Source organism: Vicugna pacos, chromosome 30, assembly GCF_048564905.1.
Source record: "Vicugna pacos chromosome 30, VicPac4, whole genome shotgun sequence".
NCBI lineage: Eukaryota > Metazoa > Chordata > Mammalia > Artiodactyla > Camelidae > Vicugna > Vicugna pacos.
In genome coordinates, this window is record NC_133016.1 from 1646578 (window position 1) to 1932240 (window position 285663).

The window sequence follows — 285663 nt, forward strand, 5'->3', positions numbered from 1 at the left end:
CCGGGCCGGGGTGTTGTCAAGGAAGGTCAGGTGGAGCCAACACAGTCACACCCTCGCTGGCAAAGACCCCCCTCACCCCTGCCTGGAGGGGTCAGCAAAGACCCGTGGGGGGCCTGGGTCACAGACTTAGATGTAAAATGATGAAACTTAGGGAAAAATAAAAGAGAACCTTTGACGTCTAGGATTAAGACGCCTGAAGCAAAGATAACTCTGGAAAGAGCCGATGTGCGGCTGCCTGGAGAAGGGAGGGCGTCCGGGGTTATCGCAGGGACGGCGCGGTGCAGCTGAAGGTCCACGTGGGGACGCCGCCAAGGCCGCGGGCCCTGACGAGACACAGCTGATGCGAGGTTTTGTGACCCGAACGCTTTGAGTTCTATGCTGAATGAAGTAAGGCACACAGGGACAGGAGCTATATGACACAGAGGTCCCCAGACAAGGAGGATTAAATGAGAAACTCCAGCACAAGTCCTGAACGAGCTCCTGCAGCAATACTGGGAAAGAGCAGCTGTGCTAGTTCTCCAGGACTGAACAAAGAAATAAATCTTCAGGGCAGAATTCCCCGCAATAAGGCAAAGTAAAAAATAAATCCACACATAGACACAGCACAGTGGAAACTCCAGACACCAAGGCAGACATGAGCTCTTAAAACAAAGTAGTGAGAAGAGGCAGACTGTCTTCCACAGACAGACAGGGACACGGCGGGCTCAGCGGTTCTGTCTCAGGGTTTTGGAGGCTGGAAAGTCCGAGATCAAGGTTTGTGGTAAGAATTCTCTTCCTGGCTTGCAAGTGGCCTCCATCTGACTGTGTCCTCATGGCAGAGAGAGAGAGAGAGAGAGAGAGAGAGAGAGAGAGATCTTCCCCCTCCCTCTTCCCGTAAGGACACGAACTTCATCGTACCCAACCAATGTCTGGTACCCTGTGGCCCAGTCAGGTTGACACATAAAATTAGCCACTCCAGGGGGTTTACAGAGGGACATAATTAGCAAGGATCAGACTGAAACGCACTTACCAGTTAAAAGATTTAACTCTCAGGTTGGATTAAGAACAAAATCCAGTTGCAAATGTTTAGAAGAGACACACTACAGCATAATGACACAGAAAACTGACAGTGAGGTAACCGAAAAGGATGTACCAGGAAATCCTGTCCACGTACTGGCGGAGGCTCTGGGCCTGGAGTGCCCACCGTGTGACCATGAGGTCAGTGCTGAAGGTGACACTCAGAGACCTGCAGTGAACATGCATTTTTGGAGAACACTGTTCAACCCAGTACGGGGACATCCTACAAAATAACCGGCCGGCACTCTCCTGAAGTCTCAAGATCACGAATGGCAGAGAAAAGCCCTGGACTCTCTGGTCACAGAGAAGAGCAGGCACGCGGAAGTCGCCTTGGAGTCCGGGGCTGGGTACTGGCCCAGACAGAACATGGCGGGACGGTGGGGAACTGAACGAGGCCGGGAGAGGACCGAATAGCCTGAGTTTCTCAGCTTCTGCCATCACACTCAGGTTCTTAGAGGGAGCTGGGGGACGGTGATGCAAGAACTCTTTGACCTGTTTTTACAATGTTCTGTCGGTCTAAAATGTACTTTAAATTAAAACTTTTAAAGGTTAGTATGGCTGCAGAGGATTGAGACAATGTGACTAAGAAGCTTTAATGTAACAGTATGTATGAAGAACCCAGCACCCAACTCCTAGAAAATGCACGATCCTCTCATGCTCGCCAGAAACAGTTATAAAAATTGCCCACATCCCACATCACAAAGAACTCCCGACAAGGATTCAAGAACCGGCATCAAACAACGCACGTCCACTACGTGGCGATGGACAACAGGGACCCACGAGGCACCCACGGTGTCATGTGGAAATCACGCACACGCACACGCACACACATGCAACGAGGGTCAGAGGACAGATCATCATGGGAAATGTTAAACATTTTAGATGAATGCAAGGGAGAGCCCATGTGCGGTAAAGCTGGGATGGGAACACCTGCAACCTCCCAGGCGTGTATTAGGACAAAGACCAAAAAAGGAGGAAGCTCTGTGTCCCATCAAGGAAACTGACAAAGAACAGAGAAAACCCAAAGCACAGAGATGCAGACAAGAATGTTCGCAGCAGCCAGCTCTTCACGACTGAGAAGTGGGAGCGAGCTGCCAGCTCTGGGCAGGGAAGGGCCCCTGGGGTCTGACCCTGAGACGCGCGAGCTTCAGCAGCGCGCCCGCCACCGTGCGCCTCAGGAGCGAACGTGCGCTGGAGGAGCAGCAGCATAGGGATGCTCAGAGTCTAACGTCACGTGTGTGTTTTGAACACCAAATAGCTGCAAACCGCAGAAGATGTGATGTTTATGCACGTGTGTCGTAAAAGTGCAAACTCCTGGGTGGGAGTGAGGCACACACAGACTTGAGGAGACTGGTTATTTCTGGGAGGAAAGAAGGGGAAAGAGATGAAGGGGTTTGGCTTTGTGTCGGAACAGGTTTGAGCTTGGAACGCCACTCAGAACATTTTGAAGCTCCTCTTTTGGAATTGCCTTCAAAACAGACAACAGCAAATCCATCATTTTTCACTTAAAACAGAAAAATGATGGACTTCATCAATCTAGCCTGTTCCTCAGAAGACAAAGACGGGCCACCGCCAGAAACAAAGGTCGGGTGTCCCAACTCACGACTATTTCTAAAAAGAGTAAAAATCTCTACAAAATCCAGACACACAGAACCACTTTTTTCAACTCAGATCACACGTGATGGATCTACAAAGCATTAAGAAAAAGGCCAATAAACGCATAGAAAACAACGGTTCCAGGCCATGATCAGATAATTCACGTAAAAGGAATTAATAGCGTGGAAAGAATCCCAACTCACTCGTCATGAAAGCTGCGCTGAGAACTTGCTTCTCCTCTCAGACCCGCACGTCGGGAGCTGATGACACCGTGCAACGGATTCTTAAGCAGGCAACTCGGCAATATTTATCAATATGACGTATGGACTGGGGGGTTTGCCAACCGGCCCGGAACGCGGAGGGCAGGGAGAGCCCGGAAAGAGGGGGCGCGGCAGACGGTGGGCGGCAGGTGTCAAGGCTGGTCTCCGGGCCGACCCGGTGGAGTCTGAGCGTTTATTCGGAGGCCTCAGCGGGGCCCGGCCACGCACTCAGTCCAGGGATCTCAACACGACAGCCGCCTCGCAAGGCTGCGGCCCTGACCGTGGTTCCCACCGAGCGCGGGGGCCAGAACGCACGTCCCAAGGACAGAGCGCTGAGGAGCCTCTAACGGCCCGGGGCCAGCTGGCAGGTCAGCCTGCAGTCACGTCCTCTCCACAACCCGATGACCTCGCCCAAAACACACTTCTGACCCAGCAGCCCCCCCACGAACCCATTTCCCCGTGTGAATGTAAATTACCAAAGTTTACCTCAAACATGTGCTGTTACCTCTTTCAGAAAGCATTTACGGAGTGTTCACAAATGCTGCCCCGAATTTCCCCTCTCATGACAATGAAGACAGAGACATATATAAATAAAAAGACCAGCCAGAAATTCTAAATAATAGAGCAAAAGTATAGGGTTCCTGGTTATATAACGCTTTCCCATTCTTCCTCTTTTTTCTATTTTTGTTTTCCCGTTTCACACGCAAAGGGTCTCCAGGCATTTTCTGACTAATTCAGGATTGCTGGGTGGGGGAATCAGAAAGCCACTCAAATTCGCGCAGGTCAAACAGGGTTTTCGGAAAAGACAGGGATGAATGACCTAGAAACAAAGGCTGTAATGCAGCTGGCCCCCCAGGGGAGTGGGCATTTCTTGAAAATGCGTCTGTGTTTTCTTTTGCTCTGGGTCAGGCGACCACCCCCGCCCCCTCCATCTTGCAGACGGCCCCTCCTCTCCTCCCTCCAGATGGGCCTCCCCTACCAGTTCTTCTTTTTTGTATATATACAATCAATCAATCTTTATTTGGCTATATTTGATTTTAAATGAGGGTAATTATGGAGAGAAAAAGAGTATGTTTCAGTGAATATTAAATTCTAGTTTTGTTAATTGAGGTCTGTGTTTACTAAGACTCAATTCTCAGCCCATTCCTTGCTGTTTTATTATTGCCAAGTTTAATTGAATTATTAAAAGGACATTCTAGGTTCGTTTCTGAAGCTCAGTAATCCATCCTTGGGTGAATATCAGATGCCCCATGACTTGCAGCCCGGGGATTACACACACTGGAACAGACTTGACTTGAACTAGCTCCAAGCTAGATGCAAGGACCCTGTATCAGGTACCCTTAACTGGACCATGAACCGTGAAGCCAAAGAAAATTGACTCTGGGATTAATTTCCACTCAGAAAGGGCCCCTGCCTGGGCCTGGCCTGCAGAGAGGACGGCTGCACCTTACCGTTTCGCCTTCACCTGCCATGCGGGGCCACCCTGTATCCCTGCATACCTGTCACCACCAGAGCCGGTCGTGGTAGGGCTTCCCTAGGCCGAGGAAGAGCTACACCTGGGGGAGGTGCGTCTTCCTCCCCCCCGCTGCTCTTGGCCGATCAGCCGGGCGGTCCAGGGGCCAGGCCGGACCTGGTGAGGCCAGGCCGGGGGTGGGGGTGGGGATCCAGCGCAGCAGGCAGCTGGATCCACCGTCGTCTGCGGAACCCCAGGTACCAGCAGAACTGGATGTTTTCTTCCGTTGTGTATGTAAGTATTTAGAAGTTATTACGTATTTCCCTGCAAATACAACCTCATCCTGCCTCCCCTGTAACTTTTTATTAGCTAAGCATTATCTCCAGTGTAACGTCAGAGCTCTGAACCTCAGTGGTCTTCCCTCCCCTCACCTCTCCACCCTTACTCCATGGCACCCCCCCCTCTGGACCCGCCCCCAGTTTCCAGACCTTCCTAGAGCCTGCAGTTAGTCTTTGACCCCTTAGCACCTTCATGTCACATACATTACACTAAGGGTTTTTTTTACATTTTTAAAAGCATTTGCGGTCAGGTCTATTCTGGATCTAACTGGGATGCAGGACAAAAGACTGCAGGCAGCACAGTGACCCCACGTGGAGCCTGCCCCCACACCGGCACCCCAAGAGCTGGGCCACCCCGAGCTTTCCTCTGTCCTCGTGAAGTCGGATCAGGGAGGACCCGAAACCCAGGCATCCAGAATGAAAACAGTGAAGAGCCTCCTGTCATTTACCTCTCCTGGTGGCTTGCATTTTCTCAGAATGAAAGCTTTGAAATAAAGTTAGGATGTTAGAATGCTGGCATTTCCATCATCAGCCAGTAGAAAATCGCTCTCATTAGGAAGGCATGAGAGGGCCTTTCAAACGCCTCCAAGTTCAAACCACAGTCTGCCTTCGTGGACAGCTGACCTTGGTTGCACTCTGGCTGTCGAAGTGTATGTCGCAGAGATGAATAAGCTGAATTTTTCATAAAGCTGGCTGTTATTGCATCCGCCAAGGCAGGGCTTCAGAACTGCACATCACCACCTATCTCATATGAATTTTCACAACAGGCCGGCGATAATTCAATAATTTTTGTGGAACAACATTTGAAATTCGGCTTTTTATGTATATTTTTTGTAACAGTCAACAGAAAACTGATTGCATCCCTCCAAGGGAAGAGTAATTAGGCATTTTAAGGAAGATCAGAGGCACACATTAGCACAGAAAACCCATCGCTCCCCAGAGTCAGGCACACACATCTCCGAGGCCTCTGCAGAGTCCTTTATCTTTCAGCTCCTCCAAACGCTGCTTCTTAAAAGCATCCAGATGTCTCTCCTAAAGGCAATTCTTTCTTCAAGTTCATAAAGAGTCAGAGACAAAGGAAAAACACATTCTAACATTTGTATGTTTGTCCTCCGGCAATATAAGTTAAACATTAAATTGCATTTCAACTCTAAAAGCTGTTAGGAAAAAGGGACCATGTACAACTTTGGTCAGTGACATTCGGAAATCCACGGTGGTCAAGACAGGCTGCACAAGTCCTGCGATTCTCTCCTGCGACACTGTCAGTGCCCCCGGCACCGGGAAGCGTCCTTGTCTAGGCCGGGGCGTCCCGGAGTCCCAGCACTGCCCTGGATGCTGCTGTGAAGACACGGCGTAGACCTGACTAGCACCTCCCGTCAGCCGAGCTTCCCCGTGATCGGGTGCGGGGACTCAGCCCATCAGTCAGAGGCCGTCGGAGCCAGAACTGAGGTTTACTGGAGAAAAGCTGTCCTGTTGCTTCTGGTTGCTTGAGTCACTCAGGCAGTTTGTTTAGGACCCTGGGGTTAAGGCCTGATTTAATGATCCACCAGCTAAGACGGCACATCCGAACACATTCACAGACCTTTAGCCCTGCAGCAGCTGTCCAGCATGGCGTGGGGTTAGCCCCTGGTGTGGGGGGAGGCGTACTAGTCAGGGGTCTTCAGAGAAATAGGACCGATGGGAGGCGGGCATCTCTGTCCCCTGCCAAGCGATTTCTTTCGAGAACTGGATCACGGAGGGAGAGGGCTGGTGGGTCTAAACTTCGTAGGGCTGGGCCCTCAGGCCGGCAATCAGGCAGGAGCTGGGGATGCGTCCCACCAGCGGTGCCCGGGGCGTCCCCTCCGGCACGTCCTCGTGACACCTCCTGTCTCTGTCCTGTCCACGACGCCTCCCTGCGTCTTCCGGGCCTGCCTGCTCGCCCACGGGAGGTAACAAAGTACTCGTCCGCTGGTGCTTCAAGACGACATGAGCCGGTGTGTGTAAGGCCCGCGGACACCCACTTCCCTCCACGCTGAATGGTAAGCACCCCCCTCTAGCACTTGCTGCCTGGTGCTCTGTCATCGGGTGGTCCATTTCCACCTTTTGAAAGTGAATCTGGCCCTGTTTTTCTTTCTGTGACCTCGTTAGTTTGTCTCCTAGGACCGCCATCTCCAAGTACCACAAACCAGGTAGCTGAAAACAACAGAAACTGCTCTCCTGCAGTCCTGGAGCCGAAGTCTGACGTCGAGGTGTGCGAGGGCCGGCGCGCCCCTGAGCCTCCGGGGCAGGGTCCTTCCTGCGTCTTCCTGGCTCCAGTGGCCCCAGCGCCCTGGCATGTGGCCTCATGGCCCAGGTCCCGCCTCCCCTCCACCTCACTCCTGTCTGTCTTGGGAGGACACCCGTGGTGTTGGACTGGGGCCACCCCAGGGACCTCATCTCAACTCGATCACACCTGCAAAGATCCTGTTTCCGAAAAAGGTCCCATCGCAGGCACCTGGTAGGAGCGGGACAAGGCTTTCTGGGGTCACAGTGCACCCCCAGCGGTGAGCTGTTCTCAGCAGAAAGGACGCTTCTCCACCAGGGCAGTAAAGTGCGTGTGATGGAGGGGGCAGCGGGCAGGGGGCGCTAGAGGGCAGCGCCGCCTCAGCTCCCAGCGCGGGGGCGGGGTGGGGGGTGCAGCCTCAGCTCCCACCGCATTTCCTGTTTCCACCCCACCGGGCTCCACGGCCCGCCCTGCCTCGTGAACCATATGCTTGTCAGCGCGGACGAGCCCTGAGAGCGCAGCAGGGGTGTTGAAAACAAGCCGTTCTCGGCTGGGGTCTCCCGGGGAAACAGAAATCCTAGGAGCAGCTGGAGTGGGAGGGCGGTGTCAGTCGGACGTGTACACCCTGCCCAGCAAGTGCACTGAATCCAGAGCACTTTCCTGTAGCTGAGTGACTTGGATCTTACGGAAAGCTGTCTGCTTTCATTTTTATTAATAAAATGAGGGAGCTATTGGTAAAGAAAAGTACTATGTATATGTGTGTACCGTTTGTATAAAAACTATGAACAAATTGATGGTAGAAAAATGTGTGGAAGATTTGTTTGTTTGTTTCCCCCCCCCCCCCCGTAACCAAAGTCATACGAATCTCCTTTCCTTTCTTTTTTTCCTGGATCAAAAGGGGTGACAAATGGCTTTTGTGGGGGGAAGGGGGGGTGTGAACATGCATGTGTGCTTGTCTAGAAGCCTCCCTCAAGTATCTTCCTTGTTTACATAGCTTTTCTGTGTTGTACTTCCTGGATTTCATGATGCACCTAATTCTCTTGCAATCGTGACCACAGCAGAGTCTGTCTAATTATTAATTGGAATTTACAGTAAATCAACCCTCAGTAGTGTACAAGTGGATCGTCTACTCTGGGGCCATCACCAGAAACTGTTCATTACAAACCAGAGATGAAAATGAAGCTCAGGTCTCTTCTAAGCAAAAGGGAAATCTGTTGACGAAGGAATTTTTAAAAAACCCAAAATGCATGTAGTCTGATCTCCTGGAATTTAATTATATTAATTCACTTACTTCCTTTAGTTTGGGTAATTTGGAGTTTAATTGGACTGAACACAAGTTCACTGAGTGTGTATCACACATTAAACTTTGTGCTTCTGGCTACAACATGAAAGGCCGAAGGTTGCTGTCCTCGTGAACCGTGCGGTGAGAGATGGACGGGAGGCCGATGACTTCCTCAGAGACATTGAAGAGACGGTGAGGCTTGGATCATTTATCCTTCACTTGTCAAAAGAGCCCCTTTTAATTCTAATCAGCAAAATGAATCTCTGTCATTTTGCCCAAAGATGCATGGTCACCTTCGTGTGACATGTGACCTGCCCTTCCGAGGGGAAGCGCCCACCTGGCTCCTCCATCCTGGGTCCTTCCCTGGGGCAGGAAGGACCGGATGTCATTAACACTGGACCTTCCAAATGCCCACCCATCGCTTTATTAAATTGTGTTCCTTATTCCCTCATGTATGTTTTTCTCAAAGTACCCATGAATTTGGGGCCAAAATATATGCATGGTGGGATTTCATAAATCTTTAAAAAGAGTTTTTAACTGGAGCTTGGTGAACATGACCTTTGCAGAGAGCACTGTTGGCCTGTGTGAAGTTTCTGCACAGCATGAAAGAGAACACTGCTGTTTCCAGGGGGCCTGGACTCCCCAACACCCAGCCTTCACTGCTGTGTGCAGGGCACAAGACCCAGTCTTCCAGCATCCCAGTCACCTGGGAAAACGCAGATACATTTGGCAGGAGAAGCCGTTTGTGATACTAAAACCGGCATCCAAATGGGACCCAGGATGGCCTGAACTTTAAGTAATATGGGGGGGGGGGTAAGTAAGAGTGACATGAGTCCGGGACCAGGAAGTCCTGGCTGGAGTCACTGCCCTGCGTGCCCTTGGGTTTCTCTGGCTCCCTGACTCCCACCGGTCTACGCTTTGCTGTAAGTGAGCAGAAGGCCGGTGGGGGAGGGGGGAGGGCAGAAAGCCTGAAAACAGACAAACCTCTCTTCCGCACAGGCTGCGTCCCTCCTCTGCTGCCTCCTGACCTCCCATCTCTAACTCTCGAAACCCCGGACCAGTCTTCCCTGAGGAGAGGGTCAGATATTGTGATCGTGGACACACTTCTCTTAGAATCACCAGCATCGCATCGAGGTGGCTAGATCCCTGGGTCTGTGAGGGCGGCTGGTTGGGGCAGGCGGCCCTGAACCCACACCAGGAGTTGGCTCTCCTAGCCCGGGACAGCCGGCCCAGGGGACAAGGGCTGAGTTTCTCCGGGCACCACACTTCCCTGCTCCCGATAAACTGTGCGGGTCCCGCGGGCTCCTGGGAAGCATCGGGGTCAGTTCCCTGACGCGGAAGCTAAGTGGTCGTCGGGGGACGCCAGCAGCTGGGCCAGCTTCTCTCCCTGCCCCCTGCTTTTCCACCATCAGGAAAAGGCCGAGAATCCAGGAGAAAGGACCATCTGACTGTGTGTGCAGGTGACTAATGTCCAAACAACAGGCTCCCTTTGGACCAAGAGGATGACACCGAGCACAAGCCAACAGACAGATGCTTCAGCGCTGCAGGACCCGGGTCCGCCTCCCCCTTCGGCGCGTTTTCGGGTCTGTTCCGTGCGCGCTTTGCCTGCCTCCGGGGGACGCGTGTGCCCTCCATCGGAGCACCTGCCTGTGTGCGGGGGGCCTGCAGGGCGCCCCTGGTTTCTCAGGCGGCCAGGCTTTGCCGAGGGCCGAGCCCTGAACCCGGGGTCGGCGGCGCGGACTGGGACGGGCGGCCGCGCCCTGGCCCCGGGAGTCCGCGCGGCGGAATGGGGCGTGGAGCAGGTGCTGTCGCGGGTCCCTCCCAGCGCGCTCGGGCGGGGGCAGTTCGGAAGCTAAGCCGCGAGCAACGAGCAGCGGTCCTGCCCCCCGAAGCCCGGGCCCGCCTCCCGGCGCTGGCCCTGCGCGCGGTGCCGCGTGCGCCCGGAGCTCGCGCGGCGCTGCGGGCCGGCGGCGGCGGGCGGGGCGGGCTCGGCTCCCGCGGGCCGTGCGTACCTGGCGCGCAGGAAGCCGGAGGCGGGGGAGAGAGGCGGGGCGCCCTGCCCTCCGAACAGCCGCCGTCAGTCGCCGCCGCTGCAGCCGCCGCGCACCAGCGAGGACGAGCCTGCGGCCCCGGCGGCCCGCGGCCCCGACCCGGAAGGCGGCGCCCGGGACCCCGCGCTGCCCGCGCTTGGGGCCCGGGCGGCGGGGAAGAGGCCTGGACCCCGCGGCGCCCCTCGACCTGGGAGCAGCGAGCGCAGCGCGGTGGGTGAGCCTCGCTGGGGAGCGGGCGGCGCCTTTGTCTGCGCCCGGGGAGCGGGACCGCGGGGCGCGGGGCGCGGGGCTCCCCTGGGCAGCGGCGCGGGTGGCGGCAGGTGGCAGCCCGGCCCGGGTGGGCGCGGGTCCGGACCCCGGTCCGGAGCGGCGGGGCTGCACCCGACGGCTGTCCAGGTGTGGGCTCCGGACAGGGGTCGCTGGAAGAGCACGGGTGGGGGTGCGGGTGGAGTTTAGGGGTGGGAGGTGACAAAGGTCAAGAGGCCGCTCTGGGCGGTGCAGGGACGGAGCTGGTGGCGAGCTTTCGGGCAGGCGGGGTCCCCGCCAACTTAAGAACACACCTGGAGCCGAGCAGACGACCCCTGCCGCCCCCCGCCCCCACGCGAAAGCTAGTTTCCCTCTAAGCGCCAAGGGCGGCGACAGGCGACTCGCCGGGCTTCCGCCTTCGCAAGGCCTTTTCCGACTCGGGCCGCGCCGCCTGCGCCCACCTGCGCCCACCTGCGCGCCTGGCGCCGAGACCGGCGGCGCGGGCCCCTCCCGGGCGGGCGTGAGGCCCTCTGGGCCCGGCACCAGGATTGGTGGCCCTGAGGGTGCCATGTGCCCTGCAGGTTCTGCTGGTGCCCAGGTGGCTCTAGGTCCCTGTGGGATGCTGGTGGCACCGCGTCGTTTCTTTTAGGGTCTACTTTCTCTGTCCGTTCCAGAAGGTGGAGTGGGGTAGGGAAAACTAAGTTTCTTTAGGGATCTCAGGAAGACTGGGTAGGAAGTAGGGGCGTCTTGGCTCCCGGTTCTCCGTTTCCCAGTTGCGACGACGTGAGAATCGGCAGCATGTGTTGGCTTTATCTCTGCGTCCGTGGAAGGCATGTGGGATCGCCCGGATGTGTTGGGAGGGCGGAGGGGTGTGAACCTGGTTGGGGGTGGGGGGGAGCTGCTAGCCATCCTGGCCACGGACACCCACACCCAGGCTAGAAAGAGTTTTTCAGAGGAAAGGAACTTTAGAGTATGTCTTATTTAAGATCTGTGGCTTTTGGAGACCTTAGCACCCCCCTCCCTCCAGCTCAGGGGGGCATTTTACAGAGTGTGGCCCACAAGTCAGGGACCACCCTGAATTGGGCTCAGTCCTGCACCCCTGCTCACTGGCAGGCCACCTCTGAGTGCTGGAGGCCTCCACGGACATGGGGTTTGGGGACAGAGCAGTTCCTCAGGGAAGGGTTGGCCCATGACCTGCAAAGGGGCCGCAGCCTAAACCTGTGTTTTTCCAACCTGGAGAGGCGCCCCTCGGCAATTGGATTTTTTAAAGTGGGGTAAACCAAAACCTGAAGGAAAGGAAACTGGCAAAAAAATTATTATGAAATGTCAGTTCCCAGTGTTGGGAAATGACTGCCTTTATTAACTCAGGGTTAAACAAGAGCTATTTGGCTCAAATCCACTTTCAAATTCTTTCTAAAGTATCACATTTCTGCCCAGAGATAAGAACATTATCAGAAAAGTTATTTGTTCTGTGGCTTGGCGTTGAGTCTGTCTGCCCTGGTTTCGGTCGGGGATGGCTCGGGCCGCGTGCCCTGGTGGAAGGCATCGGCCGAAAGTGAAAAAGAGAGGAGACCAGCCTCTTCTGTGACTTCTCTAGTTCATCCTGAATTTTTAAATGTTAATTAGAGGTTATGTAGTTTGACTTTCAGTTTCTCTTGCGCGTCTTTAAATATTTGGCACCATGCATGCACCTGTCTCCGTACCTTCTCTGTCCCGGCACCCAGGCAGTGTTTTGACCACTTGCAAAGTGTTGGCCTGTCTTCCGAGGGCGATACATCACCTCGTAAAGAGTCACGGTGCGCTGGGATATCCTCCTTTGATAGAAATACCCTATAGGTGCCCTCGTTTGTAGTGACTAAGAAACCAAGGCACACTGAGGCCGAGAGGCGCACAGAACTCCATCCCGGGACTCTGCCTCCAGCCCCTCGGTGCTGCCCTGCAGGGTGAACAGGACACCTTGCAAACCCCACAGAGCTGCCCTGCATTTTTAAAAAATTCCATGGCTGAGGAGTAGCCACACCCAACAAAACATGCTTCCTCTTCAGGATGACTGGACCACGAGGCTGCTGTCAGGTCACTGTTAGTCATCCTCCCCTTAACTTCCTCTGTGAAGTTGTCCACAAAGAAGGAAAGACAGCTTGCTAATTCCTCAGTATGGTTTTTGGTACGTTGTCCTTAGGCAGAAGGACACTTTGGCCCATCAGAGCCACTGCAGGACGCTTAAGTCAGCCTGAGTTTGGGGCCCCAGGAGCTGGTTTTAGCGCAGCAGAAGTTACCCACAGGGAGACCCTGATGGTCCCACTCAGCAGAGATGCTGATGGAGCAGATTTCAATCCTCCTGAGTGTGTAGATCGGGTTCAGCCAGAGAAACAGAACCAGTAGGAGAGACACATGAATGACTCATCACGGGGAACTGGGGCTGGAGGGGCCAGCCAGACAGGAGGCCGGAACGCTCAGGTGTGAGCTGAAGCCACGTCCAGAGGTAGAATCACCCTCTCATTCTGACCAGGAGTAACCACCGATGCCTCTTCTGAAGCTTTTAGCAATATCTCAGAATCAATAACTCTTAAAAATTCATAAATACGGATCCAGGTTCTGAGAGCTCCACTGAGTAGGTGTGAGGCTCTGTTGTTAAGAAATAGGTGGCTACCGAGGGAATGCGGATAAACAGACTCTGGTGGGAGGTATGAAACACGGTAGAATTCAGCAACATAACACAAGCCACCCACCAGAGAAAGCTGTGGAAGCACAGGCAGGCCTGGAGGAGAACGGGCTAATAAAACACGAAAAGCTGTCTAACCTGGGACAAGTTTTCATGTCCATCATCCTGGTAAAAATGTTGAACTTCTGACTATACCGAGTCTCGGGGAAGATATGAAGAAGTGAGAACTCACATTATGGCGCGTGGGAGTGTAAACAGACATTTCAGAGAACAATCCAGAAGAGCTGAAGATGGACAGTCCCGGTGACCTGGTGAGTGTACGCCCAAGTGCTCCCACCCGGGAGAGCCTGGGCAGAGGTGGGTCACAGAAGCAATTTTCTGAAACTTTTAATTTTGAGATAATTGTAGATTCATATGCAATTGTGGGAAATCATACAGAGAGATTCTTACACCCTCCATACATCTTGCAAGACAATAGTACAGTCTCCTAACCAGGAAGCCAGCACTGGTACAACGCGTCAGCCGTACCGAGATTTCACCAGTCTACACGTCCCGTGTGTCTGTGTGTGTCGTTCTGTGTGATTTTGTCACGCGTGTAGAACCGTGTGGCCGCCCACAGTGGGTAAGAGGGTTCCACCCCAGGCTCCCTCTGGCAGCCAACTTCCCCCCACCAGGCCCTTGGCAACCACCCGTCATTTCCCCATTTTCTGTAACGTCATCATTTCAGAAGTGCTTTCTAAATGAAATTAGACCACATTCAGCCCTTTTTGATCGGCTTTTTTCACTCAGTGCTGTTGTCCTGCAGTTTCTCCAAGTTGTTGAGGATGCCGGGAGCTCATTCTTTTTTTTATCGCTGAGTAGTGTTCCACGGAATGGATGGCCCTTGCCTCGTGGTTTTTTGGTGTTAACCATTCACCCTGTGAGGGTTTCCAGTTTGGGGCTATTTGAGTAAAGCTGCTGTGATCACCCATGTCCAGGTTTTTGTGTAAACCCAGCTGTCACTGCTCTGGGATGAGTGCCCGAGAGCACTATCGCTGAGTGGCACCGTCAGTGCACGTTCCGTTTCACAAGAACCGCCCTACTCTTCTCCAGAACGACTGCACCGCTTTCCGTCCCACCAGCCAGTTGTGAGTGACCCAGCATCCCCAAGGCCGTGACAGCGTGGGGCACTGTCACTGTTTTTTGTCTGGGCTGTTCTAACAGGTGTGCAGTGATACACCACCCGTGATTCTGGTCTGCATTTCCCTCGGGGACGACGGTGCCAGTCTTTCCACGTGTGCGTCTGCCTTCTGCATTCCTCCCGGGGACCAGCTGTCTGTGTCTTTGCCCACTTTCTCGTTGGATTGTTTGGTCTTGGCGGCTCCTCCCTGTTCTAGGAGGGTCCTGACGGTTTGCAGTCACCCTGTCAACCGAGCTTGCCTTCATCCTCTCCACTGGGTCTTCTGCAGAGAGGAGGTTGTCAGTTCCATGAAATCCAGTTTATTCACGTTTTCCTTTTATAGACTGGGATTTAGGTGTGAGATGCAAGATCCCTTGGTCTACCCTGAGTCTGAAAGCTTTTCTCCTGTTTTTTGTTTTTCTTTTCCTACAAGTTTTGTGTTTCTGCGTTTTACACTGAAGTCTGTTGTCTGTTGTGAGTTAATTTTGGTAGAAGGTGAGAGGTGTCGGTGGAGGGCTTTTGGTTTTCACTGGTCTCTGTTCCTACCTGGGATTGTCCCATTGCTCCCCGACTGTCTGTTGAAAAGATGACTCTTCCTCCACCAGACTGCTTTTGCATCTTTGTCAAAGGTCGTGCTCACATACTTGTCTGGCTCCGTTTCTGGGTTCCCTGACTGTTCCCTTGACCACACTGTCCTGAGCACTGTGGCTGGAGGGTGAACCTTACCATCAGGCCGAGTGAGTCCTCCCACTTTTTCTTCTTTATCGAAATGCTGTCAGCTGTTCCAGCTGTTGCATCATTCCATACGTTTTAGAATAAGCTTGTTTGTGTCTACAGAACCCTCGGAATTTTTATGGGAATTTCATCAAGTCAGAGGGACTTGGGGAGAATTAACAGTTTTCCTGTGTGGTGTCTTCCCCACCATGATGACAGGTTGTCTCTATTTAGACCTTCTTTGGTTTCTTTCATCAGTGTTTTGTAATTTTAAGCACATAGATTCTGAATCTGTGGGGTTTTATTAGGGTATACCTAAGTATTTCATTTTATTTGGAGTAATTTTAAATGGTGTCATGTTTCAACACGTTTGTAGTTAGCATGTACAAACATGCGTGACTTTCATGTGTCGCTCTTGTGTCCTGCAACCTTGCTGAACCCCCTTGCTAAGTCTAGGAGGTTTGGGGTAGATTCCTCATGATACCCATGCAGACCATCATGCCATCTATAAATAAGGAAGTGTTATTTCTCCTTTCCAACCTCTATCTGTTTTATTTCTTTTTCTTATCTTATTGCAACAGAACTCCGAGGGCTGTGCTGAATAAGAGTTGCAGGAGTGGACATCCTTGCCTTATTCCTGATCCAAGGGGTAAAGCATTCGCTTTTTCACCGCTAAGGATGATATAGCTGTAGAGTTTCTGTCGAAGTTCTTTATTAAGTTGAGGGAGTGCTCCCTCTATTCCTCACTTGCTGCGAAGTTGCATCGTGAGTGGGTGATGGATGTTTCCTGCCAGTTGATAGGCTCCTGTGATTTTCCTTCTTCAACCTGTTAGTGTGATGGGCTGTACCGATTCATGTTCGAATTGGCATTGAACCATCCTTGCATGTCTGGAGCGTGGGGTTGGCCGGCGCTGTGTGTTAGAGCAGCGTCTTGTAAGTAGGAACGAACCCCTTCCCCAAGTGTAATTTTACCTAAGATTTACTGCTCTGAACGCCTCAGCATGAGGGTTTATTTCTGCATGATGTCTGTTGTCTCATACGTGTGTATATACATATGTATACATATATGTGACATATATAAAACCCATAAAGAAGCCTAACTTATCTCCTCCCACCCCTCACACAGACTTATCTTCTAAAAGAACACTAGAAAGTGAAATAATGGTGTCCCGCCAGGGCCCCACAGGCACCCTGGGGTCAGACGTCCTCCCAGGAGGCAGAGGCTCCCCTGCTCCCCAGAGATGCCTATTTCCTCTCCATCCCTTGAGGACCCTCTGAACTGAGCAACATCCTCGTCTTATTACCCCAAGGAAATGGGGGTTCTCAGCAGTCAGCAGACCTGGGGGGTCGTGTGTGTGAGGTCCAGTGCGTCCTCTGCTCTGTCCAGTGACCCCTGTGACGGCTGGTGACACTCACCCTGTGCTCCTGAGGTCTCAGAGCACGTGCCCAAAGCCAGGTGTCCTGCACTGTCCCAGACCATGCCTTCTTAAGTCACTGTCCCCTGGGTGGGAGGGACAGCAGGCCACCCTCCTGACCCCCAGCCAGCACCAGGCCTCGTACCCACGTGGGCCACACACTCTGGGGAACAATCAGACATCAGGGGCTTTTGCTTTAAGAAGAGCTCATTTTTAAAGGAAAGAATAGATGTGAAAATACAAAAAACAGATGCATTTCTCGTCAAGGCGGTGCGCCACACCACGCCATGCCAAAACCAGTGCTGGTTGTGCAGAGGGGTCGGGGCTGAGAGCTGGAGACGAGAGGGCGACGCCCTCCAGTGTGGGAAAGAGCTCCTCTGAGGCCTGAAGCCGCAGCCTTTGACAGGAAATGAGTTTCTGCTCAGAGCCCCTTGGCGGCTTTTCTTGAGGATGCGATGTTCCTCTTTGGTACGTGTTGTAGATTTTAAAACGCAGAAAGGGCTGTTTCACTGAACGCGCTAGTTTTTAACATCATGCTGATTTCGTCTGCGTGGCAGTTAGGCTTGGATTCGGTCCCTGTCTCCCCTGTGTCAGAACCACCTAGAGAACAGAGACGGGTGCCGGAGCCCCCGGCGTGAGGCAGTCGACTGGACGGCCTTTTGTGCTGGGTTTTGCTCTGATCGGTGGCCAGCACGCGGCGCTGACCATCCGACGGCGGCTCTGAGCCACGCCAAGGAGCACCAGGCCACGCCCCTGCCGTGAGGACCCTGCAGACGACGGCGGGGGCACCCGGGGTTCTGCGGTGGCCCGAAGTCCCAGCTGGTGAGGGCTGCAGCTCGGGGGGGCCCAGGGTGTGCCCGTCCCCTCGGCCACCAGCTCCCCGGCTGGACCGAGACTTCCTCTAAGTCGTGGCTGGACGGCAGGTGGAGGCACCAGCGGGACATGCCTCGTTGTCATTTGGTTTTCTGAGGTGTAGGTTTCAAGGCACGACCCCTCTAGGCGGCACGTAAACGTCCCCTGGTTTCTCGGGAGTCGGGGTAGGAGGGTGGAGGCGGTGAGGGTTAGGTTTTGTTGGAGGGAGGGGAGCCCAGTTGCCCCCAGCAGACATCACCCTCACCCTGGATGTGTTAAGTAGGCTGAGAGCCCCTGCTGGCCTGGTCACCACTGATAGCAGCACCCACAAGTGTCAACCCCGCCTTCGGGGGTGTCAGGCCACAGAGGATCTCCCCAAGTGGGCTCCGTCCCAGACCGCATCCTGCCTTCCCTGCAGTTGGTGGTGTCTGTCGCTGCAGCCCTGCGGGCAGGAGCAGAAAGCTGGGTGCAAAGACAGCTCCTCCGGCAAAGACCTCGCAGACGCACGGGCCTCCTTGGCCTCCCTGCCATCATTCGCCCACCTAACCAGGGACAGAGGAGACTCAGCTCGCGCTCACCTCGGCCGGAGTCTGAGCACCTGCCCGAATCGGTTCAGATTAGGTGGGGGACTGGTTCTGGGAGGGGGACACCAGCGCCCAACCCAAGTGTCTGCTGCGGCCAGAGCCCACGTCCTGCGTCCCACGAGGCTGCAGGACGAGGGTGACGCCTAGTGTCCCCCCGGGGCTCTGCCAGCCAATGCAGAGTCCTGGCCCCCCGTCTCTGGACACCACAGCACAGCCTTGCAGTCCAGGCCCAGGACTCTGTAGTCTGAGGTGCTCCAAGTAAGGGGACCGCTGCCCAGGGAAAGCGGGGGCGGTGCCCGACGCGTGGCTGGGCAACGCAGGCCTCCCTGGGCATCTCTGCCCGCAACGCACGCGGCGATGCGCTGCAGCGTTTCTGTCCGTTTCACTGACACACTGACTCGTGCAAAGTCCCGTCCCGTCCCGACAACACGGTCTCCTGTCATTTAGTCTTGGTTCTCTCTCCGTTTGGAGAATCACACTCTCTTTCCTTCCGGGAGCGCCGGCGTCTCTGACGGGGAATATTTACGGCTGGTTATATTCCTCACCCGGCTTCCTGTATAGTTGGAACCTAACATTTTTGCTAAACTTGCGAGGAAAGCAAAAAATCCAGAGCTGTGTGGCAGGCTTCCCAGACAGAGCAGACGCACAACTGAGTGTTTTAAATTCCCTGACCCTCCAGGATGTGCAGAAGGCGGCACCATGCCTTTCCAGGCGCACCCGGATCAGACCAGGCAGCTCCTGCCGTGGGGGGAAGGGGGGCGTGTCGTGTCATTGGAGAGCCCCGAGTCCGCAGACGGGTTTCCCAGGGCACGACATTTGGCCCCACCCCCACCCCCCGCAGGAGGCCCAGGGCTGTACCTGGCGGAGCAGAGGGGCCACAGGAGCTGTTTGTCACTCACACGGTGCTGGAAGGTTGGCTCTGCCCTAAACCAGTTCCCTCTCCGGGTCTCTCCCAGCGACCTTGAGCCTCTCCTTGTGGCCTGTCTGGGAATCTTCTGGGTTCTTCCCCCAATTCCTGGTCAGAAATCATCTTCGTCTGCTCCTGCCTGGGGTGGTCCCCTGACCCAGTTTCCAGGATGCCCACCTTCCCTGCGGGGCGTTTCACAGCCATGGCTCTGTTCTCTGGTTTTGATAACATCTGGTTTATAAGGGGTTCAGTGTTCCACCAGGCACGTGCATCCTGGGAAACTTAAAATAGGTTTTCCCGGTCTCACGTCATCCGCCTAGCGCACAGCCGGGGTATTTGTTGCGTCCACGGATGGCAGGTTCCATCAGCCCCAGTCGTCACCGTCCAACTGACGCACTGCAGAGCCTGAATTTTGCAGAAGTCCTTTGCCCACGTCTGCTCTGCACCAATCAGAAGAACGTGGGCCGTGATTTATTCAGCTCACTGTGTTGCCTTCAAAGACCAGACAAAGCAGGAGCTTAATAAAACAAACAAAAATGATTTTCACATTTTAGGAGCTGGGTTTCTCTTGGGAGGGGGCGGGGGAGAGTGGTTTTTCCCCTGATTCTGTCAGGTGTCTGAAAACGTAATGACCTTGGCTAGAGATTATGGAGTGTAGTCACCAGCTGCAGCTGGTGTCCTGGAAGTACAGAGGGTAAGTCACATGCCTGTCGGGCCGAGTGCAGCTCTGCGTCTGCGCACCACCCCGTGCTGCTCCATGAGAGGTGCTGTGAGAAGGAAGGCGGCGATCTTCTGCTCCGTCGCTGTCTCTGTGTGTCAGGGCTTCTCTTTGAAGAGAGGAGGATTTAGACCGGGTGTTAAAAGCTGGCCTTACTCGTTTCCGACAGCGTCTGGGAACCGTGGTGCGAAGGGGACACAGCCACAGACGGGGCAGACAGCCTTCCTGGAAATGCAGTGAAGCGTCGCGGTTAAAGCCCTGTTACGAAACTGAATCGCTTGCTGTGCACCTGAGACTAACACTGTAAACAGACTACACTTCAATAAAACATAAGAATTTAAAAAGCCACATTATGTAATAGTCCTGACACCAACGTGTACATACATTTCTATAGATGTTTTTTACAGAGGCTTAGCAACACCAGAATAAAGGGCACGATTAGGAACTTAACGAAAATTTCAACGTGAAGGTAGATTAAAACCCAGACTGATTTTCACACCATTTTTTTAAGCCACATTTGTCCGTGAAGCTAGCAGAGGCCCCAGGTGTCACTTCTGCATGGGCGACTGTGATGCAGTCATCACAGGGTCTTAAATCTCTGAGGCTGAACTTCATTTGCTTCCATGACACGTGTAAAGAAGAGCCAGAAAAGTGCACCCGGGCCCCGTCCAGAGCCTCCTGCTGGCCTCTCTCCATGGCGCTGTGCTGCCGTGAGCCCTGGGGCCCGCCGGGCTCTGAGGGCGGTGATTCCAGAGGCCTCCACTTCCCGGTCAGAGTACTCTGTGCAGCCGCTCTCCCTGCGCAGGGCTGGTGGGGGGTTTGCCACTCATTACAGACACCCGGGAGCTCTGTGCTGGGGACCCAGGGGGGAGACACAGAAACGCCCAGAGGAGAGGGGCCGTAGGTGTTCATTCATCCCTCAGAGCAGGTGGAGCCCAGACCCAAACCGTGCCCGAGGGCTTCGTGAAAGAAAGAAAACACACGCAGCTGAGGTCTCTGCACGGCGCAGGCCTGGCTGTGTGTTGTGGCCCCTGTGTGTGTGGCCCGCGTCTGCACGGCTCGCCGGCGGGGAGCCGGGGAACCAGGATGCCGCTCTCGCCGAAGCCCAGGCGACGCGCCAGATGCGTGGACTGACCTGCTTTCAGAGGCTTCTATTCTAACGTTTGGGTGAGGCTTACAGGAGAGTGTAGTTCGAAATCAGCACTTTGAAAGGTCATGAATTCATTAAGAACTCCCCCCACCAAATCTATAGGTGCCTCGTTTCCACATGCTTGAATTCAGCCACGTCGTGACTAGTGATCTGTGGGCTGAGCTCAGATCCCTGCTGGTTTGATGACGTCTTCCTGCCTCCAGGATGGATCTGCCAGCCACCCAGGGAGGGTCTGCGTTTGCCCCCGGCGGTGTATCCCCAGGGACCTCCCTGCACCGGCCACAGGTTCCAGCATCTGCCCGCCGCTCCCCGCCGCCGTGTCTGCTCCCCTGGGCTCCCTGCTGTGGAGGCTTCATCTACAGTGAGGGGACCCCTGCGGCCCTGCCTCCACCCACCGCCCTCGGAGCTCTGCACCCCGCCCCGTCTGTGCCAAGTTCCTGCCGAGCGTGGTGCTGCCCACACTTCCTTTTTGTGGTGCCCTTTGTTCCTGCTGAAAAGGGCTTCCGTTTTCGGGGACCCTGCCCCAGGGAGGCCCTCAGCCGCCTGGCCCCTCAGCGGTTCTCTTGGTGACCTGGGCTGCTCCATCTGGCCGGGCTGGTCCTCACGGCCACGCCAGCCCCTCCAGCCTCCCTGGTTCACTCGTGGCTCTGCTCACAGGTGATGCTGTGATCCAGGGACGGCTCTGGTGGTCTCAAGACACACATGTGCTCCTTGTGACATATGTGCGTGACTGTGCTTGCCTGTGTGCATTGTGAATGTGTACCCGTGTGTGCACACTCAAATCGAGCTCCGCTCTGCTCTTCCCCTGCTCACCAGCATCCAGGAGACACTCGAGGAATGAGTTCCGTGTGCCTTGTTGGGACCTGGCCCCCAGCCTTGGGCCCAGTTGTCCGCGTGTTGGACAGCATACAGCAGCTTTGCTTAAAGCTTGTCAGGAAAGGCTGGATTTTTAAAGATCCCAGGGGTTGCAGAGCAGGTGTGGGAGCCCACACCATCCCTGTGGGAATCAGTGCAGCACCCCATCCAGCCCCCTCATTTCCCCCAGAGAGACAGCAGACGGGCCTCAGGGGCATTTACCTTCATGACACATTTCTGTTGAGCCTCATGACTTACCGTTGCCCTGCAATGGTTTCCCCGTCCGAGGGAGTGAGGTTTGCACACTTGGTCCAAGTCATCGTGAACGCGTTTGAGTCGTCAGAATGTACGTTAAAATGTGTGAAATGGAAGGAAAGTGCCCTTTCACTCTCCCTGCAGCTCTTTTCCTTAATAACTCCAAGACTGATTGTGTCCAGAGTCTTTTTCTTGAAGAAACGAAGTGCCCGGCCAAGTCATCGGGTCAGCTCACAGCCGACCTGGACCCGGAGCTCTGGGCATCGCGGACGGTGCGGCCGCTCCGAGCACAGCTCAGCCCGGGCCCCTGGCCCCGCCGGCTTCTTGGACCTCATGGGCGTGGTCAGCACAGCCTCTGCCCCAGCCTGGCTGGAGGGCTGGGAGGACGTGCTCCTGAAACGATCTCCGCTGGCCCCGTGCGGAGTGGGGACTCCCTCCCGCTGGCCACTCTCTGAGGCTTCCCGACTCCGGGGCAGGGTCCTTTCCACTGAGTCGTGCCCTCTTGGGACGTATCTCCCTCCCTTCTGGTTTTTTAAAATTTTATTTCTTATTGAAGTGTGTTGACTTACAATGTCAGTTCCAGGTGTACAGCAAAGCGATTCAGTGACACATATACATGCACAGGTATCTATTCCTTTTCATATTCTTCTCCATTAGAGGTGTTACAAGATACTGATATACTGTGCTGTACGGTAGAAACTTGTGGCAGTGTGTCTGTAATTGTCACCCACCCGCATCCTTTATCTTCTGAAATGCCGCACGCCCGTGTGAAGACGCGCGCCCATCACATCAGCCCTGAGCGTGTGCCGGCGGGACCGATGGGGCTGAGGACGATGCTCACATTCTTTTCCCTGATTAGCATCTGGAAGGTTCTGGGAGGAGGCCCCCCAGGAAAATGGTGCCGGAGAGGAGACTGCCCCTCCCCCATGGGACCACTGCGGGGTCGGTGATTTGAAACTGGAGGTTTGAGAGCAGCAGTCGTAGAACTCAGGTGTCCTCTGTGTTTTCAGAAAGATTTGGTTTATTTCAGTCGAGACTCAGACGGTAGCTCTTTTGGCCCCAGGCCGCCTGCAAGCCCGTGGGCTGAGTCAGCGCATTCCTCCCCGAGCACCCCGCTCTTGCGCCATCATCCTGCCTGAGGTCAGGGAATCTGTGAGTTGCTCCATCCTTCTGCAATCTGTTGTGCAGGTAGATTAAAACACACTTAGTTCAACAAGTTCTAGCCTTTGAGCACTGGCTCTGGCCTGGAGCAATGCCCAGGGCGTCACGTTTCCTCAGTTATCAGCGCTAGGTTCCTGGTCGTGTGCCCTCGGGGACCGGCACAGTGGCACATTTTGCAGTGGGTGACCCTGCTGCAGGCACGCGGGGCCGCTCCCGGAAGTCCAGCCCCCGCTGGGTCCCCTGCTCCTTCGACTGAGGGCTTGTATCTTCAGGTGCCTGTGAAATATTAACCAGTTATTTCCACAGCCCCTCCCGGAAGTAGCATTTACCCTCCTGGGTTTACAGATAAGGAGGAACTGGGGACCAAACCTCAGAGCAAGCAGAAGAGCGCCCACCAGAAGGGGCCCACCCCGGGCACCTCTGGGACTCGAGCCCTGGGACTTCCTCTCTGAAACCCCTATGCCCGGCCCAGCTGCTGGTCCTCCCGGGGGGGCAGCCTGTGCACAGTGTGGCCAGTGGGACCCGGGGTTCATGCCCGTGACCAGGTTAGGCCACCAGGACTGGGATGTCTCCAGATGCTGCCCCACTTGCCCCTGAACCCCACTCCCAAGCATCAGAAAGGCTGTCTCCACGCGACTGCAGGCCTGGAGTGCCCGTTACCCAGCAAGGCCACTTTCCTGGGACCCTCTGCTTTCACACGGACAATTTCAGCTTTCCTTGCAGGAGCTACAAAAAGCTAAGCACGCTACGTGGTCATAGACTCGCGTGAATGTCTGAACAAGAAATTCTAAAAGTTAATCCAACTTAGCATTAGTGAACCATTGTTTAATCTGCTTCCTTCTTCCTTTAAGAAAATGCTGCATTGGAGTTGAGAAAGGGGCTGTACCAGCAGCACGGCAAGCCGGGAACCCAGACGTCCTTGGCTGCCGTTCTGCAACGGCTTTATCTGCCAAGTCAGCCGACACCCTGGGCACCAGGCTCGAGGGACCAGTCAGACTCCATCAAGCTCCATCCTTCTGCAATCCTGTCATTGTCTTTTTTAAGTGGTTTTTGATAACTTTAAGGCAGCGCTCCTCTGCACTGTGACTCTGATAAGCCTGAGCAAACAAAGGATGGTGGCAACTGGCTTGTGAACATTCCATGATCACCCAGCGCAGAAATTCCCAGCCCCCAAATCTGAGAGCTGGTTTCCTCCCAGACGCTTCTTATGTGAGTCCAGGTTGGGTGTCTGGGGCTGTCTGAGTGCCGCCAGCCGGGCAGGGGGTCCTGAGGACGGGTGGAAGGCAGATCCCAGCTCGCTGTCTGGGAGAACCTTGTTCCAGATGGGCGGGGACTTCTGAGGTGAACCTCTACCCTGTTCTCCGAGCTGATGGGCTGTCTCGGTCCACGCGGGCAGCTGTGACGGGACGCCACAGACCGGGGGCTTGTAAACAACAGACGTTCATTTCTCACTGTCTGGAGGCTACAAACCCAAGATGCAGGGGCCAGCAGATTCGGTGTCTGGTGAGGACTGGATTCCTGGCTCACACACGTGTCTCCGCTCTGTGTCCTCACGTGGAGCAGGAGTGGGAGCTTTGTGGGGTCTCCTTTACTGGGGCCCTGACCCCGTCCGTGCCGGTTCTGTCCTCAGACCTACGCATCTCCGAAGGCCCCCCTGCTGGATGCCATCATCTGGGGGCATGGATTTGGGGAGGACACAGGCATTCGGTCTGTAGCACAGGGTTCCGGGAGCTCTTCATCCAGGGACCACGGCACTGGGGAAGCTTGCTCCTCCCAGCAGGACTGGATTCCTCCCAAAAGTGGGTGAAGGGGCACCACACGTCTCCTGCAGGGAAGACTGTAGTGGTGCCGCCCGGAGGGTCCTGTTCCTCCGCGGATTCCTGATGCTCAGGCACTTCCCTGTCACACCCATGGTCTCTCCTACCTCAGGGCCTTTGCACATGCCATGCCCTCCACCCAGGCTCTCCCCCTGCTTCCCACAGCATCTCTACCTGCCCCTTCTGCTCACCCTGTCGGCCTCCATCCACGTGTCACTCTCCCTGGGCATGAGTTTCCTGTGGCTCCTGTAACCAAAGACCACTGACACTTTGGCTCAAAATGGAAGTGTCTTCACTCACAGCTCTGGAGGCCAGAATTCCAAACCCAAGGCTTCTCAGGGCCAGGCACCCTCTGAGGGCTCCGGGGGGCCTTTTAGCCCTTCCAGGCTCTGACACTGCCCACAGGCCGTGGCATCCGTCTCCTTGTAGACACGTCTCTCTGGTCTCTGCCTCTGTCACCACGTGGCGTTTCTCCCCAGCTCCTCTGTGTCTGTCCCCCGCCCCTTTCTCCTCCAAGGATACCAGTCTTTGGATGGGGTCCACCCCAACCCAGTACAACCTCCTCCTAACTGGATTCCATTTGCAAAGATCCTCTGTCCTAATGTTACGGTCGCACGTCCTGGGGTTTAGGACATGGTCATATCTTTTCAGGGGACACAGTGCAGCACACCACACCCTGGGAAGGGCGTCCTGGCCTCCAGGGTCGGGTAGTGTGCCCTCTCCCAGCACAGAGTTACTACACTGCCTTTGAAATGTGTGTTCTGGTTCATCTCCTGTATTTGACACCAAATGCAATGAAAACAGCATATTTGTTTGGACCAAGAATAGGCCATCAATAAAGATTTTGTACAGTCTATATTGAGGAAAGGCAGATGGAAAGCTTTATAAAACTGTCACCATTATTGCAGTGTGTTTTCTATGTTGCTTCTAAGATACTGAGAAAAAGAACCTTACAAGTGGCCCCCTGTGCGCAGACTGTGGGCTCTCTGACTGCCGCTGCCCCCAGATCTGAATGTGAAGTGAGGGAGGGCATCTGAGCGCCCCTCCCGGGGGCGGCGGGGGCGGCGTCTGCGTGGTGGGGGTGGCTGGGGGGGCAGGTGAGGGGTCTGACTTGTCTCGCAGACACGAGTGAGTCATCAGCCCGGGAGGAAGTGGGAGGGTCTGGGCCCTTGAGGAGCTTCCCTTAGACGGTGGGAATGTGCTACCTACAGAGGGAGGGGGAGGAAAGCCAGCGGACCACCCTGAGGCTGACGTGTGGAGTCAGAAATTCAGGGTAAGCTCAGGCTGCGCCCGCCCCCTCCACCCTCCCTGGGACGGTCCCCCGCCCACACCTCTGTCCATAACGCTGACTTCACGTCTCCATTATGCACTGCCTGAATTACTTAAATTTAAAATTGTTTGAAAGCCGTCCTTGTGGGTCAGGTTGTGAGATTTCCCGTGGCTGGTAGAGGCAGTGTCTTCAGCTCGTGGTTGGAGCCCCAGTGCCGGCCTTATGGTCCTGCCCAGGAATGGATGTTCCAGTACCCTTCCCTTCCCTCAGGACCTTCTTTTCCACTTTCCTTGAAAAGGAACCACCCCCTGCTGGATGCCCCCCAGGGTCAGTGCCCGGCTTCGCATCCCTCCATCCCTCGTTGGCCGGCATCCGGCCCCTGACCGCGGCCGTGGTCTTCCCTCTCGGCTGGGAAGGTGCTGCCCAGAGTCCAGTGGGGAGATCCCTGAACGCTCGCTGTGGGCTCCCTCACTCGACCCACCCCTGTGACCCGGGGAGACCTCAGCCCCGGGCCCTTCTCAGCCCCTCCCCGCAGATGACATCCCACGAGGGCCTCTCTGTCAGTGCTCACACTTGCCCGCGTGCCAGCAGGACAAAGCAAACGATCACTCTGATCTATTGTCCATGAATAATCGCACCCACGCTGGATGAGAAAAACAGACACCCCCCCCCCCCGGTTCACCACTGATTGTGGAGCAGTGTATTAGCTGAATGTCCTTATGAGGTGAGGTGTATGTGGTCATGACTAACTCCTTACTGGTCTCCTCTGGTGGTTGGCGCCCCGTGTAACGTGCGAGCCGTCCTCCCGGGAAGGGAGGGCGCGGTGGCCGTGCGGTTGTGCTGTCAGGGGCTGCGGGTTCGAGTCTATGACTCTCTTGAGGCCTCTAAGCCGCACTGCAGGTGTCATGGTCTCTGTTTTTACAACTGAGAAATCAGAAACTTGGAGAATTATATCTGCTAAGCTCTGCAGTAGACAATTACTGGCAGGCATGGAACTAAAACCCACACAATTCCTTGTGTTCACTTCTCACCAGAAGTTATTGCAAGATGTTAGGTAGGAAATTCTGAAAGTCAGGGCCATCTTCCTTGTTAAATTGTGTGTCTACGTGCAGGTGTTTATAAAGAACAAGTTGCCACCATTCAGCTATCTTGTCAAGGCTACCCGTCAGCGTCTTCCCTTCCTCGCGCTGCTAATCATCTAGAGATGGGCGATGCCCCAGACCTACGGGGCACACTTCTTCCCACACAGGAAATACTCATAGTGTAAATAACACCCAGCTTATCCCGCTTTTTAACGCAGGTATATTCCTAGAGGCATCGTTGCAGCTGAGTCTTTCAAACTTTCCTTTCTCAACTGAACAGCGGGACTAAAGCTTTCAGGGTTACTCCTGTAATTCCACGACTTAAGGGATAAAGCAAATCCCTGTAAAATTAACCGTGTCCCTGTGGAAACATTAACTTTAGGATTGCTTTCTGGAACGTGGACCCCGAGGGGGAAAAACTGTTGTACAATCAACAAAATCTGACGATGCCAAAGCCAAAAGAGCCACAAGCCTGTGAGGATGAGACCGCCTCCCGGAACGTGGACGTAAACGCAGCCGGACAGCGGCTCCCAAGGGGCCCGAACGCAGCGACGCGCACATGGCACGGTGAGCGCTCCAGGGTGTGCCTGTGAGCTCGCCTCGCCGCCCCGGGCCTGCGAGCAGCAGGCCCCCGCCCAGCCCTGCCGCCCCGGCACAGGGGGCGCCGCGACCCGTGCGGTTCCGGGCGAGACCACGCGGGCGGTGCGCGGAGAGACAAGAGGCGGGGACGCAGACAGCCCCGCACTTCGCGCACGGCTGGGGACGCTGAAATGCTCAGCTGCCTGCTTCTGAGGTACTTTCACGTGCGTTTTTACTGACAACGGGATCACCGTGAGATTTCTGTCTCAGTAGACTTACTGTGGGATAGAGAAGGCCTCCATCCGAGACCCCGACCCTGACCCTAACCCTGACCCCAACCCGAGCAGCCCCTCTTTCATTCTGACCACAGCACAGTGAGGGACTTTCATTCCTCCCACTTTACGGGAAACTGAGGTTCGGAGAGGTGGAGTAACTCGCCCGGGTCACCAGCAGGAGCCCGGATGAGGGCCTGGCTCATCCGCCACGCTGCTCTCTGACAGTTAGGGCCTCTCGTGGGCGGCAGCGGGTCCAAACGCTGGAAGCCGCGCCCCGCGCTTCCGCGTCGGGCAGCCCCTCCATCCGAGCGGCCTCCGGCGCAAGGCAAGCCCCGCGCGCCCTCACCGGGGCACCCCGTGGCGGCCCCGCTGCCGCGGGGGCGTGTCGCTGAAATGGGTGGCGCGGCGGTTGAGCCGGTTCTCCCCGGCGAATCTCGCTTGCTGACTTTCATTTCCACCCCCTCGACGACACGAAGTTCGGACGGCCATGAGGACGCGGCGGAAACGCTCGCTACCCGGTGGCTGTTCAGGAACCTCCCGAGGGCGCGGACTCCCGCCCAAGGAGCGCGCGGCAGGTGCGCCTGCAGCCCTCGCTGCTCCCCGCCCGGCCCCCCGCCCCTCCCGCCGCGGTCCTCCTTCAGCATCTCGCAGACGGCGGCACAGCTGCCCGGGGCCCTCCGGGGTCCGCCTGCTCTCCCGGCACCTTCCGCGCATTTACCGAGGCGTCCCCTCGCTCTCTCAACTGGACTGACTGCAAGAATGAAATGAAACGCAGGCGACGTCCAAACGTCCAGCTCCGCCGTCCGCAGACGGCTCACTCCCGCATGTGACGGAGCGCAGCCGGGGGGCCGCCCCCATGTCCCCACGGCGGGGCTGCGCAGGGTCGCGCTGGGCCACGTCCTCCGCGCCACGCCCGCCGCAGGGCGGCCCCGCGCACCTCCAGCACCGAGGCTCGGAACACGGCTGCTCGGGGGCAGGGCCCTAATCGAAGACTCGTCGCTGCGTTTTTCTTGTCTTCCTTTTCCTGCCAGTGTGTAGATGTGCCTTTGAGGCTGGGATCTGCCAACTCAAAACGATGCTTGTAAAATAAACTCTTTCTGCACATCTGAGCCCGCAGAGCAGTCTCACTAGCTTGCGCACACTCAGAAGTCTGACCCGGACTTTTGTTATTTTGATCTCTTCTGTGTTCTAGTCTTGCGTTTTCTAAATACTGGTTTCTAAACTATTTCACAAGCACTCCTCCCAAGTGTGACCTGAAGCTCGGCTTTGCGGCTGACAAAGCTCTGAGCAGGCGCGCTGGCTGGGAGGGAGCGCGCCCTCCGTCCCAGGAGCAGTGCGGGCAGCTCGCGGTGTGGTCAGCTGTGCTTCTAAGTCCTTGGTCCAAAACTGGCTCTCCTCTCGGCCACAAGCAGCCCCCCAAATAGTTACACGTCCCACACTCTTCAGAGGGTTTAGGGTAAATCCTCAGAGATTCGTTTTCTGGAAGGAAGGAGCATTATGCTGGGGTAATAATGAGAAGGAGGAGAGGGGAGGGGAGATGAAGACTGTGGGGGATGGCTGCGGAGGGGAGGGGAGATGGAGGGGGGGCGAGATGACTGAGGAGGGGAGGGGAGGAGACAGGAGGAGGCAGGGGCCCCCAGGCTGGAGGTCCCTGGCTCCCAGACGCTGCCCAGATGAGAATGAAGATGCTCCCACTTGGCTCTTTATGCCTGGACTGGAAAAACCCTCAAAAGGCCAAGCTGTCAACTTGAAAGGAAGTTAACTATTTTTGCCTGCGTTTAGTTTCAAATGCACCAATTCTTATTTCTTAAAGAGGGAGGTGGAGCCACAGACGTTCTAGGCCTTGCTGTTCTGTGTGTTAGGTACACAGTGTGCATAATCAGTACTTGCTCAGACTTTCCACGGGGTCACGGGTGGGACTTCCAGGGACCCCTGCTCTGCTCTCCGCGTTCAGACCAGTGTCCTGCATTCCTGTCCTCTGAGTGCACTTCAGACCCCGCGAGGACACAGACGAGGCCTGGCTTTCCTTGCTGTGCCGTTCTTATCAAGTAACCCCTCTGTGCGCCCCAAACCTCCATCTTCCCCACAAGATTACCCCCATGGGGGTGTTTGGGGGCGTCCCGTGTAAATAAATTGGGACATCGAATACTGAGATTATCTGCAAAGGCCGACTTGCCTTTTTAAACTCTTGCATTCTGAATCCTGTTTCCTTCCCGCTCCTGTGGTGACTCTTCAGCGTCAGGAGGGGTCTTGTTGCGGCTAGAGCCGTGGCTTTGATTTACCAGCGCGTCACCCCCACTGGCATCTGTTGGAAAGGCAGCTCTTTGTGGGCTCTCCTTCTGCGTGGGGCCCTCACTGGAAACTCACCGCTGCCCCCTTTCCATTTACAAATATGACGCGGGAAGGGTCTCCACTCCACAGGCGCCGGGCTGTCTGGGTCCCCACTGGGACAGGGGTCCCCACCAGGTCAGGGCTGCACACGGCCGGGTGCCGGGAGGGGAGGCTGCAAGACGCCCTGGATTCCCTTCTCCCAGCCCGCGGCGGAGGGCCCCTGCCCAGTGATGTGGGGGACTTTGGGGAAATTCCGATGCTGGGTAATTCCCGCTTTTCTACAGAAGTGACTTCGGGACACAGAACTTGCCTTTCGTTCAGGAATTTGTAATATTTCAGAAATCTCTCCCATGTTTAGGAGCTGATTCATTTTGTTACCTTTCCTTGTTCGGCAGGGAGCTGGTGCTCACACATTCTTTGAAAAGAATACATCATGGATGATTCCACTTTGCAACTGTCCTTAAAGACTGTCACCTGCAGCCAGGTGATGGGCTTAAGGTGGTGTGCAAGTGGCCCTGTGGCTTGTTCAGGTCCAGGGATGTGGGTGGGATGAGGGGTCTGTGTGGATGGGCTTGGCTAAAGTCTTCAGTTTCGTGCCTTACTGGGAAAAAAATAATAAATTTGCTGCTATGGTTTGGGATAGAAAATACAAATGAGGGATGCACGCTTTTTTGAAATCCAACTTTATTTGCCCCACGAACTCTGCAGATTCTTAGGATGCTGGTGGGATAAGCAGTCCTCGGTTGGGTCCTGCTGTTTCTGCGCCCACACGGTCCCCGAAGCAGCGAGCTTCTGGTTTTCATCATTCCGAGCGTTGGCACTTTTCTGCGCCTCTGCCCCTCTCGCTGTGACACCTGACTATGAGGCACCCCTCCCGCGTGTGTCTGTCCCCGAGGCCTTGGAGATGGGCTGGTTTTCTGTATCGGTGACGAAACACCTGAACCGTGTTTGTCACTGCACAGAATTCAGGTTTGGGCAGAGTTCCTGCTTTCTAGCTCTTTCCAGGGATCAGAAGACCTTGGGGCTCCGCCATGAGCCTTGGGGTGCTCCTTGAGTTTGGGGGCTTTCATTTCCTTTTCTCAGAAATGGGCACAGCACGTCAAATGGGATTGTTGTTGTGAGTGAGAAATGATGTCGGACACTCTGAAAATGCCAGGTTTCCGGCTAACGGCCCCTCTGTTTCTTTCAGCATCTGAAGACCTTGTCGGCTCAGGATGGGGAACCACTCCGGGAAGCGAGACTTAAGTGCCGAAAAGGGAAATAAGGTAAAAGGGAGTTGGCTCAAAGGCCTTCCGACCCGCGAGTCCTCCGTGCTTACACCCCGTGGCCACCAGGGCTTCCGCTCTGACTGTCGGCTCATTACCCTCCTCCTTTAGAAATCTCCAGGGCTTGGACCGCTGGCCCTGAGCACGCAGCTCAAACCCGAATCCTGGGCCAGGACTGCAGATGCACCGCGGCCTTACTGTGACTGGCCCCTCTCCGCAACGCCACTGTAGGGCGTTTGGAAATACGGGAGAGAAAAGGGGAGAAATGCCAGTAAAAACCGCTCAAAATGGCGTCTGTGTGCCTGTAGCCTCAATCTCGCAGTCTTCCACCTTATTCACCAGGGTCCTCTGTTTGATGGTCAGGGACCGTGGTCCTCAGTCCTCCCCGCCCCTCCCCGAGCCGCGCAAACAGGTGACAGTCACAGCACCGTCACCGGGCATCTGACGGCTTTCTCTCTGCCCACTGAATACGCAGTTCAGATGAGGAGACGGGTCCGATGGTGTGTGCAGGACCGTGGCCCCACCGAGTCTACAGGGGGAGAGGTTACCCACTCCACTTTTCTGTCCTTGAACTCGAGGCAGGTGACGGTTCATCAGAACGTCATGTGGGCCCCCCACCTCACGCTCACGCACAGAAGAGCTTCATAAACGTCCGCTGGGCTGAACCACGTTACACTGCAGCCCGCGACCCGCGGCCGAGGTTCTGAGTGCAGGCTTTGTTAGTAACAGTGGACTTAGCAGCAGCAGGTCCTCCTCTGATTTGAACTTGGCCTTCATTTCTGGGTCAGCCACGTGGGTAATTTTCCATAATTTGCTCTCAAGCCATCGGTGTAAAGTCAATAAGTGATTGCACGCTGTTTGTGTTCATATCTTAGCTTCAAGTGTTTAAACACCTAAGACAAAACATGGTTTTATGTCAAACAATGTGATGCAGTTTTTCTCCTAGTGATTTCAGTCCCCAGGTGAAGCCGGGGGATCGGCATTTTCACAGCGTTACCATTGATTTGGAGTTCCCCCCTCCCTGTTGGAAGGTCTTACACACGTGGGACTGGTTCTAGTGAGTCTTGAATGGGGATCCCCTGTTATTTTCTGTAACTGGGGTGTGAACTGCGTTATCGATGATCCCCTTGTTAAGATAACAGTGGCTCTGAGCCGAGGGGGTGTTCGGTGACTGAAGACCATGCGTGTGGGCAGCGTCTGCACCAGGACGGTGTGGTCTTGGCAGAAAGTGAAAGCGGAAAAACAGCCCTTCTCAAAAAGCTCCGTCCTGTCAACGGGCGGCTTTTTAAGGCACAGAGCGACTGATTTGCAACTTGCTTCTAAAAAACCTCTGCGTGGCTGGCAGTCTCTTTCCTGTCACTGACGCTGAAAACACCAAAACATCTTTCTCATCTGTATAATTTTACTGAAGTCAGATTGTTGAGCAACAGGCGAGCCCACGCCTACGCGTTTGTTTTCTGAAGCCTAATCTGATGATTTAAAACCAAGAAGAATCGGGAGTTTAAGACCAGTGGTTCCTGTAGGCAGTTGCCACATGTAAGGGCTCCTTTCTTTTCTTTTTTGTAACTGGATTGAAAATATTTGAGGCCTTTTAGAGGGAGTGCTCTGGCGTGTCACGTAGCGTTTAAACTTAAACCAGAAGAGAAAAAAAAATCGCATGAGCTCGTGACCTGCTGTTTACTGCCTGGTGTGTTTCTGCCGTAATTCTGGGAGGCTTTTTTGTCACTTAGGAGAGAGTCGATGGAAAGCTGCCTGTTCCAGGGAGCTGGCTGCTGACCTGTTAATAGGGAGGGGACCCGTGGGGAGAGGTCGCCCACTCATCCCCCCAACTCTGGCCTCTTGTGGGAGCTGCTGCCCAGAGAGCCGGGCTCCCCCTGCCCCCGACTCGCATCCCCCCACAACTCAGCCCCACGTCCTCACACCCCTGGCCCGCCGCCCTCCCGGAACCGGCAGCCCTGCGGCGGGTGTAGACCCCAGAGGTCCTGTGTCGTGACTTCCTGCTCTGCCCGCCCTCTGGCCAGCGCTGGGGAAGGAGGCAGAGATGCTGGGTCCCCACCAGGAATTCACAGCTGCCAGCTCTCAGGGATCCCCTCCGGTGACCCCCCCCCCCCCCGTTCTTTCACTGGAGTCTCTGTCCTGAAGAAGCCACGCCAGGCTGGAGGAGAGACCACATGATGGAGGGGATGGCTCTGAAATTTCTCTGATCAGAGCAAAAACGGGCTCCTCTTCCAGCCTCACATGTTAACACGTCAAGGTCAAGTGGGACTCGCACCGGGCAGCCACGTGGCTGAGAGCCCGCGCTCAGGGCCCTGTAGGTTGCATGCAGCTGGTGGACAGAAGGGAGGCCCCCAGGGTCCAGCGGACGCTTCGGGGAACCGTTCTCATTCTCAGGAATGAAGAAACCCCTGTTTTTCTAGGAGTCCTGCTGGAATTTGGTTTCCCACCAGTTCACCAGCTCTTGGTGCCTCTTCACCACGGTCACTTGGCAGGAGCAGGAAGGACACACCCCGGGTGCCTGGGGAACCCAGGGACACATGCTTCTCAGCAGCCCCACCCACAGAGGCTGGGAGGAAAACCGGTCCCACAGGCTGAAAATAGAGCCCCTGCCCCCTCCCCCGCCCCGGAGGTTGTGGACCAGGTAGCACGTGAGCAGGCAGATAAGACGCTTGGCCTCGGTGGCTCCTGGAGGAAAGAGCCTGTTCCCTGTGGTCAGCACAGGGTAGCAGCTGGGCCAGCCCATCCCCGGGAGAGGGTGGTCCTGGCCCGGCTGATGCACCGGGCTCCGTCCCGTGACTCAGGTGCTGGCCCTTCCTCTCGCTCCGCGCTGCTCTGACTGCTGTCGGTCCTTGATCCGTGGGTTTGCTCTTTGGAGTTTCCTGGTGACCCCGCGTTAGACCCTCCGACGGCCATGGCAGCTGCAGTGGATGCTGACATCAGCGCCTGCGCAGCTCTGGGCAGTAGTAATTTTGAAAACCTGCTGGTGGTGCAGGACAAGCTCATCTCTGTACTCTTCACGGCGGCGGTATCTGGCTCACAGAGCCTCTCCACAGGTGCCAACCATGCTTCTGGAGGTTTCTATTGAAGCAATTTAACAGAAACGATGCCACGCTGCAGAGCAAGGTCTGAGGGCTTTTGCAGAATCCAGCCTCACACCTGAGTTTTACAGTCGGGAGCGACGTGTTAGCCTGTTGCATGGTTCCCGTTAGACTGATTACTTATTTAAGTGGCTCTGCAAAGCCCAGTGCATGCCCAGTGCCTATCCAGGGATAGTCCCGCCCCTGGAGACACCATCTGCGTGTTTAACCATCATCGAAACCCCGCTGTCTGGTGAGACTCTGGGACAGCGTGCGGATGATACTCCAAGAAGTGAGACGTTTTGTCTGCAAATATACAAAGAGTCATGAAGCAGCTCAGCTCTTTCTATGGACGTGGAGCTGGAAGAGGTCGACTGGGCGGGAGAAGACCTTTCCTTCAAAGGACTGACACCCCAGCTGTGGAGGAGGCTGGCTCTTTCCACCCAGGGTCTCATTCCTCGCCTTTATTCCTCTACGGAACCGTAATCCTGCGTCACCTCATCCCAAGGTGTCAGGTGGTCCCACCTGTTCGGGACGCTCAGTTCTTGTCACACTGGCTTCGGGAAGGAGCCGCCACTCTGCTTTAAGCCACCGTCAGCCCGTGGACTCCAGGCCATCACCTCCCCTCTCTGCTCGGAAGTTAAGTGCAGCGGGGGCCTGACTTCTGTCAGCTCTGCTCCTGGGTGTGCCCCACCAGAGCTGCTGCAGAGGTGGGGCTGCCTGCACAGCCTGTCCGAGGGCCCAGCGTGCCCCCAGACTGCCAGCCCAGGCCTGGTGGCTGCTGGTCGGCTTCACCTGCAGGCCCCAGCCCAGGGCAGGGTGTCGTCCCTGCTGCCCGCCCGTCCAGTGAGCCCTTCAAAACCCCACCCAGTGTGGCTCCCCTACATCGTGTGCCTCTTCTCTCTGCAGTTCCTTGTCGGAACCAACCGCTTACCCCAGGGCTATTGCACATGATGAGAAACAGACTTATTAAGAAACTCACTTCCGTCCAGTCACCCAGGCTCCGGCCCGGAGCCTCCCAGGATGGGCTGCAGTGCCCTGAGCCGGAAATTCACCTGAGAATTGTCCCTTTCTGATTTGGTGGCCATGTGTTGGTGACTGTTAGGCCCATCCACACGTAATTCTGTTTTCATAGGCAAGTCTTGTAAACAGGTGTTTTTTGAGAACTCAGGTAGCTCTTAAGTTAACCAAATACTATATATTTAACAACTTAGGGGGCTGAAAAGTGGAAGGCACGTCCCTACAGAGACCTGCCAGTCCAGTCTGAGCCTTAGCTACCCGGAAACCCCGAGTCCACGCCTGGTAAAGTCTTAGACGCGAGGAGCTGGCAGATGGCTCCTCGTGCTTGTCTTCAGCAGCCCCAGTCCCCCACTGCTCCGTCTCTGTCTCTCTCTCTGTATGTTGCACACACACCCCCATAAAGAATTCCTCTTCACGCCGACAGCGGAACACCGAACTCTCCTTCCAGGCGGACGGCCCAGCTACACCCACGGCTGCCAGTACCAGTGCCCGCCCTGCAGATGCCCCCCACAGCACCGTGCCGTGGGCCCTCTGCCCTGTCCCCGTGCCCTACCACAGGCCGGTCACAAGACACACGTGGCTAAGAAGCCTGGGAAACGTGGGTGGTCCAACTGAAGAGCCACATTTTTAGCCTGATTGGTTTTCTAATAATTTGGATTTAAAGAGCTGCCCCGGCGAGGGCACAGCTCAGTGGTCGAGCATGTGCTCAGCACGCACGAGGTCCGGGGTTCAATCCCCAGCTCCTCCATGAAAAACAAACAAACAAATAAACCAACCTAATTACCAAAAGAAAGTAATAAAGTTAAAAAAAAGAATTCTTAAGAAAATATTTTTGAAAATACAAGAGCTGCCCGTGAGCAGGGGCAGTGCATCCGACAGGACGCGTCGCCTCGGTTCTCAGGGTTCCGGGCCCTACAGGTCGGCAGCAGCTCCTTCCTGTCAATGACAAAAATCAGAGTCTTTTGCAAAATCATCGGATTCCATGCAACACTGGGCTCAGAAGGTCAGGTTCTCTGGAAGCACACGTCCACCAGCCAAGGACAGCGCTGGGGGGGGTGCCCGCCATGCCCACCTCCCAGCGGGGCTGCGAGCGTCGCCCTCCGGCCGTGCTGCCGCTGCAGCGTCCAGTCAATGGGACTGGCTCTGACGTCCCCGCACACGCGGAAGCCCGCCCGCCTGACGTGCTGAGTGCGTCCGAGGACCTCCAGCGAGCTCCTAGAGCCAGAAACGGAGCAGAGCGTGCATCCTTCCGAAGAGGCCCTCCAGGGCCCGCGACTCATCAGCGACTGACTGCCGGTTGTCAGTCGTCAGTTTCCGGCGACCGCGGCGGGGGGAACCTGAATGTGGGCTCTGAATCCGACCTGGAAACGAGCCACAAGGAAATACAAAGAGAGCCGTCTCATTCCAGGTTGGTTTGGAAAACTGCGTTCATATGTAAGAGCTCAGAGAGCAGCTCCCACCTGCTCCACGGGGCGGTGTCGGCAGATCGGTGTTAAACGCAGGGTTTCGCTGCCTCAAAGGCGCGGCGTCGCTTTACAGCCGGTTCTCGAATGTGTCGAGTCAGCGATGTTTTTGCTCTTGGAAGGGACTAACGAGAAGCTCTCTCATCTGCAGTCTGTGCTGAAAGCCCGACCCAAGGCTGACTGATTTTTCAGGAGCGTAGGTGGGTGTGCTGTTTCCTCTGGCAGACTGAACGCTCACACTTTCGCCAGGTGGGGCGGCCACAGGCCTCACAAACACAGACGTGGTTACTAAGGACGTCAGGTGTAATTAGCCAGCGAACCACCCCACCCCCTCAACAACCCTTAATAAAAATAACGGGTGATGGTGGCGGTGCCCCGGGCAACAGAACGCCCGCAGCACGGGGCTTATGAACTCGCCGGCTTCCCTGCGCCCGTCCCAGGCCCCCGGTCCGGCCCCCTCTTAGGGGCGGCCACTTTGACCCCTGTCCAGGGCCCCTTCCTGACTCAGACCTGTTTCCTTCCCACTCGGGGACAGCCAAGCCGAGGCCTCGAGGTCTTAGGGCTCAGGCTGAGGACGGGAAGGACCCCAGGCATCAGCTTCCAGGGCCCTCAGGGCCTCGAGCTTAGGGTTTAGGGCTGGAAGACCCGGGGGCATCCGATTCCCGGGAGGTGCCCGTGTTCTGCGTTCTTTCAGCCCATTACAGGGTTTATTAGGGCTGGGAGTGAGTTTGCAAACTTAACTTTTATCAGAAACAGTGACCGCATTTGCAAGCCGCTGACTTGGGACCAAAAGTGGTTCAGCATAAGTGATGCATTAAACACTGGTCGTCGACTAGAAAGACTCCGTGTAAAACCGCAGCTGCAGGAGGGTGTGCTCTGGAGATCCCGTCGCCCACGGACAAGCCCTCCCTCCCCGCAGTCCTGCTCTTGGGCCCTGGGCAGCTGACCGCGTGGAGTCAGGAGCCCCGTGCCTCAGAAGGGAGCTGCTCGTCGCCTTGTTTTCAGCTGGATTCCAACGTGCCTTCCTTCACCCTGTGGGAGCCCCAGACTCCTCCCGGCCCTGCGTCTGTCACACTTCATCACTTAACGAGGGCCGACAGGACGGCCGGGAGGGAGGTCAGAGATGTTGGCCGTCTCTCAAAAACACAGACGCAGCAGGCAGAGGTGGCCTTATTTCATTGAATCGTTTTCTGGGTTTGTTTTTTGTAAGTTGGGAAAATATCTGAGCTTGCGCTGGGCACACTTGAAATGAAGTAGTTTTCAGGCGTGGTTTTGGATTCACATTTTATTGGGAACCTGATTCCAAGGCTGACACCCAGATATTCACTCATCAGTTCTTAGGAGCTTGAGCAGAGGTGCCCAGGCGGAAACTCTCCTTTGCAGAGGGCGGGCGCGTCGGAGTCCCTGGGAGTGCGAAGTGTGTTGAGTGTCCTCCCGCAGGTGGTCCCGCTCGCAGGGCTGGGGGCGGGGTTGGGTGGGAGGCCGCCTCCCGCGCGGCACGGCCTCCGCCAGGCTCACTGCTCCGTGTGCCCGCAGAAGGCTCCTTGAGCTGCCATTTCACCCCCTGCCAGGTAATTTCAGAAAGGCCACCGTGTAATTTTATCTGCAAGGACAAGTCTATTTCAGACTCTGACAGTGAAAAGCGTGCCCTTTCCCACGAACACTGTGCTTGCTTTGTTATTAAGAACTTTTTTATATTTGATAAAACCCTCTCAGAAGGTTTTAAATGAAACTTAAAAATCCAGTTTTAAAACCAATGCTTCCTGTCCCTTCTCAGCCGTTACTTCAGTGCTGTGGTTTTCAACGTTTAAATTTGGAAGCGAGGGATTTTTATCGGCTGGAAGACATCTGTGCAAATTGATCTTCCTGTGTTTTTAAGGTGTGTGTGTGTCTTGTGTGTGTTTGTGTGTGTGTGTCTGTATGTGTGTTTGTGAGGGTGTGTGTGTTTGTGTGTCTGTGTGTGTGTTTGTGTAATGTGTGTGTTCGTGTGTGCACGCATGACATCTTTCTTGCCCCCTGGACTCCAACACTGTAACATGCCAACTGGCCGCTGTGAGAACACGCTCCCAGGCTCAGCCCAACCTCTGCACCTGGGTTATTCTGGCAAGTCACTCTCCCATCTGAGATTTGGTGCCTCCGTTAATTTGATTGTCATACAGTTAAACAGAAGCCCAAGTAAAATGCGTTATTGTTTCTGTGGCTTTGGGTCCTTGCAAAACAGACTCTGTCATTTCACGCACCCTAAATCGTGCTTCAGCACAAACCCTGGAGCCAGACACAGGTCATCAGTGGACAGACAAGGCGAGTGGGTAATAGCGTTAATGACACACGTGAGTTAGCGTGACTGCAGCGCAGGTTGTTCAGAGATGTGTGTGCGTCCACACGCTGCTGTCTCGTAGCTGCGGTAAGTCACTTGACAAAATACCAACATCTTGAAATTTAAAGTAGAAGGCGAGCTGAAACGTTGGGATGTGCTGGCAGGAATTGGCCTCTTTCGGAGAGCGGTCAGAGGAATGTCCTCGCGAGCACAGCGGCCCGTCTGCCCCGCCCGCAGGGCCTGGCCTCCACCCTGAGGCCCCTGCCACCTGCATCTGCTGCCCGCTCTCTCTCCCCGCTGCCCTCCCAGGCCCTCTCTTGCAGCTTCCCTGCCTTTCTCCCCTCGAGCCGACGTCCCACCCAGACCATCGGGTTTGTCTTCTTTCTCTGGCTGGCTTTGCCTCCCCACCCCGACATGCACACCTCTGAGAACAGGGGCTCTCCCACTTGTGGCCCCCCACCCAGGACCCTGAAGAGCCATGCTGGGGCCTCAGCACTGTCACAGCCAGCAGCTGAGCGGGTGCCGTCACCCCAGAGTCAAATGATGTCACCTTGTGGGGTCTACTCAGCGCGTGGTCTCCACGTTGGTCTCGGTGGTGAACTCCAAACCTTGCAGGGCTGGTTACTTCTCCTGGAAATACCTGCCAGGAAGGAGACAGCTTCTTCAGAACATCCCCTCAAATTGCCTCCTCTGAATACATGGAAGTGGGAAGCCTCCAGGAGCCCACTCGTTAACACGGAGGCACAGCCCACCGCACTTCTTTTTCTGGCATGCCGGGGCCTCCAGGACCGGGGAACTCCCTTACTAACAGGGTGTGGAGAAGCAGAGTGTCCCGGACACTCCAGCGTGATGGTGGCCAGCACTGTGTGGGCGGCTGAAGGCCAGAGAGCGTCACAATCTCTGATCTTTGCACGTCCGGACTCATGGAGTGTCCACAGTGACCCCGTGAGATGGACGATATGATTACGTCCATTTACGATGAAGGAGACAGCTCAGGAGGCCGCAGAGGCTGGCAGCGCTGACTGTGTGTTCAGAAAAGTGGCTGGACTCTGCTCTGTCAGAGTGTTTGCGCTTTAAGCAAAGATGTGTCTTCAAATATTAGACCTTTTGCCCTCTGCCTGCCTGCATCACAGGCAGGTGCAGGTGACAAGTTCAGGGAAATTAGGTCGGTTGTATTACATCAAACTAAAGGAAGTGTGTTCACTTTGAAATGAAAAGGATGCAAGCTTCCCGTTGCCTTATTCTGTTTCCAATAATGTAGAAAATCCTGATCTGAACGGACGCCCTGGTGTGAATCAGCTTAAGTGCACTTTGAACAAATTTTCAGTTCCCTGGACCATCGAACTCTTAAGTAAAAGAGCTGCGCTGAACAAGGCCCGTCTCGCTGTCTCCCCCGACCCCACTCCTTCCTTCCTGAGCACCCTCTTCCCCTCCTCAGCCAGCTGAGGAAGCAGCGGCCTCCCGGGGCACGCAGCAGGACACTGGAGTTCCTAGAATAGGCGCCAGCATGTCCAGCTGCGTTACGGGCCCCGATAAACCGTCCGACTGTGACGCCAGTTAATACTTAACTTTGCTGTGACTTCCAAAAGCCAATGTTTGGATAAAGTCCCGAGCCTCTTCCGTTGCACTCCTTGTTTAAAGAGTGCTGCGTCCTAATCGCACCACAGAACGGGCTTCCGGAGAGCGCGGCTCTACAGCTCACCCGAGAGAGCGCCGTCTCACCACGGTGGCATCACGAGGACCTCAGACGGGTCGTTCTAAACCCCCTGCGATGTTTTCATGTGAACTCCATGCAAACTGAGCACTATGGGTGTTTTTCAACATCTTTATTAAGATGTGATTCACATACCACACAATCCACCCATTTTTTTTTTAATTTCCTTCTGGGGGAGGTCATTAGGTAATTTATTTATTTATTATTTATTTATTTTAAGGGAGGGACTGGGGATTGAACCCATGACTTCGTGCATGCTAAGCCTGTGCTCTACCCCTGAGCTCCCCTGGTTCCACGCACTGTTTATCATCAGATTTATCTGTTTATTGATATATTTATTTTTAATTGAAGTAGAGTCAGTTACAATGCATGAGTTTCTAGTGCACAGCGTCACGTTTCAGCCATACATATATATATACATATATTTGTTTCCATTTTCTTTTTCATTATAGGTCACTACGAGGTACTGAGTATAGCTCCCTGTGCTCTACAGTATAAACTTGTTGTTTATCTATTTTATGTCTAGTAGTTAGTATCTGCAGATCCCAAACACCAATTTATCCCTTCCCACCTCCTTCCCTTCCTGGTAACCATAAGCTTTATTCTATGTCTGTGAGTCTGTTTTGTAAATAAGTTCATTTGTGTCTTTTCTTCTTCTTTTTTTTTATAAGATTCCACATGTAAGTGATATCATATGGCATTTTTCTTTCTCTGACTCACTTCACTTAGAATGATGATCTCCACATCCATCCATGTTGCTGCAAATGGCATAATTTTATTCTTTTTTATGGCTGAGTAGTATTCCATTGTATACATATACCACATCTTCTTTATCCAGTCATCTGTCGGTGGACATTTAGGTTGTGTCCATGTCTTGGCTGTTGTAAATAGTGCTGCTGTGAACATTGAGGCACAGGTGTCTTTTCGAATTAGCATTCCCTCCACATATATGCCCAGGAGTGGGACTGATGGATCATATGATAGTTCTGTTTTTGGTTTTTTGAGGAATCTCCATATTGTTTTCCATAATGGCTGCACCAAACTGCATTCCCGTCAGCGGTGTCACTAGGTTTAAACACCAGGAACACACGGAAGGACCTCCTCACCCACGTGGAAGCCGGATCCTGGCAGCTCTGGAGCGGGCCGTCTGCTTGGTCAGAGTGTTGCGTTGCTTCCCTTCCTGTTCGGGTGGTAGTTGAGGTCCCTGAGATTTGATTGGAGAGTAGTGCTCTCAGAATTTAAACTGAACATGTACACAGCCGGCCCACACAGGGCCTGAATTTATTCTCAGTGTGAAAAGAATGTTTTGCTTCTTAAAACCCAAAGAGAGAGTTTCCCCTAGAGAGATGCCACAGTTTTCCTAGAAGTCACAGAGTGTCCCCAAAAGCTAGGCACTGGCTGGTTAGCATCCTGGTCTCCTCCCCACATGCCCACACCGCCATCCACACGGCTGCACAGAGCCCTGGGGGCCAGCAGGGTTGGGTCCTTCTGAAGGTTCTGAGTCTGTCTAGACTTATCCTAGAATCTGGAGTGCCCAGCATCCCTGGCCTCCCTGGCCTGTGGCTACCTCACTCCATCTGCTCCATCGTCACATGGCCTCTTGTATGTCCTTGTCTGTGTCTGAATTTCCTCTTCTACGAAAGGAGGGCCATACGCTCATCATTGGATGGCGGGCCCACCCTACCCTGGTGACCTCGTCTTGGCTTGTTCCCTCTGCCCTGACCCTAATTTCCAAATAAAGTCAGCTTTCCCAGGTACCAAGGGTCAGGCTGTGCATGTGTTTCTCAAGGGAGACAAATGAACACAGGGAGTGAAGTTTGGTGTTGAACTGTGGATTTTAAGGCAATTGGGGAGTAAGGAGTGTTTATCCACACTCTGCTCAACCACATGGTTAAGTCACCCAATCAGGTGACAGAGGCCACAGGGGATGAAGGAATTTTGTTTAAAAAACAAAAACTCTCCCCGAGGCAGTTTTATGTCCAGTCTGGGAAACTTCGGTTTGACCTAATTAGATTTCTTTAGACTCCAGTGGAACCAGCCCCTCACTAAGAACAAGAACCAGGGCCTTCCTGACACGGGCAGGTGCGCCCTGGAGATACATGCAAAGGTGTCCAGCTCATTCTTTGAACAATTTGCGTTTCTTTTGTACGAAAGACACATCCTCTGGAACGAGAGGATGCTTGCATGCCCAGGCGGAAAAGACAAGCCAGAATTCAGACTCCCCCGCAGAAAACCCACCCTGAACCGGATTCCACCTCCGAGCAGGATGGATGTGAGGGTGTGACTTGCCAGCAGGAGAGCAACGCGCCGAAGTGTCTTGCTGATCGCACACTGCATCCTAAGGAAGGGTTTGCTTTGTGTTGTTTTTTCCAGGAGGGTGAAACTAACAGAGAAGAATCTGAGAAAAGGAGAAACCGCCGTCACCTGCCCCGGGAGACCTCGGAAGACAGCGATGTGTTCGGTACGTCCCATAAAAATCAGACGATGATCTCGTACGATTGTTGTGAGCCACACACTCTTGTTTGGGGAAGGTCTTGGTTTTCTCCATCACGTGAGGGACCTGTGAGTCTGTTCTCGTGACTGAAGCGCAGACTCCATGGAACGTGGGGGCTGAGAGCGTGCTCCCTCCTGGGGACCCCCGCCGTCTGGCCCCACCTTGTTTTCGTTCCGCATGCCTTTCTGCACACTGACACGGGCGAGTTCCCAGAGCTGTCCTAGCTAGGAGATGTTTCTCGAACCATCTGCTCAGTCCCTTGGGTGCAGAGTCCGGAGGCCCAGCATGCCCATGAAAGTAAGCGGTGGGGCCAGGCGGGAGCCACGGAGCCTGGGCACCAGGGCGTTTATCTGAACTCCGAAGGGCAGGTTGGGGTGTCGGGGGAGAAGTGCTTTCCGTAGAAGGTCACTCTTCCGTCGCCCTAGGAACGGAAGTTGCCGCCCCCGCCGCAGGGAGGGCACCGGCCCCCACTGACTCTTGCATTACCGCTGTTGGGCCCACCTTTGCCGGGTGGCAGTGACCCTGGGCGACCTGCCACGGCCGCAAGCTACGCGGGGCCTCGCGCGGGTCTGTCCTTTCCCCTTCTGCACGTGCTCCTGGAGCGCTGAGGCCTCAGGCCCGGGGCCCGGTCTGGCTGGTTATCAGTGGAGGAGGGACCGCTTTCCCAGCTACTGAGATGAGCTCTCACCACAGCCAGCCCGCCCCGCGGGGCTGACACCCAGGAAAGGCCCCCCGCCATGTGCCTGGCCCGGCCCCTGCTGATTCCTGGAAAGCGTTTCTTTATCCTTCACGTGTCAGGCAAGATAATCCACCCCGATATCTTTTGTTCCTGATTTACACGCTCTGTTTCAAAACCCTTTTCCTTTTCTCTAATCCCGTCCTTCTGGAGCAAGCCCACATCATTACAGAAAGATCCCTGCCCACTTTTTCAGTATCTTAATTAAGCTTCCATGAAAATCAGTGTAACCCAAGACGGAGACGAAACGCAGCGGATTAGCGGAATGGACGTCAGACTGTGAAAGGAACCGTTACTCTCTCTTGGTTTCCACCTGCTTCGTGCTCGTCTCCGCAGGGGTTTCCTTGGAGCCTGAACTCGGCCCAGGGCCTCTAGGTCGTAGGGTGCCCGCTCCTCAGGGGCAGAGGAAAGAGCAGAAGAGGGTGCACCGTCTCGGAGGACAGCGTGTGGTCTTAGGATACGGGGAGGGGGCTCCGTCTGCGAATTGGAATGGCATGTCTGAGGGTCGATGGCTGTAAGACTAAGTCTGCCTGTAAACCTCTCAGATAAAGGTCTTTGGTCCTGTGTCCAACTACACATGTAGACAAGTACAAAGAAGGAAATGACAAAATAGAAATGTCCATATTTAGGCTCTGTCTATGCAGAGGAGTAAGTTTTAGAATTTGGGGCCGCGGTTGCTTCTTTTTAACGCAGGCATCCTGTGTGTCACTGCTGCCCAGGGTCACTGCCCTCAGGATGAGCTGTAACAGTGTCAACCACTCTTTCACCGTCAGACACGCCCGCACGCGTGCGCACACAGTTATACACGCCTGTGTGCAGCACTGTGTGACGTAACACGGAAATGACCTATTATAGGCCTTTTCCGTAAATTGTAAACATGGTATAATTTACCCGAAGTTCTTTCAAAGGCAGCCCTCTTTCATCTTCTCAGTGAGATACTCAGTCTGGAGAATTCTTTTATTATCCAGAGTCGATGTGAAAGCCAGCCGAAGTGTGGCGGTTTCACTCCCGTCACAAAGTTAGACTTGCCTTTTACTGGGAAGAAAAATGCCACAAGCCAAGCTGCATCTTGTCCACGGTGACTTCGCAGGGCCTTGAACACCGAGAGGCTCGAATACCCGCTGAGTGAACGTGCCTCTGACGTGTGACGGGGAGCAGTCACTGATTGTCACCTTCACGGCGTGAACAGCTGACACCGCTGAGTCACGGCGGAGGGGATGTGTGAGCACGAGTCAGGGTGGCCCGGGGCGCCTCCTGGGTCCCGCTGTTCCGTGCTCTGCAATCCTGAGTCACACAGATGAGGGGCCCTGCCCAGCTGGCCGGCGTCTGCTTTTGAACTTGATTGTCGCACCCTCCCAGTGCTCCCCTGGGGTCCAAAGCTGCCCCAGCCTGAAGGTGCAGAACGATGAGGAGAAACAAAGCTAAAATAATCCTGGCTGTCAATCCTGACCGTACCGTCTTAGAGGAAATCTGAGAATTCTTTTTCAGTTCTGAAGGGTTGACACCTGTCACCCCAGGGAGAGTCAGCAGGTCCCTCCCGCCTTACAGAGAGGCCTCCTCCTGACAAGACAGGAATTCCCTGCGTGTGATCGGAAGCCACGCCTTCGTGATGCTCCAGGAAACATCTGAGTCACCAGCAGCCGTTTGCTGGTGCTCTTGGGGCCCCTGGTTACTCACTTCGTCCGCATGTTGGAAGAACCGGGGGCGCGGGAGAACTTCCTCGGAACCGGGAAGGCAGAGCCCGTCACTGACTCAGCAGTGCACGTAGGAAGTTTTATTTACTTTTTCATCTCCAGGGAAACTTTCCCCGAAGTGTTTGGATCTGAGCGAATAACTCACTAGAGCACGCTGGTAAATTTCTCAGTAATTTCTCTCTGACCGAGGGTGCTGACACTCCAGGTTTGCCCGGTCACCTAAAAACGTTCCAGGGCTCGCGAGCCTACAGAACCATGGGCTGTGTGAGCTTTGGGGAGCCAGAGTGTTTGGCGGTGGGACAGTTACTGGGGTTTTTTGGAACCTCACACCCACACACGTGGCACAGGCTGTCTTCGTCGTCTGAAATCCAGGCAGGAAGCACGGGGACGCCCACCCGCGCGAACTCACCAGTCCCGGGGAGAAACAGGCGCGGGGAACTCGGTTGCAGTGAGGGGAAGCCTGAGGTCGCCCCAGCCACACCGACAAAGACGTCTCCAGGAGAGGGCACCCCTGCTCTTCCCAGAGCCACGGTGGTTCCTTCCAGACGCGACCCACGTCTCCAGAGCCAGAGAGACGGGACGAGAGCACCACAGCGTGAGGTGGACGCTGGTGCCGCTCTGCAGGGCCACGGGGTCGTGAGCGCGCCCCTCGCTGCTTCAGCCACGGCCCCTCGCGGGGCTAAGCCGCGTGCTCGTTGCAGGTGCAGGGCAGAATCCCACGAGGAGTCGCTGATTCATCGCCCAGAGAAAGGAGAGAGAATCGTCTGTGTTTAATGTTCAGGGAAAGTGTTCATACTAAAAACATGAGTATAATGTGTATAACATATAAAATATAATATATTGTGTTAATAATATATAAATAATACATGTTGTCACATATATTTAAGTAGGTGGAAACATATGTGTGTGGGGGGGGGTTATTTTATAAAGCTTGCGTCGGGGCGGGGCCCGGCCTGGCCCTCGAACGAGCTTAGTCAGCATCTGCCAGTGACGGAGCCGCCTCCCCCTGCGGCCCCGTCCCCTCCTCTCGCTAAGACACCTTTGCAAACTGCTGATTTCCCCCAGAGATGCCCCCCAGTGTCCTAAGGCCTGAGCTCTTTACTCCTGAGAAGTTCTGCACCTGGGCCGCTGCTGAGCACAGGGTGCACAGGTGGGAGGAGCCGGGGTCAGAGTGGGGGGCGCCTGGGCACCTGCAATTCCGAGACCGACCGGGATGAGGGCTGTGGTCCAGCAAAGGCTCCTCCGGGGGGAGCGATGCCCCTGGCGAGCTGGCTGGGGCACCAGCAGGGCTGGCCCTGGTGAGGCCGAGTCGCCGAGGCCTCCAGCTGGCCGCCCGTGCGTTTACCCCCACCCCGGCCCCGGCCTTCAGATTAGAATGAGCTGCTGAGAGTCACTTGAGGCCAACAGAGTCACAATAGGACAACTGAACGGTTTCCAGAACAAAAGGGGAATGCAGGCCGCACATGGGCACAAGCAGCAGCCGCGTGGGGTTGGTCAGCGGGCGGCCCCGTGTGCCCGCTGAGGCCTGGGGACGCAGAGTCCCCCTCGCCCCTCTCCGGACCCCCCCACAAACTGCTGCCATGCTCGGGGTCAGTGAGCCTCTGGGGTCCCCAGCTTAAAAGCACCCAGCTTTGGTTTCCATCAGGAAGAGTCCCCATTTCCAGCTTCCACCTCAGGCCAGCCTGAATTGGCCATGAGGCCGGGCACTGCCTCGTCCTCAGTCCCCCGGCCTATGGCCCCCGAGCCCGAGGGCCCTCACCGGCGGCCACGCCCCGGGCAGAGCCGGGCAGGCGCGCGCTTGCAGCCCCGCATTGGTTCCTGTGGGCGACCTCGCAGCCCCTGAGCTGTGACGGCAGTGGCTCGTGGGTGAGACACAGTGCTGGCCGACTTAATTTCTCACTGGAGAGGTGGCAGGCAGCGGGCGGTGTCCGCGTCGCTCCCAGCAGGTGGGCCCGACGTGAATCCACGTCACCGAGGAGTCCTACACTTGGACTGTTGTGTTAAACGTTTTAATTTCAGGGCTACAATCCAGTCATTTTCCAGGTCACGTAAAATTCACACGAGAAGGCCCTCCTCCCGCTTTTGTTCCTGTCTCTTAGCAGCAAGGACTCTTCCTGGATGATTGAATTTTATACGCTGTCTTAATTAGTTTGAAAATTTACCTCTAGCTGAAAATTTGTATCTAAACTGCTTTGAAACAAAAAGTATGTCTTAATGTCTTCCTTCTTTTTCTAAAATCTTTATAAAGAATCAAAGATGCTGTGGACCAATGTCATAACCAGGGGTCCCATCACTGGAAGGTGAGACTGTATTGACATGTGATTTGCTGCAGATGGGGGGCGGGGTCACAGGCCTTCCATCCAGGTGATGACACCAGTCCTAGTGTTCACGCAGCAACTACTCCGATGCCTTGAGGTCCCTGGGGAATCCCAGTGAACATTTCGTCCATCTTTATGAAAACACATGCTGCTCCAGCCCCAGAGAAATGGACTTTGACTCACACACCCATACACACACACACACACACACACACACACACACAATCACCTACGTACACAGACCCTGATACACTCACGCACTCCAACATGCCATACGCACACTCACAGAGCCACACACAGAGCCAGGCAGGACGGGGGGTGGGGAGGGGACACGCCACGTCCCCACCCCGGGGGAGCCTTCTGCCAGTCTGCAGGCCCGGCTGGTGGGAACCATGGGACCCCTGGTCTTCATTTGTGAGCGAGGACAGCCACCCACAGCTGTGCCAGCTGAGTGTCGTTGGCAGGAGATTTCTGGAAGTTTCTTTGCAGCCAGTTGTTTGCCCATAACTGAAGATGAGAGGGCGGTGGTGGTCTCAGGAGGAGCAGAAGGAGAGCCGTCTCCAAGGGGGGCCCGGGGGCGCGTACTTCCACTGCTGGGCTGGGGTCCCTGGAAAGGGCTGGGGAAGACCCCCGGCGCCGCCCTCTTGGGCTGCACGGTCAGGCTTCTCGGGTGCCCAGGGGGCTGCCTCGGGCTTTGGGATGCTGTCCAGTCCTCAGCCTCGTTCTCACTCATCTTCACTGACGCTGAATTAAAGAAGACACCTGAGATGGTGAGGGGGAGGGACCCGCTCAGGCTGCCCTCAGGCTGGGGACAGCAGGAGGACAGAGAGGAAAGTTTCCAAACCATTAGCTGCCCCGCAGCCGGGAGGGAGGGTGCGGGTCTGCCTCGGCAGCCGGGTCCAAGGCCGTCCCAGGCACATGGGCCGCAAAGAGCGGCCCCGACCCCAGGAGCACTTTGCCCCACGTTCCTGGGGTTCCACACCCACCCTGCAGAGGTTTAGACCCCTGGAGGGACCCGCCGCACTTTGACTCACTTGTAGAGCGATACTCCTTGAAATCCTGTCCGAAACTGCCGTCAGCCTCTCACCCGCGGGGCCTTCCAGGCCATTCAGATAGAGGCTTCTGTTCAGCCGGAGCCGGAGGGGTCTGTGCGGCTGGGGCGCAGCGCCGAGAGAGCTGCCCCGTGCGCAGAGCAACGCTGCAGCCGGCTGTAGGCCCCGCGAGGCGCGGAGGTGGAGGGGTCAGCGAGCTGACCCGGAAAACGGAAATGAAGCGGGGCAGGGTGGAGCGCGTGCCTAGCGTGCACGAGGTCCTGGGGTCAATCCCCAGTCCCTCTGTTTTCAAAAAAATAAACAAATAAACCTAAAATTACCTCACTGCCGTTGAAAATATTTTTAAGAAACAAAAAGAAAAAATTTTTAAAAGAAAATTTTTTTAATTAAAAAATATATATAAATAGAATGCTACCTCTGTGTTTCAGAACGTTAGTGTCTTCAAAATTATAAAAAAACTATCTGCAGTTTCCAAATCTGTTTTGTTTTTGCGACTGCCTCTCCTCAGCGCAGCCCTGGAGGCGGCAGAGGCGTTTTCTCCGCCAGGTTCGTCCCCGTGACTCTGTGGCTCCAAGTCTGGAGATGTCTCCAGGGACGAGTCGTGCTTCGAGGGCAGGTGACTCCTCGAAGTCAGGAGAGGGGCAGCCACGCCAGAACAGCGTGGCGCAGGAAGCCTGGCGGCTGGCTGCTCCTGGCGTCAGTCTGATAAGACCCTCAGCGGCGGCCGCTAGGCTCTTAGCAGGAGAGGGGACCAGCCCTTGTTTCCGTGGCTACAGAAGCTGGCCTCCCTCGGCCCCTAGTCAACCAGTGACGCGTGCTTCTGATACCTCACGAGCCCCTCGGAGGCCCCTCAGGCAGCTTTTACTCTAAACTTGCAGGAACTTCAGGAGACAGAAAACAAAACCAGCCTTTGCTTCGGCAGGGTTGAAACAGGGACCGGACTGTTAAGCTCTCTGTCTTCGTAAGGCCTCGCACAGGGATTGTTCTATTATTTTGAAATGAGGATTACTCATCCTCCAGATGTTGGCCGAGCGATTTCTATGCCCCAGGCACGGTCTCAGCGTGGAAGGGCAGCAGTGAACAAAACAGAAAGGCCTGCCGCGCGGACATGACCTCTGACCTGGGTCCCAGTCCTGACTCTGCTGCTTAATAAGCGTGTGCTTTTCGGTCTGACCCCGCTGAGCCCTGGTGCTGACTCCTGTGAACCGGGCATGCGGGTGCCTGTGACGCGGGGCCCTGGGGGGCCGGGGGCAGGTGCGAGTGAGACTCACACAGGGGTCTGCAAGGAGGAAGCTCGGCTCTCTTCCTTTCCTTCTTCTCCTTGGCGTGGAGCCCACTTCCTTAACCATAAGTCAGCTCCGAGGACCTGTCCCTGCCTGGCCTTCACTGCTGGCACCCCCGGCTGTACGGAGGCCGGAGCGCAGGTGAGCGGCGCCGAGAAGCTGTGAAGCGGGAGGAGCACAGGGTGCAGCCCCATCAGCGTCTTGTCGAGGGAGCGAGTCCCCCCCGGGGGCAGGGAGGTCGCAGGAAGGATCACCCTTCCAAGTGCAGAGAGAAGAGACACCTGCTAGAGCTTTCATCCTAACCGTGACAGTCGGCGTCTTTTCTCACTGAGCTGCGTTCGGTCTGTGGACTTGCTGACTGGACATGTCACACGTGGCCTTGATCCCATTTTTATGGCTTTTAAATGTGTTTTTAAATTTTTTTCCCCTTAACAGAAGCACTGGGGATTGAACCCAGGACCTCGTGCACACCAAGCACGCACTCTACAACTGAGCTACACTCCCCACCCCCACAAATTTCTTTTAAAAGAAAAAAAATCACAACTCTTTTTAATGGATGTCTTTCTTCTGCTTTTACAAGTTAAGTTTAACTTGATCTGATTTTGTCTGCACACAGGAGAATCCCTGGGTGCCCTAAGGGGTGAGCACCATCCTGGTGGGGCTTCTGCAGGCGGGGGCAGTGAACACAGCCCAGCAGTGGGGCGGTCAGTGCGTCGAGGCCCCCGAGAGGCCCTCTGGGGGACAGTGCTGAGCAGGGGCAGAGTCCAGAGCCTCTGGAAGGCCTCGGGGGACATGGCCTCTGAGCTGACCCTGGGATGCCGGACAAGTGCGGCCGTGTCCCCACGAGCAGCCCTGTGGCAGGAGGCCGGGCCCTTGGCAGGCGGCGGAGGGTGGACGCTGTGCCGTGGCGGCAGGGCTGTGGGAAGGCAGGGTGGACCTGACACTCGGAGAGCAGTCAAAGAAGGAGTTTGAATGCGACGTTAGTTTGGTCTTTGCCCATCAGCCGTGGGCAGAACCCAGGGTCCTCAGCATGGCTGATGGAGCCTCTGACCTGGAGGGTCTGAGAGGATGGACCTTGGGGGAGCAGCCCGTCCAGGATGAGGCTGCAGAGCCAGAGTCCAGGCAGTGGCCACAGATGCGAAGGAGCCGCGATGGCCAGGTCAGCCCTGGCTCCTCGCACTTGCCTTTTCAAACGTTTTCCCAGGTCGCAGCCACTCCCACGATGCTCCCAGGTCACACAGAACCGCCGTCCCGACCTTCCCTCCCTCACAATGCTGCACTCACCAGCCCAGCAGCCTGTCTGCATGCATGGGCTTCGGCGATGTGCTGAGTCCTGCAGCGTCCACGGGGCCCCGGGGCCCTCCCTGTCCAAGGTGGTCACGAGCAGTGGTCAAGGTTAGCACCATGAACTGCGTCCGTCACCGGGACTTGAAACTGGGCGGCGTAGTAAGGACTCAGCATTTAAACACAGGCCAAGACCACCAGCATCCAGGGAGTGGATTCACTCCCTGAAGGAGGGGGGACTTGCACGCCCCAAGGGCGGATGGGGGCAGCAGAGTCGAGAATGCGGAAGTGGGGGTGCACGTGGTGTGAGCAGGAGTCGGGCTCAGGGAAGGTCGGGTAGGGTTGCTGGGACAGGATCCAGGAGACCTTGGGGACTGGGCCGGTTGACGTGTGAGATTCTGGCCCCCAAACGTTTGGGCGTAAGGGTGGCGCACATTGACACGGGCTCTAGACAGCTGTGGCCAGAGCAGCCTCCCCGAGGTCTGCGTCCCTTCTCACTCTGCTCAGAGTGCTCTTGGAAAGCACTGGGGTCAGCTGACAGCCCTCACATCCCAGCACCGAGCACTAGCTCAGCGCATCACAGTGTGCAGAGTATGCCTGGAGATTAAAGGCTTCATACTCCATCAGCCACCCTCTACGGATGGCACTTCGCACGCTGCATTTAGACGCTTGCAGAGGTTCAGGCCAGAAGGGATGCTGCAGCCCCCTCCAGCCCGCCTGTGAGGGATGCAGGCTTGGTGATCGCCGGTGAGCGAGGCAGCCGCACCACCAAGGTGCCCGGGGGCCTGCGCCTGCACCCAGAAGGTGACGTCATGCAGCTGTGTCCTTCAGAGTCTTCAGTAACCAGGACCCGTCGGAAATTACCCAGAACTTGTAGGAAATGAGCCCTAATTGTCTCTGTGGTGAAAATTTAATATGTCACAGTGAGATTCAAGGAGATCAATTTTTCTTCAGCTTTGGAGAACTTTGTAATACGCACACATCCGTATCTGTGTGCGTGGATTTATTTCCACGATGTGCAAATGTTGACTTTCTGGTTGGGATAATTTCCTTATGAAATTATCAATTTATTCAAGGTTCATGCAACAAAACATAAAAATGTTATAAGCACCCATTGTGATTAAGTTAGAATTTTCATAAATAAATCTTTTAAAGAGTCGACCCCACTGCCTGAGTAGACATGGAATATTTTCCGTTTCTTTAGTCAAATACCCTATAAAATGTGAGCTGTGTCTGATTATATATGATCTTGATAAATTGCCTCAAAACGATTTCTAAACAAGAAAATAAACTGAAAAACCATTCACATGTTAGCATGCACTTCACTAAAACAAGGAGCAAAGCCAGCAAAGAGCGTCCCTGCAGCTGTCTTTATAGCTGGTATCTTGGAACTTTTCCTTTTTTTCTGTTAATCTAATTAAAACATCACCTTTTCTTCATCTGAAAAATCATGTTTTATCGGCTGAGGGTTTTTTTTACGTCTTTCACTGAATATTTCTTCACTTGCAGAGTCTTCAAGTTATTTTTATCCCTAAAAAGGGCAGCAGCTAACACTGGCTGGTACGGGGCTGGCCCTTCCTCGGAGCTGGGAGGCCGCTTGTGAAAAGCAGGCATTGTGTGAGAAGCCCATCCCTGCTCTAGACATTTGACACCATTGTTTCTGCCGCTTCCAGGGACAGAGAGTGCACAGGACAGATCTGCAACTGTCCCCAGAGCAGCTCTAAAAATAACGCTCCCGCTTACGGAAACGCCCGGTAGAAATGTATCGATCATTTTTCCCACTGTGAGCCGTCAACTACGCCTGTCCCGCCAAAAGAGAGTCAGTGAAAAGGCGAACGCTTCTGACTAGTTTTCCCAGTAACAAATGTCAGAGCGTCCTCCAAATACTCGTGAAATGGGGTAAATGTCTTTAGGAGTGTGTGTTGGTTAAACGTGAGTTTCTGTTTGAGCTCAGAGGAAGGACACCCGCCAAAACCAGGTAATCGCGGACCCTCTTTCTTTGAGGAAAGCAAAGCAACTGAGACCAAAGGTCACGTTTTTCTGAAGACCGAGGACACGGCTTCTGGCATCTGTGTCCTTGGCTGAGAGGATCGCAAAACACACCACTTTCTGCACATGTCCCTCACCTTTCTTTACTTTGTAACAACTGCAAGCAAATACTGAATATTCACACATTCCACAAAAAGCCCAGGGAGGTCACAGAAAGCGACGGGCATGCCCGTTTCCTTGTGAACCAGCGGCGCGTCTGCGTCTCCGCAGGGCCGAACTCCAGGCTGACTTTTGGCGATTCCACGGCTACTAGGAATTTCACAGTGTTTACTGGTTGCCAATTAATAATGCAGGGTCTGCGGCCCTGATCTGTTTGGTTTTCTGCATGTCTGTCATCGGTAATTCCTCCAAAAGAAACAGTCTAATAGCACCTGATTATTTAGCTAACAAACCTCAGAATTGCAAGGGAGGAAGAAAGATAACATGAGACAACTCCAGCTTTCGCTTCTTAAAGACGTACAGGGCAGTGTGAGGGTGAGTTAGGTGCATGTTCACACGGGTAGCTGGACCTTACCACGTGTGTGTGACTTTTGTATAAATGAGCAGCTTCCTCAAGGATCAGAGCCTTTACCTGTTCGAAGGGGAATGAAAGTCAAGTGCAAGAGAAGGTCGCACAGGCTCAGACAAGTGATCGCGCGTGATGGGCGTTCTCTGAACTCAGGCGTCCTGGGTCTGACAGGGTCACCCGTAAGACGTTTACTCTGGTGGCCGGGAAGGTGCAGCTTTGCTCCGAGTCTCCTTCTGGCCCTTTCCTTGCTCCAGCTGCTCAGGGGTGGAGGCTTCACCGCTGCTACCTGATCTGCGCATCTCTTAGAGATGGCTCTGCCCTCGCAGCCGTCCAGTCAGATTAAGCCACGCTGTTCGCCCGTTCCCCATCACCTTGTGAGTCCGGGCCCTTGCGCCCCACCCCCTGGGTCCCCGCGGAGGTTCCCGGGTGGCCCGGGTGTGACCGACTGTACCGTATCCTGGGGGCTGTGTTCCCTTTGACACATCCATCTTCTTGTTTGAAAACAGCTGTCATTAGTTTCATTCATGAAATTAAAACTAAGTGTGCTTTTTAAAACCACCTTCCATGTCAAGTCCCAAAGCTTCAGTGGTACAGAGAACATCTTACTATAGTCACTTGCACCGTAGGTACAAAAAGTGAGTTCTTTCCTGCGCGGTAGACTCTCAGACTCTGCTTCTCGTGACGCTGCGTGGCGTTAACCCTCAGGTCTCCTGGTAAGGCTGCACTGGCTCCCGTTCCTCCTGTTACCCTGTTACTGTTACACTGACCCCTGTTCCTCCGGTTTCTCCTGTTCTTAGAGCTTAGATCTACACTGTAGCCCAAGGAGGTCAGCAGACGTCTTCTGTAAAGGGGCAGGTGGTCGACGCTGCAGGCTCTGCGGACCCCACGGTCCCCATCGTGCTGACTCTGCTCTGCCCTGGGAGCCCAGAAGTAGCCAAAGATGATTTTGTCAGCACACAAGTGAGGCTGTGTGCTGGTGAAACTTTATTTATGTGTTGTGAAATCCTAGTTGTTTTTTTTTTCTTTTTTAACCACTTAAGAAGGAAAGCGCATTCTCAGCCCGGGGGCTGTGACACCACAGGTGGCCCAGATTGGGTCTAGGGAGTCGTGTGCGACACCTTCTGCATCGCTGGCGTGGAGGCCAGCTGCTGGCGAATCCACATTGATTCCTGCTCAGTACAGAACGCAAAGGAAAAGCCCCGCTTGTCATAAAACGTCCTGCACTTGAGAAACATTACATGGAAAGCTGCCAGGTGCTCCGTGTTCCGAGTCCCCTGGATGGCTGTTCACACACAGACACTGCCCTCGCCCCCCAGTTTCTCATCTGTGGGTCGGGCATGGGGGCCACGAACAGGCACTTCTGGCTCCCGGGTGTTGACCTCTCATGACACCCTCTCTCTCCCTCTGTCCCCAGTCCTAATGTTTATCCCCTAAAGCTCTCAGAGATCCGCACTGGGCCCCTGCCCCGTCCGCAGACCCCCGCCCAGGAGGCCGACCTCCCTCGCCTGGGCTGCCCCGTGATGTCTCTGCTGGTCTCAGGTGCCCACTCTTCTCAGCAGAGCCAGAGGGACTTTCTGAAAATGTCAATTTGATTATGCTGCTTCTGAGTTTAAAGAGCCCCCCGTGGCACCGCACACTTTTGGAACAAAGAACAAACCCTTTTCATGGCCTTGGCAGCAGCCAGCGAGCCCACGCTCGGCCTGCCACCCGCCCCCACCCCCAGCTCTGCCCGGAGCCCCAGCCCCTCCCGTCTGGCTAATTCCTCTCACCCCACAGCCAGGGCCGTGCCCCGCCCGAGGCCCTCCCACTGACGAGATTGCCTCTGTCACCCTACTGCCATCAAGGTGCCGGCCAGGTCAGCCCTCCCCTGCAGTCCGGGGGGAGTCCACCTCCAGGTGCGCACAGGTTGCTGGCAGAATTCAGCCGTGAGTCGTTCCAGGGGTGTGGTCCCGTTTCCTTGCTGGCTGTCAGCTGGGGTCACCCTCAGGTCCTAGAGGCCACTCTCTGGACCCTACCCACGGTCCTTCCTTTTCTTAAGCCGGCAGCGATGCTCCCCATCCTTCTCATGCTTGGGTGACAATCTCCCTGACCAGCTCCTGTCACCAGCCGGAGCAAATTCTGTCTTCCAAAGGCTCCCGTGGTTGCTTCAACAGTCCCAGATAACCTCCTTTTGCTGTATAACGTGACAATGTACAAGGGTGAGGGTTATGGGCGCCCATTCTTAGAATTCTACCTACACAGGCATGAAATGAACATTGGCTAGATGGATGGATGGGTGGGTGGATGGGTAGGTGGTGAGTGGGTAGATGGGGTGGATGAGTGACGGCTGGGTGAGCGGGTGGGTGGATAAATGGATAGGTGGATGGGGGCGAGGTGGATGGGTGGGTGGGTGGGAAATGTGTGGGAACTTACACAAGGAATTCCCAGACTAGTTTTATAACTATCATAATAATAGCAACAGTAACGGCAAAAGCCCCTGCTGAGCACTCACTGGCGTCAGTGCTCAGAACATGCTGTCACGCGTCCCACAGGGGCTCGTCAGAACAATGACACGAGGAGGCACCTGAGGCGTAGAGGTTAAATCAGGTGCTCAAGGTCACATCGTAGACGGTAGAACCAAGAATCAAAGCCCACTGGGTTTGACCCCAGCGGACTCCGGTCCTGCAGGCCAAATTCAGTTTAACTCTACTGTCATTTGCTTAGCACCAGGGTGTCAAATTGGCCTTGGGGGTGGGAGTACATTTTTCAGCTTATTTCTCCACTGAAAAGCAGTTCTTAGGGTACCTGTGAGGCCACTTTCTTGGGGAATCCCGCACCCTCTCGGGCCTGCCCCCGGTCAGCACAGAGTCACCGGGAGAACCCCCAGAGGCGGCACAGGGAGCAGAGCCGCGTGGGTCTCGGGCTCCTGGGAATCTCAGTGTCTGGACGCCGACTGTGTTTGGGAAGCTGGGCGCGTGGCCTGTCACCCTGGTTGTGTGATGGAGAAACCGGGCCCCTGAGGAGTAGGCTCCCTGTGGAGCCCCAGGGCTGCCTCTCCCGTGACCCCATCCCCACTGTGGGAGGGGTCAAAGGGCGAGCTATTTCGAGCAAATAAAAACTATATGTTCTGGGTGCACAAAGGAGGCATTCGTGTGAGATGGGTGGGTTGATAAGATTCGTTGGTGGAGAAGTTTTAAAGAAATCTCCGCGGGTCGCCTGCGGGCGGCTACATGCCTCTCATAGATGCAGAATTTCTGCCGTAGCAAATCCACGGGCCACAACCATGGGCCTCTTTGTTTCCTGGCCCTCTCTGCTGACCCCAGGAGCAGCGAGCCAGGGCCAAAAGTATTCCACAAACAAGAAGGGTCCTCTTAGCCCTGGCCCACACTGGCAAATTCCACAGCGCCACGGGCCCAAGAGCATGGCCAGCTTCTCTGCAGAGAGCGGCCTGGCTGCATCGGAGACACGCAGGTGCCCCGTGCCCCTCTGGCTCAGATGGGGCATCCAGCCAAGTGCAGTGTGAGCTGGGAAGGATGGCTCCCTCTCACCCTTCCTCCTGCCAGCCTGCACGCCTGGCCCCGTCCTTTAAACCTGAGGTTCTGCCTAAGGCACTGAGCTCACAGCCTGGTTTGTGGCTGTCAGTGTAAGGCAGCCCCCTTGCAGGATGGGCCCCCCTGTCTTCACTTGACAGACAGGAGCTCTGGTCCCCAGACTGGCTGTCCCTAGTACAAGCTGCTCTTTGCAGCCAAAGCCTGGCTCTTCCGTGGAGGCCGCTTCAGGGAGGAGAGATGCCGGATCTGCGTTTGATCGGAGCCCAGCAGACCGCACACCGGGCAGCCAGTGCGGCGCCTCCAGCCCCGACCCAGATGGAGAGGGGTTGACGGTCCACAGACGGAACGGGTGTGTTGCTGTCTTGTGTGCATTATCACGTGAGATGGGACAAGACGTTCTCCTGTCAGATAACATACATCAGCACGCTCTGTGTCAAGAAAGTAGAAATGGAAATTTTGTTCAGATAGTCAACAATCAATTTCATACCATCAACAAAAATGAGACTCTGGCCAGGGCTCAGGTCGACCTGGTGTACCAGTGTCTGCTCCTTTTTCTCCAGCTTCCCGGCACCTCTGCTTGGAGGGGAACTGGAGCATATTCTGCAGAAGGAAGCGGAGGTTCTGAGTGGTGCCCGATGGGCTGGGAGTGGACAGGCAGGGCCAGCGGGGTTCCTTGTCTGGAGTTACTGCTTATCCGCAAAGCTTCCCCGGGTAAAAGTTCCACCACTGCAGACCCAAACCATCTTCCCACCAGAAGAGAACCACAACCTACGAAGACCACTCGAGGAAAGCTGTGCTGTGTATTTCAGTTTGGGGGCCAAGCTCCTGCATAGGTTTTCTGGGCTTTCGGAAACAGCATCGCCTTCTCTTGGTTTTCCGGAAACAGGGTCCCTTCTGCAATGGGCTGGAGCATCGGATAACGTCTCCCTAGTTCGTACCACCGCCTCTGTACCCCTTACAGCTTCCTTGACTCTGAAGGACGCGACTTCAGATTTCCTCTCCTCTTCTGATCCAGGTCGCCCTCCCTGAAGGACTTGCCCTGGGTCTGCGCATCCTTACTTTGCCACGTTGACTTGCCCCGGAGAGACAGGGCCTGAAACAGTGTTGGCTGTGGTCACCTGCGTTGTGCGGTGCCTTCTACAGTCTCAGTCATCTGTGAGATACTGCTTGATGGGGAAAGTAGATGAGTTAAAAAAAATAAGTTAAAAATATAAGTTAAAAACCGTGAGTTGAAAAACAGCAAATCGAAGACCAAATGAGTAAAGCTTTCCTGCATTTTGTGGCTTCCACAGCGACGGCGCCTTGCATCTGTTCTGTGCCGCTGCTTCAAGTTAGAAGCTAGGGCTCAACCGGAACAGTTGGGAAAGTAGCCGTTTTGGTGCCTCTGGACGTATGGATGTGTTCTGGGTTAACAGCTCCTCAGGGGGCCGTGAGCTGGGATACCAGAGTGAGTCACTTCAGGAGACAGCTGCTCAGTGCGCCAGGACAGGGGGCTCACAGCTGCTCCGAGCTCTGTGTGTTTAGAGGGACATTCCCGAGGGCCCCGGCGCCCGCGTCCCCATCCTGGTGCAAAGGTCCTCCCAGCCCAGGAGGAGACCGCCCCCTACAGAGCCTCCCAGGCCGGGTCTCTGCGCGGTTTCTGCCTCGGGCACCCAACAACACTGCAACACGGAAAGTGAAAAATAAAGGCTGGACAGCAGGGCCCCTGATGACCTGGGTGGACCTCCTGACCACTGCCTGGGCGTCTGTGTCAACAGGGCGAACCCCAGCTTGTCGTCCACACTCCAGGCCCTGTCAGAGATGACCAGGACGTGGTTTGGGGGGGGCGTCTGCGGGGCACCTCAGGAGATCGTATCCATCAGGCCCTCCAGGAAGAAGTGTGGGACACAGTGAACTGGGAGCCCGTGGCCTTGAGTCGGGAGACGTCCCTGTGATGGGGGCAGACCGAGCTAATCAGACTGATTTTTGACTTCGGCTTTAGTGCTCGTCTGGGGCGGTGATGAGGTTTGCTTATTGCTTTAGCAGCGGTACCAGGGATTGAACCAGGGCCGCGTGCGTGCTAAGCACGACTCTACCTGAACTGCAACGCCCTCCCCTCCTGCTGACTTTGGTTTTAGGGTTTTTTTTTTTTCCCTGTAACTTAATAAAAACTGAAAATCTTCCAAACAACTAAAATTGAAATCTGGGCTGTAAACCTAGTAAGATCTGCCACCAAAAATAGTTGTTTCATAAAGCCAAGGTTAAAATGTAGGTAAAAGCCCTCAAAATGAATAAACAAATTTTATTATCTATCAAAATATCTGATGGACGTCCTGTCGGGGGAAGTGAGGGTACAGGAAGTGTTACCTGTGCCAAAGCCCCTCTGTGCGGTCGGTGCTGGAGGCGGGAGGCAGAGTGGGAGCTGAGAAGTCAGTGTCATTCTTGGGGCCAGAACTTTCACAGGCCGGGGAGTCTGCTGGATTCTTAAGTGTCCCAGAATCAAGAGCTGCGGACCCTCTGGCCCAGAGACTGCAGCTGCCCACTCGCTCCACCCCGAGCAGCAGCCGAGGGCCCAGCCCTGCCGGTGGCCTCCTGGGCAAGATGGGCCTTGGACACGCGAGGAGCCCCAGGTTCCGACAGGGCGGGCCTCCCAGGCAGGTCAGGGTCAGGGTCAGGGTGGGACGCGAGGCAGGCCCAGCAGCCTTGTCAGGACGACAGAGGCCAAGGATGGGGAGAGGGGTGCAGGCGCTGGGACGGGGCCAGTCGGGCCTGGCTGGTGTGAGGAGGCGGCTCCCTCAGGGCCCGAGGCAGGGGAGCCTTGGGCTGGAGATCATCACGGTCACGCCAGAGCGCTGTGCGGGGGGTGCCCCACGCGCCACGAGACATGGGGGCTCAGCGGAGACCTCGTAGCAGACCCAGCTAAGGCGGCAAAAGGCAGCTGCAGTCAGCGGTGTGGCAGCCGGAGGCAATGCTGCAGACCCAGGGCGCCTGCCTGCTGGGATGCGGCGGGAGGGGAGCCCGCGACGCACGGGCCTCAGGGGTACCCGAGACTCTGGGTGGGAGCGTCCCTCGGGTGGTGACACCTGTGGTCTCTCCGGACAGTAGACACTGCCCCACTAGCTCCACCCTGTCCTGCTGGGTGTCTCTGTGGCCCAGAAACCCCTCTCCACTGTGTCTCAGAGACGGTCCGGGAAGCCGTGCCCTGACTTTCGCGTCACCATCCTCAAAAGTCCAGTGCATTTCCTGCACTCCCCAGTTTTCTGGGGTCATTTTAGTGGAGAGATGAGGTGGGCTTTTTAAAGAAGTTTTCTTGCAGTTTCCTACAGAATCTGAACACCGAGAGAGTGCCTCACACGGGCACGTTCTGGGAAAGCCGGATACAGGCCTCTCCGGTCACGCAGCAAGTGCTCCGCCCTGTGACTCGAGTCTAGATGAAAACTCCGCACCGGGCTTTAATTTGAGTAAAGCTGTTATTAATTGGCAAATTCAAACTGCACTTGTCCTTCCCCAAAATGCTGCAGATCCACAGATTTTCGCTTCTCCCGGTGCCCCTTGTGTCCCGGGAGAAGCTCCTCTCGGGACACAAACGCCCTTCTGTGCCTCACAAACAGCCATATTCAGGGACACAAAGGCTCACTGTGGTGAAAACGTTAGTATTCAGATGCGCTCGGGTTTCATTAACGCATTGAATCACGCACAATGCAGCCATTGCCGACTCTCTGCATTTGCGTTAACTTATATCAGCCACGCAAGCTGAAGCCCAGCGACAAAATCAGGCTCCTTCCGTGGGCACCTGTAGATGCGCACCGCGGCCCAGCAGGAGCCCGCAGCTCCAAGCCGGCCATGGCAGATTCCAGTTGCTGCTTCATGCTGCTGCGAGGTGGGGGTGGGGGTTAGATGGGAGATAAATACTGGTGTGCTCTGTGGCTGAATTTATCCGTGGCCGTGAAAGACGTGCCATATTCTTAGTGGTGTGTTTCTGAGGCTGGTGGCACGGCTGGCATTAGGCGCAGCTGAGAGCCGTGCACACGCACCCCAGGAGCAAGAGCAGGACCACAGCGGGGTCCCGGGGTCTGGCTGCTGGTCTTGCTCTGGGACCCCAGCAAACGTCTACGATATCCCTGGGGAGCAAGTTACTCTGCTTTGAAAACACGGGTCAGTCTACTGACTTCATGGTGAGTGTCATTCACGGGACAGCCTCTTGACCCCTGTGACTTTGCTGACAGAGTGTGGAATCATTTGGCTTTTGTAATTTATGTATCTCTGAAGTATGTGTTGTGGATATAAAAGCTTCCAGATATTGGTAACAAAAGGAAACCACGCCCCTTGCCATCATCCCCCAGATTGGCCGAAACTTCTTGCCGTAGAAGGACACAACCTTGGCCCTGCACCCTCCCTCTCCCTTGGACCGTAGCCACTTCCACCTGTGCTCACCTGTGCTCACCTGCACCCCTTACCTGCAGCCTAGCTCACCTGCACCCGGGCTGAAGCTTCGCCTCCCTTGACATCTGGCCCCGCCCACCCCCCGTTCCTTGGCCGTCTCTGGGCGCTTTCCTAGAAGATGTCATCACTTCACCTCAACCCTGGAAGCCCTGCACCGCCTGGTGATCTGTCTCAAACAACCCCTTCCCCCTCCCCCCACCTTCCCATCGCCACCTCCCTCCCCTCCTCCCCCACGACCCCCACCCTCTCCCCTCCCTGCCCCTCGCCCTCCGCTGGCCAGCTCCAGCTCACCTCAGGCCTTGCACAGGCCCCCCCCCCAGCTCCAGGCCTCTCTTCTTCTCCCTCGGGGACCAGCCCAGCTCGTTCCTGAGGAGCTCTGCCCGGGGCATCCTGCTCCGCGGATGCACATCTCATTCACCCCGACGTTCCTCAAGCAGCCTCCCTGAGGCCCCTCATCCGGCTCTTCCCTTAAGTGTCTCACTTGACATGGAGTCACACGTCGTGCCTGCTTCCTGGGGCCACCTCACCACAGAAAAGGGCCCAGGGCGGGTGGCTTGGGGCAGCAGGAGCGTCTTCCCTCACGGTCCGGAGGCCGAGTCTGCAGCCAGGTGTGGCAGGGCCATGCTCTCCCGAGGCTCTGGGGACGCTCTGTCCCAGGTGTCCTGCAGACACATGAGGCCAGCTCTGCTCCCATGGTCACATGACCGCTTCGCAGTGTCTGTCTGCGTCCCACCCCCGTCTCCTTAGAGGGACAGCAGTCATTGGGTCAGGGCCCCCTCTTCAGTGTAAGCCCATCTTAACTTGATGACTCTGCAAAAGACCCTATTTCCAAATAAGTTCACATTCAGAGGTCCTGGGGGTCCGGGTGTGGGCGCACCATCTGAGGGGACACTCAGCTCACAGCATGCGTTGTCCTCTGTGTCCGTGCAACAGCGACCACATCTTGCTCATATGGTGCAGTCCATGACACTTGCTAGGCACTGAATAAGGATGGAAGGGTGGATGGATGGATGGGTGGATAGACGGTGGCTGGGGATGGATAAGCGGGTAAGTGAATGGGTGGGTGGATGAGTGGATGGGTGGGGGCTGGGAGGATGGATGGGTGGGAGGCTGGGAGGATGGAGGAGTGGGTGGATGAGTGGATGGGTGGGGGGCTGGGAGGATGGAGGGGTGGGGGGCTGGGAAGATGGAGGAGTGGGTGGATGAGTGGATGGGTGGGGGGCTGGGAGGATGGAGGGGTGGGGGGCTGGGAAGATGGAGGGGTGGGTGGATGAGTGGATGGGTGGGGGGCTGGGAGGATGGAGGGGTGGGTGGATGAGTGGATGGGTGGGGGGCTGGGAGGATGGAGGGGTGGGGGGCTGGGAAGATGGAGGGGTGGGTGGATGAGTGGATGGGTGGGGGGCTGGGAGGATGGAGGGGTGGGTGGATGAGTGGATGGGTGGGGGGCTGGGAGGATGGAGGGGTGGATGATGTTGGTAAACATCAGCGAACAGGTTGTCGGGAGGTTCGATGGCTGGATGATATTACAGGAAAGTGTGAGTAAATCACATTTTCTGTGGATAAACAATAAACTCTGGAAGGGAAACTAGCTAAACGACATTCATTTACTCCCACCTCAGTCTTGAGAGAAAGGCTATTTCTGCGGGAAGCTGAGGGGCAGTGGTCTGCAACCTGAAACCTCCCATTCCCATGTCAGCTCTCTGACTATCACCACTTACAGAAAAGAAACCAACTCAAAATGTCCTGAATAAGCAATTCTCTCCTGCAAGAGGCCTCTTGTGGAATCTGGAAACTAAAAAATTCTAAATGCCCCATTTCTGTAAGGTGTGAATTGCCAAATATGTGGGAGGTTCCATTTTTAGCAAGGACACTAAAAATACCTTTTGTCAAATGCCTGCTCACCACACGCTTAGCTTATGCACAGTGGCCGTTTAGACAGTAAACGTCCCATAAATGTGCCTGCAGTCCCGGTGTCTCCCCGCAGCGAGGACAGTACCCAGGGGAGAGTGTGCGCCTTTGCTGGGTTGGCTCCGGCCAGTTTTCTGGGAAGGCCTGGTGCCAAATCTGGAGCACCTGAGGCCATCCCCAGGGCCTCTGAGACACAGGGCTGCAGGCAGGGTGCTCAGGCCAGGTCTGCCCGAGGCGGTCAGGGCGCTCCGCGCATCCTGTGGATTTTGTAGGGCACGGCCGGTCCACCAGCCCGGGAAGAAAGCTGTATTGTCCGCGCCCTGCTTTGCACGGCCGTATTCACATCTCACTGTTGTTTGCAGGCGAGGCAGATGCGGACCAGAACAATGGGACCCCCTCGCAGGACACAGCGGTGACAGACTCCAAGCGCACAGCGGACCCAAAGAATGCCTGGCCCGACGCCAACCCAGCTGACCCCGGGGGCCGCCCCCACTTAATCCGCCTCTTTTCCCGAGATGCCCCGGGGAGGGAGGACAACACCTTCAAAGACAGGCCTTCAGAGTCAGACGAGCTTCAGACCATCCAAGAAGACAGTGCCGCTGCTCCGGAGGGCCTGGATGTGATGGCCACACAGAAGAGACCCTCCCAGAGGCACGGATCCAAGTACCTGGCCTCGGCGAGCACCATGGACCACGCCAGGCACGCCTTCCTCCCCAGGCACAGAGACACGGGCATCCTCGACTCCCTCGGCCGCTTCTTTGGCGCCGACAGGGGCGCGCCCAAGCGGGGCTCAGGCAAGGTGAGCTCTGAGGAGTAGAGAGAGGAGCCCGGAGTGCGTGCGGCCGCCGTGGTGTAGACGGAAAGGAAGGGGCCGCAGGCGAGCTCAGCCCTCAGGGGGGACGTGGGCCGGCCTCTGTGCTGTCGGGGGACAGTGGTCCTCGCTGGAGATGCTATCAGGTCCGCGGCGGGGGGGTGGCCTGGGTCTCTGCTTCTCGTATTTCCCCGTAGCCCACGCTTCTGCCCCTGCTCCCAAGGGCCGCGGTCGGGACGCAGCCCCGGACTGGAGAGCATGTGAACCCCGTCTCTGGGGTGGGCGTGCCTGTGGGCGCCGCAGAAAGAGCATCGCGTTCTGGGGGCTTCTGTGTCTCATGCTGGGGCTTTGTGGCTGTTGTGCTGGCTCTGCCCACGCTCTGGGGCTTCACCTGGGGGTCGGCCAGTTTTTTTTTTTTTTTTTTTTTGGACTCAGTGCTGCTAGCTTCGTGTTGATTGAGGACTTTTGAACAAACTCGAAATTTAAATTCGCCTTGAGTGGATGTTCTTTTCTGCCTGAGTGAGTTGTTTGGGGGAAGAAATGAGCGTGGGGGAATAGATGGATGTGCCTGTGAATCAAAACTGTGTTATTTCGGTATTCCATTAGTTTGAGTATAGCATTTGTGAAGTCTCTTTAAGTGTTCTGCAGATAAAAGCATGTCACAAGAGAAAAATGCTCCTATTGTGGTCGGTTTGCGACGCTGGCTTCTGGGCTGGGTGGGGGGGAGGTCGTCTGTGGCTGGCATCTCACTGCAGAGCTAATCCCCAAGGGGCATCGGATGGCAAACACATGGCATGCATGGCCCCCGACTTCTTAGGGTGTCATACAGGTGGGCCATTTTGGGAGGAGTGAGGTTTTGCTAAAAACTCGGTTTATCAGGTGTGCTCACCGAGCACCTGAGAGGCAGCCAGGCTTCCGGCCGTGCCCTGTGCTTAAGCTGAAAGGCCTGAAAGGGAACGTCCGAGGCTCTGGAGCAGAGGCCCCCGGCATCCTAACGGAACGTGGTCAACATGGGGGCACCGGGAGTGGAGGTGCTTCTCGAATTTGCTTTAGTCTCTGCCTTTAAGTCTTAAAATGACGATCTGAAACGGTTGGAGACGATCTCAGGTGTCGCTCCACCTTTTGTATTAAGGCGTCAAGGTTCTGGGCCCGGCCAGCCTCTCTGGCACCTGCTCAGAGCTGAGACCTGTCACTTGACGCTTGGCAGGACCTCGCGTGAGTGGCGCTCGAGGTACCTGACGTGCTGACAGAATTCATTCTCTGATGGGTTCCTCGGGTGTCCTGGACGCGGGGCTGTCTCCCCTCACCCTGAAATGTGGGTCTAATGCTAATTTCAAGCACAGCTGTCAAAGCAAACCTCGCTGTTGTGCCAAGCACCTGGCACGCGTGCGACCCCTCCCGTCCTGAGCCCTTACGCCGCTCTGCTTCCCGCGAGGCGCAGGAAGAGCCCGCCCAGCCCGCGCGGAAGGGCGCAGCAGCCGCGGCGTGCGCTACAGGGCAGCCCCGCCGCGGGGCGGCTGTGAGCGCGCGGGCCGGCCCCTGTGCCCTTCTCTCAGACTGAGCCCCTGGTCTGCGCCCCTGTTTCCCTTCCTTTATGTAAAAGTACAGGCTTCATCGCATTTAGTCTCGTCTTCGACATTCCCAAAGAAAGACCCCAGTCTCCGAAGTGGGCCTCCACTTTGCAAAATCATCTTGCTGGATCATCGAGGGTCCAGAGAAATCAAAACATTTCCGCAGGATTTTAAAAAACTAAAACAACATTTAAAGACTTGTTTTTGCACTTTCAAAGTGTCCATCCTGTTCACGACTGGATGTTGAATAAAGATTTAAAACTGCACAGCTTTGCCGTTTGATGCCACAGAACCCCATTCAAGTCCCGTGTGTCACAGACCAGCTGCTCATCACAGACACAGGCCAGGCTCACGGGCCTGCGGAATCACTTTGCTGCAAATGCGCCAGTGGGGGGTTCCTGGCAGTGTTCGTTCAGGTCACCCCTTCCATTGTGGGTTCTTTGCTTTTAAACCCTGGAGGCGTGAGTGTAAACACGCTCTCTCCAGCGGCACAGCCGCAGGGCGGCGAGGTCGGGGTGCTTATTAGCGTGGCTCATTGTTCGCCTTGTTCTCCTTGTAAGTCAGGAGAGCCGTCGTTTTATCACATGCTGGAAAGGTCCTTCGGATGAAAGTCTGAGAAAAGATGTGAATCCGAAGGCTTGATGATTGTAAAAGCCCATTTCCCCATTTTCTGCTCCTAAGATAACCATCTAAGGGGCGCCGGCCGCTCAGGGCACCCCAGCCCTGAGCGGCGGCCTGGCTCCGCTGGCCTGTCGGGGGGAGCGGTCACTCTGCTCAGCTGCACAGAGTAGGCCGTTAGGGTACAGTCATGTGAGGCCGAAGGGAGCCCAGGGACATGGGGCTGCTTGTTCCCCTCCCCTGGGGTTAGCGGCGCCCCCAGTCCTCGGAATGCGCCAGCGCACTCGCCCTCTGTGTGGCCGGGAGTTGACATTCAGGGAGAGCCTTGAGCAGGCATATTGTTTTGAGAGCCAGAAATGGCAAGTGAATTCATAGAGACCACATGCCTTTGTTGCCAGAGAAAGACGGGGTTGTTGCTTAAGGACCAGGTTTCCAAGGCCCCGGGATGTGGTGCCTGTTGAGGAACGGGCAGCGGTTGGCACGGAGATCACGCTGCCTTGGCTCAGGTTCAGGAGGAGGGGTCTCCCAAGCTGCCCTTGTCCCCCCTCCCACCCATCAGACCCGCCTGCCAGCTTGTCCCTGGACTGACACTGAATCCTCAGGCTGGACACCAAAACCATGACACATTAGCTTGGAAAGTCACTCAGGTGGACACAGATGTGACACCCAGACAGGATGTGACCTGTTAGGAAAGGGGCAGGGCAGGCCTGCGTCTCCTCCCTCCGCACCAGCCTGCGTTCCTGGAGGTGTCGCGCAGCAAGTCTGCAGGCTGGTGGCGGTCCCTGCCTTTCTCCGTTTACTTCGTGGTTGAAGCTGTGTTTATCACCCGCCAGTCTCCGCGCCCCGCCCTCAGCGTGCAGTACGACTTCCTGTGGTTTTGGGTGTGTGGGATGGAAACCGTTTCTGCCCTTCAGTGCTCTGGGGTAGAATCAGGCTTGTGAACTAACCACCAAGTTCTGTCTCCTTACTTTTTCCCACTGCATTTTAATTTCACTCAACACGTTTTAGTTCTGCGGTAACTCACCTCCTCACTGTTAACACGATACCCGAATCCCGTAGCTGTGCTCTGTAGCCCCCGCGGGAGGGTGACAACGGCAGACGGCCTGGAGGACACAGCACGCAGGGCCTGAGTAGGGCGCCCCGTCCCGAGTGGGTCCAGCCCCAAAGCCAGGGGAGCGGCACTCGCACATCTCGGTTCAGCGTGTTTCCTCTCACAGAGGAGCAGTGATGCTCGCAGAACCAACGCGGTCTCAGCGTGAGTGTCGGTGGCAAGGACCCGGCCGTGCAGCGCATCCATGTGCCACGGACTTGGCCAGAGGTCATCCTGGAGAAACTCCAGAGGCGCTGGGCATGTTTGTTTCTGCACCCGAACACGTTCCTGCAGGAACTCCTTTGCAGCGTCATTAACCTGACGGATTACTGATCAGTGATTTCCCCGGCTCAGCTCCCAGCGCTTTGCCGTGTCCTCCTGCGGTCTCCACACCCTGTTTTTAAACAGGCGAGAGTTAAATCAGGATGTGCCGTCCCCGCGTCGGGGGTGACTTTGCTGCGTTCTCTGTGCTGAGTGAAACATTTGTAAAGTACGTTGATGTATTTAATGGTGACTGCCTTCTGGTGATTGTATCCCAATTTGATTTTGTGATGAACTTCTGCTTTTTATATATGTCTTCCTTTTGTGCATTTATTAAACATTTTAACAGCCTGAGAATGGTGTACTAATTGCATGTGAGTTTTTTTTAAGTTGCCTTTTTTTTTTTGGTGTCCCTCCCTTACTAAGCACAGTGTGTGACTGGCATTTCCCTGGCACAGCTGCCAACAGGTGAGTCTGGGGCCGGGGCACCCGCCACGGCTGCACACGCGGACGGTTCTCACGCATCTGCCTTTATACTCAGGCGTTTCATTCTTCTCCATGAAGAGTGTGGCACCCTGGCCTTCCTGGTACGGCTGTCCTCGTTCTGCCTGATGTTTCTAGTGTTCCTTTCAGAGCACAGCCCTGCACCTGTCGGGGGAAGTGACCATTGTCTTGTGTGTCGGGGGCACAGGACTTCTCAGCAGCATTTATTGAGTGACTGTGCTCCCTGGGAGGGGACTACGAGGGGGGAAGAAGCACTCGAGGATGAACCTAAAAGGGGAGGCAGACTGGCTCCTTGAAGGGTGCCAGGGAGGGTCTGCGGTCGACGGCAAGCTTGGGGTTGTTGAAATAGAAATAGGAGCAGAGACATGATTTCCTTCCATTAGTCTGGACCACGCATCCTGCCAGCAGACCCCGGTTCTAACTCACCGCCTTCTAAAGTCATTTCCATTTTATGTCATTTCTTTCCATCATCATTGACTTTCCTTTTGGTGTAAGGAACAGGCAATCCTTCGGGTGATGGAGAGCTTAGCCTGACATCTCAGGGAATATCTCAGCATTAGGGAAAAACACGCTCGCCGGACCTCACGTGGGAATCACTGAGGTATGGATTTAGCCTTCAGAACTGGAGAGGTCTCTCCTCTCACTCTGGTTTCACAAGTTATCCTAGAATTTTTCCGTTATGTACATCGCCACATTCCGAGATGCTTGGAAGTCATCTGACTTTGCTGGAAATTAGTAAAAAGCAGGGTGAAGGGGGAATTAGAGAAAATGAGCTCTTCTGTAAGCTGGACACATGGTTTCCTAGAGGGGCTCCTCCTGCCTCCCCCGAGCCCCAGTGGGGGCCTCCTCATGGCTCCTCCCCAGGTGCCCTCCCTCTCTGGTCCTGAGCACACCTGGACACGTGTGCTTGCCCACAGACGCAGAGGGCTGGTCCCCCTCCTCCCACCGCTGCCCAAGGGGCAGGCTTCCAGGGAGGGGTCCAGGAAGCCAGCCAATCACTGGTGGTGGGCTCCGTCCCCACCCTGGGCTGCACCGCCAGCGCCCAGGAAGCCAGGGTGGCAGTAGAGGGGGCTGAACACCCGCCCCCAGAGCTGCCTAAAAATGTCACCAAGAGATGCCTCTTCATTTAGAAGGGACGTTGTCTTAAATAGAGGACATGTAACTAGAAAAGTCTTTTGACCCAGTGCAGCAGGGACTTGCCCAGGTGCCACTTCTGAGGGGCTTCACCCCGGGGAGGGGGAGGCAACCAGGCCTCATCAGGGCAGAGACTCCACAGCTTTATCCACTGAGACACACTTTAAAATAAACTCTGTAGCGTGTTCCCTTCGCAGTAGCATTTCTAGAACGCCTTAATATTTTTCTGTGTCACAGCTGCTGCTTAGTTCCATGTATAACCAGCCGTTCAGCTGTTTTTTAAAAATCCATTTCATCTGTAGCCTGTCAAAGACGTCTCTTGAAACCTGTGACACTGACTTCATCTCTTGACCCTGTAAGGCTGCTTCTCTATCTCTCTCTCCATCTTTCTCTTGGTATCCGCTGTGTATCAGTCCAGAGGACCTCCCTGCAGGCCACTTACCTTGGTCCTGTGATAACATTCACCCCCCGCATCGCTCAGACTTGGCTGGCACAGCAGGTGCTATCTCACAGCCGATGGGGCAGGGAAAACGCAGTCAGTTAGGGGCAAACACTCTTTAGGAAGCTGTGTAACAACAGAGCGCAGGTTAATGCAGATGTCACGTGAAGGAGTATAAACTATTAATACTCACTCCTAAACGTCACCAAGCACGAGGAAGACCGTCCAGGAGAACGTGGAGCCCCAGGGGTCTGCTGGAGTGACTTCTGAGCCCTGCGTTGCTCTTAAATGAGTTCCTTTTACCCCGAAGCACGCGGAGAGGGCCCACAGTGACACCCCGCAGACGACCCCCCCGGAGCAGGAATGATTTCCACTTGTAAGTCCAGGGCAGATGTGAACGCACTTGCTCTAAAAGGAAAAAATAAGACTCCACAAATAAAACCGAGTGTAAAAGTTACTCCAGATAGGCTTCAGAAAGCCTTTGCGCCCGTCAGGTGGCCTGGCAGAGGCTTGCTGGACTTGCCGTCTTGGAAATCTTCCATGTCTGGTGCCAGCTATGTTTTTAAGAAACTTTGGTCACATAATTAGCAACAGAATAGGCTCTAAACGGATCGTTTCCGAAACCTTCCTTCCTGCTCCTTTTTTTCTGCCATCCTTCCTTCCCAGAGTCCCTGGGGATTGTCCCCCGCCATCTTCCCCGGGTCCCCCGATTCTGTAGGCTCTTGCGGGTCCATCTTCCATTGTGGTCACGCACCCTCATTCCCCACTCACCGTCCGCACCTGCCCGGGGTGTGGCCAGCAGGTCAGGGGCATACCTGCAGGAGGCCCGGGGGCTCCACCCACGGCGCCCACGTGGACTCAACTGGCCACTCTGTCCCCCCCGCCCGGCAGGTCCCGTGGCTCACGCAGAGCAGGAGCCCGCCGTCCGCTCCTGCCCGCCGGCCGCCCGGGCTGTGCAACATGTACCAGGTAAGGTGAGCGTCCCCCGCCCACGCGCAGTGGCACCTCGTGGCCGCGGAGGAAGACATCCTCTCTTGATTCAGGGTGGGTCCTGCGAGGACAAGCCCTGGGAGTGAGCCTTGACCCGCCGCCCCGTCTCCTGGGAAAGCCAACGCCGGGCAGACCCGGAGCGCTCAGCAAGTCTGAGAGGAGCTGGCTCTTGCGCCACATCCCCCAAGTGCCCTGGGGTGGAGGGCGAGCCCTGGGACCTGCCCCCCTCCCACTGCTCTTCCAAGCCCATAGGGACTGTGGGGAGATCGCGTGGACAGCAGGGGCAAAACAGCCCTAGGAGAGGCATGGGACCAAGCCTGGGCCAGATGCTGGTCATGCGGGCCGGGGGGCACAGCCCCATGGGGACTCCCATCTGGGCGCCTGCTGTCCCAGCACAAACGGCCTGTGCCCCACCTGCCTTCTTAACCTGAGAACAAGGTTGAAAGCACATGCTGGAACACGAAACAGGAGGGCGGCTTCTGGCCCTTGATGCAGCCCCAGGGCTGAGCAGTGGGGCCCAGGGAATCCTGATGGTGGATCGTCCCTCTTTAAAGGCATCAGAGGAGGGGCTGGGAGAAGGGACGAAGACAGGCCAGAGGGGCATCCACAGACCTCTGGAGGGGAGGGGCAGCTGTCACCACCCCCATGTGATGATGTGACTGCAGGGGCTGCAGGATGCCCAACCCCAGCTGATCCCGGGGACGAGCAGCTCTACAAAGGCCAGCGGGCTCGCCGGGCTCCCAGGCAGGGCGGTAGGAGGCCGGCACTCAGGACCCTGCACCACCATCACCCCGGACACTGAGCAGTGACGGGGCTGCTGGCTGCGTGGGAGGGGCTTGTCCGTCAGGCCACCGGGCGGCGGGGATGAGTCCGCACCTGGACGGCTGCAGAGGGTTGGGGCGCCGCCGCCCCCACTAGTTGTGCTTCTGCTGTTTCTCATGCTCACTGTGCAGGGGGCTCTTCTCTCGTGGCTTTCCTTTAAAGCACGCACCCCCACCCCCAGGAAGGTGCTGAGGGCCCGCCCCCTGGGGGCCCATAATCTCTGGGGCCCTTGGGCCTCGGCTTGGTCTGGACTTGGCCAAGAGGAAGCCGAGCCGGATGGCCCTCCTGGGAGGGCCCAGGGTCCCCAGGCTCACTGTCACCCTGTAACATGGTGGGGGGACAGGGTTCGGGGAGGGCAGAGGTCCCCAAAAAGACACCCACATGTTCCCTTTGCCCTGAAGCCACCCAGAGCCCCCTTCTCTCCTCCACCATCAGAAAGCAGAGCGGCTCCACCCAGAAGCCCCACTTCACCACCAGTCCCGGGTGCAGAGCAGGAGGGCGGGGGCCAGGACTTCGGTGTTGAGCGGACGTTAAGACTGCTCGACAGAATGCTGACTCTTCTCTTTGCGGGGAAAAGCTGCAGCCCTGACCCCCATGTCTTCATCCTGGACAGACCACTGTGCCTCCACTTAACAAACCCAGCCAGAGAGAAACGGGAGCTCCACACAGCAGCGCCATATGGCTCCCGCTCGGGCTGCGGACGCAGCGTGAGGGGCGGGGCGCCTGCAGGCCGTCAGTCACAGGCCTTCGCCTTTGTCATCTGTCCTCTCACGGTCCCCCCCGGCCCTCACGGGGTCCGGGTGGGCTTGAGGGAACACACTGGAAGAGCCCGGAAGGTGTGGACGGACTAGGCGGCCGTGTGCGTGTCTGGGGGCGGGGCTCACACGTGGATTCAGGGACAGGAAGACGAGGTGGAGCAGGGGTTGACACAAAGCCCCCCGTCACGGCCGTGTCCTCTCCGCAGACCCCGCACAGGGCCCAGCCGCGCGTGCAGGTTCCGGGGGGCGTCTCCGCACCGGCTTCCCTCCCGCAGGTGGGGCCTCGCGGCTCTCATGCCCCCCCCACCCCCGCCGAGTAAACACTAGGCCGCCGTCCGCCCTCTGGGAGAAGGGCTGGCAGCTATTTTCAGCGTCCTCCTCCAGCATGTTGGCGTCTTTATTAGTTCAAGAAACCATTTGGGGTTTTTTTTTCTTTATCGGAGGGAGGAGTTAATGGCACCAGCCATGGGGAAAGGACTGAAGGGTCAGGCCACCCTAAATGGCTTTAAAACCTACTTGTCCTGAGATCCCACGACCAAGGCCCTTGAAATAGGTTCTCGGAGGAGCCGGAGACGCTGGGTGAAGCCACGGCTGAGCACCGCCTCGAGGGGCCCCGGGCCAGGAACCAGCCCCCCCCCCTTCCCCTGAGCTCCAGGAGCTCACAGCGGACGCGCGACGTCAGACGGACACGCTGGGCCCGGGCCTCCCAGCACTTCCCTCCTTCCCTCTGTCCGTCTCTCTCTGTGTACAAACCCCCCAGGAAGGGGGAGAAGGCCCAGCGGCCACGAGTCCACGTACCACACTGGGGAGCAGCCGGCTTCTTCAGGAACTGGCCGCCCCGCCCCCACCCCACCAGGGACTCGGATCCGGGGGATGTCAGCCTTGTCTCAGTCTGACGCGGGGCTGACACTCCCGGGACTGTAACGTGCCTGTGGGAGGGGGGAGGGGAGCCCCAGGACGCAAATGAAATTGCACCTGAGGCCCCCGAAGCAAGCTGGGAAAGCATGGTTCCGAGGTGGAGAAGAGGCGGAGGACACACAGCGGGGACGTCGGCCCCGGGTGAGGGCGGCAGAGCCTCTTCCTTCCGCTCCCTTATTGGGCCACCCCGGCCCCGCGTGGCTGGGCCTCCCAGAGCGCATAACGCAGAGCGCCTGGTGCCTGTGGGTGGAAGGAGCTGGAAGGGCGCCCTGAGCGGGCAGCAGGGAGCAAACGCCTGGCCCGGCACCCCCAGTCCCCCCTGTGCCGGCTTGTCCGGGCCCTGGAGATGCCGGAGCGCAGGGGACAGCCGCACGCAGCTCCTGCCCCTCGGCTGCTCTGATTGGTTCCCCTTGAAGTCCCTCTGCCTCCGTCCTGCGGCCCCTGGGATCTGGTCCTCGCCGGCCTGGAGAGAACACTGTCCCTGTCCAGCCACCTGGTCGTCAGGTGCACCCAGAGGTTTGTCCAGAGTCGCCTGCCTGGCTCTGAACCCACAGCCAACCATCCCCAGGGCACTCGGGGGTGAAGGAGTTAGACTCTCGGTACCTGGAGAAGCGCAGAGTGAGAATCGGCGCCGGGTTGCAGGTCTGATTCCTGGGCTCAGCCTCGTGTCGTCTGCTCTGAGCTGCCTTTTCTGGCCTGGAAAGCGGCAACCGTAGCAAAAATAACTGTCTGTCCTGCCGCTGGGGGCCTGTGCTGATGCAGAGAAAGAGGACCCCCACTCCTTGTGCTGGGAAAGACCGGCATCAGCCTGCCTCCCACAGGGACCGGAGCCGCTGAGCGCAGCCCCTGCGAGGCCGCGTCCCCACCCCACCAGCTCTGGCCCTCGGCCTTTGGGTTTCTGCTCTCAGACCTCGATTTCCTCACCAGAAGATATAGGTGTCAAGTGACAATGGCGAACATTTCTTTGAAGACAAAGGCGCCAGCAGCCCTTTCCTCAAACCTCCAGGGACTTCCTCAGCCGAGTGACAGCGCACCTCTCTCCGTTGAGTGCCCAGGGCGACATCACGTGCCTCAGGCTTGTGGGGTCTTGTTCTGCTCAGAGAAAACACAGCCTCGGTACCTGGGCGTCCCTCCCACAGGAAGGCCACCCCGAGACTTCCCTCCTAGTCAGTCTTCCAGTCTTCTGAATCGGATTTCATAATTTCTAAGTGTGTGGCTCTGACCAGAGCTGGGTGGTTTGGATGGGCCTGGAGGTCTGGCCGTGGGGACCCAGAGCAGATCAAGTTCCTCGGGGACCGTGCTGACGCGAGTGGGCAGGCCAGCTGGCTGTCCTTGGACCTCATGTCTCCCTGAGCGGGGCCGGTGGTCTAGTCTGCCCCCCGCCCCAGGAGCTGCCCCCCAGCACAGCCGCACCCAGCCGTGGCCTTCACTTGCTGGAAAGCCTGTTGCAACTTGGCGTCTCCTTCCAAAATAAGTCTTCCAGACTCTGCGGCCTTTAAACTGCTGGCTGTCATCTTGTGCGAGGGAACAGTTGAATTCCAAGCCAAGAAAAGGCATCCTGTATGACTGGTTTCTGCCTCTACTGAGATGTTATCTTGATGTTTATGTTGGAAAGCCCTCTACATGCTGTACACACACCGAGGCCTTTAATGGGTGCCTGGGAGCAAAGGGAAAAGGTCGGAGCGATCACCGCCAACATCCATCCCTGCCTCCCACCATCTTGGAAGGAGACCCAAGAAAGCCCCCCAGATTTCACGTTCAAGAACTTCGCTCTCAGCACCAGCTCTGCTGCCCTGAGTGGGGGTAACAGCGGGGAGCCTTCCCTGCAGGGAGGAGGAGCCCGTTCCTCCGAACGCAAGCTCTCCAGGCTTCCCAGACAAGATGGAAGGGCCTGCCATGCGTCAAGCAACGCTCCTGGTAGGGAGGCCCCGGGCAGCCGCGCATGAGACCGGACAAGATGGGACCCACCTGACAGCAGCGTCCCACTCCAGCCGGGGCCCCATCCACCTCCACGGCCTCCATCACATACACTCACTGGGCCGAGAGCTGGAAATCGGCCATGGAGGTGCCCGCCTGAGGTTAAACCTCCATCAGAAAATGCTCCGTCCCTGCGGTGTCCGCTGAGCCAGCAGAGCACTGACCGTAATGCCGACTTGCAGTGCTTCTGTGCCCAGGGCGACCTCACTCCCATGGCTCATGAAGTCTTGCTGTGTCACCACCCAGAGGCCTGTGAATCCAGCCCTTGAGCGGCGTCCCCGGAGGCAAAGCCCTTGCTCCCAAGGAGGCCGGGGGCTTCTGTTTCCTCATTTCAGAGACAGAAGCCGTCGCGCGCCTGCCCCCGGCGTTCACTTCACGTTCCGCCAGGAGCACGGAGTCTCCAGCTTGGAAACCAAACCGGTCCCTCTAGTCACAGCCGAGCGACCGCCCCACCGAGCGGAGCTTCAGGGACACACAGGCCACCCTCACCAGCCGGCCCCACGCCCCGCCAGCCACCTCGGTCCCAGCGTCTGAGAAGAAATGTGTCATCAGAACGGTCGCCGGGTCACTGAAATTTTCCGTCTGCCCCTGAGTCTGCCCAGTGACCGAGCTGCCTGCGGCCGACACCGTGAAGAAAGGACAAGCCCACGGCCTCAAACGCACCGAGTCAGGGATTCGGGAACAAACGCACTCTTGAACTCACCAAGGGCCGAACTGCAGGGTGACCCGCAAGGTCATTCAGACAGAAGGGAGTTCTGCCCAGATCGCGAAGCCTAAGCGCCTCGCCCTTGCGGGGGAAACCTGACCCCCGTCCCGGACACGCTGGGCGCCGTCTGAGCGGGAGCGGAGCAACTGCCGCCGCCAAAAACACGCAAACAAATCGATGGGTGTGGCTGAGAGGCGGGGGTGGGGGGGCTCGGGGCCCAGCGACCTGCGGAACCTGCCAGAGCGCCGCGGGCCGGGGAGCGGGGAGGGGACAGGCCACGCCACGGCACCATCCCGGAAAGGGAGTGACGTCAGCGCGCGCGGCTTCCGCGCAGACGGGCCGCGTCTTCTGCAAGCTTGTGCCCTTGTCACCACATGCTCTGGTCTTTCACACTTATGTTACAGGCCCCCCAGCCCAGCATCTGGGCCCATTGCCCAGGGGGGACTTGAAACTGCTCCTTCCTTCCTTCCAAAGGGCTACAAAGAGGTGGCCGGGTGGACAGACCCTGTCACCTCTCACCAGCGACACGGTGGGAAGTCGGCAAGGCCAGCGAGCGTGGAGGAGAGCCATTTAGTGGAACTGCTCGACAGAAGCCACTCAGACTGCTGCCCCGTGAGGGGTGCCTGAGGACGGGACACCAATTCAGCAGGTTCCTGAAGGGTGTCAAGGGTTAGTATAAGCCACAGAAGTGCGAAGCCAGAGAAAGTGGGCAGAAGTCCATCCGCCTCATGGTGAGCTACATTGCATGGCTCTCGAAGACGAAGAAAAGAATCCGGGAGAAGCATTACTTGGCTTTGTCACCATTGTCACAAGTAAAGAAATCACTTTGTGACCCCAGGTCTTGCTCTATTGTCCTTCCTTGTCATGGGCAGTTAGGAAAAACAGCGACACCATGATTGTCTGCGGTTCCAAACAGATTAACAAGACAAACCACTCAGCTGCCTGGATCTGAGTTTCTTGAGTCCTGCGGAATCAAAAGTTCCTCTACGGGGTGGGGGAAGTGAAATGCAAATCCCTTTCCTCCCTCTGTCTCTAGACCACCAGGGAGACCACCTCGTGAAGGCATGTGTCCTCAATGGCTCTTCGTGGATGCGCGCACGGTCCTGCCTCTTCAGTCCGTAGCGTGATGGGACAAGTGGCAAAGCCATGCGTTTGGGGACAGCTGGTGGGTGGGGCGCTTCCAATCACACAGACAAACCAGAAGGTGGCAGACAGTTCAGTTCTGCTCGCTTGGGTTGAGGCATTACTTTTCCACTGAATGTGGGAGCTGACCAGCCCCCAGGTTTCATCCTTTAAAACAGCAGCAAACCTGAAAAATCTCGTGTCTCTAACTAGACTTGCGCCCGCTGCATCCAACCCCCAGCGTTTGCCAGGAGACCAGGGCTCGTTCTGCAGCGAAGAGTGGCAACCACACGTCCCAGTTCTCCGACTGTCTCTAACCAACGTCACCACAATGCTTTCTTTTTCTTCTTTCCGAGCACATTGTTATTTCCAGCTCATCCCACCTGCACCAGGTGTGAAGTCTACCTACAAACTTTGAAAGAAAGGAACACAACTTTGTGGAAGTCCATCCTTCTCTGTTACCTCCCTTTGCTCACGTGGCTGCTCCGTGCTTTCTCACCTGCTGGGACCTCTGGGTTGGGAGCATCTCCTCTCATCCACACAGGCTCCGCGGGGATCTCACCTGGCAGGGCCGCCGAACACTGGGAGCCGGACTGCAAGGGAGCAGACCCGGCAAGCTCTTCCCCCAACCCCTCCAAGAACACCGTCCACACCCGGAGGACGAGGGGTGGCCCTGAGCAGCGCTTTTGGTCTAAGACCCACAAGGGTGAAAACACTGATGTGTCCACCCCAGGGTTTAAAGGCAGGTGGCATCGCTGTTTTTGCTCCTTTTTCACACTAGATTCTTCGGGGGACATATGGAGAACCATGCATTCCTAGAACTTGTGTGAGAGACTTGATTCAGAAAGTGCCAGGAAGAAACTTGTCACTGCTCTGAGTCACCAGATGACTGGACCCATCCGAGACAGGTCCACAGAGAGGCCACTGTGGGCCAGGCTCTGCCCTGGCATCAGTACCCATCGCTGAGCCAAACAGCTGCCTGGGGCCTCGGTAGATTTCCCGTCAGGAGTTAGGTGTCTACTGAAGTCTGAAGGCTGTTCAGAAATTATCTGCATCTATAGATATGTAGCAAAAGAATGCGTTACAGCTCTGTTACAGCTCAGTTGTGACAGCAACCTGGATCCGGAGAAGATACCAAGCAGCACCGACAGAGTTGGAGAACTCAGCTTTACTACACCACCAGGCCCAGAAGAGCTAACACTTCAAGCTCTGGACACCGGTCTGTAGGTTTACACAGGCCTTTTATAGGCTGTCAGTTTACACTTTGCAACATCATATGTAAATAAAGTACAACAGAAGTTGACCAACCAGGAACAAGCTTTGTAGAAATACACCAATCAGGACTGAGCTCCATGCAAATGAAGCACTACAAATGGACCAATCAGAAGTTAGGGAAGTGGACCAATCAGAAGTGAGATTAATAACCAATCAGGAGTGAGAGTAATAACCAATCAGAAGTGAGAGTAATAACCAATCAGGAGTGAAAGAAATAACCAATCAGACGTGAGCTCAGGGGACCAATAGAATTCTAGGTGTAAGTAAGCCTCTTTAGAGGCAGAAAGTGAGATAGAGGCTCTGGGCCAGGGAACTGGCCGGTGCTGGGAGGAGAGCAGCGGCCGTGCCTCGGGGTCCTGCCGGTCTTTTTATGGGGCTTCCGCCTCAGTAACAGACCCAGGGCCGTCGGCGGGCTGAGTGGAGACAGCCCGGGGTGAGGGCACGTGCGTCGGCGACCTCCAGGAAGACGCTCGACTCCGAGTCTTAAGAGGGCAGAGGTTTCCAAACAGCCGCTCCGCGCGGAGCGCATCTCTGTTCACATCACGTGGAAAAGACGGAGCACGTGTTACCAACACTCCTTGTCAGGTACGCATTGTGTTTGCAGGAGCAGTTTCCCCCAAACTGGCGGGTGACGGGCCCGGAGTCAGCGTGGAGGGACAAAGCGTCCGCTGGGTGACACCTGTGACCTGCGGGCATTTGGTGGCCCTCACCTTGCCCCGCACCCGGGGCATCACATCATCATGGACACTTTGTCATTAGGTGCCGACGTAAGAGACAGGCAGGATTTTGGAGCTTGGGTTTTAAAGCACCAGAATGAGAGCTGGTCCTGACGGGCCGGCGGTGCCAGCGCGACCACCGCGAGCCCTCCGGCTGCGTTATTTGTGCCTGGGTAGCTGATGATTTGTTACTGTTCTCTTGCCTCCTTTGTCCTCATCCGAGTCATTCTTCCAGAAGAGAGAGGCAAGGACATTAATGCTTGGCAGAGGGAGGGGAGGGGGTCCGGTCTCCTGGTGCCCAGCAGGGAGGGCACAGGGCCCGCGAGTGTGAAACAGAGCGGGGACCCGTCCCGGAACCGCGCGCTTGCTATGATTCGGGTCGTTGGCATTCTGATGGTGGATTCAGGGAAGACTTTAAATTCCTCTCTCAGACAGGAAACAAATTAAGAACTAGAACTCTCTTTTCCCGGAAGCACAAAACCGCAGGCACAGTGAATATTCATTTTTTTTCAAGATAACAGCATTTTCCTCTGAGCGGGAATAACTCCATCAATTTGTTCCAGTCAAATCCAAACACAAGTGATGGCGCAGACAAACGCCTTGTCCCTGTTTCCATAAAACAGCCGCTCACTCAGGGAATGGATCTCTCCCCCATCTGAAGACCATCCATCTTCGGATGCATCAGGCGAAAACTAATCTCCCGTTATTATTCGCCAGTTTAAGAACTCCCAGCTCTCCAGCAAATTGGAAAACAGTTAAAAATCCTCCCTGGTGTTGGGGTGGGGGTGGGGGCCGTAGTGGGGGGGGGGGTGTGTGCGCGCGAAAGCCGCCCAGAAGCCAAGTGCACGAGCTCCTCCCGCTGGCAAAGGACGTTAACACAAGTGGAGGGAACACAGTCATTTTTCAAAAACAGCAGTGAGTGAAACAGGCCAACGGAAAGCAATTCATGTTAAAAATCAATGGCGTAGCGGTCCTTTATCCCGTGGCCTTCCTCCCATAGTGTGTAAGTTTTTTAGCACACTGTTATTTCATAGGCCATCACGACGTTTATTGCTGTTTTGTTAATCATGACACAGAAAAGGGTAACATGTCAGTGCACGTGCCACCGTGTCACTGTGGTCACTGTCCACATCTCAGGGGCTCCCGCCTGCGGGAAGCCAGGTCTGCACGTGGGCATCAGAGTGTGAACCAAGGTCTTCCTTCACCTGTAGGGTTTCTTCCACGAACGATTTTGTTCCAAATCTTCACGTAATATTATTTTTCTGAACGACTGAGAGGTTTTCATTTTTTTAAATTTTTTTTCTAGTTTCGTTTATTGAGATACTCAGCTGCGTGTGTTTCGGAGTCCCTGTGTTAATGTCCTGACCGCAAGTGTAGACGGGTGGGCGTGGGGTGGGGTCCGCATCTCAGGTCCCATCTTGTCTGACCGCCCACGTCAGGGTGATGGCCGCTCCCTCCCGCCTGGTTCTTACCCTACAGGAAGACTGATCTTCGAATTCCTCCTGTGCCTTTTAATCACCTGCAAAGTAAATGAGGGACTTGGAACAGGATAGACATGAACCCAGAGACACCAGGCATGGCAAATAAGTGTAAAATGTTAACAAGTCTGGCTTTTCGGTCCTTCGTGAACACAGATAAATCTGTGCATTAAGCCTGTAGGTCAGTCTAGGGAGAACTGGTATCTTTGCCACACTGAGTCTTCTGCTCTGTGAATATAGTGTGTCTCTCCACTTGTTTGTCATCTTTGATTTCTTCCACCAGCATTTTCTGGTTTTTGCATAAAGATCCTATACATGCTTTGCTAAATTTATAACTAATATTTGTTTCTCAGGTGCTATTACATACAGTAGTGGCTTTAAATTCAGAATTTTTTAGCTAATGTATGAAAACATGACTGACTGCCCTGCCATTTTACTAGAAGACCATTGCAGCTGCGACACAGCAACGCTGCTGCAGCCGCGTGGCTACGGCAGAGCCTCCTGGGCAGAGCCAAGTCCAAGGCCTCATCCAGTCACTCTCCAAAGCATATGTAACAAAATAATCGTGAGGTTTCATGATGGCTGCTCTTACTTAACGTCTGTTCCATGTGTTCAGCTCTGTGTTAAAAGTGATCCAGTCGCCGTGTTAATTTGACAAGCAGTCAGTGCTTGTGGGATGCGTAGCTCTGTGCTGAGGGCTGTAGAGCAGCAATTGCCTTTTTCATGAACAGTTCTGACCCCAGATTCCAAGAACTGGAATACAGTTTACCAACTTCATGTGTTCCTTAGAAGATCTAAGTTATTTTTCCCTCAAAAGACTGGTGACCAATGTATTTGTTATAAAACTCACCAAAATATATAGTTCTGCTTTCAGCGTTCAAAGCTGGTATGCGTGATTCTCACGCGAAATATTATTAGCAACCCAGTGCTCCGTTAACTGTCTCACAGCAGAGATGAGTTTTAATAATATGAAACGCACATACTCACCTTGTTTAAAGGACAGGGAGGGGGCCAGTCCACTCAGGGCCAAGACAGTTCTCAGAAAATAGAGGAAAACCTGGGCACATGGTCCAGTGTCGGACCCCCAGGGGGCCTTCCAGGCCAGCGAGAAAGGAAGAGGCTGAGCTGAGAGAAGCAGGTGCAGGGAGAGGTTGTGGAGGGGAAGGAGGGAGGCAGCGTCCTTCGCAAAGCCGCATGGGCTGGAACGGGAGGAAGGCCACCCCGGCCTTCGCTTCAGTGCCGATGTCGGGGAGGGCACACGTGCCAGGAGTGTTTTAAAGCAAAACCTACAAGGTTTGTTAGCTGAGCTAATAGGGGAGGTGGAGCAGAGTCCAGGGGGACGGCAGGGTTTCAGACCTCGCAGGGGGTGTAGGAAGACTATCAGCTGGGGAGTCAGAGACGTGAACGGCCTGGAACTGGCGCCAAGGACAACACACCCCTACTTGGCACCAGTACAGCGGGCCTGTATCTGGTACCGAGGACAGCGTGTCTGCAGCTGGTGTGGGGACAGCAACTCCACCCGTAACTCCAAGGACGGTCCAGTCGGGGGTGCAAGTCTCACCTGTGAAACTAAGCCCATGAAACACGTTAAATTCCCGAGAAGCACTCCTTAGGCTTGGTGGCAGCAGCGTCTCCTGCGCGAGGCGAGGGCCTTCTGAGCCGCACGCACCGAGCAGGAGATGGGGGGACGTGTTCACGAGGCTTCGGCGCGTTTCACTGACTGGCGTTAATGAGATTCTCCTGATGACGGACTCTGGCCCCCTCCCTCTGAGCACGAGAAGCAGCTGGGAGTTCCCGTTAGCGCCTCTGCAGAGGGAGCCCTGTCCGCACCTTCCCCCGGGCCCCTCCCCAGGGCGGGCGGGCTCCTGCGGGGGGTGCAGGTGGTGGCCAGCCAGCCAGGGGGGCCGCGAGGCCGCGGGAAGCGAGTTGCTGCCCGGCCCAGCGACGCTCACCACTGGTGTCTTCTCTGCACCAGTCACTGACCCAGAAAGTTCTGGTTCCGTGGACGGTGGCTGGGCCTGGGCACAGTTCCCGACAGTCCTGCCCTGCTCTCTCTGGCCAGGGAGCGGTGGCCCAGGGCTGGGCGGATGGAGGGGCCGCTGTGACCCCGGCGCTGACTGTGAGAGGCAGGTGGCAGTTCACGCGCGCAGCTATGATGTGCTGCTACGGCTGTTTCATGTGTCATTCCTGATTGTTTTCCTTTACCCAAAACGGGAGCTGGGGGAAAGGCTCTCTTCCTCCCCGTGGTAGCTGGAATCGCCCTTAGGTGACCTTCATCACCCTCTGCCCCTTCTGCGACCCCTGTCACTACTATCCAGGCCAGTGCCTCGTGCTGGCCCGGGGTGGGGTCCTCCCTCCCGCCAGGGCTGCGTCTCAGGGCGCACGTGCAGCCTCCCAGCATAAGTCTGTCCTGATTCAAAAAGAATCTGGGTCCACAGAAAAGGGACAAGACCTAGGGACGGGCTGTCCTGAGATCCCCGCGTCCTATCTTTCAGGATGGACATCACGCGGCGAGAACCACGCACTACGGCTCCCTGCCCCAGAAGTCGCAGCACGGCCGGCCCCAAGACGAAAACCCTGTAGTGCACTTCTTCAAGAACATTGTAAGTGCGCCCGTCCAGCTGCACCTGACGGGGTGGGGGGAGAGGAGATGATACAAGGGTGAGGGGGCGCCTGGCCAAAGGTCTGAGTATATCCCCCAGGTGCCCCTGAGCTCCTGACCCGAGAGGGTCTCAGTATATCCCAGGTGACAACTCCCTCAGGGTGAGACCGGCCTCAGGAGCTCGGGCCTAGCTCCAGGTCCCGGCTGCACCTGCCTCTCACTGAACTCTGTCCTACCAAAGAACTTAGTCGTTGTGAGTGTAAACTGCTGTGAGGTCCTTAGTTTAAAAATACAAGCTTTGCGCAGCTGAGGAGACAGCAGAAAGGTCAGGAGATCGGGGGCAGGAGGGACTCAGGGACCGGGGGCTCGGGGGGTGGGGCGGGGAGCCTGCTCTGACGACACCGATGGCAGGTGCCCCCACACGTCGTCAGCACGCGTGGGCTGCACAGCACAGTGAGCCCTGATGCAAACCATGGGCCTCAGGGGTAACGGGTCAACCCCGGCTCATCACTGTAACAGGCCACACCGAAGCCAGGGGTCCTAACAGGGAGCTGTGCTCAGGACAGAGGGGCAAGGAGAACTCTCTGCAACTGCTGTGCAATTTCCCTAAAAACCCAAAACTGCACCAAAAACTAGCGTCTTAAAAACAAAAGCTAAACCACAGGCTCTAATGATAAGCTTTCCATGCAGCAGACGTTTCAGATGACAGCTTCGTGCTGATGGTGAGTTCTGGAGTCACAGACCCGAGGGCGTTCCTTCTGAGGGACACTTAACTGCCAGCCCCAGAAAGGATCCTGGTGACATTCACCACCTCCTTCGGTGCAGGCGAGTGTGTCACCGGAGCACACGCTGCCTTGTCACAGAGCCCTGGGTGTGTTTCCCACCCTCTCAGGCACTTCCTCAGTGTTCTGGAAGCTCTGGGTAGCAATAGACACTTTCAAATTCTCAAACCCTGCATTTCCCACTCAAGTAGGACAGAAAGAGGGGCGCCAGGCAGAGACTGAGTGGGTGGCTTTTTACATCTGACAGAAACTAGACCCTCGCAGCCAATAGGAGCTGGCTGCGAATTAGCAGCAACCTAGGTAACAGCAGGCAGTGACAATGAGGTGACAACGTGGGCTCCCTCAAGGAGGGTCAGGGCTGCTCTGCAGGATGGACACCCCCCCCCAGCTCACCGTTCTCCTGTCCTTGCAGGTGACACCTCGCACGCCTCCTCCTTCACAAGGAAAGGTAAGACCTCTGGATGTTTTGAGTCACCATCAGTCTATTTATAGACTGTCCCCCAAAATCCCTTAATGGACCAAACAGCGGGCTGGACTCACAGCTACCTGACCTCATCCCCAAATGTTCTGCCCAGTGGATCAATCCCCTGGAGGGCAGGCTGAGAAGTGCCCGGCGTCCCCGCCCCAACAACCGTGCAGCCGGCACCCGGCTCCCGGCTCCCGGCTCCCCTGCCCTGGAAGCCCTGATCTGAAACCCTCCCGGGGCCACTCCAGGCGGCCACACCAACCACGGGCATCCTGCGCATGGGACAAAATCCGTGTGCTGTGTTGTATTGGTTTTGTTTCCTGTTTTATTGAAAGAAAGTTTCTCCCATACTGATCAGAATGTCACTGTCTCTTTCTCTTCCTCACGCAGGGGCGAGGACTGTCCCTCAGCAGATTTAGCTGGGTAGGTGACAAGCGCACGTCTGTCCTGCTGCCTCCCCCCCCCCCCCGCCTCACAGCCGCTCAGCCGGCTATCCCTGCGATTCAGCTGCGCGCGGTCCGCCTCCTCTCCCACCCGGCCCCGCCTGCCCCTTCCTTCCAGCACTGCTCAGGCCCTGGGGCCCAGGCACCAGAGGGCTCCGAGGAGATCCCACCGGGCTCCTTCCCGGAGGAGGAGCAACTCCACATCCGAGAAAATCCCTGATTTCCTTCCCAAACGACAGATGAGAAAAGCAAGTCCCAGGTGTCGGCGGCGCGGGCCCGCTAAGCAGCCAGCCCTCCCCAGATGTCGACATTCTGTTGAGAGACAGTGATCCTGCTGACAAGAAGGAAGGATGCTAAATTCAGTTACTCAGTTTGCAGGAACCTAAGTAACCCAGAAGACTGGGGTTTTGGCGTAGTCGTAACTAAAGCTTAGCTGCCAGGCTACCCAGGAAAACTGTGTTTAGGACTTTCTGAGAACAAAGTGTCCGTGAAGATTTTAAATGCCCGATTTGCTCACTTTCTCATAAAATTTGGTGTCTGAGCCAACTTAAAACACCTGTCCACATGTTCTAACCAAATGCGTAGACCGCAGTTTACTAGTGAATATGAGATACAGTTCTTACTTTATGAAAGTGACAATTTCCAGAGTAAAACAACCTCTAACCCGCAGGCCAGGGATTCCGTGCGTCTTGGTGACAAAATGTCCTGTTCCCTGGTGCACATCCTACCTCTGCTGATGCTCAGTTAATAAGCATCGCTGCATTTAGAAAGGAAAAGGAAAAAAGAGAAAGAAAGGGAGGGAGGAAGGGAGGAAGTCGGGGAGGGGAGCCCCGCAGAGAAAAGGCAGAGGAGATTTTCCACAGAGCTCCTGAACTCCATCATTGCACTGAATTCTGAGCTGTTTGCTGGGACACTTTATATGAATACACCTGAGCTTTTCCTGACATAATGAATTTGCAAAATTAGGAGATAAAAAGGACACTGACGTGGGCCAGCACTCACAGCCAACTAACGACTGACTTTCTGCGCCCGCAGGAGACAGAGATGACGCTGGGGGATGAAACCCATTTCTGACCCGGAAATCTGACCTCAGTAACCACTTAGCCTGTCTCTTAACCTCCTAGGCATGGCCCCAGGGCGTCAGGCAAGGGCATCGCTGACTGTGGAGCGGGGGGAGGGCGAAAGGACCGTCTTCCTTCCACCTCGACCCAGCGGCTAACAGCATGGCGCGCCTCTCCACTTCTCCGTTTCTGGTCCCAGTAACGTCTGCTAAATTCCTCTTGTTCCCAGAGCAAAATCCTTCTCTGTGTTTATTCTGTGGGCCAGTTGGTCTGTTTCCTGAAGCCACCGGACTGTCTTCCTGCTTGGACTTTCTGAAAGTCCCGCCAATTTGCTAAACTGTGTTGTATGTTTTCTGGTGACTTCCAGGTGGTCCAAAGAGATAAGTGACCGAGAATATGAAAAGAGAAAAATTAACCAGGTTCTTAAGTGGAAAACCGGTCCTTGAATTTGATTCCCAGGAGTTCTTTTATTTTTGGAGGGAATGGCAGAGCTGGAGAATGACTTCGTCCTTGCCCGGGAAAGCGTAGTTTTCTGCGGCTCCCACTCGTGCCGGGCCCTGGGCGTGGTCCCCCTTAGCCGTCGTGGGGGAGAGACCGTGTCCATGGGCAGCGCTGGGCTCCCCTTGGGAGCGGCCTCGACTTCCACTGCCCCCGTCCCTTCACACCTGAGAACCGTTGTGTGCAAATCTTCACGTAAAAGCGGCTGCCTCGCTTCTTAGTGGCCAGTGTCTGTTCCCAAGTGCGGCTGAAGGGGAAGGACGGCGTGGATTCTGGCAGCTGAGGGCGAGGGGCGGTGGACAGACGGCCCTGGCCCAGCTCCAGCCCAGACGCGAGGCGGGCGGCTGGAGGAGCCGCGAGCCTTCCGGAGCCGGGCTCCAGCACCGCTAAACTAGGGGGATGGGCTCCCGAGCTCCCCCCAGCCCTACAACCCTCTCGTGAAATGGAAACGGACTGTAGACAGAGGCGAAGGGTTCTGGGGTTCTGAACAGGAGACGGTTTTATTTTGTTTATAGAATTCTTAGGAGAAGTCCGTAGAGAGAGTCTCCTGTTTCCCATTGGCAAAATAAAAAGTGGTGTCTCAGGTCGGGCGCACAGGGGCCGTGAGGAGGGCGGATCCTGTGCAGAGGCGCTGAGCGGCCTGGGCCACCCCGAGGGACGTTGCACCCAAGGCTGGCACACCCTTTACCCACGAGCGCTGACATTCTGAGCACCCAGGACTTGCAGGGACGTTCCCTTTGAAACAAGAGCATATGAGCATGCAGACCAGCCCTAGAGACACAGATACCCTTACACCTCAGTAACCGTTTGGCCACCTTCTTCCTCTTCCCCAAAGTGAGAGAGGGCTTTGGGGACAGTTGGAGGCCAGGGTGGACGCTGCCTGTTCTGCCTGAGGGGTGGGGGAGCCCGAAAGTTCAGAGCTACAGGCTCTGTTTTCAAAGCAGAGCATCCATTACCTCCATTTTATAGAAGAGTTTCGAAACACGTTTAGAGGGGTTCCGACACTTGCCTAAGGTCACAGAGCCAGGGAGGGGCTGAGACCCGTCCTGGCTGCCGGCCCTGGGGCTGTGCCCTGGTGCACATGCCGGAGGACCTGGCTCCCCAGCCCAGACCTGCCCTCTTCCCTCCGGTGAGCAGCTCTGAGTCCAGAGCCCCAGGAAGAGCCCTGGTCCCGGGTCACCGTCCATGCTCGGGGCATCCACACTGCGGCCTGGAGAGCTGGTGCTGGTCACTCCCAGGCCCGGAGAGCTGGTGCTGGTCACTCCCAGGAGAGGCTCCTCCAGGCCGAAGGATTGGGCATTTTGTCTTTGCATGTTAGAAGGGCATGCGTTCCAACTTTCACAAGGTCCGAAGGCTGTTGGTGCCTCCAGGGCAGATGTGAGCGGTCTGTGTGCACAACCAGAACTGGGCTGGGCAAATGGCCACCTGGGGACGGGGCCTTGGTGCCCCTCCCTCCAGACACACGGGCAAAGGCTGTTGATCCTGTTCTGCTTGACGCTGGCTGATCTGCTCTTGAAAAGCACGCAGCGTGGAGACGGGGATCCACTGTCGAAAAGGGGGGATCATTCCGAGGGTGGCCCTGGGCATGTCCCAGGCAGAGCCAGCGCAGATGGACATGGGGCCTTGCTGGGGCCTGGACCGTCCCCGGGAGCCAGCAGGTGGCAGACTGAGAGTGGCACCTTCCCTTGCAGGGAGCTGAGGGCCAGAAGCCAGGATTTGGCTACGGAGGCAGAGCTTCTGACTACAAATCGGCTCATAAGGGACTCAAGGGGGCCCACGACGCCCAGGGCACGCTTTCCAAAATCTTCAAGCTGGTAACGTACCTTCTGGACGTGGGGAGGCCCTGGGGAGGGGCCGGGGCTGCGGCTGCTCAGAAGTCCCCCTGCATGTCCGTCCACGGGGCAGGCGCTGCTTCAGGGCCCAGGCCCCTGGGGGAGCTTGAGGACAAGGGGGTCACAGAGGTCACAGCCGGGCCTCGGGGTGGGGCTGGAAGGCATCAACACCTCTGGAAGGTCAGGTGGCTTTCTGGCCGGGGCAGCCGCCCACTGTGCCTGAGGGAGCCAGCGGGAGCCTGGGTGACGGGGGGTGAGAGACCCCGGGGACTGAGGTGTCCGTCCCGTCGGTTAACATGCAGACCCAGGTCCTCCATCCATTCGCTGAGTTATCTTGGCCATGCTCCCCCTTAGTTTCTCCTTCGTAAGATGGGGTGACATCTGGGCAGAAGCCCCTGTGACGGTGGAGGGGGCACAAGGACACCTGCGAGGCGCCCTGCCCGGTCACCCACGAAACAGGCCATCACTGCTCAGGGCCAGCCAGCCTCGCTCGCAAAACCCTCAAATCTCAGACCGGCCGAGTAGTGACGGGGCCGCATGTCACCCTGGCCTGAGCTGAAGTGGGGGGGCAGGTTCCGGGCTCAGAGAGGAGCAGACACCCCCTGACTCCCCAGACCCCGTAGGGGCTCCTCCCACACTCTGATCTCAGAGGCGATGGTCTCTCAGTCCCTCCCTCCCGGAAGCCACAGTGGGGCAGGTCTTTTCTGGAAAGAAACGAGGTGACATGGGGGGCGTTGAGCGCCCACGGCCCAGGGGCCGCTTCTGACTGAGGCCAGGCTCACCTGGAAGGAAAGTGAACGTCCCGGAGACAGAAGGGCTTGGAGCCAGGACCCACCTCCTGGGACAGAGGAGACCTGGGCGGCGTGGCGGGCAGGCGCAGGTGCCCCGCCGGTACTGGAGAAGGCAGGGGCTGCAGTGGGGCTGACACTGGGACTGAGCCCGCTCCTGGTGGCTGCGTCGTAAGGCACTGGGGCTCTCCTGCTTGGCGCGGGGGACGGAGGCGAGAGCAGGTCAGGGAATCAGTCCGTGTGTCATCTGGTAAAGGGCTTGTTTCACATCTAACCTGCTTTCTGGGGGCTCACAATCTAAAGGGAATCTTTGCGAGATCAGGTTTTCATTCATAACCTAAGGAAAAGGGAAATCCAAAAAGACAAAAATTTGAAAGAAAATCTGAAAGCGAAAAAAGCAAGCAAGTGCCCACCTCCTAGCTAATCTCAGTGGCACCTGGAGCGACTGTGTCACCTCTTGGAGCCGCCGCCCACCCCGCATCCCTGTGCCCCTGCACAGCCGGGTCACCTGCCCTGCTGCCAGCTCTCTTCTCTGTTTAACTTCAAATTCATGGGTTTTTAAGGCCCCTGACCACCACCTGGAGGCTGGATTTCTCAGTGCCACGGAAGAGGGCTCACAGGAAGGGATAGGACTGTCCTCGGGGAGGCCAGCAAGAGGGTGGCTCCTGCTGGGGGACAAGCCAGGGGGTGCTCGTGGGCACCCAGACTTCCCCCAGATGACGTCTTCCCGGTCATGGTTCACGGACAGCTCCCCTTGGTTCCTGGAATCTCTCGCCAAGGAGCAGAGCCCTGTTCGAGGCAGAGCCATGCAGCGGCCGAGCGTCCCAGCCCCCGAAATGCCACGTCCCCAGGCACATGACCGCGCTGTGGCCCGTTCACCCCGTGCACTTGCGTGTTGGATGCGCTGTGGGCGGCTGTGAGGCCGTAACCACAGATCAGCTCTGTGGGCGTCACTTAGCAGCAGACGCACTGAGAGAGGCCCAGTGCCTTGTGACAAGTGACATGGGATGGCCCAGGTGGCGGGAGGCCCTCGTCCCCTGACTCTGTTTCCTTCTCTCAGGGAGGACGAGACAGCCGGTCCGGATCCCCCATGGCGAGACGCTGAAGCTCGGCCTCCCTCTCCCAGAATCCTGTCCTCGGCTTCTTAATACAACTGCCTGAGATGTTAACCACGTTTGCATCAGTCCCTAGTGTAGCAGATGACCCCTAACACCTGCAGAAAACGGCTCCCCTGTCCCCTTACGGCTGAAGATTAGTGTCCTCGGGAACACCCCTGGCCATGCCCCTGAGCATCCAGGGCCCCCACCATCACCCCAGCCCTGGGACTGGCTCCGGGCGCAGCCGCGGGGACCCTGCCCGGGCCGCCCCGGGCGGGATGCAGAGGCCGAGCAGCTCCGAGCTTCCTTTGGTTTCTTTTCCTGCCTCCTCTCACCTCCGCAAGGACTTAATTTTCCTAACAGGATCGGGCATTGGAGCGGCTTCGCGGCGGGAGCTTTGGTATGTGACAGGCGGGCGGGCAGCTGGGAGAGTCCCACGTAGTGGCCAGACTCATGCGTGGCGGAGAGGGGACGTGGGCGGACTCGGACCGGGCAGCGGCCTCGATCGGGAGACAGGGTCTCCCTGGGCAGCGGGTGACAGCGGCGGGCCCTGGAGTGGCCTCTGCGAAGATGTGTTTCCTGGCCGGCCCGGCCGGAGGGGCGGGAGAGGCACGGCTCGGCGGACGCAGGAGTTTCCGGGTGGCCTCGCGGTGGCACGCGGGTCACTGCGGAGCATGAAGGGGACAGGTGGTATGCTCAGCACGGCAGTGCACGTGGCAAGTACTAACCTCCGTGGGGGATAACCGTCTCGCCCGCCTGCCCCCTTGAAGCACCCTACGAACACACTTACCTTCCCCGCATCACTGACCTGGAGCGTGGGCGCGGCCGACCAGGCGGGGCGAGGTCGGGCCCCTGGGAACCACACTCTTCTAACTCTAGCTGACACCCCCTCCCCGTGACACCCTGATCCCTGCCTTTTGATTTTGGCATCCCTCCTCTGAACCTTCCAAAGAGCCCCCGCACCGCTGTCACCCTCCCTAGAGCGAAGTCGGGGAACAGTCGACATAAAGCCCAGACGCGTCCCTCTAATCCGTTCTAACTCCCAGTGTTTAGTGTGGGTTTAACAGAATGTCTATTAATACAAAGCCCCCATGATGAGAGGGTAAGAAAAAAAAATAATAAAATTTCAGAAACAAAACCTCCAAATCGCTTGACACACACACTGCACCTTGAGCTGACCGCCGACTGATCTCAGCTCGCGGCGCCCGCCAGGCGGCAAGAGCTCTGGCGCTGGGTCTTGTGGGAAGTGTGCTCTGTTCTCAAATATCGAAATAAAATAATACACTTTTAATGATACTTGCACGGCTGTCTCACTTGGCTTTTACCCTGGTCTGCGGATCGGGGGGAAGCGGGAAGCGTGTCTCGGAGCTGCCATGCACAGCCGCCTCCTGGGCGCGGCGCAGAGCTGTCGGCCAGCACCTGCGAGGGGTGGGTTCTCAGACAGCAGTCTGAGTACCAGCGGGAGACAGGAGCCGCCACCTCAGTCCAGAACCGTGCGGAGTCCCTCCTCCGTCCTAGGAATACGGCCAACTAGGAAAAAGATGTCCTTAATTTGTGACTTCAACAGGGCAATGACTGTGAACCATTAACTTCATATATAAACTAACTCCATCGGCATTTCTGGGGCAGCCCAGTATCCTGTGATGTGTGAACAGGTCCCCTGACAATTATGATTTTCATTTCATTTCATTTCAAGCTGCCTTTAAACACTTTACAAACAAGACAAAGTGAAAATACCTCAAGGCGGGAAGACAAGACACCCTCAGACCACTCGGCCCCCCAGGGCTGAATTTAGCACAAAACTCAGCACTGTTCTAGGTGAACCCACGCTGACAAGGGGACAAGGGAGAACGTCCACCTTCAAATGCTGCGACTCGCCCAAAGCCCAAATGAGTAAATACCCAGGAGTTTTAAAATAATACAAAAACTCTTTATTATTCTTAAAGCCAGTACAGTGGCTTTTGGCATAGCTATCTATCCATCTCTAGTACAAAACTGGATTAAATAAATACCATCCAATGTATAAACAGACCATGGAACAATTTTAAAGATAAAAAAGGATTCTTCCGTAAATTGAAAAAAATTAACTTTAAAAATGTCTTTTAATGGTGACTCAAGAATGAATCACTATGTCACTTCTGAATTTATCAAGTAGAGTACAAATCTTAATACAAAAGCCTTCGTGCTGTGAAGTGTTACACGTAAAAGAGACTAAATAGCAAAGTATTTCATTGATTACTGCCTCCTGCTCCTGCCACTTGCTTTTTATCTCTTGGTGCTTTCAGGACCTAGTCACCCACGTTCTGAAACGGCCGGGGCGCCTCCCACCAGAGGCGGCAGGTGTCTGGGGAGCAGGGTGTGGCGGGGCCGTGCAGGTGGGGCCGGGCAGGAAGCTCGCATAGCCACGTGTGAGCCGGTGTATGAATGCTGCAGCTAGATTTTTAAATGCTAATTTTCATCAGAATTCGGTAAAGGTACAGAGGCCCCAGATGTGTATGGAAGCACTTTTGAAACTTTTCTATAAACGCCAAAATGCCTACATTCCATGAATAGAGACCAAGCAGCAAAGAGGGAAGTGTAGGCGCCTCAGCTGGTGCCTCTGCCTCACCGCACTTCGCAGAGCAGACATCACCAAGAGGGTAGATCAGCGGTGGGTGGCCCTGCATGAACTCTTTTGGGGCAGGGATTGGGGGTGGAGCCAGGGTAACAGTACTGACTTTGAAATAAACTTCTGAGAAAGACGATGCGAACAGCGGGCATGAGACTTCCAAAAATAACCACCAGAAAGCAGTTCTATGTATCACATACATTTCCTTAAAATCGTGTTATTTACATAACCCTGAGTGATGACTGTATAGTGTTAAACGTGTTGACCTATCTTTGTGAGTTATGAACACCCTTCTGCGAAAAGGAAAGCCGTGGAAGGGCAGAAGCCCACCTCCTTCCTGAAACCTGGTCCGGGTAACAGGCACACGTCTCCCGCACGTAAACACTGCACGTGTGAGCTCAGAAGTCAGAGGACACTGGGTATCACTGTTAAACTCGTCCGCATCTCCTTAAAAACAGTTACAAAATACTGTTCCAAAGAAATGCTGGCTAGTTAAGCGCTGAGACGGGATGACGCAGAAATGCGAGGGAACGCGGGAATGACCAGCTCGGGCGGATTTCCCACCCCGAGAGTGGCCGGCCATGTCTGACAGGCTCCCCGCCAAGCTGATGGCCACGGTGGGCACCGTGCTCGCAGGCTGTCCCCTGGAAGCGCTGTCCTTGCACCGTGGCACCTCGTGGGGCGGGGCGTCCAGCGTGTGGAAGGAGGCCTTCACTCTCCCCTACAGCCCTATCATGACAGGACCACCTCTGCACCGTGCGGCAGTGGGAGGCCGCACGCCCCCTCGGCTCCAGGGCAGCAGGGCCCTGGCCCAGCTCAGATGCCGCGAAAGGTAACTCGCACTGCCCGCTTACTGACAGCATGGCGGTGACCTCACCAAGGGAGTGGGTCAGACAGCCGTGCACTCCTAAGGTGCCGCACCCGTGCCCAGGGCACTGCTGAGTGTGGCTGACGGGGACAGTGCAGAGGACAGCAGTGACCCTGCGGCTGACTGCCATCAACACCATGTCCTGAAGCTCCTCAAGGAGGCCCTGCAAGGGGCAGCACTCACCACCTGCTCCTCATGGAGGGAAGGAAAGCATCACTGGAGCGCTCTGCGAACAGGATCTGACCTGGAAATGAACTCATGTGCCAAACTGTCTGATATAAAATATTTTAGAAGAAAAAAAGTCACATTTCCTAACTTCCACTTTTTATTTATTATTATTCCAAAGCTATGATGAAATAGTTTAAAAAATACAATTATCTATCCTCAAAACCCTGGTTATGCAGGAGGCCAGAAGCCTCCTGTCAGAAGACTGTGTTACCAACTAGTAAAACACACACATACACGCCTGCGCCCCACTCCACCGAGAGTTCAAGTGAAAGTGTGTCTTTACAAAACCTTATTTTTCAAGGAATGTTTTGCAAAGAAGCAGCTTTTATAATTAGGAAGTAAATAAAAATAATACATTAAGGTCTTGTGTTTGCCTGATAATAAATTCGGAAAACTCACAAAATGGATTATTGATAGATTTTCTTTTTCTTTAACCAAAATAAAAGCAGGCTTTAGATTCACCGGGTAAGGCCTCACATAGGCAGGCAGCGCACCAACAGTACAGCTCGCTGAGCTACGCTTTTCCACATCATCAGGAATTGAACAAACCCCTTTTAGAGACTGTCCTGAGATGACATTTAATGCTAAAACCAAAATAAATAACCTAGCAAGAACAAAATTTTTTAAATTTCAATAATTTCAACTTTGGAGATATCTGTTCACCAAAATTAATAAACATTTCTAAAATATTTTAATACAAAATTATAAAAGAAAAGTGCATTAAAAGCCAAACCTTTAAAACTCTGGCACAATTACAATTATTCTGAATACACTGACTACAGCCAGCTATACACACTGACATTCAAGGAAAGCCTCAGGATATAAGTCCAGTATCACAAGAATAAGTCAAATAAGGCTTTTTTTTCCTTAAAAAAATATACAATACACAAAGCAGTTTGAAAAAAAAAGAAATATTATTTGACAGTTTTCTGACTTAAATATCTTCACATAACAAAAGTTTTTATATCACCATCGATATTACTTATATACATACCCCAAAAGTGTGGACAACAAAAAAAACCGAGAGATGCCCCTTCAGAAAGTGACAGTGAAATGGGTTTTTCTTCAGGAATCTGAAATGAGCCCCTCTCTTAATATACAAGGTCCATACAACGTTTATAAGAAAACTGCTCTCCTCTGAAACCAGTGAGGCCGAGAGAGGAAATAAAGGCAATTATTTTCCAGAAAAAAACAAAAACAAAAACAAAACCCAACCCCAGCTCCATGTCACAACGACAAGGACCCCCATTTATGAGTAAAATGAATACAATACTGATCTCAAGTGCTCGCTGGGAGGTAAAAACTCTGCTGCGCTCTCTGTAACGGGGACTAGTGCCTATTTACAAAATATACTGTTCAGCCACACAGAGGCCCATATATCTGTATATGTACATATGTATTTATATATAGAACATATAAATAATTTCAAAGGAGAGATTCACGTGAAGTAGAGAACTTTCCGTCTTTGGAATGCTGTGGGAACGGCGCCCTCCGCCCCGCACGGGGGAGGATTTGGTTTGGGACGTGTTGAACGTGGCACCATTGATGACACTGAAGACTATTCCCTGAAATAGAAACACACCTGCTTATGCACGCCGAGAGCGCGCAGTGTTGGTGCGGGGCCTCCTCCTTGAAGCACAAGCCGGCTTCTCGGGCTGGGGGACAGGGCCACAGCCACTCTGCTCCGGGGACAGCTCCGGCTTCCTGTGTGCAGCGCTGGGCTGTGCTTCCTGCAGTGACTCAGCCCGCGAGCCCGACCGGCGACGCGTGCAGCCAGTGCGGCCTCACCCTGCGGACAGTCTGATCCCTGTCTGTGTGTCGGGCGCGCTCTGTTTCCCGGGCTCACGCCCCAGACACCGCGTTCTCGCAACTACTGATTAGACGTTTGCCGTGGAGAGAACTGGTCCAGCCGCCTCTCAAGGTATTGGCTATATTAACTCACGGTAGACTACAAGGAGTCAGTTTCTACTAATTTCAAAGTCCACAGAGAAAAAAAATGGAAAAAGCTTCCCTGTGTCCTAACATTTTTTCTGAACTTCATGCACCTACCTTAAGTTTGTGTTACGAGCTATGCTTCTTACAGCAGAGAGCATGAAGGAAACCCTACCTTGTTTTTTCCACGTTAACGTCCATCTTTGCTAACACGAAGAAAGCACACTGCAAGTGAGATCCAGCTAATTTCTCTTTAACCAGGAACACTGGCCGCGGAGGGGGTGACGCTGCTGCGGGACCTGAGTTCAGGGATCTGCCAACAAACAGGCACGACGTGCTTCCATCTTTCCCAGTTTTTCCTACTAGTCTCTGAAAGTCAGTGATTCTGTAAATAATTTTATACCTAAAAAAGCTATTGTGGTAACATTTTTAACACTTGAAGTTTCAGAACAGAAACCCCAATGCTCTGCTGCTCTCCACACTCAGCCCTGGACACATCCTGGGGCCGCTGCTGTGTCAGAACACGTTGGCCAGGGCCTGCCACTCGCTCGGGGACTCCTGCACCACCTCGTCCAGGTGGAGGGCGCGGCTCAGTGCCTCCCCTCCGTGCTCCTGCGGGCCGGCGGGCTCCTGCAAGGTCCCTGCAGTGTTGACCAAGGAAGAGTCTCAGACACTCAGCACACACAGTTCTCCACGTTTAAATAAGCACAACTTAAAAGAGACAAGAAACGTCTAAATTGATTTGCTTTCCACCCCAATGAAAAAAGACTAATTTGAGCTGCAGGTGTAATAACTCGTCGGTGATAACACCTGTTACTTGAACACAAGTGCTCAGAGCACTTGTGCCACATGCTCGCCCCACAAAGGCTGCGTTAATGTGACGTCAGTGACGAGCGACTAGTAATTAACACGACTGGTAACGACATGCATGACTCTTCTAACAGAAAGTGGAGCAGGAAGCACTGGAGTGTACATGTCAGAACAAACTTTTCTCTCCCTGAAAACTGCACAGCATGAAATGTCCCGCCGCCTGTGGCTCCCGAGGCCCCTGGGTGCCACCGCCCCCAGCACCCACACCAGCCAAAGCAAGCTCAAGACTGGGCTCTAAGAGGGGTCCCCGACGCCTGCCCGAGACACCGGGCACCACTCCGGCTCATGCCCCCTTGCACAGCTGCGCCCACCCCCGCACAGCCTTCGGGCCAGTTGCTGTCGCTCCTGTCTCCCAGAAGGCTGGTGGCGTTCCCAGGCTGTGCGGGGCAAACGGGAGGGACCCAGTGGGCGCCACCTTCAGAAGCCGCTGCTCGGCTGCCGGGGCCACCCCAGAGGCCCCCGTCCTGCCCCCAGCCCCGCCGCGGACGTGGCCGGGCGTCTCACCCGCACAGCTGTGGGCCCGCCTCATGTGCAGCTTCATGTTGCTCTTCTGAGTGAAGCCCATGACGCAGTAGTCACACTTGTAGGGCCTCTCGCCCGTGTGCTTCTTCATGTGCACCTGCAGGGCGCTCTTCTGGTTGAAGGCCTTCTCGCACAGGGTGCAGTGGAATGGCCGCTCCCCTGGGGGAAAGGCATGGTCAGTGACTCACAGGAACCAGTGAAGCTGGAGGAGGCGGCCAGGCCCCTCCCGTTGCGCCGCTCTGACTGCTGACCCCCGGGACCGCAGTGAGGCCACCCCAGGGAGAGGCGAAGTCCTGGCAGCACCCAGAAGTAATGGGAGAGCACGTGTGGTTTAAACACAATGTTTCTCGTACAGTTTGGGCAGAAGAGCAAAAGACATTAAGGACATGAGAATATCAAATCCACTTGGTTAAAGGTTTGATTCATATAGTATTTTTTTAAATGTCAATTAATTGCTTTCAAGTTCATATAGAAACTGAAAACTGAAGGAAAAGTTGCCAAGCGTGACTTCTGCTGGGAGCCTGCCCTGGAGGACACCTGCCCAGCGACACTCGCTGTGCAACCACGCCGCGGACAGCCCTCCCTGCTCTCACCCCTGCTGGGGCCCTGGTGCTAGCCCTTGCTGTCACCCACTTCCCAGCCCCTAGGGCCCAGGTCCCGTCCTGTCCCAGGGCTCAGCACAAGCCTTTCCTCCCGGCCTGGAAGGTCTTTCTCACATGCCCTGGTCGGACGTCTGGTCACGTCCCCACAAGGCCTCCTGCATCACACACCAGCACCACGAGGCTGCTCTGGGGGCACCTGTCTTCACAAGTGTCCCTCCTCCCTTCTCCCCTCCAGCGGCCACAACAAAGGAGGTCTTACTAAGACGCGCCTAAGGCAGGCAGAGTCCTAGAAGTGGCCCCCAAGGTGTCCTGCCCTCATCCCTGGGGCTGTGGCTCTGACAACGTCACGCCCCAGGAAAAGACACACCAGGTCCTAGTCAGGCAACAAGAAGGGAGCCTGTCCTGCGGGCACATGCTCAGAGCACACGGCCCGCCAAGGCAGAGGTCTCTGCAGACTAGGGGAGTGTGCAGAGTGAGAAGTGGGGAAGGCCTTGGCCACTGTAAGACAGAGCGCCCACTGGTAAGGGGGGTGGCCCCGCTGGCAGCCAGCAAGGCACCCCGGAGTGTGTGCTGGGTGGGCGTCTCCAACCCTTCATGTGCATCTATGTGATTTAAAAGGGCAAACAGTCACTGCTCTCTCTTAAAATTGTGCTTCTGAATAAACGTACTGTGAAGTGGCAGGTGGTTGTTTTTCACTCAAAAGCTACCTGCGGGCTACCTGGCAGTGCCACGAGAAGGCAGGAGCCACGGCTGGGGGGCTGCGAGGGCTGCTGCTGACAGTGCAGCTGGGGACAGTGGGGCACGGGGCAGCTCAGGGCGGAGGCAGCCAGGTGCCAGGACGGCAGAGGGGTGGGAAGACGACCAGCCAGAGGGGAGCCATGAGGTCAGGCCTACAGGCAGGCAGACCGGAGGGCCTGAGACCGGTGCGTGGCAGGGACACAGACTGGGAAGGCCTCCCAGCCTCCACCCTGAGCCCAGACAGCAGCTGGGCCTCCGAGGGCTCTGGTCTGGCTGTGACTCGAACACAGAGCATGCAGGACAGAGGCCAGCTCCACGGTCCAGAGGGATGTGACTGGGAGAAAGGGCCTGAGTCCAGGATGACCTCGTGTCCCTGGGAATGGAGGGGCCATGAGACGGCGGCCCGAACAGTCAGCGGGGACAGAGCTGAGATGGGTTGCCACCGAGGTGGGCCAAGGGACAGAGAGAGATGGGAGCTTGTTCCTTTGTTTTGTTTTTTCTCTAAGATGAACTTGAGCAGATTTAGGTGGTGACGAGAACAGTCAGTAAAGAAGAGTCTGAAGACGTGAGAGAAAGAGATGGACCCTGGAGGGCAGGGCAGGAACGGTGCTGCTGTGGTCAGGGTTCCAGGACCACAACAGGTGCTCGCCTGATAGCTTCCATTTTCTGTGCTCACCACGTAAACACTAAAAGCTTTTAATGGAAAAAGCGAGCATGATAAACTGATGAAAATTAGGAAGAAGCCGAACACGAAGACCCTGCTCCGTAAACAATGGGTTATACACTGCGGACGGGCAGCCACGTGCCGCCGCACCTTATCTCCACACCAGCTCGTGCTCTGCGTCCAAGACCCCAAGCGCCACCCCCCTCCCCGTCCTCACCTGTGTGGATGCGGCTGTGGCGCTCCAGCTGGCTCGGTTTCGCAAACGCCTTTTCACAAGTGTCACATTTAAACACTCTCGGCTTCTGAGAGCTCAAAGAAGGACCCGCCTGATGTGTCTGCATGTGCTCCTAGTGAAGATGGACAGACACGCAGGTGAAGAGCACAGCAGGAGCGGGCAGGCCCGAAACAGGATGGGAGGAGCCTCCGCAGAGACGCCAGACGGCGGGAAGACTCCCGTGGCCGCTCCCGGAGCAGAGCCAGAGGGGTGTGCGGCCCTCCTGAGGACGGTATCCACACGCGCCCCCAGGGGCTCTTCCACACGGGAGCTGTGGCTGCTTCCTCATTTATTAACACAATCAATCAGATTTCTGTCGGCGAGGACCGAGCACTGTGTACCGTGGTCATAACCCCAGCCTGCCTTACGGTCTCGCTCCAGCTATTCCAGCTCCGGCCCTGGACTCGTTCAGTCGCCCGTGTCCCTCTGACACAGCCCCTCAAACACCATCTGTGTGCGTGCGCGCGTGTGTGTGATGAGCATGTCCTTAGTTTCTGCCGCAAAGTATTTCTTTTTTAACTCCAAACTTTTTTTAATTGCAGTGCAGCTGCCTAACAGTGTTGTGTTACTTTCAGGTGCACAGCAGCGGCTCGGTTACGTACACGTTAGTGGCGGCGCCGAGGCTGGAGCCCAGCACCTCGTGCAGGACAGGCACGTGCTCTACCACTGAGCTCGACCCTCCCTCCTCTTGTCCAGGTTCTTCCCCATCACCGCTTATTACCAGACACTGAATCTAGGTCCCTGGGCTCTACAGTGGGCCCTGGTTGTTCATCTGCTTTATTCAGAGTCATGTGGGTCTGCTAATCCCAACCTCATTTATTATTCCCTCCCCGCCTCTCCCCTTTGGTAACCATAGTTTGTTTTCTAGGTCTGGGAGTCTATTTCTGGTTCTTAAGTAAGTTCATTTGTATCATTTTTTTTTTAAATTCCAAATTTCTGAAGGTTATCAAGAGAAAATAACTAGGTATTAAAATGCCAGACCGACTCTTTGAGACTGTGCACCACCCCTTCAGAGTGTTCATGGAAAAGTCATGCCTTATGTATAGTAATATGTGTAATTTTAAAAATCTTAAACTCTCTCTACCCATCTTTATTCTTTTGCCTCTTTAAAAGGGCCTCTTCTCCATCGGGCTGTAAAATCACTGCACTGTCATTTCTGTACTCTCCACTCTGAGCAAAGTAAAGCGCCAAGTGCTTTATATTCCTCAACATAACCATCAACTGCAAGTGTTAGTATCCTCATTTTTTAAGTTAGGAAACTGAAGCTGTAGATGTTACAGTTCCCGAGCAACAGCCCGGAGAGTCTAAGTGAGAGAGTCAGATTCGAGCAGGTGGGACCGGGTGGAGACCCCTCGGTGGGAAGCATCTCATCTCAGAAAACACGGCAGAAAGAGGGGAGAAGCACTGGCTAGCAGCAGGTCTGGAGAACAGAAACCAGGTTTACTGAATGATTCCTTAAAAGGCCTTGAAAAAGGAAGTCTGGGATCCGCTGTGTATTAAGTGGTCATCAGATCATGATGCTTCTGGTACCTAAGGGGGTGCAGTGAGGAGCTCTGGCCTACAGGTCAGAGGACCAGGCACACTTGCCCAGATGGGCATCTCCCTGATGGGCGGTCCTGGAAGTCACTCCACATGCCTGAACTCATTCTTTTCTCTACTGCGTGGACGCCCTCGGTGGGTCTAAGCCCTCTCCCACGTGCGCACTCAGGTGGCCCCTATCAAGGCCACCACGAGCAACCGTGGGCACATAGGCCTCTGGGCCGGCTCCCAGGGTGCAGCCTCGCCAGCCCCTCACAGAGGTCTGCTCCCCCACAGCCCTGCTAACAGGACAGGCGGGGACAGAGCTTGCAACAGCTGCCAGTCTGATGGGAGAAACGGCATCTCGGGGTCATCTCAATACATTCGCCTCGGCTGACCTTTTCCTCAAACAGATGGGCAGTCTGTGACTCACTGGGAGGACCCGACTCCCCAGGTCCCAGATCCTTCGGGGCCTCTGCTCTGGCACGGCCGGTGGGGTGCCTACCTTGAGGTGCGTGGCGCGCTTGAAGGCCTTGCTGCAGGCGGGGCACACGTGGATGCGCTCGCGGCCGTGAGCCTCCTTGCTGTGCTGTAGCAGCGTGCTGGCTGACGTGAAGCTGCGGCCGCACTCCAGGCACTGGTGCAGCCGGCCCTCCTTCTCGGGCGGGCCGCCTCCGGCCAGGCTGGCAGAGACGTCCGTGACCTGGACAGGCCAGAAATTCCGACTTTATTTGACCAGTGCGAGGACAACAGACCCCCGACACAGGAACCCCCAGCCCAGACAACTGCTGCAACCGCCCAGCTGCAGGTCCAGCTCCAGCGCTCCCGTCGTGGCCACAGCGAGCCACGTCCCCAACCACCGGGGGTCTGTTCCCTCATCTGAGAAACAATGCGGTAACACCAGCTACCTACCAGAGGTGGGTGGCAGCTACATGAGGGGACAGACACAGGTGCCGAGAGCAGCAAAGCGTGCTCAGTAAATGCTTCTCGGGGCAGGAGTTTCAGCTTAGTCACGTACAAACGACATTGCTAAAAAAAATGCTATTGCTCTGGCTGAAGATTTTTCCCAGCAAACTGGACTGTAACTAATCTTGGTATCAGAAGTATTTTTACAGCTTTTGAGTAGATTAGAGCATTTCCCTAAAACCTTGGATCTCAACCATAGTTGGTTTTCAAATCACATTCTGACGGGGTGCCGCAATACCCCAAAATGAGTAAGAAGAACAGGACGAGTTTACTACTCAGCTTTTGTAAATAACAGAGTTTTGCAGATAAAAATTTATATGTGATGAATTGGTAAAAGAAAATTATCAACAATTATAAAGAAAATTGATAGGATTTGTCAACATTTTTAGTACTTCCAGTTTATCAAACTTTTCCATAATATGAAAATACATAAAAATAAATACAGTTTGGAAAAAATACCTAAATAATGAAAGATTTCTAAAAATTGCTCTCATTAATCTGTGTAGTTTTAACAAAAAAGAATGGAACGGGAAAAAAAGCAATAAAACGGAAAACGTGAGAAGAGCGAAGACAGCACCACAGGGCAGGCACAAGTGGCACTCAGGGCTCCTGCGGTGGCAGCACTGGCCTGACCGGGCAGCCGAGCCCACGCACAGACACACGGACGAAAGCCGGGGTCACCGGCACCGCCCTTCTCCACTCACACCCTCACCAACAGCCCCAGGAACTAAAGCACATGCAGAGTCAAACATGTCGCTCACAAGGAGCAAGCGTTCAGCACACGTGTCCTTCCGCTGGAACCAGAGGACGACAGGTCTTTCTGGGTCCTGTGACTCTTGCCAGCACATCCCTGGGCTCAAGGGTGGTCCTGGGCACCCCAAGACAATGTGTTCAAGTTGTATAAAGTGAAATTTGGCTACACAGGCTCTGGCTACTCAGGCCAGACGGGAAAAATACCCAGGGTTGGTCACGTCTAATTTATTTACAAAAAAACTCCTTGCTCCATGAAAGACCAGTGAGTAATTATCTTCAAACTCACTTGCTGAACTCAGAGGTTATTTATTACCTGTACTTAACTTCCCTGAGAAGTTTTAAGTAAACAGTTTTTAGACTCATCTATATTTAAAACTATTATTTACTAAGTGTTTTGTCCCCTTCTAAAAAGGCATTTTAAGAAAAAAGACTAGTCAAGTGACAATTAGGCCACGTGTACACGTGTATGTGTGTATGAAAAAGTACAGCAGGACTTGAAAGAACCAGCAGAAGTACTACAGGAAAACCTACAGGAAGAGCTAAACGCAAGTCAACGGCCCCGTGAAATCTGATCAAGATGCCGATAAACTGAAAACTGGACTTCAGTCCTGGTACCACATCTCATTCTGACCCCACTGAAAAGCAAAGCAGGGAACGGACGAGACCCGGTACCAGTCCCCCAGCTCGGCACACCCTGTTCGCGCAGGAGACGCCGTCCTTGAAGCCCAGCCTCCCATGCTCACTCCCCAGGACCTCCCACCCCCACCCCTCAGAATCCACCGCTTCTGAAAACCACGAGACTGAATAAAGTGTGTGCTGTACCTGGTAGGCGACCTCCTCACAGGTGGCAGATGGTGGCTGCGGGGTATGGCTCACGAGGATGACCTGGGGCGAGCCTGCTCCCCCAGGGCCCGACAGAGAAGGCTCCGTCAGTAAGGCTGGGAACTGCTGCCCCTGGCAAAGGTAAAATTCGGAAGCTCTTTTATGGTGCAGTCACTTTGGAAAACAAGCTGGCAGATCCTCAAAAGTTAACCACAGTATCACTACGTGGCTGAGCAATTCCACTCGTGGGCATCTGCCCAAGAGGAATGAAAACCTAGGTCCACCTGAAGCCTTGTACACAGACGTTCACAGCAGCACCACTCACAACAGCCGAGAAGGGGCAAGCGCCCCAGGACCCGCTAACTGAGGACTGGACAGGCAGGATGTGGCTCACGTCTGTACGGTGGAACAGCACTCCCCAGTCGGACAGAATGGAGGGAGACACCAGCCAGCATGTGCCTGCCGAACAAAAGCCACCAGTCTCAAAAGACTACACGTATGACCTCATTTATGGGAAATGTCCAGACAGGCAAATCTGCAAAGACAGGGAGCAGACGAGCGGTGCCGGGGCTGGGGAGGCCAGCAGGGGAGGCTGGGGGACCTGGGAGTGACTGCTAAGTTCTGCTCTACAATCAGAACTGGTGATGGTGGTACAACTCTGGAAACAGACTACAGATCTACACTGCACATTTTAAATAAATGGGTGAACTTTACAGTATGTAACTTAAATCTCAATAAGCTTATGAAAAATATATAAGGAGTATCTGTTTAAAACGCACATCCAATCTTGCTCTACTATAGAAGAGCACTGTGTGTGCGCTCCAGCACCTTACCCACTGACGGGAATCTGGGACAGAGAGAGCGGAAGTGGTGGGGGTGGTGCAGACAGGAAGTTTAACTTAGGAACCAACTTTGGACTGGAAATGCTGAATCTATATAGATAACTTAGTACCCAGCCTGAACTGCTGAAACGAAAGCAGCTGGCTCTGGACCTGAGCTGTCCCTAAGGGGACAGACATGTTCCGTGTCCCAGCTGTGCCAATGATGATACCTGGTGGGTGCTGTGCAGAGTTCTGCATGATGCTACCACGGCGGGGAAATGGGTAAAGAGGCCACGGGATCTGTGTTTTTTCGTAAAACTGCCTGTAAATCCACAATTACCTCAAAATAAAAGGGTAACTTAAAAAAAAAAACTATGAATACAATGTAATTTACTAACTTTTGGTGTTTCAATTGCTAACATTAAGCACCTCAATGCACAAAAATCAAGGGCCTAATAAAATAAATGCTCAACAATTCACTATCTTCATGGAAGTGGTGGCCTGAATCTGCTCAAATGGTGATCGTCTAAAAGTCATTTATTTTGGGTTTTCATTATCACTTGAGTCTATTTATTTCTTTGCTATATTTGGTCTACACTGAGGTAGAAATTACAGGAATTCTCATTCCCCAGGTGCACATGAATTCTGCCCCTGGGCACTGGATGGGGCCCTGGCTTCAGAGTCGGTCACCTGGGGGGCGGGGTCAGGAACACAGACGCCAGCCCCAACCCCTGCCACTGCTTCAGTCTAGGACCCTGAGACCCACAACTACGATATGCAGCCAAGTTCGGGAAACCCTAAGTAAACCTGGCCAAGGGGTGGCCACACTGGTATGGCCACAGATCTGACCTGCTTCCAAATGCTTGTAAACCAACCCACTTAACCATGCACGAGGACGACCATTTCACCAGAAATACGTTTCTTAGCAGCTCAGAATTTTATTGCCCCCCCCAATAAACTGAAATAAAACCTGTGCCAGGAGACTGAGAACCAGTAAGAGTCAACATGAGAAAACTGTAGGAAAATGAAAGCTAGGCAGGGCACAGAACTAAGAAAGCTTTAAACCGCTCAGCCTGGCCAAAGACAGCTCTGGTTACTGTACGTAAAGTCACGCTGTTACTTCAGAACTGGCCTCTTCTCACACTGAGAATCTTTACTGAGACTTGTCCATTTTTGGCTCCCCCCACAATCCTATTTTGACTTTTTATTAAGCCCAAAAAAACCACTTATATGTCTAAATACCAAATTTTAAATGTTTTACTCCAGCTAAATTATCTGTACTAACAGCATTAAAAAAAACCTTTAAGAATTCATATAAAATAAAATTCTCTTCAAGAATACGTCAATTACTTCTTTTTGTTTTCAGAACAAGAGCTGAAGAATAACTTTGCTTTCTTCAACAGGTTTTAAAGTGCGTGCTTGCAATTTCCTTACAAAATTATCAGATTAACAGGATAAGGGCCAACACACAGCTGTCAGCAGGCCTATATCCAAAGTTCCGAAAGAAAAACTCAAGAAATAAGCCTTTATAACTCACTGCTCATTTTTTAAAATTTCCCTACAGGGTTATTAATTTAATGCAGGTATCTTCCACATCACTGTATTTCAATTTTTATTTCAACAGATTGTATTTTAAAATAAATTAATTTTCTGTGTCAGAATGAACATTTGTCCTATATAATATTCTTCTGTAGTTGGGCTATTTTCAAGTTTTAAATTATGATTAATTATGGACTAACAACAATGTATTCTTTTCAAACATTTTGTGATTCTGGACTCAGATTTGACACTTAGACATATATTATTTAAGTAAACTATTTCAGACCACCTTTCTTTGTTTTTAGAACCATTTTCTTTCATGGACTTCTTAAACAAACAAAAAACCAAAAAACATACATAGTAATTATATACTATTTTTTTCATGTCTTTTTAAAATTTATAATTTAAATGCTCACATTACTGTTTCCTTTAGTACCTGTAGGGGAGACCCTGATCTTTTCATGTGTTGTGCATGGATTTTAACCATAGAGCAATGTGGAATCATCTGTTTTCTTTACATCTGACCTCCTTTTTCAGCACTCCTACGTCCTCACTAAATTCAAGGAGCATATGTTGGGAGTAATTTCGACCATTCAACATTCACCTCTTAGTGAATCACTCTCACCCGTATTGAACAACAATTGACAAACGCTGGTCGATTTCTCATGACCACTTTTTGAGTTTCAGATGAAATTTACACACCTGCAGACATTTTCTTGTACATTCATTAACCTCCTGACAACGGAAGTGTGATTCCATTTGTGCCAGCATTCATGCATGCCAAGCAGAGAAATCTGGGCTCTGTCCCAAGGTAATGGGGAACCCCAGAGGGCACTAAACGCAGCAGGAGCAGGGTGTGCAGACATGGCTGGCGGGATCTGGCAGACATGGGGGGGTGGCTGTGGAGCCAGGCAGGGCGGAGTGAGGGCCCCAACCCACCCCAGCCCCACACTCCCCCAGATGCAGCCGCCTTCCCTTCTCAGTGTTGGCATGGCCACGCCCAGGGCTTCACCCTAAAGCCCTTTTTAGAGAACCTTCTCGGGCAGCAACAACCTGCTTGGCCCAATCCCAGTGCCTGACTCGCGAGGTTCCTGGGGGCCGACGTGGGGGCAGGACTGGCAGACCCGGCAGCCACACGGTCCATAGGAAAAGCACCAAACGTCCCCAGCAAATATATACAGACTTTAAAAATGTAACGTAGCCAATATAGAAAACTACCTAGTTAAAGTGAGTAATTCAAAGTAAATCAAAGTGACATAATTTAACATACAGAAAATAAACTCATAGAACAGTCTACTCAAGCAACAGAAACAAAAGTAAGAATAAACAAATGGGACCTAATGAAACTTACAAGCTTCTGCACAGCAAAGGAAACCATAAGTAAAACAAAAAGACAACCTATGGAATGGGAAAAGATTTTTGCAAATGAAACCGACAAAGGCTTGATCTCCAGAATATATAAGCAGCTCATACAGCTTAATAAGAAACAACCAAACAACCCAATCCAAAAATGGGCCAAAGACCTAAACAAGCAATTCTCCAAGGAAGACATACAAATGATCAATAGACACATGAAAAAATTCTCAATATCACTAATTATCAGAGAAATGCAAATCAAAACTACAATGAGGTATCACCTCACACCAGTCAGAATGGCCATCATTCAAAAGTCCACAAATGACAAATGCTGGAGAGGCTGTGGAGAAAGGGGAACCCTCCTTCACTGCTGGTGGGAATGCAGTTTGGTGCAGCCACTGTGGAAAACAGTGTGGAGATTCCTCAAAAGACTAGGAATAGACTTACCATATGATCCAGGAATCCCACTCCTGGGCATATATCCAGAAGGAACCCTACTTCAAAACGACACCTGCACCCCAATGTTCATAGCAGCACTATTTACAATAGCCAAGACATGGAAACAGCCTAAATGTCCATCAGTGGATGACTGGATAAAGAAGAGGTGGTGTATTTATACAATGGAATACTACTCAGCCATAAAACCTGACAACATAACGCCATTTGCAGCAACATGGATGCTCCTGGAGAATGTCATTCTAAGTGAAGTAAGCCAGAAAGAGAAAGAAAAATATCATATGAGATCACGCATATGTGGAATCTAAAAAAACAAACAAACAAAGCATAAATACAAAACAGAAACAGAGTCATAGACATAGAATACAAACTTGTGGTTGCCAAGGGGGCAGGGGGTGGGAAGGGATAGACTGGGATTTCAAAATTGTAGAATAACTAAACAAGATTATACTGTAAAGCACAGGGAAATGTATACAAGATCTTACGGTAGCTCACAGAAAAATGTGACAATGAATATAAATATATGCTCATGTATCACTGAAAAATTGTGCTCTACACTAAAACTTGACAAAACATTGTAAAATGATAATAAGTCAATAAAAAATGTCAAAAAAAAGAAAAAAGAAAATAAACTCATAGCATTAAAATCAGTGGACTTCTGGCTTTTCCTGATCAAACTCCACCATATCCCCTGAAAGTTATTCAAAGGATTAAGTTTCATTAAAATTTATAGTTTGAATCATTTATACTTCATGACTACTTCTTTACTGCAGTTAAAAGTGCACCAGGAGAAACACAGGACCACACGACAGTCACATTCAGCACACGGAGACCTGGGTGGGCCCTGCTGGCCCCGCAGGGGGACGCGGGGTAACTGGTGGCTGGAATGCAGGTTACATGGACAGGTACTGTCCCCCAGATGAACCCCGCAGCAGACAGGAAGGTGGAAAAGATAAATTAACTAAGTTAGTTTACAGAATCACGTCCCTAGACTGGAACTGTGTTCTCTGGATGGTAAGTAAGTAAAAGCTCCCTTTCGTCAGGCCTCCCTGGCCCCAGCTGCCCAGCCCGGTGAGCCTGACCACAGGTGATGAGAACCTGGCCCTGGGACAGAGTGGCCAGAATCACGGGAGGGAAAAACAGAGCAAACTACCACAGAGCAGTTAAGCTTCCTGCAACCTGCGTCCAGGGAAACATACAAGTCACTTACATCTTAAGACGACTACTTTGGCCCCAACTATCGTTTTAAAATATACTAACTTCCAGGAGTTAGAAGGTTGACGATAATGTCGTGACAAGTAGGTGTGGAGTAACAAATAAGGACAAGTAAATGTCAGAACATGTAGACAACACTCACTATGTAAAACTCAAGAAGACACTTCTTTCCTTCTGTGGCAGAGGTGATGTTTGGCCTCGGGGAAGGGAGGCAATTGAACAAAACACAACACCGACTCTCAGGCAGGCTGCCGAGGGCCAGCTGCGCCACCTCAGGAAATGGCCAGACGGGGGAGTTGGGGGTGGGGGGTGTTCCATGACTGTTTCACAACCACCACAACCTGTGGCGTTGATGGAAACTGCTGACCCCGACCCAGGGGTGGGCAGGGCGAGTGGAAAGAACTAGCCCCTCGAAGAGCCAAGTCATTTTCCCAGAGCCAGCAGCGGGGCGGTGGCAGGGTCAGAACCCACCTCGTGCCAGAGCCGCAGCCCTGTTTCCTCCGCACAGGGACCCTGAGAGGGGGAACGAGGCGGTGGGGACATGCGCACCACACGCTCCTCTCCCCCTCTGCAGCCGGGCTTGGGGAGACAGGGCTGTCATGGGTCAACTGTCGAAACTCAGCCCCAGCTCTCTCCAGTCATTCCTCATCATTATGACTCACGGTTGATCATGATTTTTCTAATTAAACCCTGAAAGGTTCTTCAGCACCTAAGCTCAGTGTGCTTTATAAAGCATGCAGTACACACCTTCGATCCCCACACTTATTGCTGGGACTCATCTGAGAACAGAAGTGACAAAGAGCAGGAGGGCGCCCAGCTACAACGAGTCCCCGAACGCAGTGCTGCCCCGACAAACTCATCCCCACGACGAAGCGCTGTGCAGCTGGTAGAAACGTGTGCGCTGCTAAAATCACCCATCAGAAGACAGTCACGGTGTGATCAGAAGGGGGAGTTTACACCACCACCACTCCTCTGAAAGTTGAACGCTGTGCACCTGCGTGCGCGCAGGCCCAGGTTCAGAGGAGATGTACACTCAGATGTTCAGTGTGGCTCCATCTCGGTGGTGGATTTTTTAAAAAATGCTTTTCTGTTTTCTCTGGATTCTGTTTTCCTCATTTTGCATTTAACATATTACTTTCTTTTTTAATTATTAAAAAAAAAAAACCACTCCAGTTTTGAAACAGGGTTCAGAAAACCTACTTTGGGAAGAACAGACAAAGCTTCCCAGGACGACCCCGAGTCGGGCTGTCGCCCTGCCCAGGGGACTGCGGTGCACTCACCTGAGAAGCGATGTTGAGCGTGACCGTGTCCAGCCCCCCGGAGAGCAAGCCCTGAGTGTCAGCCAGAGTCAGGGTGACGCTGGCCTCTCCCCCAACTCCCGAGGAGGACATGACCAGGTTCTGAGCAGATATGGAGGATGGGGACATCGGTGTGGTCGAAGGAAGGCTTCCAGTTGCAGTGTTAAGTTCTACAAAACAAGGCAAAAGAAGCAGATCAACAGAAACGTAGGCAAGTCCAATTCCAATGGCATGGGAAGGCGGTTTTCACACAGGCATGTGCCTGTCATAACAGCACTTACACCGCCTAAGCTTCTGAAACTGCATCAAGGAAATCACTGACTCTGATCCCAAAGGTGTGGCAAGGCTTTTGTGAAAAACCAGTTATCTTTATATATAAGTATACTCTGCTCCTTAAGTATAATATAGAGAAAAAACACTAAGAGAAGAGTAAAATCGTGACCTACAGTCCCAGTCACTGCTGCCAGTGCAGAAGGTGACCAAGACAAGAGTTCCAGGGCACTGCCCCATCCAGGGCCAGACCCCAGCCTAACAGAGAGACAGAATGTGACCGCTGAGTGACGACCCATTCCGGAGTGCAACACTGCCCACCTCCGCTTCCGTCCCCAGGCTCACCGCCCTTTACGTGTGCCTACTCTCAAACACGGAAGGTCCAAATAAACCTCACGCAACCCTTTAAATATTCACTTATCCTGCATGACATAGAACTTTGCTTTAGAAAACAAAACATTGTAATATTTTCCCCTCGTAGCCAATGATATAAGAGGAAGATACCTGGGACCACTTGGGCAAGGAAAGGCCTCCTCTCCTACAAAACAGAAACTCATGCACCCACCGGCAAACGAGGGGGGCTCGGCATGGGATTATCGAAAGTCCTGGTGGGGGCACCAACAAAAAACAATTTTTTAAGTTTTTATTTGTAAGCATAACACACATGCACATGCACGTGTACACACACGTGCACACACACGTGCACACACACACACACGCTGTTCTCATGGGCGGCCCGTCCATTCAGCTGACAGACATGATTTATCGTCCACCTGCACTAGCCTGTGCCAGGTGCCAGAGACACCGAGATGAAAACTAAAGCGCAAGTTCCAAACACTATTTCCTGTTGAGGTTTGAGCACAAGACAAAACGCGACTCCTGCAGATGCTCTGCTAAGACAGGGCGGGCTCTGGGCGGGACCGCAGGGAACCAGGTTACTTACTTGTAACTGGCGTCCTCCACAGATCCACACTCCCGGAGTCCCACACTGTGCTGCACAGACCTGGAACCTTCAAAAGCAGTACAACCATTAGGAGGCTGGGAGTCTCTGCTCTGAAGCAGCCACGCGCTCCCGAGGACCTCATCAGACCCCCCGCCTTGCCCCGCGTCTGCACAGGGCGCACGCCCAGGGCCCGCTGGGGCAGGAGGAGGAGTGTGGATGTGTGGAGGGCAGTACCGCGGCCGCCTCGAGATCCTGACGTCACCTCCATGCACCCTAACTCCTGCAACCCCACACACAGGGGCAATTTTGTAGAGAGGGACCAGGATAAGAGAGGAGGCTCCTGCAGACCACGGCGTGGCTGGAGCAACACCATGGAGGAGAGGGCGGGCTCGGGCCCTCAGAGCACCCAGCTGAGGGGGGCTCGTCAACAAAGAGCAAAACCGAGAGCCGGCGGCTCATCTCAGCTTAGACGGCTGGGACTTCAGACCTCGCCCCAACTCCTGAAATAAAGGAACCCAGGAGCTCCTCCCCTTCCCACCAGTAAAATAATCCTGACTTTCTGATGATTGTTACCATGGTGGAAGCTTCCAGGACTGTGCAGCACAGGAAATGCAAAGACAAAACAGAAGCCTGCAAGTTCATTAACTAAAGTGAACCCTGACAAAAAGCTCAGGGGAAAGACTGAATAATTTGATAATGCCAGAGTTGACAGCTCAACTCAACAAAGGTGGTGAATGAAGCTTTACTAATGTTCTTAATTTAAGAGACTTCCCATAAGAAGGATGAGACCAGTTCAAGTAGGACTGGCCTCAATACTGTTGAGAAGAACACATGATGACTAAACACTGAAATTTTAAGCATGCAACTATATAATGAAAGAGGTAATTACTTGTGTTTAATACGCAGCTCTTAGTTATGCAAAAATACTTGTTTAAGCTCTAGATGCCACAATTTTAAAATTCAAATTAATACTCTTAAACAGGAAAGTTAAGATTCAACACTGAAGTACAGACTGTAGACACTTAATCTTAGTTCTCACTTATTTTTCTCTAAAACCACTATTTCTCTAGGATGTAACACCATCACCTAAGTAAGCACTACTTCATTTTAAGATTCTAACTCAAAAAGAGTAATCTTTAAAGAAGGAATAAATTCTGTATTTTCATCAAACCCAGTACTGTCCTAAATCTTTGTCGGGATAAGTTTCCAGTCTCTAAAAAGACTTAATTTTGGAAGGTTTTGTTAGAAGTTTACAAGATGTGAAATCAGGTTTTTCTTGAGATTAACAAAAACGCAGTAAGAGGAGGTGTGGTGCTGTTCACCCCCAGGACAGAGTGGGAAAGACGTCATTTTAAAGCACCCACAAATGAGGGATGTTAACATGTCTGAGCTACTGGGAACTAAGTAAGCGTCCTCAAATCCAGGAGAAACGGGGGCTAAAATAACCTCACAAGGAACTAGTAAACAAGAAATGGATCTTTTCTCTCATGGAAAGCAGAACTCAATTTACCCATCAAAATTATCTTAAAAATGGACTAAGGTACATTAAAAAGACAGTATCAATTTAAGATAAATTCCTTAAAAAACTGCAAATTTCATGCCTCTACTAGTAACACCTGCTTCTGAAAGGGTACTTACAACCTATTTGTCTGTTTTCAAGGAAAACCATTCGTCATGGGTGTCATCAGGGTCCAACTTCAAAATGGCCTTCCACCCTCCTGCCACACATCTGAACAAAAGCATGTGCTTCTGTTCTGGGTATGCAATTCTGACCTACGGCTGCACTGACTGAAGCTGTTCAATTTACTGAAAATTCCTAAACAGCCTTCTTTTGATGCAAGGAGCCCCAGCTGGTAAATCCCAGCCACGTTTTGTTCGCAGAGAGCTCTAACGAGCAGCACGTGCCCGCCAGCCACGCTGATAGAGGACTTCAACATGAAGTCTGCAGGGTGATGTGACACTGAGAGTCTGCATCCTAGTGTTCATCTTAGAAGGCACATGTTTCATCTCGAAGTCATTTTAATTGCAGTCTTCCTGGCGTGGCCTGAAGCTTGGTCTGGGACTGACTGATTCTAAGATAAATGTTGCCCATTAAGATGCAGCGTCTTGACAACACAGCACAGATGAGGTCAGCCACTTCACTGTTAACTAGTACCAGCGGAATATGTAAACCTCGCTACAAACATCTGCTTCATACAAAGGAGCGAGTGGTTCAACCCATGAAGACTCTTCTCCTACATTCAGAATTACTCAAAGATGTTAAGTTATCTGAAGTCAAATATAAATGACTTGCTCATATAAAACTAATGCTATACATGTAATAGCTTATAACTCATTATTAAACAAATGTTCTTCAATTATGAGCTCATCTTTTATTTTATAATATCATCAAATCTCTGAAAAAAATTTTTTTTACTAAGACACCAAATTAAGCTAAAGTGTCATCAAAAAGAGAGGGGTATAGCTCAGTGGTAAAGTGCATGCTTAACAGGTGTGAGGTCCTGGGTTCTAACCCCAGTACCTTCATTTAAAAAATTCTTTAAAAATAAAAAAAGAAAGCAAAGAAAAAGACAGAAGTGTTCTCAGCTGGCTCTACAACAGTAAGTCTAAAGGAAAAGAAAAAGTCCAGTCAGGAGAAGGGGGCGTGCCTGCTGTTTTTAAAAGCAGCAGCAGCGCACAGCACACGGGGAGCCAGCCCACCGCCCAGCACCGCGGGCCGCGCTGCAGGTGAGCACGCAGGCGCCTCCCCGCCCGTGGGGCCGGCGCCCGCAGCTGCGGGTGCGGGCACAGAAGCGGAAAGCCCCAATGTCTAAGCTACCAGGGGCAGAGTTTTAAAGCCGCACTGGTGGCCAGAACAGAGCCCTCAGAGTTCGTGGAGTCGCCTCTGGCCCCTCCTCCCTCCTGACCAGAACGTCACCAGCTCCGAGGCAAGAAACCCGCTGCACCAGCAAACACGCAGGCTCACCAGACAGCACACACACTAAACCCACCCCGCGCAAACCGGAACAGCCAAAGTGCCTGTCTTTCCCCTGACTCACCCCGGACTCACGGGAGGCATCAAGCAGAGCTCCTGGCACAACAGCAACTCCGCCCCGGGAGGCCGGTGGGGGAGCCTGAGCCCCCAGCTCACAGCGGGACACGCCTCCCTCTGGCCAAGGGCACGTGCCCCCATCGCAGCACCAGCACACGTGGCGGGAGACAGGGGCCCTGGAGGCCACGAGGAAGAGCACACAGACTGACTTTGGGGGGAAGTCTGTAGAGAAGAGCTTGCCGTGTAACCTGAATAGTATATACTGTACTTGAGACGTCCTATCGCAGGCTGACTACAACCTGAAAGTCTCAGCTTTCACAGCCAATTAGAACACAAAACAAAATTCCCCTTACTTGAAAAACAAAACTGAAAGCCTCTCATCTCAAAGTAATCCGCAGAAGAATTAAGCTCTATGATTAGGTGTTTAGAGCCCCAAGTGAGACAAGCACACTGACGACCGAGAAACAGTGACAATAAAACAAGAAGGCCGAGGACAGCGGCCAGGAGGCCAGGCTCTGACCTGCCCAGAGCTGCCAGCACGGGACTCAGATGGCTTCTTACCCTCCGGGTCAGTTTACCCTGGAGCAACGGGGAGGGGCGGACGGAAAACCCATCGAGGGTCCCGAGTGGAACCTTACTACACGCTGCCTCCCTCAGCTCACCAGCCTTCTCCAGTTCGGCAAGTGCCCGCACCCCACAGCTCACAGGCGGAAAGGCTCCCCGGCCCCCAGAGCTCCCGCCCCCCGGCTCAGCCCCGCGTGCCCGGGGAGGCTGGCCCCGACTCACTCTCTGGACACCCTTCTCTCTCCTTCACGGATCATTACTACTGTAATTCTCCACTGACTTACGGATTCGTTAATACTTGCCTGTGCTCTGTTAATTTCTAGGGTCCAAAACGCAAGGGGACCATGTCTGCCTCACTCAACACCCTATACCCAGATTTAGTCCCATCCCACTACAATCTTTTACTGAACAGAAGGCTTACTGAATAAGAAAGCATTTCAAATAAACATGAAAAGAAGTTTTAGCTGTGGGTACAAATATATCTGAAGATTTAATTTTTTTCTCAAAAATATGATATACAGGGTTGGAAAATAAGAGGGCTAAGAAACTACTGAAATCTCTACAAGAGAAAGAAAACATGCACGTCACCCTACACTGGTGATGGTTACTTACGACGCTGTGATTTATTTCCCTGGAGCTCACTTACTTTTACTTTTTATTAAGTCTGTTCTTCAAAACCTTAGTAAAACACCTCCTTCTAACTTTGTCATCCCCCAGTCAGCTGGTGCCAGAACACTCACACTGCAGGGCACCAAGTAAGGAGCCAGAGAAACTCCCTGCTCAGAAGAGACAGGACCAGCTCTGCATGGGCTCAGCAGTGCTGACGTGCGGACACACACGATGCTTCGCGTATCTGAATAAAATGATTTACCTTTATTCTTTAAAAGGTATAAACAACCTTAAAAGGTTAGCAACTTGAGAGAGAGAGAGCGCTGTGTGTCCTAGAATTACACATCAGCCACCTGTTGTCCCGGAAACACAGCAGACATACCAGAACACGCAGTTCACACATGCATCACACCGAGACCGCTGCCTGCTCTCCGCTGACCAGGTGCCCGGCCCTCTAACCAGGACACACTGTGAGGTCCTCAGCGGCGTACCTGAAGAGGCCAGCGCTGCGCTCTGTGAGAGAAGCTGCTCGTTGCTGATCGTCAGGGTGGCACCTGTAGACTGATGACTGACGGCAGGCGCTGACAGTCTGATGCTTCCATTCAGCTCGCTGCTTCCGTTAGAATTGTGCTGAATAAGGTCTTGACCTAAACGGAAACTAATACTGTGATATTCGGAGGTAACGTGTTCATTTACATCCTGGCAAGTGTGTTGAACATATATAATAGTTGAACATATATAACATCCTGTTAAAAATGAAAGCTCTCTCACTTTTAACAGTATTTATAGAAAAAATTAAAATAAGACCATGAAATACATTTCCCTAAATGAAAGCACTTGTTCACACTTTCTAAGCTCTGAGGTTTTAAGAGCTTAAGCATTTTACTTAAACTCAGTATTTAGGCACTTAAAAGTCACATACTTTGTTGAACAAAACTTAACCTGATATGAAAATTATTACCAAATGTGGGACCACCGGGTGTAGCAAAGGTGTGCTGAGAAGGATCAAAGGGCCAGACCACAGGGCAATAGGAGGGCCGCCCATGCAGAAGGGCCCTGCCCCAAAGCGCCGGGACGCCCCGCACACTCACACGCCGTCAGGACTCCCACGAAGACCCAGGCCTCTACCAGCCCCATCAGCCACTGGAATCTGACAGTGTGCTCAGACACACGGAAACAGATGGACACGAAAGGCAAAACCCTGCTGACGTCCCAGTGGAGCCACACTGAACACTTTCCAAGACCCGACAAAGACAACCTGCTTTTTAAACCCTGCTGTCAAGCTGAGCATCAGCAAGACACGGAGTGGGACGAGGCACTGCTGACATACGAGTCACTACAGCCAGTTCTCACCACACACAACAAGGAAAAGTGAGGAAACAGGAGATCCTATTCTCAAGGTTTGGGCAAACCTCATTTCATCAAGTGATTTAAAGACTTCCCCTGGGATAAACCTTTTTAGCCAATTTTTAAAATAAACTACAATTATACTCATCTATTCTTTTGGATATACTAAAAAGCAATAAAACACCTAAATTATCAATAATAGGAAAATACAGGAGAAACAGAAGCACAATCCACAAACAAAGTCACACATTTCCTGAATTACAAGCAAAAATTACGTGTTTTTTCGTATAGGACTAGCACAGTACCTTATATACTGAGGGACTTTGATCAACAAAATAGCTTTCTTAAAATAACTTCTATGTTTCCAACAGTAAAATCCAGGCATATTTAACAAAAAGAGGAAGTTCCTGAATTAGCTAAAATTCAAAGTTGATTTTTGCTGGCGATTAGCATCTAAAAATCACTGTATGTCATTTAAAAGCAAAGCTCCATGTAAGAATAGTTCCTCGAATTTCTCACACAAACTGAAGGGAATAAAAGCAGCGCTCGGACTCCACATGACCGCGCTCTCTGCGCCAACCACCATTTCCGCAGAAATCTCGTGCAAGAGGGAATGCTACGCTGGCCGTCGGTCCTTGTGTTTTAAGGGAAAATGTGATGCTTCCTGCCCTAAGTCTGTATCTCCAGGGAGGTGGTTCTGACTCCCAGCATTTTTTTTTTAACAACCAATAAAAGATTGCTTTTATAAGACTTAAATGTCCCAATATCTACAATTCACACCAATATACTCCCTTTGTTTAAAGGGGTGGGAGTAAGAATTACAAAGCCGGTCTGCTCTTCACTGAACAAAAAACCTGTGACAAAACTGACTCAAACTGGAAGTGCCAAGGACCACAGTTTCTGGGATCAGGTGTGAAGTGTAGTGTCCTTTTCACTAAACTGGAGTTTCTCACATAAATTACACATACCTCCTGAAGTACTGGATTTATGCAAAGCTCAGTCTTACAGGAAAAAAATAAATATAGAATTCACTTAAATTGCAGGTGAAGGATTTTAAACGTTTTAAGACTAACCAGAGATGGTCAGGGTGATTTCCTGCGGGGACCCCGAGGACGCCCCGGCGCTGGGCCCGGCAGCCTGCGCCAAGACCTGGCTCAGACTTGAGTTGTTGATGGTCAGGGTGATCTCGTGGGGGCCGCTGGAGGTGGACACCAGGCCCGGTGGCGCCATCACCTGAGAGAGGTCTTGCGTCCCTGGTCATCACGACAAAAGAGAACACAGCCGGGCTTAGAAGAAGAATTTTCTCTTTTTACATTAAGAATATTTTTGTGAAACTGTTGCTTTGAAAAGAGAATGATTCAAAATAAAATACCAGTTGTCTCTAATTCCTTCATCCAAAATGACTCAAAAAGGCTTTATGATGGCACAGGAAGCCAGTTCTGTGAATGCAATAACCTATGTGCGTATGTTGACTAAATGTCATTCATCCCAAGAAAACGTTTATTCTCAGAATATTCAACTACTTGCTGAGCTTTATAGAGAGCAGGAAACAGCATCCTACGTCCTAAAATCAGACATGTGACTGAGCAAGAAGCTGAAACCCCGGAGTCCCCACCAACAAAAACGCAGCTCTCACCACTGCTGCTGGTGGTCAGCACAGAGTCCTGCTCCGACAGGGGGCCTATGGTCAAGTTGGCAGATGTCACCGTGGGCTGTAAGGACAGGCCTGAGATGGGCTGGATGACAACACTGGCTGGGACCGTACTGTCTGGCGTCTGAAGAGAGCTGCTTTGTGGGGCCAGCCCGGGCTCTCCCGTCAGCTGCTGAGCAAGCAAGCTGCCCTGCTGTAAGGTCTGCTGCAGGATGCCTGGGTCAATCTGAAAGTGACAGACACTCGGATGACAACACTTGGGTCGATCCATGACTCAGACCACATTAAAGCCCAGAAAACCCTGGCGGGTGTCATACCTGCAGTGTGATGTTATTAATGCTGGAGGCATCAATTCCAGAGATTTGAACATTTGGCCCAACCAAGTTAGCCGCCAACTGTAACTGGATACCTTCCAGGGTGGCCAGGCTTCCGTCTGTCAAAGACACGGTCCAGTCACCACCAGCTGCAGAGAAAGAATAGGAGTGAATGGGTATCAGGAAACCTTCTTAAATAGAAAAACTCTTTTTCACACAGGGATTGTTAGCCAACTAAGCGCTATGCATCCATATGGGCTAGTTAAGGCGCACTGCTACCCACTGTACATCAGACACATCCCTGTCTAATCTCACCGCCACAAACAGAGCCTGTGAAAGATGTAAAACAACACTAATACTGTTGTTCCTCAGACTTTAATCCTGCCACAGCCACACAACAGAAAGGAAGTCACGAGAGGTGTCTAACAGCTGTCCGCAGTCGCTGTGCTACCTGTAAGAACACAAAGAGCCCAGCTGGCTCAAGCTTAGTGCTTTCCAAGCACTCAGATAAGTCCAGGGGATAGAACAAGTTCGTTTGTGGGTAGCTCCCTGTTTCATTTGTGAGCGCGCTAAACAGGAAGAGACAGGACTGGCCCCGCAGGGACAAAAGCTAAACAAGGTGCCGGGCTGAGAAGCGGGCGTGGTGCTGCCGAGAGCGGGGTCAGGAAAGTGGCTGAGTCTGAAAGGTGAAACTTCAGTTTTCCAACTGCCTCGTGTGGGAAAGCTGTACTCTGGGCTGCAAGTCGTGGACAGACAAGCGTGTGTCTGTCCACCAGGGACCTCACTGACCCCCCCTTCCCGGTCCCCCGGCGACCGGTTCACCTGACACGGAGGCGGGCAGAACGGCCTGGCCCACCAGCCCGGGTTGCAGCAAACCCTGGTCCAGCTGTCCTGCCAGAACAGAGTTATTCATGATGAACACATTGGGGTCCGAGGAGGACGCCTGCAGGGTGCTCGCGGGCTGCAGGCCTTCCGATGAGCTCCGGGTCACGGGCTTCCTGCCTTTCTTCGGGTCGGGTTTGTAATGAAACTGCATGTGCGTCTTCCTCCGCCCCGATGTGCGGAAACGCAGCTCACAGTGCGGACACTTGAAGGGCTTGGCGCCTGTGTGCAGGCGCATGTGGACCTTCAGGCTGCCCTTCGTGGAAAAGGCGTTGCTGCACACATGACAGCTGAAGAGCTTCTGACCTGTGGAAAAACAGAGTGGATCAGGGGACGGACGAACGGATGGGCGACACTTGCTCCCACGCAGCGCAGGCACCGTGGGATGCAGATGCGCTCCCGAGAGCCCTCCTTCTGCAGGACACATGGCGAGGACCCAGGGTGGCTGCAGAACTGCCCGAGAAGTTCACCACTTGTGCTCAGTCCTCTCCCAACACGATACTCGGTGCCGCAGCATCACACTGAGCCCAGATGGGGCGGGGCCAGAGCTGCTTCCCCAAGGGCAGCAACGAGCATCGCCCTCTTTGCTGACAAAGGGGCGCCCAAAGCAGCTCCGGGAGAAAGCGCCTGAGGTGCATTCCAAGCTCCGTCCAGGTCGGCTCCCGCAACACCAGCTCTCTGAACGCATGGCCGCCCAGCAGAGGCTCTGGGAGAAGAGGGGCGGCTCCTGGAGGACCGAGACTCACCCAGGACCAGTGAGGCTGCTCTGCTGGCCCTGCTCAGGACTCACGGGCCACCTGACGATGCCAAGGACAAAGGTCCCGAGAGGGGCTTCCCCAGACTCTCCTGCTAGTCCTCATGCCCAGAGCCCACATAGCTGGGGGCACATGCCGGCACCCCGTGTGAGCATGGCCGCACTGGCCCTGCCAGAAACACAGGTGAGTGGGCTCTTTTGACCTCAGCAGCCCCAGTGCAGCGCAAGAGGGACAAACACAGACCCGAATGGAACAACAGAAAAGCCAGCCACCGAAGAGGCAGGCCGACTTCACGTATCTGTTCAATCCCAGATACTCGCCTATCAGAAAAGAACCACAGGGTTCACAGCTGGATGTGACATTCCACTTGAACTCTTTTGGTCAATTCTGCTATTTATAACCAAAAATTAAGACTACAAATTACTCTGATAATCACAAGCCTACGAATCACAGCAACAACCCTGACATTTACTCAACTGTTTACCACGTGGCACTTCCTGACCCAGTGGGAGGGGTACTGGTTTCAGCCCCATTTTCCACACGAGGAACTGGAGGCTCAGAGAAGAGGCTGAGAAGTGAGTACAGGACCCACACCAGGCAGATGTGCAGAGTCCGGCTTCCTGCCCCCGGGACGCACTGCGCAGAAGCCAGGAGCAGAGGTTTAAGACGTCCTAGTCAGGACAGCCAACCTGCAGCTCCTCAAATCAGGTGGGGAAAAGAGAATGGCCGTGACAGTTGTTCCCCTCACGTAAAAAGAATTACTACCTGGTACCTGTAATCAGAGTTGCAAAATCCCGTTTTCACAAACCTCAACAAACTGAATCTCTGGCCCAAAGACTAAAAGGCAATCTTCCTAACACAGGTGTTTAAGTCTGAGTAAGACCACGAGACCACTTACAACTAGCCATTTCAGACCTAGACCCTTTCCTTCAACACTATATGGATCATTTAATCCGTGTCAGGAATCACACGTCTTTGACACCCATTTCCTTATGGTTCCTCGTTTTTAAGCTCTAATTGTAAAAGTGCCCATGTGCACACCACACACAGGCACACACATACACGAAAGGCACCTTCCGACGCGCAGGTGCGCGCTCTCACCTGTGTGGGTCTTCACGTGGCAGTCCAGCGTAGACTTAACAGTGAAGCTCTTCCCACACTCATCGCATTTATACGGCTTTTCTCCAGTGTGGATTCGAACATGCCTAGCCGGAAAACATTTGCAATTATTGAGTGTTTTTCTTTTTAATTTTATACACATTTGCTAACAACTTCGAGATTTTAAATTTGTAGCCACCCAAATAAACAAAAATGTGTGACTATGTACTGAATACCTTTGGCCAAATGTAACTTTCATGCCTCACTGTATACAAAAAACACCAAAAAATAAAAAAAAAATCTACAAGACCAATGAAAACAGGACTAACGTTCTTAAACAACAAAGAGTTCTTACAAATCATTGATAAGACAAGAAACACCACAGCAGAAGAACAAGCAACACACAGGCAGCTTGGAGAAGAAACACGAACAGCAAAAAGCCACGTGAGAGGAGCTCCCCCACACGCAGACTCTAAAGGCAGCAAGTTCGGATGATAAGATGCCCCCTTCCCCATCAGCCTGGTGATGACCCTGTTGGCTGGTTTGGCTGGGAGGCCAGCGGGGGGTGTGTGTATCCACCAGCACTGACCCTGGACCCCACGTAGGTGCACGCAGCACACAGGACAGCGCTGCTGGTGATTAAATGCTGAAAACTCAACCATCCATCAGTGAGGTCTGGTGAGACAAGCTCCAGGACGCCCACGCAACAGGACGCGAGGTCACCACTGAGAACGAAGGAGGTTGCCAAGGTACCAAGAAAGAAAGTTGTCTGAGACTCAACAACACGTAAAAATTAAACCAAAAGCAGGTGCAAGAACTTAATGCTGACATACATGTGGACATTTCTGAAAAAAGCACATTACTGCTGAGCGTGGCTGTCTCTGAGGAGAGGATTTTTTTACTTTACAGCCTCCTGTGCTGTTTTTTGTTTTGTTTTGCTCCACCATATTTGTCCAATACATGATGGGAGAGACCAAGCCTCAAATGACTATTAAGGGAAGGACAGAACAAGAAGAAAGCTGAGAGCTGCCCAGCTGCACCGCGCTCCTGTTTCCAGGGTAACCGCCTTCAACGTCTCCTCTGTGGTGCAGACGTCAGGGTCCTGCCTCCCTGTCTCATGGCCTGTCCTTCATGGCTGCTCAGCAGCGCCACCCCCAGGCCACACCCTGCAGGCCTTCAAAGTGGGGTGTGGATGCCCACAGGGCGCTTCCAGCCCCTCCGCCCCACCCACCGCACCTCCCGTCCTCAAAACGTGCAGTCTTGAAACCACAACTCGAGAAAGTAACAGGCCCCAGGAGGCACCGGGTTCAACACCAGCCTCCCCCGCTGCAGAGAGAGCGAGCGGAGCAGGCAGCCCGGGGCGGGGGCCGGGCCGCACCTGACCAAATCACTGGGCTTCTTGAAGCTCTTGGGGCAGTAGGAGCAGCAGTTGGCGTGCTTGGGCTCGGCCTCCAGCTCTGCCTGCCTGTCCTTCATCTCGCTGATGCGGTCCTTCTCAGCGGCTGACTGCACCAGCACCTGCTCGGATACCGTGGCGCTCTCCTGCGGCCGAATTCTGGCTAACTGCGCCGTCTCCTCCTCTGTGAAGGTGATGACCTCGGGACGAGCCTTTCTAGACCCATTTCTTTCGGAATTTTCTTCCTCTTCCTCCAGACCCATCTCTAAACAAAATATAAGAAAAGGGATGAAATCCTAGTGAAAAACTAAGTTTGAAGAGAGTAAGTAAACCAACACTAAATATTCAACTTAAGTCCGTGAGGTTGAAGTTGTAACTCAGTGAAGCTGCACTTGGGACGGGGAAGAGCCTTCCACACCACTGCTGCACTGAGAAACCACGCAGGTGCGCAGGGAAGAGAGCAGCACCGGAAGGACGTGCCTCAAGGGAGGCACCACTGACCCCAGAAAGACGCTGCGATCAAAGACCGACTTCCGCCCCTGCTGCCCAGCCAACAGTGAGCGGCGAGCGCGTCAGTGCCCGCACCTGATGGGTTAGCAGTGCCCAGACAGACAGGCATTTGCTCATTAATACGGGGGAAGCGAAGTCCCATAAGGTAAAGAAAAGCAGCAGCCCAAAGAAGAGACCAAAGAGGTAAGTTAGCAAACAGCCCCCAATCAAAAAGACTTACTGAACGGAAAAAAACACCACATACATACATACTATATGGAAGTATTCTCTCAGGGAAACACGGGGAAACATTTACACTGATCAAAAACTAGAATGAGCGGGGGAGCTGTAACGGAAAGGAGGTCTGGCTGGGAGGGCGACGTCATTACTGCACAGATAGCTAAGAAATTTTTGTAAATGACAGAAACACTAAATAGCAAAATGGACAGTGACCAAAACCAAATTTGTGAATTAAAACCTAACTGGATGATCCTCTTGGAAGAAAGAGAAAAAAGGTGGATGGGAGGAGGAGAAAGGCAGAGGGGCAGGGAGGAGGGTGAGAGGAGGGGCCCAGGGAGGCTGGAGCCACGCAGGGGTAATTGCAGAAAAGGAAATACAAACTTCCATATCAATGTCAACACAACGTGGGAAGGTCTGGGGGCAGCAGGTCAGGGACGGTGGCCCCACCAACACAGATGAGGAAACGTCGGCAAGAGAGCACGAGGATTAGGGCAGAGTCACTAAAGGCAGGCAGGACAGTGAAACGGAGCCAGGACCAGGGACACCGCGTGCGCGTGTGGCGCCCAGCACACCCCCTCCCGGCACGGCAGGCGTGGTAAGACCAGGAACGGCTGAAGAAAGGTCAGTCTGCAGGTGACCCTTCTCCCACCCACAGCAAGGCTCACGTCGAGTCTCTTCTCAGTGGCCCAGAAGAGGAAGACACTAAGACGTGCAATGGTGCAGCTAAACCTGCAGGCAGCACATGCTGAGGCTGCAAAGAGCCTCCACTCAACCTGGCAGGCTGAGGTAAAGGCATCAGGTGCTTACTAGCCAATGGGAAGGATGCGTACTTAGACTTAGAAACTATGTGCATCTGCTGATTAGCTAACACTCTCCAAACTACAGAGCTCTAGAAATAGTACCTGGACACCCATGGACGTCTCCTCTCTGAGTCTTTCTTTCAAAAAGCACGTATCGCTTTCATAAGCAGAAAATGAAATTAACTCATTTTAAAGGTGATCTGCATATTAATTAATCACTAAGCGAGCCTCTAGCCAGTAAGCTTGACCCCACAAAGGGACACACCTGCTCCTTCACCCTCTCCGGACGCTGAGCCCGCAGAGGGGGCCGCCTGGTGCCTCTTCATGTGCTTCTTGCAGTGCACCGTGGTCCGGAAGCCCTGCTCGCAGAACGGGCACTTGTACGGCTTCATGCTCGTGTGCGTCGCCATGTGCCGGGTGAGGCTGCCGTTGGTGGTGAAGGAAGCACTGCAGACGCTGCAGCTGAAGGCCTTCACGCCTGGACAGAGAGACGAGGAGAGAAGGCACTCGTTACCCCAAAGTGTAAGTAACCAAAGCAAACAGAAGTGCGCTCAACACGCCACCGATTAAAGGCCATCTGTTCACTGTGATCTCCTATGTTTAGGAATCGAGGGTCTTTCAAGAAGCGTTACTTTAAGAAGATGGAAGCCATGTCGTGAGGACGTTCCCAATGAAGCAGACAGACAGGAAGTGCTGGCAAGGATATGAAACTGGAGCCCTCACACTACTGGTGGACAAGAAAACGGTAAAATCAAAGGTTTAAACAGAATTATCATAGGACCAAGCCAGCCCACTCCTAAATGGAGCTGTGAAGACATACGTCCACAAAAATGTACATGCAAACATTCAAGATTACTCCTCATTGCCAAAAAATGAAACTCTGATGTCCAACAACCAATCAGCAGATGAACAGAATGTGGCCTGTCCACACAGTGGAATATTATTCGGTTATAAAAATGAATGAAGGACACGTGCTGTAACACCGGTGAGCCTGGAACACGTGCTGGGTGAGAGAAGCTGGTGACAGAAGGTCAAAGGTGATTCGGTCCCATTACAGCAAATGTGCAGAACAGGCAAAGCCACAGAGACAGAAGACACACCAGTGCTCGTCTGGGGCGGGGGAACTGGGGGGGATGAGCAGCTCCTTCTGGGTGTGATGGAAATGTTCTAGAACGAGACAGTGGTGATGGCTGCACCACACCCAGTGCAAGGCAGATACTGACCTGTGTGTGTCTTCTCGTGGGACTTGAGGACCCCAGAGGAGACGCAGCCACGTCCACAGAGCTTGCACTTGTACGGCTTCTCCCCAGTGTGTGAGCGGACGTGCTGCTTCAAGTGGCTGGACTTCTTAAAGCCTTTGTGGCAATAGTCACACCTAGAACACAACAAAGCACGTTAGTTCACAGCATGATTACAAATGTGACACTTGAGAATGGAAGAAAAGCAAATACTCTTCACCAACAACCAATAAACAATCAGGTATAAGCGTCACAGAAACTAAGTATGTCCTCAACACTTAATACTTACAGAATGCTAGCAATAGTCACACATTAGACCAAATTCTGCTCGGAGTGTCTGTACTCTTAAACATATTGTATTATTTCAAACTTAGTAAAATCTATGGCAGTCCTCCAGCAGAAACAGTATCTGATTAATCGGAAACTACTCCTTTTACAGACAGTATGTCCACTGCGTGCTGTTTTCTTTTCTAAGTCGTAAGACATCGTGAACCTTTACACACTGCAGGCTCAGAATCACTTGGAGTCTAGACGCTTGGAAATGTCAGTTCATTTACTCTTTCATTGATAAAATACTTTACGAAACAGATGTTACTAGAACCCTTTTGAATAATACATAAATAATACAGTGTTGTTTTCCTCTCAGTTGTTATAGATTATACTAATATTACTTTAAGGATGAAATAATTTTAAAACTTCTATTCATGTATTATTAAAAGCTAAAAAAAAAAGATTTAGAAAGCTTATTTCAACTTATTTCCCTATTTTTTCCATTTCCAAGTTTTAATCTGTGGTGGGAAGTCTGTGAAATTCTAAACCATCACCTCCGAAGGCGGGACGCGCGCGCGCACACAGCTAAGCCTCTGCGGACGCCGGAGCTGAACTGAAGACTGACTCTCGTAAACCCCCTGGGAGCGTCGCCCCGGGGACGAGTCTGGTTTAGTGAGGTCACCCAGTGACAGCAGAAAAGCAAGCAAACGGTCACCAACCAGTTCTAGAGAAACAATTCTGCAGACGAAGTCGGGGTTGATTCTAGTCTGTGTGTCAGCAGAAGAAAATACCCGTTTCCGGAGCTGAGCACCCTAACCGATCTGATGTTTGCTGAGAAAGGTTTCCTAATAAGATATCTGAACTTGTCAAAACGGTCTCATCTACTCATTAAAGCTGGCCACGGGCCACAGAGAAACAGCCGCCCCAGAGGGCAGCGTGAGAACCAGACCTGCACGCCCAGCCCCGCTCCCCGGCCATGGGGCCTCTCCCACGGCTGCACCCGGCTCATCCAGCGCAGCTCCAGGAGGAGACGTGGGCAGTGCAGCTGCTCACGGAAACAGCTCATCTGAAGGGCGCCCTGCCCAGGGTTCACAACTCCCGGGAGCTCTGCTGCTCTCCACTCTGTCACACTTACAATAAAACTCAGAGGACCCGGTTCCATGCTTCCTCACGTCCTGGGCGGGGATCCCTGCTCTCCCTCATCTGAGCTGATGAAAGACACCCCCCCCCCCGTATCTGCACACACACTGCCCACACACGTCCCCCTGGCCAGAGAGCCCAGGGCGCAACCTCTCAGCCCCTCCTTTGCTCACAGACATCGCCCCTGCGGCTTTAACATGCAGACTAAAAACTCCCAGGTGCGCATGTCCACCCTGGCCTCTCCCTTAATTCCAATCTGGTTTAAGGAACTGCCTACATGACATTCCTTCTCGAATACTCAATCCTAATGATTCAAAACCAAGCCTCAGTCTTGACACCAACACCTGCCCTCCCCCAGGATCTCCCTTTCCAGGAGCAGTAATTTCATCTTCCAGTGGCTCAGGTCACAGTCCTAGAAGTCAGCCCTAACACTTCTTCTCTCACATCTGCTCCTGTCACCACCCAGCAGGCCGAGCTCACCTCCACCCACTCCCCCAGGGCCTCCCCGCCCGCTGTCACTTTCTCCACCACCACAACACTGACCTACGGGGGGGCCACCAGTTATTCTGCCCTATTATCTCTTCCCACTGGAACATCAGCTCCATGAGGACTGAGGTTCTCGTCTCTTCTGCTCAATGATACAGCCCTGGTGCTCTGCACACGGCAAGTTCTTCACAAACACTGAACGAACAAATGAGTGAATGAATGGATGGTGAACGAGTGAATGGCTGAGTGAATGGTGAATGACTGAGTGGATGGTGACTGAATGAATGAATGGTGATTGAGTGAGTGACTGGCGTCTGAGTAGCCAGAAATCTAAAAGTGCCCAAGCAGATGTCACAAAGGAATCACACACACAAAAATCAGACTAATCTCACTTAGAAGTACTGATGCCAAATCCAAACTTAAGCATCAGCGGACACCTGCTGAGTAAATGGAAGTGTGAGACATCAGGGGTCAGAGAGGCACTAAGGCTGGCTACGCGCACTCGCTCAGAGTCCACGAGTCGCAGGTAAGAGCCAGCGCTCCAGCAGTTCTGAAGCTGCAAACGGATGAAGGCCTCAGGGCGGCCCGCTTCTGAAGACACAGAATCTAACACGTAAACCCAGGCATAAGGTATGAAACACAAATCCTGTGAAAATGGAACCTGGCCTCTCAAAGTTTCCTGCTTAACAATATTAACAAGACTTATTCATTTTCAAAACTCATCACTACGACCACTCATCTGAGTTAAGGTAGATCACCATTTCTTAAGAGTAACTAATGAGACACGTTTTTTGTTGAATGGCTCTGGAAAAAATCATCAGAGTTTATAAAGTATTTGAAGTAAACAATAAAACCAGTAAAATATTATCAAGCCAAGACTACCCCTATAAAGACAATATTCATTTTCCCCTTTTTATTGCGTATGTACCCATATTTAATTTTAAAGAAACCCACATAAACGCCTGCGTCCTCGTATGAGCTGGGCGGGGCCTCTGCTCTTCTCCCGGCACCCAGACCGCACACGGCACCTGGGGGTGCTCAGTACACACGCCTGGGGGAGAGGGTGGGTGAGGAACCAGCAAGTGAGCTCGTTTAAACCCTGTCTTCGTGATCATACAGGCTGTGCTACAAAGCACACAAAGAGCCTTGGACAAAAGGCACAATGTTAAGTTACTTCTGAAAACAAGGTAACGACGGCCCAGTGGTGACAGGACGCTGCTGTGAGAAGGGTAAACGTGCAGGTGGCTGCATCCAAACCTGGGCCGTGTTGCTTGCTAGCCGTACAAATTTCCACAAGTTAGTCTCCTTCGTCTCAGACACTTCCTTTACAAAGTGGGGCGACAACGGACCCTGCGACACAGAGCTCCTGAGCGGGAGTGCAGGGGCCCGCATTCAGCGCCCTGTGCCTGCGGACATGTACCTGTAGGAGCGCCGGCTCTGCTCTTCGCTCTCCTCCAGGAACTGGGGGCGTGGGGTCTGCAGGTCCAGCTCTTCCTGTGATGACTCTTGAATCAAACGAGTTGTCTAAAATTCAGTAGAAGTATAAGGCAGACTACTTGAGTATCTATGAATAAATACAAAACAACTAACAACTAAGGATAAAAAAACGCATAAATGCAGATTTAAAAGGGAGAAACCCCAAGTGGTTCACTGTAATCATTTGGGCTAGGTTAATAATAAAAATCATTTATACCAATTTTATTGAAGAAGTACATATTTTTATATTTATCTTCTAATAACTTGCTTTAATACAAAGTTTACTCGAGCACGAGACTGATCTTTCTGTACTTTTTATGTCTCTTAAGAGAACACTCTTTCATCTGCTCTGAAAGTGAATAAAAGGTCCTACTTGCTTAAAATGTTTAGTCTCCTCGTTCATCACACAGTCACGGGAGAGCAAGAGAGCAGACCCTGCCCCTTCCTGCACAGGAGCTGCAGCCCAGGCAGCCAGCGCCGGGAAGCGAGCGGAGACCTGCTCAGTGACTTACGACCCTGCAGGAAACAGCATGCTCCGTGGACAGAGGACAGGCTGACCTTCGGGACGTGCGGAGCCAGCACGGGACAGGCCCTAGCAGTGGAGAACACACTCGTGTGCACTCATCCCCGACCTCCAGGACCCATGCGGACGACCCCGCCGTGCCCCGAGTGAGCAGGGTGCTGTGTGACGCAGAGGCCCCACAGTAGGGGAGGCTGGACCTCCACCACCCACAGGCAGCATCCGCTGTCAATTACAGCTTCTGAGCAGGGAGAAGAGGCTCCGAGATTGTCACTGCAGGGTCCAGGTCCACCACTTGGGAAAGCTACCAGTAGTGGCTTTTAGGGAAAGAAAACAACTGACTGGCCAATCATTTTCATCACTAATGAAAGATTTTCAAAAATGGCAAGATCAAAACAAAAACAAAAACTTAAGTGCCTCCAACTTGACTGGGAGAGAAAAATTTTAAATGATGCAGTTAAATATTTATTTTTAGTATGTCTACACTCATATTTTCATTCTAACATATTTCTTTTAATATTACACCAATTTAAATGTTTAGGTTTTGTCACTAAAGTAACATAATACCCTGCAGATGTCACTGAAGTCAGTCACACCCTACTGACTTTCCTGACTTCTAGCCAAAAAGGTAAAGCCACATCATGGGAATGAAATCTTAAAAGTTACATGGAAATGTTTTAAGGGAAAAGAAAGCCTTTTATGCTAAACAGTTAAATTTTCACAGGTGACGCAGTAACCTTTAAAGCTGAGGAGGTTAACATGCCCTCTTCAGCACGTAAACTTTAAACAACTGCAGTGAAGAATAAAACACAATGTGCTAAATAATGACAATTCAGTGATACTCACTACGTTCATCGTGTCAGAGCTGGGGACCTGAAGTAAGTTCTGCTGGTGGAAACTCGTGGAGAGGGCCTGAGACTCCAGCGTGCTGGAATCCTGCAGCTGCTGGACAGGTGGGAACGCAGTCTGCTGATTATATGTATCGGTCACTGTAAAACCTGAAATAAATTAGAAAATATGAGTTATGCCAAAAAAAAATCCCCAAAAAGCTGGTTTCATAAATAAAGATATTTAAAGGAACAGTTCTCCTTCCTGAATTAGAATCAGGATTAGTCTTTGTCAGCAGGCTCTAAAATCATCTGCTTGCAGGCAGGAGGCTGCACTCAGCTCAGGTCCTTCAGTGCAAGTTACAGACCAGCCAGAAATACCGTCACCCCTAAGTCCCAACTTCTACTCAGTGACAGTTTCTTGGCTGGAAACCACGTGTAGAATGGTTGCGAAAGTTGCTTTCTGCAAAATCTGAACAGACTAAAAAACAGCGAGTGTGCACACACACATACACGCAGGTAAAATTCACGCAGAAAGTTACTTGGTTTTTGAAACCATAAATTTCAGGACGGCATTAAAAGAACAAGGTTTTTTGTCCAGTTAAACCAGACCCAAACACAGCTCACTGAAAAATCCACATGTACGGCCCCGCACTGACCCTGTGACAAGCCCGCCGGCTGGAAGGATGGCTGAGGGGGCGCCTGCTCGTCAAACTGCTCCACGTGCCCCTGCAGGGGGCCCTGAGGGGCCACAAACCCATCTGAAGACAAGAACACAAGGAGGGGGGATTCACAAACCTGGGAGTTATCTCAAACCTACCATCTGTCCAGAAGGACACTTCACTGAGTCTTTATAAATCAGCCCCTTACTGTGAAGAGACAGTAGGAGGATAGGTTATATACGTATAAAATGCAGTTAAGGCATTATCTTTGTACTTCCAGAGCATCACTTCAGTTTACCCTTTCAAACTTAAGCATTCTTCTATGACATGATACCCCAATGCAATTTCCTTCAACAAGGATTTAAAACCTTTCTGGATGTGCGCTGTTCCAGGCAACACAGAGGCTAGGAAGTGCAGAGTCCTGCTCTTGGACCAGATACAAACACAAGTGGTCCACGGGCTCACCTGCCCCAGGATCGACTCCGAGTGCCCTGAGCAGGATACGCACGGTGGCGCGGACGTCCACTCAGTGCAAACCAAGGGCATTTTCAGTGCATTAAGGTGTGAAAACGGGTTATAAAACGTACACACTGGGAAGCCCTACTGCCACAATTCGAGCTGTGCACCCAACTCTCGCACGCACAGCACAAACTGTGATGTAAAAAGCCAAGGTGAGAGGACAACGTGGACTGGAGTATGGCGGGCTGCAAACTTTTAAAAGCTGAAACTCCTGAAACACTCACCTTCATCCGCCTCCAAGGGCTGGCCTGTCATCTGCTGGCCGAGCCCCGCCTCCTCCACCACGACGTGGGGCGGCTCCAGGTCCAGCAGGGCGGCGGGCGCGGCTGCCACGGCCCCGGCGCTCTGCTGCAGCGCGGAGCCCTCGATCTCCACCTGCATCTGGGTGGGGACAGGCGTGCCCTGCTGGTCCAAGGGGCCGTCATCCACCGCGGAGGCTTCCTGGTGCTGCTGCAGCTGCTGGGCGAGCTCATACCTTCAAAGAGTCAACAGCGGTCTGTGACACACCTGCACCGGCTGCAACAACGGCTTTTATGTTAAACTGCCGCACTCTGACGTCGGTGGCAGTCCAGTTGAAAACTAAGTATTAATAGTTCTGAAAGAAAAACCACGCTCCCTTGTCTGCAAATCCCCCGTCTGTCACTGATGATAGGGACCTGAAGGCAACAAGGACTTTCTTCAAGTTTAAAAACATAAAAAAGATGCCACCTGTTTCACAGCAGAACTCTCCCAGCTCAAACTCTGCACTGAGCCAGAGCGCTCAGAAGAGAGGCACGCCACAGGGCCTCGCCTTCACGGACGCCTCCAGTGCTACAACGGCGTGGGGGCCGGGGCTGTCCTGCGGCTGCCGGGGCCACGCACGCCTCCTCGGACCACCGGTCACCGCGCCGCCTCAGGGCACGGAGCACGGGACGTGGGGCTGCACTGACTTCCTGCAAGACCGTTGTTCATGTCGACGTTACTTGTATCTACACGAAATCCACCCAGCATATCTTCCCAAGGTCAACAATTTCTCTATCAAAGAGAAAGATGGACAATGAACTCAGTGAGGCTGTCCAATAATATCTAACCTATGAAGGGGCCAATCCGCATTCTAAGGTGCCGTGGATTCCAGAATCGTCTGAATCTGCCAACTCAGAACTCCCCTCCTAGTCCCAACCACAATCTTTCCTCTTCATTTCTGGTATCAAAAATGGTCAATTCTTGACTACTTTTACCAAGGAAGGGGGAACAAAAATGTACTAAAAAGTATGGAAGAAAACACGCCCTGTGACACCATTACCACTGGGTGGCTGCACAGCGGTGGCACGGGTCCACGTGGGTCCCCCTCTGTGGTCACTGTGGGAGCTTTGTTTCCTGTTTGTTTGCTTGGGTGTTTCCATAGCTTTTACTCTAGTAACTTTTTATACCGTCTTTACTGCAAGTGTGTACGGTATCTGAGGAATCCCCAAGACTTACAAACAAAGGGCTGAGACACCAGAGCCACTCTCTGCTTGCAGGCAGCTTCCAAGGACACACAGTCTATAAGATAAACACCCGGCCCTGCAGTGGCACTGTCACCTCAAAGTCATACTCCTGGAGTAACTGTAGCGTATGTCCCTCAGCGTAACCCCTGACGAGCAGTGGCCAAGGCAACACTCAACGGACAGAGGTGACCCAGCTGAAAACAGCTGACCCTGTGCCCAGAAATCACTCCCCTCGCTCTTGGGCCCATCATCAAGGCCCTAACCTGTCCTCCCGCCACCACTAGGTGCACGGTCAAGGCCACTTCCTGACAGACAAAGACACTGCTCACTACGCGCTAGGCGGGCTGTGCCCACGCCCCACCTCTCTGAGCTGGGTACCCCTCCTGGGCGTCCTGCCCCAGAGGGCGGGAACACAGCACCCCGAACATCCATGCACTCACGAATCCCCAGTTCCTGAACACATGTGAAGCACGGAATTTACTCCATAAAATGCACTGAAGTGTAGTAACTGGATACATAACCGGCCGGAGGCCCCTGACACCACACCATCATGTTCCCTAGATGGTCTCAAGAAGCAGTTAAACTCCTTGGCTATGTCGTCAACTGTGCCAAAATCAAGGATACCGCTTCTGCCCAGCGTGCCGAGGCAAACCAGAGCCGTGTCCCTCACAGCTTCCTTACTCTAACCGCTGGAGTTCTGTTCCGGACGTCATGCCCAGACAGAGACATCCAGGGTAAAACGCTGCCTGTCAGTAAGCGCTCTGGGGCAGAAGGCTAACACTCCTTTACGGCAAGCCTAGCGTCTCACTTCACTAGGACGCGGCCCCTTGCCCAGGCTTCCCATCACAGCCCAGGACTCTGGCTTCACAGACGCACCCACTGTCGAGGTGGGACACAGTCAGAAGTGCGTCTCTGCAACGGCTCGGTGGGTCAGCTCCAGCGAGACGGGGCAGCCCTCTGACCAAGCAGAACGTGTGAGCTTTAGTGAGGAATCTGTGCCACAGCTGAAACCCACGTACTTTTCAGGTTAGCGACACAGAGCAATTGCCACCCAAGTCACAATGATGACGCGCCCAGAAGCCACGGCTTGACCGGGATTTCCTTTCTTGGAATCTCCACCGCCTCATTATAGCAGCCATTGTCTGTCTAGCGTTCCATCTAGTACTGATGGTCAGTTTTAAGAGAGTTTACAAAGCATTTAGCCCAATACAGACTACCTCAACATCACAGTAAAAGTTAAAACGTTCATGCTTTAGTCTGTGGTTCTCCATAAATCCTTAAACACTGATTTAGAAGCTTCTTTGTCCAAACACATCAAGCTAGAAGAATACAGGAAACAAAGACAAGCACTTCCTCAAGCCACTCTCGGCCGGCACCGGGGGCCAGGAAGACAGTCGGCCGGGCCGCCTGGCCCACGCACCTGTGGGTCTTCATGTGCTTCTTGCAGTTGAGCGCGGTCTTGAAGGTCTTCTGGCAGTAGGGGCACATGTAGGGCCGCAGGTCGCTGTGGATGCCCATGTGCCGCCGCAGGCTGCCGCCCGTGCTGAACGCGCCGTTGCACACCAGACACTTGAACGACTTGAGGCCGCTGTGAGTGCGGACGTGCGCCTTGAGCACGCCGGCAGAAACAAAGCCTCTTCCACACTGGGAACACTTAAAGGGCTTCTCACCTGTGTGTGACCTGAACGGAACGACAGCTGTGAGGAGTGAGCGAGCGGCTCGCGCGTCGCCCTCTCTCCCCTGACCGCCACTTCTCTGAGCTAAGCAGCCAAGACCCGCTCTCCGTTCTACCAGCGGGACCCCCGGGACTCGGCGCCCAGGCAACCTCGCTACGCCCCAAGCTCGTGCACAACCGACAGAGCCGGACCCCGCCGCCCTCCACGCTCTGCGCTCCTCGCGGCATCCGTCCCTCCTGATGGGGCTTCTACTTCCTCTTCCCTGCTTCTCACACCAAGCGTTACCCTAAACTCTGAGGGTACACCTGCAGAGCTGTCAGGATAATCCCAAAGACACAAACCAAATACGTCTTTGATGTCCTGGCAACTGCAAATACTGAAATACAGTAAGAGTGTAAATAAAATTCAGTGGTAATCTGGGTAAAACATTTTAGTCAAGACACGAAAGAATGAAAATAGCAATTACCAATAAGTACCTTGGGGTCAAAAGTGACATTTTAAATACCAAAAGCTAACACTACTATTTGTATTATTTCTACAAGTTGCCAGATCATAAATCACTGTAATTACACTCAATTCCATCTCTGAATCTATGTCACCTTACCTGATGTGCTGTTTAAGATGGCAAGACTTTTTATATGCACGATGACAGTAAAAGCACTTGTACGGTCTATCTGCTTCATTTACAAAATTGTTATTAAAATAACTTTGAAAAAACTGGTTTCTTGGAATGGGCTGGATAAGACCTATAAACCAAAAGAAAACCAGGAATAAGTCACTGTCAATACTACTAAGAAAGTCAAATGTCAAAAGGCATCTGCTTTACGCACAAGATAAAAATCCTGAGGAATTAAGAGTACGGATTCCAATGTTGCAACTAAATGCATTTTACTATGTTAGAAACTGGCTATTTAAAGAATACCTAGCAGGAAATACTTACAAAGTTAACTTAAGGTAGATTTTTTTTCCAACTTACGGAAAATCTCTACTGTCACAGTTACTTCTCCTGGTTCTAGAGCCAATTTTTAATGGATTTCTGCATTTACTTCCTATATGAGCATTTGCTGGCATGGAATCTAACATAAATATATCAAAATTTAGGTTAATCAGGATTTTAAGTCGCTTGTTCAGTATGAAGAGTGGAACCTGAGTGCTGTAACAAACTCAAAACACAAGTGACCCTAACTCCACGTAATATCTGATAAGCTACTTCCTTGTTCATTGTTGAACTTAATGGAACGATTTCTAAGCCAAACACCAACTAAAAATGTGTAGATCTCTCCTCCCACAATCAAAGTGAACTGTACAAATACACAAATGTGAGAAATTAATTTTCTATAATCTACCAGACAAGATACGCATTAAAAAGCAAGACAAGAAAGTGAAATGTTAAGCAAGTAGTTATATAAACGATATAAATTCACAGAAGCAGATAAAATCAATAAAATTCACAATGAATAAACAAAAAAGCCCTCCAACAGCTGTCTGACGTCTGTCTCACAGGGAAAAAGCAAGATATTTTGCAAATAAGAAAATACATTATTGCTTTTGCCATATCCCACACCAAAAAAAATATACACCTTACTGGGTGTCGGGAGGAAATGGGGCTCAAAAGCTTGCCGACTCGTCAGACCTGAAGCCAGTTAATAAAAGCAGGGTTCCCAGGGAGTTTCCCCCCCGGGCTCTGCAATGCAGACACCAAGCTCACTAGACAGCAGGACCACGTGGTTTCATCAGAGTAGCCAGGCCGGGACCTCCTCCGCGCTCGAGGCTGCACCTGACTTAGCACCTCCAGGAAGAGAACTACTGTCCGCACCATCAGCCCCTGGCATCTAGCCTTCGCTGGAGCAGCCCGACTCCAGAACCTCAACCAGAGACTTCAGACCGGCTATCTGCACCAGGCCTCGAAGCTAGGAGCCCTTCCGAGGCCCACAGGTGTCCCGTCTCTCTGTCACCCCCGTGCTGGCGCAGGGCCCCCTCCCGCCCCACTGTTCTCCCAGTTCTTTGCTCCTGTGGCTTCTGGAACCTACATTCCAAGACAAACAAGTTCTCCACCCTAAAAAGGCCCCATAAACAATGTTTAGTTACTCATTTCCCTTCCGTAATGGTAGGTCTCTGGTCGAACGGCTCCCCTCAACGCTCCCGTTCCTGAGGGTCCATTCAAGTCTGAGGAGCCTTGGCCTCCAGTCTCAGCCCATCTTCTGTCTCCCCGTCTGACCTCCCTCCCACCAGACCTGCCTGCCCTCCATGAACCAAACATCTTTAACCCATCTCTTGCCAGTCCACCCTGTGCAACCTGCAAGTCTTCTGGCCTCGTCTCAGTAATTCACAAGATCATAAAGAAAAACAGAACCTGCCCGTTAAACCTCTCAAGAGAAAACCATAATTAACAGTTTAGCATAAACTCTAACAAAACAGCCTGTAATACAAAAACGTAAGTGGGACCCACCATACACATCCTTCTGCAATTACTGTTCACACTTCACATACACATTTAACCTTTCATGGCACCACCCCATCATTCTTGGGATGTTGGCCAGAAAACCCACTGTTCCAATGTACCCAGTTCTCTCAGGACACTTTTGATGGATATTTTGATTGTTTCTAACTGCACACTATCACAACGCTGCCTGAACTATCTAGTAACACAACCACTGCCTTGTGACCCCCCAGGTGTGAGATTACAATCTCTGGGGTGGTACCAGGCACACGTATTTTTAAACAGAGCCCCAGGTGATTCTGAGCCCTTGCAGGGGTCAGAGGGGGGGTCCCACTTTGAGCTATTAAGGAAGTGAAATAGCAGGCTTCTTTTGTCACCTCCAATAATTTTACAAACACAAAGTTCTGTTAAAAAGTTAGGCCAACTGTAAGGTCTCAGTATTTGAAGAAGAAAAAAAGGTGAATTCAACATACATATAAGTCCTAGGGTCTTGTCTCATTATGCCATTTCAATAAACTATTACTCCTCTTACACATACGTATTTTTTTTCTTAAAGAAAACTACTAATCTCAAAGAAAGGCATGAATAAATTTCAGTGAGTTAATACGCCTCAAAAAAAAAATTGGAATGTCCTCAAAGCTTCCTAAATTCTTTCTATACTAAAAGAAAGAGCTTTATCTTGTTATGGTGCTTGGGAAAAATACAACTTAGTCTTACAAGAGCTTTCACATACTGCAAAATAACAAAATGATGATATAGTAAACATAGGTAACACAGAAGATGAATCCGGGGTACTAGGTTAGACAAGCATGTTGAAGACAAAGCAAGATCAATGCACTAATATCAATATGGTTAAAACACGGATATAAACTGGAGGGTCAATCACCACAGCCCTGAGGTTTAAAGTAACAGGTAACCAAAGTGGCTCATTTCCAAGAAAATATATTTCAAACATCTATGCTCCTGCACAAAAATGGAAAAATGGTGATACACACATAGAGTCTATATATGAGAAAAATAGTGATTTTAAAAGAAAACCAGACATGTCATATATACACATGATTTGAAAATCCAGGAGCAGCTGCGGATGACAACACGACAGTCCCCTTGACTCCAGTGCTTCCCCAGTCCAGCACTACGTCATCTGAAGTTCAGTGCTCGAGTAGGAGGGAGAGCACTCAGACGCAGCAGATGGCGTGTCTAGTGAGACACGTCCCTGAAGTGCAGTCGGTCAAGGAGACCACTGCCCGATGCCAGTGGACACAGGACACCCAGAACTCACGGCCCCGCCACCTCTGTGCCCGGGCGCGACAGGAACAGGCATGAGGTGAGCGAGCTTCACCAGCCACACCCCAATGCCGGCGCCAGGGGCCCAGGCTCTACCTCGACTGCAAGTGCTGGCTGGGGGGCCCTCTCAGGGGCCCGGTTTCTGCATCCGCAAAAATGAACAGTGGTGAGTGTGGAGAAGCTCTGGGAAGATTATTTTTAAGTTCCCGTGTGAAGGTTTTAAAAGTTCTATGGCTATATGGGACTCCTCCCTTCAATGACGCTCCCTTCCAGGCAGAGACTGAAGCACCTGGCGTAGCAAGATTCAGCGCCTTCTAACACTTTCCCACATGACAGTCCTGGTGTAAAAGGGAGTGTGTTTTAAGTGACTAGACTGAGCTGGAACTCCTCATCTACCAATTACGTCAGGTAATTGTGACTAATCAATGTAAACCCTCTCTGTCATGCTGTTATCAAGACCTGCCCCCCAAAGATTATTACAGTCACCAGTCCTATGTTTTCTATGTAGACCCCAAAGAGCTCAGAGTCCGAGGGAAGAGACAGACACAAACATAATAACTATGACGGGGAAAAATAAACATTTACAGTGTTTCACATTTTACAATGTGGAGTCAGCTCCATGAATCATCTTTCCCCCATGTGTCTCACTCAGCTTAGAACAAAGGAGAATTCTACCTCCACAAATTTGGTCTAAGATGCAGGCGTCTGTGAAGCCAAAAGTAAAATGTTCCCCATTTTAATCTTGGCAAAAGCTGGGGAATCAAGACTCCAGTCCAACTCAACTAAGGATTTGTAGACTTAATGGCAGGAAATCCATAGGGTATAACCTGACTCACAGTAACCTGAGGAAACTGGTGATTTGAAGGGCCCCTCAAGGTGAAGGTAATTCCAAGTCTACTAAATAAATGTTTCATCTGTCCTGAATTTCAGAGATTCTTTCCCATTTTAGGAATAACACAAATCACTGAGAACCTAGACACTGTGGCAAAGACTGAACACACATTAAGTGAAGCTGGCCTGTTGTTTACTTTTGTGAGCTAGCGGGACCGCACAAGCACATGGAAGAATTCCAACCTACCATGGGGCTGTGACCAGCTTGTACATCCTAAACAATGATACCCTCAGAACTACAGTTCCTGGGAAGCTCAGGGGAACTTACACATAAAATCACTGGAGACTGGTATTTGGGGGAGGATGAACTTAAATTTGCATCTTTTGGGGGTTTTCCATTTCTTCTGGAGTCAATGCTGGTAAGTACATTATTCTAGAAAAAATTCATTTCATCTAATCTTCAAATTTGTTAGTAGGAAACTGTCGAGTTGCCACAATTTTTATTTCATTTGTGTCTGTGCCTACAGCTTGTTTTCCTCCCTAACATTATGGATGTTTCCTCAGCCTTTACCAGACATGGCAGGTTATCTATCTAAATGTTCACTTTAAAACACTGAAATTATGTTCACTAGAACTGTCTTCTAAAATTTTTATACTTAGTAATTCCTTGTTGCTACTTTCTTTTCACTTTTCTAGCTTGTTGAGTGATATATTTTATTTATTTTCACTATTTTTTAGGAAGAAATACTTCTTCAAAGTCTTAATTTTTCTGATGATAGTTTTCATCCAATCTGTTCATAAAATGTTCCCATTTATAGTACGTAATTGTAATTTTGAGTCTTCCTTTTCTATATAATGAAATTTTAGACAGCTATTTTCTATTAATTTATATTTTCATAAGCTGATCTAACTGCAGACCCCTTACTATACTTCAGTATTTGAGTATTTCTCCTTTTTTCTGTTTCTGGTTTAGCTATTTTGATGCTACGCTTTCTTGGATACATGAGAAGGTCCATGACTACTGATCACCTTATTAGTGGACTATAATTGACATTTATCTAAAATATCTCTTTATATCATTTAAGCTTCATTTATATTAAATTATAATTTGTTTGCTATTAACTTGTTCACAAATGACATTATGTTGCCTAAGACAATGATGAAATACAGGGAACTGCATAAAGAATTTTCTTGCACAGAATTGAATGAGTTTTCTTTAATTTTGTTCTAGGACCTACAAAAATCATTTTCTGAAGATTCTCATAAGCAGCGTTTTCTTTTTAGTTAGTTAACAAAATCATAATTTACCTCGGCTATAACACTGAGCTTAAAGAGAACTTACAAGCTGGCAGTTTTTGTTTTTAATCCAAAGGTTAAAGCAGCCCGAGCAGGAGCCTGTTACACACCACGCAGGGATTAGGATGTAAACAGTGGCATGCCCCGGGGGCTGCACACACACAGCGCCGTCCATCTCTGACAGCTCCACCGAGACACAGAGTCTTCCTCAGGGAAGGCTTACACACTGATACCTTTGCTCACACACCATTTCTCTTAGCCAAGTACATACTCTGAGCAGAAGTTGACATAGAACTATGATTTCAATTTGACTGTGGAACATACTGGCCCATAAAACAAAGCACTGCTTAACAACAGCTCCATTAACACCACTGACAACGACGAGTTAGCCATTTACACCAGGACATTCACACTCCCTCTGTAAGGCACCAAAGGGAAGAGCCTCTTACCTACGTCTGTTATGAGAATCGGCTCCTGCAAGGGAATGTCGGGGACCGGGACGCTGGCCTTGCCCACGCGAACCTTGGCAGGCTTCCGCTGGTGCCTCATCTTCCTTAACTCCGTGTGCTTAAAGTGGGAAGCAATGTGAGTCTTCCTGTGTCCTGAGGTTCGAAACTTCTTGTCACAGTGAGGACAAGCAAAGGGTCTGACTCCTAATAAAAATAAAAGTACAGTGTGGAGTTATTGGAAGGAACTACATCTCAGTTAATGCCAACATAAACTTCTAGTAATTCAATATTGAACGAACAGTTTCTCATTTCATGCTATATATATATACATATATATACATATACACATATATATAATTTCATGGCTATTATAAATCAGCTATTTTCCTCGGTGTGCACACAGTGCACATTACAGACGCTAAGGCATGTAATAAAGGGTATCTTAAGAGCGAGCCTTTACGATTTTCAGGAGAAGGCCTAAAACGTAAAACGGATGCTCAAAAACAATTAGCAGTCTTAAGCACACTACCAGGTAAGACTGCTCTCTCTCGCAGCATCCGTCACCTGCGAGGGACAACGGTGCCGGCCCCAGGCCTGCTGCGGGAAGGCCGGCAGTCGGCAGGGGAGGGGCCGGGGTCCTCAGCGGGCCAGGTGGGCCCCACGGCGCTACGGGAGGGAGGCCGGCCGGTACCTGTGTGCAGGCGGATGTGCACTTTGAGGCTTCCCGAGGTGGAGAAGCTCTTCATACAGTACTGGCACTTGAACGCCTTGATGCCTGTGTGGGTCTTGATGTGGGCGGTCAGGGTGCTCTTCACGGCAAAGGCTCGGAAGCACTGTGGGCACTTGAAGGGCTTCTCGTGGGTGTGGATGCGGATGTGGCGCACCAGGTCACTGGGCTTGCGGAACTCCTTGGCGCAGTAGGGACACACGTGCCATCGGACGCCGTTCTCCTCACGGATGGAGCCTGGAGAAACGACAACAAAAGCCGTCCAGCCTGGCCCAGAAACAGTCTGATGCCAAATGTCACCACACTTCAGTGTCCTTCTAGGGCAAGACTAACAGCATAAAAGACCTACAAAAAGCTACGCACTTCTTGCCACAACAGAAGATGCATGATCAATTATGGAAAAAGTTAAAATGTCGATAATAATGGAAATTACTGAGGACTGTGATCTAACCTTGCAGAAAATCCTACCAGTCCCACAAATCATAGCCTAAGAGATAGTGCCTCCTAGGTCCGTAACATGATACAAATCAAGAGTCAGCAGTGCAGACTCAGTCTGCCATCAATGCAAGTAAAAGCAGATGTGGTCCAATGACTCCAAAATTAACTCAAAGAACACGAAGAGAAAGAATGAAATTGCAAAAAGTATTGTTTGAGCCTGTTACAGCCAATGAAAAATAACAGCACAAATAAAAAAAATTAGGAGACTGTAAGTTCTTATGCTATAAAAAGGAACTGATAGTTAAAACAAAGAAATAGTATATATGACATGAACAAGCTCATGATCAACTGAAAAAGTTTCTTTGTAACTCTAAATACTATTATTCAACCTTGAATCAGGTTTAAAACTATTCCCATCAGAAGAAAAATCACAACTAGAATTTATGGAAATATAAGTAAAATAATTTCTGAAATTTTTAAAAACAAAATTTGGCAGAATTACTTTTTTAAAAAATTTCAATTAGATTTATTCATCAGAAATTAAATAAGATACCTACAATAAGGTAAAGAATCCACTTGGAATCAAAAAGATTTTGGCCATGTTACTGAAATTCATCAGAAAATGTTAACTCCTATTTAACTATGTCTGTACAGATGTAATTTTATTAGGGAAAAAGAAAAGCTCTTTTTTCCTGTATCATCAGTAAATACAGTACTTTTCCTTATGTGCAAGGGAATCTGTTCCTGAATACAATACTCTGTAAGACTAACCACGGGGAAGGAGGTTAAGTAAAAGAATGGAAAATAACACTTTCCTACAAGGACAAAGAGAGGAACACACACAAACCACGAGGGACACGTGTTTTAAAGTGACAGACGTGTATTCTATGGTGACAGTGCTTTTATTAAGGAAGTCTAAAACTTAAGATTGCTTAAAACTGATAGGTAAAAATTAACTTAGAAATGTGCAATAATTACCTAAAGGTCTTATCATGACAAATCAGAAAAGCAAGAAAGAACAAGATGAGAGAGAACTATAACATCTATTAGCTAAAAATTAAGAACTCATCCTCTCAAATGAGATTTTTTTCTAAGCAAAAACGAAAATACATCTTTAATTATGTAAGATGACATAAAATTGTCACGAGGTTCTAATTATTTCTGGGAATAGACTGGAACAGAGACGCAAACTAGCAGCCCTGACTGCCTGCATATATTTTGCTTGGCCCAGGCTGTGTCAGAAAAAGCAAATTGAACCCAGATTTCTGACCCTTTGACAAACTGAAAGATCTGGAAAACCAGTTCTGTACTCCCACATGGCAATTCTTCCTAGCGCTGGGCAACCCGTTTTTCTCTTCAAACACATTAAAAAAATTAAAAAGAAAAAAGCACATGTTATAATTATCTTCAAGATGAAAAGGCATTTACTGAAATAGAATATCTGGCATTAATTTTTAAAAAACTGCCTAAAAACAGGAGGAGGTGAATAAAACATATCAATACAACAATCAATACAACAATAATGCTCTGCTTGACCTAGCAGAAAAACACTAAAAGCAATCCTTTACAGTCAGGAAAAAGTCCACTACCATACTGCTATTATTTCATCATGTTCAGGAGATACCAGGCGATGAAATCAGATAAAATAAAGAAATTCACAGTATCACCTATAAAGGAAAAGGCAGAATCATTGTTTACATGTGATACGATTATATCCCTAAAAAACTAAAACTTAGAAAGAGGTCCATGTTTTAATACATGCAAATCAACATCCTTCGTATCTACAGACAAAACCAGAAAGCAAGGAGCACAGACGGCATGCCCGGCGTCCTCTCAAAGCCCAAGGAGGAGGAGACGGACCACTGCGATGGGCTGACTTTGCTGGAGGCACGCGGCCTCCGCACGTTTCCCAGGGACTTCAGAGCAAGCCTCCAACATGGCAGATGCATAAGGCTCAGACTTGCCCTCACGTGCAGGGACGCCGGAAACAGTCCTCCCTGAAAGGCACCCACATGTGCTCAGTGTCTTCAACAACAGCATCTGCCTCCTTGCAAGCAGGTCTGGAAATAACTCAGGAGTTCTGGCAAGCGCACCAGCAGCCTGTGCTGAAGCCTTTAAAATGACTGGAAGGTGCTCCTCAGAGAGCAGAGCCGTCAGAACTGGTGCCCACCCCACCATCAGTGAGTCCAGTTAGTAACCCTCAGAGAAGCAATCTTCCTGTGCCGTTCACACTGGTCTTTATTACAAAGACTGCTTTGAGCTGACTGCAGTATACGTGCTGGAATTTTTCTGTAAAATGGGTGTAATTTTCCCTAAATACAGATAAGTGACAGTAAGAGGCAAATGACGCTGGTCTGTGTGAAACTGCTGTTGGAACACAGAGCAGTTATCCTAGAATCTTAAATTTTTTTTTAACTTGAAACTTAAATCAAGTCCTTTACAAAGACCACAGCTGTGGAGAATCACTTTTTTTTAAAATTGCTGAATGTAAGATTTTTGAAAAATTTTATTTTATTTTATGTGTACAGACACAAAGGATGGAGAAAATATAATCATCAGAACTAATTTTCTGTAGATAGCAACTGCATTTCTTTAAGCTGCTTCAACAACGTGTGGTCCACGGAAAAGAATGGTTTCAAAAATTACAAAAGACCCCAACAGAAGAGAAATGTGCACGCAAACAGAAGACATCATATTTTTTGAAGACACTGATTTTCTTAAAACTAAAAACGAAGGTAATCCTGAAGAGGATAAAAGATGAGAGCCATCCTCCGGGCTTCAAGAGTTATATGAAGCCATGGAGACAGCATGGTACTGATGCTGACAGAGACAGAGGGCAGAGGAGGACTGGATGCACACAGAAGTGTCAGCAGACCTGGCACGAGACCTGCACTACGTATCAGAAGGGAGACCTCCTGGTACATGGTGCAGGCCAGTCATCGCACGGGGTGAATGACACTTCAGTCCTGCATCTCTTCATTGAAGTGCAGGTCAAGTTAACGAATTAAATGCAAACGGCAAAACGTTAACACTTCTGTTAGAACACATGGGAAAACTCAACACAGGTAAGTGAGAGGTTTCTTAAGTGAAACACAGAATGCACAAACTGTAAATAAAAAGACTGATCAACATAACTGCACTGGTGAGGTAAGAATTCTATCCACCTCTTCATCAAGATCAAAATGCATCTTATAGAGAGTGGAAAGAAAAGATATTTCTAATATATTTAAAACACATATGAACAACAAAGGAATAAAATCCAGACCATCTAAAGAACACCAACAAATCAATACAAGACAGTCCAACAGAAAAAGGTAGGATCTGTGTGGAGAGATGTAAGTGACTTTTCCAGTCCTTTCTAAGCTTTAAAATTGGGTAACAGATGATAGTTGTAATTTTACTCTCATGACCTGTGCAGCAATTTTTTCTGTATGTATGACTACAACCAAACACACTCCTATCTAAATGCTTGATTTGCATAAAATGTTAGTTAAATATCAACATTTAAATGCTACAAAACTTTTGGATAATTTTTAATATGGAAAAACATCTCAAATGAAATTGCTAAAATGAACCTCAGAGCAGAATGTTCCCCCACCTCACCTGAACCTGACTTAACTTGCTTCACCCATTTCCATTCATTGGTTCTCTTCCTTCCAACTCAGTAAAGCTTTTCCTTTCTCACCGTGGCCCCCTGATTTCTCTTGTCTCCCAACTCAGGGCACTTCCATAACTGACCATCGCTGGACAACAAGACTCGGTAACCTACAAACCGTTTTCTGTTGCTGTGTGTCAACTCTGCAATGACAGACTGCACTGCAAATGCCCAGCAGGTGGCTGGCTCATGAATGCTGGCCCCAACACAGCCTGCTGTGTTGTTAGGAAAGAACGTGTGCACAGTTCAAACCAGAGCACCATCACCAAAAGTTAAAGGTCTCACGTAAATACAATACTCACACTGAATTGTAAATGACAAATAATTCCAAGAAGAATCTAAAGAAAATCTCGTAAATTCTGAATGTCTTAGTTTCAAAGAATTCTACACGAATCAGATAAATCATGGAATTTTCAAACTAAATTCAAGTATGACCAAAATGAGTAAGAATTTTTCAAAGTTTTTCTAAACTGCAATATAAAAAATGTATAAAGTAACACAGAATAACAAGTAATTTATCTGAACCATGAATAGGGAGAAATCATCTTCACTTACAACACAGACCTCCCTAAAAAAAAAGAAAAGCAGGAGTACAAAATAGGTTGGCATCTTGAATTATTCGAAGTAGATATAAATAAAAATCCAAGATGTTCATGCATGTTATTTTAAGAAAAATCACAAAGGTTGCAAAGGTTCTCACCAAGAATCAATTTATACTTAGTTTTTATGTAAATTATGTAAGTCATAGTTTATCAGATCTCCAAGCACTTAGCAGATTACAAGCAACAAAATAAGAAAGCAGAGGAAAGGTTGTTACTAGGAATTGAGAACAGCATGCAGGGGATAAAAATGTATTTTTAAAAAGCAGATGAAGCTAAAGCCCATAGCATCCTCGAGCCGTGCACTCTTACCCGTCACGGGTGTCAGCTCTCGGAGCTCACAAAGCAAGCCCAAGCCCATGGGGAGGAGCCATGCCATCGAGGGCACACTCTGGCCTAAGAAGTAACATCCCTCTGGTCTTCACAAAGGTGTCCTCACAAAATAGTTACACCGTCATCACGCTAAGGGAGTAAGTCGCTGGCTTTCCAAAACACCTCTCACTGTGATTTCTACACAGCCAGTATTTTACCACAATGATAAATTTCAAACTTTATTAAAACGTCACAGTAATTTATGTGTCACAAGTTTCACGATAAATATAAAAGTATTTGTTAAATGTTTTATTCGTACACAAAACACCTCTTAAAATAACAAAGCAAATTCTACTAAAAACATTCACTCTCACAAAACTGAATAAATCAAATACCGATAGCTTTAGACGGTAGAATATGTTCAATTTGGAAATATATTTAAGGTTAATTGTAAACTGTTCAGAAAATGTCATGACTTATGGACGGAATAATTTGCTCATGGTCTTGTTAGTGTATCAAATGGTATTCAACTATCCTCAGAGGGGTATTTTCAGAAATAATCATTACATTAAAAGTATGCTGGTCCCTAAAAAGTTTTAATCAAAAGGAATATCTTTATATAGAAACATGTCCCCAATAATTTTCTCATTACAATATCAGAAAGATGATTAAAACAAAACAAACAGCTGGGGCTGGAGGTACAGCTCAGTGGTTAGAGCACATGCTTGGCACAAGGTCCTGAGTTCAATCCTCAGGACTTCCAATAAAGGGAAAAAGAAAAGCTGGTTCCAATTTGTATAAAGGATCACATTTAATCTAAAATTTACTAGAACTACATAAACTTGTTCAGTACTCTAAGTATCTAACTCATTCAAATATTTCAAAAATTAATGTACGTAATCTTTACAAGCACAACACTCCACATTAAAATAATGCATAATAGGGTTAACTGCAATTCCATTCTGAAATCTCCATCTAATGCTTAGTCAGTACAAAAAAGAAAGCTGTTTCTAACACCTGAAGATATGCAATGACCAGGAATAAAGTCCGGCTCCCTCAGTTTAGGAAGCCACTGCTGCCCAGCATTTTTGGGAAGCCAGGTGCAGCCCTTCGCCTGGAGGAGCATGGCACCACGACAGAGCGTCCTCACAGGTTCAGCGCGGCAGCCCGACGGCAGGCAGCAGAAACTCGCGTGAAAGCTCCCACGTGGGCCGTGGCTTTCCCTCAGTCACCAGGTGCGTGTGAAGGAGACACTCGAGGATGCTCAGCTAACCTGCAACCTACACGCCCCCATTTGGGTACTGGCATTATGTGGAGTGGCCCTCTTCCTCCTCCTTGCCTCCCTAGCTCCCAGGAAGACCCAGGCAATAAACTGCTTGGATTCCATCAGCCTGTTTTTCACTCGGGGAGGACGGGTCAAATCAAGAGAAAAAGGAAAACAGAGCCACAACGTTTTGTGGGCTGAGAAACAAGGAGTTCACAAGCACAAGTTAACAATGAAAAAATGCTTCTCAGAGAAAAGCGTTAACGGAGGTGACAGTGTTTTCCATACTTTGCAGCAAGAAAGCACTTGTTCCCAAGACACCTGGGAGGGGTAGAAAAGTTATATTCGAAAACAAGGTATTTTTATAGAAGCCCTTTTGCCCAGAAGGGAGGAATCTGTTTTACCCAAGTCAGACTCAGCAGCACCTGCCCCATGCACCTGCCGCACCGAGCGCTGCGGGGCGTGGGGGCTGCGGGCTGTGTTCCGGGAGCCCACAGGCAGGAGCCAGGACAATTCTGCCGCTGGCCGAGAGGAGCAGTGTGCCCTGGGTGCTCCCACAGGAGGCTGCAGGGCTGAACTCGGATGACTGCCCGCATTTTGACAGAGAACAGGAGGGGCGGGAAGAAGACATTTATGCTGCAGAAAAGCCTGTGGAAATATGTGGCATTCCCAGAACACGTGACAATGTTCAGAAGATGTCAGGAATCCATCGTCACCGTAACAGAAGCCAGCAGCAGGGGAGGGGAGAGACTGGACGCAGGCTGGGGTAGGATGCGGGGCTCTAAGGCAGAGGGGGGAGCTGGGGGTGACGGGAGCCGCAGGGCTTCAGCAGAGAAGCTGCACCTTAGAGGCCACACGTGGCAGCACTGGGTACGAAGGCGGCAGCTCAGCCATGAGAAGAAGGCCTGGCAGGAAGGCAGGGCCTGACGGCAGGGGAGAGGAGTCAGACCTCGCCAGGACAGGGACAGGTCCAGAGAGGCCCTAGTGGGGGACAAAGGCAGCCCATGGGAAAGAGAGAAGCTAAACAAACTTAATGACAAATAAATGCTATTAGGGAGATACCATCAGAAGCCTCAACAAACATATTACTTTCAGAAGAAAAAGGAGGGCATGTTTCACAAGTATGACTGAACTGTCTGCTGTGCACCAGAAACTGACACAACATTGTAAACTGACTCGACTTCCATTAAAAAAAAAGACTCAATAAAATTTTATACTCAAAAAAAAAACCTAACCTAAATATACACCACCCAAAATGTCTATACCTTAAAGTACGGTAAAATTACCAGGTAGAAATGGTGATTTCTTCTTCAGAATCTTTTTTTCCTTCTTTTCCAACTTCTCTGTGCTTTCCTGCTCTTTTCCTTGCTCTGTGTCCACAGGGTCCGTCGGCTCACATGAAACGTCGGGGGCGGCAGGATTCTGCCCCTGTGCCGCCGAGGTCTTGGCGTGGCTGGGCTCACTAGGAGGCGCTGCAACTGGAATTGAAGACAGCCCACTGTTTTCTAAGGCTTGCTGAGACAGAACAAAACTAGGAGGTTAGGAGACATGACGGCCCAGACCTACCTGCCAAAATCAACCACCAAGACGCCAGAAAGCTCGGCCTGTGGAATCCTAACCCTGCCCCGCTGCAGGGAGAGCCTCCACTCCCACAGGTGAAGCTCCGAACCCCAGGGCTGAAGCGTCCCTTTTCATATCTGACATCTCACCTCCACCCAAAATTCAGCATGCCAAGCATTTACATTTCTAAATTAAAGGGAATTAAAATGAATTAATTCAACTGTTAGAAATTTTACCTCAGACAACTTCAGTTGTCTGTAGCTGATTTGGGGATCACTTTTAAATTACACTGGGCTCGCCCTCATGACCTTCAGGACATCCTGAGAGCTTTCACAGCCCGGCCTCTATGTTTGGGAATGAAGACTGTGACTAACAGCGAGACTCAGAAGAGCACTCTGCTCCCTCCCCCTCCCCCACCCTCTTCCTGGGTCCCCTGGTGGGGGGGGGGGAGGGACTGTCTGGAAGGAGCTACACGGGAGCCAGAGCCGGAAGAAAGACACATTTCGTACCCGTCTGTCAACAGGGACAGATACAAGAAAGTTCTGAAAAGCCTACTCTTTTCAAGTAAAATTCACTTACAGAGAAAAAACTAGGGTTTTATACTTTTTATAACTCAGAGATTAATAAATCATTTCAAGTCCTGCACTGTCCATAAGTAATTAAATAGGTATATTTTGTTTCAATGTAATTTTTCAACTAGGACACATTTTTAATGAAGATCCCTTTACTCCGACAAGCCCTGACCATCGTCAGCACTGAAACCTGGACAAGAGCAGGCAGGTGCGTCTCACCTGTAAGATGTCCTGGCTGATCCCCACGGTGATGCTGAGCTGCTGGCCAGCCTGAGGGGGCTGGCTGGCCTCCCCCGGCCCCGGCTCTGACAGCTCCAGCAGCTGCTGGATGACGTCCGTCACTGCCTGCGAGCCCTGCTGGCTCGACGCGGACGTGACTTGGACATCCGTCTGCTGAAGAGGTAAAGCCTGAAACAGCGTGGCCTGAAACACAGCAACAGTTTCATTAAGGTAAACAATTACAGTAATTTGTATATCCATTTAAAGAAAACAAGGAAAGAAACTAGCATATCTTCCTTGTGAACATTAAAATATCACAATATTCCAAACACAAATTTTAAATAAAATGTCTCACGGATTTTCAAGTTAAGACACAGAACTGGCTCTTAGAGGAACATATTCAATGAATTCTTCTACTACAGTTTCCTAAAGTCTTAAGAGGCAACAGAAACTATGACTTCCAGGTGAGGGACTGAGCACACAAGCCTCACCTCCCTTTAGCCCATCAAAATGAAGGAATAAAACAGTCACAAACCGCAGAAAATAAAAAAGGAATCACTCTGGTCTAAAATACTCCGAAAATTCCTGAAAAATAGTGGCACTGGAGGAATAAACGCCCTGAAAAGCTACAGCCAGGATACCTGAGGAGAGAGCCGATCCGACTCCTCAGAGACCCAGGAATCTGAACGGCTACACCCAGAGACGGCAGGCAGAGCCCGCCCCGCGCGGCGCCGGGCTGGGGGACAGCCGACATCACACCAGCCCAGCCTGCCCAGCCCCTCTATCACGACACGCCAGTGTTCGCCCATCGCTGGTGACCACTGCGCCGTCCCCTGCCTGCAGTCAGGACGAGGGCAACCACGGGTGTCGGTGCAGGGGAGTCTTCACAGTTCTCTGTGCTTTCTGCTCAGCTTCACCATATGCCTACAACTGCTCTAAAAAGTAAACATCGCATTGTAAACTGACTACACTTCAACTAAAATAAAGTAAAAAGAAGGTCTATTAATTAAAGGAATAAAAGATGCTGGAAAATTACTTTGGCCTGTCTTCCTCCACAGAACGGAAGGCAGTGAGGCACCACCTTCCGGCAGAGAAACGGGGGATTGCCACCTTCCGTACCCTCAGTCCCCTGATTAAACAAAAAAGGCTTCTGCCTTCTGCCACCGGGGACCCCGAGTTTAAGAGCTGGCTCCCTGGCCAGTCACATGTAAAGTAACCCTGGCGATCAACCAGCTCTGCTCACGCACGAGAAGCTCAGGGGCGGGTTTACGGCCGCCCTGTCCTAAACACAGGCAACTGATCATCACAAGGTGTCTGAAGAGGGAGGGGCAAGGAGACGACCAAGACAGGTACTCAAGCAGCAGAAGAGAACTTTCAAAAGAAATGCTATTTAGATCTCAAAGGAAAGTGCATCAAACCAGAAAAGAGGATCTTGAAAGAGAAACAGTAAGATCACGGAGGAGAGATCTCAAGAATTAAAAACCTTACTAGCTTAAAAAAATTCAGTGAAGAGTCGTAAGATAAAGCTGAAAAAACTCTCAAAAGTAAAGCAAAAAGGCCAAGAGTCAAAATGGGAGAGGCAACCTAAGAGGCAGTGTTTAGGTGGCTGAGCAGATTCCTAGGTAGTCCTGGGGGCAGTCTGTGCGTCCTGAGGCAGAACACACACGAACCAGGGGAAAGGCGGGGTAGGTTACTAGTTTCCAAGCCCCTATTCAACATCTGCCGGTTTTACTGAGAACATAAAATTTTTAAATGATCTGAATTATCATCCCAGGTAATTCTCTACAGCTACGTGTTTGATTTGCATATTGCCAAAGGAAATGGTGAAAACTCTAGTATCCGCTTGATTTATACACTGAAAATTTTATTTAAAAAATACTCAATCCTAAGTAGAATTTAAGACTTAATTATCATACTCTAATTATTCCCCAGCATTAGAACTTCTTCACAGAATTCTCCCTGATCGAGAGTAAGCTGAGGAACCATCCCAAGCTGCAAGTATTGTGAGAAAAGAAAGGGAAAAACAAACACTAAATGAACCTCATGCCTGGGAACTAAAAGCAAACGAGGCCTATTTTCTATTCTGGTCAGAGGCAGCTGCTGACTTAACACAAACTACCAACCAACTGCACTCCTGAGCTGCACCGGCGCTGGGCACGTCAAGCAAGCCGAGGGCCACCAGGATGCCACACTCAGCACCGGCTGGCAGGTGAGAGCTGCCTTCTCAGCCACGAGGGCAGCGGAGGAAGCAGGGGGAGGCTGAGCCACAGAAAAAGAATAAAGTGCGTGTGTTTCAAGTCACACAGTTTTAAATACATGTGCTGGAAAATACAATTTCGTTTCCCAAAAGCCCAAAGTCTCAGTAAAAAATATCACTGTCACATTAGAGACGGAGAACTATTACCTTAAAAAGAGAAATGACTGTTAAATTAAAACATAAGGAAAAAGGACATTCGATAATAATCATCAACAATACTGTAAGAATCACAATTTCATAAAGTAATGATTCTGTCTTATTTTTAACTGGTTGAGATGACAGTCCAGAAATCAGAATCATGTACTATTCTTCTAAATTATTTTTAAAAATTGATTTTCTTTCACTAATTAAACAAAGTAGCACCATACGTCCATACGGGAAACTTTACAGCACCTTTATGGTACTAAATCATAACCTACATAACAGTCAGTGTTAAAGGTCGGTCACAACTAAGACGGCCGACTTCAGGGAGAGAACACACTCCACTTACCGTGAGCACGTGGGCCGCCTCAGCGGCGCCGGCGGCGCTCTGCGGCCCGCCCATGTGCATCTTGCTGATGTGCGTGTTCAGGCTGCCCAAGCTTTTAAACACACAACTACATTCCGTACAGTTATAAGTAGGGCCATTCTTGACCTTAAAGAATTAAAAAAAAGTGATTTTTTTTACAATTAATTGTTAGATTAAAATATTTAACTTGTGACAAATCGTAATTTATCATTCAATTAAAAATGACAGAAATAATCTAACCCTTTATCACATTTTCTCTTTTAAGTTAAACAGCTCTAGAATCAATGACCCAATCTTTAGTCAACACTGCCAGTATGAAATTAATTGAAGTTTCAGTCTTTTCCAAAAATTCGAACTGGGTCAGGAGTGAAAAAAATCAGTTTTCAGTTATTGTGACCTGGTTGAAAAAAAAAAAATGTCTGACGTGTTCTCAATTTCTTAACCGGTTAAAAGTACAATGCTCAATAACCCAGGTGGGACAGTCAGATATAAATACGACTCTGACCAATCCGTAAACACACACGTTAGGAAGGATGGTGACACAATACATAAATTTCCCATCACCAGCTCCGACAGTCCACATCAGTGACTGCTTTTTAAAACCACGATAGAACTGAAAGTGGACTACAGGGAGCAGTAGGACGAACAGGACATCCAGGCACAGAGAGAGCATCTAGAACATACTCCCTGCCGCTCAAGAGCAGCGTGTGTGCGTTAGTTACGACGGCTGGTTGACAAGTGATCGGCCCTGTGAACCTGGATGAGGCCTCCACTCTGTCCAGCACCTTGTTCAGAACCAAATTTACTGCTTTAGCTTCATCATGGATTAGGTAAGATACACAATGAATCTGCAGAGGTAGTTTCTGGAACAGTGATCTGTCCCATCACAGGTCCCATGGGGTCTCCAGGCCGGGGGACAGGAGGGTGCCCAGCCCCCCAGAAGAGTTTCCCGAACACGGGCGCACCTGCGGGCACATCCCAGGGCTGTTCTGAGTCCACCTAGATTCCTGGTGCTGCACAGACACACTACCGCTGCTCAGCCGCCGTCTTCATGCAGGGCAGCTCCTCAAGGGTAAGCCACGCGGCCAAATTTACTCCCCTGAGAGCCAGCGGCAACCTGACGTTTACAGCTCGTCCCCGTGTCTCTGGTCTTGGATGATAAAACTTAGTTTTCAAAAGTAACTCACTGCATATGAAATTCTGAATCTGATTACAAACTCTATGACGTATGCAGGGATTTCTTCATCTTAGTGTTACTGAAGGACTCACTCCCAAGAGAAAATAAAACGATACACATTTGCTTTTAGGAACATACTTTTCATTCTCCAAGACAGTTATATAGAATGAATAATCCATGATAAAATATTTGTCTTGCTTAAAGATTTCTTCATAATCTACAGTTAGACTAAATAGGATCAAATCATGACAATTAATAAGAGCAAAGGTTAACCGGCTCAAGAGAAGTATTTCCAGAGGTTTACAAATCAGTATTATCTGGAGACAAGACAGTGGGAACATCAGTTTCACCGAAACAGTTATCATGCAACAGGGAGGGAAATAAGCTGACCAGAACTCTGCTTGACAGAAAATGAGAACGGAGCTGTACTAAGGGTGGCAATACTAGCAGTAGGAAAAATACTTTCTTCCCAAATTTTACTTGTCTTTCAAGTCCTTACACTTGACGATGTCTGTGCTTCAGGTTTGCTAACGGGATGAAATACGTTAACATTCAGACTGAGGGACTGTAACCGACAAAGGTATTATTCTCGGGTATATGCCCAGGGCTGGAGTTGCTGGGCCATGTGGTGGTTCTGGTTTTGGGTTTTTGAGAAACCTCCGTATTTGTTCTTTTCCACAGTGGCTGCACCAATCTGCGTTCCCACCAACAGTGTACCAGGGTTCCCTTTCCTCCACATCCTTGCCAGTATTTGTTATTTGTGTTCTTTTTGATGATGGCCATTCCGACAGGTGTGAGACGGTGTCTCACTGGGACTTTGATTTGCATTCCCCTGATATTAGTGATGCTGAGCAGCTTTTCATGCTCCTGTTGGCCATCGCATTTCCTCTTCTCAAAGAATGTTCGGTTCTTCTGCCCGCATCTTAAAGGTGGTGTTTGTTTGCTTTTTAATTGAAGTACAGTTGATTTAAAATGTTGTGTTAGCTTCTGGTGCACAGCATGGATGGACCTGGAGGGCATTATGCTGAGTGAAGTCAGTCAGGCGGAGCAAGACAAATACTGTAAGAGATCACTGACATGTGGAATCTAAAAAGTACCACAGACAAGCGAATATAACAGAAAAGAAACAGATGCACAGATGTAGAGAAGGAACTAGTAGTCACCAGCGAGGAGGGGGAGAGGGAGGAGCAAAATGGAGGTGGAGGATTAAGAGGTACAAACTATCAGGTATAAGATAAGCTACAAGGATGTGCAACATGGGGAAGAGAGGCAATAGCTCACAATAACTATAAATGGAGTCTAACCTTCAAAAGCTTGTGAATCATTACATCATACAGCTGTAACATATAATCCTGTACACCAACTATACTTCAATTTAAAAACTATGGCATTGTAAAATAAATAAATGTTTTAAAATTATGATTATTTTCAAATAGTTTTTCATCAAAGCTATAATATTATCAGTCAAAAGATGAAAAACAGTTATTTTAAAGTTCTCCCACGTATAAGCCAAAAAGGTTCACATGTACATAGATATAGGTGCGTGTACGTGTGTGTATACATACATACGTACGTATATATATTATTTTTATATTTTTACACAGGGTCTGTTCTGCACGGACACTTCATCTGCATTTTAAAGCAGAACTTCTCTGGCCCGCTCACTAAGGCAGGAGCCAGCGTGCGGCCCAGATGCGCTGTGCACCTCTGAGTGCGCCCCAGGGCGCCGTACCTCTGAGTGAACTCTCTGCACGTGCGACTGGAGGTTCCCCTTCTGAGAAAAGGCAGCGGGGCAGAAGGCGCAGGCATGGGGCTTCTCACCAGTGTGCTTAATCATGTGGGTCTGCAGCGCCCCCTTCTGGTTAAAAGCTTTTCCACACTCACTGCATTTAAACGGCCTTTCACCTAGAGGAAGAAAAACGGTCCAAATGAAACCCCGTGTTGTGTGGGCATCTGATGGATTAAGAGAGAAATACGTATATACGTTACCCAGACTCAAGACCCCACCCGGCAGCACACCTCCCGGACTGCACTCCAGGGCCTACTCAAAACCTCAGGACTAGCACCACGGGCACAGCAGCAAACACAGAAAGGTCGGATTAAACCCCAGGTCAGCAGGCGGTAAGGCCCATCCCTCCCCCAGGCCCCGTCCTAAATCCTCGTACCTGTGTGTATCCTGATGTGCCGAGTGAGCTGACTTGGCTTCTGGAACGTCTTCCCGCAGTGGGGGCAGGAGTACGTGAACCCGCTCCTGTCGATGTTTCGATTGTAGGGCCTCGTGCCGGACACCCTGGTAGACGCAGAGTGGGGCACTCAGAAAGCCTCCCCCTCCCATACAGGAGCCCTTCCCAGCTAAGTCCTACCCCGACGTCCAGCCAACTGGTCGTGAGCGCTTTAATGAGAAATCAGCCACACACAAGTGCAAGTGTTCAGCACACACACACACGTGTCTCCAGTATCATAAACCCATTCTTGGCGGGGGAAGGTCGGAACGTCTCTCGAGACAGCGCTTTACCTGTGATGGTCAAATGTAAAGACCGGGCAGGTACAGTTTCCACACAGACTCAAGCCTATGCTCCCTCCTCCAGTCTCCCAGGTGCTGAGGATTCCAAGTCCCGCCTCCAACAAGTCTGAGCCCTCCGGCGAGCACCAGCCCTAGACACCCAACTCCTGAAAGGCCGATGGCGCTCAAATCTACCAAGTGGCAAACGTAACTCTCGCCTGACTCTCAGCCTGCTCCTCTTACGACAGGAAACTCCCAGTTGGGCAACCTCAACCTTAGATGTCACCCTGGGTTCTTCCCTCTCCCTCACTCCTGACATCAAGCCCACCTCCAAAAGCTGCCGGTCTCACCCCAGACAGCCCCCAGGATGCTCCTGTCTCTAAACTCCGCAGCCACCACGGCTTACAGCAGCATCCTCCCGCTGCCCTGATCACCGGGCCACCACCCAGCAGCCACGCCATACCACGAAGGCTGGGCAGGCCCTGCCTGTGTAAAACCCTCCAGCTCCCCCACCGCAGCTGGGATAAAATCCTCATTCCCGGGATGGCCTTGGGTACCCTCAGCCCCTGGGCCTGCCTCCCTCACACTCAGCCCCAGCAGGCTCCCGTCTGTCGCAGGCTCCTCTCTGGTCAGCGCAGAATGCCCATGGCTACTGAGATGGCTGCGACTGCCCTCCCTCACCTGGAAGCCCCCCCCCCCAAAGGCCTGCAGGCCCCTCCTCCCCTAGGCCCACTGGCAGTGCTCCTGCTGGGAAAAGCTACACAAAACAGGCCTCTCACCACACAGCCCCACCCCGGAGTATTGCCCCAGGGAGTCGAGTCCCACATCCCTCCCTACCCACCACTCTCTGAGGCTGCGCACTGACCCTCCCTCCACTCCATCACTGTGTCTGCCAGGCTAAAATGACAGCTCCCTGAGTCAGATGGCCTGCTGGCTCCCAAAGACTCAGAGCCAGTGTGGTCTAGTGCATGGTGGCCCCTAAAATATCCCCAATCATCTCTCCAAAACCTTCAGGGACACAAAGTGCCTGTGATAAAACTTCATCAAAATAAAAACCTGGTGTGACAGACAGAGCACACGAATTGCATTGGAGGGGTCTAAAAATTACTGACGTCACGAAGTACTTGGCGGGAACCACAGTGGTTACCAACAAGTGAAGTGAAGCAGATGGGAGAGAGGAGAGAATGCGGACCACTGGGGGTCATCACATTTCTAAAACACAATGCCTAAAATGGTAAATAAATACCACAAAGTGTTCCAGCATTTTATAAACTTTGTTACCTGGTGATGGTGGTTGTTAAAAAGTATAGATATTTCCTAAATACTGAAATTTGGAATGGTGGCAAGTTAAACTGATATTACAGTGAAAAAGTTAATTAATGCTGGCTTTTACAGTTTGCTGTAGAGATTAGTTCAATGAGTGTGACTACTGATTGTCACCATCTGCTAACTTGAGCACAAAGGGCCAGGAGAACTTTGTATTTCATTTTATGAAGAAAAGGAAATATCAGAAAAACTATACAATCAGGACTAGGTCAACTACAAAATTCTGAGAGACATGTTAAGGTTTACTAGGAATAAATCCGTATGTTTTAAATACAGGCAGGGTTGCTAATATCACGAGCTCTAAAATGAGACTCCTGGGGTTTAAATCCCTAACACTTGACCTAAGAGCTGTAAAACCTTGTGAAAGTCACTTGACTTCTGGAATCTAGGTTTTCTCATCTGCAAAATGGGGACAGAAAAGTATCCAGGCCTGAAGGGCTGTTTGTAATGATTAAATGAAGTTGTGTTTACATATTTATATACACACTAAGCACAGTGTCAGGCACATGTAAGTTCTAAACAGACAGTATAAATAAACCAGGTCAGTAAAAAGGGTGCTAATCTGGCCCTGCACACCTCATTACCTGCCCATAAAAATGTACTGCCAATTCCTAGCTCTACAGCTTTCAACATTATCAAAGAGCTAAACATTCTTACCCATGCAGCCTGACACCTATTTTTAATTTTCAATCTTACCTTTCCTACTGTAGACATGACACGTGATAACCAGATTGTAACAGACACCCTGACACCACACCTGACCAGTTGCTGTATGCTCGTTTCTAAGGTAGCCAAGATTTTTAACCAATCACAGCAAAGTATGCCGATTTTTACTATACCACATAATTGTGTAGCCAAGCACAGGCTCGTACCTGATCTTATAGTGGGTCTTCATGTGCTCCTTCAGCTGTGAGGACGTCTCGAAGTCCTTCCCGCAGGCCTTGCAGGTGCGCGCGCGGCGCCCAGCCAGCTCCTGGCGGTGCTCCTCCATGTGCACGGCCAGCTGGCTCTGCAGCGCGAACTCGTCTCCACACTCGGCGCAGATGAGGTTCTGCGGACGGAGAGCACCTGTGAGCGGAGCAAGCACTCCAGAGCACGGCTTCCCAAAAACACTCGTGCTGTCAACAGCTGAGCATGAATTACACTTTCCTTTGGAACAAACACTCACATATTTTTGCCTCTCAAAAAATATATCATTCTATCCTAATAGGAATAAATAAAAATCATTTCTTTCCTGATAGAAACACAGGGAAAAGGATGAGAGAACAATACAATTTTTAAGCAAAATGAACCGTTTCAAACTGGCTGTTGGGTCAATGGCATTTTGTCCATCTACTCTGTGAAAACGTCAAAGAGAAGCAGAGTGACTTCAACACAAAAGAATCAGGACAGAATTCAAATTAAGATAATAGTTTAATAGACTACCTTAAACCAAAATGACAGCTGGTAGATTTTTAAATGAAAACGCCTATCAGTCAATTACAGAAAAATCTGGGACTCTGCCCAGAAGTGGCTTGCTGAGCACCTGAAATGGGTGCAGACTGAACAGAGCTGTGGAGTAAGTGTAAAACACACACAAGATTTCAAAGACTTAATGAAATTATATTATGAATTAATTATATTATCAATTATAGTATTTTGGATTTATTTTCATAAATAAAATATATTAAAACAAATTTTATTTCACGTTTTCTTTTAACTTTTTAAAATACAGCCACTATAAATTTTAAACCACTCCTATTTTAATTAGGATAACACTGGCCCAGACGTGCTGGGGTGGGGTCCTGGTTCACACAAAGGCTGCCAGTCACCATCTGTGTGCATTCAGGTGAGCTGACCACTCCAAGCCCGTGAAATGGTGATACCAGCAGTACCTGCCGCACAGGGCTGTCATAAAGTTAAATAAAAGGATGCATGTAAGAGGCGGACGACTGCACAGCACACAGGACGTACTCAGAATGGCTTGGGTCAGTAGGGATTGTCGACTTAGTACAAAGTTCAGTTAGTTTACTCAAAGTCCCATAATACAATTATTTACTTAAATGATCCTCAAAATGAACTATCCAGACATGGAAAAGAATAAGTGTAACCTGTCAGTGAGCATCACTGTTATTTCCAAACAACAAAACACGTAGCTATTTCTTCCCAGCAGACTTTCTCCTGATCACTGTGATCAGCCGCATGGAGGTATAAAACCCGCATTAAGGTGAGGCTGTTCGCTGCTGCTACTCAGAGCATCCTCTGCAGAAAAGACGAGGATGGATGGGCACTCTGAGCAACCCAATAATGACTTCAACTTAACCAACTCTGAATGAGTATTATTATATAATAATTTAAGGGATCAGTGAACTACTAGACTCTGAGTAACTCACTGACAACAAAGAAAATTCTTTCTAGGAAACTGTCAAAAATAAAGAAGTATCTAAACAGAAAGAAAAACAGAAAGAAAACACAATTTGCTGCATCCATCTTAGCTGGATTCTTACAGGTGACTTTTAAATGGGACTAAAGATAAGGAATTACTCCTGTAGCCATTACTAATATATCATATTCAAACCAATTAACTGAGAAATAAAAGCACCCACAAGAGGCAAAGGTAGCTAAAATGTACTATTAACACGTACGGAAAAGACTGATGACTATCCCAGCACCTGCTCTTCTCTGCTGCAAGCACAGACCTCTTGGCTGGGCATATGACTGAAACTCGGTTTACCCACCTTCCTAACCACTGATGGCCCGGTGATGACGCGGTCTCCCACTGGGGCACCCGCAGCACAAACGCTCAGCCATGGTTCATGCTTCATGGAGCAGGTGCGCCCCCTCTTGCTCCCTCTTCTCACTGTAAACCATGTGTACAGGTAACACTCAGGGAGAACAGAGCAAGGGGGATGTTGGGCAGTCTCAAATGCACCCCAGGTCTGCACTGCAGGCACCAGAATGCCAGGTGACAGAGGAAAACTCTGAACTTCTACCCTAATACAACCACTGTGTTAAAAAGAACACCCTATTTTTTACATATTGCCAATACATCTTCACACAGCAAAGCCTTTTTTTTGCCATTCAGTTACTGTGAACTCCCTAGTCCTGAATTCCTGTTCGGCAGGGGTCGCTGAGGTCATGTTACTGAGTATCACCCCCCACTCTCAGCGCCCCCCTCCCGGCAGCCCAACGACAAGGGAACAGCTTTCCCCCAGACCCAGGGTGCAGCTGTAGAGGCCTCTGTCCCGACTATTGCACCCTTTTCTTCTCCTCTGATTATGTACTGATCTAAGAGAGAACCTGTTATATTTAAAGAGAGGAAACAGAAGACAGGTTGGTAGTAATAGAAATGTAAAGTCAACTGGTTTCAGAAACTAGGCACTTCTCAGAGGCCTTTTGAAAAAAATGGAGTCAGAAACTATGAACTGTTTACATTCCTACAACCTCAACAGCAACAGACTAAGACAGCAAGTGTTCTGCACTGAAACAAAGGGTGCAGAGGAGACCAGCCTGCACAAGCTCCCCCCCAGCTGCCCGCACAGGACGCGCTCCCGCTGCAGCAGCTAACGTCAGAACGATGCTAAACAGCAATGGTGAAAACCTGACATAAGCAAGTGAGCACACAGCGGGCAGTGACCAGAGGTGGAAGACCGTGAGCGCCATCCTGGGGAACAGCCTAGAAAAGAATCCGGACAAAGTGTGTGGAAGGGAAAATACAATGAAGGGAAGATTTTGAAAGTAATGCATAAAAAGCTAAGAGCATCTGGAAATGACAAATTACTGTTGTTTCTCTCTCCAGCTATGGAGGAGGCGAGAGACACTTAAAGAGCATATCTGAAGAAACGTCAGGATGGAGCAGAGTACGCCTCACTGTCCTGGTGGCTGGCGCAGGGGGCGTGGGATCAGAGGAAGGGCAGCAGCTCCAGCTCCCGCTGTCACCCGAGAGCGGGCCGACCAGAATTCCAGTACAGGTGGACTGCCACCCCACCTCCACCCGCCCTGAAATCCCACTGGAGGATGCTCTCACACACACGCACACGCACACACACACGCACACGCACTCGCAAACGCGTTTCACCTCTTCGCTCATCTGGCCTAGATCACGTTAAGTCATTTCAACTCTCTCACCAACACCCTGACTCCTCTGTTACTCCATCACATGAGCTTCATAAATCCCAACCTTGATGCAAACACCCACCTGCGCTCGCACCCGGGCTCATGGGCACTGTGAGGAAGCCACACAGTCCCACCCCTACCCAGTCACGCCCAGAAGGATTCACAGCAATGATGCGCGTGTCCCTGAGATACGATCTGTGGACTCTGTCTATGTACTTGTCCCTGCTCAGACTCTGCTCCCATGGCCCCAAAACCAGCTTCCCATCCCCATCCCCCAGCACCTCGCTTCTCTGTGCAGACAAGGCAATGTCCCCATCTCAGAGAACTATGAGGCTACTCGGCCAAAGCCCCAGCCTGAGAGGGGGTAGTAGGGTGTGACAACCTCCTGGAGGCCAGGGGACAGCGGACACTCTCCAAGGAACCTCAGCAACTGTGCAACATCACACGGACGACTAGCTCCACACAGCTCAGTTTCAGGAACATCACAACTTTGTGAAGCTGGGGTCGGTTGTTGCTGTGGTTAAAAAGCAGGGAGTGAGCGAAAATCAATGTGAAACAGGAAATGCCGGGTTTTAAAAAGCTAGGCAGCACCCAATTTACATATGGTAATTTTTCAAATGACCACTAATTTATTTAAGACAACAATACTTACTAAACTGCTTAGATTTAGTTACTCAATAAAAAGAACTCAGTTTCTGGCCTCAGCGATAACTTACTGAGACAGAGTCTAAGGAGGCTGTGGCCTGAGGAGGGAACCTGCTCTGACACCACGGGAGCAGCCTCACCCCGGGCCTCCAGCTCCACCTCCACCTGCACACCTGCCTCCTTAGGAGCCTGCCTCAGCTGCTGCTTCTAAGGCCAAAGGGAGAGCATCTCCTCAGCTCTCATAAGTCACTCCTCGCCCCTCCCAACGGAGCGCCTGAAGACAGACTGTTAGAGAGATATTAAATTCTTGAGTGATCATTGTTTTGTGATAGTGAGGAAAAGTGTCTTTGTTTTTAGGGGATATAACTGAAGTATTTAGAGGTGAAGTAATAACATGATGTCTGCAACTATTTTAAAACTGTTCAAAAGTGGTGGTGGTGGGAGGGGAGAGATATGGTTACTTTAAACCCCCCATGTGCTGGATGAAAACAAAACAATCTCATCACCCCGCGAGGAGTGAACCTGTGCTCTCTGGAGTATGTGTGCCCTGCACGGTGTGGACCTGCCCCAGAAGACACAGTGGGATTTTTCTAAAACAGTAATTTGACACTTGGAACGTGGGTCTAAGCAAATCACAGGAACCAGAACCTGTGGATGAACAGAGGGCTCAAGGCAGCTCTGTGCACGAGGGCAGAGCCGCCAAGACAGAGCCCTGCTGTGACACAGGCATACACACGCACACATGCAACACGCGGCTATTTATGACACCCAGGACACAGCCCACTGAAAACACAAGTGCGAGTAATGCAGGCGCGCTGGTGGGGAGCAGAGGCCTGTCTGTGCACCGGTGCCCAGGAGGGAGGAGAAACCAAAGTCAGAGGTGGATGGAGACTTAACTCTTCACTCTCCAAACCTTCTCTACTGTTTGATTCTTTCTATGTGCATGCAGAACTTGTTTCACGACACTTTAATATACCGTATTAAACACTTTCTGCTTTTTAAAAAGAAGGCAACCGTCACTTCTGGACAGCGCTACACTGAGTGAGACAGGCAGGACTACAGTCTTCAAAAGGCACTGAGCAGCACACGCTTTCTAGAACACAACGTGGTGTTCCATGAAGTGCTTGGAAAAGTCTTGTTAGTTCAGTAAATCCACCTGGAGGACTATCCTACTGAAACAATTGAAGATACACACAGAGATGTATTATTCATAATACTGAAAAGTATAAGCAACTTAAATGGCAAATGGCAAAGGAAATGATTAAATCCACGATGCTATGTCCAGACTCTCACGACTTTAGTAATTAAAACAGGAACATGGGGAAAACATGCATGATATGGTAAGCGAAAGGCGGGAAGACGTACTTACAACATACTAAAGGAAAAGAGCAGGTTACGAAACAGCACATAACTATATTTGCATTAAAAAACTACTCTTAAATTTATGAGACTATACTTTCTTTTCCTTATGGAAAGCATGTATAGCCAAAAAAAGGCTGAAAAACTACACAGTTGACCCTTGAATAAAAGGAGATTTGGGGGCACGAACCCGCGCACAGCAGCCCCACTGTGTCACAGTTCCGCACCCTCAGATGCAACCGACTTCAGGCCGTGTAGCATTGCAGCCCGCATTTACTGAAAAAACTGCGTCAAAGTGGACCCACACAATTCAGATCCATGATGTTCAAGGGTACACTGTGTACACATTCTCTCCAACTAGTGTGATTATTGGTTCTTCTATGGTACTTTCGTTAATCTTTATAGTTTCTAACTTTTTCCAAAATAAACATGTATTACTTACATAATAAAACTCTAAAAGATAAACATAAATTATTTTATACTTAAAAATCCAAGACATATATAAAAAGAGAACACAAACCTATATGCAAAGTATAAACTCAATTGTGAAGATGCAAATTTTATATATGCAATTTAAATACTACATGTTTTTCTGCCTCAGAGGGAAAATTTACCAAATAGTTACCTGTAATTATCTCTGGATGGTCGAATTAGAGGTGACTCTTTTATGTCTCCTTTCTACGTTTTCATTTTCCTAATTTTCTACAATAACAATGTGGGGGTAATATTTTAAAGCAACAGTCATTTATATGTCAGAATGGGCTGACCTGCTCCAGCAACAGGCAGGCCTTACTCCTCAGCAGTGAGCCCTGCCATCCTTAACCCTGCCCCAAGACTATGCCTGTGGCCTTTTCAGGACTGTTCACTTTGGTGCATCAACTGCTTTAGGTCATCATGAATTAATTTTCTTCTCCCAAATTCCCACATGTCAGCAGATCCAGGAGCCAAGCAAGGAAATTCTACCATCTTTAGAGGCAGAAAATTCACTTCTGGCCACTCTGAATCCTCCAAGAGCTTATTAATATACACACATACACACACACACATATATATATATACGTATATATGTATATGTGTATATACACACACATATATAAATGAATCACTATTCTGTACACTAGAAATTAACACAACATTGTAAACCGACTATACTTCAGTTTTTAAAAAAAGTTAATTTCTGTTGAAAAGGAAAAAGGCAGGGGTTGAGGGGAACCTCTATCAGCCAGTGCGGACATACTTTGATCCCCCAAATATACTGCACATTAAAACGTCTCTGCCCTAAGGTGCTGAAATGGCCAGAAAATAAAATGCTTTACTAGTGACCTGGAGACCAGCCAAGACAAATTTAATGATAAATGACTCCTTGAAACCTACATGAAAGGCTTTTTAAAACTAGTTTATACCTAAAATCCTCCTAAGGATTAGATGCATTTTAAAAATCAGTTAACAAAGTATAGGCCAAAATAATTACCTCTTCCTTCTCATGCAGCATAACATGCGCTTTGAGACTAGCCACTCTGGAGAATTTCTTGTTACACACGGGACAGGTAGGGTCCTCCCCATTGTGGGTACATTTGTGAAGTGTCAAGTTGAACTCAACATTAAAGGTTTGGGGGCACTGGTCACATCGATGTGGCTAAGTGGAGAGAAAAGTCAAGAAGCCACTGAAACACAATCAATGTCATTCAAATATTAACAAGTACCACAATCCACAGACAAGCCTCCTAAGGGGCTTCTCAAGTCCTTCTGGATCTGAAGTCATTAAATCCAAAACGGACGTAGGGAAGCTCCTTATAGAATTTCTCAAAGGAGTTATAAGGACAACACCACGTCTATGTAGAAAATGCTTCTAACAAGAAATGCTGCATAGAAATGCACCAGAATGTAGTCTCTATGAAAATAAAAGTGAGAAACTTCGACTCATTGAGTGGGATTTTTCCCTTCTTTTATGACAACTCCACTGCTATAAACAAAATCACTTCAGATAAAATAATCATAAAAAATTTTGCTAGATTTTAACAGAGTTGTTTATCCCCGTCTTAAAATTCCCCCAAATGGCAGGTAATCTGCCACTTACTTGTAGAAAGATAAAGTAATCATTGGTTTTTCTCTTGGAAATACCAAGACCCTCCTAATGGGTCCACGTTTTCAGATTTCCAGATCTGGGAGAGTACTGCCAGTGTGCACTGGTGCTACTGCTGCACCGCTATGTTACAGCAGCAGCATCCACGCTGAAAACACAGCTGGAGCGCGCCACACCTGGTCCCCCAGGAGACAGACGCCTGGTGTTCTCCTGGCCTCAGGTTCTCCTAGTCTAGAGAAACGCTGGCAAGCCCTGCGCTCACTGCAGCTGCAACCGCTGCCTTCCACCCATCAGGCAGATCATTCCATCAGGACAGGAACGTTCCCGACACCTCCTCCAAGAGGCACTGGAGAAAAAGGTTCAAATCTCTGTTTAACTTAGTGTTGCTCCTGCTGAAATGCGATCTGAAATATCTCAAATACCTTCTTAAAATGCAAGACCACTTCAGAGAAACACTCCCTGCCGGAGAAAAACCATCGAGATACGGGAAATCGAAACTACTGAAGGAAGTCGTATTTTAAGATCGCTCCTTTGTCTACTCATACATGACTTCAGATTCAGCAGATAAGCTCTCACTTCCTCTCATTAGCTAACGACGGCTAGAAATACAACTACAACTAAAAACAAAACATCAAAATGTGAATTTATATAGTATGGAATGTTTCACAACTTAGGGATAAAGCAAGTGTTTATTCACATGTTGATTTTTACAATTCCTCCAGTTTCAACGCTCACATTTCTGACACCTCTTTTTAAAATACATACCTTGTCATTTCGCTCGTGATCCCTCATGTGGCGTTGAAACTGGGACTCTTTTGGAAAAGATAGCAGACAGATTTCACATTTATGGAAGTTTGGAACTTGAAAGGCATAATTAGTGTTCTCCGCATTCAATGTTAAAACTCCATCTATAAAATTGCATAAGTATAAACAATAAATAGCAGTTGTTATTCCCATCACATAAATAAAACTAAATTATGATTACTGTTTAAAAACCAGGTTATGTCAGAGAACTATGAGATTTTAGATGAAATTAATGATACCTTAAATTGTTTAAATGGATGTGTTTTTAAGTTAGAAATTAGGAATGCTGACATAACTGAGACACGGCACAACAGAATTCTAAATACCTGCGAACCTGAAACTAAACTCCTGAGGCTTGCCACTCTCTCAAAGATACACAAAAGCCATGCTTCTGAACCTTGCCTTTGCTTAACACTATTTCTAAGTCACGCCAATCACAGAGGCTTTTCACCCCTAAGTCACTCTGAGAGCTCAATAATCCAGTTTCTTAAATCACTCAGTCAACAAAACTCTAGAATAAACATAAAAGCTAATTCACTAACTCAATCTACCTCTGAAAACTGCTACAAAGCAAGACTGAGTTAAAAAAGCAAACACTTTTGTTCTCTCATATAGTCACGGTTCTGGAAGACAGAGGGTTGCCATGCTCTGGACAATCCTCAGGTTTCACAATGAGCTCTCTATAAACCCATTTAGGTAAAGGGCTATAAACTTAAAACTATTTCAAATAAGAATAAATGTACAATCACAAAAATTTATCAAGAATGTCATAAAATAAAGCTGTCCTAAACCTCTTCAATTCTTGGAAATAAATAAATATACCCCAAGTCTTATAATTTGGGCACAAATATATAGAACATATTAACCACAAAGACTAGAAATATGTCACACACGACTCTCTGCATCCAATTTGACCCCAAAACGTTAAAATTTAGAAATCTGGAAGAAGGGTAAGGGGGCTAATTTTAAGACCCAATTAGGTTCAGGAAAGTCTCTTTTTCAAGCATTCCCGGGAAACACAGCATTGCACATCTTCTCTAGACCTTCAAGCCCCTCTGCTGAGAAAATAGCCTACAGCTCCCACGCTGGCCAACAGTCCTGCCGGCCTCGAAAGTAAGAACTGTGAGAGCCCAGGACAAGGCGGGCTGGAACCCACACCGGACGCAGAGCAGAGGGACAGGCAATGCGGGCAGCTGCTTCAGGGGCCCCTCTGGCAGACCCTCGAGGAAAGCAAGCTCCAGGTTCGACAAATGCCAGTGTAGTTCAAAAGACTGCACTTCATCCATGAGCAAAACAGGTCTGCTAACGGAAAGGTATAATTTTTGTTCTATTTATCCTGAACTCTATCCACATTCTGTTCAAAGACCATACATTCAGAATCTCCACACTAAACTAACAAGAAAATGTTTTCTGACTCCCCGGGCCCAAGTAAAATGACTGATGGGGCCACATTAGTTAATACACTAACTACTCCCTCTGGAAATGTCTGTGCTTTGGGAAGAACCATTTTAGAGGTTAGGAAGGGGCAAGCAAAGAATCTGCTGAAAAGTGTGTTTTGAGAACTCAGCAGCAAGTGTTTTAACCTAAAGGCTGAACACAGTAATGAAAGAGCCCCTCGACTTAATTTCTAAAAAGCAAACCACTCTAACTCCTCACCCTTCCTGCTACCCAGAACTCGGATTCACTATCAAAATTACACGAAAGCTGATTTATGAAGATCAGAAATGGGGTAGCTTTGCTCTCCTTGAGAAAAATTTGAAGACTAGCTTCAACTTTCACATTTAAAAATTTTGAACCATGATTAACGTATTACCTACTCAAAAAGCATAAAATTAAAAAGGAAATAAAACTGACTTGTGGGGAAAAGTGAGTCACATAGTCCACAGCCCTGCTGCACAGCCACTGAAGGCCAGACCCCAGGAAGCTGCCTGCCTGGGCAGAACCACATGAGCAGCCAGCGGCAGAACCAGGAGCAACATTCAGCTCTGGCTTCGAGGCTCTAATGAGGCACGCGTCCACGCCCTCCTAAGGTCAGGGTCTGAGATGAGAGCCAGTCTCAACCGTGCCTGGGGCAAAACAGCAGATGAACCTGGATTTGATCAGCAGCATCCTACACCAATTGCATGCTTAAGCCTGTTTACGCTCTTTCACTGCAAAATATACTCAACTGAGACCCCCTAGCTGTCAAAAAGCATGAGTAGTTTCAGTGAGACAAAACCCTGGTCCTGGCGCCACAACAAATGACATGAAATACATCTGCAACAGAGTTACAGATAAACCCTTGGTCCTTCACGGGGTCAGGCGCTCAGGTCCTCACGGCCAGTGCTCCCCAGGAACAGGGTCACCTTCCCCAGGACGTGCTCTCAGCGCCCTTCCTGGCAGGACTGTCCCATGTGAGGGCCTTTTCATGCCTCGGGTTACTACATCTTCTCTCATTATTTTTAAAAGGTGTATCAACCCTCTTTCAAGTGTTTGCTTTATTACCTGCAAATTTTTTATTTCTAAAGAAAGGCTTCAAACTCAGGTAGATGTACATTCAGACTCTACACATACATTGCCTAAATTTAACAAAACTACAGTAAGTTCAAATTATAACCAAATAAGACCTCCATTTCTATAGCCTCACCTCCCAGTGAAACATAGAATTCTTGGCTCAAGTTCTGAATGTAACAGAGCTTTTCTGAGAAGGACCCAGCAGTGTGCTGCTGAGTATAATGCTTCCTTTGACAATGCAAAAAACTAATTTTATACACACACACACTAGAATCATTTCTTGATTTGTTGGCTGTCAGGATTCTGTTTTTCATTGCCACAAACATACAGTTCACGGCAGCAGTGCCAGGGCAACAAGCAGGCTGGAGGGTCGCGGGAAAGCGCCACAGTCCGCCGAGACTCAGTCGCAATTCCCAACAAATGCGGACATGCAGCACCTGTGCTTTTAATGTATGGACCTTCATGGGGTAGATTAAAATATGGGTCACAGGTCACAGGCCAGAGACAGTGAGGTAGGACTGGGAGTCACAAGCAAGGCCTCAGCCATCCACTGAGCGAGGGTCTCTGCAAACTGGATGACCACTCAGCTCAGCTACCCTCAGAGCCAAGGGTGTAGAGTTCCTGAATTCATCCAAGAAAATCTAAAATGGCCTGAACTAGTACTTGAGCAAGAAAGGACTTGTTTATTCATTTGGCTCAAGGTCTGTGTGTCGCAGCTCTCTGGCAATGAGGTATTACAAATATCCCTTCAACAGAAACTTAGCAGGAGGCCAACTAAACGTCCCAGCTGGGGAGAGAAGGTTTGCACCACTCTGCTGGAAAACCAGGCGGAAGCCATACAAGATCCCTAAATGCAGCCTCCATCAGGGCCACATTACTGCCTATAGAGAGTAAACTAAAAGAACGATGATTTAAAAAAAAAATCCTATCTCACTCATCTTTATATTCCCAGGATAGTGCCAGGCACAAAGCCACTGGTCAGTAAACACTGCCTCCATCAGTGTACAGATGAGGCTTACTTCCTGACTCTTGTGCTGAAGCTAATTATTACTTTAAGAAATGTTTTGCCTGCTCCTAATCGTTTTCTTGAAGTTTCAGTTTTGACACCATTTTCTCTGGGAAACCTAGACTTCAAGTGTCCCTCTTCTGCTGCCATACAGTGTTCCTGCCATCACACGACACACACTGTCCTGAAGACCCAAGGCAGAGATCTTGCCTGCTGTTTTAACTCTGTATCCCTAGCCCTCAGCACAGTACCCACCTATGACAAGCGCTTTAAAATACTTGTGAATAGTGAATCAACCCACACGAAGGGCTTTACATTTATCAAGGCAGAACAATGCAATGCACACTTTGGACTCAAATGTAGATTCAAATCCACTCTGCCACATACTAGTTGGGTAGACCTTCCAAACCACTTAACCTCTCTGAGCCTCATTTCCCCATCTGCAAAAATCCCCCTACATTCCAGGCTTTTCTTAGGAGTAAAATTCATCATGGATGACACAGAAATAAAACAAAGTAATTTCAGATTATGAAAAACATTAAGATTGTAAACTGACAGAGCAACAGTTCTCAAACCTTTTGGTCCGAGGACCCCTTTACATTATTCAGTATCACTGAGGACCCCAAAGACATTAAAACTTTATATAAGTTGTATCAACTGACAACTGCCCTATTAGAAATCAAAACTGAGCAATTTTTGAAACACTCACTGAAAAATAAATCTATTACATGTTAACATACAGATTTTCATGAAAAAAATATTCTCAAAAGAACAGAGTTTTCACTTTTACAAATCTATTTAATGTCTGGTTTAACAGAACCAGACAGGTGGATTCCTCACGTCTGCTTCTACATCCTCTCTGTTGCAATACGTAGTTTTTCAGTGAAATGCATGAGGACAATGCAGCCTCATACAGGTTGGGGCCCTCACCACCACGCCGCCTGCTAAGGCGTCAGCAGTCTTACCCCAACTGCTGGTGTGTGCAACCAAGTAGAAGAGCCCATTAGTATCACTATGAAAATATTTACCTTGCAGACCCCTGAAACTGTCTCCAGGAACTCCTGGAGTCCACAAACCACACGTTGAGAACCACTGTGGCAGAGAATGACTGGTGTAAAGCAGGGAATGGTCACTTTTAGAAAGGTCTGAGGAGGCTTCTCTCGGGAAGCTGAAGCACAGAGACCTACAGAGTGAGCAGGAGGACGTGAATTCTCAGAACAGGGAACAGCACAGGCCCTGACTCACAAGCAAACGTCGCACGGTCAAGGACCACAGAGGACGGAGTGTGCAAGCGAGGAAAGAGACGGGAAGGGCAGGCAAAGGCCAGACTGGAGGTAAGAGCCTGCAGGAGTGGGATTTTAAGTTAAAGGGATGAGAGATCCACTGAACAGTTTTAACCAGGGAGTGGCCATCTTATTTACATTTTAAAGAGATGCCTGGGGCTGCCAGGTGATGGATTTACAGAAGGACCAAACAAGCAGAGACCAGTCAGAGAGATGATGGCTGGGCCAGCGGTGACACCAGAGATGGAAAGAGCAGGTAGAAGCTACAAAACTTAATTATGAAATGTCTTGGGAAATAAGAGAAATACTTGTTCTTAAGTCTAGGACCTGAAAAACCAGGTGAACAGTGATGCCATCTGGGCAGATAAGGAAGCCCGGCCTACTCCAGTGCGAACTTTACACTCTTTCTCTATCTCAAGCCTTTTTCCAAGTAACTGAGGGGCACTGCCCTACTTTATTTTTAGCACAAGTCATATTAATAAACACTGCACAAAGTAAGGCCAAGACAGGGAGAGAGACCTTTAAGACCTCCTTCCAGACACCATTAGCCACTCATCCAAGTTCTGGGCAGTTACTACCACCTACGAATCCGCACACCTGTGTTATCATGCAGCCGCCGCTTCTCCGCGTCCGCAGAGGCCCCACGCGTGTGGACGCCCGCGGGGATCCGCGTGCCCCGCAGTGAGCTACGTCACAGCATTTCCCCCATTCCCGCCGCTTAACTGCACCCGCCAGTGCGGGGACGGCGGCGGCCCTCGTGAGGGGACGCGGGGACACGGGGACGCGGGGCCCCGGGCCGCCCTCTCCTCCCGCGCGCGTCCGCGGCTTCCGGACCGGCCTCCTCCCGCCGCGAGGGCTCACCGGCCGACTGACCGGCGCGGGGACGAAGCCTCCCCGCTGCCACAGCGCGCACGGCGGGCCCCTTCCCGGCACGGAGCCCCGCACGGCACCGCCCCGCCCGGCCCAGGGCTCGGGGCCCGCGGACTCCGGTCCCGCCGCGGACGCTCGGCCGGGCGGTGCGGGGCGCCCTCCCGGGAAGCGCCGGCCCGAGGCCGCCGTCAGCCCGCCTCACGGCCGCCCACCCCCGAGAGGCCCCGGGAGCCAGGCCCGCCATTCCCCGGGGACTGACTTCCCCGTCAGGAAGGCCTCCTGACGAGCGCCGGCTAGGAGGCGGCGGGCGGGCGGGCGGGGGAGCGGAGGGCGACGAGGGAGGAGGAGGAGGACGCGAGGAGGCCGGGAGGGGACGGGCGGGGGAGGGGAAGGGACGGGTGAGACGCGAAGGGAGGGCGGCGGCGCGCGCCTCGCCCCCGGCCCCGCCGCCCGCCCGCGCGGCCCAGGAAAGTAGGCCCAGCCCGGCGGAGGGGCCGGCCGCGCCGCGCCGGTATCATTCCGCCCGCGCCCTGCGGCCGCCAGTCGGACGGTGGCGGCAGCGGCGGCAGCGGCGGCGGGCACGGCGGGGCGCCCTCCCGGGCCCAGCCTCCGGCCTCCGGTCCCCGGCCCCCGGCCCCAGCCACGACCCGACCCCGGCCTGCTCCGCCGCCCCCGGCCCGACCCGCTCCCGGCGCCCCCCGCGCCGCATCCGGGGACTATATTCGCGCGGAGCGGCACAGCGCGGCCGGCCGGGCCGGGGCCGCTTACCGGTGTCGCCGCGCGCCTTGCTCTCCTTGGGCTTCGGGGGGCGGCCCCGCGGCATCGTCGGCGGCGGCGGCGGCGGACCACCCCTCGGCCGCACACACACTCACACACATACACTCGGCGGAGCGCGCACGCGCAGGGACCGGCCGCGGGGGCGCGGCGCGCGCCCGGCCGAGCGGCGGAGGCGGGCGGAGCGGCCGGGGCAGGCGGCCGCTGAGCCCTGGCCGAGCGCCCGCGGGCCTCACGGGGGGAAAGCGCCCGAACGAGCGAACGGGAGAGCTCGAACCGCGCCAACTTCGGCGGGTTCCATGGCCCGGCGGGCCGCGTTAGGGGCGTTGGGCGCGGGCGCGCGGTGGGGGCGGGGAGCGGCGCCGTGCGCATGCGCGCTCCGCCGTTCGGGCCGTGTGCGGTCGGAGGGCGAGTGGGCCGGGGTCACCTGGCGGCGCGGGCCTCGGGCGGGGGGGGCCACCTGGTGGCGCGGGGCTCCTTGGTTGTGGGGCAGCCGGAGTCACCCAACTGGTAAGGCCATCGGGAAAACAGGCAGGAAAGGTGCCCTTTTAACGGGCAGAAATGGTGAGAAGGAACTTTCCAGGTGGAGGTCGGGTAAAAAAGCCATCCAATGGTTCTGTATGTGCCGGGTGTTCATGTATTTATATGTGCTCATCTAATTCCAGGAAAACACCATATTCCCATGTCGGTTTATGAAGGCCTTGGAGCAAACTGCGCAAACTGTAGTGGCAAAAGGTCGGGAGCCTAGGATTTATCCAAACATGCATCTTGGACCGAGGAAGATACACCCAGAAGTCAGGAATGTACCTGTCATCAAACGTGATACATTAAAATGCACAGTTTCAAATGTGTTGATCTTTTATTGTTGCCCATGCTAACCGCCACAGAATTCCAACGGGAACATGACAGCAGCGTTAGGTCAGGTAAACGGAAATAAAGTAGTCTAACGTAATCTTCATAGCCTCAGAAAAATTAAGTAAAGAGCAGTGAGTAATTACCACCAAGTACATGCAAGGCGCCATAAGGGAATGTAAAGCTTAACCAAAAAAATCTGTCCCCCCAGAAAACTTGGAACCATGGACAAGACACAAACTAGCCAAAATATGACAGGTTTTAAAAATCCACAGAGAACCCTCAGAAGGACAAGACTAATTAGAGAAATATCTAGGAAAGATCTTCTCAACTGAAACTTAGTAAATGGTTGCATTCCAACCGAGATGCTGAGAAAGGACTTTCTAGATGGAGGCAACAGAGTAAAGAAGGAAAAAACTAAAATTATGAGTCATATCTATCAGGTGCTTTACGTACATCCAGTTCCTGGGGAAGAGGGAAGAAAAACTAGACAATCACGTAAAAAGAACAAGATCAGGTTGTCCAGCCTCCAATGCCAGCCAGTGGATGGCAAATGGGATTCAGCGATTACTAACATTGGCCGTTTTTTAACTTCTAAGAACATTTTAGTGCTTTACATAAAATGCTTCTAATTTTTGCAACATTCCTGCAACGTACTATTTTACAGATAAGTTTGAGAGGGGTTAAGTAATTTGCTTAAGGCTACATAGCCTGTAAGTAAATCCAAGACCCAAAACAAATCTGCTTACTTGCTAATCCCATGCACCTAGTTGCATCAAAGCAGAAGTCTACATAATTTTAGACAAAACACAGCTATCTCCATATGCATATTAGGGTTTACAGGCTTATATGGATAAGGCCGAGAAAATAGATTGGAGGCAGAGCATAAGAATCTTCAGTCATTACAAATCTATTTGGATGGCAATGATGTGTTTTTGAATGTATACCTTACTTTGTTCTGAAAAGGACTTGAAGCAATTTCTATCGTGGTAAAACAAAGAGATGAGGAAATCAGGATGATGGGGGACAACAGAAAAAGTGAGGAAGCACATAAACTAATAAAATCCTATGTAGGTACAAAAATAATAATAAAAGTCCAGGTTTCTTAGCTCAAGCAAAGAAGCAGATATGATCAGTGACAAGACTGTCACTTATCCATAAAAGACAGCTGTCCCGATGACTCACCGTGTGCCATGTGGTTTCACAGGGTTCTTTTCTCACCGTGTGTGCACACATACACAAGGTACATAGCATCTTATCACCTGCAGAGGCAATTTTACTTCTCTTCTGATTTGGATACTTTTTGTTTTCTTGCCTGATTGCTCTGGCTAGGACTTTCCAGTGTAATGCCGAACAGGAGTGAGAGTGGGCACCCTCTTCTTGTTCCTGGTCATCCTGGGAAAGCTTTGAACATTTCACCACTGAGTATGGTGTTAATGATCGTTCTGTCATACATGGCTTTATTATGTTGAGGTGCCGTCTTTCTATACTCAATTTACTGAGAGTTTTTTATCATGAAAGGATGTTGAATTACATCAGATGCGTTTTCTGCATCTATTGAAACGATCATATAATTCCTGTCTTTCATCCTATTAATATGGTGTATCACATTTATTGTCTTTCGTTGCTTTCCAGAGATCAATTCCACTTGATCACAGTGTACGATGCTTTTAGCGTGCTGTTGAGTTCAGTCTGCTAGTATCCTGTTTAAAATGTTCATACCGGTGTTCATCTGGGATACTGGCCTGCAGGTTTCTTGTATTGTCCTCATTTGGCTCCAGCACCAGGGTAATTCTGGCCTCCTGAACTGAAGTTCGGGAGTGCTTCCGCTCTTCAGTTTTTTGAGTTTGAGGAGAACTGGTGTTAACTCTTCTTTAAATGTTGGGTAGAATTTACCAATGAAACCATCTAGTCCTGGGTTTTTCTTTGGCGGGAGGTTTGGGATTATTGTTTCAATCTCCTTATTCTATTGGTTTATTCAGTGCTGTTTCTTCTTGATTCGGTCTTGGTAAGTTGCATGTAGGTGGGTCTCCTAGACTCATCCGAGATGTCTCAGAGGGTTCCACGGAGAGCTGCTCATTTCTCCCTTTTCATTTTTCAGATGATAACTATCAGACATAAAAACAGGGGGCATAAAACGTGCTCCCCAGAACCACCACACAGGGCACAGCTAGAAAACAGGACCAACACCCTGGAAGCCCCTTATGTGAGCCTCCCTGCGAACGCTCCCCTGGAGACACTTGCCCTCCTGATACCACAGCAGTCATCACCTTGCCTTTATGGTTGAACAGTCTATTCAGACGTCTTTAAATGAATGAAGTATTTGTCAGTTGGTCCAGCTTTGGAACCTTTTCTTAAAGTTCTTCCAAATTCTTCTGCTTCCTGCTTCTTTGCTCAATATTGTGTTTGTAAGGTTCAAAGACCAGGTGCCCGCAGCTGGGCTCGTTTATCTTCTCCGTTAGGCAGGATTTCATTGTGCGACTCTGCCACAGAGTACTCCTCCAAGGCCACTGTCGACAGACTCGGGGCTCTGTCACGTTGTTTTGTTTTTCTTTTGTTTCCTAAATGGACACTCTTGTACTTGCCTTCTGCAGTTGATTTTTTAAATACAGTGTGAACAATTTGTGCCTGTTGTTTTATTTTTTGCTTTCAATTTGCCCCAAATCATCTACGGTCACTTCTCTCTTTTGCCCTCTCTTGGACTGACATTTTTTTCTTATTCTACTTTTTCGCCTTTACTAATTTGAAAGTTACGTACGCTGTTCCGTTCAGGAAACCCTGGGAACTTCAAGATGATACTTATACAAGTAGGGTGTTCATCAGCATCTTCGCCTTTCCCCTAGTTTATATGCCACCCACGTGCATGGACCTGTGTGCGTGGCATTCCAGGTGGTCCACTTCCTCACCCCACTCGGTATGGCCAGCCTTCTAAACTGCAGGCTTTGCAGTGGGTGTGTAGCGGAGGCTCGTGGCTTTGACGAGCCTTTCGTGGATAACCGCTGCTGCTGAGCACCTTGACATGTGCTTGTTTGCTATCCGTGTATTGTCAGATCTTTTGCCCATTTTTAACTGGACTGTTTGTCATCTTGCTTTTGAGTTGTATGGTTATTTATACATTCCAAATACAATTTCTTCGCCAGATATGTTTTGCAACACTTTCTCCTGGTACGTGGCTTGCCTTTTTACTTGGAAAACAGTGTTCTTTGAATAGTATAAGTTTTTATTGTTTGAAGTCCAAACTATCAGTTGTTTCATGCCTTTTGTATCATTTTTAAGAAACTAGTATCTGGGGATGTGAATGTGAGTTCACTCCAGAGTTGTTTGAATTCAGAGTCCAACCTGAACTAGACTCTGAAATCTGCCAGAAGCTGAAACTGCCTGGAGTCGCTCCAGGAATTCACTGACTGAGTTTGGCACCTAAGAAAATTGAGTATCATGATGGAAATAGCAATAATTTATAGTAAGCAGAGAGACAAAATGATTACTACGGCTAAAGCTAGAACTGTAGTAACACCAGTCAGCCTTGTCTCATGACTCTCTCAAGAAGCACTCAGTCACCAGGAAAATGGGCAGAGACCCACATGGCAGGGAGGATGTGAGGACAAGCCAGGAGCTGACTGGGGTGAGGGGTAAGCTGGGGTGCCACCGAGCACGCGGCTTCAAAAAGTATGACCAGCTGATCTGAAGGAAGGGATGATGTTATTCGGACACTGTTCAAACGAGGAAGAAAGTGATGTGTGAGGGACAGTGTCTTGGATAAGGAGAGGGAGGCTCCGTGAGGATGCCGGGCACTCCCAGCAGCAGTGGCGGAGTGGGACAGCGGGAGGACCCAGTTTGTCACCAGAGGAAAGAAGGAAAGATCACACACAAGTCCTGGTGCAACCATGGAAGGGGCTGTTGTCCCACCTACCCATCCACCCAGCTGCCTATCCGTCTGTCTGTCACCTGTCTTCTTACGGTTCACTGCACGCTCACTGCATACCAGGCACCACACCACCCTCTCTAACAGCCTCTTTCACCCCTGCAACTAGTAAAGTTAGCGGAGAAACTGAGGAACATGGGGACTGTAGCTACTAGAAAGCTAGAATGGTGCTGAGAACAGAATGCAGATTTTAGACTCTATGCCCAGGGCTACTTACTAACTGATGGAGATAGAATGTTCACTCTCTTAAAACTATATAAAATAGCAGATTCGGCCCTAAAGATGCTAAAGGAGGAACAGGCAAAACATCAAAACTCTGAGTAAAATGTTCATATTATCCTAGTAATAGGGACAGAGAACCATCACTGCATTAATGCCTTGTCTGGTTTTCGATGTTTCAATCCCTCTCCCCTGGTGGGGAGATTCGTAGGAGGCAGCAAGGACCAGCAGGGGTGCGGCCCATCCAGGGCCGGGCACTGGGGGGGAGGGGGAGCAGGGTGTCGCAGCGAGTGAGCTGCAGTCTGGACACTCTCTGGGTGGGGGGCGCCAGACTGGACTACAGGGGGGAGCAGGGAGAGGAACCCCAGGCCGGAGCAGATGCAGGCGGAGGAGGGGCCCTGGGGTGGGGTGGGGGTCCCGGGTGGGCCGCCTCCCCTGGGAGCAGGCTGGCCTGCTTACTCCGCGCCCTGGCCCATCAACGTCCAGGGCCGAGACCCCAAAGGTTAATCCCCAGCCCAGCGCACCTGGGCTCTCTGCCCCGCTCCGGCCAAGGTGCGGCCGCGCCAGAAACAGCAAGGCTGGGATCCATCACCCTGTGGCTAGACCCAGGGATGACGGTGCACAGAGAGGGAAGCAGGAAGAGGCGGGAACAGAAGGAGATGAAGACGACAAGAGAGAGTGGGGGGAGGGGAGGAGCGCCACCTGGCGGCGGACTAGGCCACCTGCAGCCCCCGGGCCGCGCAGATCGCTGTTTCTGATGCCGGACTGACCTCCAGGGCTCACGCTGTGCCTGGCTCACACCGGCCGCTCATAGTAACAAGAGACAACATTTCTTTACTGAGCAGCGACTCTGAGGGTCTCTTTTTTAATTACCATTTTTTATTTTTTTACAGTTTCACATTTTCAGAAAAATTGATCAGCTGGTGCAGGAAGTTTCCATATACCCTCCTCCCATACACAGTTTCTCATTTTAGTAACACCTTGGATTAGTGTGTTACATTACACTCAGGGACCAATATTGCAACATTAGTATTAACCAAATTTCATACTGTACATTGAGGCTCATTTTTGTGCAGTTGTATGGGTTCTGACGTGCCCACCATGTATCACAGAGAAGGGCTCTGCTGCCCTCAGATTCCTCTCTTCTACCTGCTCGCCCCTCCCCACTCCTGAACCCTGGCATTGACTGACCATTTTACTGTCTCTATGTTGCCTTTTCCAGACTGTCAGAGTCAGAATCACACAGGAGGCATCCTTTCAGATCAGCTCTTTCAGTTAGCAAAGTGCATTTAAGATTCCGCCATGTCTTTCTTGCTTATTCATTCTTGCTTTCTTGCTAGTTCATTTCTTTTTATTGCCAAGTAATATTCCATTGTATGGATGAACCACAATTTATCTATCTACTCACCCACTGAAAGACATCTTGGTTGTTTCCAGTTTTTGGAGACGATGAATAAAGCCGCTTTGAACATCCATGTGCAGATCTTGTGGACACAAGCTTTCAGCTCCTTGGTGTAAGTACCAAGGAGCATGCTTGCTGGTCACAGGGCTATATTTAGTCTTAGAAGAAGCCACCAACGTGGCTGCACCGTCTGCCTTCCCACGGGCAGTAACTGGGGGTTCCTGCTGCTCCGCGTCCTTGCCAGCACCTGGCGTCGTCAGCGTTCCCGAGCCTAACCATTCTAACAGGTGTGCTGCAGTGCCTCGCTGCTGTTTTGATCTGTAATCCTCTAATGACAGATGATTCAGAGCATTCTTTTTCATCTGCTTATTTGCCATCTGTAGATCTTCTTTGCTGAGGTGGTTATTGAGATCTTTGCCCATTTTTAAAATTGGACTGTTTGTTTTCTTGTTGAGTTTAACTGTGTATTTTGGGTAGCAGTTTTTTAAAAATAAATATGTGTTTTGCAATACATTCTAATACATATGAAATAAACACAGGGGTATTTAAATAGAACATACTTGTTGGGGTGTCACCTAAAATGACTTCCGGTGCCATCTGTGGCTGCACACAGCATCTGGGGGTATGCGACTTACATGTCCCAGCCAGAGTGCAGCAGCAGTGACACTCACTCACTCCCGGGGACGCGTGTTAATGCTGAGCTACCAGTGCAGGAAGCTCACTTCTCAGGCTGCAGCCTGGACGAGGCGTCTCTACTTCAGACAGACCAGCCAACACGACCTGCGCTGCAGGAGACTTAGCTCACACAACGCTCCTCCAACACTGCTAGCCTGGAGACTCGCTTCCACATAGATTTAAAGGCGTTTACTTCCTAATGGTTCATCCCCGTCTCAGTCCACTCAGGCTGCTCCAGTACCAGGACGCCTGTCTGGTCAACAACAGGAATTCACTTCTCCCAGGTCTGGAGGCCAGAGCCGAGGTCAGGGCTGGGGGGCCAGTTCCGGCCAAGGCCTCTCTGAGCAGCAGACGCTGTCTTCTTGCCGTGGCCTCCAGTGGCTGACAGGGCCGGGGAGCTCCCCGTGGCTTCCTCCACAAGGGCACTAACCCCATTATGAGGCCCCTGCCTTTATGACCTCACAGGCCTCACCTCCTAACACCAGCACACAGGGGGCCAGGTTTCAACACCTGAGTTGTGGGGGTCCCTAACAGCATCTCAGCACACTCGATGTCCACAGTGTGAACGAGGAGCGGCAGAGAGCTCTGCTCAGCACCTCGTCCTGCGAGGGGGCACCTGCCGCAGCCGCCGGCCGACAGTGCGCTGGGCCTCAGATGGAGGAAGTCGGGATGGTGACAGGGCGCTCTGTGCTGTGCTAGCAGACCCCGTAGACAGCTGGGCGCACGTCTTGGGAAGAACGTTAATGACCCCAGATGCCCGCATCTTCCCATACGCAGAAAAGCACCAAGATCGTTCACCTGAGACGTCTGTTCTTTGGGACCAGCAGCAACCTTTTACCAAGCCGCCCAACGATGGCCAGTGGCGTACCCGTCAGAGGCTGTCTCTGGGCTACGGTTCTCAGGAAGACCCTGAAGAAAACAACTCACAGCTCTCATGCTCTGTGTTTTTCCCTTTCAGGCAACACCACCGCCTCCTGCTCCCTCCTAGAGCTGGTCTTGTTAACAGAGAGTCTTAGACACGCTGCCTCTACCAAAGATGAGTTCTGCTTTCCAATGACATCAGCAAAGATGATGGAACCTTCTAGCAGATCTTCCCAAGAGAGGCTCTGTCTAGTGACAGCACAGACAGAGAACAGGATGGGAGACAGGAGGCCTGAGCTCCCACGGTGATTTAGACTCGTGGTGTGAGTCTCACGGCTTCTCTGAGGCTCAGTTCTGAACATAAAGCAAGTGACTGGAATGTTCTCTCTAGTTACAACACTTTTATGATTCAATGAGTTTTGAAGCTTACCTTTAAGACACAGGAAATTGCTACATTAAAGCGTCCGCACGAGTCGCAGGACGTGCTCAACACTTCGCCACAAGAGGAAGGAAACAGTAGCTTTCACCTTCTCCCCAGCTGAGACCTGAAACAAACAACAAAGCCAGAGGCAGAAAATCACTGCCCCTCCAAGGCGACTGTGCCCTCGCAGGGGACACGCTGTGTGCTGGTATCGGGCTAAACACCTTTAGTGACAGATACGAATCCGAATAAAATGGGACAGAAGATCTTCAGTGAAAACATGTCTGAAGTTTGACAGTCACCGCCACTTCAGACCAGCACCACCAGCAGCCCGCGGCTAAGCCGGGGGCCCAGCTCCACGGCTGGTGCAGAGCGTGGGCTCTTCCACCGTTTTTCTGGAGAAGCGGGCTCACCGCACCGCCTTTTTCTTATTGATCTGTAAGAGCGTTTCGTGCATTAATCATGAAAACACTGCTATAGTGGTTACGCAGTAACTCATTCAAGGCTCCTTCCCATCTCTGGCTGTAAACCCGGTAGAAGATCTCTGGAACCCCTGGAGGATGCCGGGCCGCTTGCCCGGTCCCCTGCTGCCCTGGAGCCGCGCTGTGCAGGGGTGTTTGTGGCCAGCGGGCTCCGGGGTGCAGGGCAAGCGCGGGGACCGGGGCTGGGGGTGGCCCTGGACAAATGGCCCTTCTCACTGTCACCCCGCTCCAATTCCATCTTCTTCAGCACACAAAGAGCACTAAGGCCTTCGCAGGGATTAACAAGCCACACATTATGCTTCAAGAATTATGTGACATTTCGATGGCCCTGACATGTGAAAGGCTTCCATTGTGTCTAGACTCAAATGCACCACCAGCTCTCATGATGTCCTGGTTAGAAGCCTATTTTCTGTTTGTATCCTCAGATCACAAGCAATTGCCTCCTGGAGTCTGAAGACGACGTTTCAGTTGCACACCCAGAGAACCACCTGTGCACGGGAACCGGGTCAATGACTCTGAAGCCTCCAGACTCGCACTTAGTGCCTCCGAGCACGAGGCTTCCACAGAGCTTCTCAGCCCACACGCTGTTTAACCTGAGCCCCCCTCTGTTCATGACGAAAAGGAGGCCCGATGTCGAGAGGAGGGTCGGGCAGAGCAGAACAGGAGAGAAAGGACAGGGCGCTGCACCGGGGGACATCCACCTTCCTCGGAGGTCGACACACCACCCCCCTGAAAACAGCGAGTCATACACTTTCATCTCTACCCAGATCACTTTATAACATCCTATCAAAGAGATACTTGGTTAAATCACTTGTTACTTCTCAAGTAAAACCAAGGTATGTTTATAGTCAGGGGAGGCACTCCACTCTGTGGCTGCAACAGACGTGAAGGATGTCTTGACAACGTGCTCCACATCGACACCTGCGGACTCCACAGGCGACATGCCTAGTCCACTGCGGGCGCCTCCTCTCCCTGCTGTTCACAATCGCCTGTCCGTCTGACTCCTCTCGGACTGGCCAATTCACCAAGCAAAACAGGAAGGGAAACGATTCTCCCGGGCCCCGGGCCCAGGGGCAGCTATCCACACGTCTGCACACGACTTTCTGTCTTAGATGAATCCTCTCACGCTGAGATTGCAGAAACAGACACGCTTCAAGGTTCTGTCAACAATTTAAGCTTCTTTCTGATCTTTGAGAAGATTATACATTTTCCTTATTACAAATTAACACATTTCACTGAAGAAAATTCACATGAGCAGAAAGAAGAAATAATGACCAGCCATAAACAGCGCCCGGGCCATGCATGCAAGGCTGCACGGGGGCAGCCTTACACGGCACACCGCTGTGTGTGCCCCTCCATCAACTGCGTGACTGTGAACATTGTGGTAGGTTTTCCCGGCCTTTCCAAAACTATCCAGAATTTTAAGAAAATAAATGAATGAATCATCATTACCCTTAGCTACCTGAAAGATGCTCCGAATGAAGGTGCCAAGAGCTCTGATCTTTCCCTGGACCAGTGAAGCTGGCGCAGGTACTCGAGACCCTAGGCAGAGAGGAAGCAGCCTGCTTGGGCCTTCCCTGGGCCTGCGATGCTCTGTGCCGAGGACAAGCAGGTTTCAAGGCCGCGGAGGTGGCACGCGGTTCCTTCTCACCCTCAGGGCCCTCCGACGGCCATGCCCACATCCAGCAGGATTCTCACTGCGCTGGGCGCACACTGCGTTGTGGCTCGCATGTCTCCCCAGGCAGGCCCCACTGCACCTCACTGCACCTAACCATACCCTCTTTCCAGCTGATACACCTGCCACTCCTCTTCATTTTGAGGCCTTTTTCTTGGAAATGCTCAATGACCGACGTGCTGCTTTCTGGCCCGCCTCTTCTCGTGACAGTCACAGCCCAAAGACGACAGGGACACAGACACTGCACCAGCCCCGCCCCTGGTGGGCAGAGCAGGCGACATGAGCCCTTCATCCTGTTTTCAGCTCGAGGATCCGTCAGCAGCTCGACCCCCCACCCGGGTCCCAGGCATCAGCCATGGGAGTGGCTCCGAGCTGCAGGAAGGAAAAGACGGGACGAGTGTCACTGGCTGGTGCCAAGATGTCCTAGCACACAATACGTATTTTTAACCCTTTTTCTTTTTTAAACATACTGCTTAACATCTTTCCTTTCAATCTAATCCTTCAAATTTATGGCCTCGTTTTGGGTTGAGAAAACAGAACAACATTTAAGACCAATCAGGATGATGTCGTACTGACCAGGGCAGAGAAACAGAACCAGCAGGACGCGAGCATAGAGAGAGGCTTGTCTTAGGGAATGGGCTCCCCCGGCCATGGAGGCCGGCGAGCCCCAGATCTGCAGGGGAGCCCAGGAGCCCCAGGACCCGGGGAGAGCTGCCTCTGCGGGCTGCGTCCGAGGGCTGTCTGCCGGCAGGACTTCTTATCAGAAGCTCAGTCTTGCTATACTTCTTCACCTGATGGGTACCAGGCTCTATCAATCCCCTTTCCAAACCTCAAAATTTGCTCCCCCTTCTCCCACAGCTGTTGCCACATCTGGATGCTCCGCACTTGGGCTCTACGTTAAACAGCTGCCATCTCCTCTCCTTGCTCCGGCTCAATCTGCAGCGCCAGGGCTGTTCCCTAAAACACCGATGCAACCGTGCCATCCTTCTGCTTAAAAGCTTTACTTGGTTTCCAGACCTTCGCTACAAACTCTGAACTTCTCAGCACAGAATATAAAGCCGTACCTCCAGTCTTTCCTGGGACATCCCGAACTTTTCTTATACTCCTGTTAGGGGCTGAGCTGTATCCCCCCAAAATGGTGTGTTGGCGCCCTCACTCCCAGTACCTCAGAACGTGACCTCATTTGGAGACAGGGTCTTCACGCAGCTAACAAAGTTTAAATGAGGTCATTAGGGTGGATCCCAATCCAACAGGACAGGTGTCCTTACACAAGGGAAATCTGGACACAGAGACAGGTAAGCACGAAGGGAAGAGGATGTGAAGGAGGCAGAGATCGAGGCGATACACCGATAAGCGAAGGGTCATCAGAGATGTCAGGAAACCACCAGAAGCTAAAAAAAGGTGCATGGAACAGACGCTCCTTCACGGCCCTTGGAAGGAACCACCCCTGCCGAAACGCTGATCTTGAACTTCCAGGCTCCAGACTGGGAGTGAAAAGGTTCACTGTTTAAGTCTCCAGTCTGAAATTCTCGGTATGGCAGCCCCAGCGAACTGAAACAATAGCCCGTATCCTGGCCACCTTCATTCTCTAATGCACAATGTCATGGCTCCATGACGGAACTCACGTCACTTCCTCAGCATGGGTGTCCTTCTCCTCCTCGATCCCCCAGTGAACTGCTTCTCCTTCGGTCTGCTTCCTTCCTGCCCCTTGGGGCTTCCGCTACCACCTGTATCAGGCCAACCTCTGCTCATCCACAGAGGAGGTGGGCTGCCCATCCGGCTGGTCAGAATTCCCTGATGCTGCGTGTCCTGGAAGCCCAGGTTACAGGACACTGAGAGGCTCAGCCATGCTCTGCAACCTCTCCTTTTCTCCAAGTGGACAAGGGAACCTAGGACCCTGGCCAGCTGCTTCTCTGTGTGAATGCTAACGCTGCTGGCCAGTGCCTGCAGCCTTGGGCCATGTGGACCACTGGACTCTGGATTTAGATGCTGGGGGAAGGTCGACTCCTGAATTCATCAGAGCACCAAATAGGGCTACTGTGTGCAGCTAAGGACACAGGTCACACTGGTAACTCTCCCAGAAGACCAAAACTGAATGATGAAAATAACAGAACAGAATATCTGAAATTATGACTGCCCCAGAAAATAGGGGACATGCAGTCATGGCGCCCATGGGAAAGCTCAGCCTGGGATCCTGGCCTCTGGAGCACCTGTCCTAAGCAGAAAGAGGGGCGAGATGCCTACGGCTCACTTTCCATCTCGCCTTGTTTCCTCTGTAGCAGCAAGAATGGTCCAGACTTACTACTATCGGAACAGTCACAAGACGAGCATTTAATTTCACAGCCATTTGCAAGTTACACTGACCATAATATGGTCATCACTTGATTGTTAACAAGAAGAAAACATCTCAGAGAAATATAAGAGACTGTTACTGTACTGAAAGGAAAGGGATCCATCATCCAAACGGGTTATTCCAAATTCGCCATGTGTTAAGTATTGCTCTGTCACTTCACCTTGAAATGTCACAGGCTGTGAATGCTGCCAGCAGTGTGGACCTGACGCCTCCAAGGAGCCGGCCTTTGAGAACATAATTTAAGCAGCAAGAAGAGAATGAAGGCGGTGAGTCAGCAGTGAGTCACGGCAAAGCCACGGCGCTGCTGCCGTGCGGCTCCCCACACGCGCTCATCGGCAGCAGTGAATTGGTTTTTTCCATCTTGCTTCTTTTTTTCCTGAGTAACCTCAGTATGAATCATGGTGGGTGGTCTGCACTCAAACGGAGAAACTCTTGATCACAATGAACAAAACATTGCTTTAACTTCTCAAAAGACTCTTCGAAAGATCCGGCAGGCAGCGCGTGGACATTTGTGGTCACGGACAGCGCCACTTTCCCACTTTCCTCCGAGGGACGCTCGCAGCCCAGAAGGGCCCGGGGGATGGTTGAAAAACAGCAACGGAAAGTGGGCCTGGAGCCCACCCAACCCCAAGTGTGTGTGCATTCACAATGAATATTTTTAAAAAATTATTAACGAGGATTTCTTTTTTTCTGGCCACGGGTGACCAAACCACAAATGTAACTGGGGAACCATCAAAGAACAGCTCCGTCCCTGCTGGTTTCCCTGTTCTGCTGAAGGAAGATCATTAGGGGAAATGGTGAAAACCCACTCAGGCCAAGGACTGTGTTTCATGCCCCGCTGCGCCCTCCACGTTTGACAACCAAAGCAGCAGGCATGGTAAGCTCTCAACACACATTACATAATTCACCCACGCGACATTAGCACCAAAGCACGTTTTGTGCCTCGGGCGAGGACAGGAAGGCAGCGTCCTCCCCGCCACCGCCCCTGTGGCCGTGGGTGCGACTCTCGGCTGGAAGCGCTGAGCCTGCCGGCCTCTCGCTCGGCTGGGGAGCACTGTGTGATGGGCTGAGTGCTGTTCTCCCACACGCACAACACCCAGAACCTCAGACAGTGGCCATACTGGGAAATAGGATCTCTACAGAGACAATCCAGTGAAGATGAGGTCTCACTGCATTAGAATGAGCCCTGATCCAAAGATAGGGTCCTACTAAGAAGAGGGGGATTTGGAGGCAGACACAGAGAGGCGAAGTCCGGAGGAAGCAGGAGGCAGAGGCCACAGTGCTGCAGCCACAGGACCGTGCCGGTGACCAGCAGCAGCTGGAAGAGGCTGAGAAGGGTCGTCCCTGCAGCCTCTGAGGGAGCGAGGCCCCACTGATGCCTGCTTTCTGAACTTCAGCCTCCAGATCCAAGGATGAATTTCTGTCGTCTTCCACCAGCTCGTCTGTGCACCTGGAGCAGCAGCTGCAGGAAGTGAATCCTCACTGCAGCCTTGGCTCCACGGCCTCGAGGCCCCTCGGAGCCGGAACAGGCCTGCAGGGCATGCACCCGCCGCCTGGCAGCAGGGGACACCTCCACCATGCACCGCAGCCCTGCAGCGGCTCACGCCCAGGGGCTGGCTGCTGGGACAGGCCGGCGGGGCGCTGACTCAGCAGGCGTTCAGAGGCCATCAGAAAGGGTTGTCTGCAGCCTTTTTAAAGACTGGTATGATTTCTGACTTCCTCCCCGAGGGTTTGGAGGGAGAGGGAGGCAATACACTTTATCAGATCTTCCCGATTGCTACAGGATCATCAGACTCAGTGAATTAAAAACCACTGAAGCCCGGGTGCTGCCATCCATCTCAGCTGCAAATACGCCCGTCCAGGAGCTCCTGGACGAGCACAACCCAACGTGTCCGCAGGAAGAGGACACCTCATTCCCAGTGGAAACAGAACGGAAGTCCTCTCAAAGAAAAGACACTCAGGCTTAGGGGAGGGTGTGACCCTCCTGGTCTGCATCTTAACGTCCTGGAAGAAACGTCTCCTCTCACTTGGTTGTGGCAGGAGTCACACTCGCCGTGGGACGGGAAACCCGGCAGCGGGTCCCACTTGAGGCCTCAGAGAAGAGTCGGCTCTGGGCTGAGAGCAAGTGACATCCAGGTGCAAATAAATGTCACATTTTAGAGCAAACCCCACAAACGGACCTCAGACCTACATCTGCCTCCCAGAAACGTTCAGCAAGGTCAGCCGTGGATTGGGGCCAGATCTCCTGGGGTTAGCGTGGATTTCCACAAAACCCTGACCTCACACACCTGGATTACGCAGTAAGCTGCCTTAGATGCGGCTTCAACTAGAGGACATCCAGGAGGCACGGCGATCGCCCTGTCACGTGGCTCTCCATGAAACACGGCGGCACCCCTGCTGGGCCCTCCGAGGGCCCCGGGAGCGCCCACCAGTCCCGTCCGTGGTGAGACCGCTGAGGCCCAGCGAGCATGAAGCCAGCCCCCTTCTCGGCCCTCCGTCCACACGAAGCCGCTGCCCTCCTCCACCAGCCCCGCGCGGAAGGGGGCTGCCACCTCCCACCCCAGGAAAAGAAACGAGCTTGCTGCCCCCACGGCCTCTTTCCCACAAACCACACTTCATCTCTGGAACGAAGGGGGACAAAAGGCTTTTTCGGTTCTGTGCTGTTTGCTGCTGCCTCACGATAATTTTGCAAAACTGGTAAGGATGGAACCTTTCGTTGCTGCCAATCCCAAGTGAAGCTTGTCACCTACCACCTGTCAGACGTGCGCAGGGGCATCTGAGGGGCGGCTCGTCAGCCTTGCAGGCTGAGCTGAAATGAGCTGGTGACTCCTTTACAATGTTCTTACCTCCTCTCAAAACAGTTACTTCCCAGTTGTCACTCCTCACAGTCTGAGTCTGATACCTGGTCCATTTACGTCTGTCTGCCTTTCTTTTCTGAGTATCACTGTGGCCGGCTTTTCCCTTCATTTAAAAGAATCCCAGAGATGCTCCTCCTCTCCACCATCGGTGTGCAGCCTGTGGCTCACGCTCTCCGTGGTCATTGCTTCACCTTCCCCCTTCTTGAAGGCCATGCCTGCGACTCTCCTCCCTAGACCACCCTGCAAACCACGGAAGGGCTGGAGACGTGGCCTTGCTTTTCCATGAAATTCTGGACGAATGCATCACAGCCGCACCAGGCCTGCTGGGAAGGAGGCTGAGGCCGCCCTGCGGCTCCGCTGAGACAAGCTCCTCGGTCACCTCCTCCCCCTCAATCCCCCCCACCTGCCATCCGGACCTCGGGGATTTCCTCCTAAGGTAAACCACTTTCCCTCACATTTCCCTCACTGTGTCCTTCTCGTGACTAAACCTACTTCCATTTCCTGACTTAAAGGACCCCCGGATGACCCAGAAAACCGCTCCTCCCCGGGCCCTCAGGGCTCTGGGAAGGACTTCGGTAGCAGACCTCACGCGCCGACTGCTGCACCCCCTTTAGACTCAGTCACATGGGCTGACGCCAAGCATAAGCCCGCCGCGGCATCCACACCACGACAGCCATGCTCGCGGGCCTCGGAACTCAGCGTAAACGGAAGCTGCCTCCTTCTCTGGTTCGTAAGACAATAACCTGGCAAGGAAATGTGAGTTACTAGTAAGCAGTGGAGTTACAGAAGATGTGTAAGTTCTATTTTGCTGAACTACGCTTGTCTTCCTCTTCATAAACCGAACATTTATCCTTATTTCAAAGCATGTCCCAGGAGCACAGCTGGACTCATGCAGAGATGTGCTTCTTGTCTGGTACAGACCACGTTCTAAACAAGTGGTTTTGCAGAATCAGATGAAAAGTAGGTCAGCTTCACCCGGCAGGTCACAATTACACATGGTCAAGAAGGATCTCGGTCCGATGTGTTTGTCACAGGGAAGAGTGTTAGGAGTGCACCTCAGGGGTGTGAAATTTCAGATTTTCCAAGAGCAGTCATTTTTTCCCCCTGTGCTACAAACAGCTCTTTTCCGGTCATATGCTTCACAACGATGTAATGTATGAGAGGTGACAAAGAGGATTCAGCCTAACTTTCAGGCCAGTGTCCTAGCAGCATTCACACTAAGTATTGTGTAATGCCCTATCTGTTAATCCACTGTGCGGTTTTTTTCTAATTTGAAACTCAGTCAATACACTTAAACACAAAACCCTATACATAAAAGCTGCCTTTTCTGAAAATATAACCTTGAAGTTCAGCACTTTACTTGGAAGACCTGCAACACACTGTGGCGCAGCCGCCATGAAGAGCACCTGCTTGCTGCTCCTGGCAGGGGTCTTAGCCCAGAAAAGAGAGCATCACTTGGTGACCTCTGTGACTCCTTCACAGGCTGGCTTTTCTTCATCATTGTTCAACATGTATCAGGTCTTCACCTTACTCCAGGCACTAGCCTGGTTGCCTTGAAGGGTTTTTTTTTCCAAAATGACAAATATTAGTTGAGAACTTATTCTGTCCACAGTGGGTAGCTCATACAGGTGAGCTAGACAGGATCCTGTCCTTCCGTGAACCAAACCGAGTGCTAAGGAGGTGAGGGACTAGGGAAACCAGCCTGGAGATCTGCTAGCGCACGTGTTCTGTGTGCTCCCGGGGCACTCATCTGCTAGGTACCAAGTACCAAGGAGAACTGTGACACTGTTCAGTTCACGGCAAAGAGGAAACAGGCGCCATGACCAGTGCTACAGACACAGACACGGAGGAGGGCTTTCCAGGCAGAGAGGAAAGCACAGAAAAGGAGAGAGATGTGAAGCTGTGCCTCTCCCAGGAAACCACTAGAGGTTTGGTGCCATGGGAAAGCAGGTGGGAGTGGGGCTGACACACGGCGAAGAGGTGAGAACCCAGACAGGGCCGTGAATGCAGAGTCAAGGGGTCAGGTGGCATCACACAGGGGAAGGGTCATCAGAGTTGAGCTGTCCACGGAAGGTCCAAGTAACAGCTGGTGGTCAGAAGGACGCTACTGGGCTTTGCAAATGTGACTGACAAAAGCACTTCTCCGCTGCTTCTGTCCTGTTCACTCTCACACACGTGCACAGTCACACGCATGTATGTTACATATTCTTACAGGTTTACCTGCTGGTCCCAATATGGTCCTTGTCCACATCTTCAAGTTTTATGGAAACTCAAGATAAATAAAATACAACTCTCTCTTATCAGACGGTCTGTACTAAGCAGAGGCCGTGTGCCCAGCCTTGCAGAGCTGTGGCTGGTCCATTACCACCTCCCTCCACCTGAGGAGACAGCAGAGGAAGCAGGGCCAGACAAGGGACTAACCTCAAGGGTCTGCCATCCAACACCCACACGCCAGCTCCTCCCTGCCAGCAGACGCCGGCGAGTTTTAACGCCAGCCGTGCACGGAGGTGGGACTCCAGCTGCTGCGTGCTCTCAGCAGCGCGAGCGCGCAGCCTGGCTATTCGCCCACAGGTGGCGCTCTGAGGACCTGGCCCTTGGGCAGCAGCTGTTCTTCCAGCAAAGCTCGTCCGGCGCATCCAGTGCCTGGTCCACAGGTGTCTCAGCTACGGCCCGGCTTCGGAGGCCAGCCCAGTTCTGCTCTGCAAATACACCCTTTGAGAGGCTACATTTCACACGCTTCCCCAATGCTGCAGACACGTCCACGTGGGCCACCCTCTGGGAGGTCCAGCCGTGTACTCTGAAGCGCTTTCCATTAAGCAGAATTACTAGCGATTGGTGACCTTCCGCCCTGGACCTGGGGAGGCTGTCTCAACCCAGTCCTGTCTCCCGTGGCCCCTGGAGGCCCCTCGGCACCAAGCACCACGCGGGAACGCCTGTCGGCGCAGCAGCGCATCACCTCACTGGGCGCTCGCCGCCCACGCCGCGTCTGCGGGGGCGGGCTCTGCTCCCACCCCCCAGCCCGGACCCTTCCATGAAGAAGTGAGGTTTAGAAAGGTTAAATAATTTTCCCAGAAGCAAACAGCTATTGAGTGGATTTAAATCTGATCTCCTAAAATTTCAATCCTGTTGGGCATCTCAGGGATTAACAGCTTCCATGGAATTGCCCCATTTTGGCCAATTAGCACCTTCGGAAGGCCCCCCTTCCTCCCCCACGGCCATCCTCCCCACCACCCCCCGCTGGGGCTGCGTGTGCAGACCCTGGCTCCACAGGAGCGGAAGGCTGTTCAGAAACACCGGCAACAGGGGCAGCAGGCCAGGGCTGCGCTCACTCCCCCGGACTCTCTGCAACAAGGGCTCACGCCTCGCGTAAAAACTCTGCATTGGTGGCAAAGGCCATGTGCGGCCACCCTCCTGCAGACAGCCTGACGTCTCCCCTCCCCCGAGCTGGGGCTCGATTTCGTCTTGGCCCCTCACAGCCCTCGGGAGGAGGCCGAGAGCAACAGGAGGGGCGCCGAGGGCCTGGAGTCACTGGACTGTCGTTTCTCTCTGTGGAGGCCTGATTGTTTTCTCATTTGTTTAGAAAGGGGGACAATGACAACCCCCCTACGGAAGTCCACTTGCAAAAGGATGAATTTGGACCCTACCTCCCGCTATACACAAAAACTAACTCCAAGTAAATTAATGATCTAAGTCTAAGGGCCAAAACATAAAGCTCCTAGAAGAAAACACAAAGATAAATACTCACAACCTTGGATTTGGCAATTAATTCTTAAATATGATACCAAAGCAATAAAAGAAAAAAATACATAAATGAGACTTGATAAAAGTTAAAAACCTGTACAAGAGACATAATTAAGAAAGTGAAAAGAAAATCTACAGACTGGGAGAAAATACTTGCAAATCATATACCTGATGAAGGATGAATATCCAGAATGTATTAAAAACTACTTCAATCCAACAGCATCTTCATGAGAGCTTTGAAGCCAGCTCCACCCAGCTCTGATCGTCCCTGCCCAGCTTTCTTACTGATCAAAGACGCAAGTTCTGATAGGAAGAGAGCACTGTCTTCCTCTTGTTCTGGTTTATAGATATTTATAAACAGCGTTCGTAACTGCCCCACCTCTATTTCCTGGGCCTTGCAGTGCACAGGACGGCAGGCATTGTGCAGCTCCTGCTCATCCGTGTGAAGAACTTGCCCTGACAGAGACCCAAGCACAGCTTGGCCTCAGTTCATATTCTACATGACTAAGTACTGATCAGTGTCACAGCTAAGAGTTCCACCCAACTGAACACTAATTATTTTCCACCCAAATTCTCACATCTCAGATCAGTGACATCTTCCAAACACAGACATTTTAGTGAAAAGTTGAGACATAAATTGAGTCAGTTCTGATTCAGTTACCCATGCCTTCCAAATTTTCTTTGACACAAATTGCCAAAATTGCAGTGTTTAGAACACACTGGGATCTTTTATTGCCTGGCTCTTATCACAAATGTCTGCTCGAAAATGTGCTTATGCAGGGCATTCCCAAGGAACAAATTAATGTTGCTCTAGCCCTCCCCAGATTTGGTACATCTGTTTTGGATTCCATTGTAATTCTAAAATTTTAGGGTAGGCAGTGTTCTGGTGCAGTGAAATTGCCAGGGGGCTCCACACAGCTCTGGATGCTGCCAGACAGTTTGAAATAACATGTCAGTGAGTTTGGAACGACCTCCTTTTAGAATACAGATGGAGTGAGAGACACTTAGCTCACTCTGAGTCGGGTCCAACAAATGAGGCAAAAGATAACCATCAGAGACCATGAGAGCAACAGAGCATCAGACCGCTTACAGCCAGCCTCCCCAAGAACTGTCCGCACTGGGATGAAAAGCCTTGTTTTACTGCCATCCACTCTGTGCCACGTGGTGTGCTAGGAGTTTTGCACACATTGTCACTACTCTAAGTGGGAGATACCGCCAACCCCTTTTTACCGAGGAAACAGGCTCAGATATAAATAGCTTGCCCAAGGTCACGGATCTGGGCATGGCAGAAGGGTTAGGTTTGGGGTCTTGCGGCAACATCTCTCCTCCTTCCCCTATTCCAGGGATCAGCAGCTTAGGCCTGAAGGCCAAATCTCACCACCATGGCTTTTTGTAATTTAAATTTTACTGGAACACAGCCAGGCCTACTCATCCAATCCAGGTGTGGGGCTTCTGTGCCATGGGGAGGCTGTGTAGTTGAAGCAGGCTGTATAGTCCACAAAGCTTAAAATAATTACTATCTGGCCCTTTACATAAAAAAAAATTGCAGTCCCCTGCCATACACAGTAAGACCTTTCCTTACTTCTGAGGTTCTCCTCTGTTTACTTTGTCCCCATCCAACAGGAACCCTAGGAAAGTCTGCGATGTGTGCTCAGATAGAGGCTCTCACCCCCCAAGCCGACAGAGACAGGCTCGAGAGCACCATTTCTTCACAGAGTTTAACCACCATCACCAGTGAGCCAGCGCCTGGCACACAGCCAGTCTTCAGTCCCCCCAAGGGTGCTGTCCAGGGGCCCCAACTTCATCACAGCCACCTCAGGTGACCTACTGTCAGGGCTGCCTGCACGCAGAGGCCACTAGACCCAGGGCAGGCCCACTGCACTAGGAAGTTCTGCCCCATCAGACGTCCCTGTCCACCCAGGCTCCGTGACCTGGAAGTGCGGCCCTCTGCCTCAGACACCCAGGGCCGCTCCTGCATCTGGATGGACAGTGCTTGAACAGCTGAGGCCCTAACGTGTGCCTTGCTTACGGGTCACTCAGTCCCTGGCTTTGTTCTGGAGCAACTGGCTGCTGGTGTGCAAGACTGTTTACGTGTGCGTTTGGAGACCAGCAGTCTGGAGATTTATGGCGCTTAAGAGTCAGAAGAGGAAGCTGTAAAGTGCCTGACAGAGCAGCTCTAAAAATTAAGACTTCTGCTTCCTGAAACCACAGGCTGAAAATCCCTAAATCCTCCCGCCTGGCTCAGCCTTCCTCCTTCTGCACCAAACTTACTCACGCATAACACAGAAGAAAAAGAACAGGATGATTTCATGCCATCTTGTCTGAGAACCTTTCTTGCTCTGAGTTCCTGAGATGAACTGGAATACGCCGGTGTCCTGGGAAGTTTATCAAGAAGCCATGTGAGAGGGAGCAGGGTTACAGAGACGTCAGGGGTCTGGAGAGCAGCCTGGCATCCCAACAGGCTGCGGACAAGCTCCATGAGAGTCTGTTAGTTTCATTCAGAGAGGTCTCCGGTCACGTTTCGTCCTTGCCGGGTGCCTGCTGTCTAACGTGGGCCACGTATTACGTCTCTCCTACTTGGTTTTTCATTTCAAAGCATTTAATGGAGGAACTTTTGTAAATTAGAGATCACTGGGCCAAATCTGTGATAGACACTCTTCATTTAGCAAAGGGTAAGCCCAAAGGCCTGGAGAAACCTGAAGTCACAAAGTATAAACTGGGGAATGCGAGGCTCTCTAGAGCAAAGGGACATTCATTTTACACATTTCTGATTTTCTGAAGCACAGGTGACACTGGTGTGGAGGACTGCTGTTTTCCAGAGGGGAGGAAATAGAGTCTTCGCTGGGTTACTTCTGCTGAGCTGGGCTCCCTCCAGGCTTTTTCAGAGCTCAAGGGTGGAAATGTGGAGTCAAGTCATCGTCACCTGCACTTGAGTTTAAACTGAACAAACAGGCTCACTGAAAGCGACCTGACATCTGAGTGGAGACAAAGAATGAAACAGACAATTCCAAATGTACAGAGTACAAGTAACTCGTGCCTTGAATGCAGTGTGGGTAGACCTCGTGGGTCTTGCACTTTGAGTGTATCCGATATTGGGGGAATTCAAAACATTTCAAATAAGCGACCGCAGACCTGTGAAGGCCACAATCAAGCAGCTTTGGAAAGTGTCCCCCACCCCCCGCCCCAGACCTGACGCTCACTGCCTCCTTTCCCCGCCCACGTGTTCTGACGCTTCACAACGGAAGGTTCCAGTCTTCGACTTCAGAGGGGATTTCCTTCATCCTTCAAAAAAAACAGAACCGTACGCATAAACCCTGAAGATCTAACTCGGATGTGTGTCCACCAGGTGGCAGTGGCGCCTAATTCACAGGCTCCGGGTTCCTTCGCTAAATCCGATGGTAGGCAGCCGCCCCCGCCCCGCGCCAGGGGTGCACTCATATACGTACAGACGTCACAACACGTGTTCGGGGCTGCGGGGGTCCCGGAGTGTAAGCCATTCACTCAAAGGCCCGCGTCTCATCAGGAGCGGCTCGGGACGCAGGCCTGGCCCGCGGCTGGGCCGGGCTCGGGCTCCCGAGGCGGGTCTGGTCCAGCCGCTCGCTCCCCGCACGCCTCCGGCCCCCGACGCCGAGCTCCCACCCGGATCGCTACACCGGGGGGTTCCCCGGGAAGCTGCGGGCGTGTTCCTCTTCCCTCTGCCCCCGGACGAGTCACACGATGGTTCGTGGAAGCCCGGAGGCCACAGGCTTCGTCGGAAACAAGGCGGCACCAGGGGGAAGGTGAAACTCGCGTTGCCTGGGCCAAGCCTGAACACACCCGACCTCCCGGGGCTCCCCGTGTACACGCGGCTGGCGGAAGGCGCCTTCCCACGCTCCGCTCCCTCCGTCCACACCGGGCTCGTCCTAACAAATAACCCGGCTACTTACTTCCACCCGGAGGCAGGAGGACGCAGCCTTCTCCGCTGGCTCCCACATCCCGCGAGGGCGCGGCGCCGGGGTCGGCCTCCACCCAAACCGCCCGGTGGTCCCGGAATCGCCCCCTGTGCCTGCGGGCCACGAACCTACCGGCGGGCGCCCTCTTGCCTCCGTGGCGCGCCCCGCGCGGCAGGCTGATTGGACGGCGGGGGCGCTCACGTGACCAACGTCCGCCAGTCACGCGGCTGCATCGCCGAGTCGCACGTTGGCCAGTCACGTGGCGGCAGCCCCCGGAGCCACGTGGCCGCCCAGGGCACTGTGGGTAAACGTGGCGCCTGCCTCACGCCTCTTCTGAGTAGGGAATCGCCTGTTGGCCTTTGTTTCAAAGACTTTTCCACCTGGCAGCCCGCGAACCGAGTCAAGGTGAGCAGGGTGGTGCCGCCCAGCAGGTTCCAGCGGGCTGAGGAGCATGTTCGTGCAGAAAGGAGAAATGGCAGACAGGCGTTTAAGGGAAGAACGATGCGGAGGCCGCACTCCTGCCGGATGCGCTGGTGGAGGGAGGCGGTGGGGAAAGAACGGATTTGTCACTGGTTAAAACTGAAACCCCTCTTGGGCGTTCCCGTTTTGCACCACGTTTAGGTCGACACATTAAGCCTTTATTACCCCTTGCTTCAGGTACAGCTCCCCGCTCCTTCCTGCATCTCAGTGTTCGCAGGGCCATAAATGTCTTCTATGGCTGCAGCCGTTTCTTGGATTTTCCTTTGCCATCTTACATGGAAAACAATGCCTTAAAAGGGAGACAGCGAGATTTCTGTTAAGACCAGTTTCATCTCAGATTTCTCGCCAGCAAGGAGTAAGAGAAATGCCCCCACCCCTTAATGGGCAGAAGCTGACAATGTGACTTACTTCAGTAAGTCTAGACTGTTCTTTAGGGAAAAGCTAACCATCCTTCTTCTCAAACCCTGAACACATACATCCTGAGACCACAGAGCAGTCTGAGGAGGGAAGGGAAGAAAACAGCCAGGGCGCATGGCTCTGATGTTATCGAAACATTTCAGCTCCGGTCCTTATCAGCTCCAGACCTCCGAGTTCACTGTGCTGCAGAGATTGCTCTTTAAACAGTTTAGCACAGAAGGCAGAATTTTCTAAAAGTGAAGGCCCATTGAAGAGGACCCAAACAGGGAAGGAAATTTAAATTCCAGTCCACTAAGCACCCTTCTGCAAAGGAGACCTCTTTCCCAAGCTTGCTGCTTCTTGGAGCAGCCCGCTCAAACCTGCTAAAGGCTCTTGCTGGGTCCCCCACTGGGGTCCCCATCCCCGGGCCTTAGTCATGGATTCCTAAGGTCACATTTTGTAAAGGTCGCAAAAGTAAGGGTTTTTTGTTTTGTTTTGGTTTGTTTTATATTTTCTTCCCCGCACAAATTTTAACAGTCCCAGGTCCCATAAAACCTGGATCTAAGTCTGCTCTCATTTTAAATAATTCATACGCATCACTGAATGCACCTCAAGATAATTAATGGGATACAGGAAGAAACCATTATAATTTTTTTATCTTTATCTTTTGTTTTAACCAAATAAGATCAAACTCTAGTAACACTGTACAGACTGTCCCTTCCCCCCTCCCTCCTCCTCTGTGCCCCTCTGACAGGCACGGGCACCCCTGAAGAGAGAGCGAGCACCTACGGTGAAGGTAGGGGCAGGAGATGCCCCCTGGCTGTTTTCTTTGAGCATTTGGTGTATATGTGTAGTTTGCATGTGAGAAGCTTACTCATTCTCACGAGTTGCACTCAAAGCACAAGTTGGAGTGAGGACTAAAAAAAGTATGTTTTTAAAATTAAGATAAAATAGTTTTTAAATATTGTCTGTCTCATCCTTTAAATATGTTTATAGTAAGTAAAGCATATTAGTGCAGTAATGTACACATACATGTGAAATCAATAAATTATTTGGGCAGGTGCTCATTTGAAAAAATCTGATAGAGGTACACCATCAAAAGTTTGGAAATTATTGGTTCAGGAGGGTATACCTCAGAGATGCACAGCATGCCTAGCATGCACGAGGTCCTGGAGATGAGGTTCAATCCCCAGTACCTCCATTAAACTAAACAAACCAACCAACCAACCTAACCCCACCCCCCAAATTTTTTTTTTGAAATTATAGCTTCAAAGTATTGTGTTAGCAATACCATCTCCATGCAGAAGAAATAGAACACGGACAGAAAATGTGCACTATTAACTTGTCCATAGGCCTGCCTAATAATACAGTTCCTTAAATGAATGTGACTCTGACCTTCCGATCGTATTTGGATTCACCAGCCACTCTTTCGGAATGCAGAGTGGACTGAGAGAGGGGTCGCAAGCTGGATCAGCAATGAATCACATTTTTTAAAATTGAAGTCTAGTTGGCTTACAATGTTGTGTTAATTTCTGTGCAGCAGAGTGACTCAGTTATACGTATATACAGTCTTTTTGATGTGCTTTTTTATTATAAACTATAGTTTATATAGTGAATTATATAGTTAATAGTGAATATAGTTGCCTATGCCGTGCAGTAGGACCTTGTTGTTTATCTGTTTTATGTATAGTAGTGTCTACAAATCCCAGACTCCCACTTTATCCCTCCATCCCCTCTTTCCCCACTAGTAACCATAAGTTTGTTCTCTACGTCTGTGAGTCTGTTTCTGTTTTGTAAATAAGTTCATTTGTGTCGTTTTTTAAAGATTCCACATATAAGTGATATCATATGGTACTATTCTTTGTCTTTTTGACTTACTTCACTTAGTATGACAATCTCCAGGTCCATCCATGTTGCTGCAAATGACATTATTTTATTCTTCTTTATGGCTGAGTAGTATTCCATTGTATGTATATATACAACTTCTTTGTCCAGTCGTCTGTTGATGGACATAGAAGTTGTTGATTTTGGATGGTGGGAATTTGATCTGAAGGTGCAGTTTCCACTGGATGCCACACTGGGAGAGCTGGTGGAGGAGGAGCGAATTGAGGAAAGGAAGAAAGGAAGCAAGAGCCTCTGTCACCCATCCTCGGTGTCCGCGCTGTTCTCACCCAGCCGCCCGGCGCCCCACACCACCCAAGGGACCCTGTTACATAATATTCTGTTTCGGTTGTCTCCATAAACAACTGAAATACACTGGAAATGTCAGTACTTCCAGACAGATGTGTGCTTCTGGAAGCAGTGCAGAGATCCTACATGAGACTGCACACTGACTCTGAGTCTGGAAATATAACTCTCACTCTGGGGATTCTTTGGAGCTTCTGATGAGTATACATCTTGAATGAGAGAGCTCTAGAATATTAGAGCCAAAAAGGCATTTAGAGAAAGTTTGAAGCTTTATTTAGCAGACATTATTTACCCAGCAGGGGAAGGGCCTGGGGCAGGACTGTGAATTCCCACATCATCCTTTACTGCTCACCAGGGTCTCAGGTGAGAGCCTTGGCTCCCAAGCTTCTGTTTCTCCACAGATTCCAGTTTTGTGATCATGTGTATTACCCAGGATAACCCACACGCGAAGACCTTCCCCCTGTGCCACACACAGTCCTGCTGGCACGGAGTGAATGCTGCCTCTTCTGATCTTTCCCAAATTGTGAGCTGGTTGGGTGTCATCCTGGCCCTGAAAAGGAGCACAGGATATACAAGCCTGTATATTTTTATTACAAAATTTCATTATAATGAAAGTGGTCCTCTGTTCTTTCCTTAGAGGCAGAAAGATATAACCTCCAATTTCTCTTTTTCAAAATTGTAAATATTTAAGGACTTTGCAATAAGGGACAAATCTATCCAAAGTTGACCCTTTGAGCCAGACCTCTCATAAGCTGCTGCACTTACAAGGAAATGGGACTTTTTACTTTGCTTGGAGAGAAAGCCAGAGGCACCAGGGATGTGGTGAACCCAGCGGCAGTGGCGTCTTACCTCCTCATCTGGCTCCTGCTCACAGGGCCCCCTGCCTTCTGCGTGAGGCTGCTGGAGTCCACGCTCCAGAGCTGACTGAACTTCTATTGAAATAGACACCCACAGCTGGAAAATATGGCTCAAGTCCTAGTCTTTTGTTACAACAGTGTTATATTTGTTTAGGTGTGACCTTTTTGGGGGGGGGATTTGTAATCTAATTTAAAATAAATTTAGCAGTACAAATGTGTGTCATTCATGTTACATTTGGTTGTGTATTTTGCTGGATATTATTTGAAAACATACAGTACACTTCTTTTTTTTTTTTTCCTTTTTGAGACCACCTAGATTTTTTTTGTTTTGTTTTCACTACAACGTATCGTATCTTCACGGTGTCCTGGTTCTTCTTGCCGGAGCCTGGCCCTGGAAACCGTGATCTGGGCACCGAGTGAGCTCACTTTTTTCTACCAGAGTCTTGTTATTACTTTAATACTCATTTCCTTGACCAGAGAATTCAAAACTGCTCATACATTTATCGACTTTTTTCTTCCTCTACATATTGTTTCTTAGGCTCACTGCACACTTTTCTATGAGGAGGTTTACCATGTTTAATTTGTAAGGAATCCTTAACATTTAATATTACCATTGACATAATTTTAGTATCGAGTTACCCTGTTTAGTCATTGGCTTTTAAATTTCGCTTATTTGTTTTTCTGACATATAGAAATTTAAAAAAATTAGGAGTCAAATATTTTAATCTTTTACTATATATTTTTATGTTACTATTATGCCAAACACGGATAGATATTCACCTGTACATTTATTTCTTTGTTTTATCTCTTCCTTTTTTCATTCCTTGTCAAGTTTATCTCTCATTATTCTTGAATTTGTGGAGTAGTTCTCTCAGTTTACTTTACCTTCTTTACAAAGTATTAACAGTTATGCCACTGATTTAAAATATTCGTTTTGTCTTTAATGCTTATAAACCCTGGGCTATCTCTTCTGCCCGCTAATATGTCTGCCATGTTGCTGTGCAGCTCTGTGTGGCCCAACACTCTGTTTTATATCTTAGAGGACTGCTTTTTATATTTTTAATCACAGTAGTGCAGACATCGGGTTAAGTGAAGGTTTGGGCTTTTATGAAAAACAGCAATCACTCTCACCCTCCCTCACCCCATTCTTCTCCATCAGAAGAAATATTTCAAATTATTTTAGTAGATTTTTTTCCTGCAACTTTCTTAGCTGTTCTTGGACAGTATTTCTTCAAATAAACTTTAGAATTATTCTGACCCCCAAAAAATCCCTTTTTAAGTTGTATTGGAATTTCTTAAATTTTTTTTTAAGTTTTGAAATAATTTATTTATAATACTGATTCTTTTTTTTCCTGAAGTGTCTTCCCATTTATTAAAATCTTTCGTGTACCTCAGTGAATGTTGGGCCTCTTTCAGGCCCTCATTGCTACCTCTTCTTCCGTGTGCCCTTAAGTAGTGTGTGTGTGTGTGTGCGCGCACGCATGTTTCAAGTAGCAAAGATATACACCCCCACATATCTTTGCTATTTTAATGGTATGTTTTTCTTGATGCTTTTAATAATTAAGAATAAATTTGTTTCTTCTACTCCTTTGTTTCATAAGCACTCACCTGAGCTGATATACAATAGAAATAATAATAATGCAGCATTGAGGTTGACTTTGTTTCCAGGCACCACCTTGTCAGAGCAGTCCTCAGAGTCACTGGCACCAAATGCAAAGAAATAAAGCATTGGTGTTGGCATCCAAAATATAAAACCTTGGGCAACACTTTATTTTTAATATATTAAAATCTCACAGACATGTGATTCCTTCAAAGCACTGTGGTCCGGGAATTCAGTTAGAATGCTGTCTTTACAAGATAACGAGGAATGTGGGCAAAGCATTAGGCACATAGGATTTCATAAGGGGGTGATGGTCTCTGTTCGCTTCTGTCCAACTCAGGTTGTGTTCTCGATGCCAACAGAGACGTGTTCACCTACAGGTCACACACACACCCCTTCAGTTAGCCACTCCATTTATCCTTGAATCCAGCTTGAATCTCTCTGCTCCTGGCCTAAACCCTCCCTATCCCATGTGACCATTTTCTGCCTTCCTGGGATCAGGCTGTTTTACCTTTGGCTTATTCTTTACAGAACTTATCACAGTGGTAACCATGTAACCACTTCTATAGTTTTGGGTTTGGGCTAATGTTCCGTGAAGGACACAGTCTCGTCTTTGACTGTGGCACCTTCCACACCACATATGAGTGCAGGGCAGGTGCTCCTGAACGTTCGGTAAACAGAACGGAGGGAGACACTGGAACCCTCCACATACCGAACAGCTGGAGCACAGGCAGGGATGCTTTTCAATTATCAAGTTTTATTTTCAGAGATTTTTAAGGGCAAGGAAAATTGCTTCTTTTGATAGCATTGGGTTTGGGCAAATCAAAAGTAATATAAAGATACAGGGGAACGCTTGAAGGAAATACACCATAATGTTCACAGTGGTTATTGCTGGAGTGGACAACTGTACTTTTGTGTGTTTACTTTAAAATGGGCAGGAATTCGTTTTATAGTCAGAAAAAAATTGTCTGTTTTCTTTTTAAGTTGATTTAGAATATTTTGGCTAAGTTGCTAGAAAAAGTACCTCTGAAGAGTAGGGAAATTGGAAACAAAACTAGGTTTCAAAATAGAGATTTCAATAAAGTAACATTTTAAATGTCTGCTTGAAGACAATCCTGATCAGGAGAATGGATGTTAACTATATCCTGATATATCTACACAGAGGACCACGTCCAACATGAACGAAGGAGAGAAATATATTTATAAGGATAAAACCTGCAGGAAAGTGTCAAGGAGAAAAATACATCATACCGTTCATAAAATAAAGTCAATGTATAAAAAAGTTCTAAAAATATTTAAATATATAAAATATATATGTAAGGAGAGAAATAGTTAAGGGAAGTTGAGAGTACAAACTTGTAGGTAGAAAATGAGCCACAGGTATGAAATTGTGCAGGAAAAAAAAATTATGTGATATCTTTGCAGGGTAATGGATGGTAACTGGACTTACCATGCTGACCACTTCGAAATGTACAGAAATATCGAGTCACTATGTTGTGCACCAGGAACTAACAGTGTTGTAGGTCAGCTATACTTCAAAAGCAAACAAAAAAAACCAAATTGATAGAAAAAAAGATCAGATTTGTGGTTACAGAAGCAGGGCATGGGGGAGGGGAATAAAGAAAAGAAATTAAAAAGAAAATACTGTTCATTGGGATACATGAATAGGTAATAAAAATATGAAGAAAAATATGGTGGCAGTGGACCCTAAATTCACAAAAATGGTTATTTTTGTTGGGGGCAGGCATTGTGATTCAGGGGAGAGAAATGAGGGCTTTGATTATTTTAAGCTGAGTGTGAATAATGGTATTATTTTATAATTCTTTGTATTTTTGGATATGTCTGTAATATTTTATAATAAAATTCCCAACTTTCATGACAAATTTTGAAATAAAAGCAAAAATGAAACCATAAATAAAACAACAACCTACAGAATGGGAAAAAATTTTTGCAAATGATGAAACTGACAGGCTTGATCTCCAGAATATATAAACAGCTTATATGACTAAATAAGAAAAAAACAAACAACCCAATCCAAAAATGGGCAGAAGACTTAAACAAGCAATTCTCCAAGGAAGAAATACAAATGATCAATAGGCATATGAAAAAATGCTCAGTATCACTAATTATCAGAGAAATGCAAATCAAAACTACAATGAGGTATCACCTCACACCAGCCAGAATGGCCATCATTCAAAAGTCCACAAATGACAAATGCTGGAGAGGCTGTGGAGAAAAGGGAACCCTCCTACACTGCTGGTGGGAATGCATTTTGGTGCAGCCACTGTGGAAAACAGTATGGAGATTCCTCAAAAGGCTAGGCATAGACTTACCACATGACCTAGGAATCCCACTCCTGGGCATATATCCAGAAGGAACCCTACTTCAAAATGACACTTGCACCCCAATGTTCATAGAAGCACTATTTACAATAGCCAAGACATGGAAACAGCCTAAATGTCCATCAGCGGATGACTGGATAAAGAACATGTGGTATATTTATACAATGGAATACTATTCAGCCATTAAAACTGACAACATAACGCCAATTGCAGCAACATGGATGTTCCTGGAGAATGTCATTCTGAGTGAAGTAAGCCAGGAAGAGAAAGAAAAATACCATATGAGATTGCTCATATGTGGAATCTAAAAAAAAGAAGAAGAAAAGAACATAAATACAAAACAAACAGACTCATAAACATGGAATACAAACTTGTGGTTGCCAAGGAGGCAAGGGGTGGGAAGGGACAGACTGGGATTTCAAAATTTGTAGATACTGACTGGCATATGCAGAATAGATAAACAAGATTATACTGTATAGCACAGGGAAATATATACAGATCTTGAGGTAGCTCATGGGGGGAAAATGTGACAATGAATATATGTATATTCATGTATAACTGAAAAATTGTGCTCTACACTGGAATTTGATACATTGTAAAATGACTATAACTCGGTAAAAAATTTTTTAAAAGGGCATCCTGCTATTAATTTTTTCATGAACAAAGATTCTTCTGTAAATAGGAATAATACATCTTCACCAGTTTATAAATTCAGATTCTCAGAGATAGTGAGCCTTTTCTGTCTGTCTCTCTCCCCGACCTTTGGGCTTTCTTTTAAGGCCGTTTGTTCTTTTTAAGAGAGATGCTTTTATGTTTTTATTTAGAAACTTAGAAGTAACATGGAAATCAACAAATAGCTGTTACTCTGCCCCTTGGCATTTCAGTTGTGCCTTACATGTTCACAAGAAATTCCAGGATTTGTCTGGTGCCTTAAGTTGGCAGTGACGTACTTCATTGATGTAGATTTCTAATTTGGCAGGTGCTCCTGGAAAGCAAACAAGTGTAAGAAATATCCTTCTCTGGCTTTCCTGGGGGACGACGGATTTCTTTTTCAGGATCAGCAATTTGAGAAAACAGATGAACTGCACTGGCCTCCAGCTTCCTAATGACCCGACCTGTGTCTGCTAGATCTCCACCTTGTAAGACAGGCAGGAGGCCGCCCGCCAAAGCGGTCGTGCCGTTGGGGAGACTGCAGAGACAGTAGAGGGCAGCCCGTCCGCCTGGTGCGTCGGGACAGAAGCGGGAGGGCAGGGCTCCTCGCGCGGCCAGCGGGCTCCGTGCTCCTTGCAGGGCGCTCTTCCAAGACAGCCTTTCGTCCCCAGCAGCGCGGGGTCTGATGCCTGCCTCTCCTGCGAAGAGAAAATAGTAATGGCCTAAGTACAGAGAAGACACATTTACCTGACGGCCATCGGTGCTGGAGAAGCAAGAAAGACGGAGCCTTGACGTAGCGCTGACGTGAGGCCAGTCGCTTAAGCTCCTTACTTGTGCGCTGATCCACTGATAATCTTCCCACCTAATTTTAGCCAAAAGGTTCAACTTCCGCCCCTCCCTCCCGGCCCCATCTTACTTAAGAAATCACCTCTCCCGTCCAGGGACCTGCGAAGAGATCAAATAGATCAAAACTGCTGGAAGGCAGACAGCGCAGAGGGAGAGCCACCCGGGTCACCCGGCTGCCGGGGGGAGGGGTCGGAGTGGAAGAAGCCATCCCCAGAGCGCAGGTGCGCGCAGACCCCTCCCTGCTGAGGGCCGGCGGCCCCCGCTGCCTTCTCTCTCCTGGAGAGCCCGCGGGCACACTCACCTGCAACACACACACAGACCCGTCCCCACAAGTACACTCTCACACGTGCGCACTCTCCCACGGGTCTGGGACAAACGAGAAGGCTGGATTTCCACATCCCACGGCTGAGAACTGACCCACTTAAGCTGTGTTTACAAAGGTTAAGAGCTGAGCCAGGGAAACGGCCCAGACGTAGAAACCCTAGGACTCGGAACGAGATCCTTGTGACCTAGATTCCTGACAGCCTGGGTCAGCGGAGGGGATGGCGGGGCAGTGGGCTCCTTCTCCATCTCACCCTAACTGGGAAGTTGGGTCCACCCTGCTCACGGGACCCAGTTGCCGTGGGGGATGACGGGGACACTCCCACTGTCTTGAAAACAGATACTGATCACTTCAGACGGGGTCATGGGGCGTCCATTCAACTTTATGGTTAAAATGGCCAAAGGGATCGGAATCCCAGGTGTGCTGCCGCGTTCTACACCCCGTGCCTGACCCTGCTCTTGTTGCAGAAAAATGTGTTACAGCTCAGTTGCGACAGCAACCAGGATCCCAGCTAGACACAAAGGAGCACTTGAAAGGTTGGAGAACTCAGGTTTACTATGACAGCGGACCCAGAAGACTTACACTCCAAGCTCTGGATCCCAGCTGTAGGTTTACACAGGCTTTTATAGGCTGCCAGTTTACACTTTGCAACATCATATGCAAATGAGGTACAACAAAAGTTGACTAATTAGGAACAAGCTTTGTAGAAATGGACCAATCAGGAGGGAAATAAATAACCAATCAGGAGTGAGCTGCATGCAAATGAAGTACTACAAATAGACCAATCAGGAGTGAGGGAAGTGGGCCAATCAGGAGTGAAAGAAAGAACCAATCAGGAGTGAGCTCAGGGAACCAATAGAATTTTAGGGGTAAGTTCCACTTCCTAGAAGTAAGCCCTTTCAGAGGCAAAAAGTGAGATAGAGCCTCTGGGCCGGGGAACCAGATGGTGCTGGCAGAAGAGTAGTGGCCCTGCCTGGGGGTCCTGCTGGTCTTTTTTATGGGGCTTCCCACCTCACTCTCGGATTCAAAGGTCAAATTAAAACTGTTCACCTGGGAGTCAGCCTAAGTGCCCACGTTTATAACCCACTCTTGTCACCAGCAGCACATCAGTATGCTGTAGTTTGGGGGTACAGCAAGAACAAATCTTACTAAGAACTAGAATTAAACTGCAAACGCCCCAGACACATTCCCATATGTAAAACCCATGTGATAGCGAAGCCCAGAACTGGCATGATGTGCATCTGCATTATTTTCATTTTGCAGGTGGCAGGAGATAATTATTGTGAAAGGTAACTTGGTCATCTTGTTTAGATTCAAGAACCAACTCTGATTAAAGTGATCTTTTAAAAGGGCTTGAGCAGGAAAATAAGTCAGTACTGGTGTCAGTTTGTCTTATTTCAATAACAGTCACTATGGAAACGAATCACTGACCTATTTCTTTTCATACCTCCAAGTAAACAATAGGGTTTCCACTTTTCTGTGCATCCTGTTCCCTTTGGACAGAAATTTCTGGTACAGAATGTCTCTGAGACACTTTTTATTGAAACCTATAGTTCTTGCCTCTACACTGATTCCCGTCATTGTAAACATTTTCAGCCTTGCGGGTTTCTACCACGAAGGCGCCGGGGTGCTCAGCTCCATCCTTGAGAACCCTGAGCCCTCTTGGCAGACGCTCCCTGGCGCTGCGCAGAGGTGGAGACCCGTCGCTGCGGGCCACAGACTCTGGGCAGCGTTCACGCACACACTTCACAAGATGCTCACTGTGGTAAGTCAGCAGAGCTCCATTTCAGTGTCTTTTATTTCCACGCCGATCTGTAATTACAGAGAAACAGGAATGTCACAGAAGGTCATTTTTCCCCCACTAAGCTGCTGATTTGGGAAAGAACAAGCAAAATATTAACATGTGTGCGTTCTCTTCCTTGTCTTCAACCCACATCCTAAATCCATTGTATATTTGGCTGAAGCCCGAAGTTTCTAAATATAGAAGTTGCTCTCTCCCCAGAGCTCAGGAGTCCCTCTGCGGGGTTGTCTGCCCAGCCACATGCTGCATTTGCTGGAGCCCCACTAAACCAGCAAAGTGCCACATGTCACCCTGGTCCCACAGCCCACCCCCTCATCTCCAAGGACACACTTTTGAAATATCAGAAGGAAGTATACTGTGTTTAACTTTATTTATGGCCTGCTATTTTTATGGCCTGTAAATCCCTCCTCTTCACTTGTTTATTGTGTGAGATGGAAAATTACAGAGGCATAATAAAAAGGGGGAAAAAAGGCACACATACAAGAAGTTAAAAAAAAAAAGAGAAAAAGATACAAAAGACACCCCCCAGACAGTGCTCCATACAGCTGCGATGCTCTCCCAGAGAGAAAGACGCCAGTCACCAGCCCGCTCTGTAATGGATTGTGAATAATGAGAGTAAAATGGTTACAGTGATCCATTTTTCTTATCTGACAAATTAATTTGTTTTTAATGTGAAAAGATCTGACCCAATATGGTACTGCTCCAAATGTGCCCCAGGTATCTTGGGGGAACTTTCTGAGGTTTCACTGCAAACATTACTTTCTTTATGCGCTCACAGGGCTGTGATATTCCAAACATGATGACACCAGAGCAATTGTTTGAAAAGTGAGAGAGACTTAAACTGAAAACTTCTGGATTGCTTGCAAACATGCTTCCATTTGCCACGTCTCCCTTGTCTTTGTCCTTTGCGATGTGACCCTGCAGCTCCTCCCATTAAGAGGTAGAGTCAGTTTCAACACCCATCAAATCTGGGCCGCCCCTGTGACTCTCTCTGCCCATCGAATACAGCAGGAGCGATGATCTGCTTGCTCTGAGCCTAAGCCTCACAAGGTCTTACACACCTTCATGATCTCAGGGCCACTGCCTCAAGAAGCGTGTACTGCAGAATGAGAACACAGGAGCAGACCTGGGGCGGCCCTGCTGACCTGCAGCTGACCCAGAGACTTGAGGGAAGTCAACTCAGAAGATGGCCTTAGCAGAGCGCAGGCTGAATTGCTGACCCATAGAATCATATCTGTATATGAGGCTCTTGTCCTAAGCTACTAAGTTTGGGGCTACTTTGTTACACAGCAATAGATAACTGATAAACCGTTTCTTTCTCACTTTACCAAGCTCCCCATCCCCAGTAAAGGCTTACTGTTTTGCAAAAGTCCTGGTCAGAGAATCAGGAGACCTAGTCCTGATTCTGCAACTTTTAGCTGCATGACCTTGAACATGTCCCATTACTTTTCTGAGCATCAGTTTCCTTGTCTCTGTGTCTGCAGGACATCCTATGTGCCCTGTTTCCCATCCCACACATCTTACATGTCTACAGGATTCTTCTAGCAGAGCATATGTATGAAAGGAACTGACAGAACAGCTTGAAGTCTCACACACATGGGTGTGACTGCCTTTAAGAGGTGTGTCCAGTGGATCTGGCCAAGTTACAGATGTCCACCTGACCCAGAAGTCCCACTTCTTTGTCCTTATGCTATGGAAGCAAACTCGTGAATGCACGAGCATTTATGTTCAAGGGTGTGTGGTGCAGGATTATCTGTACAGCAAAAATCAAGAAATAGCCTGAATGCCAACAAGGAAAATGGTTGGACAAATGATGGTATATTCACATGATAACATATTGTGCAGCTATTTAAATAATTCTCTGGAAGAACTTTTGTAATGTATTTTTTTTAATGAGAGAAGTGGGTTTCAGAGTATAATACAATTTGTAAAAATGAAACAAGACAAGACAAAACAAAAAACGCCTTATATGAGTATGTAGTTTTTATATAATCATTTAGCCACCAAGAATGGTTCTGAAAAAAAATTTTTTTAATAAAAAAATTTAAAAATTAAAAGAATGGTTCAGAAGGACCCAGATCAGGCTGGCTGCAGTTTATAGCAGCAGTTTATAAGAGCAAAAATGTTGAAACAACCTCAGTGTTTAGATTTGAGAGTTTAGTTAATTTAATTACGGCACGTTCATATAAGGGCAGACCCTGGAGATACTGCAGGTTGTCTCTCGACCACTTCAATAAAGAAGATATCTCAATGAAATGAGAGTCACATGAAACTTTTGGTTTCCCAGTGCATATAAAAATTATGTTTACCCTATACTGTAGTCCATTAAGTGTGCAACAGCATTATTCTAAAAAACCATGTATATGCCTTAATTAAAAAGTACTTGATTGCTAAAAAATGCTGACCATCATCTCAGCCTTCCGTGAGTTGTAATCTTCTTGAACAGTAACATCAAATGTCACTCAGTAATTCCAGATCACCACGACAAACAGAGCAATAGTGAAAAGGCTGAAACATTGTGAGAATTACCGAAGTGCGACACAGAGACACAGACAGAGCAGACGCTATTGAAAGTGGGTGCAGATGGATTTGCAAGGCAGAGCGGCTCTGGACCTTCAGTTTGTGAAAAATACAATGTCTGTGAAGCACAAGAAAGCACAGCACCTAAAACAAGGTCTGCGGGGAGCGCGGGGGGGCATTCAGCTGTGAGTAGCAGTGGTGTCCGACTCACAAAAATAATTATACAAATATATTTAAAATAGTGACATTAATAAACATAAAACAGTATGAAAGGAAGTAAAAATGCATGATCTCATCCATCAGGAAACTCTTCGGGGTTGGGGGGTTTAGCTCAGGGGTAGAGCATGTGCTTAGCATGCACGAGGTCCTGGGTTCAATCCCCAGTACCTCTGTTTTAAAAAAAAAAAAGAAAGAAACTCTTGGGGATAGATACACGCCAGAACGCCGCGGAGAATGTTTAATGATCATGAGTGTGTGAGCGGCTCACCCTTGTTTTTATACATCTCTGTTTCCTAAGCTTGCTAAATTAACATGTATAAGTGGGGGCAGGGGGTGGGGGGAGATGTTTAGTAATTCAAAACGGTTGAGTGGAACAGACAAAAAAACCAAAGGCAACTGAATCTTTCATAAACTCAATAACATCTCTGAATAATACAGGGAGATGAGAGTGTTTTGAATTGGAAATGGCGGCTTGAGAAATTTAGTTTACTGAGTTGGGTGACCGGCCATCTAGAACATCTTGGGTTGTACAAAGTGATGAGAACGAATGAGGTGATTAATATTTATAAAGTGCTGTAACATCCTGCAGGAAAAGCTGCTGTGTGAGATGACATGTCTCTCTCAACTCCGTCCTTGCTCGTTCCTCAGATGGGCCCACACTACCTCCTCCTGGTCCCCCCCTCGGAAGGCCACCGGCTTCCTTCCCAGTGAGGAGGTGTGCTCTTTGTTTTTCCAAACAAGAAAGCCTTGATCAGAGAAAGATGTTACATTTCTCTTTCCTGTAAATTTTGTAAATCAAAACAGGTTTTACCTCCTGAGAGTCCATTTGTACTTGGAGAGAAGCTTTTCAGAAAAATAGCAGCCTTGAATAAACTCTTTCTCAGCCAAGTGTTGAAAGACCCCGGACGCAGTAGGGATGTGTAATTAAGACGGACGATGTAGCACAGATCGGGGTGGAAGGTAACAGACCTGGTGTGCAGGTGGGGACTGAAGGGACCCAGGCTCTTCCCACCACGCAGCTTCTGCTCGACACGCCAGCCACCGAGCGACTTACACAGCGATTAGATGCCTGGCCAGGAGACTCACCGATGTTCTGGCTACATCAACCGCTGGACGAGTTATTGTGAAAGGAAGCATTTCTGTGAGTGCCTGACCTCTGGTGAAATGCACCATTGCCTTTCCCTGCCTGGCCTTGGAGTTGGGCCAGGAGATCTCCGCTAAACTTGGAGTCAGAACAGGCCTGCAGGGCCGTCTCGCACCTGCCTGCATCATCGATCTGGTCCTGCAAACAGGACCAGACTCAGGCCCACATCTCTGGCAGGGAGTTCACCATCCAGCAGGTAGGCAGCATCTTCTCTCCCTGGATGACAGCCCAGCCAATCAGAGGCTGCGGCAGCCCGGCCGACGGGAAGCCTCCACACCCGGCACCCCAGGTCCCGCAGTGGACTCTGGTCACCCCAGCTCTTCCCAACTCTCCCCTTTTCCCTGTAAGAGTAAGTTTCCCCTCCTTGTTCCCTGGGTCTGCCTGTGGTCCCCTGCGGCGCAGACACCCTGAATCGCAGTGCCTCTGGCTTTTCCCACAGGAACTCACTTTCGCTGGTGAAGTAAGTGGCTGTTATACCATTGGAGCTGACAGGCCGGCTCCTTAGTCTCTGCAGATTCTCTAAAGGCTGGTGAGTGAATACCATGCCTCCTGCAGTCCAGCTTTGTGCATTACTGTCATTTTTTTTTTAACTCTTAGGGAAAAAATCTATTTCTTCTACATGGAAGTCTTAGTGTATTGAAAACATTCCAACCACAAAACTCATCATTTCGGGACAGAAAGCCACTGAATCAGGGTTGGACACTTGTTTCCTTCCTTATGACTCTGGATGATGGACTAGTAAACAGATCTGTGAGCTTCTCTGTGGGTCCCCGTTGTCACATGTCTTCCTTCCTCAGCAGTCATCAGTGTGTAGTTTCCTTGGAATAAAAGGCAGGCGTCTACAGTTGCTCTTTTTTCCCCTAATGTTGAAACTTGCCCCTCAGTCACGTCACTCTTGCTCATTCAGGCGCTGGTCCTGGCTCTCGACTTAATATTTTATGCAAATATTTTATCAGTGTGAGCCATAGGGCACCATGCCCACTGCCCTTGGAATGAACTCCTGTCAGGAGAATAAAGCCACAGAAATCACTCTTTAAAACTGGACTTAATTCTCCAAACTGTTTCTTTTTCTTCAAGATTATCCTACTTTGTCTTGTTACCTTAAGTGTAAACATTAGCAGGGGAAAGCTTTGTCAAACACAAAGAAAGCCTGCTGGAAGTTAGACTAGGATTTAACTGAATGTACGCAATCGTTCGGGAAAAGTAGCACATTAATACTATTGCATCATCCATTGTATGAGTGGTCGCGCTCTCCGTTTTCTTAGTCTTTTACAATTTCTCTCTGTGAAGTTTTGTTTTCAGTAAGACCAACTGCCGTGCCCTTTTAAAAACTGGATTCATACATATCTGGTGATTATTTTTGATGCTCTGGTTAATTGTATGGTTTAAAATGTATTTCCCTGATGTCTGTTGCTGTATAGGAAAATCAATTTTGTATGCTAATCTTTTGTTGAAATGATTTCCTAAATTTACCTATTAAGTTTAAAAACAAAAAAAAAGAAAGAAAAATACCATATGAGATCGCTCATATGTGGAATCTAAAACAAACAAACAAAACATACATACAAAACAGAAACAGACTCATAGACATAGAATACAAACTTGTGGTTGCCAAGGGGGTAGGGGGTGGGAAGGGATAGATGAGATTTTAAAATGTAGAATAGATAAACAAGATTATACTGCACAGCACAGGGAAATATACACAAGACCTTGTGGTGGCTCACAGAGAGAAAAATGTGACAATGAATATATATATGTTCATGTATAACTGAAAAATTTTGCTCTACACTGGAATTTGACACAACATTGTAAAATGATTATAAATCAATATAAAATGTTAAAAAAAAAAACGGAAACTGGACTTAAGAGCAGTTGTCGTTTGGGGGATGGTTTGTGGCCAGGATTGGAATTTTTTTCCTCAGAAATTAAATTCCAAAGACAATGGAGGCAACTCCAGGTCCGAGAAGCGTTGCCCGCCTTCGACGTCACGTCGGCGCGCACGGCCCGCCGACCGGGAGCGGCCCGGTGTCCTGCTCGCGCGACACCTGGGCCAGCGGCGAAGCCGGCCCCGGGCTTCGTCGGGAAGGGCGTTTGTTGTCAGAAGGCGCGGCGCCCCTGCCAGCAGGCAGGTGTGCGAACGGCAGGTCTGCAAGCGGCTAGCGTGACAGCCGGTATAAAACAGTTAGCGAACTTAAACCAACCCTCACGAAACACACTGTGTGTTTTGATATTAGCAGTGTGAGCGAGTAAAAGGACACTTTTTAAGAAGTCAAACTCTTGGCGCAAATGAGAAAATTACTGTCGACATCACTTACTGGACTCTCTGTGCCCAGCGGCTCTGACGGCTGATTGAACGCAGCTGCCTGTGGGGCTGTGGTTGACCCTCCTATGAGTCAGACACTCGAAGCCCAGGGTCAGGGGAGAAGCAGATGACACGAAGTCTATTTCGAGGGTAAACTGCTGGAGGGAATTTGCTGACCAAATGCTTCAGTTTGAAGAACAGAATCCCATCATTCTGGACTCCGAAGCTGGACTGGCAGGACACAGTGCTCTTGGACTATATGGTTTGTCCAAGGCATCCTGGGCCCTTCCTCCAGGAACTGTCTCTGGAGGCCCCCCATGTGCCGCTGTGTCTTGTAGACGGTGGTGAAGGAAGAACAGAACGTGCCCAGCTCCGGGAGTCTGGTGACTCATGGAGGGGCAGACGTCCGCCACTGCAGAGAGCCCTGCAGAGCATCCTTGTTGGAGCTTGTGTTGGGCACCATGATGGAAAAGTGAAGGATGGCTTGAGTCCCACGGCAGGAGAAACACCCCATTGCCAGAGACGTGTGAGCTGAGACTTGCCATGCGTGCTGCCCGCGCAGATGCACTCTGTCTGCCCACCCTCTCTGGCTGGAGGTGGCACGTGGCCTGTTTGATGGCTGTCATCAGGAGTTCCCCGTGCAGTGAGAACTGCAGGCCGGAACACCGACCCAGGTGTGATTCGAGCGTGGGCAGCCAGTGATTAGAGTTACAAGTGGGAGACAAGATGCACAGTTCGTGGTTTGCATGCGTCACCAGGCCTCTTGGACAGTACGATGGCACTGAGAGCGCCCTCGTCCAGACTGCATTTGGCTTGCTCTGCACAGGAATTCATTTACCGTCAGAAACACCCACTTCAGGCCAGTTGACAGGGAGGAGCCCTGTGGGGCGAGCCCTTGCAGAACGGCGGCCGTCTGTCCACGTGCTTCCAAAGGATCTGGCACGGGTCTTTAACAGAAACAGAGCTCGGAGCACCCTCCCTCCATCTGTAATTTCCTCCAACCTGTGTTTCCACAAGCGTCTCATTAGCAGGTGTGTTCCAGGTAGTGGCAGCAGGTGGCACTTCGGGTGAGTGAGCAGTTCATCCCACATTTGAATCTGGCGCTGGGACTCTGAGCATCTGAGCATCTGAAGCCCAGGCTGACCCTAGCTTCTATCAGCTTCCACAAGCCTCGCATCAGCATGCCAGTGGGGTGGCTCCAGCCTCCACCCTGAAAACTCCTGCTGGTCTGCCAGTGTTTGAAAAAGATTGGGGAGTAATTTTAACACACCCTTTCAAAATCGTCCACTTTAAACGTGGATTTTTTTCCCCACTACAAATGAATCAGCACTTCTGTGGCATTATAGGATCAAGTATGGCCCACGAGAAATACAGAGGTTAGACCCTGAGGCTTAGCTTTTTAACTGAACATGTTCAGTTAAAAATCCCCACTGTCTTTGGCTGCTTCTTCACGGACGCCCACATTTAACTGAGATTTCTTGCACGCGGGTACTTCGCGGGAAGCCCCTCCAGTGGCAACATGCGTATCAGGGAAATAACTAAGTCATTCCTGGACGACACATTCCTTTTTCGCATTGGCTCCTGTGCAGTGTGTTCTTGGTGACAGGCGTTTGGAATCCAGTTCATCTCGTTAGTGTAACACAGCTGTGTTCATCTCCTCATCTAGGTCTTAGTGAGCGAAAATGCAGGCGGTGTGCACCTGGCAGCCTCAGAGTAGGCGCGGGAAGCCCCCGCAGGAGGGAGGGGACTGGGAGTGGGGCTTCCTGGAGAGGGAGGGGAAAGGCCTTTTCCAGCCTGTCCCACGGTGGGGAGAACTGTGGGCGGGGGGCGGGGGCACCGGGAGCTGGGGACTACTTGTCACGTGCGCATGCACGCAGACAGGGACACTCACCCAGGGAAGGGACCTCAGGTTCGAGGCCCCAGCCAGTCCTCAGCACCAGGGTGGACGCAGCAGCCTGGGGTCCGGCAGTGTGGGCTCACACCGGCTCGGAGGCAGCACAGGAAGAAAGGGCACAGACGAGGATGGAATCTCAGAGTTAGACAGATGCTCCTCAGGACTTGCCGACCCTGCCCGCTTTCCTAGAGCCTGCAACTCTCCAGGCTTTCTTGCTGATGCCACTCCTCCCAGACACCGCCCCAGCCTGCCACCCTCTCCCTGAATTTACCCTCCTGCGGGTGCCTGCCATGGCTCCGCGTCTGGGTGAGATGTGCCGCTCACCCTCCTCCACGCTCTCCCATCCACATCCGAGCCCCACTCCCCAGTGGAGGTGGTCCCAGGAGAGGACACAGGATCCTGCACGGTGTGGGTGGGGTGGGGTGGGCCGGAGCGCCTGTTTCTCCAGTGCTGGCCCTGCACCGCCAGCTGGGAGCCGGAGAGTGGAGGTGGACAGGCTGGAGGGTCACGTTCAGGTCTGGGGCGAGGGTGTAGCGGAGCAGGACCCTGTGGGGCCTTCCCAGGACAGACCCTCCCCCATGGCCTCTGCTGCAGCTCCTCTCTGAAGCACCCAGGTCATAGCATCTCATGTGCGTTTCCTGAGTTTCTCAGGTGCTGAAGCCGCCACCAAACGGGAGAAATCAACTCCCGGCTGGGTCTCCCTGGCTCCCCCAGCGCCCCCCCCCCCCCGCCACCGGCCAACCCCAGTTGAGGGCAGCGCCTCCGCTCAGCGCACTCTTCCCGGGGCGGGCAGTTCTCCGAGAACCCTGTTCAGGAAGTTTGCTTCTGGCGTCTGTGTAACGATCAGAAAGTCGGGAGCAAACAGCCCCCGGTGCTGGGTCCCTGAGACAAGGGTGCGCTCTGCCCTTGGAAATGACAGGCCTCGTTCTGGGGGCCCCGCGTCTCCCCACTGAGCTGCTCTTGTGGTGCCGTCCGTGCTGATTGCTGTGTGTGTGCGCGTGTGTGCGCACGTGTGTAACACCCACCATATTTTCTGATAATAGCTCTGAGCAGACACGGCATCAGTGGCCGTAAAACAGGATCTCTTGTGGGGAGCCCGGGAGAGCCACACACATAACCCCCGGTCCGTCACCACAGTCAGTGAGAACTAATTAAAAATGACTCATTAAACCAGACGTTTCATTCTCCGGGACTCGGGGCAGGTCCTCGGTCCCCTCCGCGCTTTGCCCTGCCCGCTCACCTGTACAGCCCCCCAGCGCTGACGTCCCTTGCTGCCTGTAAGCCTGAGGTGTTTAGAAAGACGATGGATTGTACAACTTCACTTCAAGGACTTATTCTCAGAAAAATGACTCATATTCATAAAGGTCTATTCAAATGCGAAACGCACCATTCCTCCCTGTTGGGGCTCCGTTCCCTGCACTCGCTGCTTCATATTGGGGGGTGAGGAGGGCAAGGGGTCAGTGAGAGAACCAAGCGTCTGGTGTCGCGGTGCCCCCACGTGCACGGGGGCCCGCCCAGAAAGCTGGATTCTAATGGACTTGACCTACATCAAGCGCTCAAAAGTGTCTTCCCCTGGACTTCTTGGTGTTTCCAGTTCTTTTTCAGGACAATGCCATTACAGCACGACTCCTGAAGTCTAAGCTCATGTGCAACCTGGACGCCACCTGCAGCCCCTGAAACGTGCACCCTGGTGACACAAGGACTTATCGCAGCCGAGATCTGTTGACGTCAATTCCTTTTATAAGTCTTATTTGTTGGCAAAAGGAGAGACACGCTGTGGGTTATTGTTTTGCAGGAGAGGGATCTGGGTCAGACTGACCCACAAACTGATAGGGGGCCTGGAAGTACCTGCCTTCTGAGGAGGAAGAAATAAAACACGGTTACTGAGGGCTTGCATGGCTCCTGGGCGGCCATTCCGCAGGCCCTGGGAGATGTCATCCGCTTTTTGAACGACCATCTTCAAGGCATTCCTGCTTTTGTCTCCTGAGGCACCCGGAGGGGCAACTTGCAAATCCTGGGGGAAGACTGTGCCAAAGCAGAAAGTTGGAAATGCTTTGGTCAGCCCCCACACCCTCCCGGGCTTTTCCTAAAAGCGGAGTGTTGCTCAGTGGCCCTCCACCTCCCCCACCCCAGGGGCAGGAGTGACAGTCGTCCGCCAAGAGGAGGCAGGGATGTCCGCTAACTGGCAGCCCCGCAGTACAAGGTGCGGCCAGGAAGCCGCGTGGGATTTTGGAAAGTAGTGGTCCGCACAATCGGGGTCATCACGTCCTTTTTAAACCATGTTGGGGATCACTTGGACTCTAAAAACAATATTTTTGGTTTTTCTGTCTGAAGTAAGTCAGACAGAGAAAGACAAATATCATATGATATCACTTATGTGTGGAATCTAAAACAAATAATACAAATTCTATTTGCAAACCAAAAACAGACTCACGGACGTAGAAAACAGACTATGATTACCAAAGAGGAAAAGGGCGGGGAGGGATAAATTGGGGGTTGGGGATTCACAGACACACATGACTATATATAAAATAGATAAACAACAAGGACCTACTGCAGAGCGCAGGGAACTCTATTCAACTTCTTGTAGTAATAATATACAATGGAAAAGAATCTGAAAAGAAAAAATACATACGTATGTGTATAACTGAATCACTTTGCTGTACACCTAACACTGCAAACCAACTACACTTCAGTACAAAATTGTTTTTAATCTTTCAACATGAGAAGAAAAATTTAACCCTCATTTGCCACGTCCAGCACAAAACAAAAGCCAACAATCCAAAGGACCAGGTTTCAAAAGTAGAAACTACAAGTCGACGGCTGGGGGTGTCTGGGAGGTGGTGGGGAGGCTGGGTCACGTTCCGGGCGCTCCTGATGGGTCCGACAGTCCGCCCCATGCGGGCGTTTGTCAGGCCACCAGGAGGGGCGGTGTGCGCAGCGTTACCCAGCTCGTGGGTGGAGAAACCAGGTCTCAGCATGTCGTTGCAGCGGGCGTCAGGGAGAAGCTGGGAGCGTCCATCCCGCTGCCCGAGCACCAAGCGGGGCTCCTGTGTGTGGGCCCCCGGTCAGTGCCCAAGACCCACAAAGTGATTGTGAATGTTTTCCCCAGAGGGGCCCGGGGTCTCCACCCTTCTCCACCCTGCCTCTTTGCTTTCTCAACGCCACCTTTTGGAAAATTAGCAAAGCCACACAGAGTTTGAAATCTCACTTTCTCCAGTTTTATTTCAAGGACAGGAAACAGTCTAATGTTGAACGACAGAGGTGGCCGTGGTCCAGGACCACGCCTGTTCTAACCCGGGAAAACGGAGATGGGTTGTGATTCTCCCCGAGTCCTGTGGCAGCCCCTCCCGAGAGCATCGGTACCTGGAAGGGCCCAGGAGGGCACAGTGGTGCGAGGGGGTGGCGGGGGCCATGGGGGAGCCCAGTGGTGAGAGGGGCTCGAACGCAGGGCCGGACGGGTTTAGACAGGACAACACGATGATACGCATTTCTTTGGAGTGTTGGGGACAGTCCTGGCAAAACCTGTAACTCGTACAAAAAAAAAGCCTGCCAGTTCTGCACACTTTCATCATTTACTCGAGTGAAAATTTATTTTTAGAAGGACAGCATCAGAGGGCACCACTGCGCTGCAGATCACAGTCAGGTCGACACCGAGCAAACGCTTCCTCTCGCTGGCAGGGATGCGGCAGGAGGCCGAGACTTGGCCCCTCTGCAGTCAAGGACTAGTACACGGAGGGTTCCTGTCAGTTCATGAGCAGAGCTGCACTCCGTCCCCTCCTTCTCAGACCCCTGCGGAAGGGTGGCGGAGCGGAGGTGAGTGCGGGGGACCCGCGTGGCCCCGCCGAGCCGTGGGGAACCGGCCTCACTGGGTACGCAGCTCGCTGGCCTCGCGGGTTCTTGGGAAGAGGGGTGTCAAGCCTCGGGAAGCTCCTGGGTGTGTAGGAGGGAAGCAGAGATCCGCCGCATCCAGAACTCAGCCAAGTGCGGCGATGGTGCCGTTTCATCGGTCAGTCAATCACTAAGTGTTTACTAGGCACGTGGTTCCGGGGTGGGGGAAAACAGAGAGGGAAGTGAGGAGGCTGTCGGGTGTCACGAGGTCGTGAAGGACCCTCCTTCCTGTCCTGCTCCGTCAGTCTTGGGTCCCCCTGCATCCCGACTGTCCCCCATCAGGGGAGCTCAGTGCCAGCTGGAGGGGTCTGAGAGGGGCGGAGTGGTGAAGCCCTCAAGGTCACTATACAACACAGCCCTCAGGCCGGGTGGGTCTGGGGGTTCCCATCCACAGGTTCCTCGGGCTGCCGGCAGGGAGACCCCTGGCAGGCCCACCGCGTCCCCTGGGATACACCAGGGCAGGACTGAGCGGCTGGAGCGGCAGAGCTGGGCTGGGAGAGGCATCCGCACAGGCCTGCCTCCAGGAGCCCTCGAGAGTCACGGCCACTGCTGTAAAGCCACAAACTGGCCTGGATTAGAAGTTACCCGGTGTGACCTCTCTCATCACACATTTTCAAAGTCAGCGGCATAAACGTGGATCCTGGGACAGGATAACAGAAAAGGAGGGAGGGAGGGAGGCCAGGGGCTGAGGCAGCAGCAGGCGTTGCAGTGGGATACTCGAGGCCCCTCAGGGCAGGAGCACCTCAGAGCCGGGCAGGTGGATGCCCGGGCAGTCACCACGTCGGGACTCCCTTGGGCAGCCGTGGACCGCAGATGCAGACAAAGGCTCATCATAGGATCAGAGACTTAGAGCAAGAACGTGGTCCTCTCCTTGGCTGCTCAGGAGAGCCTCCCGCTCTTTGCCTGCTCAGGACCCAAGGTCTTCCTAAGTCAGTCCTCACCCAGCAGAGAATGCGCTCACGGCCTCTTCCGGGTCCTCAGGGGCCCTTACTTACTCCTCCCTGCTTCTCAGAAAGAGCCGGGATGTGACAGAGAAGAGAAATGGCCAAACAGGTCAATGCTGGGATAAACGGGTTTCCTGGGCCGAGAGGAACAACTATTCAGACACCCTTCTGCTTACCCGGGTCCCGATAACTCACATCCACAAAACGTGTAACCAGTGAACTCTATCCTGGGCTGTGCTTAATCTCCATTTGGGACTTCAAAGTGAGAAGGACACTGCTGTCTGCAGGTAGCACTGCTGAGCCACCCTGAGTGGCTGATTGAAACATGCCAGCTCTGTTTACCTCAGACCCGACGCTGTGATGCGGGGCTTCCCAGCCGCTGACGTAGCTGGTCGGCGGGCAGCCCCAACGTGCCGCCCAGGCCGGGGACCTGTATGAGATGGAAAAATAAAGCATGAGGAGTGAATGTTTGCATTTCCCTGCAGTCTTAATTTATCGCGTGTGTGATCCTAGAGACGTCCATCTGCTTTCTGGAAAGTATACTGAAGTAGAAGAACACTTGCTCGCCGTCTCAGGACCCACACATCCCCACTGTGAGTATTTCGCCATCTCTCCTCCGGGGTCTTTATGACTGTTTTTTTTTTTAAGCATAATTGTAATCATACAGTATCTATAATTCTGGCAACTTTAAAAAATTTACCATAGCATAAAACTGTCCACATGCATTAAACAATTCTGTAAACACAAAATGTAAACACAATTTTTAATGGTTGCATAAAACTGAAATATATGGATGGTCCACACTGGAAGCTTTTTTCCCTCTTAAATGGTGATGCTATTACCAGTAGTTGTTCCTGCTGACTGAGCCTCGGTACTGGAGATGCTGTGTTTAGTGCCATCTGCAGACTGTCTGCTTTTAATTCTCTAATTAATCCTGTGGAGTGAATACAATTATTTTACCAATATTAGGGATGAAGAAAGCAAGATCCAACGGGGGCTAATTGTCCTAATGGAGGTGCCAGGACAGGCGACCCCGCGGGGGGGGTCCACGCCTCCGTCTGCATGGCCCTGTAGCCGGTGTTCCATGCACGCAGTCCTGGAGCTCCTCCCACGAGAGAGCTGGGGCTGCCCTCCTGGGTCTCACTGTGCAGCTGGGTGCTCAGACAGACTGAGCCCTGCTGCTTCACTATGGGAAACTTTCCTATGCGTCTCTCCTTTGGTCCAACAGGGACACTAGGACTGGTCGTGACCAGCACAGAGAAGAGAGGGAGTTAAAACCAATGGATGTGCTTCTCTGCATGGGGTGCTGGGAGCCTGCCCGCTCCTCCCATCGGGGGAAGGGGCTTGGAGGGAGCAGGAGCGGTGGTTGAGGCTGTGCCCTGCCCAGCATCTCAGAGATGGAGTGGGCAGCAGCCACCTTGCATCAGTGGGCAGCAAACTTTGGTGTCTAAGAATCACTGGACAGCAGAATGTTATTCTGCCTTAGAAAGGAATGAGATTCTGACGCAGGTGACAACCTGGATGGACCCTATGCTGAATGACATAAACCAGACAAATACTGTGTAATCACAGTTCACAGGAGGGCCCTGGAACCGTCAGGTGCGTAGACACTGAAAGTAGGATATCACTGTGCTCAGGGAGGCCAACCTGCCCTCCCCCATGGTAGCGGCTCCACTTAGGTCCCCTTTACACCCCAAAGTGTCGTAGGCCTGCCTCTACCAGCCCATGGAGGAGAAGTTGGACCCTCTGTCTTTCAAATGAGGCCAAAGGGAAATTTTCTGCTTTGGGAAAAAGTGATCTAAAAGTCAGTAAATGGTATGACCAAGCCGTCTGTCATTAGCCCGTCACCCAAGGGTGCAGGACAGTAAACCATGGAGCCCAGGGCTTGTAGACAATTGGAGATCCCTACTTCTGTGCAGAGGACTGAAAGCAGTGTTGGTAAGGAGTGAATTTCCCTGGGAACACAGGACACATGAGACTCCTTGACAGGCTCCAGTCACTGGGAGTCTCAAAAAAGCCACCAAAATGAATAGAATTCAAATCAGGTCTGATCTGGGGAGAGGAGGCACCCCTACACTGGGCACATCCCAAACAGCCTACCATGGCTCCTGTGGTGGGGATGTGTGGGAGCAACAGAGTGAGCAGATGCGAGCGTTCCTAGCAAGTCAGTAGAGGCAACGCTCTGGAAGATAAGTATCCATTTAGTATTTTCATGAAAAAGTGGTTAAAAAAAAAAAAGATCAAAGGTGAAGACTTTGGTTACCTGAAAACCTTATTAGAGCATTCTTGAGAACATCAGATAAATTAAAAGTTGCTTCGAAGCACCTCTTTAGCACGTGCATCTGCTTGCAAGCAGAGAAGAACCCATTGGTGCTGTTTCAAATGAAGATGAACAAAACCTAACTGAGATCTTTATTCAACACTTCAACGCCTATTTATTTTTTCCCAGTTCTCCTACGAAGAAACTAGAACTGTATGAAGAATGAAACATTGCTTATTGCTAACATCCAGGTTTGGGAGAGTAACCAGACGAAGATTTTTCTCTGTAATTATCATTCTTTACTCCCAGGTATGTATCCAAGGAAAATGAAAGCAGATGTCCCCACAAAGACATGGAAGTTCATGGGAGCATCAGTCACAATGGGGAGGGAGCAGAAGCTACCCAAACGTCTGTCAGGGGCTGAATGGACCCACAAGCAGTGGCCTGTCCGTAAGCGGCGTGTTATCTGGCTATCAGATACGTGCCCCGTCGTGAACCTGGACAACGTCGTGCTAAGTGAGGGGCACCAGGCACAAAGGGCCACGCGTTGTGTGGTTCCCTTCATACAAAAGGTCCAGAAGAGGAAAGCCATTGGGACCGACGGTGCACTGGTGGGGTTGGGTTTGGGCTGAGAGAATGGCACAGGCCCATAATGGGCCCAGTGTTCCTTTTAGGAGGGACAAATGTTCTAAAATTAGAGACTGGTAATGGTTGTATCACCTGTGAATTAAATATCTGTGAATATATTTTAAAAAACATTGAATCGTACACTTGAAATGGGCAAAGTCGGTGGTGAGCGAACGCCGTCATGGAACCCGGGAGGCAGTGACGCCCGCAGCCTTTGCCTGCAGAGCCTGGAGTCACTGCACGTGGCCGTTTTTCCATGGTTTTTCTGATAATTATCAAATTAATTGGATCTGCGACTCTGACAATATAGGATTTTTTTTTCTTTTTACAAATTCAAACAATTTCAGCCATAGTTAAAATGAAACAGTATTTCACGTTTCAGTAACAGTCTTAAAGTTCTCCTGAGATAAGAACCTTAACTGACAGCTGCCTTCACGTCTCTCTCCTGACTCCTTATCCTCATCTGCAGTTATAAAAATTATGCTACTACACTGACAACTCTGCTTTCAATTCTCCTAAATTAGGAAGCGTTCTCTGTGGCACGGTGGGAGTGTGGCACCGACGTTGGTAAATGGGGACTGAGGGCAGGTGGAGAGAGACACCGTGAACATTGTCAGTGTCAGGTAGCAGGATCCCCTGCTGTTCAGGTTCATGAATGTGAAATTTGCCTTAACTTTGAGCAATTTGGACGCTAAACATAAAAAATGAGGGAGGAAAATAGGTTATGTTGAAAGCCACATCAGCCCATCATGACAATTGCTTCTTTGAACTACTGATAGTAAAAAAAAAAAAAGAACATTTTCTTGCCTACAGCTCAGAGATGAGCTGCCTGAGGAGGCAAACTACAGGCTCCCCAGTTCCAACCACGAAACTGCAGGGCGTGGAAATATAATGCTTGTTTCAAGCAACCCTCCGGCTCCCTCGGCACCAGCCCCTCCACCCCCAGCAGAACCTTGGCCCACTTCATGGGGCTGATTAGAATGAAAGGAGCTGGTACACAGAGTTGCTTGGGACAGTATCGAGGACACAAAACGCATGTGACAGGGGAAAGCTAGCAGCATTGTTAGCATTACTATCCGTGGTACTACTATTGCCTGCTCCCCAAGCAGCTAGTGTAAGAGCCCTGGCCCTGAGCCTGCTGACTGTCCCTGTCCTGTCTGGGGTTTGTGTCTGCCCTCAAGGTGGTCCTGTCCCTGGTGGGCAGCGGGTTGCCTCGGCCACCAGCTTGGGTCCCAGCCTAGGAGGGTGTCTGCTCTGGCGAAAGCAGAGGGAGTGAGGCTGGGGAGGACGAACCCCCCGAGGGGAATGGGGCCCAATCAGTAGCAGGAAGCGAAGCTGGGGCCCAAAACAGCCAATGCGCACCTTGCGGGCTGGGCCCGGGGTAGGGGGGCAGGTGAACACAGGGATGCGCTTTGTCCTGGGAGACGGGTCTGTGTCTTCCATGAGGACTATGAGAATGGGACTGCCGAAGGGCTGCCGTGAATGAGGCAGACTGCCAGCTCCTCCCTGAATCCATGCCCGGGCACCGGAGGGGCGCCGGAGAGGCAGTGCTGGGCCTGGGGAGGGGCCCCGCTACCAGGAGGGAGCACCCCAGTGGAGGCCAACAGACAGTGCACAGGGAAGCACGGTGAAGCTTCAACGAAGAACACTCATGGGGGCGTGAAGCAGGCAAGTCAGGGAGGGAGGCAGGAGGGGGTCCGGAACCCTCAGGAGTATCAGTGGAGGATGGAGCGAATCCCACGCCACCAGATCTGCTGGGAAAGAATTCCAGAAAGTGGGATGGTCGCAGGCAAGGTCCCGGGGCAGGAAGGCCCATGAGAGAGGAGGCTGCGTGACCCGCTGCCCATCCTGCCTTTGGACGGTCAGCTCAAGCCAGTCAAGGGAGGTGACGATTTACGGGCTTTGGGCATTTGTGTCGGGGCCTGGAGAGGGCGGTGGGTGGTGTCAGCTCCGAGCCTGCTCGAGGGCTCGCAGGGCTGGACGGTCCCTCCGTAGCGCTCCTGCAAGTTTTTCTATTCGATGCTGTCAGCCCATCACTTCCATAGACGAGGATCTCAAAGGACAGCCCTGTGGGGCAAACGGATCTCAAAGGACAGCCCTGTGGGGCAAACAGAGGCTGGAGGAGCAGGGACAGACCCTTCCTCGGTGTCTCCGAGGGAGCCAACCTTGCTGACAACTTCTTCTTGAACTCCTGGCTCCACAAGTAGCAGAAGACGGAATTCCTGCTGTTTCAAGCCCCCCAGGTTCAGCACGTGGTTGGGCAGCCCTGGGAGACGCGCACGCTCTCTCCAGCTCACATTGGCGAGGGTGTAAAGTGAGCACCTGCGCCAGGATGGAGAGATACAATGCAAAAACATGCCTATGCTTGTCGGGGTATGAAGGCTCTGGAACTTCTAAAAAGTAAATGTTTAGACATCACCATAAATCCTACTTAAAAAGAAAAGCAGTCACTACCCAGAAGGCACAGTCATGGGGGCTGGGCACCCACACAGGACCTCACAGCAGGGCTGGACCCTGATAAGGGGCTGGAGGACACTGGGCTGGGGCTTCTGGATGACTGTGCTGAGCTTCTAGGGAAGGACATCAATTTCTAGTTGGACGGAATCTGATGTGACAACTTGCTTAATGGTGAGGAGCAGCCACCATCTCAGGATTTGAAACAAGAGACAGCAGCCTGGAGGGCTGGTCCTGGGGACACCTGGGCTCTGCGTCCCTCACCTGTGCAACCTGAGCAGCGGGGTCTCCCTCCCGGCAGGGGGGTCTCCAACCCAGCAGCGGGGTCTCCCTCCCAGCAGCGAGGTCCCCATTGGAGCAGCAGGACTGCTGCCAGCCGCCCTGCCAGCCTCCCAGGACTGTTAAGACGAGGAAATGTAACTTGGAGGTTCTCTATAGACTGGAGAAGACAACTCAGACTCACGCGTCATCCACAGCATCAACCGAAACTTATCTAAAGTAGTGCAAACAAGGAAGAGTGCCTTTAAGAACTCCTTTTCTCTGAGGAAGCAAATGGATGCATCTTCACTGTTCAAATCGATCCTAAGCGAGTCAGCTGTGTTTAAAACCTACAGACTCTCCAGGTATGGGTGTATCCCACACACGGTTGCATGTTTCCTGGCGGTGGCCCTAAATTGTAAGTTTAAATAGAAATCAAGACGCTGAAGATGGGGATTCCTTTGTGGACGGGTTACTCTGCAGCAGATGTGGTTAAACTGAGCCACCAGCAGGGCGACGCTTTGCATTACTCGGATGTTTTTCAAAAACATTCGTAGCAAATGTTTTCAGAGTTCATAAAAAGACTTTCCATCGCAGCTGAGAGCTGAGCAATGCCAGATGCAGTCCCAGCCCACCGGAAGCTCGTCGAGATGTCCCCGCCCCGCCCCTGGGGACCGGGTGGGCAGAAGACTGTGGAAACCCCATTTCAGTTCCAGAACCACTCCGCGTAATGGGGAGAGGCCACTGCGTCCAAGGGGATTTTGGCAAAACCAGTGGGAAACGTTCCTTTGAGGACACAGTGCCCTGCTTTGAGCTTTAACCTTTCCGTAATCGGAAATTCTGATGATGAGCAAACTTCACAGTGAGGCTCGGAGGCTGAAGAGGCTGAACATTCAGACGAAGTCTTGAGCAGATAAATAATAATGCCTATCGGGTTCATAACTACATTTCACTCAAGGTCCGAGGAGAGGGTGGCCAAGAACACCTCAAGGGAAGGCGGTTTTGTCCGGCCAGGAGGGCGGCTGGGGCAATGGCAGCTCCTTTCTAGAACGTGAGGAGGGATTTTATGGCAGCAGCTGCTGGTCGTTCCCTCGTGGGCCCTGTGGAGAGCAGGGAATCGGGGGGGATTCCTGGTCCCTCCTCCTCAGCCCCTTCACCTTGTCTGCAGATTCCGGGGGGGCCCACGGCAGGAAGGAGACGCTGGGCTCCCCTGGGGCAAATCCTCCTGGAGGCAGGTCACGTGCGTGCCTCGCCGCAGCCTGGAACCCAGAGGGGCCCCAAGGGACGCCTTCCGCCCCACGCACCCCCGTTCGGGGGCTGCTCCTCCTCCAGACCCCCTCCCTTCTCTCTGTGCCTCTCCGCTCACACCGCTAGTTCAGTTCCTGGAATAGGAATGGTAAATGGCAAAAAGTAGGGAAATTGGAAGGTCCAAGGTGAGAGTCAAAGGAAGACGAGCCCTACAGGAAACCCTTCGGATGCCCCCCGGGCGCCGAGCCCGGAGCTCCTGACCCCTCGCGTTCCCCGCGTTTCGGGAGCTGCCTGGATCTGTGTCCGCTGGTCCTAGTTTGTGTGATAGGCCCTGTGGTGCTTCTCCGCGGACAGGTCCTGGTTTCGGGGCTTCTGCTCTTGGGAGAAAGGCAGGCGCCGTTACCGACCCTGCTTCACAGGCGGAGGCCCCGGGCGCAGCTGGACGAGGGGCTCCGCCAGGCCCGCGGGGCAGAGGCGGCGACGCTGCCGGGCCGGGGTGAGGGGCGTCGCCTCTGCCCGCGCACGCGCAGGGAAGGGCCCAGCGCTAACCCAGAGCGGCCCCGGGGCCGTGCGTCCACGCAGCGGAGCCCGCGCCGGGACTCCACCTCGGCGCCTCCTGGAGCCCAGGGCCCGGCGCCGCAGTGGGACGCGGCGCTGCGGGCCCGACGCGCTCCCGCTGCCCCGACCGCGCGGCGTTTGCTTCTCCAGGCAGAGCGGCTGCCGCTGGAGCCCCGCCGCCTCCTTCAGCCTCGTGGCTCGCGGTCACCCGGGCCCAGGGGGCCGCTCCTCGCTCGGGGCGGTGGGGAAGGCGGCTGGAGACCCAGGCCAGCGGCGGCGCTTGCTGAGGGCGCCGCTCGGCTGAGCAGCACTGGCCCCCCAGCAGGGGGAGGAGGAAACGGAGGCACGTCTGCGGTCGGGGAAGTGAAGGAGACCGGTACCGAACAGACGTGCGCCGTCTCCCGCCCTCTTCTGGGCTTGCAGACGTCTTACCCGATAATACCTGGTCTCACGAGCCCTGGCAGGATTTTTTTTAATCATTCGGTCATTTTTTGCATGGTGGACAATGAAAAAGCAATTTTAAGTTTAAAAAGTGTGTTTGGGTCAGTGCGTCACTGAAGATCACCCTAAAACGTTCATTTTACCACAAACGATCGTTCTGATTAGACGTAAAGTCACATTTCCAGTGTCCCCATGGAAACAGTGATGTTCTCTGTTTAATTTATTTTAAAACAACTGCGTGGTAAAAGCATGACTTGTTGACAAATACATTTTCAAGTGAGATACTATATCTTGCTTGGTTTGGGCTCATTACACGCACTAAAATGTAGATGGACGTTTGGCTTCATGTTAGAACATCCAGAAGAGACAGAAGCACAGGCATGACCTCTTTGGAGTCCTTGCATTTTGTTATTTAAAAGCCAGTGGATTTGTTTTTACAGTACTTTTCAGTCCCAGCTCCCTCCCCGGCCCCTCCTGGTCCTGCCCCCCACCCCCGCCTGAGTTTGCACACCCCACAGCACTTGCTGCTGGGCCCTCATCACCCAGAAGGTAGCCTTTTTGGACGGGGCCCCCCTGGATGCCCTCTGTTGCCGAGTCTGTCAGGAGTAGGAAACTAATCAAGTCTACCACTGGGACAGGGGAGGGTCCCCGCGTTGAGAGGATCCACTGTCCACTTTCTCCACTAACTAAGCCTGCAAGGCACAGTGGTCCTCACCTGCTCCTCAGGACGCGGGAGGGGCCCCTCGCGGTGGGTCCCTGAGATGAACTAGTTCTCTCCCATCTCGGCCCCACGATGCGGGCACCCGGGTCCACCTGATCCCTAACTCCTGCACTCATTGAGATTCCTCCCCCGCCGCTGCCTTCTCCCCCAGTCTTTTTGTTACTCTGAGTAAAACCTTTACCATCCTTTCGCAGGGGGTTGAGTAAAGAGAAGACAAAGGCAGCGACACACCACGTTGCACAGACATTTGTTTGCGTCCTAAAGTTCTTTTCCTTCATTTTCTCTCTCTTTTTCTGATTTCACTTTTTTCCCTTCCCTTTAAATATTGCATCTGTTTTTGTGGCTGATTCCCCTAAACTGTCTCCCTCCGAGTACTTTATCTTTAAATCTTCCGGTATTTCTTCCCGGTTAAGGATCAGATTAGTTACAGCCTCTGTCCTCGCCGTGCCGCCAGCGTTCGGAAAGAGGAAGTTCTCTCCAGTGCAGTCCCGAAAGCTATTTGGTGGTCTGCGGTCAGCTGAACTGCTTTTCCAGAATGTAATGGAATTTAACGCCCCTTCGTAACTGGATGTAACTGAGCTTTGGCAAGTTGACCAAAAAAGGTTTTCTCAGCCTCTTCTCCGTGTGAACGCCTATAAATAGATTCCACCAAGATGTGGCCCTTAATCTTAATCTCTCTTGCCTCAGCGCTGTCTCGTAACAGCCTCAGGGTTCCCGAGAGGGCCCGTCCAGTGCGTCGTGGGGCTTATCCCCACGGGTGCAGGGCCGTCCTGCCGTGAAACTACAATGTGAGGACGAGCAGGATGGCCTCCCCGGCGAGGGAAGAACTGAAAATCTCGTTAACTGGGGAAAATTTTTATGATCATCAAAGTGTTCAGGTCTGGTCTTTTCAGAAAGCTACTGGAGGGAGGGGAAGAGGGGAGGGGTGGAAATGATGACTTCTTTATAACAAATGGTGATTTTTGTGCAAGTTTTTAAGCAACTTTTTTCAGGGAACAGGAAAGACTAAAACCCCTCTGCCCGTCAGTAGCGGCCGTGCACGGACGTCCCTGCACGGACATCTCCCGGACCACGGCTCCCCTCCCACTGTCGCCGTCTTTTTCTCTCCGTCCTTACACGGAGAGGGTTAAATATATCCTGGGCCATGATTCAGACTTTCTTCAAGTACTTTAAACCCTCAAAGCCCGTGCAGAGATCATTATCACTTCCTGTTTTAGCCAGGCTCCTCGCAGTCTTTGGCAATTGTATTTCCCTCGCTCTGTTTTCTCTGAGCCAGTGGGGCCCAGCCTCACCTTTCCAGCCCCAATAAAGGACAGCAAATGGTGTCGGCCCAGATGACTGCACGGCCAGGACAAAGCGCTCCAGCTGCCACTGATGGCAGAAAACGGCAGCTAAATCCAGGCCAGAAGGTCCTAGAGATGTTGAAAGGAAGGTACAGTGACACAGAGCAAGACTCTTCATCTTTTGCAATAAAAAATTAAATTATTTCTACCACATCCACTTGGAACATGTCTGACAAAGCAATCGACGGATGTTTTCACACAAACTCGTTGATCCATATCATCCTTTTTTTTTGTGCTCTGTTTGGTCATGACATTGTTAGAAGGTCACTTGCTTGATCTGAAGAGTGAGAGCAGAGTGTTTTTCAAACAAGCAAGGGGAGGAGTGAAAGGAAAGTGTGAGAAGAGCAGGCTAGTCTTGGCCGTCGTCGGGGACCTGCTGGCCCGTGGGCTGGTCTCGGTCGTCGTCGGGGGAACTGGAGCAGGCTCTGGTCGCCCTTGGGTGGTGAGAGGCTCGAACTAATCCGTGGAGTTAGCAGATGTCTCTTTCTTGGCTTTCCCGGACTGCTCAGCACCACTGGAAACAGAGCTGAGTCTACAGTGCTTATCAAAGAGCAGTCCCTAAATACTCAGTCACCAACAGTCGCCCGCAGAGGTGTTTCAGTAGTAGTGCCCAGTCACACTTTAAGTAAATATTTCACCTCTGTGCCCTTTTCAACCAGTTGCTTCTAAAACTATATTGTAAGAGTGCAGATAAGGGGGAAAGTTTATTTTCCCAGTGGAATGTAAAAGGATCAGTTGTACTTAGGAGCAGAAATATGGCGTAAAGAATGGCGCCTTTCTTGGAGCCGTAGGCCTTGTTATCATCTGGGATTCTTTTCTGTCCATCTGGATTTAGATCATTATTTAAATAAAAGCAATGCCTTTTGATACATGCACCCCAGTGGTCACAGCAGCACTACTTACAATACCCAAGGCATGGAAACAATATAAATGTCCATCGACAGATGACTGGATAAAGAAAATGTGACTTATATATACAAAGAGATACTACTCAGCCATAAAAAAGAATAAAATAATGCCATTTGCAGCAACATGGATGGACCTGGAGATCGTCATTCTAAGTGAAGTAAGTCAGACAGAGAAAGAAAAATACCATATGTCACTTCTATGTGGAATCTTAAAAAAAGACAAACTTATTTACAAAACAGAAACAGACTGGCAGACATAGAAAACAAACTTATGGTTACTCGGGGGTACAAGGGGTGGGAGGAGATAAGAGAGTTGGGGATTGTAGACACTAACTACTGTATATAAAATAGATAAACAACAAGGTCCTATGGTAGAGCACAGGGAGCTATATTCAATGTCCGTAGTCACCTATAATGAAAAAGAACATGAAAACAAACACGTGTATGTTCATGTGTGACTGAAGTGCTGTGCTGCACACCAGAAACTGACACGTTGTAAACCGACTCTACTTCAATAAAAGTAACTACTAAAAAAAGGCAATGCCTTTTTTAATATCCAAACTATTTTTAGACTAAAGTATGTATGTCCTGTTGAGAAGGGAGTATTGATTTTCACCCCCAGTTTTAGTGAGATATCATGGACACACAGCACCGGGGGGGCTGAAGGAGTGTGAATATTAAACTCACTCCAGATTCCGCTCTCCGCGGTCCTGAGCGCTTCCTACTGAGCCTTCTCCGAGTGGCATGGGGAGGACCCCAGGGCCTTCACTGGAGCGGAGGCAGGATGGCACCGACTCTCCAGAGAGGCGCCCAAGCGCAGCCTGGCCCCACCGTCTCCTGGCTGTGTGAGCAGGGGCAGGTAAGCAGACTCTCCATCTCCAAGTGCAGCGTGCGGTGGAGACACACCTAGTGTCTCCCCACGAGGTTGCTGTGTGGGCAGAGCGAGTGAGTCCCTGCAGTACCACTCAGGACAGAGCCTGGCTGTTACTCTCACGTTAGGGGAAACCTTGACTTGCCCGGATGATCACGCTGGTTGAGTTTTTCCTGATGCATTTGGCCAGACAGCTGAAACTCCTTTCTGCTTCCAAAAGTAAAGGCATGTGTTCCATGATTCGGGCAAGATTAGTGGGGTCTGAGCTTCTGCTTCACCCTCAGATGTGAACAACAGCTTTCGTCCTCACGTGACTGCACTGGGAGTCTGAGAGGGCCTGGGAAAAACTGATTTATGGGTAGGAAGTAGATGTGTCTTCTCAAGGAAGGTCCGTGATGGTTACTGACGCTGTTGTCAGGGCTGAAATTCTTTTCCTTTTAAAGAGGTTTGAGACACCAGATGAAAGACATAGGAAAGTTGTAAAGTAGATTGAGTGTTGAGTAGACTCCGACATTCTTCATTAATTGGGTTGTCTCAAAATAGCTCAGATCCATGCCTCCTTGCAGACAACGGCGTGGGAGAGGGAGGAGGGGAGGAGTGGATCCTGGAAGGAGTAGGATTAGGGAGACACCGTCGCCCACGAGAAGAGCCCGAGGAAAGGGCGTCCAGCCAGAGTCCGAGCCTTTCATCTGAACTTCGGCCGGCTCACACTGTCAGAGTTCACGTGCAGAGTCAGGTTATACACAAAGGATAGCAGACGGCGACCACTGTGGTTGGGGAACAGCAGGCAGGTTCTGGGGACGCACAGCCTTGTGCATGGGAGATCGAGAGGCCCAGGAGGGACAGCTGAGCCTTCCTGGGGGAGACCTGCAGGCAACGTGCAAACACTGGTGGTGACTTGCTGGGCACCGTCCTTTAGGGACGCCCCTCACATCGTACTTTCACCCTGAGCAGCCATCCTCCTCCACCTCACAGGCAAGAAATACGAGGCACCGAGAGGCAAAAAACTTGCCCGGTGTCTCACAGTAAGTAGACCCCCAGGGAGGACAGTCTGTCCTCACGAGCGCCGCGCGCTCCTTCCTCCTCCCACGTCAGCCCCGCCTGCCGAGTGGAAAAAGCTGATCCCGAAAGCTTACGCCCTGTCTGGTTCTGTTTGTACATAACATTCTTGAAAGGACACAATGAGCCAAATGGAGAACAGAAGAGTGGCTTCCAGGGGTTTGTGATGAGGGGGCGGTAACAGAAGCAGGTGGGTGTGGTCATAAAAGGACATGAGCTGCCATTTGGTGATAGAACTGTCCTGTACCTTCATGAGACTCTCCAGGTGATAAAATTCCACAGATCTAAACACACACACACACACACACACACACACACACACGAGTTTAAGTAGCACTGGAGAATCTGGGATGAAGTCATGGAATTGAATCAATGTCAATAATCGGGTTGTGGCCATACTACAGTTCTGCAAAATGTTACCACTGGGAGAAACTGGGAAAAAACTACCTGAGATCTTTTGCGTTGTTTCTGATAACTGCGTGTGAATCTGTAATTATCTCAAAATAAAAAGCTTAATTAAAAAGGGCATGCCCAGGGTAGAGCTGCGGGAGCCTGTGACGTTACAGCTGCAGGACTGACGCAGGAGAGCCAAGAGCTTTACGGCACCGACGGCACCAAGCCACGTTTAGCCAGCCGCGGAGCCACCCTCTTCTCACTGCTAAGGACACTTGTACCCCACACTCTGTTATTTCCATCTGAAATGCTTGAAAACCCAAACTATCTCAGATACAAGGATTATTGGAAAGGGGCTGCCGGATAAAACACAGGGCACCCAGTTCTGTTAAAATTTCAGGTAAAGAATGAGTGATATTTTAGTATAAGTATATCCCAAATACTGCATGGAACATACTTACACAAAGATTACTTGTTGTCTGTTTGAAATTCAAATTTAACTGGGTGCCCTGTGTTTTTATTTGCTAAATCTGGCAGCCCTATATTGGAATGGGAAGGACGTATACGGTAACTCAAAATTAGCGTTTTTATACTCATCATATGTGCCTCAGCTCCCAGTGAAAGGGCTGAAATTAAGGACTTACAATTTAAAAATATATTTTTAACAGTAATAATGTCATATGTGTTGCACGGGTAACAGTGCTAAAGGCAGGATTCTCTTATCCCCATTTCAGCCAAGGCCTCGAGGTAGCAGCATCAGCAGCCTGCACATCCACGCAGGGGCAAGACCTTGCCCGGCGTGACCTCCTTGGCGGGAGCCCCAGATTCACGTTTAAGCCGGGATTAACCGGAGGAAGAGAGACATTTTAATTCTGAATGAAGCTTGGTACTTTATCATAGAGGACTGGGCACTGTAATTTCTGAAATAGGGCTGTCACTACTTTGAGACGTGACCGGAAGCCTGTGTAATTCAAGAGTGGCTCGAAGAGGAGGACCAGCCTGAGATTCCCTGCAAGGCGGCGGGAAGGGGACAGCCGACCACGCAGGTCGCGGGATGGAAAGTGCATGGTTGCTTTCTGCTGCATGATGAGCGTCCTGTTCTCCCGTGTGGGGTCCTGGTCTGACGCTCCAGCAAACATTAGTGCAGGCAGGGCTTCAGCACCCGATGAGGTACACGGGGCGTTCTCTCCACTCTGCTGGGAAGGAAACCGAGGCGTGTCAAGGGCGAGGAAGTCTCTGAGACTAGACATTTCTGAGGCAAGGCCAAGAGGTGAGCTCACGCATCCCGGCTCCAGGACCACCGCCCTGTACTGCCTCCTGCTCTAAGCGGAGCAAAACCAGAACTCCAGGAAGGGCTCTGTATTTTCCCCGCCTTGATAACCTTATCCCCGCCGCCACCACAACCGCCATTGCCACCATCGCCATCAGTTCATTAATTCTCCATCCCCTCCAAACACTCCCTGCACCCGACATACTTGGCACTGCTTTGTATCACAGGCCTTGCAGACCTTTGAAACAACAGTGCCAAGACTAGCAATGTTCAGTTATTGGGCGCATAATATGCGCTGCACCAAATCTTTTCGTTATTCCACCCTCTCAACAAGCCCTTGAAGGTTACCTCTTTCACAGACAAGGGAACTGCAGTTATGAGAGAGTGAATTATCCACGGCTAGTAAGAAAAAGACTCACATCCAGGTCGTTCAGACCTGCCACCTGTCCTCCACCATCGCAGCACCTGGCCACCCGGACAGGGCTTCCTCCCTCCAAGTACAGAGCTAGACTAGGGGGCTTGGCCGGGGCAAGAGAAAGTTCCGCTGGGACACTGTGACAGTGGCTGCTCCTCTCTTGCATTCCAACCTCTTTGCCCGAGATTTCCACTACTGGGGGTCGATGCTTCAGTATTTGTAATTTACGATGCAAATATCCTCCACCTTGCTCCCTGCAAAACACTTGAATAAAAACGAGGACTGCCAGCTAGCACACACAACAGGAGGGCACCCCCCTTTCTAATATTTGGAGAGTGTTAAGGAGGTCTGCAAATTTGGAAGACGATACAGTCCTTACCAGGAGCCTGCGTGCCCCTCCTGATGCATTGTGGGTCAGGAAGAGCACGATGTTTTGTAACCATGGAAACAAACTGAGTTGGAGAAGCCGGAGCACAAACCTCCAGCATCCAGATCACACTTCAAAGATGGCAATGACGGCGGGGGAGGCTCTAACACCACTCAGGGCATTGGAACTACTTCTAAAATATCTAGACCTCAGTGAAACCAACTCTCCAGGCGGACTGGGGAGACAGAAAGGGCTGTACTCTGCGGAACGGCCTGATGGGTCAGCCCCGACCGAGCCAGCAGCAGGAAAGCCTTCGGCCCCGCCCGCCCCGCGGCTCCTGTGCTCACTCTCTCCCCCTCCAGGAGGTGCGCCATTCGAGCGCTCCATGGGAAAGACTCCGCCACCCCAGCAGCTCCGCCCCGAGTCCTCTCACCACGAGAGGACTGGCCCCCCTACCCTGAGCGTCTCACCCGACAGACCCCTCAGCGAGACAGGCAGGCCAAGGGATCCCCAGGAAACGGAACCCTTCCTCCCGCGTTAGCGCCTTCCTGGGTGTCCCTGGGATCATTGCTGAGGGCTACGCATCCCCTCACGCCCAAGTCCAGCAGACCCTGGGAGTCCTTTCCAGCCTCTGTGCCACAGAGAAGCAGGGCCGGGGCCACATCCACCTTGTGTCCATTTGCAGAAACAACTCTTTTAGCTTTTACAGGCATCCGCCTCCCCAGCCCAGCAGCCGAGGCCGAGGTCCGGGGAGCCAGGGTCCTCACCTTGACTTTGGTCCTGGAGAGAGGACTGTGTGGTCACTGCCCCCTCACTGCCTCCCCTGCTGCGCTGGTCTTGGCTGCACGTCCACCGAGATTAGAACTTTGGGCCAACAGGGTGTTCCGCTTCCCGAGAGCAAACTCTTATTGGGTGGCGTGGATTAATGGACTTGGGGTGCGGGATGCCCAGAACCACCACATCTCTGTCAGTGCTGGGACGGCGCTGGGGCATGTCAGGAGGAAGAGGGCAGGAAGTGGGGTGGGAAGGAGGAGAACCCCCCCGTTTCCTCCTGGGTCCAGCACCGAGCCCCCACCCCACATGGACGGTGGTGGCCAGACCTGACCGGGGCTCCTCCTGAGGACGTGACATGAGCATCAGTTTCATGAGCGTGGAGCTGAGGAAAACGCCTGTGAGGCAGCAATTACCGTTCACTTGTTGCTATGGTATATCTGGGGCCTGTTCGGATCCACCAGTGTCTCGATCATTTTCAGTGCTCCTTTACAGAAGGCTCTGTTCATCACAATGTGCTCTGAAACCAGCTTCGCAGGATGCCCGGGTGACGGACCCACATGAGTAACTGTGCTACCATTTCACAAGGGGCACAGGAAGCGGGGCGATGTTTTAGAAACTAAAATCAGGGAAGGTGAAATACAAGATGTGCGAAATGACACTGTCATTCTAATGATGGAAACTCGCCTTTAGGTTAAACTACAGGTGACATAAATTGGGGTTTTGATGTCAGGAGGTATTTGTGATATCCCTGAGGTTTCGACGTCTACCTGGTGGCACAGCTGGGAGGAAGCATCATTTGAAGAACAGGTTACTGCTTTTACAGGGAGGCACCAGGAGGCTGAGAGAGGAGACTGGTGGTACCCCTGGCTTGCAGATCTCTGGTTTCCAGAGAAACTACAGAGAAAATCCAGCAATTCAGGGTCCAGTCTTGTGTGTAGTGGAGCCAATGCTCAGAGGAAGTTTACAACTTATGAATAACAATGTACAATAATTACGTATGTGCAGATAATACTAAAATATCATGATAGTGTGAGCAATAAAAAAAAGAGAAAAAACCGTATCTTCTTATGGGTAAGCAAATTACGGTGTATTCGTGCAGTGGATTCCGTAGCTCAGTGGGAATGAAGGACTTAGAGCTACGTGCATCGACACCCACGATGACACCCCCTACACACACCGGAACGAAAAAGCAGGGTGCCTCCAGCAAGGTACTGGAGACACAAAAGAGAGACAAAAATATGCAAAAGAGACACAAAAATATGCACGATTAAGCAATATATGGCTTAAGGGAACATTGCTATGTGGGAAAATTATAAAGGAAATGAAGTGAATAAGGAACACAAAACTAGGAGATACACATATATATGTCAGTACATAACCTGGGACCTTCAGTGTCGGTCAGCTCTAACGCTTAAGCCGAGTGGCTGGTCTGGGATGTTTGGAACATTATTCCCTGTATCTCATGTATAATTTTTAATATCTTCTTTTGTGTTTACGAACCATAGTAATGGCCATCAGCTTGCTTTTCTTCCTCCATCTGGAAACCTTGACTTCCCTCATTGTCCAGGCAGGGCTGACCCAGCCCTTGCTCCCACCAAGCAGGGATGGAGCTGGCTCGGGGCTGAGCAGACCTGCCATCTTCCCAGAAAAAGACTTGCTTGGGACAGAGGACATGCTCTCTGCTGCCTCGTATAACAGGGTCATAAGTGATTCCCCACCCCAGTGACTGCAATCCAGGAATAAGGAGTAAAATGGAGTGGCTGAGTTCACAAAATATGTGAGTTTCCCTCTGAAAAAAAGCAGTTGTGAACCAGGATGAGGAGGAGGATTTTGAAATGTTTCAACAGAATGTGTTGCAAAATCACACAAGATAAACAGATGCTCTCCTTTCACTTTCTTCCTTTGTACAGTTTTTCTAGAGCACAGCAAGATGAGAGGGTGCCTACCACTTCCCTTCCCCTCCGATGTGGAACTGCGCAGAGGGAGGCAAAGAGGCTAATTTAAGGTCACAGAGCATCCAGTGTCCCCAGGGGCTCAGTCTGAGCCCCCGCCTCACAGGTAAGTGGCCAGCCCACCCCCCACCCACTCCTGCTCCCCTCTCCCGGATACGTCACTATGGGGGGGGGCCAGTTGGAATCTGGCGACCGTTCTAATACCGAGAGCACAGATTTGGGAGGCGAGAAATCCAGGTTTAAGTGCTAAATCTATGGTCCACCGTCTAAGCCACCTGCTATGGAAGACCTTTCTCCATTTGTGGGACGGTGTGGTTTTTTTCTGTTTGTTTGTTTTTAAATTTTTTATTGAAGTGTAGTTGACTTACAAGGTTAGTTCAGGTGTACAGCAAAGTTATTCAGTTATATGTATACACACACATGTGGGACAGGATGTTTTAATACCCTGGAGAGCAGGCAAAATTCCCAGCCTAGATTCCACAACAAATACGAAGGTTTGTGTGCAGAATCCAAAGCGATCGAATTCTAGCACAGCATGCAACGGCAGACGCTTGCTTGGCTTTTTTCTCCAAAGGTGCCCCTTTCATACCACAAACTTTCAATGCTTCCAGTGTTATTGGGGGACATCCTATTACGTGCTGGTCCTCCTATGCACTGTCTAGGTGGGATCTGGGGCAGCGGTAACCGCGAGGTCTGCCCCTGGTACAAGGAAGAAACCAAGACAGCAGGGGTTAAGGGTAACCCTGAATCATTAAAAAGAGGAAGGCCAGGAAAGAACATCCCAGCCCCCATCTGCGCCAGCGCTGCAGTTCCTTTGCTGTGTCTTAGGGAGCAGAACGGCCGGACCTCTTCTGGGAAGCCAGCCTCCCTCGATGGGCAGCCGTCTCAGACCCCCCACTTCTCTCCTGGGGGTCACACCCCACAGCCTGATCAGCTTTCCGGTTGCAACCAGAACCACCACCTCTGTCTACGTTAAGCACAAGACGCTCACTGGTGGGGTACTGAATGGGGGGAGGGCCACAGAACTGACTGAGGGAGGACTCAGAAGGCTACCAGGAGCTCCGGAATTCCGGAGGGTCAGGGAGCAGGAAGCAGCATGGCTCTCTCTTTGCATGAAAAGCCAGGCCAGGATTCCAGCACTTGGACAACAATACAATGACTGCGAACAGATTCTAAGTACCACTTCCTGTCAACGAGTCCAGGATCCACGTGGGAGCATCCAGCAGGTCCCGCTGAGGTCTGGTGCCCAAGTTCATACCGCACTGGGGCGGAGGGGGAGAGTTACCTGTGGTCCAGCCTTGGTCGGGGTCAGCTGTGCACTGCATCCCCCTAACACAGCACCTGAGGGATTCCGCCAAGACACAAGGGGTGAGGAATGCCCACTGAATCGACTTCTTCCATTCTTCTAGGTTCACACAAACACACACACACATTTCTTCCCTGACATTTGCTTCCAACAACAACCAGCTCTCTTTAACACAGCGCCCTCTCCTTATCTCAGACAAAACATACACACACTCTGTCCAACAGGCAACAGCCCAAAGCCCCAGTGGTCACCCTCTGCGTCCCGTCCGTCCTCACCGCCAGTGTGTCTCCACCCTCGAGTCCACCCGTGTGCCGTCCCGCTGTTCTGAAATCTGCTTACTACGTGGTGATCAGCTGCCAACAGGCTGTGTGCACAACAGCGTGGGAGAGAAGAGGGAGGGGTGGAAATGAGAAGTAATTATCTCATAAACGTGCACGTGACGCAGCGAGGGAGGAAGGGCCCGCATCACCCTGCGGCGGCCGGCGCTGCTGCCGAGGCCCTTCCTTCCGCCACCGGCGTTGTTTGCCTTCAGCCAGCATCTCGAAGGGCTTGCTTTCCTTAGACACGAGGGCTTCCCAAATATGTATTCTTAAGGAACCTGAGAATTGAGTTTGCCGGTCCTGTCTGTAGAGGAGTGTGTTAGTCGGGGTTTTCCAGAGAAACAGAACCTAAAGGACGTGTGTTTACTCAGAAAGAGATTTATTTTGAGGAACTGGCTCAGGCAACTGTGGAGGCTGGCAGGCACATCCCAGATCTGCAGAGCGGACCGTCAGCCAGAGACCCAGAGGGGAGGGGAGGCTGAGGTTCAAGTCCAGAGGCCGTCAGCTGTGGGCCTGCCCCTTTGGAGAAGGTCGGCCTTCAGTTCTGGCCTTCACCTGATTGGATGGGCCCCACCCTACTCGTCACCCCGACACACGCTCTGGAAGGCAGCTCACACTGTGGAAGTTGTTTTTTGCTTTTTTTTTCAGTGGGAGGATGCAGTTAGATTTATTTTTATTTATTTACTTAATGGCATAGGGGATCGAACCCGAGATCTCGTGCATGCTAAGCACACATTCTACCACTGAGCTCTGCCTTCCCCCTGTGGAAGGTTTCTTACGTACTGAAAGTCCACTGATCTGAATGTTAATCTCACCCAAAAACGCTCACACAGAAACATCCAAAACATGCTTGACCACTAACCTGGGTGCCGAGGCCCAGCCACGTGGACACATAAAATCAACCCCTGTCAGTCTCTGGTCACATTTTACCACTGGACTTGTTGGTATAAGGAGACAGCCCCCAGGCTCCCTCCCCAGGTCCCCTAGTATCCCTTCCCCTCACCCCATCGCTCTTGCCAAGTACCCCAGCCAGCAGCCATTTCTCCTTTTTTCCTGTTTGTTTCAGCCACTCAAGAAACCTGGGATGGCCAGCTGGCAACCTCTGTTTCCCAACTGGAGAAACCATCGATTTGGCCGCAGACAAAATCCTTAAGCCACGGGCGTTCAGAGGTTCAGGAACAGGAAGTAGCAGTGCAAGCAAAAACAGGCCACGTGACTGGCTCTGGGCGGCGACACCGCACGTCGCCGCCAGGCTCAGCCCCGGTCACTCCATCGCTGCCCATCGCTGACCTCGGTGCTGGCGCCGAGGGGGCCCGCGGATGTAACGGAAGGCCCTCACCAGCTGGCCTGAACTCGGAACAATTACCCCGATGCCCAGGGTGGGCCTGACGAAGCCCTTCAAAGCAGAGCGGAGGCTTCCCTGTCCCAAGGATGGCCACTGTGGTCCTCACCACGCAGCTCTGCCTGCTCTGAGCCTCCTCCCGTGACTGGTTTCTTGGGAGGGCTCACTACCTCCTCCCTTTTAGGGCCAAACTGATAGACCACATGTTGCTCATCTGCTCGTCTCGGCTGATGGGCACCTGGGCCGCCTCCCCTTTTTACGAATAATGCGGCTGTGAATGCCTGTGGGGAAGCTTCTGTGCGACGTCTCTTCAGCTCTCACAGGTGATGTCCAGGAGCTGAACTGCTGAGCTAACTTCTCGAGGTCCTGCCAAACCCTTTCTCAAAGCAGCCGCATCACGTTACAGCCCCGCCAGGAACGTGAGCGTTCCCACGTCTCCCCATCTTCACCATCTCTAGGGCCGGGGCCCTGCGTCCAGCTCAAAAGGAAACTTCCCTTTTCCTCCTGACACCCTCCTATCAATTTTCCTTTGTCATCATTTCCAAGTTCCAGAGGCCACAGGAGCACAGCTCCCTCTGCGAAGGGGGCTCCCGCGGTGAACGCGGAGGAGCCGGCCGGTCCTCTCCAGATGCCCCAGCCGATCAGGGAGAGGACGTCCCCGCCGGCCTCCACGCCCCGCAGTCCGTCCAGCGTTCCTTGTCTGCCTGCTCGTCCCCCACGAGATCAGATTCATGGGTCCTACCTGGGAAGATTGTGGCCTGGCTGTAAGCAGCCCGAAACTTCTGCAAGCCACGTGTGTGATATTTTAGGATCACACACTGAGACCTACAAACGAGACTGACCCCAAAGGGATGCGACCCCCACAGCCTGCAGTGAAGCCTGTCTCACTGGCCCCACGGTTTCCCCTCAAATCACGCCTTGGTTCTAGTCAAACAATTTCCGTACAGCATTAACTCTCCTGACCCAAATTTCCTCCCCTCGTGTTCTTCTTTTCACCCAATCTCATTTTAATTCGGGTGTCTCTTCATTCTACTTAAATTAAAACATTTACAAGGTATGACAGTCCATTCCTCATGGAGCCAATATTTTCCATTAAGAAAAATGAAATAGCTCTAACTTAGTCTTAATTTCTATGCCTTAAAGATGTGAAGGATAATTGCTTATCCGTCTGAGTTGCTTAATTTCACTAAACACCAGATATTAAATGCTATTTTGAGGCCCCCCCCAAAAAACTTCACTACTTCTTAAGATCTATTTTTGTTGGTATATTAGAATCCAAAACGAGGAAACCAAATTCTACCACAAACCTGAAGAAAAGTGACCTCAAACCGTCAGAGATAACGTGTGAAAATGCAGTATAACGCTTTTTCAGACCCTGAAAACACTGATGAGCAAAGGATCAGCTCATTGGCCTATTCCAGTGACTTCCAGAATTAATAATTATTAAAAACACAAAGAGCAAAATGGAGAAAAGTGCGTCATCATGTTTCAGGTTTACCCACCCACGTGCACGTCCCTGGATTGCTCTTGAAATTTGGCCCCAAATTGAATTTATTGCATAGAATAACACCGAATGTTTACCAAGTCTCTTTTATGTCTCCCAGGGACTGAAGTTTCAAATCACATGGTGCTTTTTTTTAAGCACTTGAGGTCAAGCAGGAAGAGATTCCTTTTACGTTGGAAAGGAATCAAGGCATTCAGGGCAGATTTGAGTCATCTTTCATTGCTAAGCACTCCTCAGACATTTGTTAAGTGTAAGCCCCTAATTTGGCAAAGAAATCCAGGCCCCCAGCACCGAGGCTTCGCCCGCCTGGGCTGTCACAGAGGCAGCGGGTCTGCCCCAAAGCCGGGAGGGGCTGCTGCCTTCCCAGACCTTTGACCTTCCTGTACCCCAAACTCCCGCTCCTCAGTGAGGAAGTTAAAGAGAAGAAAAAAATATTTCAAACTCAGTCACAAGTGTGCCTGGTCACCATGAAGGCAGACTTTGTTCCCAACTTTAAAAGCTAATTCTTCTTCTCGAGATTAGTGCTGGACTCCGTCCTTCTGGGAAAAAAAGAGAACGCTCTAAGCCCCCGAAAACGAGCTTTCACCTGATCCTAATTTTCTTCTTAGTTAGAAAGGCTATTGTTTGTTTGAACAAAGAGAAATCGGAGCTATTAGTGGCTGTTTACATTGTAGGAATGAGGGCACAGGGTGGGGGGGATGTCTTCATTAAGGAGCTGGGGATGTGATGACTGAAACTGAAGGCAGTTTCCCCCGTATTTTATATTCCCCCCACCCAACCAAGAGGCTATATTTGTCCTCTGTTATTTTCGGTAGATCTAGGTTTAGTGTTAAAATTTAGATTAAACACATATTAAATGAAGTAAATCAGAAGAACAGCGACAAAAATCATATGATGTCACTTACAAGTGGACTCTTAAAAAAAAAGATACAAATTTTTTTTTTATAATGGAGGTACTGGAGATTGAACCCAGGACCTCGTGCACGCTAAGCATGCACTCTACCGCTGAGCTATCCCCTCCACCGTCAAGATATGAATTTAGTTACAAACCAGAAATAGACTCATGAACATAGAAAACAAACTATGGTTACTAAAGAGGAAAGGGGGGAGGGATAAATTAGGAGTTTGGGATTAATAGACACACATTACCAGACATAAAATAGATAAACAACAGTGATCTATGTAGAGCACAGAGAACTATATTCAATGTCTTGTAATTTGCTATAATGGAAAAGAATCTGAAAAAAATATATACGTATGTGTATATATACATAACTGAATTCCTTTCCTGTACACCTGAAACTAACGTTGTAAATCAACTACACTTCAATAAAAAATAAAATTTTAAAAATTTAAAAATTAAATAAAATACACTAGGAGCTATCCCAGTACTGTCGTTACGATTTACCTAAAAAAAATTTTTTTTAGATTAAATAAGCAGTTAAGAGTCTGATTAAAAAACAAAACAAAACAGCAAACCACCTGAGAGCTCCGGGATCAGGCCTGTGTAGACTCACCGCGGGGCCAGGCTGAACACAGAAGGCAGCTGGGGGTCTGTGCCACGTGGGGGCTCAGTCCGCCCAAGACATCATGGCCTTTCATGAGGGGCAGCCTCTTAGGCAAAATAGGCTCTCAATAAATATTTATAGAACAAACGAGTGAATGAATTTCACTTGAATTAAACATGACTCGTCTGTGCTGGGCAGAATTCACTTTCATTTCGGGGGCTTGAAGTCTGGCTGAAAAGTGTCCTTCTGAAACCTCAGAGCAGGAAAGTTTCCTGGGCTTCCGAGCTCCCTGGGGACGCCTCGGACCTGAGCAGGCAGGAGAGCAGCAGACTCAAGCCTGAGACTCTTGGCCACTCGTCCGAATATTTTTACTAAAGAGACAAAAAAAAAAAAAAAAAAAACACAACACGCTGTCTGTGTGAATAACAAAGATGATATCCGGTGACTGCCAGCCATCAATTTCACGTTAGACCTGCCCCTTGCTTGTTTCAAACTCAGGGCACAAGTGACACGAGTCAGATTTTTTTTTTTAGTCTTTGGGGAGCAAACAGAAATGGAAGAGAGGGAGCAATAACAGTACAGATTAAACATGAGGTTTGTCCAAGCTTTTAATATGACTGTTTCTGACTCACCAGATAATCAGAGCGTTCTGTGCAGGAGTGACCTGTCCGCCCGAGGTTGCTCTGTTGTTCCCTAAAGTGGTGGGGATGGGGTGGGCTGTCGGACAGACTCAGTTCACATGGGACTAATGGAAAGCCACACAGCTGTCAAGCTGAAATCAATACATAATAATGCCCTTTGCCACTAAAGCCGGGAACCTCACCGCAACTCTCTCCTGAACGGAGCACGCTACATTTTGGAGGATCCTTTTCTTCCACGTGGAAATATTTACTTGCCGGCGGCTGCAGAGCTGCCGGGACGTGCTGAAGCATCTCCTGTTAGAGTTTCAGAAGCAAATTGCTTCTACACCCGGGGTCTTGAGCTGCTGGATTATGCTGTGTTGTTTTTTCTTTTTCTTTTTCTTTCTTTTTTTTTTTTTTCTTTTTTTCTTAAACTGTAGGAGACTCTAATCCGTTGCTTCTGGAAAGCCAGGTGCCTGCAGTGGGTCTCTTCAGCAGAATCCTTGTTTCACCACAGGGCACCTAGGATGTGCTGGACGCCGCAGGGGACACAGGGTCGTGGGTCCCAGGCCCACCTTTCCATGGCGCGTTGAAGGGGGCAGGATGGGCCAGGGAATCTGCTTTTCCATGACACACACTGACTGGAATCCTACAGAGATTTCAAAATCCCCGCTGTGAACCCAAACTTCCACATCGCCAGCCGGAAAAAGAGTTCTCAGAATTTTGGGTTCCTGACGCTCCAGGCACACAGCATTGACACAGACTGGGAGTGGGGCCGTGTGGGGGGGGGTGCGGGGGGGGGAGGGCTTTCACAAGTGCCTGTTTTGCACGATTTACAAGTGTGCTTAGGTTGCACTCGGCCCCTGGGCTCTTAAAAGTGAAAATGTTAGCATTCTGCATTTCACCCAGACTGAAGCTCTTTGGTATACGTGAAAGGTCTTCAAACCGCTGAGGCTTTGCAGCCTGGAAAACATCTCTGGACAGGCTGAAGGGGTCAGTTCTCTAAAGCTTTTGTGGACACCAGCACGTGATTCCCTGCCCTGCTGAAAAAGCTGGGGGACACAGAGCCTTGGAGCCCCGCGCCCCGCCTGCCCGCCCTCGGGGTCCGCGGGGACCCCGCGCGGCGGCGGGCCCGCACGCACTCCTGCGTCAGCATCTCGCTCGCACCGAGGAAGCCCGCGCGCCCTGCGTCCGCGTGGCCGCGGCCTCCCCGAGACCGCAGCGAGACCCCGAGACCCCGAGAAGGCGGAGGCCGGCCCGCCCGGCCGGGGGCCTGCCAGCAGGGGGCGCCGCAGCCCCCGCCGAGACAAAGGCCCGCCGCGGAGAGCGGGGAAATGGAGGCCGCCCGGCGGACCCCGGCGACCCGGGGAGGCCGCGGGCCGCGAAGTAGGGCCCCCGCCCAGCACCGCCTGGCGCCGCAGCCCGCAGCCCGCACGCGGCCCGGGGCGGCCCGCCGGTGCCGGCTGGCGGGGGATGCGCCTTCCCGGGAGGGGACGAGCCTGGTGTCCCTTCTAAGATGGTTCCCATCTGCGCGCCGTCGCGGGCATCCGTCCCCGTTTGCAGACAGACGTCCTCCCAGGGCCCAAGCCGCCCGCAGCCTGTGGTCCCTGCTGTGTCCGGGGACCCGGGAACCAGGCTGCGGCCAGTCCTCCCCGCCCTGCCCCGCCCCGCCCGGCCCGGCCGGCGCGGCCACTCAACAGCGGTGACCTCATTCCCGCCGGGAAACCGCAGCCCCAGGCCCGCAAAACGGCCCCGCCTCCCCCCCACCCCCTCCCCGGAGCCTGCGGGCACACGCGCTGCAGGCTGTCCCGTTTTGTTGTTGACAGGACCCCGGAGCCCCGAGCGTTAACGCAGTTACCGTGGCGCCGCTGCCACGTGACCGCCAGGGCCCCCTTCCTCCTTCGCGCCAGGTGAGAGCAAACCCTGGCCTCTCTGCGGACACCCACGGCCGGCGCCTGCGCGGGCTCAGGCTGCCGGGAGGCTCCCGTGCCAGCTGGGTCACAGTGACCCGACCGCACCTGCCCAGGGAGGCAGGGCCTTGGCTTGATCTGCGTCCTGCGTGCGCTCTCGGTGCTGGACCCTCGCGGAACAAAAGGGGCCTGCGAGGCAGCCCCCCCCCAGCCCATCACACAGAAGAAGCCCGCTTCTCCCCAGCGGGTGGGAGCCGCGGGGAGGCGTCAGCTCCCACCCAGGCCGCCCGCTCCCACCCAGGCCGCCCCTATGCCAGGCGCCAGTGCTCCTGCTCTGAGCCCTCCCCGGTTTCCCCGCCCCTTTTTCACGCTCCTCCAAACGTTTGGGAATTTAATCCAAATTTTACTGATCCTGGCCGCATAGTCAGGTCTTTCCCAACATCAAAAGAGTTTGATGGAAAAAAAAAATCAAAGCCAAGTTTTGGAACTGAATTTGCTGTGTATCTTCGATACATATCCAGAGGGAGAAAGAATTCGGGGCCAGCTTATCCGGTCCTTCCCCAAGTGCCCCGCCAGCCCGCGGCTTCCCCTCCGGAGCTGGGGAAGACCTGAATGCTGCGATTATGACAGGCCCCATTGGATACATTTTCTTTTTTAGGATAAAAGTTTTATTTCAGGGAGAAGCACAAAGCCACCACTGTCAGGAACAAGCCTGGGCCTCGCAGGGACTCAAGGAGCTTCCAGAGGGAAACAAAAGGCCCTGGCTGTTGATTAAGACAAGTCAGCGGTGGCCCAGCCCTGGCCTCCTGATCTCTCCCTGTCCCTCCCGTCCCGTGCCCAGGCTCCTGGGCTATTTCCCTTGCAGACCCCGCTACTCTGACTAAGTCCCCCCCGGGCCTCCAGCCTGCCCCCTGCTGCATCCATCACCCTGTGCCGGCCTGAGTTTACCTCCTGGATTGATGCCAGTTTCTTGTCATCACCCTGCAGAGCCCTACCTTGGCCTCCCTCATTCCTCCTTTGCCCGTTGCCCCCTTGGGTTGACCCCATTCGAATATTCACTCACTCCACACGTAGTACAGCCTGGAGCCACCACTCACTGCCCTGTCTGGGGGGCCTCCATCTCCCCTTTCTCTAGTTCACCCTCAGTGCAAGTGCAAGCACCATGTGGACGGGTGGGGGGTCCTGTATGCCCCTGACCCTCACTGCGGCCAGGGGAGCCCTGCACACCTTGCCTGTGGGCTGTACCATCTAACTGTCCAACTGACACCAATCCGAGTCTCCAGTCCTGGGCGAACGAGGCAGGGTTCCCCACCTGTTGATTCAAGAAAACAACTCAAGTCTGGCTCGAAGTTCCTTCTCTGTTTGCACCCCGCTTTCCATCAGTTCTCCTGCAGAGATTGTGGTTTTAATTTCATCCCGAACACTCTTTCCTCGTCTTCCTACAAAGCGAGCACACGCCTCCAAGCCCCCCACAAACAAGCAAAGGAGCGCCCCGTTCCCTCCGCCAGCACTGTGAAAGCGGCGGCTTCCCCGCTTCAGCCGCGCGGAGCCTGGCTCCTCGCTGAAGCCTCGTGGCCGTCTACGACATTGTGTCTCAGCACGGTGACCGCACGGCCTGCGTTCCATTTTACTTTGGGTCTAGGCTCACTGTGTCCCTCCCCGGCCACCCCCGCACCTCCAGTCCGAGTGCAGCCTCCTTGTGGGAGGGGTGGTGTGTCCTACACTAACAGGAAAGGCCAAGGACCGCCTGTGGGACAGGATCAGAAGTGGGGTTCAAGTCCCAGTGCAAAAAACAGAACTGCAGGCTCTGGGACACCACACCTCACACTCCCAGGTTCATTAGCCATCTACAGCTGCAGAGCAAAGTACCGCCAATCTTAGAGGCTTTGATCCACAATGAACATCCATTATCGCACACGGCTTCTGCAGGTCAGAAATTCAGGGCTGGATCATCCGGTGGTTCTGGCTTGGAGTCGCCCAAGTGGTCCCGTCAAGGTGCTGGCTGGGGCCGCGGCCACCTGAAGGCCACTTCTAAGGTGGCTGACTCACCCAGCAGGCAAGCTGGCCTCTCAGCACGGCCTCTCATCACCAGTTGCCATATAACTACCTAATGAATAGTCTTCAGACCTTTTCTTTATCTTTTTTTTTTCTTTTAAGCAGAATCTCTTATCAAAAACCCTTGTATCAGAATCCCAGTTTAGAGGCAAATAAAAATAGAGCCGTCCCAGCCCCAGCCACGCTGGCTGCTGGTTTGCCTCCCCAGCCCTGCCTCTTTTTGGCCTCCCATCAAGTGGTCCTTGAAACATCTCCAGAGAACAAAGACTCAGACCCGGAGTGTGAGGCCCCAGCACCGCCCGCTCTGCTGGGCCACCCTGTGTGAGGACTAGTGTTTGGAGGGCAGGTGGCCACGTCTACTAAAATGTAAGCACATCTGCCCTTTGTCCTGCCAATTTTACTTCCAGGAATCCGTCCCCCACATAAACGTTCGTACGTGCCCAGAGACATAGGTACACGGCAAATTTCTGGGGACATGTAAGTGCCCAGTCGTAGAGGACTGCTCACAGAAGTGAGCGTGCTGACGGACAGTGGGGTGCTGTGCACCTGTTTAAAGATGAGGCGAGGAGGGTGCAGCTCAGTGGTAGAGTGTGTGCTCAGCATGTACAAGGTCCTGGCTTCCATCCCCTGTCCCTCCATTGAGATAAATAAAATACACAAACCTAATTATCCTCCCTTACCAAAAAAGAAAATAATAAAATTTGATATTTTTATACGTATTGATGTGGAGAGATTTATTGTTACATTAAAAAAGCAGGACCCACCTTGTAGTCTGAGCCCCTGTATGTGCCCATCTGTGCCTCCCGGTCAGAGGGAGCTTCTGGAAGCTGTTCACATGGTTTCCCTTTGGGAGGTGAGAACAAGGAATGGGTGGGTCAGTGAGGGATCAGGAGATTTCAGTTTTCCACCCCAGTTAATATTTTTAAATTTCTTTCAAGCACTTTCGGAGATTCACTTTCTTCTGTTGAAGTGCACGTCATGTACTGTGAACGCACCAGCCTGCAGTGTGCAGTTCAGAGGGTTCTAGTGAACTCATGAGGATGGACAATTAGCACCCCTTTCTAAGTCCAGAGTCAGGGGTATTATTTTACAGAAAAATATTTTTGAAGTAGAGCAGGGAAGGACTTAGGGTACCATCTCCTGGTGTTCACGTCCACTCTGATGGACAGGCCACGCAAAGGGACTGACTGAGGGAGTCACTGCACTCCCTACTTGGACCTGTCCCCACACTCCTCCCGGATATCGCACCACTGCCCCGCCACATACTCCATTCCCCAGTGTCCCTCCCTGACCTGGATTTCTCTCCACCAACTGCCGTCATCCCTTTGAGTACTGAGGATGACAGTCAGAGATTTTAGCCAACCCCACTGCCGACCATCCTTAGACCCAGAGGTGCACACACACCCAATCTAGTCCCTGGTCCTCTTACGCCCCTCCACTCTCTCCCTTTTATTTATAAGGAGTAATAGCCTTTAAGAGCCTGTGGGTGAAACTCAGGCCCTGTCTCAGCACAACGGTGGCCAAGTCAAGACATGAAATCAAATCTGTCTTCAGATTCCGGGCTCTGTCCTCTGTCTACCACCTCTGCGTGCTGTGTGTTTTCTGTAATGGCAGCAGCTGCAACTGAGCGACCAGTCGCTGTGTCCCAAGTGCACACCTGTCCATAGGCACCACTGTTGCCTTTCTCACCACTTAATGGACAAGAAGGCCAGCTCGGATGCACCTGCCAGTGGCAGCCCCACGGTGAGAGGGAGAAGCAGCCTTTGTCCCAGGTTCCCGAGCTCTGAGCTCCGAGCTCCACTCTGCTTCTCTGTGCCCTGAGTGAAATCTCATCGCAGGATCACAGCTCAGGTTCAATCCTGAGCCTGAGTTTCACCCACAGGAGAAATTTCTTCCTCGATGGAGGAAAGGATTTGTTTCAGAAGCCTGCCCTTGTCTAGGAGAATTAGCCCAGTCTGAGATGGGCCAGGAGGCGAGAATCCGGCAGCACAGGGCCCCTTCCTCCAACCCGGTGGGCAGAGCCTCGGACACGCTGGCACGGAGCCTTGGTTTAGACAAGCCCCCTGCTGCAAAAGGATGAGTCCTGACAACAGAACTCCAGAGAGCCCCCCCAACACACACACACACACACACACACACACACACACAGACATATACACACACACACATACACAGACACATACACACACATACACACACACACATACATACACACACAGACACACACACACAGACACACACAGACACATACACACACACACACACACACAAACACACACACACACACACACACACACGGCTTCTCTTGCATAATTTACTTTTCCCTCTGACTCACAGCATTTTTCCCTAGTGCGTAACTGAAACCAAACACCTCCCATTACACACCCTGGGAGCACACAGCTCCTAAAGAGGGCTGCCCGAGTCCTTACCCGGTAGACTATGTGTTCATTAAACATAATGTTTTGAAGCCACGAATAACTTACTTACGCACTGACAGTTTACAAAGGAGAGCTGAACACCTTCTTTCCCCCAGTTATTCACAATAATGTCCTACGGTTACCATAGATACAGATCTACTGGGGACGGCGGAGGCCTTCCCAGAGAGACCCACTCCTCCAGCCCCCGATCAATGGGAGGGCAGGGAGGGGCAGAAAATTCAGGGGCCATGGTCAGCCAGTCTTCCCAGCGTCTGTTTTCAGTGGGTGACAGCTGGACGTCAGGAGACTCACGAATGTGGACTCGAGCAACGTTGGCAAAGCAATGTGCGCTCAGAGGAATCAGCCCCAACCTGGAAATTGAACCTGTCTGCTCGGCTGCCCCCTCAGCGCCCCCAGAGCAGCAAGTCCTCACGTATCCATCCAAACGATGTGCTCCCGGTCCAAAGGCTCCAGCAATTACGGTTTTTAAGACTTGAAAGAATGCACCATGGTGGTGGTGCCCCAGCACGGAATCTTGCTGTTTGGTATTCAATGTACCGTATTCTCTGGGATAAAAGTAATTTCAGAACAAAACAAAACACCCTGGACAAGTTAAGACCCATTAGAATTAAATACAACAGGAATGGCAAGGCCTCCAGATGACGTGACAACCAGGAAAGCTTTCAGAGGAACAGGGGCAAATTCAGAAGCCAGAGAGCACTGATGTGACCCCCCAGCTCCAACTCTGGGTTTTGCTTTGAGCTGTGGGCTTCATCACTTGGTTCAAATACCCAAGTTGCAGGGAGAGAGTGTAGCTCAGTGGCAGAGTGTGTGCTTAACGTGCATGAGGTCCTGGGTTCAACCCCCAGCACCTCTGTTAAACATAAACAAACAAACAAACAAACAAACAAATCAATCAATCAATAAATAAGAAAGAATAAATAAATAAACCTACTGACCCCTTAAAAGGAGAGAAAAAAAATTTAAAGATTTTTTTTAAAAAAGATTTAAAACCCCCCAAGTTTCATGTTTATGATAAATGTATCACCTTGATCACCTGTTACAGCTTGCTTCTTATTCTTTATCTGCTTAATTAAGTCTAGGACTATGTATTTATGGAGTTTAAATTTGCCCTTTGAAGTGATAAAGAAGTTTAGAAAATGGGTAGTGATGATGGTTGCATAGCACTGTGAATGTAATTAATGTCTCCGAACTGCATACTTTAAAAATGGTGAAAATGGCACATTTTATGTTTATGTGTCCTTTTTTAATTAAAAAATTTTTTTGTTAATAGAAGTATTGGGGATTGAACCCAGGACTTCATGCATGCTAAGCACGTGCTCTACCACTGAGCTATACCTCCACCCCTATGTTTATACTTCTTGTCCTGATAGAAAAAAAAATTTTTTTAAGTAGCCACCCAGAAATTTAAGAATATGCATTTTTAAGTTTACCTAAAAATAGAAACAGCAAAGGAAACCAAAATTGTATTGTTAGTTATTATGTATCTTGTTAAATGCATATAACAGAGATCACTTTTGTCTGGAACCGTTCAAGAATAAATGAATTGATTTACTCAAAAACAGACAAATAAACCCAAGATGCCCTTTGAGTGCCGTGCTCGGGAACAAACAACAGGAGGCAACACCTGCCCCATGGAACACGTCTCTCGTTCTGCTGTGGTGTAAGTCTGTGAGGCTGTGCAGCCAAGTGGCCCCAGTGTGGGGATGTGTAAGGTTTCGGGTGTTTGGTCCTAGTCCCCGGGTGATGACACCGCTCGCCCCGTCACCTGAGCAGCTACTGCAGCTCTCCGTGCAGGATGCCGCCCAAGTTACCCAGAGCCGCCCTTCATAAAGGCCAGTTTTATCTGAACCTGGTAGTACTGCTTAGAAGGACCCTAAAAAGGCAGGGGTGGGAGGCCGGGGCGTGGGGGAGACTTCAGTGTCGACAGAGGTTTGGGGGAAATCTGATACATGGTTTGCGTACCTAGACTGGTGTTCCTCTGAGATCAGGGTAGAGTATCAGAGATCTGTTTTCACTCTTTCCACTGTCTCTCTTCCAAAAAGAAGAAGAAAAAGAGTTTGCTACGTGTGGTTCAAACTTACATAATTTAAGTATGCTACTCGATAGCGCGATGTTCTCCACAGACACTGGCAACCTCTCCACTTCCAGCAGAGAAAGTCTAGATGGACATCTGAACAGAGGAGAGGCTGTGCTGGTTACAGTCCTCCCCTTCACATCCCTGAGGGTTTACAGAGGCTCTTTCTACGCGTTTATATTAAAGATGCCCCTTGTGACTGAGACTGCTATTTGTGTATGTGGACGTTACTGAAAAGACTAAAATGTGACCAATTCTTTCTTCCATTGAGTGCATGCACAAGGATTTAATAAAATACAGAATTTGCTTGGAGAACAAAATCTCCCCATGTGATGCCTCCCTGTGGCCGCACGTCACCCACTTTGTGTAGCGATTCTCCCTGACGGTTAAAAATCAGCCTCTGACTTTCAAATGGTGGTTCAGCATCGGCACTAGACCAGACCAAAACCAGAGCAGGGTATTTCATGATTTATGGCCATTTGTCTTGCTATTATGGATTGTTAAAAATGGTTAAAGTATGGATGAATGGAAGGTGGATAGATGAGTGGATAGATGGATGGATGCATGGATGGATGGATGGATGGATGGAAGGTGGGTGGATGGATGGATGGATGAATGAACAGGATGGATGGATGGATGGATGAATGAACAGAAGGATGGAATGGATGGATGGATGGAAGGATGGATGGATGAATAGAAAAATGGACGGATGAGCTGAAGGACGGATGGATGCACAGGGACAGGTTGGAAGAGGAATAAAACCTATCAGACTTGATTAACTCAGGGGCATCTTAAAAATGGAAAGGAAGTGTGCACTGAATATAGTTATGTAAGTAGTATCCATGCACTTAGCAACAGCAGTCCAAGCGTGACCTACACAGCACGTGTGTAAAAACATTGGGGCACTTGTCGAAATGCAGGCTCCTGAGACACTCTTCAGACCTTCTAAGTTGGGGCTGACGGCAGGGTCCAGGAACGTGCGTTCTCACGAGCTCTCTGCATAGCGAGGTTGAAAATCACTCACCAGGAGTGTCACAAAGTCAAGGAAACGAGGCACCTCCAACATGCCTGTTATGGTCTCCATTTCTGTGCCTATAGGGAAACTAAGAGAAGCAGAAAAAGGGAAAAAAAAATTCTCTCACCAGGGATGCCGGCACATAAGCAGGGAGTGAAAACAAACAAAACTCAGCCTGGTCACCCGAGAAGGGACCGAACGAGACCCCCGTGCTGCGGCGTGGGACACGCGTCTCAGCCTGAAGACACTCGGGGCAGGAACCGAGGCTTGCGTGAGTGGCGTCTGGCGTGTCCACGCGCGGGAGTAGTGACTGACTTTGTGACAGGACACCGTCTGACAGAAAATGCGTCCTGGACGCTTTAATACTGTGCGAATGGAAATCACGCAGAAACCCCAGTCTGTTCCCGTCGGGAAGAGCGAGGCCCCTCAATTCTCCTGTCGTCGGGCACACACGTGGCATCAGAAAGGTGTTTCCACACAGACGCCCAAGGGCTCGGCACACTCGGTACATCCAACTGAAAAGCAGGCCGAGGTGTGTCTTCAGCGCGAATCGCTGGGACTGCAGGGTGGCTGGCGGATTCCGTGCCTCTCAGGAAGGTCCCCGAGGCCCACGACGCCAAGTGAACAGCGGCGCACGTGCTCCAGGCCCGCTCCGCGCACGCGCCCTGGGTCCTGCTCGCTCGCGCGGCCCGCGGGGCAGGACGTCGGGGGGCGGCGGCCGCCATGCGGGGGCGTCTCAGAGAGCGAAGGCCGGGGGGCGGGGCTCCCCGCGGGGCTCCCACCGAGCCGGGGCTGCGACGCACCGACCGCGGACGGAAGTCCGTCTCTCCCAGCGCTCCGGCTGCCCCCCGGTTTCAAGGATTTAGACGTTTACCTGGCTGGGATTTCAAAAGGTGGAAATGACAAACCAGACTGCGCTGGGCAGCACAGGGACATGCACACAAGGTCCCGTGGCGGCTCACGGAGGAAGAATGTGACAGTGAGTACGTGTATGATCATGTGTGACCGAAAAACTGTGCTCCACATGGGATTTGACACAGCATTGTAAAATGAGTATAACTCAGTAAAAATGGTAAGAAAAAAAAAAGGAAGGAGGAAGGAAGGAAGGAAGAAGGAAGGAAGGAAGGAAGGAAGGAAGGAAGGAAGGAAGGGAGGGAGGAAGGAAGGAGGAAGGAAGGAAGGAAGGAAGGAGGAAGGAAGGAAGGAAGGAAGGAAGGAAGGAAGGAAGGAAGGAAGGAGGGAGGAAGGAAGGAAGAAGGAAGGAAGGAAGGGAGGAAGGAAGAAGGAAGAAGGAAGGAAGGAAGAAGGAAGGAAGGAAGGAAGGAAGGAAGAAGGAAGGAAGGAAGGAAGGAGGAAGGAAGGAAGGAAGGAAGGAAGGAAGAAGGAAGGAAGGAAGGAAGGAGGAAGGAAGGAAGGAAGGAAGGAAGGAGAAAGGAAGGAAGGAAGGAAGGAAGGAAGGAAGGAAGGAGGAAGGAAGGAAGGAAGGAAGGAAGGAAGGAAGGAAGGAAGAAGGAAGGAAGGAAGGAAGGAGGAAGGAAGGAAGGAAGGAAGGAAGGAGAAAGGAAGGAAGGAAGGAAGGAAGGAAGGAAGGAAGGAAGGAAGGAAGGAAGGAAGGAAGGAGCTTAACTCGGCGCAGTCAACTTTCTGCTTCCCTCTCTGCAAAGGGGCCATAATCCCTCCTACGGAGCCGGAAGGATATTCACCTGGCGGCCGGCCGCCGCGCGCACTGTGCAGGTCCGTCGATACCTGTACAGGTTGTAAGTTTTGTTTGTTTTCCTGGGGGAGGGAGTTAGGTTTTCCTACTTATTCATATTTTTAATGGACGTGCTGGAGACTGAACCCAGGACCTCACGCACGCCAGGCGCACGCTCTACGCCTGAGCCACACCCTCCCCGCGAACATCTTCAGTACCAGCGTGCCTGCCTCACACATTTGCTTAAATCAAATGGAATTATTATACCCATTGTGTTTATTGACTGAGGCATTGTTCAATAAACTGGAGGACTTATAAGTCCAGTCTTTAAATGATGTTATCGTGTTGGATTAACTCAACTTTAAAGATGAAGAAATGGATGTGGAATTTAAAAAGAAAAAAGAAGAGAAGAATGAACTTATCTACAAAACAGAAACAGACTCACAGACACCGTAAATGAACTTATGGTTACCGCGGGGGCAGGGGTGGGAAGCGATAAATTGGAAGTATGAGATTTGCTAATATTAACTGCTATATATAAAACAGATAAAAACATCAGATTTCTTCTGTAGAGCACAAGGAACTGTATTCAAAATCTTGCAGCAACCCAATGAAAAAAATATTAAAACGAATATATGTGTGTCCGTGTATGACTGAAACACGATGCTGTGCACCAGGAACTGACGCATTGTAACTGACTACTTCAAGTAAGAAGAAGAAGCAGCAGAAAACAGGTGCCCTCCCATCACAAGGGTGCATTAGAGCTGGTGACCCTCCCACCCACGCTGCCACTGCCGGACCCCCACTCACAGCCTCGGCGTGCTCACCCATTGCAGGGCAGGGCTCGCGAGTTCTCTTCCTCTTTGAACATCAGGTCAGCCTCCTCCACGTCTAGAGCCCCTCTAGCCTCAAAGGTGAGAGAAAGAAGCTTTTCCAAGCTCGCCCTCCTGCCCTGGTTACTCCAAAAATGGTTTATTTTCACACTTAGAAAGAGGGAAGCGTATCACAGAGTCACTAAGAAACCACAGGCAAGAGGGGGTGCGGTCTGCAGTCGCGTGTATAGAGGCAGGCCCCTTGGTGGGGCTCTCACTAGGGCATGAGACGTGGTCGTTGGCAAGCTGGGCCGCTTCCAAGAGGTCAGAAACAAAGATGGAGGAAAAGCTGAAAAAGGTACCGCACAGCACACAGTCCAAAGGGCTGCAGATGGTCCGCCTGGAAACAGAAAGATCTGAGGAGCCTTGTGATGGCAAGCTCGAGGACGTCTCAACCCATGGGAAGGAAATTGGACTTATTTTACGAGCCCAGGGGTGGGGGCTGGGGGCGCAGGCTGAGGATATAAATGGAAGTCACGGTGAGGTAGGTTTTGGATGAATGGACGTTCACATTTTTTCAAAGAAAGACTTTTAAGTTGAAGCTTGTTTTCTGTGGCCTGGAGAGTTCTGTCCCTGGACTTGATTAAGTCCAGGCCGGGGAGTGTTTGGCGGGGCTGCAGAGTGCAGGGGAGCCTTTGATCTATGTTTGGGTTACATGGGCTCCCAATCTTGAGATCCCAGGAATCTAAACTGTGAGCACAGAAAGATGCTAATCTTTTCAACTTGATATCTTATGCTCAAGACTGGCCATCCGTTAAAAACTTCACATTAACTCCTTGAGTTAAAGGTGGCCATTTGGAAAGACTTTTAGCCACCATCGTTTTACCATGGGGAGAAACGCAGCTGTTCATTTATCCAACAGACAGTTATCAAGACCCTGCTATGCATTGTCCTGGCCACTTGGATTCCAGCTGTGACCGGAACAGACAGACATCCCGACTCTTGTAGGGCTTACGTCTAACAGAGGACAGAGACGGTGCTTAAGAGACCACGTGGTGTTAGAAGAGCCGTGAGAAGGGACGAAGGAGGAAGCCACCATGGGGTGCAGGCCTGGAGGAACCCGCGACAGGTAGGCTGGATGGAGGGGGCGAGGAGTCTGTGGGTCCCCTCGTGGGGATTCTGTGGAAGCCAGAAGACACGGGACTTCCATACTTTCCTTGCTTGATACTGGTCATTCATCGCAACACTCGTTGTCTCCCAATTCGCTAGGAGTGGCCCAAATAAAGAGCAAAACTGATGAGCTGGGATTTCAGTTTTGTCACCATTGGGTTTTTGTCCCACGCACTTGCCACAGGTTGGAGGTCAACGTATTTCAGGAGGCAGCAGGCAAGGAGGAGAAAGAATTCCGGATAAATCACAGGTTAAGAGGCTCACTCGGCCCACGAGCAGCAACCCTGGGGTCCTGAGAACCCCGGCCGGGAGATCAGCTTCCTGAGAGGCTGGGAGACGTGAGTGTGGGCTCCGGCTCAGCCAGCGGGCCCCACGCGTTTGGAAGCAATTTGGCTTCAGGCGTCAGTGCCATAAACAATGTTCAGTCCCCTGGGCCCTTTTCATCTTAACTCTTAAATATTTGCACTGTTTTATGTCATTATAGGAGGTGTATCTACTTGTAAATATTTCAAACAATGCAAAAGTAAAGAGAGCGGAAAGTGAATGAATGCCTTCTCTGAGCCCACAGCTGACCGGCCGGGGCCGAGCCCCAAGGCCTGCGTCCTGCTTGCTCGCACCTGTCTTCAGTACCCGGCGTGTTCTCACTTCCAAACTGGCTGTGAAGTTTTCAATACAAGAAGGAGATCTGGATCGAACCTACAGCTAGAGGTTAATCTGGGGAGAATGGACTCCTCCAAATATTGAATTTCCTCATGTCAGCGATGGCTATAGCTCTCCATTTTTTTCAGGCTTTTCTTTTCCGATACAATCATTTAGTCTAACGCACACACACTTCCTATCATGTTAAGTGTCAGCTATGATGCCATTCTTACTGCTACCATGAGTCGTGGTATATAAATAACACGATACAATTGTGTGTGTTCATATGTATGTAAAAAGTTCTTTCTTACATACTTCAGCCACTTTTCCAAACACTTAATATTGTATTTTTGGCTAACGTTTTGGACTTCCCTAAGTCTGCGGCTACGTAACTTACTCAAAAAGGTAACATTAACTTTTAATGTTCAACATTTTCACATTATTTTTTTCTTATAATAACTGAAGCTCCAAAACAGATCAGAATAACACCACTTGGCCCCATGGTCTGTTTCCTCTCTTGAATCTTCAGTTACTTTCCAGAAATTTCTTTCCAATTTTAATTAATAAAGGTCTTCGTGAGGAACAGCTGTAAACTTTTTAATTGTTATTTGAGTGTCTATCTAAAGGGTCACAACATTTACCTCCTTCAGTCTATAGACGTAGCAGACCGCCGTTGCTTTCCAAGAGTCAAACCTGCGTGGTTGTGCTGCGTTGTTTTTTTAATACTCTGTAGAGCTGTTGCCTTGTATTTTAAATTAAACCCTTTGCATTCATTTTGTAAGAGATATTGGTCTGAAGTGTCCTCTCTGTTTTCGGTTTGTTCATTTTAACCCCTTTTTGAAACGTCTTTACATAGCGTGTGCTCGTGAAGTGAGTTGTCCTGCTCTGAGGTTATTTAAATAACTGAGGACCTGCCTGTTCCTTGGGTTTGCAGAGATTTCCTTTAAAACTACTAGGAAGGGGTGGGGTGGGCATAGCTCAGCGGCAGAGCGCGCGCTTTGCATGCATGAAGTCCTGCGTTCAATCCCCACCAAAAAAAAAAATAATTAAACTACTAGGTAGATCCTTGGCAGCTTTTTCATTTTGTTGTGGCCACTGGTAACACGTCCCATTTATCCTGTAGAAACAATGGGGAAATACGCAATGCAAAGCTGTTCACTGAAGCGTTATTTCTATTACTGGGAAATTGCAAGCAACTTCAATCCCCAGCAAAGGGGGAATCGCGGCAAGTGACCGGGTCCTGCGCAGACGCCCGCCAGCCACTGAAACCGTCAAGCGTGCCAACCACACGCTAAAGCAGGGGATTCGGGAGACAACAGTGAATGTGTCTTATGATTTTAATTTTGTAAACAAGACATATGTGAAAAAGAAGGGTGTCCATGACTTGACCTTATGGGTTTATAGATGTCTGCTTTCTTCCATCTCCCAAGCATCCCATGGCACGGAGTAGGCACGCGGGAGCTGGTGGCCCAGTTCTTACGCTGCCTGCAGGCTCTGTGACCACGGCCAAAACCCACAACCTCTCCATAACTCGGTTTCCCATTTCTCAGCTGCAAGGATCAAACATCCTAACGTATTTACAGGAACACACAAAAGCTTCTGGCACGTAGCGAATACTATGCTAGGTGTTTGCTAGTGTGATTAAAAATATTAAAAGACAGAACAATGTTAATTATTTTCTTCCTCAAATGCAGCCCCCAAAACACCCACTTCAATAATTGCATCTTGAGATCCCTTACAGAAAGGAAGAAGAAAATTGCTAAAAGACTGAGGTGGGAAACACGTGCTGACAAGATTTCATTTAAGAAGCAGAATGACCTCCTTTTCAAAGAAATTCTCTTCTCCAAACCAGAAAACACTTTCACGAGAGCCCTGGCGCTGAAAGGCAAGGGAGAAGATGACAAGAGAATGCCTTGTGGTGGCAGAAGAGAGGAAACTGCCTCCAGCTCCTTGAAGAGACAAATCCAGGTAAGAATGAGCAGGCGGGCTTCCATGATCAGTCGGCGCTTGGCGTCCCCAGACCTGAGGCTGCGCCGTTCCTACATTCTGTCCCCGAACAGGCTGCATCTTTCCTTCCTGAGTACTTCACCATTTTGATGAAAAAACTATTCCATTCTTGGAGCAGAGAGCAAATACTTGGATAATGAGTACAAACAGGTTTATTACAATTTCAGCCATTACATCAGGGGACAGAGGTCCCGAGCGTTTGAATTCGGCGACTGTCTGGAATGGTCCAGAGGCCACTGACCAAGTCAGACGGGAGGGAGGCTCGGTCTTTTTCTGTGTTGGTGGTTTCTGTTTGGACAGCCCAATTTCAGAGCACAGTGTTCCTGGTCCTGTCTCAGGCTCCATGTGTCCCAGGACTTCTCATGACCCAGCCGCCGTTCTGCTGGAACTGGTTCCCGTGTCCCTCACCTGGGGCCAGACGGCTCCCTCTCTCCAGACGCGCCGCCCCTTGCGCTGGAACCCGAAGGTCCCCGCCGCCCCTGCTGCCGTTAGGGGCTGGGATTTAGCGCTGACCATGCCACTCTCTGGAGCCCCTAGGCCGTCTCTGTGAGATGTGGGAGTTGCTTTGTCTTGTAGCTCACTTCCTGTTTACGTAAGTGATCTTACTGCGGGAGAGGCAAACCTCTGCGAGACAACCCTCATACCACCTGTCTTCCTGCTGCCTGTCCACACTCCTTGAGCTTCCATTAAGTTAACCCTCTGACTGACTGGGAGAGCAAACGGGCCACTCCCATTTATAGACAAAGAAATGCATGTGTACGGCGGAACCGGAGAAGAGCCAGGCTCCTCCTGCCCGGGGACACCGCGGCAAGACGGAAAACAAGACCTTAACCTCCACCAGCTCTCAGCCCAAGACACTCTGCAGCCCACCGTGGGCGAGTCAAACTGCAATTAGGAATACACTCAAGGCCTCCTGTGGAATTTGGGGGACAGAATTCGCGGCAGTGGCTGCAGTGGGTCCTCGGAGGGGACGTGGGCCCTTCAGAGGGCGTGGCCAGCGGGCGGCCTGGGAAAGGCTGAAGGTGGGAAAGGCGCGTTCCCTTGCGTCTGTCAGCCTGCCAGGGAGGGGTACAGCTCTCTCTTCTCAAAATAAGATGCTCTGGTGCTGGTCTCTCTGGATGGAGTTCGTGACTGTTTTAGGGAAGAGCTGATGGCTGACCAATCACGGCTCAGTTGGAAAACAGCGCTGGCAGCTGGACCCCAGAGATCATCCATGCTGGGGTCCTAAATTTGACGGTGAACAGAGAGTGGGAGGTTCAGGAAAGCAGCAGGGGTGGTGATGTGCTGCTGTGGGGGCCCAAGGGGCTCACTCTCCCCCACAGGGCTGCCCCCAGCAGAGCAGCCTGAGGCTCTGGGACGGATGACAGTTCTGCAGGTCACAGCTCCCACCTTTGGAGAATGAGGCGCCTGAACCCAGTTCTCTGCAAATACCTTGCAGTTTTGAATTCTGAGTTATTTGTGAAAAGCAAACCCCGAGAAGGCCTGGCCGGGTCCTTGGGGAGGTGGGTCTTGCGTGGTGGCCTTGGGGCTCTTTGTACAGAAACTTTGATCCACTGACAACGGCTGAGCCGGGCGATGAAAACAGGGTTGTGATGTTCCAAAGCTGATCCCAGGGCCGTGCAGGGGGCGAGGGGAAACCGAGGCAGGCCCAGCAGGTGGGGGCCTCAGGATAGCCAGTAGGGACAGGGGAGGAAGAGGGGACAGGGACCTGGAAGATGCCCGACACACAGCCAGCCGGCCTCACCCCAGAGGGAGCCAGACCTCTGTGCGCTAGAGGGTGCTGGCTGCCCCGAAGAGCCGAATGGAGAAGTGGGTTAAACACAGGAATTCCAGTAGCATCCCCCATTCTGGAAGCCCCTCCAAGCCCCTGGCCGGGCAGGACTCACAGGGCAGTGGGAACCAGGGCTTCGGGGCCTGAGGGCTCCTCACTGGGTCTCACTAATCACGATGCCCACACATTTCCTGGACTAAATTATTCCAGACTCTTCCTCCTCTAGCAAGTGTGAATTCCGAGGACACTGCGGGCAGGATCTTTGCTTTGGGGGCAGTGCTGCAGAAGGCGCAGCCTGGTGAGTTTGATGAAGTTGCCCGAAGCAATGTTACTTTTTTTTATTAATATTATCGAAGTGTAGTCAGTTTACAACATTGTGTCAGTCTCTGGGACACAGCATCATATTTCAGACATACATGCACAGGTTCGTTTTCATATTCTTTTCTGTTACCGGTGACTATAAGATTGAGTATAGTTCCCTGAGCTCTATAGTATGAACTTGCTGTTTTATCTATTTCATACATAGTGGTGCGGGTCTGCACATCTCGTGGCCATTATTAAAAAGTCCACAAAAGATAAGTGGTGGAGAAAAGGGAGCCCCCCTGCCCTGCTGGTGGGAATGCAGTTTGGTGCCACCATTATGGAAAACAGTGTGGAGATTCCTCAAAAGGCTAAAAATAGGCTCACCCTATGATCCAGCTAATTTTAAGACTGGCGGTTGTGAGTCTTCACAAGAGGTTGGAGAGACAGAGTCACAGACACAGGAAACAAACTTACGGTTACCAGGGGAGAAAGGGTGTGGGGAGGGATAACTCAGGAGCCGGGCATTTGCAGATACACAGTGCTATGTATAAAACAGACAAACAGCAAGGTCCTGCTGTAGAGCACAGGGCGCTATATTCAGTACCTTGTAATAGCCTAGAACGAAAAAGAGCATGAACAGGAATGTGTATATAGCTGGATCACTGTGCTGTCCACCGAAACTAACACACCATCGAGAACCAACTATACTTCAATCTTAAAAAAAGCAGCTCGACAGCTCTCTTTTAATAGCTTTAGAGAGGAATTAATATGCCTTAAGAGCAAAGGGAAGAAACTGGGGGCAGGGCTGCCTGTGGGTAAACACCCTGCGGGCCGAATCCTGGAGGACCGTGCCCCTGCTGCAGCCTGCAAACGAAGCAGCCACCTCGAGGAAGTTTCTTATTCTACCCGAGCATGAACTTTCCTTGACTCCAGTGAGGGGTGGCCGTCTGCGTAACTGTTAGCATTCCTTTTCCTCCCTCACACAGCCCCTTCTTTTTGTTTTATTTTATTTTTTATTGTCATGCAGTTGGTTTACAATGTTAGTTTCAGGGGTACAGCAGAGTGATTCAATTACATACGTGTGTGTGTGTGTGTATAGACACACACATTTATTTTCAGATTACTTCCCATTTTATCACACAGCCCCTTCTGATGCCCAGCCCTCAAAAGAGCACTTCTTACCAACGTATTATTTGTGTTTAAAAATGGCTCTGAGGCCATGATGAAATCATCTCAAATGACTTTAGCCCACACTGAGCCCTTTTTGCTCTGAACTCCAGAAAGCACAATCTGTCCCACACACTTTAACACATAATTACTGCTCTCTTACTTTGTTCCCTAATTGTCTCGTGTGTGTGTGTGTGTGTGTGTGTGTGGCTTCCCTCCCAGACCCCGATCTAAACTACAATATTATATACACTTGGAGAGAGAAAAACCGTAGTTTCTAATTTTCCCATATTTTCCTCTTTTCTGCTCACTGCACCCCAACACGGTGCTGGCCACAGGTTAAGGCTTAAATTTTGATTATTAAGTAGTTGGAAACCAATTTAGTTTCAGGATTTGAAAAAAAAAAGCGTGGGGGAAATTCTGGGACAAGTCATAGAGGATTCTTTGTTTCCTGTGTTCAGTGAAAGGCTGCAGAGAGGCAGGAGAGGGAACGCACATGTTTGACAAAACTGCGGATTTTAGGAAAGACAGCCCCCCACTTGGGTTATAGTTTGAAGGAGCTGTTCTGACTTACACAAAGTCCACACAGGCACTGCATCACACACCTTGGGGTCGTTTAAAAAGATTAAACAGCATAAAAACTTGGAGAAAGGGATCATTTTTAGAGAAAAATAATGATAAGGTTTTAATTCTGTTGCTGGCCCCGCACACCTTCCCCCGTGAGTTGCCGGCTCAGATTCTCCCTGGATCCCCGGGAGACAGCAGCAGGCAGGGAGCAGAGGTGGGCGTCCTGGCTTGTCAGTGTCTGTGAGGTGGGATGCGGACAGGAAGCCACGGAGGTGCCCAGGCCTCACTGCCCTCCTCCCAGGCCGACTCGACCCCTGGAGGTGGTGGTTCTCCCTGTGATGTCTCTCCTCTTTCCACACAACTCTGCTTTCAAGCCCAAGAATTCTTCTTAGACTTAAGCCTTCCCTGTGCCAGGAAGGACCGTACAGATTTCCACCGCCCTGAGATGTTAGAGGCAGCTCCTTATCTTGATGGGGAAGGATTTGTGTGAGAACGCCTCTGCCTCCGAGGAAAAAGACGAGGCTCTTTGAGTAAACCCAAAGTGTTCCCAGAGAGGGCTCTGTTTTGATCCTTATCTGTGTAACCCTATCTCGGCGGGGGAGGGACTGGTTCCACAGCCTCCATTAATGCTCCGCGATCATCCGACCGTCCGGGCATGAACCCTTCACAAGATCAGCACGTACTCCTCGAGCTGTGAAAGGCTCCCAGGACTGGTTTGGAAGGTTGGCTGGATTTTAGAATTGGCCAGTTTAACATTTTGGCATGATTTTTTGCAGATAAAACATTTTGGTTCAATTTGGAAGGGTTTTTTTGCCTGTTTGTTTGGGATGTCAGGGTATTTTGTTTCGTTTGTTTTGATGGTTCCCTAAAAGCAGCCTGGTCTTCGGCGGAGATGAACTAGCCCTGGGTGTTTGGAGAAGGCTTTTCTCAGGCATGGCCATGGCTGAGACGGCTGTCTTCACAACCCATTAAGCCTCTGCGTGTACAAGGTGCTTGTGCTGCGCATAATTACAGTTTTTTAAAGAGAAAATAAAAGCGTTCATTTCAGGCTTTAAAGTGACAGTCACTGATTCATTGCATAGTCTTAGTGTGTGTCCTCAGCGAGCCCCCCAGATGAGGCTATAATGAGCTGGTTCAAACTGTTTATTATTGCCACATGTCATCACAGTATGTTTTTTAACTTTGAGGACAAAGAAACATGCAGTTGCCTTGTAATGGAGATGCCCTTTAGACTTTTAATCATGGAGAGTCTAGTTATGTGACCAAGTTTTTAAAAAGCTGTTGTAGAATTCAGAATTTGGTTAATTTTGTGGGTCACCTTGGCTAGGCTGTTGCACACAGCTGTTTGGCCAAACACCAGTCTAGGGGTTACTGTGAAGGTTTTCATTTAGTTTTTAGTTTTTTGTTTTTTAAGTATAATTAACATTAAATCAGTAGGCTTTGAGTAAAGCCAATCATGCTCCAGAGTGTGGGTGGGCCTCGTCTAATCAGTTGAAGGGCCCAAGAGCACAGCAAGGTCTTCCAAAAAAGGAATTCTCAAGATTGCAACATGGAAACCCCTCCTGAGTGTCCGGCCTGCTGCCCCATGGAATTCAGACCCAGGACTGCAAATCAGCTAGTCTCCAGCCTGCCAGCCCACACAAACCTCAGACTCCAGCCCCCATCATCTCATAAGCCAATTCCTTAAATCCCTCCCCCATCTTCTGTTTCTCTTAAGAACCTTGACCAACACAAATATCACACTGTCAGATGCTCTTAAGTAACAGCATTTAGGTTGAAACAAGCAAAGAATCCTTCTTCTTCCCAAGTAGCTTGAGTTTAGTTAAAGGAAAAACAAAGTATATCTTGACAGCTTTTTTAAAAAGGCTCGAGTTACTCCATACTTGTAAAAATGGTTTGTAAAACAAAATAGAGAAGCTAGAGGTAACGAAATGTCATGGGGGGAATTAGGTTTGTTTACTGTACTGTATTGTATTTAGTTATGTTTAAGGGAGGTACTGGAATTGAACCTAGGACCTCATTCATGCTAAGCATGCGCTCCACCACTGAGATATACTCTCACCCTAACAATGTTATTTTAAACAGCAACAAGAAAATTCTCCCAAACCTTTGTGCAGATACAGACAATGTAAGTGGTCACATGTTAATAGTTAATAGTAATAATGTGCATGAACAGCCAGCCCAAAAAAACCCCAAAAAACAAAACTATGTAGTTCAATGAAGACAGAAAATACAGTAATTTTTTTGCTAAAAGTAAGCAGAAAACACTTTATTTTGTGAAAAGAGGCGTTTTTTGATTAGCCCAGTCCAACACTGTAATGATTTCTAGTCGGGCCGGGAGAGAGGGCTGGATTCAGAGCCCTGGCAGAAGCGTCTCGGTCTGAGGTGCAGCAGGACAAGGACCGGCACAGTGAGGCCAAAGTAAGTACAGCGGAGGCTAACAGCGTCCAGGGCTGTACACAGCCTTTCTCAGGATGGCCTCTCTGCGGCAAGACAAGAAAGCATTGCCCCCGGTTACCTGGGACACAGATGCCAGCCAGGTAAATACAGCGGTCACGTGGGCGCTCCCCTTGCGACTGTGTGAAATGAATCTTCACTTTCCGCATCAGTACAATTGAATCTGTTTCTGAATCTGCTCAGAGGGAGGGGTAGAAACAGACGTTTCAGTACAAGCTGACAGGGAAAAATGAGCTGGTACTTTGTGTTTGTATGATTTGTAAAGTTTGCAAAGCACATTCCACACCCTCACTTTTCTTTTGATCCTTATAATCACCTCGAGTGGTAGGAAAATCAGGCTTTCCTAGCACCTCTGAAGAGCATAAAAGCGAGGCTCAGAGAATCTAAGCAGATGTGGGCGGGGGTGACAGCCCGTCTCTGCCGAGCGGAGGGCGGGGCCCCAACGTCCTGACTCCCAGTCCGGGGGTGCTTCCGACCCCGGATACTCACAGTACAGAGCGGCTCAGTGTGATCCCACGGTGCTTTCACCTCTCCGGGTTTTGAAATCAGATGGAAACATGAAAAAACGAGAACGTCCGGGTGCCCAACTTTCCCGAGGGAGGGGCACTGGCAGCCTGCTGAGTGAACTCTGCCACTTCCAGGAGGGCTCACAGAGCGTGTCTGCGAAATAACAGAGGTGCGTCTGGGGGCGTGGCCTGCACTCCCACACCGGCCTCGCAGCTCTCCCTGACCTCGAGCCGCCATGCCTTTGCCCAAGTTGCACAGAAAACACACCCCTTTGGGCTAAGACGTGAGTCTCCTTGTTGGAGGGGCTGAACGTGGAATGCAGATACAGCGAATTTCTCCATCTCCGGCTGCTGGGTGGATCTCGGGCCCAGTTTCAGGCTCCCAGGAACCATCATCTCCAGAAAGTGGCCCTGGTGGGAGGTGACATTAACAGACTGTGTTACCAGTAAGAGCCATGAGGGGGGAAAAATTCATTAGCTTCACTGAACGCTCTCCAAATAGAAATAAAATGCAGAGGAGCACAGTACGTACCTGTGAGAGAAGAGGAAGGAAAGTGAGGGGATAATTATAGTTGCTCAAAGAAGCCCAGCCATCCGGGGGAGGAGGAGGCTGGCTTCTCGTCCTGACCGTCAGAGAGCGCGCCTGTGAGCTTAGCGAAGGCGCTCCAGGTCTCTAAAGACGGACTATCATTAGCTAGCAGACGGATTTGGAGAAGAAATTTGATAACCTTAGGAGACGCAGAGATTCTATGAAGACAGGCAAAACCGCAGACTGGCATCATATTAACAACAACAACAAAAAAGACCCCTGCTGTTGTAAAACTGCTCTGAGGACAAACACGAAGGTGGCTCCTAACTAAATGATCCTCGTCTTTTCTGTGATGTCAAATCCACCTCTAGGACATACCCGTTTGCATACTCTGCAAGTTCCACTTTCTGGTTTGCCACGTTCTCAGCGTGCAGAAGCACATGCAAAATCAGGACATCCTCTAATTTTGGCATCAAAGAGCGCCACCGTGCTCTCTCTGAGACGGACCTTCTGGCTCCAGAAACGGCGCCAGCGCTTTCTGCTTTCTCCCCTTCTGCCTGGTTGTGGCGGCACCAGCCGGAGACAGAAGCTGAGGTGTGCACACCCGGGGCCCGTCTCAGGACAGGGGTGGAGACCCTCCCGGGGGCGCGGAGACAGCGAGGCTTGAGTCAGCGCGATGATCTCAGGCGAGGGGAGTCGGACCCGACATCCTCAGAGCCAGCAGACTCGGAGACTTTCAGCCAATAAGAGACGGTCCCGATGGCCTTCACTACTCTGGGAATAAAGTGACCTCACCGTAACGGCAGGAAGGCCTCCTAGGACAGTTTCAGCAACCGCCTTGCAGCACGATTTGTTACAGGAGACTGTTACGTTGGCGTTACCCCCCCCATTTCTTTGATGGAACCATTGAGGAAGTGCTAAAAATCTAAGCTGGGAGCAAAATTCCCAGGCTTTCGAGATTCAGAGTCTGTCGTCTTCATCTCAGCACTGTGAGGCGCTGGCTGGAAAGCAGCTGTCTCTCACCTTCAGCTGAAGGAGTCTCTCCGCATCCATCCTCAGGGCTGCGCTGCGTTGATCAGCCCCAGACACCAGGTGTGAGCACAGGATCCCAAAACCCGGCCTGCTGACTTGCCGTGGCGCAGCCTGCATTCTCACCTGGATGCCAGACCAACCGCTATCCTCGGAGGGGGCTGAGTTGAACCCAAGAGATGGCGGGAGAGACTGCAGAGTTATCTGGGGACACATGTTCCCAGAAGAGGCTGGCTAGGGAAAACCCACTCAAAAGAGAATGAATATTTCAGAGTAAATAGTGGGGAAAAAAAGAGTTCGGTGGATTTTTAATTTCGAAAACAAGTGAAACCAAATTCGATTTTTCTTATACAAAATTTAAGTTATAATTACAATGATGCGATAATCCTTAAACTCAACAACGATGCTTCTGGAGTTGCTGTTTTCCTGGTACAATTTTTCCCAATAAAACTGCACGACAGCAGGGTCAGACGCCTTTCAACCTCCAGAATTATCTCGCCAAAAGCCATTTTTGCAGAATGATTAGAGGCTGCCTCGTTTTCCTCAGCGGCCTCTTTAATCGCTGGGTGTGTAAACGCAGCTCTTTTGATGCTGCTGCGCTGAACGCCTTAGCGACGACTTTTCCAGAATGGCTGGTTGTAATTAGAGGTGTGTCAGTGGCCGTGGGAGTGTCTGGGGCAGTTCTGACACCACTTCCACCGACTCACAAAATCCCTGTCTGTGAGATCCACAGTCTTAGTTGACATGGTCTAGATCTGCCGCCTCAGCCCTCTGGCGGGCGAGGCTGCCCGTTCTCCCAGGCAGCACACGCCAGGCGCAGACCCCACACCCTGCCTCCATCAGAGCCTCTGGGAAGGACATCCCAGGTCCCTCCCCCACCGACTCAGTGGAGGCCTCGGTGGCAACTGCATTTCCACTCAAGCCCCCCTGCGTCCCAGGGCCGTCCCCGAGAGCCCCGCCGGCACCTCCAGGTGTCGTGTCTCTGGGGAAGTGCATCTATCTCACACAATGCGTGTTGCCTCCTGTTTTCCTCTCACTGGCTCCCACAGCCATTCTTCGTCCCAGGCAGAGGTATCTGTCCTCTCATGCTGAGCCCAAAGGGGAAATAACTCTGGTGCTGGCTTATAGGCACACTGTGTGCCCTGCAGCTGTCACCCGGCCCCGTCACTTGTGCTGTGGACTGAACCGTGTCCCCCTCAAGTTCATACATTTAAGCCGTACACCACCTCATGTGATAGAACTTGGAGGTGGGGCCCTTGGATGGGATTAGTGCCCTTACGGGAATAGTGGGAGACCGGAGGTTGCTCCTGCTGCCACGTGAGGACACAGCGAGAAGGTGGCTGCCTGTGAACAAGGACGTGGGCTCTCTCCAGACACCAACTCTGCCAGCATCTTGTCCTGGACATCCAGCCTCCAGACCCATGGGAAGGAATGACTTGTTTCAGCTCTCTGAGGCTCTGTGTGGCCACCCGAGGTGACTCGGGCCCCTTTCATTCTCATGCACAGAGCCAGAGACTAGGACTGGACACCGAGGGTGATGGTCATGACCACGAGCAGAATCGGCCCCCCAGGAAGATGTGGAAATTCTCTGCATCCTCATGTTGCAAAAGGACTTCTGAACAGCGTCAGGATTCGCTTTTCTTGATGTCTTTTCACAAATCAAGTCATCATGAGGCAGGAGCCGTGCTCTTCGCGGACAAATTAAAAGTGACTCACGGATGTGTCTCCTGCTAATTCTTGTCGGAAGCTGCCACCGTCCTTGACCTGGCTGAGCCCCGAAAAGCCTGCAGGAGGGGGGCCTGGGAGATCCCACTGGCCCGAGGCCATCTGCTGGGACCTCGCTGCGGGGAACAGGGTGGGGAAAAGTGAAGCAATCAGGAAAGAGCCCGTGGAGAGGAGGTGTGTCACTCAACTTCCCTCGCCTGTTTTCCATGAGCCCCATTAGTCCAAACCACGTGTTATAAAATGTTAATCGTTGCCCTCCCCCAAGATGTTCTTAAGCCAAAACAAACAAACAGAAACCTCTCCCTGTGTAGACCTTCAAGTGCCCTTCAGTCTTCTTAGTCGCTAACTTGCTCCAAAAGCAGTGCTGTGTCGTTTCTGCAGAAGACTGGGGCGACGCTGGCTTTGCCCCGCAGGGTGGGCTGCAGCCCTGGTACACGAATCCCCAGGAGAGACGCAGCCCCCGGCCCGCCCTGCAGATGGCCTGTCCCAGGGTGTGGGCGACTCCACTTGGGGTCTTTCCCGTGCCAGCGCAATGCCCGGAGCCCTCGTACCAACTAACCGGATGCGTCTCGTGCCCAGAGAAGCTCACTCAGCATTCCGGTGCTGCCATGCGGCTCTGTTGCTGAACCCACAAGCCCTCCACCGGCGGCACTCAGCCGGCTCTCAGAGGTCTTCGCCCTTGTCAGCGTCCGCGGTCCCTAGCCTCCTCTTCCCCAAGGTGCCCTCAGCGGCCTGCTCAGGGGTGGGTTCCTCTGTCACCTGAACGTATTCCACCTGCTCAGACGGGCGGCCCCTCGTGCCGAGGCTGCTCACACACGCCAGGTAAGGTGTGCTCAGGGAGTCCACGCCGGAGCTCAAGGGCTCATAAGGCGACTCGGGGGATCCAAGATGGGTGTGCTCCTGCCCCCCTCGCTTGCGGCCAAGGGGCCGATGCCCCATGTTCAGGGTTCCTGCCCGAGAGCCAGGCCGGGGCAACTGCCCTGACAGCTGTTTTGGGCTGCTGTACCCCCCGGAAGATGCTGACGTCTTGGTGCTCAGTGAAAGGACCTTATTTGGAACTGGGGTCTTTGCAGACTGTGACTCTGAGATGAGGTCATTAGAGCATGGGTGTGTCCTTGTAGAAAGGGGACATCTGAACACACAGACACGCACAGGGAGCACGGCATGTGAAGGCCGAGGCAGAGGTCACAGTGATGCATCTATAAGCCCAGGAACCCAAAGATGCCAGCAGCCACCAGGAGCCAGGGGAGAGCCCGGAGCAGACCCCCCCTCACAGCATCAGGAGGAACCTTGACCTGGGACTTGCAGCCTCCAGGTCTGTGGGAGAAGTTACTCCTGCTGCAGGGGCTGGGGCGCTGCGTTACAGCAGCCCCGGGACCCTGATGCAGACCTGGGGTCAGCGTGTCAGCCTCCTGGGGATTGCCGGCCCCGGGGTGGGATGCACTCGGGTACCCAGGGCCCGCCCCACTGCAGACCGCGGCACAGACGTGGACCAGAGTCCTGCAGGCAAGCAGAAGGGTCGGGCCAGAGAACCAGGAGAGAAAAGGCCCCTCCTGGAACCTGTGGCCTGCAGGAAAGCCAAAGGGAAGGGGGGTCACTCTTAAGGGGGCCCTGGGGACAGGGGAAGGACGCGGGTCACTCTCAAGGAGAGACAGCTGGTTAGAGACGCGGCTGTCCTCTCTGGTGGCATTCTGTTGGCCTTTTGTTGGCTGCAGTGAATTCGGCCTCAGGCAGGGGCTCCTGTTCAGTCCTGGCACAGGTGGGGCTTTCGTGCGCCACACCAGCTCCAAGCTGCGCACTGAACAAATTTCTCAGACCAGTGGCCACCTCCACTACTCCCGAAGTCCCCAAGAACACACCCCTGCCTTCCTCTTGTTTGGCACTTAGAAATCATAAACGCCACACATCACCTTCCCTGACCTCCCGAGGCGGGGCCGTGGCACGTGAGTGCACACAGACGCCGCATTTGGTCAGAGACCCTTCATATCTGGAGGGGAACAGCGGGGTTTTCTTCCCGGCCTCTTCACACAGACACACACCATCCGAGGCCACAGAGAAAGGCGCCCAGGGCGCCCTCCCGGGCGGCTCCCGCCGGCCTGCTGGTGTGGGGCTGGCACACATCAGACCTGCACTTGAGTGTTTCCTTCTAGGTTTTTACCCCTAGATAGCTTTGTTCATACAAATACCAACGTCTGGCTATTCCCCCCAGCTAGGATTGCCCTCTGAATTCTGCAGTGCCCACGGCCAGCGGCCAGCGGCCAGCGGCCAGCGGCTGCCTGCACGACGCGCCTGCGGTAAAACAAGCCCCTCGCTCAGCCGGGCATTTTTTCCAGGACTTTGGAACGATTCCTTATACAGGGTCCATTTTAAATCATAAGCCTGATTGCATGGGGAGCGTCAGCATCTGGAACAGCAGGCGATGGTCAGCTAGCTTTGCAAAATAGAAAATACGAAACTTATTAACTTTCCTGTGTGAAAAATATTCTTAAATAATCAAACCAATCTGATAGCACATGGAGAAAAACTCTGCTACTCTGAAAAGCTAGGAAGGAGAGCTCAGTCATTTTACAGTTTATTCCATTTTTTTCCCCCGAGTTGCACTTTTTCCAAATTTAGAACATCATTACCTTTGCAAAAATGGATTCTGCTTGACAAGCATTCTCACATATGTTGGCCTTTCTGTAGGTACTAATGTCACGTTGAGCCGAAGGACAAAACAAGCCAGAAATCAGTGTATTTAAGATCAGAGTGTGTGGTGCAGGGGACGACGCACTGTCCTTCTTCGTCCTCCTCAGGTGCCATGGCAAGACAGGCAAGATTTTTAGCCTTCTGACAGCTCTGCCCATCTGAGTGCCGCATGCGCATGTGAAATGGTTATCATCCAATTGCTCTAGCAGAGAAGGAGCGAAAGGAAATCTTAACCAGAGCTGCGACTTCCCCCAGGGATGTATTTCACCATCCCCTTGGCTCTGCGGGAAAGTGGGCTGTGACATGCAAATGACCTGAGCAGATCCGCCTTCCGATTGGCCGAGCCGCCTCTCCGCCCACACTCTGAAACTTGAGTCCCCACCGTAAATATCTGCAAGTCAAACTCCAAGGAAAATCCAGCTCAGAAATGCAGCCTGCACACAAGCCATTTCCCCCAAGAAACAGAGCTTGCAGAAAGTATAGGGAGCCAGGCAATTCAGACCACACACACACTGAATGTGAACGTGACTTCTTTAATCAAATGATAAAACAGTAAATAGATATTCGCCAGCACAAAAATAACTAAAAAGAAAGAGTCTGTGTGTCCTGCAAACACCATGAATCAGCAAGTTATTTTTTTTCAAGCCTTCAAGGTTAGAGAAATTGACCCACCATTCAAGCTAAAGCAGATCTCCGGCTTCCTAACATTGCCAGCGCTTTAGAAAACACTGAAGGCAAGCTTCCAGTTCTGGGAAGCCTGACGCCTTCCTGGCACCTGACATCAAGCTTTGAGAGCAGGACAAGAAGCCGCGCAAAGGAGCAGCTCTGAGGAGCAGGAGACGTGGAGACCACAGCCTGGGCACCAGCCGGGCGCCGGGCACCCTGTAGATCCCGTTAGGAGGCTGCTGGTCACTGATCTGATGCACTCCCCACAGGGACCCTGACAAGTGGGTAAGATGCAGAAAGGCTGAGTAATTTGCCCATAAGAACAGGACTAGGGAGTGGCACGGGTGGAATTCTAACCAAGTCTCTTCAGTTTCAGCAATGACCACAACAGTCCTCTTTAAAATGGTAAGTATTTACATATTAATGACACATTACTTTTTTGTTATTCATGAAATAAACTTCCATTATCGTTTTCACCCTTGGGACAGAATTAAGGACCTTAGACACAAAGTTTCTCATTTGACCCTCCCCAAATACGGCATCCCTGGTGCCCTGGTGGACGGGAGGGCTGCTCCCACGGTCACCGCACCGCCATCCAGCCCTGAGAGCGCTGGTGGCACCATCAACCACAGATTAATATTTTCGCCCTCTGTACACGCACGCTGGGTAATTTCTCCCCAATACGTAGCTTTACATAAATGGATGATTTATACACCACAGTCTCCCTCCGCCTGACTACAGCATCTTAGCGAAATTTCTGTCCTCCAACTGAAATCTCAAGTGTATAATTAATAAGGGTGTAAAAGTTTAAATCAATTTCTCTCAGTACCTATGAGGGGATGAATGCACTGGACAACGCAGTGCAGATTTCCCAGGTGAATGGGGGGGCCTTGCTCCTGAGGACTGTCCCTCTGCAGAGAGGCTGGCGCTGAGCAGAGGAAACAGTCCGAGATGTATGGCTCGCTGTGTGTTCTAACAGGGAGGCTGGGTCAGTCTGGGTGAATTTCCAGAGGAGACTGTGGGATCCATTCTTGGAAGAGCAGAAAAGCGAGATAGTGGAGGAAAAAAAATAAATAAACCAAACCCAAGACAGACAAGTGTCTTCCCTGCTCTTCTCTCTCTCAGAGCCGGGTCAGGGCAACAAGGCTCCCTTAGCCATCCCTGGACGGACGGAGGCAGTAAAAATTGGCAATTATTCTTAGTAATTTAAGCTCCATGCCTTCCCGTGCTTTTAATGATAACATCATGTAGAATTTCGCTGAGGTGTGTTTTCTGAGGTTTAGCATCCTGGCCAACCTGCACGAGTCAAGATTAATTGCACAGTTACAGCAGGTGTACGTGAGACTCAAGTGCAGAGAGACAGAATAAAATGCAGTTCTATCGCCCCATCTCCTGATCCTGCTGCAGCCACCTCGTTTCCTGGAGGAATACTTTTTCTTCCTCGCCTCCCTCCAGGTCCGTTGTTAGAAGAGGGTGGTGCCCGGGGAGTGACAGGGAGGAAGCCCTCATATAGCAAGGCCACCAAAAGGGAGGGTAGAATCAAATTCACAATTGATTCTCTATTTAGAAAAACGAACAACACAGAGCAATCCGACCGGCAGCCCCGCCTTCCCCGCCTCTCCACCTGAGCTGGGTGCTTCCTGGAGATTCCCTGTTTCTCTCCAGTGAAACACGACGACCGGACGCGGATCAGCTGATGCAGGTGCCTGTTACCTACTGCTTCCTCCTTTGCTTTTGGCAGGAAGAGTCCAGTGTCGGAAGAGATGCCGGGGAATAAAGTAAGGAGGGGCCGCGTGATGGCTTCCAGCTGAAGCAAGTCTTTGAGTTACTGGTTCTTGACACATTTTGAAACAAAAGGAAACTGTTCCTCTTTCTGCCTGGGCTCTGCTTCTCTGAAGTCTTTCTGTTTGAGACGGTGATCACAGAAAGCAAGCGAAGAGTCACTTGTGAAACTTATTCTTATTCTCTTCCACCAAGGAGGTTGTTTTAAAGGAGGGGACCCCTGACCTCAGCCATCACCTCCTTTGGGGTGTTTGACCAGGACTAACGGGAGATTCAGTGGGTCCTTCCTGCTCTCAAGTGACAGGGGACGCAGCTCCTGCACCCCCGGGAAGTGGAGAAAAGCTGTGGTGATATTAGGACGAGCCAGGTGCCCCTGGGAGGGTCTCAGAGCTGTGGGACGGAGCATCAGGAGCAGCGCTGTGCCCCCCCACCCCGTGTGAGGCGGGACAGACCACCAGGAGGAGCAGTCTCTGACCCCACACCGGGCCTCAGGAAGTGGCTCCAGGACCCCGGCTTTTCCTAGTTCTCTTTGTCAAGTGCTGCGAAAGACACATTTTGTCAGACACGACATTACCAAACCCGAGGACACAGGGTTTCTCCAACTCTGAATGATGGCCCGAGGTGACAGGCAGTTCTGCGGGAACCTGGCCCGGTGGGAGCCCAGTGTCTTCCCGGTGTCTCTTACAGGAAGACGTTTGTCCCCCGACTGCCAAGGGGTCATCCCCGCACACTGGTCCTTGCCTGGAGGCCAGGGGCTTCCCATTTGGGACGTCCCCTCCGCAAATGCAGGAACGAGGCGGTCCTGTTCAGATTTTAATTCCACAAACAGAACATTTCCTAAGGAGGGAGTGTCCCGGGTGCCCCACAGTCCAGCTTACACCTGTCTCCGCTACCTGTGGGCAGCACAGTGCACGCCTTCCAGAGGAGGAGCAAGGCGGGATGGGGTGCTATGCCAGGAGCCTGGTCACCCAGCTCCTCCTCTATTTGGCGGTGGGGTGGGCAGGGCCGGGTGGCAGACCTGCGAAGGTCAAGTAGCCACCCCCAGGGACCAGGAGGAGCCGAGTGCCTGTGAATCAGCTGTAGGTGGGGGGTGTAAGTGTAAAGAGTGTCAGTAAGTGTTCAGTATCTGAGCAGCTGATGTTTTCAGTTCGGTCTCATTTGTGCTATAACAGAACCATGCTCTCTTATCTTTTTTATGCAAATCGGCCCCAGCGCTGGGCTGTGGGCGCAGGCGGCTCCACACCCCGTGTCAGGGACGGATGCCTGGAGACCTCGCTGGAGGCCAGGGGCTGAATTGGAAATCAGGAAATCCGAGTTCCCATCGCGGGTGCGTGATTAACCTCTTTGAGACATTTCCATATCTTAAAAATGGTGTTAGATTAATGATCTCTTAGGTGCTTTTCAGCTCTGAAATGCAAAGCCATGGAGCATAATTTGACAATTGAAAATTAGCGCAGGCATCAGCAATTACCGCAGCTTTGCTTTTATGACATCATGTCAATCACGGACATATTTATTTGGTGCCATTTTTTTTTAAAGGAATACAACCTCCAAGTAAAAACATTGTCAGAGAAAAATAGTCAGCTACCCCACACAAAATTGCCGGGTTTTGACCATTTCTGACTTCACAAATGGCAGTTTCTTGTGGTTCAGCCTAGCATTATCTCTTTTAAAAGGATCAACTTTTGTAAATCGACTCTACGCCAATTAAAAAAGAAGGATCTATTTTAAGACATGTTTCTAGATATAATGTGATTTGTTAAAATTCCACGGAGAACTAAAGTGATCACTGAGAAAAGAAAAAGAATGTATCATAAAACATATCCACTCTGATTTTCATACTTTTTATTTTCTACCTGAAAAAAAATGAATAGAATGAAGATTTTTTTCCCTTTCCATATTCTTTTTTTTTTTAGGGGGGGTAATTAGGTTTTTGTTTGTTTAATGGAGGGACTGGGGATTGAACCCAGGAGCCACCGCCTACTCCAGGCCACCCCGCCCCCACTCCAGGTTGCGTCCTGTGGATCCAGAGCTCTGGGTGTCTGGAGCGCCGTCCCTGAGAGAAGCAGCCCAGGGACCACGGGCAGGAACGAGGACCTGGTGTGGGTCTGAGGAGGTGCAGGCCCGGCCAGGGGGCTGCCTCGTCTGATTTCTCAAGGGAAGCCGAGCTCAGGATTTGTATGTAGAAGTTCCTGTTCTTAAGTATTGACAATTAATAAAAATTTGTAAAAAAAAAATAATTGTATAAAACAAATACACCTGTAGGCTGAATCTGGCCATGCACCCCTCCCACCTCCCCTCCAGGCAGCAAACTCAGATAAAGGCCCTTGACCGCATGTGACCAGGAGGGTGGGAAAGTACCAGGGGCCCGCGGTCAGCGATGTGTTTAGGTGGGAGAATAAGTTCTCAGTGATCTTTAAGGAGGAGTCTGGAAGTAGTAAATTCATCGATATTCCCTGAATTTCCTTCCCTGCTAAGCCTTGTGTGAGGTCAGTTAAGAAATAAAAGTACCGGTGTTCAGGAGACACAGGTCCCTGAGGGTGAGCCCCTGAGCGGCGGGCAGAGCCGGCTGTCACTCGTGCTGTGACCGCCCAACTGGGACGGCCGTCTGATGTCACACCCTGTCCAGGCTGGACATGGACGAATCTTCCGGACTCCTTCAGAAAGGCTTAAAGAAGTAGAGGGCATTTGGCTGGATCTTGAATGATGACTCAGACTTGGACGTGTGGTTGTGAAGCAGGGGCAGGGTGGCGGGCAGTCGGGCAGAAGAACCAGACTGTCGCCCGTATGGGCAACCAAGGGCTGGGGGCCGCTGCAAGGAGGAGTCCCCTCTGGGGGGAAGAGGACTCTTAACTGGGCATAAAGAAATGCTGAGCATCGGATCCTACCCTCTTCCTGGCCCAGCAGTGGGCACTGGGCAAGTGACCATTTCTTTATCTATGAAGTGGGGTGATGGTCTTACTTCCAGTGTGTGATTATCAGGGCTCAACAAAATAACTTGTCCCAAGGACCCAGGACAATGCCCGATGCTGGAGAGGTGACCAGTGCAAAGGACTCATCACCGCCTTCACTAGATTATCTTTCATCAACACCCTCAACGTCGCCTTTTGTTGGGAAAGCTCAGAAAAACACAGCCGGCCTCAGCCTTGGGCTCTGAGTGTTGGAAGAATGTGGGATGGTGGGATTAAATATCGAGTTGCTAAGACAATACTGCTAACAGTGGTGCTGATTAAAAAACAACAAGAACAACAACAACTTTGCTTGGGCTCCATGAAGGAGAAACCACTGCTCATACTGCTTGGTTTCCCTGTATTGCCTGATTATCAGACAGACCGGTAACAATTGTGCATAGCAGTAAAAATATGGCAGACTGGCTTACTGCTTTTTTTTTTTTTTCACTTCTTGAATCAGTTTTTTAAAAATAATTATTTGATTTTCGAAGACTACACCAAGTTCACACAGGCACACCATTTCCAATTTCTGAAGCATGTGGCAAGGTCACCTGTGTGGCCCTGAGAAATGGCAAGAAGGGAGGCTGCTTGAGCCAAGAGAGTATCATCGCTCTCCTGGATGGAGGAATATTGGATGGGTTTGTGGAAAAAAATAATTAAAACTACCATTTCCCAGGCAATATAGTCTCATTCTTCAAAGTTTAAATACAGAAGAAACCTATGAAGTTGTAAGTCTATTAAGTCTTGTAAAGAATTTCAGATTCAGAGTTTAGTCAGGTGATGAGTCGGGCCCCCGCCTGCTCCGCACCTGCACCTGCTCCTGGCCTCAGAGGTGGCTCGTGCTCACCTCCCCGGGCTTCAGCTGCAGCTTGTCCTCTGCACCCAGGACTCTCGCAGCGTGACCCACAGCCAGCAGCATCAGCATGGCCTGGGAACTTGCTGGAAAACAAATCCTCAAGGAGCCCCAGATCTGGGGATGATCATGTTTCCACCAGCCCTGCAGCGACTTACCCACGTGCGGAAGTGCGTAAACCAAGCGGGGAGCCACACCAAGTTACAGTGCAAACAAACACACACATCAAAACCATGGGATTCTGCAGTCTCTTCTGACTCTTCATCTTGAACCAGAGTTTTATTTTTTATTTTCTCTTTGTTGAAGTATATATAGCTCAGCTACAGTGTTGTGTGAGTGTCAGGTTCCCGCGGAGTGATCCAGTGGTACGTACTTGTATTTATATGTTCTTTTTCATCCTAGGCTATCACAGGGTACCGAATAGAGCTCCCCGCGCTCTACGGCAGGACCTTGTTGTTTATCTCTTTTATATGTAGCAGTTCGTTTCTGCAAATCCTGAACTCCTAATTTATCCCTCCCTCCCCCTGCCCTTTCCCCTTCGGCAACCCTAAGTCTGTTTTCTATGTCTGTGAGTCTGTTTCTGTTTTGTAAATAAGCTCATTTGTGTCATCTTTTTAGATTCCACATGTAGGTAATAACCGATAATGAAAAGGAATATGTGTCTGTGTAACTGAACAATGATGCTGAACACCAGAAACTAACACAACACTGTAAATCAGCTATACTTCAGTTAAAAAATAAAACAAAATACAGATATGTTCCTCTGGAAAAAAAATGAAGCAGGAGGTGTGGGCCTGGCAGGGGTGGTGGGGGGCGTCCTGCCCCCTTGCACGGGCAGGGACCCCAGGACCACGGCTCCTCGAGGCAGAAGGTCCCCGCAGGCTGAGACAGGGGCGGAGGTTGGCCGGCAAGGTCTTTGGGAAGCTGAAGGCATCTCACTGGGACACGATTCTGACTCGGTTCACTCTGCAGCCGTGGCAGCTGTGGACCAAATCACATGAAAATAGCGCCTCGATGGCTTCACGGTGGAACCTGAGCTTCGACGGGTCCTCTGCTGTAGGTGTCACCTTCTGCCTGGCCCTCTCCAGCCTGGCTAGACTGGCTCCGAACTCAGAGAAAACAAAGACTCTTCTGCAAAAGGACACTGTTTAAGCCACATTCTGGGAGGCACTTCACCTGCGTAGGCCTGTGGCCCGCGGTCGTGACTCGGTGGGTGGTGACTCGGTGATGCCCACGGCCGGGGGCTTTCCGGGGCCACCAGGTCTGCGTGCCTGGAGGGCGTCATCATTCCACCACGTTTGCAAGTAAAACGCTGCCCTCTCTGACACAGAACCTGAGCTCCTCTCCCGGCGCTCAGAGCGCAAAGGCACGGAGGCGGTGGGAAGCGGGGCTGTCTGTCCTCGCACTGTCCTGGGAGCGTCAGCTCCGTGTATTTTGGGAACTATTGTCTTTGTTCCCTATTATTTCTTTTCAACTCCTACATTATTTGCTTTATGATTTTCTAATTCCTAGAAAATGGGTAAGATGAAAAGGGGAAAATCGTGGCTAAATTTTCTCCACGGAAGAGTAACATTTCACTAGCACACGCTCAGTCTGTCCTAAGACACGAAAACGCATTTGTTTTAAATACTCCTTTATGAGGTGGTGCATTATTATAATCGTCTTTTGATTTTTCAAATATTTGTGCCTACAAAAAGGCAACCCTAAAAGGTGGCTATTTCTGGAGGTTACACAAAAGTTCACACGGAGTCAGGGCCAGAGTGGATTTCATGATTGGCAGGTGCGGACCAGAAAAGGAGAACAAAGCAGAAAATGTTTCAGATTTTGGCTGGTTGACCTAAGTTTGAAAACAGCCCATCCAAAGGGTAAATGAAACGATGTTACAGGTGTAAGAATGAATCTAAATAATCCCGTGGGTGGCGCAACTGCCGTGCTCAGAAGCCTGGCGGGTTATGAACGCTGGCTCCCTACTGACTAAGGAGGGGAGCTCACATCGTAGGGAGGGCGGGGTCTTGGGACAGAGCAAGAGACGGGAGGACAGACAGAAACCCAATGCTGGGGCTCTTCCCTCCCTGCCTGACGGAGCCCTGCCTTCCATCAGACGTCTGCCCAGCCGCCCAGGCAGCCCGGGAGACAAGTCCTTTCTGGCCCGCCCCACCTCCCCAGGCCTGCCTTCCTCTCACTGTTGGGACACTGACCCACTTGCGTGAATACCTATGCTCATCAGGACGGAAGCTGCCTGACCTGCTCCAGGGCCACTTTCTCCAGGGACATCTCCTGCTTTCCCGGACAGCACGACCCCGCCTCTGGACCCCTCCCTCTCCTGACATCATCACCTTCCTGGAGACCAGCATCTGCGTTCTAATGTGTCCTCCCCTCCTGGGTGGTCGGTTCCGCGAGAGTGACACTATTTTTATTTATTCCAGGGTCCCCACCCCCTGGAAGTGTTGGTTCAGTTGGTAATGACCCCCACGTCCTTGGTGAGTCCTTGAACTTTGGCGTTGGGTATCGCTGTTGGACGTTACAGAGTAACCCTTCTGGGCAGGTCCACAGGTCCACGGCCAGTCAGAGTGCCACACTGATCGCATCCCAGCAGAAATCCTTCATTGGTGAGCCAGTCATCAAACCGAAGTCCACGGCTGCGGTGACAACACCAGCTTTGCTGGAGAAGTCTTCATTTGGGGTGCTTTGTATGAAATGTCAGTGGTGCTTCTGTGTGGACAAAGGCCAAAGATGGCCAGTTAGATATTCGTACTGTCCTGGGAGATACTGCATCTTCAGTGTTACACGTGAATGCAGTCAAACAGGGTCCCACGGGTTCACTAAGATCGGAGCAGGGTTCCTCGTGCTGGTGGAGAATCTTAGTGGCTCCAGCCATAAAACTTGGCCACAGAAAGAATGCACATCTGGGTCACTCCCTTTCGGGGTGGGAGGAAACAGAATCTGGAAGCCACGTGGTGTCATGCAAACATGCCCTGCCTTCTGCCCCAACAGCACGCGCTCACGCGGCGGAGAGGAGGGAGGGCCCTGAGCTGGTGGACCTGGGGCTGCAGCCACCTCCTCCCCAAGGCAGGTGTGGAGGGATCTGAGGCCACCTTCCTCTCCCTGTCACAGAGGGCTGCATTCTGGACACACACGTCCTGTTCTGCTTTCACATTGCCTGTTAGTGGCATTGAACATAGCCCCTAATGGAAAAACAAACAAGCAATGAACAGTTACATCGGCGCTACCAGCATCACAAAATGTGATTTTTCCTGCAGTCCGGGTCATCTCTTCTTGTGGTCGGCTTACTCGCCTTGCTAGGTTTTTAGGCAGCAAACGATCTCGGGGTGCCCCCGTTCGACTCCGTGGTGCCCCGTTCAGAGGACGGGCCACTCCTTAAAGCAAACACCCCCCACAGCACACACAGTCAGTGACGGCACTGATATGCCCAGTTTACAGGTAAACAGACTGAAACGGCAGGAAAAATGACTTCCTCACGTGACAGCCAGTTATTACATACTCTTCAGAGTGCTTTCTCATTTACTTTTGAGCCGAGTTTGTTTTGTTGAGTTTTCAGATTGCACTTCTTCTGTGTTGGGCACGATTCCAAATGCTTTAAAAACACGAACTCGCTGAAGCCTCACTCCACGGCTGTGACGTGGGTACATCAGCCTCACTTTCAGAGGGAGACGCTGGGGGGCAGGGGGCTTAGTCATTCGCCCAGGGCCCCACAGCTGGAGAGCGGTCAAGCCGGCACCTGCACCGAGGACGTAAGTGCACCCCGACCCCTTGCTGCCCGCAGCAAACCAAAC

At 51.4% G+C, this 285663-nt stretch overlaps 3 protein-coding genes, 2 long non-coding RNA genes and 1 other non-coding gene across 19 annotated transcripts; 2 read left to right on the top strand and 4 right to left on the bottom strand.

The window, feature by feature from the left end:
* The first annotated feature begins 10126 nt into the window (after window positions 1–10126).
* On the top strand, window positions 10127–91272 carry MBP (myelin basic protein). 6 transcript variants are annotated; one of them, XM_072952408.1, is made up of 10 exons: window positions 10129–10492; window positions 31500–31575; window positions 43537–43624; window positions 64804–65240; window positions 71761–71838; window positions 84127–84234; window positions 85428–85463; window positions 85872–85904; window positions 89175–89297; window positions 91164–91272. In XM_072952408.1, exons 2-10 carry the CDS (start codon window positions 31525–31527, stop codon window positions 91206–91208), a joined length of 999 nt encoding a protein of 332 aa, XP_072808509.1. In that variant the 5' UTR covers window positions 10129–10492; window positions 31500–31524; the 3' UTR covers window positions 91209–91272. The 6 variants fall into 6 exon arrangements, with proteins under 6 accessions (XP_072808510.1, XP_072808509.1, XP_072808508.1 ...); XM_072952407.1 differs by having other exon boundaries at window positions 10129–10488; XM_072952409.1 differs by lacking the exon at window positions 85872–85904 and having other exon boundaries at window positions 10127–10488.
* Window positions 51173–51244, bottom strand: TRNAT-GGU (transfer RNA threonine (anticodon GGU)). Its single transcript has one exon. It is a non-coding gene; the product is annotated as a tRNA-Thr (tRNA).
* LOC116277723 (uncharacterized) lies at window positions 73862–75306 on the bottom strand. Its single transcript, XM_031672348.2, has 2 exons — window positions 75282–75306; window positions 73862–75053 (listed from the first exon to the last, which is right to left on the bottom strand). The coding sequence occupies exon 2, from the start codon at window positions 74917–74919 to the stop codon at window positions 73945–73947; it is 975 nt and encodes a 324-aa protein (XP_031528208.1). The 5' UTR covers window positions 74920–75053; window positions 75282–75306; the 3' UTR covers window positions 73862–73944.
* Window positions 91273–94978: 3706 nt separating the features above from the next.
* Window positions 94979–184515, bottom strand: ZNF236 (zinc finger protein 236). Of its 8 annotated transcripts, none has more exons than XM_072952386.1 (32): window positions 181153–184510; window positions 168287–168429; window positions 166910–167074; window positions 160212–160390; window positions 157676–157800; window positions 157243–157415; window positions 154316–154459; window positions 151569–151772; window positions 150504–150732; window positions 142914–143186; window positions 142223–142426; window positions 136524–136665; window positions 135664–135924; window positions 133002–133252; window positions 132256–132357; window positions 131616–131767; window positions 130194–130297; window positions 126863–127014; window positions 125905–126117; window positions 124093–124375; window positions 122718–122821; window positions 120802–121167; window positions 119983–120128; window positions 119651–119891; window positions 119088–119267; window positions 117159–117314; window positions 111233–111420; window positions 104566–104697; window positions 102530–102727; window positions 100450–100579; window positions 98211–98387; window positions 94979–97477 (listed from the first exon to the last, which is right to left on the bottom strand). In XM_072952386.1, the coding sequence occupies exons 1-32, from the start codon at window positions 181274–181276 to the stop codon at window positions 97353–97355; spliced, it is 5766 nt and encodes a 1921-aa protein (XP_072808487.1). In that variant the 5' UTR covers window positions 181277–184510; the 3' UTR covers window positions 94979–97352. The 8 variants fall into 8 exon arrangements, with proteins under 8 accessions (XP_072808487.1, XP_072808488.1, XP_015102501.1 ...); XM_072952387.1 differs by lacking the exon at window positions 181153–184510 and adding an exon at window positions 174746–175082; XM_015247015.3 differs by lacking the exon at window positions 181153–184510 and adding an exon at window positions 173705–174294 and having other exon boundaries at window positions 168287–168333.
* Window positions 172947–175598, top strand: LOC116277722 (uncharacterized). The gene is made up of 2 exons (XR_012065835.1): window positions 172947–173158; window positions 175417–175598. It is a non-coding gene; the product is annotated as an uncharacterized lncRNA (long non-coding RNA).
* An 84422-nt stretch (window positions 184516–268937) lies between the features above and the next one.
* LOC140690448 (uncharacterized) lies at window positions 268938–271650 on the bottom strand. 2 transcript variants are annotated; one of them, XR_012065717.1, is made up of 4 exons: window positions 270554–271650; window positions 269915–270057; window positions 269630–269800; window positions 268938–269315 (listed from the first exon to the last, which is right to left on the bottom strand). It is a non-coding gene; the product is annotated as an uncharacterized lncRNA (long non-coding RNA). The 2 variants fall into 2 exon arrangements; XR_012065718.1 differs by lacking the exon at window positions 270554–271650 and adding an exon at window positions 270179–270523.
* Window positions 271651–285663: the final 14013 nt, after the last annotated feature.

Bases quoted from the DNA above. Each gene is read 5' to 3' on its own strand.
- ZNF236 (XM_072952386.1), bottom strand. From the start codon at position 181,276: ATGCTCCTTGGTACTTACACCAAGGAGCTGAAAGCTTGTGTCCACAAG. The intron at 124,376-125,904 runs GTGTGTCCCTTT...TATTTTGTTTAG, and splicing joins CGGAGAGGGTGAAGGAGCAG to AGATGGGTCTGGAGGAAGAG. The intron at 111,421-117,158 runs GTACGCCGCTGA...CTTGTTTTGTAG, and splicing joins CGCAGCGCTGGCCTCTTCAG to AACTTAACACTGCAACTGGA.
- LOC116277723 (XM_031672348.2), bottom strand. From the start codon at position 74,919: ATGGTTGGCTGTGGGTTCAGAGCCAGGCAGGCGACTCTGGACAAACCT.
- MBP (XM_072952408.1), top strand. From the start codon at position 31,525: ATGGGGAACCACTCCGGGAAGCGAGACTTAAGTGCCGAAAAGGGAAAT. The intron at 43,625-64,803 runs GTACGTCCCATA...TGTTGTTTGCAG, and splicing joins GGAAGACAGCGATGTGTTCG to GCGAGGCAGATGCGGACCAG. The intron at 89,298-91,163 runs GTAACGTACCTT...TCCTTCTCTCAG, and splicing joins TTTCCAAAATCTTCAAGCTG to GGAGGACGAGACAGCCGGTC.